The sequence below is a fragment of the Mirounga leonina genome, unplaced genomic scaffold (assembly GCF_011800145.1).
Source record: "Mirounga leonina isolate KUSES-001 unplaced genomic scaffold, KU_Mleo_1.0 Mir_171, whole genome shotgun sequence".
NCBI classification, from domain to species: Eukaryota; Metazoa; Chordata; class Mammalia; order Carnivora; family Phocidae; genus Mirounga; species Mirounga leonina.
This window is the reverse complement of record NW_023270436.1, coordinates 10,816,932-11,077,916: the sequence shown is the minus strand read 5'-3', so window position 1 is coordinate 11,077,916 and position 260,985 is coordinate 10,816,932. Positions and strand designations below refer to the sequence as shown.

Sequence of the window (260,985 nt, the reverse complement as noted above, 5' to 3'; positions counted from 1 at the left end):
TCCCTCCCACCCCACCCCCCACTCCAGCAACCCTCAGTTTGTTTCCTACAATTAAGAATTCCTCATATCAGTGAGATCATATGATACATGTCTTTCTGTTTGACTTATTTTGCTCAACATAATACCCTCCAGTTCCATCCACATTGTTGCAAATGGCAAGATCTCATTCCTTTTGATGGCTGCATAATATTCCATTGTGTATATATACCACATCTTTTTCCATTCATCTGTCGATGGACATCTTGGCTCTTTCCACAGTTTGGCTATTGTCGACATTGCTGCTATAAACATCGGGGTGCACGTACCCTTTCGGATCCCTACTTTTGTATCTTTGGGGTAAATACCCAGTAGTGCAATTGCTGGATCATATGGTAGCTCTATTTTCAACTTTTTGAGGAACCTCCATACTGTTTTCCAGAGTGGCTGCACCAGCTTGCATTCCCACCAACAGTGTAGGAGGGTTCCCCTTTCTCCATATCCCCGCCAACATCTGTCTTTTCCTGACTTGTTAATTTTAGCCATTCTCTCAGGATGATTCTTTTAGAACTTTAGGGATGGTAACTTCCACTACCGAATTGACTCTTCTAGATAGACCTCTTAGAGCTAAGGCTCTTGGTGGGAAAAATTCTGGCAACATTCCTGACCTCACTAAAAGGGAGGTTTTTCTTGGGATAGTCTTCTAGCCTTCAGATTCCACGAAAAGATGCCCAGGGTTTCCCAAATGGGGTAATGTCTGAACAAGACTTGCTGTGAGTAGGGTTGGCACCTGAAAGGTGACAAGCATTTGAGAGGAGGGGGACACAATGATTGGGCCTCATAGAAGTTGACCGGGTTGCTTCACTTCATGTGGCTGACCCCGTCGGAATCCTCCTTTACTACAGAAGAATCCACTTGAGAATGAACGGTCTCCTGCCCCTCCACACCTGCCACACCAACCCACATGGGACAGGGAGTAAGGGAGACAACAGGCAACTTGGGGAGGCATAGGAAATCACAGCCAAGAGCGGTGCCGTTATCCCAGCTCTCTGGACCCCTGGGGGTGGAGGGATGGCAACAAATCAGATGCTCCCCTCCCCTCCCTTCCCCATGCACACGTCCAGGGTCCCAGCACTTCCTGCCACAGATAGGAAGCAGAGGGGCTCAGCAGAGGTCAGCCAGGCTTCTCCATCTTCCATCTGCCCTCGCCTCCCTCATCAGCTGAAACCCCAGACAGGCAGCCAGCAGGTACTGCCTGGTGCATCAGCCCCCCGACGGCAACCTCCCAGACTGGCCTGCCCCGCTGGAGTGCAGGGAGAGCGCACGTGTGTTCTCGCTGACCGCCATCCGCAGGAAGTACATTCATTTCCAACCTGCTGGCAACGCCCTGACAGTGAGGAGCTGCAGCTGTGGGTGTGGAAAGCCTGCCAGGGAGGAGTGATTTCCCAGCCCCAAGCTGCTGTGGAAGGAGAGATTGAACACTTACTTGTAATTTCCCCCCTGAGGTCTGTCGGGGACTAATCTAAATAGGCACCCGGGCTAAAGGGCCAGGACGCTGGAGGCTGGGACTTACAGTGGCCCCGGTCCATCCCAGCCCACTTCCCCCACCGGCTCGATTGTGGCCCTATTGTATAAGCCTTGCTTATACAGAGTCCTCGCCTATGGAGTTTGGACTTCAAAGTCCAACTGAAATCTGGGTTTGCCTCTTGCTACAGGGCCTCAGACAAGGTCTTCGCGGCTTTAAACTTCAGTCTCCTACAAACGAAGATCATTGCAGAGATAAAATGAGAATGCATCTGCAGGGCACGAGCAGGCCAGCGATGGTGCCTGATGGCTTGCATGGTTTTCGCTTTTTGTTGGGACTTGCGATGCCCCTTCCACCTTCTGGGAGCCCCTAGAGATGGAGGGACAAGTGGTAGGGTCCATGAGAGCAGGTTGCTAACATGCCTGGCTCACAACAGCAGGCTGTGCACCTGCTTTTGGGTCGGGGGAGAGGTTGGGTGTCAGCAACTAGTCAGGTAGGAGTTGATCTAGGTTCTGCCAGAACAGAGGGGGTCCCACAGTGACATGGGGGAAATGCTGACTTGCTGATAACATGAACGATGCAGCATGGTGACAGATGCATCCTTGCATTCCTGAGGTTTTATGACCTTTGTAACCTCTCCTCAGAGGTTCAAAGCATGGAGACTTTGGAAGTCTCAGGAGCTTGACTCCTAACTTGGCCCCCCTGTAAAGCAGACCTCTGCCCTGAGTTGCTCCCCTAAGTGAGCTGTTCTAGCCAAGAAACCTCTAGGATTCCAACACCCTCATTCCTAAAACTTAGAAGACTTTTTGTCAAGGGAGTCAGAAACCATACACTCTGGACTCTGGTCCCTGCTTAGGACTCGGATGCATAGAGGGGAGAAGGTACCCACTGGAAATGAGGACTTTGTCAGTAACTGGGTGGGTGGGCCCAGGGCCAAGCTGGATGCCACCTGTGACGTGGCTCAAAGCATGGCTTGGTAGTCCAGAGTCGCTGTTGAAAGCCTGGCTCTACCATGAGCCGGGTGGCCTCAGCCAAGGAGACCGTTCCCTGAGCCTCGGGTTCATCTTGCCAGAGCACCTGCCGCATGGAGCCTTTATGAGTCTGGAGAACGTCATATGTGTGAGTGCTTGACACGACAGCTGTCTCTGAGCACTTAGAAGCTGGGTGGACTCTTGGCAGTCTTTAAAAAGCTACTAAAAACTCAGGAGTTAGTCTGCCCTTACTTGAGAGTGAGATCCATCAAGCCATACTAAAATTCGAAAACTTGGCAAAACTGCTAGCCTTTCAAATCCTATCCATGTGCTCAGAACTGTGGCTGAGATTCTGTCTTTAAGGTCTTGACCTTTCTCCATCAGCGTGGGTGGAAGGTGGCTGACAAGGGGCACAGCGGACCCCTGCTGACCAGACACTCTTGTTTTTGTCAATGCGTTTGAGGGAGGTGCTATGTTACTTTGTACTCGGTTTGTCCAGGAATTGCTAAATCTAAAAAGGCTGTGACTTAACTAGTTACTAAAATCTAGAGGTCCATGTAGGGCTGGTATGATGTTCCAAGATGGGGGGACCCGGTTCTTCCAGTCTTGTTACTCTCCTGTGCAAGTCATACCTTCCCAAAGTCCCCTCATGTTGCCAGGTGGCTGCTGGAGTTCTAGTCATTGTCTAGATTCCAGCCAGTAGGAAGGTGAAAGGGATCAGTAAAGAGGTGCCTCCTTTAAGAATTTATCCTGGAACCTGAACTCACAAATTCCGCCTATATCCTATTTGCTGGAATTCTAGTGACCTCGCCAAATCCAAGTGCAAGAAAAACTGGTCCTATTCTGGACAAATTCACCCAACTAATAATGGGCAGTTCCTTTTAGGAAAGGGCAAGAACTTCTCTTCAGGGTTGACCATAGAAGGCTTTGGTCAATGGCTTTGCGGTTCTCAAACCAGTGCTGTCCTCTGCTATGTCTTCGTGGGAAGATGATTATCTCAGCTACTTTCATACCTGTAAAATGGGCACGCTATCAACTGCATGGTCTCCTAAGGGTTGATTTAGATGCTGGGAGTGTTTCTCTAGTTCTACACCCAGCTCCTGTTCGGATCTTTGCTTCCAGAGTCGTGCATGCTGGCTTGCACACTCTACCGCATATACCTTAGTGAAAACCCCACTTCTCCAGAAAGAAGAGTCTTCATGGAGAACTGGGAGTTGAATGTCGACATCTGGGCCTGATTTAGGAAGTCTTTGAGATGGATGCCTTGCAAAGAACAATGCCTTTGTCAGAGGCTGCCAGCATTGCAGGGACACTTAGCTGTTAAGTACAAACAGCTGTCCCACATCTGCAGGATCCATTTTCAACTGTATACAGTAGACAGTGCTGATAATGAACTAGGGTCCAGCAAGGCTGTGTTCATTTGGTGTACAGACCCAAGGGCCCTGCCGGGGGTGCAAGGTGCATATGCTGATCCCGGATAACGTTGGAAGCCCTGGGAGGGAAAGGCTGCTCTGCCTTCAGAGTCCGTTTCTGGGCTGAGGGAGGAGGACGTGGGCTGCTTTCTCTACACTTTCCTTGGTTTGTGAAATGGGGCAGAACTGTACTATGGCTGCAGAGGAGTTTGAAAGCCCCCCCCCAAAGAACTTTGATACAGCCAAGATCAGTATCGTGAAATGCTCGAGTAGAGAGAATCTATAAAACCACCTGATCCATTTCCCTGTCTGGGCAGGAAGATGTACTTTAGAAGTTTGACAAATACCCATCCATTTTGTGGAAGAAGATCCCATTTTATGTAGCTATCTGTTCTTGTCCTACCTATGACCCCAATAATAGAAAGTGCTTAAGTTTCTGAGGAAGGTCTCGGGTGACTGGAAAGACACTGGGTTTCCTCTAGGTTGCATTTAGGAGGGTTACCCCCACCGGGGGGGGGCTGCCCTGCCCACCACAGCACTCTGTGCAGGAAACATCAACCCTACTTTAGCTTTTAAAGAAGCTACGTAGAAACTATTTGCTCCCCTTGCAAATGAGGAGGTATCTTTGTTTATCAAGAACTTGAATGGTTGTCTTCAAATAGGGTAAAATGGAACTTCTTTGTTTTAAGCATGCCTAAATATGCCTTAGCGTAAAAAGAATCCTCAGATATTAAGATGGTTTTCTAACTGTTCTGCAATATGCACTTCTCTTTGCATCCTATCTACATCAGCATCTTAAAATTACTGTAACATCCGTGATACAGACAGTAGGATCTAGTGCTGCAATTATAGACAGAGACCAGACGGCCTGAGTGAGGATCCTGCCTGATCGCTGATCTGCTATAGGACTTCGAGGCACAGATGTGTTAAGCAACTCGTTCTGGTTTCTTCGGTGTAAATGAGACCATAATACCGTTCAATCCTCAAAACACTGAAGTGGGAAAGAGCTTACTATACTGGTCATGGGTCTGAACACTTTATTGGAGTTAAAAAAAATTGTAGAACACAGGGGTCCTCTGCCTGGCCCCATAAGACATTGCCATGAGGAATGGTTGAAACCTGCCTGTGCCCATGAAATGAACCCACCGTGGGAGTGGGAGTATATAGGGTCTGGCTTGTCTGTAGCTACTCCTTTCCGTCTTGCAAAGGAGAGCAGTTTGCCATAGGCCGCTCCAGGAGGGACAATTTGCCACCTCTCACCTCAGAATTACTAAACATCACTTACAGAAGTTTGTGTCAAACATAGAACTTTAACTTTAGAACAGCAGAAAAATCAGTTTGCTTAAATGGCAGAGGTCGGGGAAGGAGAAGAGAAGAATCTGTAGGTTTGCTGGAAAAATCCGGAGTTAAGAATCCAGAGGCAGAAACCTGAGCCTTTCTGATCCCCGAGCAATGTATGTGCACACCTATGCAGTGCATGGGGGACTTAGGTATGGTTTCACCAGACTTGTCTCTTCCCCTCCCTCCCCCCAACCAATCCCTCCCCAAGCTTTATGCTCTCCCTGGGCCATTCAGAAGGCAAGAGAACATGGACAGAACTCCCAGCAACAGTTCTGAACTTCACTCTGGTGGGGCATGCCAAGTGCTGATGGTGGATGACCTGAAACCATCCCTGTGGCAGAGGGGGTGGGGGGCCCTGATTGGTCTAAACACTGGGCTGGGGCTGACTTGCTATGGAGTGGCATGCACTCCTTCTGTCTAGAGACGGGCCCCCCCATTGCCTATCACAGGTTAGGACCTGATTCAACCTGGGGGTGCCTTCAGCAATGACCTCCTTCCCCACCCAGGCTGCTCAGTTAGTCTGGTCTTTCCCTTTGGATTCATCCATAGCACGTCTAGATGTAGGGGCAGACCATTGCTTGTAAGGAAGAACGGTCTTCCCCTTGTGGCTATTCAAGCTTGTCTGATCTGCAACTTCAGTGCACACAGCCATCACGGTGGGAGGGGACTATTGTGTACCCCACACCAAGAGAAGCCAGAGGCTCCCTGGGTCACGAACCCAGCAGGGGCAGGAACAGAAACCTCCCTGCTCCAATAGACTGCTCTTCTTGAGGCTCTTCTGACCTGGCTCTGGGCTGGAAAAATCATGCCAACAATCCTAGCTTCTTGGAATACAAGATCCCCTTCTCCAGGAACCAAGAGGAGGCAAGTTGAAAGCCCTGACATCTTGGCCAGCATGGTCTTTCTCTGGACCTCACTTTCCTAGATTCTTCTGTGGCTTAACTTCCTTGGGTAGAAAGTAACCATTTGAAGAGACTCCTGCAGCCTTCACTTTGGGGGCCATATGTAATCCCATTGGAATGTTCTATGAATTTGTGCTTCACTGCTACCCCCACCCCGCCCACCCCAGATCAATATCTGGCACAATCTGGAGGCAGGATGGGATAAGAGGCCCTGGTGCTTTCTTTGATACTAGAAAAATTTTATCGTGTACGTGTTTTCATTTGACTATAGCTGCCCAGCTGGTAGGGCTGGTTCATTTGGTTCATGGTGAACCTCCTCTCTAGAATCTTCTCCTGGAAAATGAGTTTGTTTTGTGGTTTTTTGCCTCCCTTCTGTGGGCCCTACTGGGACCATGTCCTTGAAACTCCAGCTTACTCTCCGCTCACCTCCATTTAACATTTGCTCTCGAGTGAAGGTCTTCTCTAAATGGCCAGATGAGGTGCTTAAACTTCACCAAACCTGCTGCAGTTGGATTGACAGGCCTATCCCCTGCATGGAGTGGTGCCCCAAATGACGTATTTCAGGAGAAACCACTTTGGGGAAGCTCCTTGACTTGCTTTTTGTGCCCCCTCATCTTCTGGTGCCTCTGCATTCACCAAGATGGAGCCTCAGGGCTCAGGATCAATTAGTTCCTGGGCCATGATGAGGGACCTGAACAAAGCTAGTCATAATTGCTCAGTGCAGGAGGACAAGTAACATCTCCTGAATCTGGCCTTAATGAGCCTGAATCCTGAGTCCAGAGTGCTCACCCCCAGCCTGACTCCCCGTGGAGGTGATTACCCCATCTCTGCCACTTTAAGAATGGAAGCAAGGATGCTCGGCTCCCCTAATGAGAGTTGACAGTGGCTCCAGCCTCTGGCTTCAGGAATGAGGGGGAGGGAGGGGGCTTGGAAGCAGACCATCTCCTGAGTGTCTCCTCGCTGACCCAGGAGAGCAAAAGTCTGTTTCCCTGCTGCTAGAGGGGCATGGATGGGATCCCTATCTCCAAAGAAGAAAGGGAGCGTGGTGTTGGTTTTGCATCAGCTGAGAAAGAAGGGATTAAACTCAAATGCCAAAGCAATCAGACACAGAGGAGGGGCAGAGATCAGGGGAGTATTCTCTCTGAGGCTAATTTGAGTGGACAGGTCATCTCAGATTCTGAACCTGCTTCCTGTTCTCGGGGGACCGAATACCCCAGGAACAAGCTGAGAGTCCCAGAACCCCTTCTTGGAGCCTCTCCTCACCCTTTCGTGTCTAACCTCCTTCCCCACCGGGGGGGATCTGGGGCTCCCAACATTAGGAGTCCCCCAGGTGAGCAGCACCTGGCCTTCTTGTCATTTCTTCTGCTTACTCTTCATTCTCCCCACACCCATGTCTGCAGGGGAGGGGAGCTCAAGCTAATTTTCTCCTTGCTTTCGGACTCTTAGATACTAGGCAAGTTATGAAATCTGTTGTGAACTCTTGACTCCCCTCCAGCTGCCAAGCTGGTGGGGCTGATGCATTTGGCTCACTGGGGACCTCTATGGAATCTAATCTTGGAAAAAGTGTGTTGGTTTCTTTGTACTCATGTGTACCTCTAGACTTCTAGGTCTTAAGCTTGATTTCCAGATCCATCTGTGGACTCTTTTCTAGATGCATAAATCACAAGCTCTTCTGTATCTTAATAGAAACCTATGTCTTGCTCCCCTGCAGTTCCATGTGCCTATTGGTGGTCACCAGGAGGCATGAGCATAGGTCCTGTCATCATTTGGGGACCCACTTGGTCCATGTTTGTGGCTCCCATCTCCTAGAATCTTGGTGTCTGTTCTCTCCTCTGTTGGAGGGCCTGGGGGGTGGGGGACCAGTGCTCTCCTGCTGCTTTCCCATCATGAAGGTGCCACCTGGCAGCTGAAGCTCCTACCAGCTTGGGGGGATACTTGACTTTGAGGTAGAGCTTACCTCCCATTTAGAGGATGAAATCTACTTAAGGAAAATGTACCCTGGGGAACAGTAGACCCTGTGCACAGTGTGTGTTCCCTCACTTCAAAGACCAAGTCTCATTTTAAGGCCAAAAATTCCTTTGTCTACTGGGGTCCAAGGATCCAAAGATTGGAATGTGCCAAAGAGTCTCCATTCATGTGTCCCCTGGGCTGATGGATTCTCCATTCTTTCCTGCTCTGTGCCGAGTCACCAAAAGCGATTGTGCTTCCTTGCTTTAGTAACTTCTAGGCTACTCTGGTTACCAATGAAATGTTTGGCCACTGCCACCTTCAACCCAGCAGGTGAGAAATAGGGGGAAGTACCTTCTCCTTTGGAGGCCTACAGATGGTCAGATGGTCATCTACAGGCAGGGTGCTAGCTGGGGGCAGGTAGCCTAGCCTTTCTAAAAGTCTCCCCAAAAGTAAGTGCAGGCTCAGAGCCACTCTGGCCCTCCTAGTTTGAGGACCCCAGTAGATTAAAAACCAGCCACCCCATGCTGATAATTTCCCCTTTGAAAAGTTCTTCTAACTTTGCACAAACAGTTTCTTTACGCTGATCTTGGTTGAAGCCAGCAGTGATTTCTTTCCTCTCTGAATCCTATTCTCCCTCCACACCACCTCCCAAACTATGCTGGAAAAGAAGTCCATTCTGTACACCTGGGACTTGGAGGTCTTAACTGATGATCATGATTGTAGACTATAGAAAGCATTCCGTGGAGGAACCCCTGGGTTTGGGAACAGGTTGGTGACAGAAGTTTCGCTAAGGATTCTTCTCCTTGCTGTTTTGTGGAGCAGTTACAAAGCACTAAAAAAAAATTATTGCTGGTTCCAGGAGGTTTGACTGTTGAAAAGAGCAGTTTGGGGGCACATGGCTCCAGTTGGGGTGGGAAGCCTTCCTGCTTTTCTGCTCTTCAATCTTCCAGGGAAAACTGAGCACGTGGAGACCGGGCCCATGTCTTCCTCCCCAAGCTGTCCTTGAAGCTAAGCTACACCTGACCCAAGCTTAAGATTTTTCTCTGGGATGGGTTTTTGCCTTTTGGTCCCATGGGAACTCTTGGGACAATTGCCTTCCAAGACGGAAGGGAGCGGCACTCAGGAATTTGCTATCATGAATGCTAAGCACAAAACGACCCAGACTCGGGCTGGTTGAGTTTCCCCCATGTGGCCTCTAGTTGGATGAGCTTAATTTATTTTGGGGGAAGATCCAATCGTGAAAAAAACAGGATTCAGAAAACGGGATTCCTTATTCCAGAAAGTCAGGCCTGGTAGCCTGTGCCCACTGGTCAGGAATGGATGGTACTTCCAGCGTTGCTTTGGTTTGGGTAAAGGTGTTGACCAGGTGGTATTTAGAATCTTACAACGGGATCCTTTGTGCTATAATATGGGACATCTCTGCTATGTTTCCTTGTCTAATGTGATCTCCAAATAAAGCGTTTGATAACCCATCTTGAAGATTGGGACTCTAAATCCTTTCTGCATCTCCTGAGCCAGGCCCATTTGATAGAGTAGAATATTATGTCCACAATGCCATGGATCGAGCCAGTCTAGGTTGCCCAGCATTGGGCTACCATCACCCAGGTCTCTCTTGGCAATGAAGTTTATAGGGGAGGGCTTCTGAATTGAGGACCTAATTTGGGTGAGAATCTGAACCATGCTGAGAAAGAGTGTGGTGAATTAATGAAAGGTGTGGATGTACAACTAGAAGGCGTGGTTATTCTCAGATCCAGAGCCTAGATGTAGAGCTGAACTGCTCTCTTTCTGAGGTTTAGAAGAGGTTGGATATGATCTGCTTAAAAGCATGGTTGAGCCGGTTTGCTATGGTGTGTGCACGCTGGACAGCCCGACCTGATCCTTCAGTGACACCAAGGTTGCTCTGCAAAATGGTGCCTAGTAGATGGTTCTCCAGAAGAATGCCTTGGAGGGACTCCTTGTAGCAGTGTCATCTAAAACCTAGCCCTGTCAGCCCCACCTGACTTGCATAGTCCTCTGGAGATGTGCCCGAAGACTAATCACAGCTACTGCCCCCTCAACCTTCAGGGTCTACTTCAGCTCCTATGCTCAGATCCTTGCTGGCTAAGTGAGCTCCTGAGGTGTTAGCACCTCTGGAAAGGCCCCACAGCCCTGCATTTGCAGCTCAGGAAAGCAAAATCGGCTTACTCCCCCAGCATCTGATGCTGCACAGGGATAAAGCAGGGACACCTGTTCATCCACGTCCTCTGCTCCTGGTCTCCATGACCTCAGTGACCTAAGCTGGGATCTGAAGAAGCTTGAGAAACCAGCCACTTGGACTTCTGGGTAGAATAGGGTGAGAGCTGGAAGGTTTTAATACTTGATCAGTGTACCTCCCAGGGGACCAACAGTCAGAATTCAGGGGACTTGTGTCCACTACCCCCAAAAAGGAACTAAATCTGCTACCCTCCTCTTGTCCTTCATTTCTAGAACTTCCAGTAGAGAATGGGGAAAACAAGTTTCTGCGCTCGTAACCTAGAGTATGCTGCAAATCTTAATGCACGCAGTAAACACAAGCCGCTTTGTCCGCTGCCCAGGTCCTGTCCCTGGTGTACTTTGCACTTTATCTGTCTTTAGTGAGTCAGTATAGTTAATATTGATGACTTTGAATATCCATTTCCCCATGATGAAAGAGCAAAATGCCTTTCTCTTCTTAAATGATGATTTTTAACAGACTCTAGATACCCAACCAGGTGAAATGATGCCCAAAGTCTGTGCTTCTCCCCTTCATGGCCAGAGGTGAGGGAGCTACTCTCCCAATGTGCATTGCCCAGAGACGTCGCTATTTACTGAAACAAAATGAAGAAAATGGTGTGAACAGAAGTCCAGAAAGATCACGGAGGGTGGTTTTGTTTAACCTTATCCTGGTACGTAACACCATGCAAGCATTTAACCGATGCTCACTGAGTAAAGTCCCAGCACTTTGAGCTGGGAGAGGCTGCATAGCAGGACCCCGTTGGTGATTCCTGTACCACCCTAATTTCCGTGGTTGCTTTGGCGGCAGACTTCTAGCTGCTTGAGGTTTACAGCTCTACCTAGTGCTGTTCCTCATTGATCTGTTCCCCATGGTGTCTACTTCATAAGGGAGGGCAGGCAGTTGGTCTCTACTGCACGTGTACCTGTCACCTTGGGCAACTTGGCACGTGGACGCGTTCCACTTTGAAAGTCAATGCATCCAGCAGCACAAGGGCACCTCACGTAGTCCGGGGGTCGTTGTGGCAACTCTCGGGCCATCAGACATTAAATCCAGGACCGCAGGAAGGACTGAAGTAGGGGTACGTAGATACTTTATCAGTGGTGCTCTTGTCCCTTGGGAATGATATGGATAAAATCTCCAACACTCGGGATTCAGGTGAACTGTGTCTCAGCCCGGATGTGTGCATACATGATGCTCAGAGGTGAGGGTGGTGCCTGTAGGTGGTTCTTCATGTCTCCCCAACATAGAGCTGGGCTGAGAAGACCAGGAGCCAGAGGTGGGGCTGCAGCAGAGGGCAGATGGAAGGACCAGGAGGTGTGGGCATCATTTTACCCTCGGGGCTTTGGGGTCAACATGCCTTACGGTGCCCGGCACCTCATCAACCACACTTAAGTCCCTGGGAGCCATGTGGGAGGCGGTTGCCATTACTCCTTGATGCCGAGGTGGAGGGGGGTGGTGTGGTGGCTCAAATGCTCTAGGATGAGGAGGTGGCAGCCATGTCCACAATGCTGATGTCACCGGCGTGTCAGCAGGCTTGGGGGGAACTGCCTTTGAGAGAGCAGGACACGGGTGTCTGGGTTTCCAGAAGTAGCCTTGCTTTGTGAAGTGAGAAAAGAATTCGTGTAAATCCATGAGGCCGCATTGCACTTGGGGGCTGCCTGGACCACCTCCCCACCACAGCTGTGCAGAGATCAGATCTGCTCTGGATGAAACCAGTGCACCTCTCCTGGATGCATTGCAGCTCTGGTTCTCCCAGCTGTCTGGCCACTGTGGCCCGGAGGCACTTTCTGGGAGAAGTCTCTTACAGGAGAGGCACCAAGACCCTTGGCTCTGGTGACGTGGACTGCGGCCCTTGCTTAGCCTCTTACACGCTGCCTTGTTTGTTCCATGGATGCCTGATGCTCTTTCCTGCTCCCTGGTCCTGGGGTCCAGAGTGGTGTTGGGACTGACGCCTATGATAGAGGGCAGGCAGCAAAGTCAAAGTGTGAAGCTCTCTCGATGGAGCCCTTGGCCAACTGAGCAGAGCTCTTGCAATGAAAGACCGCGTAACCTCAGAAGGTAGCCCTTCGGAGACCACAGTGCCCCCACGGGAGGGGACTGCTGGGCACTGTCTCCTGGCAAGTGGGGTTAGCAAAACGAAGGGTCTGAGGGGGACAAATCCCTTCTACTCCCCGTCTCCTCTAGCCAGTGAAGTCTATAAAACTAGAGATTGCAGCAAGTTACAATATAGCAGACTCTTACTCAAGTAAACCTCAAACACCATCCTTGTAAGATTTAGTATCTCTAAAGGATAAACGGATGCTGTTACTCCACTGGAGGTATTTTGGACTCCTGCAGTTCAGTTTCCTGCTAGAAAGGGTGCATGGCAGATGTGGGCCCTGCCAACATGAGGGTCACCGCTCCTAGGGTTGACGTCAAGTAGCTTCTTTTTCTCTAAGTTGTAAGAAGTCACGTTCTCTTGAGTGCCTCTGTCTGGTCTTGGACCAGGAAAGGAGTTGCAATCCAGCCTCCTGTTCCATATGACCTAGTGACTTGACTGGATTTCTCGGCAGTTCCAGGCTCTGCATCAGCTTTATTTGGTTCCATTCACCTAAAAGTGGGTGAGGCTGTTGACCAAGGCAAATAAAAGGAGACTGGGTATAAACTGTAAAGCTCTACACCCGGATGACCCATGCCCAGCTGCATTAATGGTTAGTCTTTCTAGCCTCGGGTCTGGACATGAAAATGTCGGTTTCCCGGTTTCTAAGCCCCTGGGGTCTGAGTGGGAACACATGTGCTGGTTGAACCATGCTGTGAATGTCAAACTGCCCTTGTGACCACAGCCACGGGGACCATTTCCTGGCCTTTCCAATGGTCTGTTAGTTGATGAAACACCCCATGGGGAAAGGTGTGGTCTACAAAGCCTTGTACTCTGCCTAGCCTCTTTACTGACTGCAGCAGGGGGTAGAGGTGGTGACTAAGGGTGGGGGAGAATAGAAGGCAAGGAGGTGGGGGTCCTCGGGTGGAGCACATCCTGAAGATCATCTGGTTTGCATTTTAAATAGTAGTCACGCTGGTTGTGGTGATTCTGTATAGAGGACCAGGTCTGCAAAAGGGACCTACCCTGTGCCATTTTACTCTAGTTTTTGCCATAAATTGTTAGAAGGTAAGGGAGGGACAGGATCCCTCAGACTGAAAAGGCATTTTGAGGTTGGAAAATTAAGCAGGTGGTACCATACAACTCAGAGCTTTATGGAGGGTCAAAATAGAGCTGCACAGTTCTCCTCCACAAAGTCTAGACCTTAGTCCTCAGACCTTAGAGGGGACAAACACAGAAGGAAATTGTAGTGAGAGCAAAGGTTTCACATGCACCTGACCTCTTGCTTTGATCTTGTGACAACACCTGTGTATCAGGAAGGGGAAAGGCTATCTCTAATAGATTCAGGGGAGGCCAAAACAAGACCACCCTTCTCCTGCCTCCCCCCATCCCTGCCTTGATAGGCATTTCCAAAATATGTATATCAACCTCCATGGGACCCAGAACATGTAGCCCGAGAGAGGTCATCGAACATGAACAAGATGGAGAGCCAAAGATGGGAGTCAGGATTGTGGGCACTCCTACACATAATGAACTCCATTCCTGGCCACCAGCTAGCACCTGTTATGTGTTTTATGGAGGCCCAGATAAAATGCTTAGTAACAGAGCAGTTACTCTCCCTGCCACCTTCTGTAAGCCAAGGATTTGATCAGCTGGATTTCCCAGAGTCAAGCCACTAACTGGCCCTTCTTGGCATTGCTCATTCCAAGCTCTAGCATTACCTGTATTAAAAGAAGCTGATGACCAAGCTGAAGAGCTGCAATCAGGGTCTATCCCCCAAGGGTGCATACTGACGGGCTGACTCAGGTTCCAGCTACCCTATCTGCTGTTACTTTTTGCTCTCCAACCAGGGTTCAATCTGAAACAGACGTCGACGCCTTTCCCCAACCTGGAACCAAAGTGTCCTTCTCCGATCAGGCACTTGTGTGGGTAGGACCAAGTTTCAAATGGGCAAAAAACATTTTGCAGGGATATCAAATCTCAGTGTAGGGTATGTGGAAATTCTCTCCAAAGTATTAGGACTGTTCTTGGTGACAAGGCCAGGTAGGGCAGCAACCAAACGTAAGTCAGAATGTCCCTTGACTTAAGCTCAGGGCTATGTGGTCATGTAACTATTCTAGTGAGTCTGCATGTTCTGATCTTAAAGCTTCATTGGTCTGCATGAGCTCCTACCAACCCCAGAGCCAGGACACAGACCTCTCCTTGAATCTGTCTCTAGGTTGATAGAGAAGACTCTAGACTTCTCCATAATAAAATGCCTGTTAGGCAGGCGTGCTGGCTTTCCTGGGAGATGACGCTTTTCCCCCCTTGATCATGAGGCAGATCTCCTCAGGAGGACTTGGGATTGAGCTGAGAGCATCTCTAGGGCTTTGTTCCTGGGTGGGTGGTACAGCTATGTGTTCAATGGGCTTCAACTGCCCGGTCACTGTCCTTGGTGCTCATCTTTGGAAACCTCAGCTGCTTTTGAGTGCAAGCCCCATGGGCACATCCACCAAGATTCTGAGTCCAGACAAGCAATGGAACAGGAGGTCCCTGGGACCATTAGGAGATGGTGTAGAAGATGACACTTAACATGAGGACTGGGGAAAGGGGAAGGTGCCGAGCATCCCAAAGCTCCCAGACTTGAAGTTTCCTAACCCTACTTGATGGAGAACTCTGGCTCCCTCTTATGTGTCTGCTAGGTCAGATCGCCAAGGCTGCCAGCAGCATTGTGGCTTTGGGTCTGGAGTCGGAGCTCTGGAAGGACAAACTCGGTTTTTGCACAGGAATTTGATTCACTGAAGGCAGGCTTGGGTCACCGAGGTCCCCGCCGCTCCTCTCAGCTACTCCAGAATAGACTGGCATCCAAAGATGGGAGTTGTCTCCTTTACATTCTAGCTTTTGTCTTGGCAAAAGCTTCTGCCTACTGTTCTCTGCTTTCCTGGCTTCTCCCTCTTTCTTCAGCTCTTCTGGCACAGTGAAAAAGCCTGGAAGACCTCATTCCAAGGAGGAATGAGGAGCTTTTTCAGGAGGATTCAAAGCCCCACACCACAGTAGTAGGAATTGTGGTCTGGGGAGCCTTGGTCCAAATCTGTGTGCAAACTAATGAAATCCTGTCTTTACCTCTATTGCTTCCTTCCCCCCCCCCCCCCCCCATTTAACTCCTGATCATCTGATTAAACATGAAGCCATCTTCTGGAAATCAAGGTTGGAAAGGACCCACACTTAGTGTCTGAGCCCGGGAGTTGCAAAGGGCAGAGCGGACATCTGCTTGGAACGCTAACATTGAAAACAACCTGAGCCCTGACAGCCCAGGGGGAGGGAACATGGGTGCGGGCTAACCTGCCCAGTTCCTCCCCGCCCCCCCCAACAGCCCATGTCCTTCTCCTTCCCTGAAAAATCCGAAAGCAGTCCTCCGATGGGAATGGCTTTGGCAGCTGGGACCTGGAGATGGAAGTCTGCCTTAAAGGGAGTGCAGGGCTTCCATCTGTGTTTCCTTCGATGTCCTCATGGGTGCCATTGTTCCTTGGTGAGTCTTTCCTCACCTTGACTCTGGAATCTACCTAGAGTTTGCACACTAGCAGGTGAGCCTCCTGGCTGTGTTGGGCAGGGCCCTTGCTGGTGTCCGTTCTGAGGTGTAGATTCTCTCGTTGGACAGGAGACCCTGTCATTGCTGTTGGGTCACTCATGTCAGAGCCAGGTCTGACCATGAAGGCTCTAGTGCCTGTCCTTGGTTTGCCTCAGCTTTCCTGATAGAAGCCTGAAGGTGTAAGAACCTCCTACTGACAAAATAGAAACTTCCGTGTTATCAAAAAGTGAAACAAAACAATGTAAAATAAAATGCATCCAGGGTTCTGTCAAAGGGAATATTTCCATACAGAAAAGGAAACTTAGTTACCAATCTAATTCTTTTAACTAACCAATGAAAAGAATAGGTTCAGGGACTATGAAAAGACAATATTTTGGAGGGGCTTATGCAAAGTAGCGTGGGATACCCCCTGCTCTGGCATCTTGGCAGGCCAGCAAAAGGGTCCTGTTCTTTGCTGCTTAAAAATCTGTTACAGAAAACTGCAGAACTAGACAGAACGGTAGCCCTAACTCTCCTATCCATATCCAAAAATCTCACAGTGAGTCATTATGATCTATCCACTCCCCATCCTGTATTTTGAAGCAAACATTATTTTCCAAAAATAATGAGGGCCATGCCAAGTTCTGCTTCCAGCATAACAAGCTCTGGGGTAGACCCATTCCCTGGCAAAATGGATGAAAATCTTAACCATCTAAAGTCTCCTGAAATGGCCCTAAGGTCCTACAGGAAATGAATGTCTAACAAGAAAATCTAAAACTTAGAGCTGCAGAGTTTGTGGTATTTGAACCAGGCAAGACATGCATGCTCCTTTCCCTCCTAGCTCAGGGAGAGGGAAGACTACCCCCAACATGGTGCAGCAGGGGGGCACAGGGCTGCCACTCCCCTCAGCTCCCAGTTGGAGGGCTTCCTTCCAGAGAGGTGCAGAATGTCCGCATTTCTCCTGCTCCAGCAACCTGTTGCTGAGATTAAGTTCCATATGAACCTAGCTTCCACCCACCCAATTCCTACTGAGCCAGAGATTCTGTCTTGGGCTGGGTGCTGCTAAAAATACTGGGACTCTTAGGGCAGGGGTTTCATGTGGTGGTGAGTCAAGCAGAGGAGACCTAGGGTGGCCACCACCTCTTCACCGAGCACTCTGCTCCTAATGTGGGGAGGTCACTGAAGCTCACCATTGTCCCCACCCCTAGCCTCAGAGCCCCTGAGATTTTTTTCCCTGGAGAGAAAGCCCTAGAAGAGAACCCCACATCTCTCCCCAGGGAACTGACTTCATGTGCAACAGAACCTGGAGAAGTTCAAGCCCAAGGGCAATGGTCAAACATGGTAAAGGTTCTAGTGAAGGGCAGTTGGAAGATGGATCGTGTCACCGGAGATACAGGCTAAACCACAGGCTGGCCAGTGTGCCAGAAAGAGAGGGAAAGACGGCCTCCGCTGGGAGAGGCCCTTTGAGGGTAAGAGGACTCTGAAATACTGCATGTGGGTAACCAGGAGAAAAGGGATGGCTCTCCCTTGAATGTGGATAGGTTTGGGTACCTGGTGACGATCAAGTTTCTGATAGGCCCAGCCAGTTGTGTCTACATAACAGGAGACTTCTATGTAACAGATGCCTTGGTTGAGTGATTTCTCCAGAACTCAGAGTGGGATAGAGGAAATGAGGCCACTGCTGTGCTGAACTCACCGCAAAGGCTCTCCCTGAATATGACTGTTTCTGGCACATCTATTGATGTGAGCGTATTCTTGCTGGGCTTTACCAAAAGATCTGGACCGTCACCACTAAATCGGTTTCTATCCGTTGGCTCCCAAATAACAGATGACATAAGCTATGAAAATGCCTCTATCTGCCTTCTCATTGAGGAAGGGGCAGATTGGCCATAGATCTGGGGATTAGAGAGACTTGACACTGAAGAACATTTTTGTCTGCTGATGGTCTCCCCTCCAGGTAGCTCTGAGACCAAGGACTCCTTACCCTCTTAGCGTGAATATCTTACAAGCTAAGTTACCCTGATGTTGCCAACTGTGGGCTCCTGGAGGCCAGGTAGAGGATAATCCTATGGAAGAGGGAAGCAGCAAAATTCTGGAATGTTCCTTTCTCCTGGTGATTGGAACATTCCTGTATCTCGTCATTCAAGAGTCACTGATTCCGTCCTGTTCTCTACGAAATCTGTGATCAGTTATTTAATGCCTTTGTGCTTAACAGGACAAACTGGACTGATCTGATAGGATGGGTATCTTGCAACGAAATGAAAAGCACTCAGTAGTGTTCTTTAGTACTTATTTCTCCAAAAGTAATTAAAGTAGAAGCCTGGAAGGGGAGGTGTGGTGATAGCATAAAGGCAGCTTTCTTAAAGTACTTCTACCTCAAACGTTTTTTGTGTTTTTGTTTTTTTCTTGGTACCTTTCTCCAAAAGTCCATTGGTCCTGCCTTTTCTTCTGGGTTCAGAAGTGAGGTGTGTGGCCAGTGTCAAGTTTTTAGCAATTGGTAGGGAGGGTACAATTTTCTACTTCATGATCAACAGGTTTGAGAGAGGGCCTGGTGGAGCTCCTGTATCAAAACTGCCCTCCTCTCTAAAGACTACACACTGCCCATGGGTTCCCCTTTCTCCATATGTTCCAAGTGTGAGATCCACGCAGAGGTGTGTGGTCAGGGGATAGCATTTCTTCCAAGTAGACTGTTTATCTTGGTTACCTCTGAGCCTTTCTGCCACCTACCTGGAAGGTGGAACCTCAGAAGATCTAGGCCATCCTTTCCCACCATGCTTTGGTCAATTTTTAATGATGGACTGATACAGAATGTAGAGAAAAAAGGAAACTCTCTTCCTTCTCAACACAACCATACTGCTTCACTTCTGACACCAGATGTGTGGGGTTTCCACTCATCAAGCAATTCTGTGACACCAGTTGTGTATTCTATAAGTCAACTCCATTCTGACACCATCTTCCTGGAGATAAGTATCAGATCCCACAGGAATGTGTTTGATTAATTTGCCAGAGCAGCTTGCAGAACTCTGGAAGGTGTTTTATTAGATGACTAGCTTATTCTGAAAGGCTAGAACACAGGAAGATCCAGATGGAAGAATTGCATAGGACAAGATATGGGAAAGGGGCCCAGAGCATCAGGAGAGACCTCTCCAGGAGCATCTCCCTCCCAGGACCTCCACATGTTCAAAATGGAAGTCCTTGAACCCATCCTTCTGGGATCTTATGGAAGCTTTATGTATGTGGGATCCTTAGTAGCCAATTCCATAATATCCAGCAGTTTCTCTCCTCCCTGGAGGTGGAGGGGTGTGGGTCGGGCTGGAAGTGCCAACCTTGTAGTCACAGGTTGGTTCCCTTGGCAACCAGCCCCCATTACACCCCTTCGGGGTGTGTCAAGTCACCTTTGAACAAACTCAGGTGTGGTTAAAAGGGGCTTGTTGTTCATAACAAGGCCCCATTTCACTTTTATAGCTCTGGAACTACATCAAGAACAACATAACAGAAGATGCCCCTATGGCTCTGAACTAGGAAGTAACTAGGGTTTCAGGAGCTAGGAGCTGGACTTAGACCAAAACCAAGTATTAACTAAATCACAGTATCATGGGGGATAATATGCAAGACAACTAATCTGGACTCTTTATCTTAAGCACTTTGATTCTGTTTAGTGGGGATTTTTTAAAATTAAAGACCTTAATAGTGGGTGAATCTGCTGGTCCAGGACCTGTCCCATTTCAATAAACCACGTATTTTTCAGGGCTGGTGGTGATAGCAACACCAGATCTGGTGAGATGGTAAATGCTCATTAATATGCTCAATTTAGAAACTATTGAGAATGTAGGGAAATAACAGAGAAACGTACTATCACTTCCCAGGGAAGCTTAGGTGCTCTTGGCCAATAAGGAGGAATCTGGCTGTCTTCTTATGCCAGTGTTTGGCACGATAAATTCAGTTTCTGGCTGAAAGACAGCATCTATTAAATGTGTTCATGAGGATCATACCAACATGAAAGCATCTAGTCAAATGATGAATTATTCTCCTTGCCATCCCCTGGGATGAGGTGGGGATTTGACCAGCCTGGATCTCCCAGAGTTTTGTGGTCCTAATTAGGGTTTTGTCTTCAGTTCCAGACTCAAGTGTTGGCCCAACAGGAGAGGTGGTGACAACAGCAGAGAATGGCAATGTGTGTCCATCCCAAAAGTCTGGACACTGATTGATTCTCCCATTCCTGCTAAAGTAAATGATGATCATTGTCCTGGTAGGTGGGTCTAGGTCAGACAGGGTCCTTGCCTTTCTCTCCCCAGCTCAAGCCATGATGTTATTTTGGGGTCATGTACTTGTACATGTAGATCCAGTCTCCAATGGGCAAAAAGTAATTCAGAGTCGCCAACTCTATTCTCAGTAAGGAATGTGGGATTTCCCCCATGAAACCATGTGATGATTCTCCAAGATGAGGACTTTCTGGGGTGTGACCTTCCCGCTTCTCAGCCACCCAGCTTAAACCTGGTACCCTTTGACTGGCTTAAGCTCAAGTACTAGAGATGTAACTTAAACCACTGGTATTCTTGCCTCATTACCCATCTTTTGGTCTTAAAACCACATTGATCTAGGTGAGCTATCAACACCAGGGCTAAATGCAGCCCTCTTCTCTGAATCTATCACTAGTGTTAAGGGAAATGATAGAGAAATGTCTATTAGTTAGGTCAGACAGTTCTTTCTGGGTCTGCTACTTTTTCTGGTAGTTAGGCTACCTTTTTGTGGAAACTAGGGATCCTGCTGTTCAGGGGGAACCTGAGAAAGCCGAATATAGCTCCAGAACTCTGATCCTTGAGTGGCTGGTACAGGGTTGCTCTACCTCAGCTGCATAGTGCACCCTCCTTCGTTGTCTTCCATGCTCAGCCTTGGAGAAGTTGGTTGCTGTTGAGGTTCGTCATGAGCTTCTTCTGACCATTTGGGAGAGAATTGATTAGGAAGTCCGTAGAACCACTGGGAATTCTGTGTAGAAGGTTAGTGTTCACCCAGGTGAGGGGGAAGCCCAGGTTTGGTCACAATCCCCACCCATGGAGTTTCCTGACTCAACAGAATTCTGACCGCCTCTTCTGAGACTGGTCACAGGCAGCCTTGTAGCTTTTTCTGTGCTTGGAGTTGAAGCTCTAAGGGACAGGTACGCAAGGTTGTGACAACTCTGGACAAGGAAAACCTTGTCATTGCCATTGTGTGATTTGTATCAGATGGGTCTGACTCTGAAGGCTCAAGAAGTGTCCTAGGTTTGCCTAAACTTCCCTGCTTATAAATGCAGATCCGCTACCATGTGCAAGAGCTTTATCAGCCAAAAGGAAGACAAAATAATGGAAGCATTCATATCTTTCCAAGGTGAATTTTCAGGTAGGATGGAATTTTTCAAATTCTGCTTAGTTCAAAAATAAAAAAAAAAAAAAACTGCTTCGTTCAAGGAAAGAATGTCTTGGGAGTCGCAATGAAATAGTCTCCAGAAACCTTCTTTCTTTCCTAGAATCTTTGAACCTATGTGAGATATGCAATGCTCTGGCCTTTTAGGTGGCCTGGAAAGGTGGGGGGTTATTTTTTGTTTTTAAACTTGTTATAGAAAACTTCTGATGTACCAAAACCAGACAGAATGATTGCTCTCCCGCTTATGTGCCCACCTCTACTGATTTTTGCTCATTGAGAATCTTGTTTCATATACGCCCTAACCTACTTCCCATCCTTGGAGTTCTTTTGATGTCACCTTCAGACCCCAATTAACTTAATCCAATGTTGCAGTATGTATCTCTCAAAAGATGAAGGCCTTTTAAACCATCACCATACCTTTTTCATACAAAAAAATCCAACCACAATTCCATTATTAAATAGCCCATCAGTTTTTAAACTTCTTAATTCTAAGGATCATACATGTTTTACCAGACTCTTTTAATCAGGATCCAAGAAAAGGTTAACCCGGTGTAGTTGGTTGCTGTGTCTTAAGCATTTTTAAAGGCTGTAGGTTTTTTCTCCTCACCATCCTTTAAGAACAGCTGTAGGTTCATAGCAAAATTAAAGGGAAGGTACATAGTCCCCATATACCACCTGCCCCACACATTCATAGCCCCCCATTATCAGCATCCCTCACCAGGAGTGGTATATTTGATCCAATTGAAGCTACATGGACACATTATCACCCAAAGCCCATACTTCCTATTGCGGGTCACTCTTGATGTACATTTCATGGGTTTGGGCAAATGCATGACATGTACTCCTAGTAATACAGAGTAGCCTTATTGCCCTAAAAGTCCTGTGCTCCACCTGTTCATCCCTCCCCCCAACTCCTGGCAACCACTGATCAATCATCTTCCTGTCTCGCTAGGTTTGTCTTTTCCAGAGTGTCCTATTTGGAATCCTAGCATTTAGCCTTTTCAAGTGGACCTCATTTATTTAGTAATGTGTAAGTTCTCTCCAGGTCTTCTGGCTTAACTCCTTTCTCTAGCACTGAATAATTACCATATACTCTTGAAAAAAGATGGTTGATTGTCCTATGGACAGTCTCACTTTTTTTTTTCTTTTTCCTACATGTTCATATTGTCATTTAATGTATTCCTCTGTTTAAAATATTCTCTGGTCTATACTTTCAGAATAAGCAGGTATTTCTTCCACCATTTTTCCTTCTGAGTGTTACTTCTCTATCCCAGGCCATGGAGCAAGAGCCCCTATTGGAGGGGCAGAGAGTATCTTAGGCCAGAACCCAGAGATGGTAAAGTTGTCAATTCTCCCATATCTGCAGCACCAAGGACTTAGGGATAGGATAAGAGCCCATCAAACATGGGGGGCTAACTCTGCAGTGGCAACTGTGAATCTTGTCACAGCCTCACTGAGTGTCCCTCTGGCTATCTGTATCTGGTTCCTTCTTTTCTCCCCTCCGTGTTGTAGTCTTACCACTAAATCTGGTTTCTGAACACAAAGCACAATATACTGTCCTTAGTCTGAGGATGAGGGATTGCGTGTGGGTAACCTCTTCTAGAGAAACTGATCTCTCTTGATGCTGGATTTGGTCTAGTTACCTGATAATCCAGTTTGAGTTAAACCCAGCTGTTTCCAGGGAGGTCTTGATCATGTAACATGTACTGTCTAGATCCAAATATTTGAGTTAGATTCAGAAGGGTCACAAAGTTGACTGTGGCCACTGCTGTAAGGTTTTGTAATCTCTTCTTGAAGGCAACGTCTTCAAGGTCTGTGCGTTGAAGGTTTCATTTCAACTTCAGAAGCTTGGAAGTGGGGGGAAGTTTTTGCTGTTCTAAGCCTTTCCAGGGGAAATGCCCAACTGTCCACCATTAAGGATCTCCCTGTATGTGACTGTTTCTGGCCCACCTCTGTTGATATGGAGGAATTGCTTTGGAGGAGATGAGTGTAGAGTCTCCACTTCATGGTTCCATATATTTCTTCTATCCATACTAGAATCTTCTCCGAGGTCTACGGTGTAACCTTTTGGAGACACGGTAACCAATAACTTTTGGGCAAACTTGATGTAAGACCCATTCTGAAGTTATTACATTTGTCCTGTGCTGTGGCCTTTAAATTTTTGCCTTTTATGTTTTTCTGCGTCTAAATGTTTTATACTAAATAACAAATTTAAATACCCACCAGCCATTCAAAATTATAATCCTAGAAACTATTCTTGAATCATAGAAGACCATACCTAATAAGGAAATTCCTGGTCACATAGACAGCAGTCTGTTGATCATGTGGAGGCTTGAACCAGCCCTCATCAGGATGTTATAGGAGGTTCTTTTGGAAGCTACTGAGGACCAGGGACTTGTCTGCTATTGGAAATCTCAGACTAATGAGAGTTAATGATAGCTCAGTTGTCCAGATGAGAACTCCTATGGGTTTATTCAAAGACTATACACTAGACACTTCTGCCCTTAACAGTCTCTTATAGATGAGACTTGGCAAGTAGTTGGGGCCTCAGGCTGGTGTCAGAAGAGGGTTTGCCAAATAGCTGGGCTCTAAAATAGACTTCCATGAGGTAGTAGATGGATTCTGCTTTCATGGCATTCTTTCCTCTGGATGACTTTCTGGCACTTGAGGAAATGCATGGTGGCTGGTAACAGGCAGAATCAATCTGACCCTATATGCATTCCCTAGCTGAGGTAGGAATTTGACAAGGCTGCATAGCTCTGAATTGGTCCAAACGAATCTGGGCTCTAAGCTGGTACTGCTGCTTCCCAAGAGTGGAAAATCACTTTTGGTAATGATGATGTGGACTGAGTTATCTGGTCTCCATAATATTAAAGCTGTCTTGAAAAACTAGACATCCTGTTTGTGCTGTCCCTGGAGCTAGACCATGATCTAAAATCCAGTTGTGTTCACTTCAAATCCTTCAGTAAAATCAATTGAATGGAAGAATTCTTCCATTCAGTTGATATATTAGATACTTTAGGTTCATTTTTCGATGACTTCGTGTTTTGTAAGCTAGAAGATGCCCGTCAAGGAAAAATTCCATTTTCCATATCAGGAATTTAGGCTAGGGCTCAGAACCTGTACAAATGCCACCTGACACATGTGAGGAAACCAGACTTTGTATCGGAGTTTGGTGTTCAAGGTTCCTTGTACCCACTGGGATGATTCCCTTAGTTAATAGAAACCTTTAAGATAGCAAGCAAAGCTTTTATATTGAAAATCTGTACTCTCTGGTGGCTATAGTTCTGCTCTACTTGTCTTGGAAGCCACAGAAACCAAAACAGAATGAAATTTTTAAAATTGGTGATTCTTGTCCCATCTGACAAAAATCCCAGAGCCACAACATTGAAGCTGTTGAGGCTTGGGAAGACTCTTCTGATAACTTCTCAGCCATCGAAGAATACCCTTGTGGTGCAGCTCTAAACAACAGTAGACCCAACATTGAGTTATTGATAAAAACTTTTCATAGGACTGGTAGAGCCCCAACTTGATAGACCAGCAAGGCAAGACTAAATAGATGAGACCCTTAATAGTTCAGCTAGACTGAGTCCATGTGTTGGAAGGGAGTGGAGCAAGAGTGGTGTCTGAATCCAGAGAAGGTGAACATGTGCTAGAATGACTCCTTCATATGAGGTTAAAAATTCTCTGAAGTTGAAATTATCCCCAAAACATTTTAAAGAATAAAATTTTAAAATGTCATCTAGATGGCAAAAGGGGCGATAGCTCCAAATAGTGTTTTCACTCTTGTTTCTTTGTTTCACATCAAAGGAGTGCCCCTCTCCTCAAAACCCAAAGCCCAGCTGGGCTTATGTCTATGTCCAGAGCAGGCAAGCAAGCACCAGCTTATGAAAGAGGGACCCAGAGTTCTTAATTCCTGTCTTCCACAAGAGCATTGGAGAACAGGGCCTTGGTTGGATCTTTGACACCCCCTGTCAAGTCTCCCTATGCAGAGCAGTCCCAGCCTTTGCAGGGACCTGAGACAACCTGTTAGGAGAAAGCAAACCCAAACTCCAGGTACTTCAAGAGGTGGTAAGCCCAGGGACACCTGTTCTCAGGAGGGGCCCCACCTGAGTCCTCTCGATGCCATTGGTCTACTTGCCATTCAAGGCAAGTCCATGATGGAGAGGCTGAGATCTGTGAGGGGCAGGACCCTCCCATGATATTTATTAGCTTCAACACCTGTGAAATGGGCAAGGAAGCAGAATTGGGTTGAGGGAGGAATGTGAAACCATAGTGCAGGCCTGATGAAGCCTTGGCTAACTTGGCATGGAATTCCAGAGCAGAGCTCGGGCAGGTGTCCTATGCCAGATCAAGATGGCGGGGCCTCTGTACTCACCTCAGTCATTGGATGCAGGTCAACACCAGTCCCTCCTTGCTATAGTAGGTGTGCAAGCCAATCCCCTTCCATCTTATGAGGCTATTGGACTTCAGACTCTGATGAATAGATCCTAACAACCTCTGCATCCTCCGTGTTCTGAACTAGCCTCGACTTGGAAGGGATTGAAGGAATTTCTTTAGAGAAAGCTTCCTGTGTATTCCTCAAGCTGCTACAAAAGTGGTGGGGACGAGGAGTTTCTGCTTTCAGAGAGAACTTCCACATTGGTCATCTCCATACCTTTGGACCTCTTGCTGGCCTTGGAAGGCAGGATCTCTTTTGGAAGAAGGGAACTGGGTTAGTGATGAACAGCCCCCATACTTTCCCATGTGGGGTTATGGCAACTCCAGTGTTGTGGTTTCTTCCAATTGCTTATGTACTAGGAATGTGGTATCCATACCCATATTTTATAATTACCTGTAGTGTGAGGAAATATCTGGGAAACCTTTGGCCACCTTTTCTCTTCCTTCCCTGCCTTGATTTTTATTTCTCCCAAAGTAAAATCTGGGGGGCAGGAGGTTTATTTGGAATCGGATTCCAGGGAGCAGGAGAAAGGGTGAAGAGCAGGACCAGGAAGGAGAAAAGCCGACAATTGTGACCAACTCAATGGTCACATTTTTACTGGTAACTGGAGCGCATCCTGAACGGGTGCTCCACGTTGCCATATAGAATTGACCTCAGATGGACCCTCTGAGGACAGGAGACTGGGGCATTCATCTATCCACTCTTCCCATTGGCTGAAAGCTTTCTGAAGAGGTTAACGACTTGACTTTCCAGGCTACCCTGCGTACCAAGTAACTTCTCACAGCTTTGCAAGAAAGAATCTGAGGGGTCTTGATTTAGCACCTTGATTCCAGGTCAGCTGTTATCGATAGTTCCCATATCCACCAACAGGGAAGCCCAGGCGTGACCTCATGGGTCCCCTGAACCTACAGTGTGCCCCTTGGACTGTTCATGTTCCTATGTTCTGCATTGTGACCAGCCGTCACTTGGAGGTGCAGGGGCAGCGTGCACTTAATTATTGAAAAAGGTATAAATCAGAAAGCTAGTAAAACCAACCAGCTATTGTCTATGCTGCTGAAGCGGAGACCATGATAGATCTTCATTTTCTCACCCGTGCCCCACCGCCCCCTCCCAGCCTGTACTTGCGTAGTAGAGTAACCTAGACCCTCCTCTTTGTGAGGAATCTGAGCTCTTGGTGGCCTTGCCTTTGTCAGACTGGGTTGCTGCTGTTGCTGATGTCCCAGTGACTCCCCAATGAGTTCCAGATCTCCTCGTCCATGTTCCTATTGTATAACAAGAACTCTCTCTCCTCGTGACAGCCAGGTCCAGCTGTCCCTGCAGGTAGAAATACTGTTTCTTCCCGCTAATTTACGGGCAGGAGGGGCCTCGTCATTGCCACCTGGTTACCATGACTCTGTCGTCAAGTACCCTTACTATGTATGACGGCGGAAGTATCCCCTATCCCTGCCCTGGAACCAAGACCTCTAATCTAGCAAAATCTCAGCATCTAGGGGTAGGAGAGAATATGATGGGCCACCCCCCGCCTTTTCCCCCCCATCACACACACTCCTTGGTTCCTAGATCATGTTTTGGTGCCCATAGCAACCAGGAATAGAGCTGTAGACTCATAGCTAGAAACTTCATCCAATAGCATGGGTGGCTTTTATTGAGTTGTATTAAGAACCTAATATAGTCGTGTTGCAGAAAATCTGTTCAAGGAAGAAGTCCCAGTTTTCCTGTGTTGTATGGTTTTTTATAAGTCCCTTAAAACATTCTGCATGAGAACCTGTGGTATAACCAACCAGATTTTATAATGTTGTAAGGCAATGTCTGGGGAGAGATCTGCACCTGTTTGTTCTTACTCCAGGCTCAAGAAGTACCTAAAATGGCCTGGTCTGCTGCCTCCACTAATCCGAGTCATGGTTAATGTCAAATGGGGAAACCTAGGCAGGAGGTAGTGATCACCTTGTTCTGGTCACGGTCTATGATGTATTTGTAATTGCATCAAAAACGGGGCTACAAAGACCAATCGCACTTAAGTGTGTAGGATGATCCTAGAATCAGACGTGGGGAAAACACTTTGAAATGACACCTCCTTTCCAATTAGGTCATGTTATTCCCCCTAAAGTAATGTGTTAGAACTATTTGGGAAGAGCCACATGGTGTTAAGGCTAGTTATTCTGGGATAGGTGTTAAAGACAAGTTTGGAGACTCTAGGGTCAAATTCGCATTGATTCGAAATTCATATTCACGGTCTTTATTCTGGAGCCTTGGGCATCTGATTACCTCACTGTGGATCTGTGAACCTCCTGCTTTTGTGGGTCTAGAGCCTCAGACCTTTGGTCCTAATCGGGTTGAACTGGCTGTGGTCTACCCAATTGCCTGTTTCATTTCCGTATTCCATGGCCTCCATGGAACTTTCTGAAACCCTAATTGAAGTGGGCATAAGGAGTTATATGATCACGGTGTCTTGGACGACAAGCCTCTCAGAGGTTCCCTGTTAATCAATATACGGACAACTTCTCCGAAGGCTAAGTTGTGACTATCACATCAAGGGTCCCCAAGCACCTTTTTGCCAAACCTAAATACATCTGAGTTCATGAGATGATTGCCTTGTGTTTGAAAATACACAAGCAGAAATGATGCAAGAATAGGCAGGAATAGTTAAGCCCCTGTGAGTTTAGGAAACAAGCTGTGAGTTTAAGTGCCCGCCCCACCCCCCCGGCCTAAAAAGCCAAAATACAAATAGCTGATTTTTGAAAGTAAATCCCTATCTAGAGGAAAACTTTGGATTTAGGCTGTTTTAAAGTCTGGCTTTCTAGTCTTTGCCCCTTTACTTCAAGGGAGTGCTTGTCTCCAGTCTCCTGGCCTAGCTGGGCTTATTCCTGTGCCAAGAGCAGACAGACAGTCAAGGTGTAACCAGAGCCTGGCCTTCACCAGTGGAAGGAAGGGACCCAATCTTGCCTTTTTGCTCATGCTCCCCTCTGAAGGGCCTTGGCTGTCAGTGGCGTTCCCAGAAGGAAGAGGAGTCAGGGACAGGGGTGATATCCCTGGTGCCTGCTGTATCCCAGACAGTCCCATGACTGCAAATGCATCTCCGGGTCTGCAGTTAATTGTGGATGGTATACATATGGGCCTAGAGGCCCCCAGGTGCCCTGCAGCCTCCAGCATGTTGGCCTGGCCATCTAGGTTGACCAAAAGGCCCTGACACTGAGTGACCTGCTGCCCCAGAGCCTGGTCACAAAGCCGTATGGGCAGTGTTGGTCCCCAGCAGGCCTGTGAGTTTGTGCAAGTGCTCGCCTACGTATCCTGTACTCTAAAGGCCTTACTCTGCTCACATGGTGTCCATTCAGTATGGAGGCTACCCAGACAGCCCACAGTCCCCACCCTGTTGGGGGCCTGTTGGGCATCTTATCTGGGTTGGTCATCTTAATATTTTATAACTCTGCGAGGTTGAAGATGTGTACTTTGGAAAACCCAAGGTCTGACCTTAACCTGCTACATTTCCTTTTCTGTGGTAGCTTTGTGGATCCGATTCCCCTGAAAAAAATGGTTTGATTTTCCTCGCGGTTAGAGTCCCAACAGGGCATGGCATTTTCATGGGTTGTTTCTCAAATATAATCAGGGTCCCTTGACTTGTGCAGACTTTTTTTTTTTTTTTTTTTTTTTTGGACAAATACCCAACCTCAACTCATGTAGTCACTCAGCCAAATATGGTTTTGTTAATGCAGGGCCAGAATCTAGATCTTTGGAATAGCTCTGTGAAGTCCTCTCTAATCCTAGACTGTGACCTGTTGGCTCACTACAGATGTTCTTTGATTTCCCATCTCTCCCCACACATGGTTCTGAGACCCTTCACATTACAGCAGAACTTTAATCCTCAACTTTAAATTGTGGTTTGCCATTAGCCTTTGACTTACTAACCCCCGCTGCGAGTCTGAAACCAGTAGGAAGCTGTGGGAATCAAGCCCTTTGGAGAAAGGATATTAGCATGTGTTGTAATCTTGGCTTTGCAATATTGATGGTATCTTCTAGTCAGGAACTGAACTTATTTTGGTAAGGCTGCTAGAAACGTAGTCTTGCTAGTTACATGGCTTCTCTCTTAAAGAAGCTAAGTCATTCAAGGAGATGGAAGGCGTGTTATTTTGTGACTGTCTCTAGCTCCTCCTGAACTAACTGAATAGAATGTGGGGTTCAGTATGGTGGTTTTCATGACAAGCCACTGGGATTTCTCAAGGTGGTATCACGGTAAAAGCATTTAGTCTTTAGCCCCAGGCTTAGGGTTTGCTAGAATGCTTTATAGCCTTACCTAAAGAGATCTGTGATGTACTTCCTGACATACTTCCTGATATACTCTGAGGAAGGAATAGGTAAGCTGGGATTGGAAAAAATCTCATGGTGTCTGTGGCCCAAGTCTGGAACAGAAGAGGCCTTTGCCTCCAGCAATAAGTGTGTGGGATACCGAGACTGGACATGTGTGAACAAGGCCAGGCTGTGGATGGCTAAGACTTTGAGGAACACAAGCTCTGTTCCCTGGCACAGAATGGTATCTTCCCAAGGAAATCCTTCATTGGAGTGAAAAGGGTTCCATTCTCAATGGGGCCCTGTGAGATACAGTATTGTCACTTCCTAATGCCTGAATGTAGCTGTGGGTCCCTCTGCCCAAGGTCTCTTAATGAACCTTGTTTCAAGGTAGGCCTCCTTAATACTGCCTGTATCTAGTGGAGAGGGGTATCCTGCTCTCAACCAGAAATTCAGGTTGTCACCGTTTGGGGGCACTACTAACAATATTTAGTTGAGTGAATTCTTAACAGAAATGATCATTTTAGTGACAAGCTCGCAGATTCAAAAGCAGATCTATGTTCTCTGTAGGGGAGCCCTGGGGCTCCTATCTTGGATTCAGTCACTGTATATTCTCCAATCTAGAGCCTTCCCCAGATTGCCTCCTATCTGAGCCCGGCTGCTATCCCTACAGACTTTGGTTTGCCATTTGCTTTTGTTCCACTTGTTTCCATGGTTCCCGTTGTCTACTTTTTCCTGAAATTCTAGACTGGCTCAAGTCTGAAAGAGTAGCAACCTATAGCTGATATCGAGATTGTTTCTTGTTGATCCCTCCGCTGATCGTTTCCATATTGCTATTTCCTTGGAGCAAAAGGTATGGCTCTTATTAGCTCATGATCAGCCAGCAAAGACCTGGGTAGAAGCCTAAAGAAGCTATTTCAACATATGCACCGTGAAACAGGTGGTAACCTTGAGACAAAGCCACTGGTAACTGCTGACCAGTGGTACAATTTGAGGTCACATGGTAGCGACTCCGTTGTCTGGGCGTTCTATGCCACTGACTTTAGATCTGAAAGAGTTTAAAGGAAGGAAAACGTCTAGTAACCAATGTCTAATAGAGAAGGTAAAATGACAGCCCTCCTCTTACTAACAGCCTTACTTAAGTCATTTTTTTTTTCCCTCTTTCAACCGTTCTGAGCCACAGCTGATTGGGCTTGCTCAGGTGGTAGGATCTTCCAGGCCAAGGGATTTTGTAGTCTGAGGTTTTGAGGGGTGTCATCAGGACCTTATTTGAGGTCTGGGTTCTTCCCCCTCCCCCAAGAACCTGGGGAGGAAACTTGGCAATATGGAAGCTGGATTTGGGGGTCACAGGGGTTGGATCTGTGGGATTTGGAAGTCTGAGTTTGCTTTTTTAACTAAAAGCACCAAAGACTGCTTATGATGCTGCAGACCTAAAATGTCTCTAGGACCTGAATACCTCCTAGGAGTTCTTAATTTCATCCTTTATAGTCTGGGTGTCTAAGATAAAGCTGACCAATCTCACCGCCATTCCTCATTTAAGCAATTATGTAACACAGAAGTGATAGTAGAGAGTTAACACTGGTAAGATGTTGGTCAAAGAGTACAAAGTTTGTTATTCCAGAGAAATAAATCCAGAAGACCTAGTGAAAGGCATGGTAACTGTTAACAGACTAGAAATACTAATGACCAGGGGCTACCTCCACGAAGGCTTAAATATATGTATATTATATATACATATATATACATATATATATACATATATATATATACATATATATATATACATATATATATATACGTATATATATATATATATATATATATTCCTATAGGAGACAAGTTTGGATTTCTCCTGGCCAGAATGGAGTAACAGGGACCAGGTTTTACCTTCTCACCTGGAACCACTAACTGTATAAAACAAGAATTTTCAGACACTTGATAACAAGATCCCAAGAATGTGACCCCCTAAAGGTGGGGTTCACCTTATTTTCCCTCTAACTTCCCAGCTTACTCTGGAGTGGCAATATTCCTGTCAAAGCAGATTTTAGAGCAAGGAATATCACCGGGTATAAAAGTCCTTCCTTCCATATGGATTATTTTTTCAAGAGGATATAATAGTCCTAAATGTTCATGTACCTAAGTTTAAATCTACTGTAATCAAAAGTCTAGTATAGGCATCAAGAGAACTAGATCAATAGAACAGTTCAGAAATAGACTCACATTAGACATAAATCGAATTTTTTTAAAGTTACAAAGGCAATTCAATGGAGAAGGATAGTTTTTGCAACAGATGTTGCTGGGACAATGGAAGGCCCATATGCAAGAGAAAAACCTGATTTATACCTCACGGCATATACAGAAATAATTTCAGCCTGGATCGTAGACCTCAGCATAAAACCATTACAACTTCTAGAAGAAAACATCAAGCAACAAATTGTATTTTATCAAAACTTCTGCTCTTTGAAAGACAATCGGAAAATGAAAAGCTACAATACTAGGGGAAAACACTTGTCAGTCCTATCTGGTAAAGGACTGGTATCAAGACTGTATAAAGAACTCTCCAAGCAAAATAACAACACACCATTTAAACTAACAATCACTAATTAGTGATTTGCTCAAGATTCCCGAAGGTCATTCCTGTCTCATTTGTGCTGGTCTTCAGTCCTAGACTTAAGGACCACTTGATGGGATTGGTTTCCAGCCTCATAGAAAGGGAATTAAAAGGTATAGACACTTCTCAGTCCCTGCTTAGCCACTTACAATCTTGTGGCGATGCTCTGTCTAGCTCAAGCCTGGAATAGAAGTGCCCTTGCCCACGAGGCCCCATCTGAGGATGGTAAAATTCTTTGGAGTGACCCTTGCTCTGGAAAGGACCATGCTAGGTGCTATTGAGTACCCTGTAGTTGCAGCCAGATGGTAGTCTCCTAAATTAAGACTTTTGAATTAATGGAGCAATGGGATGGCCCATTTGCAGCATGATTTTAAGTTGTGTGGGAGGTGTGGAGCAAGGAGAGGTTCAGGCTCTAGAGTTCCTGGAGTCTTTGGCCTTAAATCCAGTGCAACTCATATATAAATTGGGGTGAGCTTGATGGTCTACAGTCACAGGACTCTACAAATCCTTGGGTCTCACCATTGCAATAGCCAAGGCCATCATTCAGTAGGACACGGTGCACAGAAAAATCCCAAGCAAAGATGTGTCTGGGGCTTTTTCCTAAAGGTTTTACCTCTTAGAAAATGTGACACAATAGGTAATTTTTACCTTAACCAATTCATAAGACTTCCATACCTTGTTCCTCCCCCTGATGTTGTCCCAAGGAGGAAAAGCTTTGAGCTGCCTTAGGGGGGAAACCCTAAGGATATCACTGTACATAAACCTCATGCCTATGACTGACAGTAATTCTATGCTCAGAAATTCTGAGTTAGTGATTTTTGAATTCTTACTCCCAAATTTGGATGGCTGAGATAGATCTACTTCCCTCTCATGTTTCCAGACTGGTCCATCAGTACAGAAGTTTCGCAATAAGTTGGAACTCTGCGGTCAGAGCAGCTGATGACTAGCTGATGACTAGTTGTTCCAGGTGGGAAGGTAAACCCGCTCCCTGCTGCTGAGAGAATCCATCCACTGTGAAAGTTCTGGGGATAATAACCTTGCTCCATTTGAGATTCGAGACTTGACAAATGGTAGAAATCTCACAGGACCCCATAGTTCATTTCCAGGATCAGAATTATGGTTGGCATTTAATTTAAACTACAAAGCTGTCAAGGAGGTGCCTCCCAGATCCCTTCTCTAGGTCATGGTCAGCTTCACCATGAAGTCCTGCCAGGGTTAATGAACAAAACGGCTCCTCCAAGCTGTGCTACGTGACTTGAAGTGACATAAAATATCTTGAGCAGAACTCTCTAGTTCTAGCAAAGCATTGTGTGGGCAGCAGAGCCTGCATGGATCAGGTCAGGGTGGGTGGAGCCAGTAAATGAGCATGAAACTAGCTTGGAATCATCAGCCACTTGGTAATTCAAGTTAATTCCATGGTATTATGGTTAGTCAAGAAGCATTTTGCTCATCTTGGGGGAAGGCTGAACAAGATGTGCCCTCGCAAGTGAGTGACAATGACAAGAGCAGAAACATTACTTCAACCTGCAATCACTTGGCAGTTTAAGCATCTTTTAAGGACTGGGTGTTGAGAATCTGGCCTCCTAATGAGTCAAGTTGAATGTGTTCCTCATTTGCAATTTCTTGGATGTTTCTGAGGAGATTGGATTTAGTCGACAGTGAAAATGGTCTGCACCATCTGGAATTCTTCAATATCAGGAAGTCTTGTAGGGATGGTAGAATTTTCTAGAAGGGGGGGGTAGATAGACCTCACTTAAAGAATGATAGGCTTTGATCTGTCTGTTAATGGGAGGAGACAGAAGGAACAGAAGAAAGATAATCTTAGAAAGATACAAGGACTTCAGATTCTGGCCAGCTCTGCATGAATAGAGTGGAGCAAGCTCTGCTGGAATATTCCCCGAGGCCACAGAACCAAGTTCCCAGGAGTGGAGCCTTGCTAGGGCTACCCTTGACTTCAGAAGTGAGATCAGGCACTTATGCAGAACCTCGGGGATCTCCTCCTGTCATGCAGAGTCCAGAAATGGTCTTAAGTGGGCCCAGGAATAGACTGTGCTAGAAGTAAACTGCTTTGGCTCTCTGCCCAGAGCCCTTCCACGAGTGGATCACTGCAAAGGCAGACTGACCCTACTGATCCCAAAGGGGCCTGGACAGGAACTTCTCACCGGAGGCTCAACTCTTCCTTGACACCACCTTCTCCCAAAGAGGTTAAGTTTCTTGAAGGGACACCTGTACTACTTTAATGGGTGGAATTGCCTTTCTGTCCTTGGCTCTCAGATTTCTGAACCCTGCTCCTGTGTCCCAAAGCTTTCATCCTGGCTAATCTGAAAGGACCCTTTGAGTCCCAGTTTCTTTAGGGTGTGATGTCCTGTCCTTGGTCAGGAAGGCTGACCTTGAGCTGCCCTAGTTGTTGTAGGAGACTGGCTCATATTTTCTCCTCTTCCCAGCCTGCACATGATGGGCATTGGATCCTGCCAATCAAATGGCCTCTCTCCCCCTTAGGGTCCTGACTGGAGAAGTAATCTACATTGGACGACCAGTCTCGGACATGGGCGGGGTTGAGGGAACCAATAACAAATGTTGGCCTCCCTCTGGCAGTCTCAGGGCTTCCTTGCACTCTCCCTCCTCTCAGAAGCCAGAGGGTGGGGGAAGTAACCAGTGCTCCTGGGGCCTGATGGGGAGCTGACATCCTAAACGGCTGGCGTAGTGGAAAGGGACTAAATACCCCAACCATTCTCCTCCTACAACCAAGGAGAGGTGCCAACAGCTGATGGAAAGACATCCGCTGCTTCTCTTGCCCTTCTCTCCTCCAGGTAAATACAAACGGGTGATCCTCTCAGAGCCTAGAACAGGGTGTGAGGATCCATGGAGGTAAATCAAATAATCACACCCTGTCCTACCCTGCTGTCAGCCTGTTCCTTGGCCTACGTTCAGCTATGTCAAGGATTGACAGCTTCTGTAGCCAGAGCTGTGTGCGCTTCCCTACCTTTGGAGCTCTCTGCTCCTGGGTGGCCACTGCCTCTTTGGGGTCTTTTTCAGTTTTCTCCTGCTGGACCTGGTCCTAAGGAGGAGGTCTCCACGCAGAGGTCACCACCGCTGTCTTTTCTGATCCTGCCACCACGTGGTCTGTGGTTTACTCCTCTCTGCCTCTGTTTCTCAGCAGCACGAGCAGGGATGATCACCATCCCTCCACACCTGCCGTCCCTGCCAGCAGTGCTGATTTTTAAAATGTCAGTGTGTAGTAAGTTTTGGTTCTTTTCATTGGAACGTAGTTCTCTGGTTGTGGCTCTCCATGCGATGAAAGCTGCAGATAAGGAGGGGTGCAAGTGATCTGTGGCGCAGAGGCTGGCGAGGGTGCAGGGTTCTGAACTCTCAGCCCTGCAGGGGTCTCTTCATGAGCTATAGCAGGAATTCTCTGCATCTTGGAAATAAGTTCAGTCCCTGTAGTATGCGCTAGCATGGCTGAGGCAGATGTTCACACTGGGTCCGCGTCCCCTGCTGGGTCTCTGCCATGTTCAGACCTGCTGGCTCCTGGAGCAGTTCTACTGCTAACAGCCAGCACCGCATCTTCTCAGAGGCTGGACCTCAGGTGGCTTGGGGTGCACACAGGGAGGACTAGAAGTGCCTTAACACAGGACTCATGGCCGCAGGGGTATAAATAGTCCCTCCCTGCCATGAGGCCAACTTGTGATGGTTTGCGCCATCTCCAGAGCTGGCCTGTAGAACCAAGTTAGTTATACCATGTGGGCTTGGCTTGAAACTAAGACCTTGCACGCAGCCTTGCCTTCCCATCCCCACCTCCCCCCTTCCTTGCTCCCCAGCTGGTGGATCCTGAGACCACTTCCTAAGAGCTTTCACCTAAACTTCAGGGTGGACCCTATGACAGGAGGCAACCCACGTTGCTCATGCGGTCGTCTTGCTTGGTGTCCAGCCCTGTGGAAATTAAGTTGGGGGTAGATGTAACTATTGGACTCCGCTTCCTGAGCTTTAAAACGGGCCGAGCACTTTTAAGACCAAGGCAGAGATGAGATTGGAACCTGGATTGATCTAGATCCACAGTTCAAGAGCACAGTCCGGCATTGAACGGCACACTGTGATAGGGCTGAGATGGAACTGGAAGGGAGGACAGAGGGCCGATAGTCTGTTGTGGATGGCCCCATTCTAGCACCAGCTCTGACTCCTTATGCTGAAAACCTCCCCTATCAGCTAGTTAAAAACCTGCAAAATCACCCTTAAGGAAGCAGGTGAGACTTTTCTGCATCTAGGAAGGAAAGCCTGGGTTAAACAGAATGCCAGTCTTAACCTAATGGTGACTTCTATGACTGTGGCTGTACCCAAGTACATTCACGCTATGAAACTTCATTGAGCTCTCTCCCTATGTGTGCACTTCTCTATATGTATGTGAAAACTTATAGTAAAGAAACGATACTTAGCTGTATATACACATCCTGACTTGGTGGGAGTATGGCCCACAGTCCCATCATGACATTATTGCTGAAATAGGATCCAGGACTCCTAATCATGGAGAAGGGAGTAAGAACTTGCCTACCTCTTCCTCATGCCGCTGACCCATGCTTTGCAATTGCTTTTCCTTCCCAGGTCAGCAGACTTAGGCATCCCCTCACTTCTCCCCTAAGTGTTTTTCTGCCCCATATAGATAGCCTCTGTTCTTCAAGGAAGAGATCAAGAAGTTGGGGACCTTGCCGAGTAGATGGGAAAGATCCCCCACCACCACCTCAGGTGAGGAGGGGAGGCTGCCATTTCTCTTGAACCATTTTCTTCCCAGGTAGCCAGATGCCTGGCTCTTTTCTCAGCCATTGCATTGGTTGGTGAGGCCATAAATCAGGCTCAAATGGGGTCAGGCCCTGTCAGATTGCTGATGGCATTAGGCTAACAAATGGAGAGTGGGGTGTTTATATTAGTTTTGGCTCTTGAGTTGAAAGAAGAATGCTGGCATTTAGCATCGTGATAAACTCAGCACCAACACATCCCGGGTCAGCAATTACGTTTCTAAGACTCCTTGGGAGCAGCTGGGGTGGAACCTCCCTGGGCAAGTGTGGCCACCCGAGCAGAACAGCCTTGGTGTGGGCAGTTCGTGAGGCATGCCCCTGATAGAGCATGGCTGGGCTGACCAGGAGCTGGCGCGAAAACTGGGCACAATGCTGTTGCTGGTGTTTGCTGGAAATAGACCCACTGCGATCACTTCTCTACTCCACACCCCCCACCCCTGCCCTGCTGGTCCCCTCGGAGTGGATCAGTTTGGGTTAGCAACTGTTTATTGGAAGACCCAGGAGTTAGGCATGAAAGCAGTTCATAGGGAAGTGTGGGTGATGCCAGTATGGGATAGAGAGTCTCCTATCATGATGCAGATCCGGTAAGATCTCAACAAACCCAATGGGAGCTCCAGAGTAAAGACCGCCCGTTAGAGAAGTGCCACACGGGGCAGAAATGGCCAGGCCCCGGGACCCCTGCTCTGCCAGGGAAGACGGGGACAAACAGCATGGGTACTGTGATGCATCCCAAGGTGCTACATCTTCGTGCTTTCCTACGCCCGAACAACACCTCCTTTCTTGAAGGGGATCCAAGCAGCGTACCTCTAGGGCTGCCGCATGGGGCTTTTCCTGCCCATCCTCCCCTTTCGAGACCTCCAGTCCTTTGGAGAATCTAGCTGATACATCTGGATGATGCCCCCATTTTAACCCCACCCTTGCAGAATACGCCTCGGTAGCTCTTCTAGAACTCTCTGCCTGCCATTATGGAGTACAGATAATTTGAGAGGTACCTCAATCCCCTACTCAAACAGCTGTGTCCCCCTTTGTAGCTCTTCTAGAAGCCAAAAGTCAAAGGGCCTGGAGCTAGGTATTCAGTAAAGTCTTAAGCTCTCCAAGAGTTCTGCTTTGTTGAAGACCCAAAAAACCCAAGACGGGGAATGGGAAGGAGCCACGCAGGGTGCCTGAGGATTGCCTGTCACATCCCGAGGGCTTCCAGGCTGGTGCTCAGCCCAAAGCCAAGCCAGGCAGAGGAAGGGCCAGGCGAAGAGGAAGACTCTTAAATGGTTGGTGTGGGCAACTGAACTTGGGACAGCAGTGGAGAGGCAGACTGCATTTTCCAAAAATGATCATCATAATACGTCTCCATTTTTGCCCAACCCAGTCAAGAGGTGGGGTCTACATACTCACCCCTGGAACTTGGACTGGGCTTTGTGTTTGCTTGGACTGACAAAATTTGGCCAAAACAATGCTGTGTCTTCCAAGACCCAGATCATAAGGGGCAATGGCTTCCACCTGGCCTTCTATCTTTTGGGACACTTGTTCTTGGAAACCACACCATGTTCTGAGGAAGTCCAAGCATTCCCGAGGAGGGGCCCAATTGGAAAGGAACCAAGAACCAGCACCAGCCTGCCAGCCATGTGTGTAGGGGGAAAGAATCCACATCCATGAATGCTCATGTTCCAACTCACACCCTGTGGCACTGTCTGCCCCCCTTCCCCATGCCGTCTTGGTCCATGGACAAAAGGACTGTTCATTTAACATACTTAGTCTGGACAAAGGAGCATCCCAACTCTGAAATCACAACTATGAGGTCTGGGGAAAGAATGCTTCCTTTTACAGGTGGATAGAGGTTCAGAGAGGTTCAGAGAGGTGAAGTCACACGGCTAATAGGGGAAAGCAGACTCAAGCCCACATCTGCCCAACCCTAAGCCCTGTACTTTTCCATGCTGCTGAAGATTATCAGCTGTCTTCGTGAGCATCCCCAAAACCAAGGCCTGGCGATTGCATATTCACACAGAAAGCACTCAGAAGATGTCTGGAGCCAGGATTCCGAAGACCTAGAGGAGCTCTTTCAGAGCTCCTTCCATGCACACCCCATGCCGCTGGGAGGAGGTGTCACTTTCTATATAGTGGCTCAGCCTCCGTTACAGAGCATTGCTGATGTGTTGTAAATCAGAGGCACTTACCCCTCATGATGCCAGGAGATGGTCAGGAATTGCTTAGTTTCTAAGTTCATTTTCTCGGCTGTAAAATGGGGATAAGGAGCTTGCCCAAGTCTGTGTATCCTGGAAGGACTGGTGATTCAAATTGTGACCCCTAATCAGTTGGTCTCCCCCTTCCCCAACCAGAGCTGTCCCCCAATGCCAAGTGGAAGGGATGTGCCGATAGGAAATTTCTTTCCACCCTTGGCCTCAAGTGTTCTCAGCTCTACAGCCTGCTAGCAAAGCCTAGGGAACTTCGGGCCAGCTCAGACCCCAGAGCAGAGGGAGAGCCCCATGTGGGGCTTGATCCCAGGACCTCGAGATCATGATCTCCCCTGTTCCTGCAAGCACAGGGAACTCACTGTCTTTGAGATGAAGTTAGCCCATCCCAATGCTGTGAATATGAACAAGCCACACCCCTCTCCCCGCTCTAGGATTTTTGTGGTCCTGTCTGTAAAGCGTTACGTGCTGGCTTATTGGGGCAGCTTCTTTGTCGGTGACGGATGATGGTGAGTGGGCTCTGCATTGAAAAGCACAGAAAAGGGCTCTATCCACGGTCCAGGAAACTTGATAAGAATGGGCAAGGAGATGGCCCAGAGAGAACTAGGTGATAAGGGGCTGGTGATGTCCACCCCAGGCCCACACTTACCTTTGAGAGATGCAGATGTTACTCTTAGGGACATGGAAGTGAGAGGCCAGGTCAACGCTCTGTCCTAGGATCAGGAATGAGATGGGGCTAGGCAAGCCAGGAAATCAGGAGCTGTGATTATTGCCTGAAGGCAGAGCTTTGGTGCCAGTCCCTGGCCGTGCCTCTTTTCTGCTAGGAACCCTTAGGTGAGCCACTTATCTCCATTTTACAGATCAGGAAAAAGGGCTCCGAGATGAGCTTACTCAGAGCGCTCCATGGGAAACCGATCACGTCAAGCCCGTGTTAGTGTCCAGCACACTGGACACTCAGAAAATGGTCTTATCGAGACCATTGCTGCCCACATGGACTGGGAGAGGTGCCACTGGGGGTGGGGGGGGTCACAGGTCGTATTTCCTGGGAAACCGACTGAGGTGAAGTTTATTGAGTGGGTGCCTTTGGGATCATCCCTTATGGAAGGGGAGAAAAATTTAGGTGCAGCGTGAACCCAGTGCAACAGTGTTGGCTGACCCTATGGGAATCGCCGAAGCTGGAATGAGCCCTCAGGTGCATGCCGGGGATGGTCTGGCCAGGCCTTCATACCCCTGCCTGGGGTTATCCCTGACTGTGGGCTACACAGGGCAGAGCAGGACCTTCAGACAGGCAGCTTCCTACAGCTGAGGGACCCAAGCGGTGCGTCCCGAGGAAATACACGGAACTGGGGGGAGGCAGGGAGGCCTTCCCGGAAGAGGTGGCATCTGGGCTGAGTTCTAAAGGTCCTATGAGAAAGACTTGCCAGGTGAAAGATACTAGGGGGAAAGGAATGTGTAGACAAAGGAAATGTAACAGGTGAAGGATGGGGAAAGGAGGAGACCGAAACAGGCACTGGTCCCATTGCTGTCCTTGGACAAACCAAGTGTCTCTGCTACTCTGGGAATACTCTTCCCCTAGACACCTGCATGGCTCATCTCCTCTCTGCATTCCAGACCCAGAAAGCCTTCCTGAGGGAGGGGCCTTTGAGCCAATGACTCTTCTCTCTAAAATGGCAGCCCCTGCTGCACTCCATCCCATACCCTGCTTTGCTTGCCATCTCTCCCTGCCCTTCCCCTGAGAACAGAAAACTCCCCGAGGGCAGCAACTGTGAGCACCTACTTTGGATCCTCCGTAGCCCTCAGAGCCGCGCACACGCTTGGCTGAGTTCAAGGGCTCTGGCCCGAGTGCGTGAAGAGATTGGGGAGAAACAAGAGCCAGGGAAAACGTATGCGGACCTCCTGTGCAAGGGTCCTGGGGTGGAGGAGCTTGTTTAGAAGACACGATACCTCCTGGTGCCTTGTTGGGTGCACTGACCAATGGCGTGGACGTCCTGGAGTGGGCAGAGTGGCCCTCTTCCCAGAGCCCTGGAGAGATAGGAATCTACACCTCAGCAGATGAGGCCCATCCGCCTGTCTCCAGGCCACATGGCACCTTAAGCCATCCCAGGTGTGGATCGGGCCAGACTCCCCAGAGAAGGCCTTTTTAGAGGTCTCTCTCACCACAGCCTGCCTTGAAGTCTCACACCTTCCTGGGCAGGATGTTCCTTTATTGCAAACCACCCCCCAGCTGATTGTTCTCAGGACCCAGCCCTTTGATGGTTTTATTGTCCCTAAATTCACACCAGGCCCCAATAACTTCAGAGCAGGTAGAGAATGCAGAGCGGGGAGGGTGCTGGAGCGAATGGCCCAGGATCAAGGCAGGAGATTACAATCTATAAATCTGCAGGGACCAGGCTTGCCTCTGAAGGCTTCCACGTGTGGGGCAGGGGTAGGCCCTGCAATCTCTGGCCCAGAATGCCAGGGCTAAGTGAATCAAGGTGGCCCCCCCGTCCCAGGGCTCCTGAGTGCACCTGCTTTGGCTGGTTGGTGCATGCAGTTGCCTGCTGCTCTGCCCAGCAGTGACCAATTCTAGGACCTAGTGTCCTTGGAGGCTGAACTTAGGAGGCTTCAGAGTGGACTCTACACATACCAGCTCCTTCTAGGTCAGCTTGGCTGACTTTATTGGTCCAGGGACCCCAAAGTGAAACCGTGATCTGGGTACAAGTTTGTTAATCTTCCTGCTTATTGTCACATTTCCCTGCTCCATCCTTTCTGGGATGACCTCTAAACTAAGGGGGTGGTTAATGAGAGGACCACCCCGAGCAACTAGGACTTACCCTACCTGGAACCTCTTGAACTAGGGCTTTGAATAAATCCCAGGATTGTTCTGAGGAGGGAGGAAGCTGGGGTATTTAACCACCAAGGCCTGTCTTTCATCGACCGCCAGGATCGCTCTGGGTGTTAACTTCTCAGCACTTCTGAATTGTTGCGTGTGATTATAGCATGCTCCCGTGGCTGGAGAAAGTGATCAGGCAGAGATGAAGGTGCTTTTGAGGTTGGGGCGGGGACGGACGTCAGCATGAAGGCCATGTGACAGGATCTGTCCCCTGAACTTGCAAGTGAACTTCAGGGTGGGCTAGAAGGCAACATGTAAGCCACATGTACTGCATTTGGAAACTGTATTAGGGGGGCTTGTGTAGGGTTCCAGTTCTACCCATGCCAACTTGTGCTTGGACCAGCTTAGCAGTCTTGGTTAACCCAGCCAGCAAGTATTGAAGCAATGTCCTGGCATTCTTAGGTACTGAGCATGTAGCTCTGAAGGATCTAGATCTCTAGACTTTGAAAAATAGCCATAACTTCCCTAACCCACTAGTGTATAGTCCTTCATCACACTGATTATCCTACTTGGCCTGCATAGATACTCAAGATACTCTCCTGATCTGAAGAACAGGAAGCCCGCTAAGTCTGCAACAGGAGCCAAGAGCATCCCAAGTCGGGAACAATAGGGAGGGGGGCAAGATGCCACAGAATTTGCTGTCAAGAAGCTGCAGGAAGGTCAAATGTGGCTGTGCCCTGGGAAGGGACCAGAGGGGCTGGACTAGGACTGACTTTATAGGTCAGAGAAGGGAATTTAGCTTTTATTTTTAGGCCAATAGAAAATAGAAATGTTAAGACAGGAGACTTTGAAATATTACTCTATCACCATGGATGAAGCTCACTGGTCTCCTTTCTTCCATTCCCTCTAGAACAATCAGCATAGAAAGGAAGTAGGCAGATTCAGGATATATTGAGAGTTTGTGCGCGGTGGGATATGAAAAGAGAAATTTTGTAGGGTAGAATTCTCCAATCCCCCTGTGTTCATTTGGTCTCTCAAAGTAGATGCAGAGATGCAGATAAAAGGGAAAGTCATTTATTTAAGGCAAGTCCTAGTGATAGGCTGGAGATAGCTTCACTTCCCGGCTGTGTCCAGAGGTGCCACATGAGTAGGTTGAAATTGGTTGAGTTGGAAGTATTTATACCACACAAATTGGCCATAAATCAGAGCCGGGGGTTACCATTTACCAGCCCACCACTGACAACACCTGGGAAAGATAAGCAGGGAAGAAGCGAAATTTGGCAGGTTTAGCCTCTGCCTGAGAAGTGGATCTGACAAAGTATCAGCTAATCCAATGGGGGGTGCTCAAGAACAAAGATTGACCAGCTTCGTGAAGAGTCCTGCACTGGGGAGAAATGGCTAGACCCTGGGTCCCTGCCCTGCTCAGTTACTGCGGGGAGGCTGATCCTAAATCTGTTGGCTACCCACCTTCCCGCAGCTGAATTAAGAGCTCTTGAGAGGAGGTCTGAGAAGGGCACAGGCATCCCGGTTCCCTGTGCACATGTGGGAGGGGGTGTCCGTTTTCTCCAAGTGAGACCCCCCACAGACCTAGTAGGTCCTGCTCTATGCAGATGAGTAGCAAACCCCATTTCCGTATCTCCACGTCTACCTAGACCAGCCGTGTTTCACTTCTGGCCCATTGCAGCTCTTTAATTTTGCTTTGTGGCCTCCAATGGAGTTGAGCCAGTGGGGGGCAGAAGATGAGGATGGTAGAATCAGTAGATAACCCAGTCTTCCTCCTTGAACAGAGTCTTTGTACCTGCAATTCCCTCTAGGGAGAGGTTTGTCCCAGATATTAACGTGGCTTACTGCCTCCAGTCTCTCCCGTGCTACCTCCCATAGCTTCCCCATGCTATGAGACCTTTTCTAGCGTATTTTAAAGTTGGACATCTTGCCCTTCCCCCAACCTCCACCCATGTTCCTGCTCTATTTTTCTTCACGTTGATCACCAACTGACATTGTAGTCCACGCTGGGAAGTCGAGCTTGGACTATGCGCTCCGTGAGGACTGGGGTTGCATTATGTGCGTTGATGGCTATATCCCAGCACCTAGAACAATACCTGGTGCAGAACTGTTGCACTGTGCTGTTCAAAAGGGACCCTGTGTGAAAGGCACCCTGGATTTGTGCTGTGTACATCTGTATGGCCCAATATGGTGGCTCAATCAGTAAGGTCCTGGGCTGGGATGGGGGATGCAAGGGAATTTAAGGGCTTTGCAATGAGTTCCGTGCATTGAAGTGTTAGAGCAAACAGGGTAAGGCGAGGCCACCCGGAGATGAGCAACAGCTAGAAGCCACTACTGGGGAAGAGGAGGCGGGGATAGGAAGAAGTGGAATCACCTCTTCCTTTGCTAAGCTATCGGGTTGAATCTGGAAAGGCTTTGGACTTCCCCCAGCAGTAGCTGGTGACCAGGGAGGTACAGAGCTGGCAACAGGACCTAGATAGAACTGAGGAGACAAAAATCTGAGGACAAGGGGGAGTAGAAACAGCCTGGTTCTCCCTTCTCTCTGCTCCTGTTGGATGAACCCAAACCAGAACTGCAGGCAAGGAGTCTTGGAAATGGTCTGCAGTAGTCTTTGTACGCAGAGCTGAACAGAAGGAAGGGCAAGAACGGGATAGAAGGGCAAGTAGGTAATGACCAGCAAGGTGGTCTTGGCCTTGCACACAGCAGGTATTCAAGTATTTGAAGACTGGCATCTTCCATTTCTCATTCAAGGAGAAACAGAATGGAGCAGACCTGAAGGGATGTAGGAAAGGCCAATGTGGGCACAGGAAGATGGACCATTGCCCCAGTTGCTGACCATCTTCTGACTTCTACTAGGCCCAGACATTCAATTCTCTACCATAGGTTTCATGCTTGAGTGGATCTGTTTCTAGTGGCTAAAAGAATCATGATTAGAACAGTCTGATTCCAGAAAGGTAGTACTTGGGAGGAGGGGATACTCTCTTGCTCAGTAACCTGTGGCTCCCCGTTGCCTTCAGAATCAAGTCCGTCCTTTTGCTGATGGGCCTCAAATAAAGGCTAGAGAGGTTCAACTAGATGCTTACGTTCTTCTTTCACTTCTGCTCTGTGTGGCTCCAGCCAGGATGATCTGCTTAGACCTTGTATCAGTTAGCTATCGCTGTGTCTAACTTAGTCCAAGATTTTGTGGCCTAAAAAGCCAAGTGTGTTATTGCTATTGAGTCTAGGACTCAGCTGGGTGGGTATTTTGATCTCAGCGGGGCTCACTCATCCCTGGTCAGCTGGGGTTGGGTGGGCAGCCCTGGGCCTTCTCATGCAGTATTTGGGGGATCAACTGGCTATAGACTGATCTAGAATGGCCTTGGCTGGGACAGCTGGGCCACATGGCATGTCATCCTCCAGTAGGCTAGCTTGGGTTCATTTAAATGATAGTATGTTTTCTCTGCTCTTCCCTTTTAGCTAGAGTCCAAAGTAGTAGATGCCATGGTGTGCCACCCAGATATCCTTTCTGGACTGACCTCATTCCCCCAGGTGCTGTGGGTTTTGGCTGCTGATGGTTCACAGATCAGTGGTTCTCTGGGAACTGCCCTCTGCCCCTGAGAAGGAAGCATAACGCTGGATGAAGCAGCTCCCTTAGCAACCTGCATTCACTGGCAAGTCTGTGAAGGGTATAAAGCTCCTCTCTCCTCACTCCACTTGAACCTGGGGTGGCCTTTGAGTTGTTGCAAGGCTCTCCATGGGGTCCCCTGAGTCTGCGTTGCAGCTGCATTACGGCTCAATTTCTCCCAGAAGAAGCCCAGCCTCCTTCCCCGTTGCCAGGTGCTGTTCCTGCGGATTCTCCCCAGTAAACCCACCTGTAACAAATCCCAGGAAATCCCACGGACAACACGGGACTTTCCTACGATCAGTTGAAGAGTTTGACACACGTCCTCGCACTTACCCATATGCCACTGGTTACACACCACCAGCTCTCGGGGGGGAAAGTGTAAGTTTGGTTTGCTAACTTCCATGGTGTAAATGTTCCCACCATGACCAATTGCAAAGGAGTGTTCTGAAGTCCTTGAATGTGGAATTGGGAAGAGATGTGCAAAACGGGCTCACAGGTCACGAGGAGCCAGCTCCAGGAGCCCACGGGCCCCATGCCAGTGTTCCCACATATGTGTGCATGAGTAGGCAAAAACAGAAGCATCCTGAAGCCATGCCTGCCCTCACCACATACAGTGGATCTGGATTTGCTGCTATTCTACTCTTTTTAAAGCTGCCAATGGGTTTACGACTTACCCCTAATGCATACATTTCAAACGGAATCCTGCTTGGTAGAGAAAGCAGCAGCTGAAGGAGGGTGACCTCTTAATTCAGGAGGTGGGGATAAAAGGGGTACATAGAAGGCTTAAGCATCGGGGCGCCTGGGTGGCTCAGTCAGTTAAGCGGCTGCCTTCGGCTCAGGTCATGATCCCAGGGTCCTGGGATTGAGCCCCACGTCCGGCTCCCTGCTCAGTGGAGAGCCTGCTTCTCCCTCTCTCTCTGCCTGCCTCTCTGCTTACTTATGCTTTCTCTCTGTCAAATAAATAAATAAAATCTTTAAAAAAGAAGGCTTAAGCATCTCAGGGTCCTGAGTTCAGGCCCCACATTGGGCTCCAGCCTACTTAAAATTACATAAACATTGAAAGGCTTGCAAAATTTCTCTTTTTGTATTCAGTTCCCCCAAAAGGCTCTAAGTCTTTAAAATTTTAAATTTTTGACTGGAGTATAGTTGACACACCATTTCAACATAGTGATCTGACAAATTTATTACATTGTGCTCACAAGTGTCCCCACCATCTGTCACCATAGAACGCTGTTACAGTACCATTGACTATATTCCCTATGCTGTGCCTTTTCTTCCTGTGACTTATTCATTCCAGAGCAGGAAGCCTGTACCTCCCACTGCCCTTCACCCATTTCTTCCATCCTCCCACACCCTCCCCTCTGGCAACCATCAGTTCTCTATTTATGGGTCTGATTCTACTTTTTGTTCATTGGGTTTTTTTTTTTTTTTAGATTCTACAAGAGTGAATTGTCTTACTCTTAATTCACTCAGCATAATACCCTCTAGGTCCATCCATGTTGATGAAAGTGGCACGATCTCATCCTTTTCGTGGCTGTGTACTATCCCATGATCTATATACCACATCTTATTGGTTTATCAGTGGATATTTAGGTTGCTTGTAAATAATGCTGCAATAAACCTAGGGGTGCATATCTTTTTGAATTTGTATTTTTGTTTTCTTCCAGTAGATAGCCAGTATAGAATTATTGGATCATATGGTATTTGTATTTTTTTGAGGACTTCCGCCCATACTGTTCTCCCCAGTGGCTGCACCAGTCTTCATTCCCATCAGCAGTGCCCGAGGGTTTCCCTTTCTCCACATCCTCTCGCCTTTCTCATGTCCTGAGAAGTGTTTGCAAGTTTTTTGGGGGGGGGGAGGGGAACTAGGCGGTTCAATAGGAACACGTTTTCTAGTAGGGTTTATACCAAGAAAAGCCAAGTCCTTCCCTAATCCAGTGCTCCTACCACCCTCCCCCTCCCCGCCCCATCCAAATAAAGCTGGTGGGTTCTTCTGACACCATGGACTATATAGTCAAGCCAGGCGTTCATTGGATAAACAAACTGTATTCAGCTGTTAATATCCTGGCATTAGATCATGTCACCTCCCTCAAGATGGCCAACAGGAAGTCCCTGAGAGCCTTGGACCAATGGACTACAGCAAGGTTTGAATCCGTGGCAGGCACGCCATTTGGCTTGTGCCAACAGGAAACTCGGATATTCAGCCCCAGAGCTGGGGCTTCTTGTGACCAAAGGCCCCCAGAACTGGAGTGCAGTCTCACACAGCAGTGACCTGATGGAGTAAAACCAGAACCTCCGTCCTGAACACACAGGGTCCCGACAGGTAGCAAGACCCCCCAAAGAATGGTGGTGGACATCTGGGCATTATGGTCCCGGAGTAGATTTGGAAACCAGCGCTGCCCCCACGGCTTGTGGTCTGACTGGAGCAGCACCTCCGGGGCAAGAGTTGCCCTTAGCTGGGCAGGAATAGAACAGGTTCCCAGCCCAACGCGTCCCTGCTGCAAATGCGGTGCTCACGTTGGCTGTTCGCACTGGCTGGAAATGGCGGTCTCCTAGTGAGGTTTCTCTACTCCCGGGCATCTGAGCCTCCCCTATCTCTTTGAAGATTACAGGGCTTTAGCATGCCTTTAAAGTGAATTTTCCCCCCTGCATTTTATTATAATTAATGGCCAAAAAACTCTTCTCTTTTTTTTTCTCCCCTTTATCTCTTAAATATGTTTCTTTCCTCTTAAAAAACGCAATATTTCTTTTAACCCAGGATATGGATGAGCCTGTCCCTAGCAGGGCAGGCCCAGCTTCATCTGTCAACTTGATTATGCAAAGCCTCTGTTCTCAGCTGGCATCTGAGGTGGATTTTAAAGCCATGACTCATCTGTGCTTCCAGACTTAGGACCTGGAGAGCAAACCCTCCACAATGAGCTCTCTGCACAGGCTGGCTCTCTGGCTCTTTGAGAGAGAAGGTCCTCCAAGGCCACTGGTGGCTAAATGATTCCCAAAACTTGGTAAATGTGCATTGACAACACCACCCAGGACAGTTCCGCCAACCTGAGCTTGGTCATTCAAGTCTTCTCTCTGCGATGCAAGACACACATCTGCAATCGCTCAGATAACGAGTTGAGAAATCATCAGATAAATGTGCAAAGATGTAGGTAATAGGCATGAGATTGTTTCCAGTTTTTTTTTTTTCTAAATGCTTTATGGTACATGCACACAACAGAACAATAAATGTCCTCTAAGTACAAAATCGCAAAAAAAAGTCACGACCGTTATAACATGTCCGTGAATGTATGTGTGCGTGCAGAGAATAGATCTAGGTTTCTCCACTTCATTAGTGATACTTGGCGCTGGATAATTCATTGTGGGAGGCTGTCCTGTGTGTTCTAGGATGTTTAGCAGCATCCTTGACCCCTACCCACCCATGCCAGCAGCACCCTCCAGGTGTGACAACTAAAAATGTCCTCAGGTATTGCCAAATGTCCCCCAAAGCAAAGTCACCCCAGTTAAGAACTGGTGTTCTGCAAAGGGTACATGCCAATCTGCAAGGAGTGAATTCTTCTGGGGAGCAAAATTGGGGTGGAGTAATCAAGAGGGTATTTTACTAATTGTTTTTAAAATGTGCGTTGCTTTGGCAGGGGGAGGGGACAAATACTTGAATGTGAAATAAACTTTAGGCACCTTGGTTTAATAAGCAAATAGAATTTATCAACTAAAGGTCAAGTTTTCAAAATCCAGAAAACTCATGAACGTAGTGTTCAGGGCGTAAGTGTTCGGGACACAAAGCAAAGGGCTCTGTGCCTAGGTTCCCAGCACGTACACCATGTTCTGGAAGGAAGGCCACATATACACTTGTATACTAGGTGTCCTCAGGAAGCTAAGTGTGCATGTCTCTAGTTAGTTGCTATGCACTTGGCAAACGCTTGCTTTTGCAAAGTATTTGATCGTCCTTCTTTGTTCAATAAATGGGATGCGGTTTTCCATCGGTGTGGTAAGGAAAGTGATGGGCTTTGCCTCCAGAGTAACACCCTCAGGTATGATGTGCAAAGTGGGCCTCTGCCAAAAGTAAGATTACTGTGGCATCTGAGTGAAGTCCCTAAGACCTTAAGGACACCTCTCCAGACTACTCCTTGGAATGATTCCTCTAAATTTCAGGAAATCCATTCAAGATCAGGGCTCAAACTTGCTTTGACCCAGTCATTTAGGAGAGTGTAAAAATCCAGGGGCCAGAGCCCCATTCCGGGGGCCTGATTTCAGTGGGTCAGTGGCAGGGCCCAGGCCTCTGGATGCTCTGGAAGCTTCCGGGGGGATTCTAATGTAAGCTTACCCCGTTTCTTGCGGGCCATCTTCTGCCAGAGGTCCTCTGTGATAAATGACAGGTGGAACTGAAACCACAGTAAAATGGTCGTCTGCTCTGACAAACCACCGTGAGGAGCCTGGGCTGGAAGCTTAACAGGTGGGCCCCACGGCTCCAGGCTATCTCGCAGATCCATCTAGGCTTTAGAGCCTCTGTGGCTTGGATGTGGAGGGGCCCTCCCACACGTGCTCTGCAGCCAGCAACAGCAAACGTGCTCCGGAGGGTTTGCAGACCCCAGATCTGAGCCACATGGATGGATTGCCAGCTGAATTTGATCAGGATGACTGAGATCTGGGGGTCCAAAGCCTTCAGGCCTGGGATTTCTCAATCATTAAGCAAGCACTCAGTTTCTCTGTGCCCAAAACTGTGCTGTTTGGAGGAGGGAGGGCTGAGCCCCGGGCACGCAGGAGGTCTCTGCTCAAAGCTGGGGGTCCCCAAGCCCCGCCCCCCAAATGCCACCCATTCCTTAAGGCCTGATTCTAATATTCCTACCAAGAAGCCTTGCTTCGTTCCTGCAGCCCTTGCTTGCTTTTTTTTTTATTCTTATGTTAATCCCCATACATTACATCATTAGTTTTAGATGAAGTGTTCCATGATTCATTGTTTGTGCATAACACCCAGTGCTCCATGCAGAATGTGCCCTCCTCAATACCCACCACCAGGCTAACCCATCCTCCCACCCACCTCCTCTCTAGAACCCTCAGTTTGTTTTTCAGAGTCCATCGTCTCTCATGGTTCGTCTACCCCTCCGATTTCCCCCGCTTCATTCTTCCCCTCCCGCTACCTTCTTCTTCTTTTTTTTTCTTAACATATATTGCATTATTTGTTTCAGAGGTACAGATCTGAGATTCAACAGTCTTGCACAATTCACAGCGCTTACCAGAGCACATACCCTCCCCAGTGTCTATCACCCAGTCACCCCATCCCTCCCACCCCACCCCCCACTCCAGCAACCCTCAGTTTGTTTCCTGCGATTAAGAATTCCTCATATCAGCGAGATCATATGATACATGTCTTTCTCTGTTTGACTTATTTTGCTCAACATAATACCCTCCAGTTCCATCCACGTCGTTGCAAATGGCAAGATCTCATTCCTTTTGATGGCTGCATAATATTCCATTGTATATATATACCACATCATCTTTATCCATTCATCTGTCGATGGACATCTTGGCTCTTTCCACAGTTTGGCTATTGTGGACATTGCTGCTATAAACATCGGGGTGCACGTACCCTTTCGGATCCCTACTTTTGTATCTTTGGGGTAAATACCCAGTAGTGCAATTGCTGGCTCATATGGTAGCTCTATTTTCAACTTTTTGAGGAACCTCCATACTGTTTTCCAGAGTCAGCCCTTGCTTTCAAGCACATACTCAAACATGTTCACAGATGAGACTAAAAGCTCAAGCGCAACCTGCCCAAGTGAACGGACTCTGGGTCAAGGTCTGCTCACAGTCTGACCTTGGACAGGCCTGGGCTGGAGAGCAGAGCTCCACTCCAAGAAGGAGGGGCCAGAGGCTCAGGGGACTAACACCTACAGAGGAGAGTCTGGCTTTCTGCAGCCGGCAGGGATGAGGGCGGGAGGAGAAACTGGTAAAGTCTCAATGAAGTCTGGAACTTAGTTAACAGTAATATAGCAAAGCTAATTTCTTAGTTTTAATAAGTGCATGACCTAAGATGTTACTGTTCGGGGAGGCTGGATGAAGGGCACCCCGGGCACTTTCTATGCTCTCTGCATGCCAGCCCACGGAGGCACAGACTGCTGATGTGTGTTTGGACTGCAGGCTTGATGTTGGGTTCATGTCCTGGCTTTGCAACTCCCCAGCTGGAATTCTTCGTGAAACAGAATGGTGACACCCCCAAGCCTTCACCTCCACTTCCCCATCTGTAAAATGGTGAAAATGGAACCTACCTCCTGGAGTTGGGCTGAATTAAATAGTGTGAAAGTGGGTGTACCCTGCTGGGACGCAGCTGCCTTTTTTTTTTTTTTTTTTTTAGAACCAGCTACTGGTAATTTTCTACTGTACAATTTCTAGTCTGGTCATCATGTGATTATGATCTGTGAATGGCTGGAGGGGGTCTCTGGGTCGCAGCTCTCAACAGGGGCCTGAAACACCTCTGACCTCTGGGAGACCCTGGCCTCGGGCTCTCCTTTTGGCCTCCAGCCTCGCTGAGCATGGCCATCGGCCTGAGACACAGGCCTGCTGGGGTGGCAAGAGCTTTTCAGCGGGAGCATTTCTCCTAGTAGCCTAAGTCACTCTACCCTCAAGTCAATGCAGTGCACTTTCAGAAGGAGCAAGGATGTTCTTTGCAGCCTTCATGGTACCAGGGGGAAATTGGGAACAACCTAAGTGTCCATCAAGGGGGAGGGGGATGGCTTATATAATGACAACATACACAATGGACCTCTCCGGTACATATTAATCTGCCTCACTTCCAATGGCTGCTGCAATGTGGAATGATCTCCAGAACAAATTAGGTAAAAATGCTATGTGATACACAATAGTCTACAGTCTTCCTGTAAAAATGTTCACTAGAACATGATCTAATAATGGCAGCGTACCAGATCTCGGCTGCCCAGAGCTACAACCCCTGGTAACACATACTATTGAGCGCTGGAATGTGGTGTGTGTGACTGATGACTGTTAACTTTAATTTTCTTTAAAAAAATTACGAGAGATAGCAAGAGAGAACATGAGCAGGAGGAAGGAGGAGAAGCAGGCTCCCCGCTGAGTGGGGAGCCCAACAGGAGGCTCGATCCCAGGACCCTGGGATCATGACCTGAGCTGAAGGCAGACGCTTAACTGCCTGAGCCACCCAGGCACCCCTTAATTTTCCTTAATTGAAATTGCCTCATTGAGTAGGTATCATATTGGATGGCATGGATTTGGAAGGTTACAGACCAGATCCCAGGGCGGGTAGGATGTGTATGTGTGAGTGACTTGGCTTATTTAGGAAATCTAGTCCTGTGTTACATCAAGTCATACTCTTCTAAATGCAGCTTGGTACCTTGGATTGTGTCCTGGGACAGAAAGACAATAGTGGAAACACGCCAGGCTTTGTTTGAATTTCATCAGTGTGTTACCAGTAATACCAGTGTTCATTTTAGTTCTGACAAATGTCCCATGGAAACCTAAAGCATCATGGGGGGCTGGGTGTGAAAATTATATGGGGAGGATTCTCTGTATTATCTCAACATTTCTATAAACCTGAAACTATTCCAAACTAAAGTGTATTTTTAAAATTAATGAAAAAACCTAGCACCAAGCTTATGAGCATTAATTTGGAAAGTTAGACCCTTGTAGCTTCTCTGATTAAGGATAAGAACCCACACTTGAATCCTCGTTGGTTCTGGGCTCAATATGTTCGGGAACCTTGGCTGAGAGGAGGGGGCTGTTCAGCTACTCAGCACGGTGAGAAGCCCTGCCTCTGTTTGGTGGCTGGTCTTCTGCCCCCTCTCTCCCCCCACACCCCGTGCCCTCAGGTACGTCTGGGGACCTGGTAACCCCCCAGAGGTGAGGCTGAAAACCGATGACACATCGGTCTGGATGGCCACATCTCCTTAAAAAGGTGGTACCAAAGCAAAGGGCTTTGAGATCCTTTTCAGCTCATTCTGAATGTACCTCGAATTATGAAAAGCCACGGACCAAGGAACCCCGGGTTTCACCATCTGTGTTCTCCAGAGCGCCGCCTATTGACAGACAGTAAAGACGGTTCCCTATTTCATCTTGATGATGAAGAACTTGGACCTTCCCTCCCCTGTGAGCTTCAGGACCCATTCTAGGGTCCAGCAAGCCTTGATTCCGCATCCCAATTCTACCACAGCCTGTCCATGAGGATTTGAGGAAAACCTGCCTCATTAGCTGCTTTGAGCCTCTGTCTTCTCACCTACACAATAGGATTTCAAGCACCCATGTCCTATCCCAATGCTGTGAGAATCCTCAAAGCACCAGTTCTTAAGGCCTTATACTTGATGATAGCGGTCATTCTAAGTGGAAAAGCATCTTGAACCACCTATTCTTCTAGGTTTCCTGGTGGAGCTGAGGAAAAGGCGGGGGACAAAAGGTTGTAACTCTTGATGACTTTATTTTGAGGCTCAAGCCAGAAATCATGTAGTGTTAGTCAACCCAAACCTGGGAAAAGTCTGGAATCTGTTTCAGGTCCTAGAGTTGTCGCTGGTAAAGGGTTCATGAGTATCCTGACTAGCCCGCCCAGTCTGAAAGGCCAGAGACCGGTATTTTCCTGAGGGAAATGAGGAAATCCTGTGATAGATAGGTCTGTCTCACTGGGAGCATCACGGGGATTTAATGAGGTCCTCCTGCCTTGCCAGGCCCATCACACAAAGTGGAGGCAGCATCAGTGCATCGTGACTCTCTGGGCTGGCAGGACGGCCGGCTCCCACACCAGCCCCGGGGTCACGTGACCACGTCCCCCTTCCCCAGTATTGTTCCTGATGGGAGTAAATGATGGCTGTTTAATCAAAACCAGGCTGCGCCGCCCTGGCCCAGCCAGCACCTCGCCAGCACCAGCCTTCACCCCCACCTCTGCCTTCGAGCTCTTGTGGTGTAGGCCCCGGGGGTCTTTGTCTACACCGTCTAAAAGCGGCTCCTTTAGAGGGTGTGTTCCTGAGTTTCCCTCTCCCAAGAGGATCACCTGTCCGCTCCCATTTCACAAGTGGGCTCCTCGGCAGCTCCGGGCTGGCTTCCCCGGGCAGGATCATTCCAAGGTCGGATTCAACACACTGTGTGAGGGGGAGAGGTTTGAGAAGCATTTGTTTCCACGCTTTCTGGAATAACCTTATCGGCAGAGGAGAATGAAGACGCAAGGTTCTGTTGAAAAACATTACAGGGCGCCTGGGTGGCTCAGTTGGTTAAGCCACTGCCTTCGGCTCAGGTCATGATCCCGGAGTCCCGGGATCGAGTCCCGCATCGGGCTCCCTGCTCGGCGGGGAGTCTGCTTCTGCCTCTGACCCTCCCCCCTCTCATGCTCTCTCTATCTCGTTCTCTCTCTCAAATAAATAAATAAAATCTTTAAAAAAAAAAATTACAATCGACTGAATGCTAAACCCGGCTGGCCTAAAGCCAGCTGGTCCTGTTGTCCTGGGATTGGTGGCAAAGCTTGTAAGGACAACCAAGAGGGCGTGAAGCAGGATCCAAATCAGTCACTCAAACCAGAAATTCCAGCGACCCCTCACCCGCCCCAGAAGGGCCTGCACAGTCCCTGGGGTTGGCTGTATCACTTCCTGGGTTCCTTCCAAAAGACAAGAAGCCACCAAGCGACCTTCTCCCCTCCCCACCCCCATGCCATGAGCAGCCTGGGCCCACCTGCACATTCCCTGGAGAGCCCTGCTTTCTCCTGGCTGCCCTTGGTGCCTGAGGTCCAATAGCCAAGGTCTGGCTGGTACGTGGCCTCTCCAGCAGGACGCTGGTCCCTTTCTCTGCCGGAGAAGGAGGTGCGCAGGCTGGCTTACCTCCTCTCTGACTCGAGAGATCCCACCTCCCCGCCTCCAATGCCCAGCCCTAGCACCTTTACGTTCTCCTCGATCTCTACCAGAAGAGTCCTCTGTCTGTCTGTCTGCTCTGAAGTGCCCTGCACCAGGGGTTAGAGAGCACGGCAGGCCCGTATGGCAATTAGGCACGGTTTTTGCAGACCTGAACAGGAGAATTTGCGTTCGACCTTTGTGTACGCCACACATGTTATTCTGTGTCCTCTTATTCACCTCGGAGCCTCAGTTTCTCCATCTGTACAGTGGGGGCAATAGTGCCCACCTCCTAGGCCTGCTCTGAGACTGCAATCAGCAAGTATTTTATCAAGCACTGAGCACCGTGCATGGCATGTCCTGTTGTATAAATGTTATTTAACAAATCCGCTGATTCTTCACAAAAACCTCTGCGAGGAAGGAGCTCTCCTCTTCCCCCTTACTGGTGAGGAAACCAAGCTGGGGTCTCTGTGCCTCACAGATCACACAGCTAGCAGGTGGCAGCTCTGAGTCCCCTCCAGCTGACTGCCATCCTTCCTGGACCACACACCCCGTTGAATATTGTAGTTAACCGACCTGGCGGCTTGAGGCGAGATGGTTTCCTCTTTGAACGTGATCACCAGCCTTAACATTATCCTTTCAGACCACTGACGTTTTAGCCCATAACTTCTTAGCCGATTGATTGTCCTCTTAAAACATTATGAAATCCTGTCCTCAAGCTGTCTCCCGGTGAACTAAAGAATGGGGTGTGGAGAAAACGAATACTTTAGGCGGAGGAACCCTGTTAACCCCGCGTAGCCTTTTGCCACCTGGCCGGCTTTGAATACCATCGAGACTGGGCTTTGTGTGAAGAACTCGACTCAGCTCTGCGTATGGTCTCTCTGGGGCTGTTCTGAGGATCGCGTTCACTTGCCTGTGCATGTGACGGGGTAAGAGCTAGAATTTGAAGCTGGGGGTCCTGGTTTCTGGGTGCATGCTCCTGACCAGCCTTCCTGGGGCCAGCCGAGCATCCTCCTGGCCCTTCATCACCAGCTCTTCTGTGAAAGCCAAGTGCACTGTGGGACCCAGGCAAGAGGGGCGCCCTCGGCAGCAGCCTTGTTATTCCTGCCCCACCTTCTGGAATGAGGGTGGGTTGGCCTGTGAGGACGTTGAGTAATAACTGGAGAAAGGACCACTCTGGCTCCCAAATAAACAGGCTGGTGAGTGATGAGGGGACCCCTTCCTCCCGAGCCCCACCCGGGCCAGCTGCCGCCACCCTGCACACGTTTCTTACGCGAAGGCGGGTAAACACCACCGGGACCCACTTCAAAAGGCTCCTTGGGCAGCCGCTGCTGATGGAAGCGACGTGCCTTTGGGGGGCTGGGGTGGCCTCCGGTAACAGACGGCCCCAAGATGTCCAAATACATCAGTGTGGAGGCCTCAAAGGCCCAGAGACCGAGAGCAGGAAAAATAAATAATTCCGTTATCTCTGATGAATTTTTGCCTTTGATCTCATTTTCTCCCTCCTTCCATTGCTTTCTCCCCACCCCCTTACCCGATTTTTCTCTCCCCACTTTTTTTTTTTTTTTTAAACCTTTCCTCCTCGTACTTTGATTTATGCCCCAAACCGCTCGGTGAGGCTGACGTCCCCTGATGGATTGGTGGAGTTGTTCTGCTCAGAGCCCTAGCAGGCGGCTGAGAAGGGGGCAGGGGAGTGGCTGGATGGCTCCCTCAGAGCAGGGAAATGGCCTGCCTCCGGTGAGGGGGGCTGCGTGTAGACACGTGCAGGCAGACCCGGGTCCTGGGACAAGTGGGACAGGGGCTGCCCCAGCGTTCTGTGTTTGAGCCAACCTAGCAGTAGGGACAAGGATGCTTTTCTGCCTTTCCTTCCTCACACAGAGGTCATTCACTCAAAAGCCATTAAGTGTTTACTGCATGCAAGGCTCTGGGAAGCAAGAGGTGAGTACGGGCATAAGGTGGCGGTGGCTCTGTCTCAATCAGGGTGGTGGTGCCACGATCTCAGGCTCTTGGTTCAGATTCTTGCTCTGTACTTCCCTAGCTGTGTGACAGTTTAAGAAAACTACCTCTCTGCCCTAGTTCTCTCGCCTATAAAATAGGTAAGAGTCCACAGCATGCTACTGAAAGTGTTTAACAGGGATAGGTGATAGGTGTGCTTGGCACCCCTATCAGTGGGGGGTAAGGCAGAAAATAAGGAGCCCAAGGAAGAGCTAACAGGCACATATGCTAGTTGGATGCCTCAGAGGTGGTAGAGGGTAAAAGTGCATGTGCAAAGGCCCTGTGGCTGAAGCGCTTGAGGAGTTAAAAGCCAGTACCATTAGAGCCTAGAAATTCAAGAAGTAGGAAGAACCATGAGATTAGAGGTGCTGGTAGCACCGTCTTACAGGACAAGATGAGTTTCTTGATCCAATAGCTGTTGGGGAGTGGAGTGATGAGATGTGTGTTTAAGAGCCCCATGTGGCTGGTGTCCGGGAATGGGGACTCCCGTGAAGGCTGGGAAGGCAGATGGTTTACTGGAGTTGCCCAGATGGAAGTCTGTTTCCTCACCCTCCTCTCCCATGAGAATGGCTGCTTCTCTCACTCTCCTTGACCAATAGCAGTGAGGGATTGTTGATGGAGCCCAGGCGGACTTGACAATGTAGCAGAAGGAAAGGTCAAGGCAGCCTCCTGAGTTTGGGAGCAAACTGGGCATTGAGGGATGCCGCAGATTGCAGCAAGAGAAGGCTGACGGTGTGTTTTGATTTACCAAACTTTGCTGTGCATTGGGACTTTTAAAAAGCACTAATACTTGGCTCTTACTCTTAGACATTGGTTTGATTTGTATGAGATGTGACCTGGCTATTGAGTTTTTGTTTTTAAGAGCTCCCAGGCGATTCTAATGTGGAGCAAAATGGGAATTACTGTAGTAAGAATTCACATGTTGTGTCTGGACCAGGCATTGTGCTGAATAGATTGTATACCCTAACTTTTTTTTTTTTTTTAAAGATTTTATTTATTTGACAGAGACCTAGTGAGAGAGAGGGAACACAAGCAGGGGGAGTAGGAGAGGGAGAAGCAGGCCTCCCCGCAGAGCAGGGACCCCAATGTGGGGCTCGATCCCAGGGTCCTGGGACCAGGACCTGAGCCGAAGGCAGACGCTTAACGACTGAGCCACCCAGGCGCCCCTTGTATACCCTAACTTTAATCTCCATGATCTCTCTAAAGGTTTAGTTTGTCACCTGTACGGGGGGGATGGGAGTAACTCTTCTGTAAGGTTAAATAATTTGCCCAAAATGACACGCTAATATGTAGGTTATATCTGAACTTGAGCCATCTGACTCCAGATGGTGGGGCTTATACATAACCATTATGTCCCACTGCCTCTCCACTTTGAGCAAGGAAGGGGGAGTGGTGGTAAAAAGCTCACGGAGTGTTTGGAGACCACCATCTTGGAAATTCCTCCAGGGCTCCTCATGAGGTTCCAAGGAGGCAGGACTAAGGGGGTGGGGGGCATGGAAATGAGGTACCCAAAGGGGATCTTCACCATTAGATCTGGTACAAAGTCTGTTTCTCATTCAGTCTCCTGCAGCCGTCCTGGGTGCATGGCAAGAAACACTTGGTTGGTGGCATCCAAGGAGAGATGCTGGATTCAAGCACTACTTGTCGGGAACACCATCAAAGGAGGTCATGCCCCTGGTGTGGATTCTACCTAAGTGACCTCTAAATCTTTAACACTTTAATTCCTTGGTTCGGTATTAGGGAGGTCACAGACCAGACTTTGTGCTACCACAGAATTCCCTCTCTGTCTTGGTCCCCATACTTTTGCTGGGCTGGCCTTTGAATTTTGGCCGTGTTGTGGCCTGCCTGCTTTTAGAATCTACAAGAACTATGTGGTGTAATTTTTCTAATTGGAGAGCAGGTTGGCATCACTCACTAAATCAAGGTGAAGGTCGCTGCCCTGTGCCCAGAAATTCCCCCCTCTAGCATCAGGAGATACATCCAAGGATGTTCATAGTGGCATTATCATGGTCCCAAACTGGAAACCAACAAATGTCCAAAGCAGAACGGATCATTACGACCTATTCCTAGAATATTATAAAATTCCCAAAGTGGTCTGGGCCCTCCCACCAGCAGTTCACGCGAGCTCCCGCTGACCCTCACCTCTGCCAACGCTTGTCTACCTGCAAGTGGCAGTTTCCACCTTCCAGGATGTCCTACACTTCCAGAGCCTCTCTCTCTTGTACCCCTGTACCTTCCTTCTTCCTTGGGCTTCATTTTACCCTCAAACTGATTTTCCAAGGGAAGAGGCAGTAGGATCCTCCCATTTCACGGATAAGCAAACTGAGGTTCACCCACATCACACTGATAGGAACAGGCAGATCCAGATCTCATCTGCACCTTGCACTCAGTTCCAGTCATTACCTGCAAGGATCCCAGTTCCCCTGAGTGTAGGAGTGTCCCCCGTGTCCCCTAGAGTGTATAACACAGTGGCCTCTTCCCCAGGGAGGAGTAACTTTTCTTGTGGGTATTTGACTGCATTCTAGAAGTTCACAGTGGGGTGGCTTTGTGGCTTTGGTAATTCCAGACCATTACAAGGAGGGTCCCATGCTTAGGTATATAGAGGGACCACACAGGAGCTGTGAAGAGCTCACACTTCAGAATCACATTATTTCCTCCATCTGAAAGCAGAAATAGCATCTTGCCGCTGGAGTCCTAGCGGACATTAGATAAGATCATGGTCCGTGGTAAGCAGGCAAATGTCAGATCCTTTTATCAGGACCTTCGGAACATGTAGTTTATACCACCACCACTTAAAAAAAAAAAAAAAAAGACATGCTGGAGAAAGTAACCTAGCCCCAGTGGTTAAGGTGTAAATGTTGAGGAATGTTTATTCTTTATAACTCAGAGCTTACCCGCCCAGATTTTTGAGGGGAGGGAGGGAGTTGGGGGTGGTGCATGCATGCATTTGGGGGAGTTACAGTTGCTGGAAGGGGCAGCGAAAAGGCCACCTTGATTAGAGTGGGGCCTCACCTTGCTGCAGTCACCCTGATGTCCCCACTTCCCGCTAGCCTGTCAGCAAGGAATAAAATTCTAAATGGATAATATTCCAAAGGCTAAAACAAACCCAATTAAAGAGCTGGATAAAAGTAGAAGAGGTTAAAATAACAGAATTAGTGTAGAACGACTCCCTTGGCTAGGTTAAGACCCTAGCTGTGCCTTCTGGAAGTGCCAGTGCCCCCCCTCACGAGAGCTTCCCACGCTGCAAAGCGACGTGGGAAACCCTCCCTGGGTGCACGGGAGACCATGTCCCCTTCCTCAGGGTTGCATCCCCAGGGCATAGCGTGTCCTCACTGTGCATTTTTCCTTTCTCCTACTTACAGTTTTATTTAGTGAGTCTCCTAAAACCAAAAATCTTCAGGAACAGATAAAAGAGCGCTTAGAAACTGACATGAGGCATTAGCTAAGGGGGTCAGCGATGAGCTCGTGATAGAAGGAGAAAATGAGTGAGACCATCATAAAGTCCAGTCAGAAACGAAACACTCCATCAGCTGAAGTGATACGTGGTATCGGCCTGGGTCTCCCCTTCCTTTGTGTTCTTAAGCTCCCATGTGATTGACCCTTGGGGCTCAGAGCCCCTAGACATCTTCAGGCGAAGGTAACTTGACTCCAGAAGGAAAATATTTTCGCTCATCTGCTGTCCCAAGGTTAGAGTTGTCAGCAAGAGGCTGCAAAGAGAGCCTTTCTCCTAACTCCCAGCTGAGCAGGACCATCCACCAGGGTCTCCTCAGGTCCCCAGAGTGAGCCTGGTACCAGCCTCTTGGGCAAATCTCCCTCCATCAAAAGTAAACAAATACAGGGGTCTGCCCCTAAGCAGTTTCCTTGTTGCAGCTTGCCTCCTCGAAAATCTCTTCCCTCCTGGCTGAGATGGTGTACCTGCTCTAGGCATGCCCAATTTAAGGATGGTCTTCTGCTAGAACTGGTGAATGCCCCTGCGGCTCCCAGGGAAACATGTGGGGTGTCTGGACCTGTCAGGGCCGGCTGAGGGGCAAAGGGAGGAAGTCACGTTGGCATGCGGCTCCAGGTCTGCAGCATTCGAGCTTCCAGAATCCTTCCTCTGTGGGCACCGGGTAACCCCACTGGAGAAAGACCTCACCGCTGGGGTCCCACTGACCCTGGTCTGTGTGGGAAGGGGCTGCATAGTAGTCTGTGGGGTCGGAGAGCCCATTTAAAGCTGTCTCCACCAGTTCCCAACAGTTTCTTGCACATACTCTATATCCCTGGGCCTCCTTTTTTCTCTTCTGCAAAATGGCAATAATAGAACCAAACTAGAGTTTCCTGTGGTTGTCGGGGTTACATAAATTCATAGGTGGAAGTGAGCTCTGATCCCCGTGTGCCCAGACCCCGGTTTTGGAATTACAGTATTCTATCACTCCTCCTGTGCTGGATGTCTTCTGCTGTGAGTTGAAAATTAAAGGGGAAATACTCAGAATCCTATAAAATGGGGAGAATGTGGGTCTCCCCTGAGACCATTGTGCGGAGCAGGGGAGGTGTGCATAGACCTCGCTGTCCACAGAGTTGCATTTAAACCCTGGCCCTCCACTTGCCGTACGGCTTTGGGCCAGGACTTCCCAGGCTGTGCCTCAGTTTCCTTGGCTGTAAGATAGAGATCCTAGGACCCCAAGGCGCTGCTGTTGAGGGATCGATGACACGAAGCTTGGCATGTGAGAAGGACCCAAGAAGCATGAGCCACAGTGATGTGCATTCTCCCTCATCGAGCTGGAACGTGTGGTGGTAAAGAACAAGGTTTTCATGAAAACGAGTTGGGCATTACCACCTTTGTGCATTCGGCGTTTCCCCCTTTCCTCTAGGGCTTTACATCCCCTCCCATTCTATCCTCTCTCTCTTCGCTCTCCACGGGGAAGAAAGGACTCTGGCTTCGAAGGTCCCAGCCCATCTGTTTCAAAATTCAGGGAAAGATGCCAAACAGCCTCCCCAGCTGGGGCCTAGCTGCCTCTGATAAGAAGGATGAAGAGAGGTGAATTCTGAAAATTAAACAAATCCCAGTGTCTTTGAAAGGTCACCCGGCTCTGAGGTTGGCTGTCCTGTCGGTGACAGACTACAGGGCCAGCCAGCCGGAAGAAGGGAGCCTTGGGAACAGGAAACCTGTGTCTGGGCTGGTTGCAGGTAAGCGGCCCAGGAGACGGCGGGTGTCGTCTCTGAAGCTGGTCATTCACAGGTACCTCGGAGAACATACTAGGTGCAAGCACCAAGCATCGAGGCATCGTTAACCGTTAAGACTTCACTTTCTAGTGGAAGGTTAGCACTCTTGTCTGCTGCTATGTCCAGAGGTGGACTTCTGATCCCTCAATAGCAACAGGAGGGGGCTGCTGGGGGTGCCCCTGACCTTGCCAGGGTCTGCATGAGACACTGCATCCATTGCTCCCTGGGGTTGGACAAGGCTATTGGGGCCTGTGCTGCCTGTTCTAGAAGCTTTGTCTCTGGGGATGGGAGAATAGAGGATCCAGTCTATGGGCCCTGTGGTGCCCAGCAGGTGAGAAGCAGGACAGGGGCCACACGGGGAGGGAGACAGGTGGGAGCCCAACTCTAGGATACAATGTATTGAAAATGTCCCACGAATCCATGATTATGGGACTGGACGCACAAAGAAACGTACCTGTCTTCTTCAACACATTACTGCCTCCCCATCTCTCAGGCCTTTCCCTTAAATGCAGGGGTTGAGGGTCTCCCTTCCTCCACCACCACCACCTACCCGAGCATCTGGAAGGAAGAGAGTCTGCTGCTGTTGTGGACTAGATACTTAGAGAAACCTTAACATCCAGGCAGCTCTTCCCACCCCAGCCATGGCTTTGGGAGCTGTTGGTGTCTCATGGGAAGGATGCATAAACCTGCCCTGTGCACCAGCCTCCAGTCCACTGGGTCAGAGAGCCACAGGGGATCCATCCTCCCGAAGGCCCTCTGGAAAGAACCGGAAATAGAAATGGCCAAAGTCAACCCCCTTTCTCCATAAGCACAGACCATATGTATGTTACATGTTCTGTGTGTTACGTGTGCGGTTTTCTCCATGCATGCACATCAGACAACATATGTGAATGCGTTCCAACCGTAACACATACATTCACTCATGGGTGCATATGAATACATACACACGAACAGATGAATGGATGATATGGATTGTTTTAATCAAAAGGGATGCCATGAATCTTTGCATTGCCCAGTGGTTCCTGGCTCAGTGTGATGGCATTCTACAAAATAGCATAGGCTGTGAAGTCCTGCCCTGGTTCCAAACACCAGCCCCCCACTAATTAGCCAGGACACCCTGATTTCACCTTTCGGTCTCTAGTTCCTCATGTGTGTAATGGGGATAACACTTTCTTTACTTCCTACTCAAGGATTACATAATCCTGTAAATGTTAATATGTATCATCTCAAAGTATCCCTTCCCATTAGAGCACGAAAGTGTCCCCGTGCCTCAACTGTGAGCCGCATGCTCCCTGCTGCTCACCCTCAGCAGTGAGTTAATACTCATCGTAGTGAGTATTAACAGCAAAGACAAAAATAATCTGAGGGTGGGGCACCTGGGTGGCTCAGTCGTTAAGCATCTGCCTTCGGCTCAGGTCCTGATCCCAGGGTCCTGGGATCGAGCCCTGCATCAGGCTCCCTGCTCCGTGGGAAGCCTACTTCTCCCTCTCCCACTCCCCCTGCTTGTGTTCCCTCTCTCGCGCTCTGTCAAATAAATAAAATCTTAAAAAAAAAAAAGATTCTCCCCCTCCCTCTCAAATAAATTAAATAAATAGCACGTACTTAGAACTGGAACATCATAGTCTTTCAAGCACTATAGTTTAATGCACATTAAAAAATTAGTTTTAATTAAGGGGCATACAGTGGGGCTCAGTTGGTTCAGCGCCTGACTCTTGATTTTGGCTCAGGTCATGATCTGAGAGACATGGGATTGAGCCGGGAGTGGGGCTCCACACTCAGCAGAGTCTGCTTCTCTCTCTCTCTCCCTCTCTCTTTGCCCCTCCCCCACTCACTCTTTCTCTAAAATAAGTAAATAAATGAAAAAATTTTTAATTAATAGGGGCGCCTGGGTGGCTCAGTCGTTAAGCGTCTGCCTTCGGCTCAGGTCATGATCCCAGGGTTCTGGGATCGAGCCCCGCATCGGGCTCCCTGCTCCGCAGGAAGCCTGCTTCTCCTTCTCCCACTCCCCCTGCTTGTGTTCCCTCTCTTGCGCGCTCTGTCAAATAAGTAAAATCTTTAAAAAAAATAATAATCTGAGGGTATTACTGTCCAAAATTGTGTCAGGAAAGATGGTCTCAAAAATCCCTCACACAATTCCTCCCCTCGCTGTGTGCACGTGCATTCCTCACGGTGAGAGATGGAGCTCTTTTCCCCTCCTCTGGAGTGTGGACCGACCCTGGGACCCTCTTTAACCAATAGAGCGTGGAGGTGCTGTTCTGGGACTTCTGCGCCCTTCAGAGGACTGGACTGCTGCCTTCCCTTCTGGAAGCCCAGCCGTCATGTTGTGAAGACTGGGTGATGAGAGGCCATGTGGGCGTTCCACCTGAACCTCTAGGAAAATGCAAGTGCATGAGTGACTCCCGCTGCCATCACGGGGGGTGGGGGGACCAGAAGGACCACCCAGCTGAGCCCTGCCCAAATGCCAGCTCCACAGTATGAGACATCAGTGCTGGTTGAAGGCACAGAGTTCAGGAATGTTTGTTCTCCAGAGGTCACTGGTTCCCCATCGCCAGGCTGTAAGCTCAAATGCTAGGATCTTGTTTTGCTCCCACTGTATCCCTGGGTCTAGCATCGTACCTGGCACTTGGTAGTTGGCTTCAACCATCTATTAAGATAATTGAACACTCGAGTAGGCACGGTGTCTTGTTTGCCACTGTATCTCCAGTGCCTAGGCAAAAAAAAACAAAAAACAAAAAACCCTGCCCTCTTATTGCCTAGCAATGACTTGTGTACCTTCTTTATCTGGAGTTACCTGGTCTTGCTTAATAAGGGCAGATAGAAGATAGTGGCACAAAGCAGGACCACAAGGCAGGGTGATTTAGGGATGTTCCCACAAAAGCGGGATGCTCACATGCCCCCTTTCCAAAGGGCGTACCTCTCAAATTCAGGACCCAATTCTCTCCGTTGGTGGACCGCACCCCCAATCACCCCTTACTCTGGAACAGAAGGGGGCCTCTCAGCTTCCAGTCAGTGCTGCACAGATATGCTGTCCATCTGTCCATCCAGCACTGGTTTCCTGGAGGGGGGTTTCCGTGTTACTGGCTCATCAGCTCTGGGTCCTAATAGGAAGATCTGAAGAGACGTGGTTTCCTCTCCCTGCACCCAGCCCATCTCCCACCCCATGAGTGCTTTGGAGAAAGAGGCTGCTTCTGGCTGTAAGACGTGGGTGAGGAAGGAGATGCCAGGCTTCCCCCAGCAGTTGCCTCCCCTTTATCTGTCCCCAGCCTCGGATCCCTGTACCAGCCCCCTCCGGCTGCACCTGACAAGCTTGTACGCTAGCACCTCTCAAAAGCACTGTCCACTTTGGGAACGGTGTTGGAGCCCAAGAGCAGCCACTTCCTTTGACAAATGTCAGTGCTGACAGCTAGATGCTGTTTTACAAACCCTGGCCTCCTGCGGCTCCCCAGGTGGTGCTGGGTAGAGTAGGGAAGAAGCAAGTCATTCACCAAGGACAGCAACACTTGCTGGGAAGATGTACACACAGAGGAGGGGGCAGTTAGCTCCAAGACCTGGCAGTCCTCATCCTGCCTGAGTCCTGCCTGGGTCCCGAGGCAAGGTAGCACACTTCGCTGAACCTCATAGCCCTCACCTGAAAAAGGCAATTATCTTGCTGTGCAATTAACTTCTTGCTTAACAGATTACCATAAACCTAGCTTCAAATGGCCAACGTTTATTCTGTTTCTGTGGGTCAGCCGTCAGGATATGGCTAAACTGAGTCCGCTGGAACAAGGTTTCTCAAAAGGCTTCAGTCAAGGTGGTGGCCAGGACTGTGGTCCCATCCTAAGGCTCCTCAGGTGCATGATCCATTTCTTGCAGGTTGGAGGACTTGCAGGCAGGAAGCTGCCCTTGGTTCTTTGTCACGTGGGTCTCCCGCCGCATGGCCACTCGCTTCATCGAAGCCAGCAAGGAGGTGCATAGAGGGAGTTTACAATCTCCTGTAACATATCCCAGATGCAGCTTCCTATCCCCCATGCCTTGTGCTACTGGTCAGGAGCAGGTCACAGGTCCCATCACACTCGGTGAGGGGAGGGGGGAGCAGTTTTACAAGGGCATGAACACCAGGAGGGGGCTCACTGGGGACCGTCTTAGGTAAGCCTGGCAGACAGGCTCTAACTTAGGTGGGATGAAGGAGCTGATGTGCATAAAGCATGTAGTGTGGGGCCCGGATTGTCTGGTTAGTGCTCCTGGCATTCAGCATCCCAGCAGGATGCAGACAGCACATTCAGATGAGATCCCTTCATTAAACTCCACCACCAGCCCCCTTTTGCGTTTTCATGCTCCCTCCCACACCTTTTGGTGGGAGTGGGGGAGAAGTCCCATGGGGCTAGCAGCACAGACCCCATCAACACCCCTATGCCTGAAGAGGCAAGGAGAGTGCTATGGACTACGTTGTGCCCCCCACCCCAAAATTCCTATACTGAAACCTAGTTCCCAAGGTGTTAGGAGGTGGGGCCTTTGGGAAGTGATTAGGTCATGAGGCTGCAGTCCTCATGGATGGGATTGGCGCTCTTACAGAAGATTCCAGAGTGCCCCCTTGTTTCTTCTGCCGTGTGAGGACACAGACAACGGCCTTGTGTGAATTAGGAAGCAGGCTCGCAGCTGACACCAGATCTGCTGGCCCCTTGATCTTGGACTTCCCAGCCTCCAGAGCTGCCAGAGCTAAATGTGTGGTGTTTACAGCCCCTAGTCTGTGGTGCTTGCTAGAGCAGCTCCAGCAGATTATAGAGGGAGGGAGTGGTTCCCAGAACCCAGAGCAGGGAGCGGCCTGAGAGGGCCGCCTGAGCGGCTGTAGCCTTTGGTGGAGGAGATGCTGCTGGCCAGCAGGTGGCCCGGCGGTGGGGGGACTGGGGCGGGGGGGAAGTGCTCTGACCTCTCTCCTAATGTTCTGCTGTTCCTCCCAATAGCTGAGCTCCCCTGGAAGTCAGAGAGCGGGAAGGCTGGTTCATTGCCCCCGCCCCCAGTCAGCCTCCAAAGAGCTGGAGGGTCATGGCTTTGGGGGCTGACAGAGCATATCCTACAGTTCCTCATACCAGGCAGCTTCCAAGGCAACTGGTTGCTGAAGTAGAATATATGCTTCCTGCTTCCAAAGACTGGAGCACCCACTTGCTTCTTGGCCCGAGAGACCCAGAGGCCACTGCAGCATAGTTCATGGTCTAGTGCAACTAGAGCTAGCCAACTACAGTTCAGGGCCCAAACCTGGCCCACCACTTGTTTCTGCAAATAAAGTTTTATTGGAACACAGCCATGCTCCTCCATTAGCATCTGGTCTATGATTGCTTCCGCACTGCAGGGGCAGAGTCCAGCAGTTTCGTGTATTTCATGTACACTTAAAAAAACTTTTTAAGCCCGAGAATGAAGTAAGAATGTGTTTCATGTACACTTATGCAGTTTCGATAGAGGCTGCATGGCCCTCAGATCCTCAAATATTTACTAACTGACGCTGCACAGGAAAAAAAAAAATTGTCCTGGTCTGATGGAGAAAATCTGTTACGATTAGTAAAATAAGCTTTTCAGAGGATGGGTAGGAAGAAATTAAACATCCCTTTTTTTTTAAAGTATGTGATTGGTGATTAATAAATGTCCGATGTCTTGATTAGAGCACAGCATGAAAGACACCAGGTGACACTGTCTTTTGAGAGAGAATCTCTGAAGTGCACTTGCATTCTGTTTTATTTATTTTTAAAGATTTATTTTAGGGAAAGGGAGAGAATGAATCCCAAGCAGACTCCCCACTCAGCCCCGAGCCTGACGGGGGGCTCGATCTCACGGCCCTGAGCTCCTGACCTAAGTTGAAACCAAGAATCGGATGCCCAACCGAGTCACCCAGGTGCCCCACTTGCATTTGTTTTAGAAGATAAACATGCAAGGTACATTTAATCCTACCCTCTACTTGGTGCAACAGCAAGAACGGGAGGCCCACCAAAATCCAAGAATGCCTTCTGAATTCCAAAGCTTTATTTAGTGAATTCTCCTTCTTGCCTTAGCAAACTCATTCTTATCCATAGTTCAGATGAGGAAGATGATCATGCATTATTTATTCACTCAGCAAGGGCCCGAGCATCTATTCCAGGACGGGTACCAAGGTTAGGTGCTGGGGTTATTTGGAAGCTACAATCATTCATTCCTCTCAGAGTTTGGACCTTGATCTCAGAGGTGACCCACTTCACAGCAGGTGGGCCAGGACTATCTTCCCGGTCTCCCGACTCAGCTGAGTGCCAGTTACTTACTAGGTGTGAGACCCAGGGCAAGTCACTTCACTATCAACCCTCGCTTTCCTTGTCTTCTGCAAGGGGAACCCCATTTCCCACTCCCTTCGCTTCAGAAGGCAGTCAGGAAACTCATAGGAGGTCCCCAGGGTGGTCAACTTCAGAGGCAGAAAGGAGAAGTGTGGTTGCCAGGGGCTGAGGGGGGAGGGGGAAATGGGGAGCTGTGGTTGAATGGGTACAAAGCTTCCATTTTGCAAGATGGAAAAAGTCCTGGAGATGAATTCTGTAATGACTGTGCAACAATGTGAATGTATTTCATGTACACTTAAAAAAAATTTTTAAGACTGAGAATGAATTGGAAAGCTTTTGTGAATGATGCTGCACAAAGAGGGGGCTGCTCCTCGCTCGTGGCTGCCGGGCTTTGCTGCCACCCACAGCGGACTCTTGAACCCTGAGCCCTTTGCTCCTCACAGCTGTCAGGCAGCCTCCCCACCCCGGCCCATCCATCATTCGGTCCCGGCTCTCCTCCGTCTCCCCAGGGCCATCCCAGGGACCACACTCATCTGTCAGCTACGCCGATACCATCCGCATATACTCTCCTCTCATACCTCTGTGACCCTCACTCCTGCCCTTCCTAATTGTCCTCCAACTGAGCGAGATGCTGGAGAGCGAATTCCATCAGGTGCCACAGCAACAGACATGGGACCACCCTGCTTGGAGCGGATCCCCCCATCCTGCTTCTGGAGACTCTGGGATTCTAAGGCAGCACTTTGCAAATGATGGATGTGTATGCCAGTCCCCTGGGGGGTCTTGTTCAAATGCAGAGTCTGAATCAGGAGGTCCAGGTGGGGCCTGGCATTCTGCATCTCTCACCAGCTCCCGGCTGATGCCGCTGGCCGAGGGGCCACCATTTGAGAAGCCACATCTGAGGCGCCACCCAGTTGCCTCCTGATGCCTGGCCCCAGGTGGTTGTCCAAGGGCTCTTGAGAAGGAACTCGGTTGGTATTGAGGATCTTGCTTGAGAACTTTTGGGGGAAACCCCAATCAACACAACTTAAATGAAATTGGAGTGTGGGGCAGTGATCTTCAGTCCATCAAATCTGTTATCCATCTTGGAGAAAGATGAGTATTTTAGTGGAATTTGAGAAATTCTCTTTTTACAAAGGTAATTGACAAAGGAACGGAACAAGCCTTCATTATAGAAAAAAATCCAAATGATATAAGCAAATACCTCCCCATCCAGGAGGTGGGGCTTAATCTCCTCCTCCTCCCTCTCCCCGACTCTGCACAAATAAGAGAACGTGGGAAGGAGCAGAAAAACCTGGCAAACATCAGCTAGACCACATGATCAAGGTTAACGCCACCCACGAGGGCAGGTGACTGACATGATGTGAAAGGTACCTCACCTCTGTGGTGGTCTTCCCAGTAACCCATAACCCCAGTGGCATCATGAGAAAAACATCAGACTAACTCTAGGGACATTCAACAGAATGCCCGATCAGTATCCCTGAAATTGGTCAAGGTCATGACATAACAAGGAAAGAGTGAGGAACAGCCATCGATGGGAGGAAGACAGGATGAGAAAATGCAGTGTGGAGTCTTGGACAAGACGTTGGCACAAAAATAAGATACAATTGTGTACAAAGTGGTGAAATTGGAATAAAGTCAGAATAAAGTTCAGCCTCATGGTTCCAAACCATCGTTCCTTAGCCTTGATGAATGTTCCCCGGTAGTGGAAGATGTTAACATCGGTATGTGTGTGGGGGGGGGGGGTGTGGATCTCCCTGGGTTATCTTTGCAACTGTTTTTATCCATCTAAAATTATGCCAACATTGGAGAAGTGATTTTTTTTTTCCCAGAAGGGAATTAGCCTTGGATATGGATGGCAGCAAGTATAGCTTGGAAGCTGTGTTGGGCCAAGGAGGCGCAATGGGCTTAGGCACACGGTGGAAAGGAATCATTTTATAGCTGACATTGATTTTAACTTTGCCTTCTCCTGCCAGGTTTTTCTCCAAAATCCTTCTGTGCCAATCATTGGCACACAGTGGGGAGCAGAGAAAAGGTTTGCAGTGGGCGTGGCTGCCCCAAGTACAAGCAATTGCAAGGTGTATTGTCTGTAAAGAATGGAAAAGCAACAATGAAGTTGACTAGCAGGTGCTCTGCTCTTCATTATAGCTGTGCGCTGACCATTCTAAGCAGTCATGCTTGTTTTTATTAGCTTGTTAGGGAAATCTTTATTCAATGTGTTCTTAGACATTTGTTTAAATTTTTTAGTTGAATTATAATTGACCTACAACATTTTACTAGTTTCAGGTGTATAGCATCGTGATTCGGCATTTTCATACATTCTGGAATGATCCTCTTGATAGGTCTAGTTACCCTCTGTCACCATACAAAGTTATTACGATATTGTTGACTGTATTCCCTGCTCTGTACATTACGTCCCCGTGACTTATTTATTTTATAATTGGAAGTTTGTTCCTTTTAATCTCCCTCACCTATTTCGCCTAGCCCCCTCCCCTCTGGCAACCACCAGTTTGTTCTCTGTATCTATGAGTCTTTTGTTTTTTTATATTCCACACATAAGTGAAATCCTACAGGAATTATTTTTCTCGGTCTGACTTACTCCACTATAGCATAGTATCCTCTGGGTCCAACCATGTCGTCGCAAATGGCAAGAACTCATTCTTCTTACAGCTGAGTAATATTCCATTGTGTATCTACACCACATCTTCTTTATCCACCCATCTCTCCATGGACACTTAGCTTGCTTCCGTAATTTGGCTATTGTGAGTAATGGCACAATAAGCCTAGGGGTACGTGTATCTTTTCAAGCCAGGGTTTTCATTTTCTTTGAATAAACACCCACAGAAGTAGAATTGCTGGTTCTATTTTTAATTTTTTGAGGAACCTCCACACTGTTTACCATGGTGGCTACACCAGTTTGCATTCTCACCAACGATGCAGGTGGTTTCCTTTTTTTTTTTTCTACATCTTTGCCAGCACTTACTTCTTGTCTTTTTGGTGATCGCCATTCTGACAGGTGTGAAGTGATCTCTCACTGTGGTTTTGATTTGTGTTTCCCCGATGATGAGTGACGTTGAGCATCTCTTCATGTGTCTGTGGCCATCTGTGTGTCTTCTCTGGAAAAATATCCATTCAGGTCCTCTGCCCATTTTTTTAGTCGGGTGTGTGTGTGTGTGTGTGTGTGTGTGTGTGTGGAGCTGTAGGAGCTATAAACAGTCCTACTTGGATCCAAAAATTCACCTTGTAGACACTGAAAATTGAAGCTGACATCAATTTCTGTCCCTGTGTTAAACAATACCAAGGCCAAGTGAAAACAAACAAACAAAAAAACCTAGCTGCTGATTTCAGGACATACTTGCCCTTAGACAATGAGGCCGGGCACCTGACGTCATGACCGTTTGCTCGCCAAGGGTTGCCCCAAATCCTCACCCCACTGTGTGTCCCTGCCCAGAGCCATTACGTCATAGACTTTGCCTGATCCCAGCCATTCCCTGCCCTGCAAGACCCACCTTAAAACCATCCATCCCAACCTTTAAAGCCCTATAAGGACTCTGCCCCGCTTCCCATTCTGAGACACCACCGATATGGTCAGGGAGGGGCGCTCTCTTACCGCAGTGAGTCTAGCAACTCAATTTTCTTGACTGACAGCTTTCTCTGGGGGTCTTTTTGGGAAGTCAACAGAGGTATCCTATGGAAAGAATACTACACATGCACAGAGTTGAACAAGCACAGTGCTGTTTATGTGCAGAATGACTAGCAATGGGGAAAGTTAGTACCTAAGTTCCCAGTATGGAAGGAGCGAGTAAATAACTACTCAGGGATCTGTCACAGGACGAAATGCTAACCGAGCCACACATATTGAAGCTGAAAACGTTTTTGCTCCATTCAGAGATGCGCTACATAAAAATCACTGTCAACATGCTATGTAAAAAATACGTAGAATATGATCTTCCTTTCAAAAAACCCTACCTCCCAGACTACAGAGATGTGCATTTATATTTGAAATATAAAAATGCATTGAAAGAAAGGCTGGAGAGTTAACTCCAGCTCATTGCTTGGGGACCTCTGGGGAGGGTCAAGGGAGACTTTTATTATATTAATTTATATGGCTTTCTCTTTAATTATACAATAATAATGAAAATATTCTTGTTGGTTATTTTTTTTTTTTTTGGCAGATTATTTTTCTCTCCTGGTCTGACATCTGGTGTGTCCCTAGCTTGTCCTCCTCTCCCAGGTGACCCCAGGTGTGAGTTATGACCTGGCTGGACACCTACCTTGAGCATGACCATGAACATGGCCTTCCACTGAACCTTCGTGAGGGTCCTGATGAGAGAAGTAGCTGTCCCTACTTGAAAGGGGGAAAAACTGAAACTTTGAGCTTGAATTTTGTGAAGGTCACACTATCATTTTTTTTCTGCCAAAACAAGCACCATAGAGACAAGTGTGAACCCCCAGCTCAGACCATGGCTGAGCTCCAGCCTGAGAAATCCCCAAGGTCATTCCCAGGTTAGCCCTGTCACCTCCCCCACCCAACCACCCCCACAAAGAGTCCTGTCTGGCCAATTATGGCTCCAGTGTCTTGCAGCCTTGTTAGAAATGCAATTTAATGTCCCCTGAGGCCCAGCTGAGGGTCTAGCTCAGCCTCTGACATTATAGTAGCTCAGGGCCGGGTAAGGAGGCTGCCGAATTCTGGTGCACTATGGGACAGAGTTCCCAACCAGGGCCCTAGGACAGCACACCCTGTTCCCGGACCACTTTCTGAGAACAGCAGTACCTGAAAAGGGAGCCTAGGGGCATCTGGGTGGTGAGCCAGCCGAGATGACCTGAAACTCAGTAGATTCTTGAATGGCCAGGTCTGGGGAAGGACGGCTGAGTCTAGTACCTGGCCCCCAAGGGTGCACCACAGCTGCCCCGTGCTTCGGCTGAGCAGTCTACAAAGCAAAGGAACCTGGCCCCAAGCCCCAAAGCCCTTGTGGGCTTAATTCAGGAACTGCTCCTGGCACAGGCTTGGAGCTTCAGCCCAGAGCCAAAGGCCCTTCCGATGGGCTGGGCTAGATCATCACTTCCCCCCCACACTCAGATCACATAGTTCATCAGCCTCAGAATCAAAGATGCGTCCCGAGCTCTGGAATTGTCAGCTCAGGTGTCTTCAGTTTATCATGTGATGAGGGAGGCTTCGTGGATTGGAAGACCAGCACCTTCCAGAGTGTGTGCCCCCAAAATGAGTGTCTTTAACCCATCAGCATCTTCAGTAGTCAAGAGCATAGAATCTAGAGCCAGGCGGCCAGGGTTCAAACCCCAGACCCACCACCTGCCGGGTGTGCGACCTCGAGCAAGTTCCTGAGGCTCTCAGTGCCTCCGCCCCAACTTTGGAATGGGGATGATGACAGTAGCTGGATCATAAACAGTTGTTAGGAAATGAGCAAGTATCTCTAAAGTCCTCGGAACACTTACCAGGGGCCAGACCCATATCGTCACCTCGGTAACCCTTGCTGCCACTCTGTGTTTGTACTTCTTGATGCTCTTTTTATTGTTAAGAATATCGGTACGATAGGGAAGGAAATTCAAAGTAAAAGTTCTCCCTAACTACTACTGATCCCATTTCCCCACAATAACCAATGTTAAGAGTCCTTTATATTCTTCCAGGAAAAAAAAATCAAGTTACTAATAGACCCTCCTATAACTGTGATCATTTACTATTTCCCACGTTTTGGAAATGCAAGTGCTCGAGGGGCTTTAAGTGGGATAAGCAACAGCATTTATTTGGCATTTACTCGTTACTCAGGCCCCGGGCTTTAAGCAATGAAATGCATTAAGTCACACAACTTTATGACCCAGCTGCTCTGATTGTTCCATTTCACAGATGAGGAAAACTGAGGGTTACAGAGACTGAGCGAATTGTACAAGATTACCCAGTGAGTAGTGAGTAAGGGCTGTTTTCTCGGGCTGCTTTCAGAGATGGAGGATGACAAGAGCCAGAAGCATACAGACTCTGAGCTTCCTGATTTACGCTGCCAAATTCCCCCCCCTTACAAGCTGACTCTAGCTTCTCCTCAGCAGCGTGTGGGGGAGTTTGAGGTGCCTCTGGCCCTTCTGTCGGATAGTTGTGAAACGGACCAATCACCCTCAACAGAGCGCTTTGAGGCGTTGCCATCATTGCGAGGTCTCACGTCTGCAGACCTTGAGACCAGACTCGTGTGCAAGGGATTTATTAATGGATTGTCCCCAGGAGAAGCCTGGAAGGGAGGGGGGAGGCAGGAGAGGCAAAGAGAGGCGGACACATTCAGGGCCATAATTCACCGTGCTGAGCGCCCCGCAGGACCGGGATGAGACTTTGCCTGAAATCACCTTCTTGTGCCGATGGGGACACAGGCAGGATAAAGGGCCTCAAGGGGACCTGGGTGGAGGGCCAGTGGGGTCAGCTCCACATGGTGATTCTCCTTCCTCCCATCCTGGGCACCCCATCCTTCCATTTGATCATAAGTTGACCAGAGCCCACCCCTCTTCCCAGGCTGCTTCCCTTCTTCTGGCCGCCGCTGTCCTGGTCTCCGGGACAAGCACCTCCCCTCCAGATCCCCAGTCTCCTCCTTTATGAAATGGGTGCTAGTTAAACTAGAAAACAGGATTTTTATTTACTTCTCCCTTTAAGCACGGCAGAAGAACATTTCCTCCCAACTGCCTATTACAGAGAGGCCTTAATTATATACATAGAAGGGGAGAGCTGACCGTTTTCACATACAGACTCATTGATCCTTGATATTCTCCCTCCTTCCCTCACACACACAGATAACACTCAGGCCACGTGGGCTGTTGGAGGTTGGGTGAATTGCCAGCTAGCTAATAAAATCTAAAATTCCAAAATTACGTGGCCTCTGACCCTCTTGTGGAACTTTATCCTAGCTAAACAGAAGGAGCAGTAAGTACTCAACATGGGAAGGGTTTTTTATCGTAGCACACTTCATAACATCAAAGGGAAAAAAGCCCCAAACTGGCGTGACCTGCGCGTCTATCAGGGAAATGGCTAAGGGATGATGTGTCCACGGTGTGGAGTATTACACAACTCTTAAAAAGGATGAGGTCAGTCCGTGAATTTCACCTTGAAACATGTCCAGGACACAGCTGTGAAAAATGCGTATCGCAGCATAACAATCTGGCGCGACCCAATTTTTGCAGAAAGGGAGCGATCCTATGTGTACGTATGTGTATTATCCGGAGTATGGCGAGAGTGGGGAAGTCTCATGTCCAATGGTTGCTGTTGGTTAGCTGTCAGTACTTGCAGGGTACCCCCTTCTGCACGTCACCGTTTTCCTTAAAGACCTATCATCACCACGACTCAAAACTACAAAATTAGGTATTATAACTGAAGCCAGGAATTGCTGCCGGTTAAGGAAGCCGAGTGGGGAGGGGCAGCTCTGGCCTCTTGTTTGCCCCTCCGCCCTCAGGCTGTTCTCCCGGGCTAGATGGTGCATGGCAGAGCATCGCCCCCTCCCTGCTACCCCTGGGGCCCTCCCCAGCAGCCCTCCTGGGATGTCTCACGTTGACAGGGTCCATGTTGCCCCACCAGCTCTCGGCAGGCCTGCTGCCCCGGCCCTGACCCCAGCTCCCCCGAGAGGTTGAAAGGCCACAGTGAGATAACCCAGCTCTGCGCCCCCACCCTACAGAAGGTCAGTTAAAAAGCATGGATGTGGAGGAAACCCCTTGGCTGCCTATCCGGGCTCTCTTCAGAGCCTCCCCAGGTGCTGAGCGCTTCCTATGTGCCAGGCGTGGAGCCGGGCTCATGAATGCTTCCATTAAGAGCATGGGCTCTGAAACAAGGTACCTGGTATCTCTGGGACTTAGTTTGCTCATCTGTGAAATGAGAGTGATAACAGTACCTTCCTCGATGTTTTAATCCGCCCAACAATTTATGTGTACGTGTGTGAGACTCCCCCTGCGTGTATGTGTTCATGCATTACCTGTCTATCTTCCTATATACACACATTTATATATATTCTCTTTTCTATAAATATTCCCTTGTCCATTTTTATGTACATAGATTAATTGTGTATATATATATATTGGATGGATAGATAAATGCATGCAAAGATACGTAGATTAGAGCAGGGCCAGTATTTATGAAGAACGCGCTCTTCCGGGAAGCTGTCCTCGCGGTGGATACACGCTCTGACCTTGGACTCGGTCCGCCCCTGGCTTCAAACCCCAGCTCCATAGATAATGATGGTCTCCCAAGATGATTGCCAGGGGGAGGCTGGGAAAGTGTCCTCTATCACTACCCCTTCTGGGAGTCAGCAGTGTCAGAGGGCGTGTGTCCCTGCAAAATTCGGGGCCACTTGAATGGATTTCTCCAAGGAGAGAAGAGGCGCACGCAGGGCTGCGGAGGGGGTTTCTGTAACCACAGGGTCTGGACTCAGTCTTCCGAGGGGACGGACAGGGAACCGGCTTGTGTCGTTGCATGACCCTCGGGGCACGTTTGTGCTGCGTTCCGCATAGTCTGTGTGAGCAGCTGCTGGGGGTGGGGGAGCCGGGGGGCCTCCCCTGCCCCCCCCCTTGGCCCCATCAGGAGGTCCTGCAGAAAGTGTGCTGGCAACGGGGTGGGGATGGGGCCTCGGGGAAGCTCACGGTCCCTTCTGACCTCCTGGAAAGGCTTAGCCTAATTTATCTCCTTTTTTTCCCCTGTAAAATGGGGACATTAGCTGGCCAGGACCATAGAGTAATAAAGACAACAGAATTATTCATTAATGGTTAGAAAGTTAAAATTCAATCCACCAAAACTCTTGGCTAGGTAGTTATGCATGTATTTGATCCCGCCCATGACCCTCATGAGCTGGGGACCCTTTTAATCCGCATCTTTCAGGAAGGAGGAGGGCAGCAGAGCTGAGCACGTTCTGAAGAGTGGCCACTTACTGGGTGCCTGTGGGCATCAGGCACCATGTTATGATAATTTGATAAGGGGGTCAAAGGATGGTCGTCCCCTGTGCTCGGATGGGAACACTGAGGTGCAGCGAGGTCGAGTCACCTGCCCAGCGCTTCCAGGAGAGCAAGTGGTAGAGCTGGGTTGCAAACCAGAGTTTCTCAGGCTCCAAACCCCTTTCTCCACTAGCGGAGGGCCGCTTGCGCTTGAAGGGTGTGGGGGACCCCTTGTGGCTAACTTTCGCCACGCTTGAAAAACAGTTCCACCAAAGGGGGACCGGTTGCCTGGAAAGGGGAGGGGAGGTTGGCGGGAGGGATTGCATTCCCTCTGTGGGGTGGAAAAGGGAGGCTCCCATGAAAGCAACTGAATTATTCCATCTCGGCATCAGTAAGAAGGAGAGAGATTTAAAACAACACAGATATGCAACATTGTACACTCTTCCCTTCATACATTAAATGAGTGTCCCATGGTCACACCTGGATGGTAATATTAATTATAGGCGATTCTTTGTTTTTTTAAATTTTATTATGTTTTGTTCTTATTTGCATTTTCCAAATTTGATAAGCCTAAGTGTTTTATTTTTTTTCTTCTGGAGGAAAATACTGTCCTATGAAAAAGATAAAAAATTCTTTGTACCATGCTATTTTATTATAAAGATTTTTTTGTATGTATTTGAGAGAGCAAGAGACTGACACAGGACTCCATCCCAGGACCCTGGGATCATGACCTCAGCCAAAGGCAGACACTTAACTGACTGAGCCACCCAGGAGCCCTCTTTTTACCATACTATTATGGAAGAAAGCGTTGCTTTGGGGCCTCAGTCTACCCACCTATAAAATGAGATGACCAGATGCATTTTTGATGACTCAATCATGTCCCATCGCTTGACATACCGCCCGTTTTGGAATATCCTAGAAGTTGAGGTACACCCAAAAAGGCCTTCCCTTGGGGGTGGAGGGTCGCACTGTCTAGGGGTCCTTTCAACCCCCCTCCCTCCTGAGGAAGGAGGGATGTCTGCTTCTGCCCCGCCTTTGTCAGAAGGACCAGTCACTGGCCACGTGTGCTTCTGGTTCCCCAGAGTCCATCCGTGAGCTGTAGCTACAAATCCCTGAAAGTGGGGGGGCCACAGCCCCCACAGAACACGGGATAGACAAGGGTGTCCATGCAGAATGTGGTCAGGATGAAATCTGGGGAAGGGTGAGAAGTTTGAAAGCACCTCGTATGCATTTTAGAATGTCCCCCACATGGGGTGGTGTCACACCCACTGCCTGACACTCAGCTGACCGAGGTCATGGTTGTCACCAGCCCCATCCTCAAGGCTAGCCATCAGCCCATTGCTCTAGTCAGTGAACCCCATGGCTCTGGCATCTTCCTACCTCCTGGAGGATCAGCCTTTCTAGATCCATAGATGGGGTTTGGGCTACTCTAGCCTGCCGCCCCCTTCTGCAGGAGCGTTTTAAATCAATTCGGCGATTCACGTGAGGACACACAGGAGCTGCGGTAAAGGTTGTGCGCGGGTGTTAGAAGCCGGGTCCTAACCCTGGCTCTGCCATTTGCTGTTTGTGTGACCCCAGGCACTGCCTTTCCCCCCTCGTACCTGGGAAGACGCTGAGGCTCAGGAGGGGCAGTAATTCATCCAAGGTCACACAGCTGCTAAGTGGCAGAGGAAGGCTTTGAACCCAGCTTGGTCTGGAGCAGCCCAGGTCTTTAAATGTGCACTCCTGGGTTTCCTCCCTTTCTGCTCTGCGTCTTAACACGGGACTGCATCTTACATGCAAAAAGCAGGCATCCCAGGTTACATTAGGTCACCTGAGCTGCAGGGCCCTGGCATGATTTGAGAGGTTCAGGGCAGTCCAGTCCCTCCCCAGTCTCTCTGCCAACCGGTAGCTAGTCCTGAATTTGAGATGTTGTGTAAGCCCTGGGTATGCAAAGGGTGGTGTGGTGACCACGGGGCCACCCAGCCTCCTGAACCCAAATATAATTACATATATATCAGTGGGTGTATATATCCATACATATAATATATGTATATATAATATATATCATATTACACATATATATATCATATTACATATATATGGCATATATATCTCCTCTCTCCCTCCCATCCCTCCATCTCGCCCCTCCTTTCCCCATCCCCCTTCCCCTCTGTCATCCAACCATCTCTCTCTCCCCATCGCCCCCCCCCCCACACACACATCTGTGCAGTGGGGGGGCTAACCCTCCCTCCCTCCCAGGTGTGTCTGAGGATTGAAGGAGCATGTGACGAGCTTAGAAGGTCCATCGTCATGAGCACCTACTGGCCCTCGTCACCATCACTACTGCCCCCAAACACTCAACAGTGATGCTGGCCACCTCGGCCAGAGCTGGGCCTCAGACCCCCATCATCTTCTGCCCCCAAGCATGCCGATCTGCCCTGGACTCCATGATTCTTCATGACATGGTTTTTGGCAGGAGGGGCATCAGCACAGAGATGGGCCGCAGGCCGGGAGGATTTGGGAGGGAGGGGAGGGAGAGCTTCCCAGAAGCCTCTGAAGCCCCCCCCAGCCCAGCCCTCTGTGCTCTCCACCTGCTGGAGAGCTGGCCCCCCAGGGCTTTCTGGGCCGCTGAAGATTTCTACTGCCCTGACTCCAGGCCCAGTGTCCTGAGCAGCCCAGATCTTTAAATGCACATTCGTGGCCATGTGAGCCCATAGGGGGAGGACTTGGCGGAGAGGGTTCTTCTGAAATAGGAAGAGGAAAGAGGAAAAGGGGAGGCTTCTAACAGAGACCATGCCCAGCCCCTGCTCTGTTCACCCAAGGCTCACAGAGGAAGGAGAGCCCAGATCGCTCTCTGCAGAGCCAGCCAGAGGCTTGGGCCTTAAACTCCACACTTCTGAGAAACCCTACCAGCCTCCTGGCTGAACCCCAAGGCCCGGATCTGCCCCAGGATACGCTGATGGGCCCACCAGCTAGAACCCAGCGTATCTCCCCCAGCAGCTGGCTCCCCAAGGAGGGAGGGGGGAGTGAGGGTGGTGGTCCCAGCATCCTCCTGAAAGTTCACAAGGGCTCAAATCTCTCACTCCTCAGGGGGCCTGGGCTGGCTTGGTTTACCTCTGTGTGCCAACCAGAGGGGAGGGCCTTGTGGGAGGGAGGAAGGGAGAGAGAGCGGTGCTTCCTCTCTGGTTTTGGCTTCAAGGAGAGTATGTGGCCTGAGTTAGTGCTTATTGAAAAATGGGAGTCTCAGGGTACCTGGGTGGCTCCGTCGTTAAGCATCTGCCTTTGGCTCAGGTCAGGATCCCAGGGTCCTGGGATCGAGCCCCGCATCAGGCTCCCTGCTCCACGGGAAGCCTGCTTCTCCCTCTCCCACTCCCCCTGCTTGTGTTCCCTCTCTTGTGTTCTCTCTCTCTGTCAAATAAATATTAAAATCTTTTTAAAAAAAGAGAAGAAAAATGGGACCTACTGAATCTCACCCTTCCCCATCGCTTCCAAAACACTACCCAGGGTTCCTCAGTGGCCTCCAGGTGTCCTCTCTATTCCGGGGCCTGGGAAGAGCTGGATCCTGCCTCTCTACTAGGACAGAAGTTCTTAAGCTACACCTGTAGACCCCGAGGGCCTTCCCTGACCCCCCTGAAACTGCATGCAAAGGTTTGTGTACATCTGCCCACTAGATGCTTCTCTGCCAAGAGGCACCTGACTTATATTCCCCACCTAAAGGGACTCGTGACTCCCTCTGCTGCCAACAAATGTTTGGAACTGCTGGACCTTCTCAAGCTTGGAACTATGGGCACTTGGAGCTGGACAGGTCTCTGTGATGGGGCTGTCCTGTGCAGTGGACAGTGCTGAGCACTGTCCCCGAGGGCCGCCACCCTCCAGATGCCAGTGGGCTGTATTGCTCTGTTTCCGAGGGATGCTGTCACTAATTACCACAGACTCAGCTTCAACATCACACTTTATTATCTCCCAGGTCCATAGGTCAGAAGCCTGGCCCGGCTCTCCCTGGGCGAAAATGAGTATGTCAGCAGGGCTATGCTCCTTTCTGGAAGCTTGAGGACAGAGTCCATTGCCTTTCTTCTTCCTGCTGTTAGAGGTCGCTCACGTTCCTTGGTTCATGGCCTCTTCCTCCACCTCCAGAGCCAGCAACATGGCGTCTCTCAGAATGTTGGCCCGAACTCCCATCTCTGACGCTCTTCTGCATGCCTCTCTCTTCCCCATTTAAGGAACCTTTCGACTCCATTTCTCCACCCAGATAATCCAGGATAATTCCCCCATTTTAATGTAAACCGATTAGCAACCTTAATTCCATCTGCAACCCCCATCCCCCTTTGCCACGTCACATAACATAGTTGCAAGTTTACAGGGATTAGGACACAGACGTTTTTGAGGGGACCACTATTCTGCCTACCACACTAGTGGGTACCCCCCAAATTGTGACAGCCCAACATGGCTCCAGACACTGGCAAATGTCTCGGGGGTTAGGGGGAAATCACCTAGGTTGAGAACCACTGATCTAGAGGCTTCTTGAGCATCTTAAAGATCTGCTTCTGACAGTCATGCTCTCTAGTGAGTCCACTAGAATGGCACAGAGTCTGGGGGGAGAAGCATGTGTCCAGCAAATACTGAGTATCGACCCCCAGAACCTTCACGACACCCCTGTGAGGCCAATGACACCACATGGGCAAGCGACGTGACCCGTGAAACTTCCAGTTCCCCATCTGTGCCGGAACTACGTCTGGGGTTGTGGAGATTAAAGCAGAAAATCTATGGAAAAGGCTCCCCACACATGACTGGGGAAGACTGATGCTCGAGTATTAGATGCTGAGGAAGACTGTCTCAAATAGACAGATACTAGGAACTGTGCTATCTCCGGGTCCCCCACATTTGAGCCCAAGACAAAGGTGACTTTGGGAAGTGATCCCAGGGAGCTGGAGCAGTGAGCGGCATGGGGAGGGACCGATGGGGGAAAAGAGGACCAAGGAAAGCCAACTCAAAGGTGCGTTATTGATCTGGGAGCGGCTAGGGACACAGGCTCAGTCCTACGCGGGCACCCGATGAGCAACCACATAGGATGCACCTCACATGTTTCTACCCGAGACATGGAAGGGCACGGAGAGCATTCATCCACCAGCTCTGGACCTGGTAAGTCAAGGGTTGCCTGGAGAATGTTAACTCCTGAACTCTTCCCACCATGTGTAGATGTCCAGATGGCCAAAGGCTGTCTTGCTGTGAGCAGAGAAGCTCAGAGCAGAAACCCACGGATGTGAAATACGGGGAAGGTGAGGTTCTGAGTGGCTGGTTTCCATGGCAACAGGATGCTGGGGCAGAAAGTGAGCCAGAAAGGGAAACAGGGCTAAGAAGTCGCAGTTCTTCTTGCACAGGTTAGGGGGTTAGCCTAGACCATATGGAAGCCTGGGTCCCGATTACATCTTCACCTCTGGTGAGCCTTGTAACTTGGAATAAGACACATCACCTCTTTCTGCCCCAGCATCCTCCTCTGTGAGATGGGGATGCCAATGGCACCAATTTCATGGGGTTGTCTCAAGGATGAGACGAAATCACGTAGGTAAAGTGCCTTAGAGGGAAGAGTTTAACAAAAAGAAGTTCCTAACATACACATCGAACCCCACTGTTTGGAAAGTATCTCTGCTCCCCTTGCCCAAAGTGTCCTCACCCGAAAAAATGGAACTAATAATAAAACCTAGCTCACAAGGCATAGGAGGACTAAGTGAGGGAAGCATGTGCCCATGCAAACGGGTACCCAGCACATACCAAGTGCCAAGTCTCAGCACAATTAGAAGTAACACTGTTGAAAAATGAAGGGTTTGCTTTGGAGAGCTGAGGGACTAGGGCCCGATTTTGTGTGTGAGCCCAGAATGAGCCCAAATCAGGGAAGGGCTCTGCCCCGGACCCTGAGGTGATGGGGACATGTGTCAGGGAGGCAAGCACAGAACCTCACATCCCCAGGGATTGCAGCATTTAAGCAGAGCTGGGAACCCAAGCATTACCTACAGCAGGGATCTGGCTGTGTATACCAGAGGAGATGTGGGGGCACACAAGGAGGCTTCTATCCCTGGAGGGCCAAAGTCCCGGTCACTGCTCTGTCCCACCCTTGCTGTGTGACCTTGGATGAGTCCCCTTCCCTCTCTTGTCCAGAGTGCCCATCCAAATAGTGAGACAATACAGACTGCGGAACAGCCGAAGGATCTCCCAGCCAGACACTCCAGGATCAGTTTTCCTCTCTCTTACCCCCGTCCATCTCTCCTTCCTCCCTGGATGCTCATCTGATCCTGGGGGGTCTTGTACACCAGGAGCCTTGGGACTGGCAGGATCATTTTTCCAGTGATTGTCACCTGGCTGTCTAGTTGTTCACTGCCGTCTGTCCAGTGGGATTTGGTGCTCTTTGGACCTGTCATCTCTGTCTCCTCTCACTTGATTTCCCTCCTTACCTCACCCCCAGCCCTTGCCTGGTGCTGATCTCTGCATAATGAGAGCCACCTGGGGAACTTGCAGGGATGTTGGCAACCTCATGACCACTTTTCAAACAGGCAGCATTTAAGCAGAGCTCCGCCTGGCCTGGCGGAAGTCACCTGCCTTCCCCTTTCTCCCGAAGCTTGCCGCAGGTAGATGTATTAATTATGCCTTTTTATTTTCTGTGTTTTCTGATGTTTTGGCATCGGGCTCTCACTGATCCCGGAGAGACTGCCCCTGGGGCCTCCACGGATTCCTAGACAAAGTAAAAGACTTGTAAGGCAACCAATCCAGAGCTCATCCTCACCCACCCCCTCCATGGGCTCTCACACTCTGGGCCACTGTCCCCCTAGTGTCCTTATCACCCCAGGGCCAGGTAGCAGAGAGCTAGGGACAGCCACGATGCTCCAGAGCCCCCTCAAACTATCCAAACGAGCCCATCTTAAGCCTGCTTAGCCTGCCTTGCCTTGCCTTTCCTGGAGAATCCACCATGAAGACTCTCACCCCTCAGTGCCCCTGTGTCCTGACCCACCCTGGTGCATCCCCGTGTGGGCCCCTGTGCCACACCAGTCTTCCTGCTTCCAGGAATCCGTCCATATAGACATCCTCCTTTGTGATAGTCCCCTCTGTGTATGTGTGTCTTAGCACCCGATTAAAACAGACCCCAGCTACATGCTGAAATAGGGTGTGTCAGCTCCCACTGGTGATTCAGGACAAGAATGTGTGGATGCAGCATTCAGTGATGCTGGAAAAGTCAACTCCACACTCCCTCGTTCATTGTTTATCCTGCAGGTAATCCCAAAGCCTGGATGAGAATAAAGTCTCGCCTGGGTGCTGGTGTGTTATTTTTCTTTGAACCACAAAAAGTATTATTTGGGCAACCCATGAACCTAAAAAAAGTGTTTCTCCCATGTTGGCTGTACATTGGAATCACCTGGGGAGCTTTGAAAACTCCTGATTCCCCAGGCCCCACCCCCAGGGAATGCGATGTGATTGGTCAGGATTTTTCAGAGCTGTCCCAGTGAGTCTAATGTGCATCCGGATTTGAGGGTGGTGGGTTGATAACAGTCTGCATCCCTGTGTATGATGCTCCTGGAAGCAAATGGTGCTCGAACCTGCTTATTTACCTAAATCCCTGATCCCATCAGGGATTTAGTAACTATTCCTAGAGGGATGGTCTCACTATGGCATGTGCTGGATGTCACAGTCCAGAAGCTTCTTCAAAATCACTTAATGAAATACGGTAAATATCTCTGGGGGTGGGGGCGGTATGTTCATTCTCTCCAATGCAATCAAACTAAAATCTCAACCATCCCAATACTGGGCAAACGTTTCCTGTGGTTTGCAGTACAATCTCCAGGGTCAGTATCTGTTATGGGCCGAATCGTGTCTCCCCTTGCCCCACACACACCTCAGAATGTGACTGTATTTAGAGCTAGAATCTTCACAGAGGTGGTAATGTTAAAATGAGGCCATTCGGATGGGCCCTAATCCTGACTGGTGTCCTCCTGGAAGAGGAGATTTGGAACAGGCTCCCACAGAGGGAAGATCACGTGAGGACACAAGCAGAAGGAGGCCGTCCACAGGCCCAGGAGAGGGGCCTCCACGCTCCAAAACAATGAGAAAATAAGTGTGTAAGCCCCCTGGGCTGTAGACTTTGTTACAGCAGTCCCAGCAAATGTATACAATATCATTCACCTCTTCAAAATCCGCTGCATTTCAGACAACTTGGCTTTTGTTTAATTCTTTTTTTTCCTTTTTTTTTTTTTTTTTGAAAGAGTGAGTGAGTGAGTGAGCAGGAGGAGGAGGACCAGAGGGAGAAAGACAATCTTAAGCAGGCTCTATGCCTAGCATGGAGCCCAACGCGGGGGTCGATCTCACGACCCTGAGATCATGACCTGAGCTGAAATCAAGAGTCGGACGTTTAACTGATGGAGCCACCCAGGCGCCCCACAACTTGGCCTTTTTTAACACAGGGCTGCCCGATCACCAAGTCAAGGCTTGTGACACTGGGAAAGGAGAATAAAAGGCAGCCTCGGGCGTGGTTCCATCTCTGACAGGCTGCATCTTCCCTGGCTCGATACCCCCACCCTCTGCCCAGCACTCTTGGGCATCCCCTCCCAAACAAACTGCTTTCACTCGATTCCGAGCCTCAGGGTCAGCTTCTGGGGGGAGTCTAGCCCAAGACACCTCCCCACCTAGGGGTCTGAGTCTTTGATCTGTCCCGAGCTGGAGCTGAGGTGGTTTTCATGTGTGTGATGTGCTTGGCTGGGCTCGCCTCAGCCATTAGGAGAGGACAGTTGTCTAGGTCACATCCTGAGCTGCCCCATGCCCAGTGTGGTAAGTTTCCTTCGCAGCAGAAGGCCACCTCCCTGGTTCCTGTCCCCTGTCAAATAGACAATGTGCCTATAGTTCTTGGCATCCCGGGACTCGTGCCCAGGTAGGAGGTCGGCACAGGCTCGCTGCCTCCTTGACACCCATCCTCAACTTGCTACATTTTGTGTGACCAATTCCTATGCAAATTCCATTCAAAAGAGAGTGACCATTAGCCTGTCAAGTCTTACAGAGGAGAGGGGGTAAGCTGGGATATCCCCAACATCTAGACACATGGAGATTATGAAGGTGACCCATTTCAAAAAAAAAAAAAAATCTTCCCTAAAAGTTGAGAATAGAAAACCAAGTTGCTGTCAACTTTCTCAAAGTACTAGGCAGAAAGTGGGAGGGAAAAAAATCTCTCTTCATCAGCTTGCCCATGCATGGGCAGGCCCCAACCAAGATACATTGCCTTTGGCCGTAAGATTGTTTTATGGGCTGTTTTTAGAAAAGAAGTAAAAGAAGGTTTTTGAAAATCGTCATCAGATGCTTCCAAGAAAACTCAGACCTCTGACCAGAGTGGGAGGCGGTGTGGCCTTGCCTGGGCATGAGCTGCCCGGGAGCCGGGGTTGGGAGGGGGGTGGGGGCAGTCTGGCCAGCTCTGGTTGGGGCCGGCGGATCCCAGGGCAGAGGAGGTCTTGCTCACGGAGATGCCAGGGGACCACCCCGCGCAGAACTGCCCTGCAGGGCTCACAAGGGGCTCATTCTCTCTGAGACAGCTGGGCACTGGGCTTGGGAGGAAAGGTGGAGACTGTGTATCTTGGCAAAGCAGAGAGAAGGGTCTGGGAGATGGTCCTTTCAGAAGAAGGTCATCTGCACGTCCCATCCTGGTAGAAGGAGCTGATTCAGGGCAAGCTTTGAGGAGTGGGAAACTTGAAACACCTTCAGGATCTAAGTTGTTCCACCCCTCTTTCTGGAGAGGGAAATATTACGGGGCAAAAAGATGGCCAATGCGGGAAAGCTGGATGCCAGGGTCCCTCTGACTTGCTTACAGCAGTCAGAAGGCAAATCCGGATGACAGGCCTTCCCCTCACAGCCCACGTGACAGGGACACAGAAGAGGTAAGCCCTGGGGAAACATCTCCCCCTCCTCCAAGCTAGGACTTGGATCAACCACAGCCAAGCTACCATCTTCTGATACATTAGGAGCGGGACTCAGTTTAGGTCATGCCTGGAAAATGCTTCCTGCTGGTCAGTTTATCACTGCATAAATAGTAGAAATGGACTCTGTAAAGGCACGTCACCTGCAGTCTATAGGGAAAGCTTATTTTATTAGGATCCTTACATCTTTGGTGGCTCGAGCCACCTTCCAACGCAGGGTGACCAACAGTCCCAAGCTGATACTGTCCTGGTTTTAGCACTGAAAGTCCCACATCCTAGGAAACCCCTCAGTTCTGGGAAAAGCGATTCGGTGGTTAGTCATTCCAACCACACACACGCACATACATACATACACACACCTGCCCATCCCTGATCTTTTCAAGGATATTGGTGATTCAACTGCAAAACTTGGTCCCACACTCCTTTGATCAACTTGGCACTGTGCTGAGCCCTGTGTGCCATAAATGTGCCATATATGTCCACGTGGCCCCACTCATACCCCCCTTATGCCTGATGCGCCCACCCCTGAGCTGCTCTAAGTCCAGCAGCTGGCTTACCACAACCATCCCAGAGAACTGGCCTTGACCGAGTCAAACCACTTCACCCAGAGATGGAGACCCCAGGGGGCTACACCACCCCTCACCCAGAGCAGCCAATAACTGATATGGGGGGCAACTCTGCTGCAGGTTATGCTCCTGAGCCCCCCCTCCCAGGGCCGGGCCAAAGCCAGACTTCACCTGAGACCCCCACCCTGGCTCAGCCCCCTCCCCTGCCCAATCCTGCTTCCCTCACCCCCCTCCATCTCCCACCCCCCAACCCCAGTGCCTCCTGCAATAAATCAAGCGTTCCTGACTCTGCTGCTAAAAATCTCGACCTGGGGGGAGGCACATGTTTTGGGTACACCCTCTCGGGTGTCATCTTGCAGCTATGCTCTTTCTGTTGCCAGCACCAGAGTCCCTCACCCGGATGACACGGACGACTCGCCGCCCGCTCCCTGGCCTCTCTGCCTCCACCCTGCCCCCTGCAGGCCACTCTCCTCTGAACAGTCAGAGTGAGCCTTGGAAGGTGAGAGAAAAAGTCTGCTCAAGGTACTTACTCCTCCACCAGTGCTTCTGGGAACCGAACACCCTTTCATGAAACACACAAAAACACCCAAGAAATTAGGGATAGAAGGGAACTTCCTCAACTGGATTACAAGAAGCCCATGGCAAGCATCAGACTTAAGGACAGAGACCGAAAAGGGTCCCCCAGAAGATGAGGAGCAAGACCAAGGTGACTACTCTTGCCACATCTGTTCACGTCGTCCTGGAAGCTGAAGCCAGGGACTTGGGAAGGGGAAGGAGAAGAAGGAAGGAAGGAGGGCGGGCGGGAAGGAAGGAAAGGAAGAGGTGAACTGCCTCTCCTGGGAGATAAAATGACCTCCTGGGGCACATGGAAGGTGAGGTCCTGATCTGTAGCAATGCCAGTTTCTGTAGCAACTCAAAACATCCGGATGATGCCCTGGACATAGAGCTGGAAAGAAATGCACAGCAGCAGCCCTAGGAATTAGGAATGAGTATACAGAGAGACTCCCCACTGATTAAGATTCTTCCCTGAAAGCCCTTCTCTTAACTTCCAACCACACTGTGTCTAGAGCAGAGGAGACATTTAATATATATTGAAAGGGCAAGGGGCACCTGGGTGGCTCAGTCATTAAGTGTCTGCCTTCGGCTCGGGTCATGGTCCCAGGGTCCTGGGATCGAGCCCCACATCGGGCTCCTGACTCAGCGGGGAGCCTGCTCCTCCCTCTCCCCCTGCTCATGCTCTCTCTCTCTCTCTCTCTCTCTCTCTGTGTCCAGGTGAATGAATAAAATCTTTTTAAAAACGGGGGGGGGCGGCAAAACAAAGAAACAAAAACACTTCTGTGACTTTCTGGTCCTAAGTTAAAATTGAAAATCTTCTCTGTGACCCGCAAGGCCCTGCGTGATCTGGCTTCTGCCCATCTTCCCAGCTTCATCTGGTACCATTTCCCCTCTTGCTCACTGCACTTGGCCACATCACCCTTCTTTCTAGTTCCTCCACTGTCCCAAGTTCTTCCCACCTCAGGGCCTTTGCACATGCTGCTTCCTCTCCCAGCATGCTGCTTTTGCTCGGTTCTTACTCACTGCTCAGGCCTTGGTTCAAAGCAGTGGTTCTCAACTTGGGGGGGGCATTTGCCAGTGTCTGGAGACATGTTGGGTGGTCAAGGATTCTACTCAATATCTTCCAATGCCCAGGACAGCCCCCACAACAAAGAATCATCCAGCCCCAAATGTCAGCAATGCCAAGATGGAGAAACTCTGGCTTAATGTCAAAGCATCTGCACTGATCACCTTATTAATGGACCCTTTTCCTGTTATTCTCTCTCATAATATCCCCTGCTAGTCTCTTTTCTCGGATGACTTGACACAATTTGGACCAGACCCACAGCAGACATCCCAGGATATTTGGAGAGGTATTCGGGATGCTCAGAACAGACTGAACAGCCCCGCTTCTGTCAGATTCGCAGAAGCAGGAACTGACACAGGGTCTTAGGCACGTGATTTATTAAGGAAGTGCTTGGGAGAAGTCAGTAGGTGATGTGAGGGAAGCAGAAGGGGGACAGAGAAGAAGCCAAGCCAGGATGAGGTTTCAGCAAAGCCTCGGCTTAGCCTGATCCTATGGGGAGCTTGGGAGTGTAAGTTATACCTCTGAGCTTGTCCCAATCACTCGAGACACGGGAGCTGAGCCCTCACACTCCCGTAGCAGCCAGTTAGCTGGCTAAGGGTCACCGCAGCGTGGTGCCCCGGGATGTAGCTTGTCTGCTGGCACCTCCGCCCTGTGGGGCAGGCTCCGAAGACAGGTGCAGCCACGAGGAGCAAAAACCCCCGGAAGCCAGAGGATGCTCACAGATACACAAAAGAGATAGAGGCTGGGTGGGGTGCTGATAGTTCAAATCTGCCAGAAACCTGGGTGATGGGGTTCAAATGAATAGCCCGGGTCCCTTTTTTGGGTCTGCATGCCCCGGATCCTGTTTACAGGTCCCTGTTTCCCAGGGGCCGGCAGAAAGGGCCAAGTGTTGGTGAGCACCTCTTGCGAGCCGGCAGCCGTGCGCATCATTCATCCCCGATCCTCCGGGTTTTGCTACTTGTGCTTCCCCCATCATGAAAGGTTACAGGCTTCTCTCCCTTCCCACAATTTATGTTTCTACAAAGGTTTCTCATAAAAAGAACATCTGTATATCCACCCGCTTGAGTTAATCAGCTCAGAGGTGCTTCTTCCCTCCCACGTGAGATGGCTCTGGGTCTTTGGGCAGTTAACCATCTCCAGAATGTCTCTTAGGCCATGGATGGTTTCGGGGTTATTTGAGAACTTCTGAAAGTTGCTTCCAAAAAATTTTTTTTTTTTTTTGCTTCCAAAAATTCTATGTGGATATGCGCTCTCTGGAGAGAGAGGACCTGCTGTTTCAGTTGATTATTCACCTCGATCTCTGCCTTCATCTTCATGTGGTAGTCACCCCGTCTGCATGTCTGTGTCCACATTTCCCCATTTTATAAGGACACCAGGCATACTGGATTGGGGGCCCACCCAACTCCAATATGACCTTGTCTTAACTAATCACATCTGCAATGACCTCGTTTCCAAATAAGGTCACATTCTGAGGTACCAAGGCTAGGACTTTGCCATAAGAATATTTGGGAAACACAATTTCAGGATGTCTTACAGTAAGGCAGGACCCATCTCGTGGTTTGGGGGATGGTGTCAGAGCAAAAGGTGGAAGGACAATGATCACCAGGGTGTAGGGGGTAGGGAGGGAGAAAGGACTGATGGGAGGGTGACCAGTTAGCTGTGGAGAGAATGAGCCACCCCCCAGCCCATAGACTCAGAGAAGCCTTCCCAGTAGCGTCCAGTGTCTCAGACTCTTTTGTGCACCCTACTCAAGCCCACCTTTCACCCCCACCACTGATGTGGAGATCCAGTTCCCCAACCCACAACCTAGAAGTGAATGGGAGTTAACAGTCATGGGGTCACCTTGATCAAAGGAGGATGCGGGCCAATTAAGAATGCATCTCTCCTTTATGCCCTGAGCAGAGGTTCCTGAGAGGCATTTTGGGAGGCTTTCTAGGTCCTGCAGGATATACACCAGCCACCTGCAGCCGTGGTCAAGTCAGTAACACGGGCCCACGTTGGCTTTTCCTCCTTCCCTGTCCCTCATTCCCACCCTCTGGGATCACTTCCCTGGTCTACTGCCTGCACATGAATCCTTGCCTCAAGCTCTGCTTTTAGACCCAGCTAAGATATATTGTAGGCTAAGACTTCAGGGAAAGGGGAGTGACCTTCTCCCTGGTGCCATCAGCACATCCCCTGTGTGGCCTGATGAAGCTCCTGGGAAAGAGAATTAGGAGATAAGAGGAGAGAGGTATAGGGGTTGTGGTATCTGGTCCCTGAGGGCAAGCCAGAGGCCACTGCTTATCAGGAGCTCACGGGCATCAGCAGAAGCCCCCTGGGCCCCTGAACAGCTCTATTTCCCTAAAAATCCTGTGGCCTTACACACTGTTGTTTGAAAGCTTGATTCCCTAAATGCTCTCCCCCTCGATCCACTCCCAAGAGCATCATCCCTATAACAACAAGAGTACACAGTCCTGTGGGCAGAACCTGAAGCTTTGAAACTTGACCTACCAGTGTGTGGCCCTTGGGCCAGCAACTTAGACTCTTCGTGCCTCAGTTTTCTCGTCTGGAAAATGGGGACCATCATAGTGCTGGCCTCATCGTATTGTTGCAAAGTTTACATGAGGTCATACCTGCAAGGTGCTTTCCTGCCTTGCCTGGTTCCTAGTGAGCATACGATAAATAAAAACAAAGCTAAGCGGTTTCTGTGGAGTGGCTAGTAACTAGTAGGGAAGACGAGGGAATTTCTGAGGGGCCGGAAATGTTCTGCTTCTCTACCTGGCTGCTGGTTCCACAGATGTGTTGGGTTTGTGACAATTCAGGGTGCGGAAGCGTTCATTCTCCTGTCCGGACGTTATACTTTGCTAAGAAATTTAAAACCGAATAAAGGTTAAATGACCTGCTGGTGGTGTGTTTGAATCCCATCAGTAGGAGAAAGTGGGAGAAGGCCTGGCTTGAAAAACCCAGTGATCTTTTGCATTGGGCCTACTGAGCAGGAGCCCAACCCTCCCAATTTGGGCAACCTCCCAGGTGCGTAAAAACCCGGCTGATTCCCGGCTGCGTGACTTCCCACCTTCAGACCTCAGTTTCTCCGCAGGTCAAATGGAATGAAAGGATTCTTGCCTGATTTCGAAGCCTGGTTATGGTTCTCCATTTTACTGATGGGGATGGGCCCAAAATTGTTCATCACAAATTGGCAAGCACTAAAGCTTCTGGAAAGAGACAGACTCTGTCACTCTCTCCCCGACCTGGCTCTGGGAATAAGAATAGCCTTGACCACACAGCAACACCTCTCGCCGGCCACCAGGCAGTGTTCTAAGTGCTTTAGAGTTCTTATCATCCCCATTTTGCAGAGAAGGAAACTGAGGCACAGAGAGTGAAGGTCACAGAGGTAGAGCTGATGCTCCTCGCCGCGGCCCTCAGCACGGGGCCCCTGCGGTTGGGAGGTAGGTGTTGCTCCCCGCTCCCCACCCACCCCGTACCCCATCCCCCAGCCCTTCCCTTCCCCCACCCATGCATTTAGCCGGGCTGGGTCCTTGCCAAGCCTGGGCTGTCACAGCGTTCCCACCTTTGATCACCAGTCAGCGTTCTTGAAGTGCCGAGCCTCCCAGATGTTGGCCTGATCAAAGGCAGCTGTTGCCCGGACCCTCCCCAGAGCACACGATTGTAGACGCACGTAGGAAAGGCGAGAGGGTGGGAGGGACAGACACGTGACGGATGGAGCAGCTCCGCGGGGGGGGGGGGGGGGGGGGGGGGGGGGGGGCGCGGGGCAGGCTGGGCGTGGGGTCCCCCAGCCTGGCCCCCCCTGGCCAGCGTCCTCACCTCTGTCACCGCGGGGTCTGGGGAGGACCCGGGGCCAGAGAAGCTGATGCCTGGACCCAGAGGCGATGGGCTTACTTTTGAAAGTCCTGGGGCTCGCTGCAGGGGCCCTGGCCTCAACAGGGGATCAGAGGCCCAACCTCGCAGATTCATGCAGAGGTTGCCGGTAGCTTTGATAATGACAGTAATTCCCTTCTGTTACATGACTCGCCCCATTGACTCCATCTTTCCGCGCAGGTCGTCAAGAGCTGAATTTTATGTTTACAATTCATTAAATAAAAGACAGAGCATGAAACGGCATGTACAGGATAATCCTCTGAGTTTTGATTTTTTTTTTTTTTTAATGTAGTTATAGGAACAGAGGAAAAATCTGGAAGAACACACACCAGAAAATTGACAGGGGCTGCCGTGAGTGGGCTGGGAGAAAACATCTCGTTTCACTTTTTTACTTTCATTCATCAATTCGACAAAATCTGTGGGCTTCTTCTCCAATGATAGTACCTAAGATTTATTAAATGTTTGCCGGATTCCAGAAACTGGCTTATCTCTATTTTGCATCGTTAGTATATGCTATTTTTGTGATAGGAATATTAAGATTTGAGCAAAATAGAAAATGATGCATATATTTGGATATTAATTTTCTGAAAGATGTGATGTAACCATATACACGATAGATGGGGGAAATTAACAAGATATAAGGCTGGAAAAAAATGAACAGATATACACAAGGAGCCCCCAGAAGCGGCCCCTTGACTGGCAAGTGGCAAACCCCATCTCCCTGTCTTGTCCCAATTCCCATTTCCCCAGGAGCAAAATAGAAATGAACAGTGAGCCAGAAGGGCTTGTGTTCCCACCCTCAGAAACCCCAAGGCCACAAACTCTAACGGGAGAGGGATAATGGCAGATTCTCCCCCTTCCCCGGCTTTTTTTTTTTTTTTTTTTTTTTTGGAGAGTGTAATCTGTGCCAAGCACTTTGCAGACATTTTCTCTGACCCTCAACAAATGCCATAGCAAATGGTATCATCCTGGCTTTACCAAGACACAGAAGACCCAGAGACAGAGGTGTGAGCTGATGGTTACATTTTCAGGAATTCAGTGAATCTGCTAAACATGCCATTATTAAAAATTAAATTGTGTAAACATACAATTAAAGTATATTTAAAAACAAAGGAGATGCTCAAAACACACCCCTTCTGAATAGTCTCATGATGTTTTACTATTATCTGTGCTCTTGGGGAGCTTCTGGCTGGTGGAAATATGGCATAATGGGATGCTCCTGCATGATGTCTTCACAAATCCACATTCAGGGACGTCAAATCTACAGAAATCAGCCCCGGGGGGGTGGGGAGCATGCATGCCATGGAAAGTGGCAAATGCCACATATTGGCATTTTTTTTTCTAGGGATCCAGGTTTAACATTTATCAGCACACACCATCCTTAGTGGTCAAGTCAGGACTTGAAATATATGAGAAGAGAACCTATTCTCATAATGCTCCCACTGAGGTTTCCATGCTGTTACTTAAGCCTGGCCCCAGAGCCACCAGGTTCGAGTCTCCCGGCTACATGAGGAGATAAGATGCAAGTTTCATGTAAGCACCGAGGCGGCATTCTATTGAGAATGAAAAGCACATGAACGGAATTCTATTCTATTGATGGCACAGGCTTTGAACAACGGTCCGAGCCCTGCCTCCGGCCCTGCCAGTGGGGGGAGGGATGGTGGTGGCTTCATCGGGCGCATAGCTGAGAGCCACTCAATGCTGATGAGAATCATGGCTCTCTTTACTGAGCACTTACTATATGCCACGGTGTAGGATCTGGTGTATTCTCCCACAACAGGTGTTTGGGCATTCAGAGCTGCTTAGGAAAACACATCCACGTTATTTTTCTATTTCCTCCAGGCAAGGCCCAAACATTCCCCGAAGCATTTGCCTTGAGAGCAGAAGGGCCCAATTGTTCTTGCTCACTAGATGCAGTATCTGCCCTCAGTCCCTAAATGTGCTGGTTTTTTTTTAAGACCCAAGAGCAGCGACAGCAAGAGGTCACTGGTGGTAGTTTAGAACCACATCCCCAGCTGCGCGAGCGGACGACTTCCCACGGTCCTGGGAACTGTGCACGGTCAAAGGATTTGCAGTTAGACCTGCCACATTACTCCTCTGCCCCAGATCTCGCTGTGGCAACCCAAAGCTCTCTAGTGGATGTCCAACTGAATCTCAAGGTCAAGGTCTGACATGGTTGGATTCATGTCCGTGTCTCTAGCTGAAACTCTCGTGGTTCCTTCTGTTGTCCTTTGTGGCCCCAGCAGACCAAACACCTCAGGTCCTCAAGTGTCAAGCCCACCATGCCTCTGCCCTGCACACCCATGTTGTGCTTCTTCCCTGGGGTTGTCGGGTCACTTCCCCAGCTCCCTCCTTCTCCTCCATCCAGCCTTGACTCTGGGGTCCCCTATTCACTTCCTCTTGGTTTATCTCCACTGACCAACCCGCCCCCATGGCCTTCGGGTTCTCATAGAGCATCGTCTCTGCTCAGCCCTGCCTCACCCCTCATCACGCCAGATCACACGAATCCCCTTCTCGGTCTTCCCCTTAAGAATGTGCGCAACTGGAAGGTAGGAACTGCGTGCCACCATCTTGATCGGCCAATATTTGCCGAGTGCCAAATGGAGTCCAGCTTCACCGATTATGAGCTCTGCGCTCTTAGCCTTATCTGTAAAATGGGTCAATAAGGATACAGGTGTTGTGGTTTGGCTTAAAAGAGACAATGCATGTAAAGTACTTAGCATGATTAACATGATCATTCAATAAATGTAGTTGTGTATTTGTGTGTGTGTGTGTGTGTGTGTGTGTTGGTTTTACGGGCTTGTCAGCTGAAAGGGGCATTCTCTCAAGGACGGATGGGAAAAACATGGGCAGTGTGGAGGTGCCAGCAGGTAGCCCACCCCTCTGCCTCAATGATCCCGGAGCTGGAGTCTCCCCACCCCTCGGTCCTGGCCCACTAAGCTCATGAGGCCAAAGAGAGGCTGATCAATCACCAGGACTTTAAAGGCAGTCGGCTTCCATACCCCGTGTCCTCCGATGTTTCTCTTAGCTACATGCTAACACCCGTTTGTTTAGAACTCACAGCAAATACATCTCGGAGAGGACTTTGATCCCTGGCAGCTGTGTACGTGTGAGTGAGGCAGAGTCCCAGGGGCAGAGAGAGCCTGGAAAGAGGACGGGCTGGGCTTGCCTCTCTCATGCCCTCTGAGCTTGGCACCCTAGCCAAGCCCCAGCCACCCAGCACACTGCCCGTGGAGTCAGAAACAAGGGCAAAAGTTCAAACTCCAAAGTCAGAACATCCTGGGTTCAAAAGAAACTGCGCTTTCCGACTGTGTGACCTTGGGCAAGTCACTCGACCTCCCTGGCTATCACTTTCCTCATCTGTTCAATGGGTGTAGTAATAGCTCTTGAAGCCAAGAGTTTGTGTCGAATAAATAAGGTCATGCTGTGAAAAGCACTGGGGGTAAGTAGGAACTTAAATGTTTGAGCAAATATTGTGGTTGTGTTTGAGAAAAAGGCAGCACAACAGTGTAATTAAAAGCCCAGGATGGGCTACCAGATGGGGCCGCTACTGTCTAGCTGTGTGTTTTGAGCAAGTCACTTCCCCCTTTAGCGCCTCAGGCTCCTCGTCTATAAAATGGACGTCAGATAGTACCTGCCTTGTAGCGAGGTTACTATGGAAACTAAGGCCGTACCTTCAGGTGCTTAGAACTGTTCTCAGTACATTGCACATACTCCATAAACATCACCTTCATCACCACCATGATCTGTGGACCAGCATCATGTGATGCTGCGTAGCTGCCCACATTGCCCCCATCTCTGAGCAGACTCCTATCCGGAAAGGGTGACAGTAACAATGAAGAAGAGCTCAGAGTTGGGGAGGGCCTGAGTTCTGACAGATGGTGGGTGGGTGGAAGCTGTTGGTGGGGGGGACTTCTGGGAAGACCTTTAAAGGCACCTGATTCGGGCGCCTGGGTGGCTCAGTTGGTTAAGCGACTGCCTTCGGCTCAGGTCATGATCCTGGAGTCCCGGGATTGAGTCCCGCATCGGGCTCCCTGCTCGGCGAGGAGTTTGCTTCTCCCTCTCCTGCTCCCTCCTCTTGTGCTCTCTCTCTCACTCTCTCTCTCAAATAAATAAATAAAATCTTTAAAATAAATAAATAAATAAAGGCACCTGATTCTTTGGCAAGAACTTTTGCTCTTCCCTCTTTCCCCCTCCTCCCTGTCTAGAATGGAGACACATTAGCCAAAGCTGCATAACAACTTCTTTCTAACTGTTCCTCCATTCTCAACAGACGTGGCCTCCACCTCATGGTCCATAATGGCTTCCCAGTACCTGCCTTTGGGTTGTCTCCGGTCCAACCAGATGGGAGGGGATAAGGGGAGTCAGGGACCACAAACAGGCTGCCTACAATCCAAAAGTGACCCAGGGACTTGACTGATTGATTGGTTGATTGATTGATTTGGTTCACAGGATTTTTTTTCTTACTTTATTAGTCCCAACATCGAAAGGCGAGGACAGGTCATGTGAAAATTTTAAATTACTGGCTTTTCTTGAAAAATCAGATCTTTCAGTATTCGGGCTGCACGTCCACATGCCCACACCTGCAGGAGCCGGGCAGGAGATGCCCCCACTGCATGACCCATTTATGCCCGTGAAACCAACCACCTCAGCCCTCGCACAGATCAGCGTGCAAATAAGTGTGTGTGGGGGGGGGTGGACCACTTTTATATGCTGGAAATATGTAGAATTACAGCTTTTAATATCACACACACACAAACACACGCTTTAGAAAATTAATAAGCATTTATGCTTAAATATGTGATATTTGCAAAGACTATACAATTCTATGACTCCAAAAAGGTTCGAAAAAGAAAAAAAAATGTCTCTCCCCATTGCAGTTCCCTTCCCGGAGAAAGAACTGTGACTTCAACTCCTAGACACAGATTCCAGGACAATGATTGGAATGAAAGTCCTCTGTCTGGTAGTTGATCCCCAGAAGCCCTGGTCGGGGGGGGGGGGGGGGGGGGGGGAGGGGCAGGAAGACAAAAGCAAGAAAGTGAACAAACAGGCAGATGGGAATGAGCTGATCGCTGCTGGAAATGACTTTGTCACTTGGCATGGTAGGTACAGTGCCTGGGGCCCGCGGCAACACTAGGGGCTCACGGAAAGGTTTTAGTGTTAATTTTTTTATTTTTTTTATTTTATTATTATTTTTTTAAGATTTTATTTATTTATTTGACAGAGAGAGACACAGCGAGAGAGGGAACACAAGCAGGGGGAGTGGGAGAGGGAGAAGCAGGCTTCCCGCGGAGCAGGCAGCCCGATGCGGGACTCGATCCCAGGACCCCGGGATCCTGACCTGAGCCGAAGGCAGACGCTTAACAACTGAGCCACCCAGGCGCCCAGTGTGTTAATTTTTTTAGATCAGGAGAAAAAAAAAATGATCAGAGTAATGAGTATAAAGTAGTGAAGCCAGCCTGCATTATATTTATCTTTATGCCAACATAGTCATAAAATAGGTACATTATAATTATATGACTATCCTGTGACACATAATATAACATAACTATATGCTATATACTATGTATACATATATGTTATACACTGTTATACATACAATATGTATATATATAAATATAACTACACATACATATATGCAGTTGTATCTATAATTACAGTAAGGACTTGGCAATTTATACTTATGTATAACAGAGTTATACGTATATACATAAAATATATGCATCCTTTATGCACAGGACATATGTACATATATATACCCACGTGCATATATATATATATATATTTTTTTTTTTTTTTAATGGGGAAAAACTCCTCAAAGACAAGTGTGTCCCAGTCCTGCAGGAGTCATGGGTCCTACTACTGATGTCTCTCCCCAATGCAGTTAAAACAATCTAGCTGGAACAGTCTGGGAGACTGTAGAACACACCTGAGTTGTCCCTTTTCACCCAGGGATGAAGAATATGGGCTATTTATCCATCTAGTTCATTGTGATCCCAAGAGCCTGCCTGGTGCAAGGGTATTGGTAGGAAGCCCTTGCGGGGGAGATGCAGGGCCTCAGGAGTGGGCAGGACGTGAGTGCCCAGGGAATGGCGTTGGGCACTGACAGCCTCTCTTATAAACATCACGGCTGCTAGTTCCTTAGATGTTTTTCCAGAAGTAGTCTATGCATATACGGGCATGTGTGTGTGTATTTGATACATCTTTACACAAGTGGTAACCAGAATAATGTACACATGCATGAAGCCATCACCAAGATACTTGTTAGAGTAAAAATAGAAACGTGCAGAATGGGTTTTAAACCAAAATGGAATCCTACTCTGCATAATATTTTGAAGACTGCTCTTTCTCTCCAGCTAATAGATGTTGAAGATCTTCTCATGGCATTATTTTTATGAGTTCAGTGAATTCAATTGTGTCGACAAACCATAGTTTTAAAAAAATCTTTTTAAAAGTTTTAAACAATTCTTGACTGTTGGACATTTCTATAGCTTTGACTTTTCACTATTATAAACAACACATACTCAGAACATTCATACATGTGTTAAAATTATTGCCTTAAAATAAGCTCCAAGAAATGCAACTGCTGTAAAAAACAAACAAACAAACAAAACAAAAAACCACACACAAAAAAGTCTCCTGATGTGGTTTCCAAGTAATCTTTCCAGAAAATTGTACAATTTTGCCCAACCTTTTCCAGAATGTTACAAAATGTCCATTTCCCAACACCTTCGCTAACACTGATTATTATATTCTTTTTTAATTTTTGCCAAGTGGGAAACTATAAGCAGTAAAGATATCTTCGGGAAAGTGTTGTTTTTTTTTTAAACTGTTTTTTAAATATTTGATTTATTTATTTGACAGAGAGGGACACAGCGAGAGAGGGAACACAAGCAGGGGGAGGGGGAGAGGGAGAAGCAGGCTTCCCGCCGAGCAGGGAGCCCGATGCGGGGCTCGATCCCAGGACCCTGGGACCACGACCTGAGCCGAAGGCAGACGCTTAATGACTGAGCCACCCAGGCGCCCCAGGAAATTGTTCCTAAAGCACCACAGTGTGAGGTACGGATGTTGTCTTTGTAGAAGACAGGAAAATCCACCAAAATATGAGGCTGTCCTGGAAAATGGGAGATCCTGGCCAATTACATGCCCACAGTGGGCACAGAGAGGGTGTGCTGGTTACGATCTATTGTCGCCCCACCCCTGCCCACCTGAGGCTGACCTGCGCAGACCCCATCACACAGGATTCCTGCATCGATCCTTCCCCTGCCAGTGCGGGCAGCCCGTGGGAGGCACCGTCAGGCAATGGGAGGCAGGAGACTATGCAGTTAGATCCCCCCCCCACGCCCAGCGTGACAGTGGCCTGTGTCTCCTGTGCCCTCAGTGCCCCTCTAAGTAGCCCCCCTAACTTCTACCCCCTTAGACTTTCCTTTGGCTGCTGTAACAAATGGCCACAAATTTGATGATGGAGGCCAGAAGTCAGAAATCAGGATCGCTGGGTGGAAATTGGGGTGTCCGTAGGGCCACGTTGCCTCCAGAGGCTCTGGGGGCAGATCCGTGCCTTCTGTCTTCCAGGCTGGGGTGGCTGCCCGGCAGCCCTTGGCTTGTGGCTGCTCACTCCAGTCTTCACAGCAGATGTCTTAAAAATCTCTGCTCCATTTCACATCACCTTCTCCTCCCTTGGTGTCAGATCTACCTCCCTCTTATAAGGGCATAGGATCCACCTGGAAAATCCTGGGTAATCTCATCTCAAAATCTTTAATCGCACCTACAAAGACACTTACCTTTTTTGCCACATAAAGTAACTTCAGGTTGCAGGGATGATGGTGTGCCTGTCTAGTGGGGAGGGGGGCACTTCCCAGCCTGCCAGGGGCTCCCACTGTCATGGGTCCTGGTGTCCTTGGCACCTCCTTACCCTGCCCAGGACTCTGGAGATAGCCCCTCCCTCGAAGTGTCTCCGAGACCACAGTGACCTTTTTTCCCTGCTTGCTAACATGATCAGCACAGTGTCCTGGCCTTCCTTCCCAGACAGAACTCTCTCTCTCTTGCTGTCTGCGTTTAGACACCTCTGGCTGTCTTTAATCTCCTCTGGGTTCAAAGCCATTTATTTATCGAGAAACATTTAAGGACAAACTACAGCCAGGCACTAAATTTAGCAGGGTTCCAGGGCAAGGAGGTAGGGTCTGTCTTCCTAATGGAGCAAAATCAGGAATAAGTCCTATCCATTGTGACCAGGCCAGGTGAGGCCCGTATCTCTGGTGGTCCTGCAGGCATGTGGACAGTGTCCTCGTCCTGGAAACTTCCAGCTCCAGATTTCCCCCTTGTCCTGCTCTGCACGGGTTTATACGTGATCCTCTTGCGCCCTCTGCTGGTCAGTCCTCAGAATTGCAGGAGCCCCCGCCCAACTTAGCACAAAGACCCCCTCCCTGAGTGGGGATGCCTTTCCCCGCAGTAAGGAAAAGGGCAAAGGGCGTGGAGGGTTGGGAGACACCACCAGCATTTAGCAAGAGCTCTAGGAGACAAAAACTGAACACCAGCAAAGAGGAAGCATGAAGCTTGACTCTGGGAGCAGCTTCTACACCATATTTGCCGTAATGGATAGAAGGTAGGCTCTGATTTCTTGCCTCCTACATCCTGACTGAGTGAGCTTGACTGAGTCACTTGCCCTCTCTATGCTTTAGTTCCCTCATCTGTAAAATGGGGTTAGTAAAAATACATCACTGGGTTATTGTGAGGTTTCAATGAGGCAGCTCATCGATAAAGCTCTTGCACACTGAAATGTGATTTTGTTAATCACCATACACACTGAAATGTGATTTTGTTGCATTACAGGCAACATGGTTCTCTTGTCTCCAACCCTCACCACCTCCCTGGAAGTGGCCATTCCCCACCCCAGTTTACAATTGAAAGATGCTTTTTCTGGAGCTCCACGTCATCGTCTCTGGATGGATTACTTCTTGCTGTTATTTTCCAGAAGTCTCAAAACCAGAAGAGAAGAGGACAGCTGGGTAGACGGGGGCACTGTTTACTCCCAAGAAAGAGGCAGGAGGGGCAGGTGGGCACAGCATTTGGTTGGGTGGGGGCCTCCCTGCTCATCTACAAGTACAGAAATCAGATGGACTCTGCAGAAGGGAGTATAAATGAGCAATGCTTCCAGAGGGCAAGTGACATCCTGTGTCAAAACCTTGAAAATGTCCCTGCACGCACTCGATTAAAATATTTATCAGGGGCAAGAGTTGGCGAACTGTGGCCCCCAGGCCAAACATTGCCCACAGCCTGCTTCTGCAGCGCCTGCAGGCTCAGAATGCTTTTCATATTTTCCAAGGGTTGACACCTAAGCAGAGGGAACAGAATGACACCTGCCTTAGAATCATGTGTCTTGCTGAGAAAAAAAAAAAAAGTGATGTTTTATTGGAATACAGGCACACGCGTTCATTTTCATCTTGTGCATGGCTGCTCACAGTGGTGGAGCTGAGTGGTTGTGACAGACTTGAAAGCCTCGCAAAACCCAACATATTTACCATTTGGCTTTTTACAGAAAAAGTGTGCCAACTGTGGATTTGGGAGATCCTTACCAAGAAAACCAAAATAACCGAAAAAACCAATAGGCACACATTCTCATGATTTTTGAAGGCAGAGGGTGACTGCCCTGGGATGCTATGGGCAGGGGGTGGGGGGGACCACAGCAATTCAAGTTCACTTAGTTGCCATGGACACCTGTTTTCGGCTGTTAATACCGCTCTCCTGCATGCGCCTGGTGTTGAGACGTCCTTGTGCAAGCCCCACCTGGGGTTCTCAGGAAGCCAACTCACAGATAGAGTTTAGCACACAGCACGTTCATTAGGGAGTGCTCTTGGGGTGGGGGAACCTGGGATAAGACAGGGAAGGAGCAGAAGGGTGAGTCCGGCTGAACTGCCAAAAGAGGCCTCAGCCAACTTTGCAGAGAATTTTGAAGATGGGCTGAAACTTCAGGGTTGCCCCTAATTAGAGCAAAGTAGACTGAGCCTTTATAACCCCCCACATCGAGCAGTCAGTGGATTGAGGCCACGCAGTCAGGTTGAGGCAAGACCTGGGGCAAGGCCGCTCTCTGCAACTGGGAAGAGGCTCTGGAAACAGTCCTTCATGCCAGGGGGTTTCCCACCATCCACCATCTTGAGCAAAGGCAGACCCAGCCCCTGCCCAGTGAGGCTTACCTTGTAGGGGGTGAAACTGCTAAACCTGGAGGCAAGCCAACACTTATGTAATTATAAGCAGCTGGGAAAGGTGGAGGGTCTGCTCAGAGTCAAAATTAGTGGGCACCTAACATAGATGGAGGCGTTCTCTTGGGCTGAGATGTGTAAGCTGGGGCCCAAGGGATGAGCTGACTGGTCAGATGAAGAGTTGAAGGGAGAGCTCAGGATGTGCAAAGGCCCTGGGGTGATGGGTTAGTGTCCCTGGGCTGCTGCAATAAATTACCACAATCGGTGGTGGCGGGGGGTGGGGGGGTGGGGGGGTGGGGGTGGCGCTGCTTAGAACAACAGAAATTTGTCCTCTCACAGTTCTGGAGACTAGAAATCCTAAATGAAGGTGTTGGCAGGGCCATGCTCCCTCTGAAGGCTGTAGGGGAGGATCCTTCCTCAAGTCTTCCAACTTCTGGTGGTTGCTGGTAATTCTCAGCTGGTGGCCACATCCCCCCCCCCCCCGCCCCACCGCCGCCCCAACCTCTGCCTCCCGGCATCAAAGAGTTCTCCCTGTGTGTGTCTGTCTTCACGTGGCCTTCTTGTAAGGACACCAGTCACTGGGGTTAGGGCCCACCCTAAATCCAGGATGGCCTCATCTCCAGATCCTTGACCTAAGTACATCTGTAAGGACTTAATTTCCAAATAAGATCGCACTCACAGGTCCCAAGGACTTGTGTATATTTTTGGGAGAGACACAATTCAACCCACAACAGGTGAGAACAAGGCCTGCACACCTGAGAAGCAGAAAGTGGCCAGCGTGGCTGCAGCCAAGTGGGTGGGAGCAGTGGTCAGTGGTTGGACCTCGTGGGACCTTGAGGCCGGTCAGGAAACGAACTCCCTGTTCACACCAGCCTTTTGATCCTCTGTATATGAGACAGAGGCATCTGGCCTCAGCACAGCTGAAAAATAAGAAAGGACAAGGATTCTGGTCTTACCCCCACATCATCCTGTCTCGGGCCCCCAGGCCAGGTTACACGGGCACTGGAATTTGGAGGCACCAGACCCCAGGATAAGACCCCAAAGGGCTTGTCTTCTTAGAATGGGTTCCGTTTGTCCCCAGCCACAGTCTGGTTTTTTGTTTGTTTGTTTGTTTGTTTTTAAGATTTTTATTTATTTATTCATGAGAGAGAGAGAGAGAGAGAGAGAGAAGCAGAGGGAGAAGCAGGCTCCCAAGGAGCAGGGAGCCCGATGTGGGACTCGATCCCAGAACCCTGGGATTATGACCTGAGCTGAAGGCAGACGCTTAACCATCTGAGCCACCCAGGCGCCCAGCCACAGTCTGTTTGATGAATGATTTGTGATTTCCATTGTCTTTCCAGGTGAATCTTTATGGTTCACTGCCAAGAGCAGGAAGGGCCCCCACATCTCCAATGCTGGACCCCCAGCAGGGCCAAGAGGCGGGGGCAGGGGCAAGGCTTGTTGCCACCTGTCACAGGTGAGCTACCTGATGTCCACGCAGGTGTGGTCTCCTGTCTCAAGTTACGCTGGCCACCCGTGTCCCTCGGGGTTCCTCTGCAGGCGCCTGGGAGTAGGAGGGATACTCTCCTGGGGGGGTTCCTGGGGTGATGGACAGTGAACTGGAAGTGTTGGGCAGAAACACACGGGGTAATAGTCTCCAGCACCTTCCTCGCTGCCCCTACTGCCTGACCCCCAGGAAAGGCCACAGGTAAGGGAGAAGCAAGAGAGCCCAGCTCGAACCTGGCCTTGGTCTCTACTAAGTGATCTTGAGCAAGTGTTTCCTTTTTGGGGGGCCTCAGTTTCCCTGAGTGTCAGTGGTTAGGAAGGCGGTTGCCCGGGACTTGTGTACCGCTATATAAACTAAAATTGACTGCCTCTAAGCCTTTCTAAATACTGGCAAATTTTCTAAAAACCCATGGATGATTTCTTAATCTACTTAAGGAGAACCTTTACAGAGGAGAAACCTGGCAGACAGCCTCTCCCCTGCTGATAAGTGTTCCCATCACCTGCCTGAATCCAGCTGTGGGGAAATGGCATTCTAACCTACCCTGAGGGACAGTCGGTAAGGTGACTGGCCTGCAGTATTCAAAACCGTCAGGGGCACAAAAGATGAAGAGAGGCTGATGAAACCTTGCCTATTAAAAGAGTCTGAAGTGACAAGACAAGGGATTGCAACACATAATCTTGGGCTGAATTATGGACCAGGAAAACAATGGTGATTGTGATACTTGTTGAAATTTGAATACGCATCATTAGATAAAAAAGTATTGTATTAATATTGGGGCGCCTGGGGGGTGCTCAGTGGTTGAGCCTCCGACTCTTGATTTCAGCTCAGGTCATGATCCCAGGGTCCTGGGATGGAGTCCCATGTCCGGCTCCTTGCTCAGCGGGGAGCCTGCTTCTCCCTCTCCCTCTTCCTGCTTGTGCTCTCTCTGTCAAATAAATAAATAAAATCTTTAAAAAAAGTATTGTATCAATATTAAACATTCTGAATTTAATGATTGCACTGTGGTTATGTATCAAATGTATGTGAAGTGTTTCAGGGTTGAAGAGCCATGATGATTACAAATGGTTTTATAATAAGAATACAGAGAGAGAGGTGAATGTCAAATGAGGTGAATGTTAATACCCAGTGAGCCTGCTGAGGCTACGTGGGTGTTGATTGCTCTTCTTTCTTTCTTTTTTTTTTTTTTTTAAAGATTTTTATTTATTTATTTGAGAGAGAGACTGAGAGAGAGCATGAGATGGGGGAGGGTCAGAGGGAGAAGCAGACTCGCTGCCGAGCAGGGAGCCCGATGCGGGACTCGATCCCGGGACTCCAGGATCATGACCTGAGCCGAAGGCAGTCGCTTAACCAACTGAGCCACCCAGGCGCCCGATTGCTCTTATTTCAATAAAACGTATTTTAAATTATAGTGGAAAGATACATTCAGGTGCTCTGGACTGCTGCTCAATGTTCACATTATATACACTTTATATACACATCCCATATTTTCACCACACCCTGGGTACTACCATTCCCCGACTTTATAGGAAAGGAAACAAGCTCAGGGATCAGCAGTTTGCTGGGGACCACTTAACCAGTATGTGGCCAGCCAGGATTGGAGCCCGGGGCCACCCTCTGGCTGAGGCGTGGGGTTTCGCCACCTTCCCTGTAGCTCCTGCCATGCTCAGCCCCCAGGGCCAGGCCATGCTGTTCCTTGCTTGCAGACTTTGCACTTGCTATTCCAGGCTGTTCTCTCTGCAGGAAAGTCCTCTCTCCTTCCCGCCTTCTCTCACACCCTTCAGGTTACTTCCAGGAGCTCTTCTTAGATTCCCCAGCCTCAATCAGATCCCCTGGGCACTGTACCCCACTTCTCAGAGTGCTCACTGCACTTATAATTAGTTGTCCAATGTCAGCTTCCCCCTGAGCACGGGGACAGGGCCTGTTTTATTAACTGCTGTAGCCCCAATGATGAGCACAAGAGTCACTCAAGTATTTGCTGGACTGCATTAAATTAAAAGGTGTCAGGATCCCTAGAAAAGCTGCCACTGGAGGAAACAGGAATGATCAGAACAGAAAAAGGACATCAGGGGAAAAACTGAGGAAATCCAAAGAAAGCACGGACTTTAGTTAATAACAATGTATCAATATAGGTTCAAATGGACCCCAGCCATGCTAACCGCGGGGGAAACTGGGCGTGGGGTATACGGGGACTCTCTAATATGTCACAACTTTTCTATAAACCTGAGATGATTTTAAATAGTGTATTAAATATTTTTAAAAGATATTTTGAAAATTAAAAGGATTTGGGAGGTCAGTATTTGTAGACGTGAAATAATCGCTCAGGTCTATTCTAAGGGGCAAAAAGCATGGTGCAGAAAAGGAAAGGCTCTTTATGCATGCTCGCTTCCACTTGCAAGTCAGCAAAGTATGTTCTGGGCCAAATTTGGTTTGTTTGTTTGTCATATTTTTGTGGGGCCAAATTTGGCCAGCCACCCGTTTCTGTGTGACCTCAGAGCTAAGAACGGTTTTCACATTTTCAAATGGCTGAAAAAAATATGAAAAGATGAATACCATTTTGGGACTCATGAACATGATATGAAATTCAAATTGCTGTGTCCGCCAATAAAGTTTTATTGGAACACGGCCACACACATTCATGTATGTCTTATCTGTGGCTGCTTTCCTGGGGCAACAACCATAAGCTTGGCCATCCCTGGAGAGCGAGATGAGAAATCCCTAACAGTGGTTTCCTGTAGGATGGAGAACAGATTGGATGGGGAGGCGGGAGGGGCGGTTGCTGGATGTGTGTTTGATTTATGCTTAAAAATCTAATTATTCACCAAAAGAAATTTTGGGAAGGAAGGTGGGCTTCTCAGGGTTCATGGGATGGGGGTTGAGACATTTTAAGTAGAAAGGATGATGCCCGAAGGCATTTTAGGTATCCGTTATTTTCCTGTGTAGAAGCGTTCTTCAAAGCTTGGTCTGATCATGGTGGGTCAGAGTGCCTTTTCCTCCTGGAAAGGGAACTCCCCCAGGATCTACACTCAACTTCGCACGGTCCCCAGTGTACTCACGAGGGCAGCCCTGGGTGGAGCCGGCTCCGACCTGCTTGATTGTTTGTTAATCCTTGGGTGTAATCAGGCCAGTCTGGTGGTGTCCAGGTGCCCCCAGATTATATTTGCTGGGAGAGAAAAGTAGGCAGGAGACAAACTGCCCAGGCAGGGGAGCAGGAAGACTAATAATAATGTTACAACGTGGCTGTTTATTAAATGCATGGGGATACATAGCCCAGGAGCCGTCCCTCCGTCCCTGACATGTGGCAACCATATTTTCCTGGCCCAGCGCTGGGACGTGCAGACTGGCAGAGAGCATTCCATTTCTTTTAATACCTTTGAAAGACCTTCTGATTTGTGAATTTCTTTAGGGAAGGCTACGTTTAGTTGCACATTTTAATAAAGGCAGTTCATGAAAATAATAAAAGTACATGAAACCAGGACCGGCCGGGCAACCTGCACTTGCCCCCTCATAAAAGGCTAATATCCCGGAGCTGCCTTATAAAGCCTGCTCCATCCCGTCCTGACCAGGGTCTCTGTGTGCAGAAAACAACCCCCTAATTGTCATTTAATTAAACAGCACTTTCATGAATATCAATAAATATCTGTTGAATAAACGAATGACATCGAAACACAGTGACCCCTTCAATCATCTACTCTAGGTGTGAGGGTACATTTTACATGTGTATGTGTGCTTTCCTCCAATGGACTTTCTGCAAGAGGTGGAGAGGGTGCAATTCGATCTTCCAGGTAACCTACTATAAAGCAAGTAAATCCTCATGGGGGGGGTCGAATAGTGTCCCCCAAAGAGATATACCCCATGCCCTAACCACTGGAACCTAAGAATGTGACCTTAGTTGGAAAGGTTCTTGCAGATAGAAAGTTAAGGATCTTGAGATGATTTGAGATGGACTCTAAATCCAGCAAGAGAAAGGAGAGGGAAGTCGATTGGATTCACACCTAGGGAAGAAGGCATATTAACAGGAGGCAGAGACTGGAGGGATGCAGTCACGAGTCAAGGGAAACCTGGGGCCATCAGGAGCTGGATGAGGCAAGGAAGGACTAGAGACTACCAGGAGAGTGCAACCCTGATGACATTGATTTGGGGCTTCTTGCCTCCAGTACTGTGAAAGAATGCATTTCTGTTGTTTAAAGTCACTGAATTTCTGGTAATTTGTCACAGCAGCTGTAGGAAACCTAGAACTGCATAATATTACTTAATAGGTAACCGTTCTGTGCCTTTGAGCAAGTTGCCTTGCTCTGGTTCCAGTCGACTCGCGGGCAAAACAGAGACGTCTCCCCATCTCTGAAAGGGAAGCAAGCATCCCTAGTCCTTCCTCCCCTCTTAGGGCTGTTTTAGAACTCAATAATAAAATAAAATAGAGGGGCGCCTGGGTGGCTCAGACGTTAAGCGGCTGCCTTCGGCTCAGGTCATGATCCCGGGGTCCTGGGATCGAGCCCCACATCGGGCTCCCTGCTGGGCGGGAAGCCTGCTTCTCCCTCTCCCACTCCCCCTGCTTGTGTTCCCTCTCTCGCTGTGTCCCTCTCTGTCAAATAAATAAAATCTTTAAAAAAATAAAATAAAATAGAGAAGGAGGCTAAAACGGCTTCCAAGCGTTTGCAGGATTCAAACACCCCGCCCGGCACATGCAAACCCTCCCCAACAGTAGGAACCAGCGCCCCCTGCCGCCTGCGCCGCTGCATTGGTTTCTCCGGGCAGGGCCAAGCAGCCTGCGCTTGCGCAGAAGGCAAGCGCTCAGGCCCACCCCTTGAGGGGTGTGATTTCCTTGGGTCGCTTTGGTTCGGCCACGCCTGCTTCCGGAGGGGGCGGGCTGACGTCTGGAGCACGTGATCTTGTTCCGGCTCGCCAAAGATGGCGGCCCCCAGAGCGGGAGCGTGGAAGTTGGTGAAAGACGCTGCCCACCCGCGCTGGAATTGAAACTGTGGGGACTGTGCGCCATGTCGCGACTGATCGTGAAAAACCTCCCGAATGGGGTGAGTGCAGGGCCTGGACTTGGGAATCTGAAATTGGGACCAGCCAGGAGCTGGGGGCTAGGAAGGAGATGGCTGGAGAGAATTGAGGGGCTTTGGCCCTGGGGCAGGACTCAGGGCGCATTCGAAACCCTAAAGGGTCAGGATCCTCGGCAGATCCCCATTTGACAGTTGGGAGAGGGAGCTGGTGATCGATCAAGGGTTCACAGCCGGCCCGAGGGTACCTGACTTCATCCCGACAAGCCTCTTCCAACACCCCACACGTGTGCTGAATGCTCTTTCCCACAGCCCCTCTCATACGAGCACGTTTGTTGTTGTTGTTGACTCGTCACTGGATCAGACCCTGCACTTACATTCCTCTACCGCTCGGGAGCCTTTTGGAGAGGCAAATGGGGAGTATTAGGTTGAGGACCTGCGTTTCGATCCCCACTCCCGCCTTTAGGGCCCGTGGCCATAATTTAAGAAAACCGAGTGCGTGTGAAGGGCTCTAAATCATTTATCCAGTAAGTGGGGAGGGTGACCCAGTCATACTTGTCTCTGTTTCCCAAGAGACCAGCACAGAACCTGGCACGTGGTAGGCATTCAGTAAAAACATGTGGAACGAATGAATGAAGAAGTAGCTGGATGTGTGTGGTGTCAGATGACTGGAGGCAGTGTGCCGGCGCGGTTCATCCTCACCGGTTTTACTAGAGCTTTGGTTTGGGTGGAGAGCTCCCACACCATTGGTGTGGCCAGTAAGCTCATTCCCAAAATACAAAACGTGCCCTTTGGATGGGATGAGAGATCTTCTGTACTCTTGACTCTTAACTCCTCAGGAGCTTCTCTTTAGAAGGAGTGATAACACAAAGCTCTTTCTGCTTTATAGTGGTTTTTTAACTTTTCTCTCCCTTCAGTGGGTTGTGGGAGAGCTATGACAGGATTTTAAGAATTCAGGCACTACCAAAAAAAAAAAAAAAAAGAATTCAAACGGTACGGTGGTGTATGAAATGAGAAGCAAAGTCGTTTGCTCCATCCTACCCTCTGTCTCTCTCCAGGAGTAATCATCTTCAGTGGTTTGTTTTTAGGACTCCTCATAGGTATTACTCCATGTCTAAATGGTGTGCTTTCTCCTCCATTTCTTGGTCTATTTACCCCAGTGACTGTGCTGACCCTCCCCCATGAAAGATGAGGAACCCCGATCATCTGTTCTTCCCTTCCTATCTGTTATATTATTATTTTTAATTCTTCCATTATTTACCCCAAAGAGTAAACTTTCAAAATACATATTGATCCATCCACCTGCTTTAGGCAGTGTCTTTTGAGGCCTCACTTTGATGGATGAGGATTTTAGCGTGGCTACCCTGTCTTCCCCTCCCACTTCCATCTCATTGGGCTTCTTTCCTCATTGGACTGACTCTCTTACCATTGCTTGTCTTCTCTGGTGAATGAAAGAATTGATGAAAAAAACAATAGTAGTAGCAGCTAACATTTTGAGAGCTTACTATGTATCAGGCACTGTACCCGTTGCTTTTGGTAAAGTAACTCATTTAATCTGCAGCAGAACCCTACAAGGTAGGTTCCATTATTGTGTCCATTTTAAAGGTGAAGAAACTGAACTGCAGCAAGGGGGAAGTGACTTGCCTGAGGTCACGCACAACTGGTAATTCATAGAGCAGGGACTGAATTGAACAGTCTGCTTCTAGAATTTGCATTCCTGACCCCTACAGCCTACTGTCTCTCTTTGCATGCTAGCATGCACTTTTCTTAACTCTTTTCCAACATGTATTTAGTAGTGAGTACTCATTATGTTGCTGACCTTGTAGACAGTGGGGGATAAGACTGAGCTCCCACCTTTACAGCATTTACAGTCTAGCAGAGGACTTGGACACCAGATCACTGTGATGTAAGGGGCAGGGATTGAAGCATGACCCAGTGCTGTGTGAGCACAGAGGGCTCGGTTACCTGACCCACCTGAGGAGTCCAGGAGAGGCTTCCTGGGGGAGTTGATTGAACTGAGAATGAGGAGGCGTTAGCCCGGGCCTGCTGGAAAGATTTCACCCAAAGGAGACAACTAGTAAAACCTCAGAGGTGAGAAGCAGGGAAGGCTGCAAGGACTTTGACAAGAGATGGTGCTGAAGGGGTGGGTCAAGCCAGATCATGGAGAATCTTGCATTTTACCCTAGCTGCTTATTCTTGAGCCTCTGGCATTAGAAAGTCACCAAGAGGTTCTTAACAGAGGAATGATGGGGTCAGACTTGAATGTGGTTGCTCCCATGTAATGGGGAAGATGAAGTCACTGCCTTTTATGTATCTGAGCTGAGTTACAGATCTTGATTCTGTAGATCATTTATCCTGGATGAGCTTCATTTTCTTCTCCATAAAATGTGGATAATAATTCCTAACTCATAGGGTGATACGAGATTTTAATGATCAGAGTTATTAAAAACCTGCCGCAGAAAGCATGTTTTTCCTTCCTATGGGGCTGCCAGGGTCTCTAGTGTCTTGAATTTCAGACCTTGTTTTGGCTATTTGTGGCATTCTTGGTGTCCCAACTACTACCCACATACACATCTCCCAGTAACAGCTTCGAATACTCACTGAGGTGTGCACGTAGTCTGGCTGGAATGAGGATGGGGGGATGCCAGGAGCCAGTTTCCACACTGTAAGAAATTACCTCAAACTTAGGGGCTTAAACAATACACATTATTATCTTACAGTTTTGGAGGGCAGAAATCCTAAAATCAAGGTGTTGGCAGGGCTGCCTGCCTTTTGGAGACTCTAGGAGAGAATCTGTTTCCTTGCCTTTTGTAAGTTTCTCGAGGCTGCCTGTGCTTCTTGGCTTTTGGCCACGTCCTGAAGGATCAGAGCCAGCAGCATGGCATCTTGCAGTCTCTTTTCTGTCTCCACCATCACATTGCCTTTTTCTGGCCCTGACCCTTCTATTTCGCTTATATAGTGGGACTGGACATTGGATCTGCCCAGACGATCCAGGATAACTTCCCCATCTCAAGATCCTTCATGTAATCACATCTGTGAAATGCCTTTGGCCACGTGCAGTCACAGGCTCACAGGTCCCAGGGATTCAAATGTGGTCGTCTTTTGGGGTACTTCAGTATTCTCTCTACCACAGTGAGCAAACACGTGTAACTTACCACATTCATTCGTTCATGTGTTTATTCTGACATTATCAGGTATTCACTGTGGAGGAGCCACGGTGCTGGCCTCCTTACATAGTAGGTCTCCTTATCCTTCGAACAGCCCATAGAGTAGGACGATTTCATTGCAGCCATCCTGAGTCTTGATTTCCCCGTCCACGAAGCAAGCTAGTCCGTGTCTGAGCCGGAGCTGGGGCCAGGTCCCACTGCAGAGCACACTCTGCCCTAGCCTTGTCTGAGTTTGCGCTTGGGGAATCCCGGGGCCTGGGGTTTCCAGCCCGTTTCTGTCCCCTTGGCTCTGAGGGCTCCCCTGCTCCTCCCTCACTGCGCCCCTTCTGTCGTAGATGAAGGAGGAGCGTTTCAGGCAGCTCTTTGCCTCCTTTGGCACCCTGACGGACTGCAGCCTGAAGTTCACCAAAGATGGCAAGTTCCGTAAGTTTGGCTTCATTGGCTTCAAGTCGGAGGAAGAGGCCCGGGTGGCCCTGAACCATTTCAACAAGAGTTTTATCGACACATCCCGGATCACGGTGAGTTGGTTTCTGCCCGCCTGTGGAAACAGACACACCTTGATCCAGTCCGGAGCCAGTCTGTATCCGAATCCCCTGGAGAGCTTGTTCAGTTTCTGACTCAGTGTGGGGCTGGGGTGGGACCCAAGGATACGCAGGTCGGAAAGCTCACAGGTGAAGTCAGTACTGGGCCCTCAACACACTTGGACAAGCACTCGTTCAGACACCAGGGGAGCACCCACGACGTGCTGGGGATTTAGAGAAACGTGGTGCCCCTGGCCCTGTCCTCCTGGGGCCGGCAGGTGACTAGGCTGCTGTCACCCGGTGTTGTCAGGACTGTGATGGGGAAGCTCCAGGGACTGCTGGAGAACAGAGGAGGCCCACGTCCTGGCCCCGGAGGTGTCGGGAGAGCTTCCCGAAGGACGAGGTCCTGTTTGTGTCACTCGTGTACATTTAATGACTCAGTCAAACATCCTTAACGCTTGGTTGAGAAGAGAAAACCAGATGTTAGACAAGTATTTATCACATGACTCCATTCATACAGAACCATATTTCTTAGTCTCTGTGTATGTGAAACATAGAGCTATTTTACCAAAACATTAGTTTCTCTCTCTGGGTGATAGGAATTGGGGTAAAAACATTTTTTTTTTTTTCACTTTCCTTGTAAGTTGTTGATTTGAGTTTTATACACTGAGCGCATACCATTGCTACAGAAACAGCAGAATTATTTTCAAAGTCCGTAGAAAGGGGTGTGGCAGGGGGACAGCCCCCCCTCCCCCCAGGGGTAGAGACGGCTCAGGCGCCCCCAAGTGTGGCAGGAAGTGCAGCCCATCTCAGGAGTGTGTTGGTGGGAGACGTGTCAGCTCAGGCCTGACACTGAGCACATCTGGGCTTCCGAGTGGCCACCCGCCTCTCTCATCACCCCGGAGCCGTTCTGGGGCCAGCGAGCTCGCTCCGCAATAGTAACAGTGATTTCGGGAGCCGTTAGCTTCATCTTGCCTCATGCCAGACCCCATGTCGGCCAGCCTGGGGGCTGGGTGGCTAAGAACTAGGGCTGTAGAGCCAGACCCCCCGAGTTCCTGTCCCCACTCTGTTACCTTCTCCCTGGATTGGGACAAGCAGCTTCACTTTGCCAATCTGGGAAGTGGGAAGGGTGGTGGTCCCCCCCAACCCCACTGTTTTGGAGGCTCAGGGTCGTCCTGCTCGCAGAGCACTCAGACTGCCTGGTGGGTGGAATTGGTTGCTAAGTGTAGCAACTGGAATGACTTCAGGGAGGAGAAAGCAGAGGCCTGACCCCTGGACAGTAGGAATTTGAACTGTGCAGGCCCGCCTATACACAGATTTTTTCCGTGAACACAGTACAGTATCCTAAATGTATTGTTTCTTACGATTTTCTTAATACGTTCTTTTTCCCTAGTTCATTTTATTGTAAGAATACAGTGCATCATACATATGACGTACAAAATACGTGTTAATCAACTGCTCTCGGTAGGGCTTCTGGTCAGCAGGAGGCTATTAATAGTTAGGTTTGGGGGGCAGTGGAGAGTTACACACAGACTTTCCATTACACAAGGGTCAGTGCCCCTAACTCTGTGTTGTTCAAGGGTCAATTGTAATTTGCTTTAACTGGCTCAGCTCGTAAGTGGCAGCTGCCTTTTTAGAAAGCCTGGCTCCCAGGTGCTGAGGGGTAGCACCCGGGCTGGGCTGGCGGCAAGTGCCCCCATCACCCTCTCTCTCCCATGCAGGTGGAGTTCTGCAAGTCGTTTGGGGACCCAACAAAGCCCCGAGCCTGGAGCAGACACGCTCAGCAAATAAACCAGGCTAAGAATCCTTCAAAAGACAAAGACTCCGTCCCCACAGAACCCAAGAAAGTGCGTAGAAGGTCACTCCCACCTGCACCCCACGTGTCAGCAAGGCGGTCACCCCGGGGAGGGGGGGGTGGGCAGGGCAGATGGTTCCAGAAGGCGGACCCTCCCTAGGCAACGTGTCTGTCTCCTCTCACCATCTGTGCCTTCTGTTCGCAGGATGACAAGACGAAAAAGGTATCAAGTGAACTGGAGAAGGTGAGTGTGTCCTGTGGGCCAAGAGGGAGGGTACCCAGGACGGCGCTGGAAGGGCTGTGGCAGGCTCTGAGGGCTTGCAGCGCCGGCAGGCAGAGCTGGGCCTCTTGTCCCCCTGCCGCGCCTCTGTGGCTTCTTAGTCTCCTTGGCTGATGATGAGTGCAACCAGCTGATCCCAGGGGTCCTCTAGAGACCAGGAGACATGAGCTCAGGGATACTCTCACGGGGGGGTGGGTTTGTCAGGATGGTGTGCCCTGGCTGAGCCTTCTCTCCCCGCCTCCCTGGGGCCACCAGCTGAAGGAGGACACCGAGTTCCAGGAGTTCCTGTCCGTGCACCAGAAGCGGACGCAGACAGCCACATGGGCCAATGACGCCCTGGACGCCGAACCCTCGAAAGGGAAGAGCAGGGCCGCCAGTGACTACCTGAACTTCGACTCCGACTCCGGGCAGGAGAGCGACGAGGAGGGTGCTGGTGAGGACCCAGAAGGTGAGGGCATCCATGCGCACCCTCCCTGCCAGAGTGCACAGCCCTTTGTGTGTCCCGGCCTGGGCGGCCGTCACCTGGGGCCCCTCGGTGCCAGGCACGGGAGGCGACGTGAGAGACACTGTCCTCTCTGGGGGTGATTATTCCACCCAAGATCTGCCCTGACCCATCCTGGTTACAGTCAGTCAAATGTTTATTGAGCACCTGCTGAATGCCAGGCACTTCTTTGGGCATTGAGGATATAGCAGCAAAAGATAGAAGAATCCCGCTCGCGTGGAGCTGTCATTCTAGTCGGGGGAAAGAAACAATGCAAAATTAAGTCCCCAGTTAAGGACGATATCTAAAGAGGAGCGCCACAGTGAGAAAGCAGGGAAGGGGAGTAGGAGAGCTCCCGGGGAAGGCCTCCAGGGAGGGGGCCCTCGAGTAGAGGCCTGCAGGCGGGGAGGGAGGGGGCCTCTGTCCTCAGAAGGGGCTCACAGCATAGCGTGGGGGCAGATGGGAACGGGAGTGTTTGCAGTCCAGAGAGGTCACTGTGCTGGTTGTGGGTCAGGCATCGATTTTGCTCAAAGGCGAGAGAATAGATTGAATGTGAATTTTATGCCTGGTAAAGTTTCTGGGCAAAACTGGGGTCTGGAGGACTCCTCGGGAGTGGGTGGGATACAGCAGAGAAGGGGATAGGAAGGGGGCGTCGCAGGCAGAGGGAAGAGCGTGGCGGGGGCACGGGGGAAAGGGAAGCATAGGTGTTTGAGGGGGCCTACGTGGTTCGGGGTGGCTGCAGAGGAGGAGGTAGAGCTGGGGGAGAAGCCAGTCAGCTCATGCCAGCCTGACGAGGAGCGTGGGTGTCCTACAAGCATCTGGAAACCACCGGAAGGTCATAGGCAAGGAGTGACCATCCTGTCTGTACTCTCAACATGATCACACAGGCCGCAGTTGAAAGAGCAGATTGACAAGGGCAAGGCCGGTGCGGGGAGCCACGCAGGGAGCCACGTAGCTCTCTGGACTTGTGGTGTGTGAAATGCCACAACTCCCCACAGGTACACCCTGTTGAACGTTACATATCAGACGACCCACCGGGGCTGCTCGGTGGCTCTGCCCTGCTGTGCCCTCTGCCATTCCAGGCCTCTGCTTTGCCCACGACCATCCCTGACTCTTAGCCTCCCGTTTTTGCAGAGGAGGAGGGCCTCGAACCCAGGGCAGCCGTGCAGAGGGAGCTGTCGGACATGGATTACCTGAAATCCAAGATGGTGAAGTCCGAGGCGCCATTGTCCTCGGAAGAGGAGGAGAGTGAAGATGAAGCTGTGAGCTGTGGGGACGGGAGTGGGGCCGAGGAGGAGGCCCCCGGCCCTGCGCCCGCCCATCAGGACAGAGGGAGGCCGGGGGCCGGCCCGGAGCAGGGCGCCCCGTCCGGGAACGAGACACCGGGGGCGGCCAAAGCTGAGGTGTGTGCATGGGGGTGCGTGCTGGTGCTTGGGGGGCATGGGGGGAGCAGCTGCCCTTATCCTCACCCACGGTCCCTGCGGCCGCTTTGCTAGCAAGAGTGTGTCAGAAGGGAAAGACAGAGCTCTGCAGCCCAGCGACCTGCCTTCAGCTCTCAGCCCTGCCATGTGCGTGCTGTGTGACCTTGGGCAAGCACCTCTCCCCTCTGAGTCTGCCTTGCAGAGCCACGGGGGGGTGACCGAGCTGCACGAGGGGCAGGAGCGTGTGCTGCTTTGTGTTAGTAACAGGGTAGGCAGGTGTGAGCCACGATGGACGGTAGTAGAGGGAATTAACTGAGTGCTTCCTCGTGCTGGGTAGAATGGCTGCTTTGTTATTTGTCATTAAATCTTAGGACAGCCTTCCAGGGAGTGGGGGTGTGCAGGGATTCTTGTCCCATTTTACAGGGGAGGAACCTGAGGCCCCGTGAAGGGAAGTGACTTGCCCAAGGTCACGGCTGGGAAGTGCTGAGGTCAGGACTCGACCCGGACCCGCTGGGCTCTGAAGTCTCCATTAGAGATGTGTGTGCTCCCTTCGGGGACAGGCACGCTGTCTCCCGCCCGGGCATCCTCTGCTTGGAGACAGGGCAGGTCGTGTTTGGGTCCCTATTCCCTCACCTCCCTCTTTCCCACCCGGCCCTCTTCAAGGCTCCAAACATCATCGCCCTCTTTGCTCTTTCCTCGTCCTCCTCACTCCTTGACTTACGGCCCCTTCTCATGCCCATACCCTGTCCTTTTCTCCTAAAAGTGTATATTCCAGAGAGGTAGTCGAGTATGGCGAAGTCAGAGAGCTCTGGGTTCAAATCCCAGCTCTGACACAGAGGAGCCATGGGGCCTGGGGTGAGGTGCTGCCCCCCATCTAAGATGACGCTCAGCATGGCAGTGGCCTCTGTGGCCGGTTTCCGAAACCCCTGTGCCTAAGCATACGCTGGCGCTCACGGTTTCCGAGTTCAGGAAGATACCTCGATGCCTCGTGCGCTGTGGCACCCCCTGTGGGCTCTGGGGCAGCACCGCATAATCAGGCACATGTCTGTTCATGTCTGTTTCTGCAGTGAAACCAGGAACGACCACTCAGCCTACAAGGGGTAAAGGCAGACGGTATATTGCCTCACATCAGCTCAGAGCAGATTTTGATGGCCAGTGACTTCAAGTCAGAGCAACTTTTGTTGCCAAAGGAATTCTAGAAAATTTAGATCTTTCTTTCCAGGGCTATTTAGATTCAGAATTACAAAGAAGATCCTGAACCCATAATCCTCTAAGGTTGTTTTGAAGATTCAGTAGGATAGCAGCATTTACAAAGTGCTTTGGACGAGTGTCTGGCCCAGAATTAAGCCCTAAATCCACGGTAGCGAATGTCAGGATATCTCAAGGCTGCATCCAGGGCTCCCTGCCCCTCCTTGTAGCCTGAAGCCCCTGTTAGCACACCCTTACCTCCGCCTCCAGCCAGACTGCACACCATGGCAGGCATGATGCTGCTCAGCATTCCCCGGCTTCCCCTGGCCGCAGGTGCCTCACTGAGATGTCTGGCCCTGCCTCCTCCTGCAGCTGTACCAAGGAACTCACTGGGGCCATTTCTGTTTCTTCACCATCATGCAGGCAGACAAACCGGCAAACCAGAAGGAACCCACCACCCCCTACACTGTGAAGCTGCGGGGAGCCCCATTCAGTGTCACGGAGGTATGACCAACAATGCAACAAGGGCAAGGAGAGAGACCCCGGGAGAAGAGGAGGCAGGGATGAGGATGCCGGGAGGCTCTGCTGCATGGGGACTTTAGGATCGTTGAGGACTTGATCTGGAAGGAATTGGGATCAGAAAGGCAAAGTAAGATCTCAGGCAACGTCAGGGTCAGGAAACAGAGATGACTCTACAGAGACCAAGAAAGACTGGTTTCACTCCCTGGTCCTGTACGTTAGGAGTGGCAAACACTCTCTGTTAAAAATTTTTAGGGGTGCCTGTGTGGCTCAGTTGGTTAGGCGTCCCAACTCTTGGTATCAGCTCTGGTCGTGATCTGAGTCGTGAGATCAAGCCCTGTGTTGGGCTCCACGCTCAGCATGGAATCCGCTTGAGATTCTCTCTCTCCTTCCCTGCCCTTCCCAGCCCCTTACCCACCATGCTCTTTCTCTTTCTCTCTCAAAAAAAAGAAAAATTTTTTTAAAGGATGAGCTGGTAAATACGTAGGGCTTTGTGATCAATATGGACTCTGTTGTGACTACTCAACCCTGGTTGTAGCACTGTGGCAGCCCTAGACAGTAGGTACACAGACAGGCACGGTTGTGTGCCAATAAAACTTTATTGACAAAAACAGGCCACGGGCCACATTTGGCCCACATACTGTAGTTTGCTGACTCTGGGTTTACACAGCAGAGAAATTTTTAATTTACTTCCTTGTGAAGGTAATGGAAGTTCAGCATAGGAAATTTTTTTAAAGTAGCTAAGTAAAGAGAAGTGATGTTACCTGTAACTAAGATGACCATATTAAATGTCCTCCAGCTGAGTTGAGAGTGGGAAGAGTGCTAACCAGATAGGGTGCCAGGACATAGGTCTCCTTCCTACAGGTGTAATTACTGACTGTCCCAGACAGGGTGGGGCAACCTTAAAAACACACACACACACACACACCCCCTATATCCCACTCAGTGACAACCACTAATGAATTCTGAGCATATCTTCTTAGATACTTTTATATATACAGGTCAATGTATGTAAACATTGACCTCTGCCTTCCAGTTTTATAAGGCATTCCTACAGTAAGAACTGTTTTGAAACTTTTTTTCTCCATTACCACAATATGTGAAAAATATCTTTGAATATTGAATCTTCTGCTACAACATCATTGTTCATGTTGTATGTTTTTCTTACTCTGGACACATTGTGATACACTCACCCAGTCCCCTAAGGTGGAGCCTGGGGGTTGTTTCCAATCTTTTGCTGTTAATAATAATGCAGTCAGCATTCCTTGAGACCAGAGGTAAGCAGATTTTTTTTTTTTCTGTAAAGGTCAGATAGCACAGATTTTAGGCTTTGGGGGCCATATGGTGTCTGGAGCACATTTCTTCTCTTTTTTAAAATAACCCTTTAAAAATGTAGAAACCATTCTTAGCTCGCAGATCAAACAAAAGCAGGCCGTGGGCAATATGACCTGTGGGCCACGGTTTGCCAACCCTTACTCCAGATAAATATTTCATGCAAGCACACGCATGGACATTTTCAAGGCTTTGATACAGAATGTCAGTTGCCCTCTGGAAGCATTGCTGATTTATACTCCCTTCAGCGGAGTATGAACGTGCCCACTTCTGTGGACGCTGGGTGTTCATCTGTATCAAGATGACAGGCAAAAATGACATCTCATTTTAATTTATATTTTAAATTATTGGTGGGGTCGATCACTCTTTCACATTTGTAAATCAATGTACATCTCCTTTACAAAGTGCCCAGCCCCATCTTTGCCCTTTTTTTTCTCTTGAAGTGTTCATCTTTCTTGATAGTCTGTATATTTACTAATTTTTAAAAATTAAGCTTATCAAAGTTCATCTATGCAATCCGCATGTGGGTCACACTAGATTATCTGAGTTAGCTGGTAGAGTCCTTGTGGAAAAAAAAAATTCATCTATCCACACTCTTCCGTACATTGCATTTTTTACTTGATGGTACATCCTGGGGATCTTCCATATCAGGACATTCTTTTTCATGATGCATTATATTCTACTGTTTCAATGTGCCACACTTTAGTTTCAATACCAAACATGCAGAAAATCATGCTTTAATTAAAAAATAAATAAATAAGGAAACACTAGATGGCTTTTTGCAAAATTAATTCATAAAAAATGGTCACTTTTTTCTTCTCCATGAACAAAAACAAAATGTAATAGAAGAAAAGGTTTGTATATAAAACAGAAAGAAAACCTATCTCTAGATAGTCTGGTGAATATTGTGTGTGTGTGTGTGTGTGTGTGTGGAGACTTTATAGATACTCTCATAAAAGTTTTATAGAGAAAACATTAAACTCCAGTGAGGGATTTAAAAGAATACTTACATAGGGGCATCTGGGTGGCTCAGTTGGTTGAGCGACTGCCTTCGGCTCAGGTCATGATCCTGGAGTCCCGGGATCGAGTCCCGCATCGGGCTCCCTGCTCAGCGGGGAGTCTCCTTCTCCCTCTGACCCTTCCCCCTCTCATGCTCTCTCTATCTCATTCTCTCTCTCAAATAAATAAATAAAATTAAAAAAAAAAAAAAGAATACTTACATAAATGGAAAGCCATACATTTTTAGCCTGTAAAGATGCTAATTTTTCCTTAATCATGAATAAATGAATAAGCTCAGTTATAGCTTAGGGGGCAGTGTCAGAGAACATTGGGGAATATCCTGCAAGAATAGACCCTTTCCCTACAAGATACTGAAACATGTTTGAAGCAATAGCAACTAAGACAGTCTGGTTCAGGCAAAGCTGTGGACAGGTTGATGGAATAGAATAGAATCCAGAAATAACTCCAGTTTGTATCATATTTAACTGAGGGTCTTGGGGGGTATCTCATCAATGAAGAGAAGAGAGATTTTTCCATAAGTAATAATGGAACAACCAGTTAACCTTTTTGAAGAGAGAAAAAAAGATGGATCCTTGCCTTACTCCTTATAGCAAGGTAAGTTTCAGATGTATCAAAAGCTTTAAAAAAAACTATAAAAATTACAGGAGAAAGCATTGGTGAATTTACTTATAATATTAGCATGAAACAGGCCTCTCTGAGCTGTTTGCAGAACTCAGTGGCTGTAAGGAAAAAGATGGATTAATTGATGACACAGCAGTTAAAACTTCTATAAGACAACAAATGTCATAAAGTCAAAAGACAGCAGACGTTTGTAAGCAAACAACAGGCAGAATCTGGTTTCTTTAATTTACAAAGATCATTCGATATTGGGACCTGTGACCTGATAGGAAAATCGACAAAGGGTAGGAGGTCTTCTAAGGAAAAGAATGCATATGGCCAGTAAGGATGCTTGAGTTCACTCATAGTTAAATACAGCTCAAAACTGGAAGATTACGTTTTGCAAAAATTTTTAAAGTTCAATAATGCTCTCAGCCACGGTTGGTAGAAGTGTGCAGGGAAGCCTTTTAGAGGACAATTTGGAAGTGTCAGTCAAAATTAAGAATATCCATACATTTGACCGAGTAATTATAATGCTAGGAATTTGCTCTGTAGGCGAGTGAACCAAATATACCAAGATTTCAGTGCAAGAATGTTCACTGCTCTTGTATTACTGTTTTATTTATAACAATGTATCAATTTATGTCGTGTCATTTATAAAGGCAAAAAGCACTAAACAACCTTTACAACTTATCGTTAGAGAAGTGGTTAAGTTGGTGGGTCTCAGCTGGGGATGGTTTGCCCCCTCTAGGGGACACTTGGTAATATCTGGAGATGTTTTTGATGGTTGCAGCTGGGGAGAGGTGCCCCTGGCGTCCAGGGGGTAGAGGGTAGAGATGCTGTCAGACATCCTACAATGCACAGGACAGCCGCTCACAACAGAGTTATCAGGCCCGGAATTCCCATAGTACCTAGACTGAAAAACTCGAGGTTAACTCCGGTTAAGTCAAGTATAGTGCATTGGAACAGGACAGTATAAGGCACCATGAGAAAGAATGTCCTGATACGGAATCCCCAGGCTGTACCATCAAGTAAAAAACGCAACGTAGGGAAGAGTGTGGATAGGCGAATTTCTTTTTTCCAGAAGAAGACACACTCTATGTCGTACACTTCTCAGTAGGCACATAAAAATGAGGAAAAAGTGATTTTGGGAGAATTTGATATTTTTGACTTTTTTTTTTTTTTTTTTAGTGGAGGTAGGAACAGGAAAAATCCACAGCTTTATTGGACTTCTTCCATTCATTGTGTAGTGCTTTCATTTCTACAGTTGCCTGGACATTCTAAGCTTCCCTAAAGGCCTCACACCCGGACGCAGATGAGAAGGCATCCCCTACTTTCATTTTTAATAAAAAGCCAACAAGAGTGAGCTGGGCATTGGAATTAGGGGCCTTTTTTGTTTTCTTCTTTGTGCTTTTCAGCATTCCCTAACATCATATATATCTGCATGCTTGTGCATTTTTAAAAAATAATGTGCTTAAGTCACCCTTATGTCCAAAAGAGAGAAGGAGTTCAGAAAATCAGGGACCATCTACAACAGCACTTTAAATTGCTGTGTCTCACCTTTGTGAAGTGACATGGACAAATATTCATGCATTCATGAGAAATGACAAAAACCAGAGTTAAGCCCAAATATATATAAAAAGGTCCTTAGGAAAAAGAGATCAGAAACAATGCTGGAAGATGCCATTTGGGATGTTACTATTTTATATATAGCTCTATATTTTTCACTCCTCTGATTTTTTGTTCGAAGCTTATCTAAGGTAGTTGTATTTCATGATGGAGAGAAGCTCTGTGTTTAGTGGTGAGGGAGAAACTGAAAGGTGAAACGTTGTGGGGACCTTTCTGAATTCGGAAATTTGGCCCACGTTTCTTTATTGGGTTGCACTTCTATTATCGGGTTGATAAAGGAGGGAAAACTTTTCTTCTTGCAGAAGAACGTTATGGAATTCCTGGCGCCCCTGAGACCAGTGGCCATTCGGATAGTGAGAAATGCTCACGGGAACAAAACAGGTAAGGCCTGGGCTGTGCGGGGTGGGTTTGGGGAGACAGAGGGCAGAGATGGAAGGTTGGGGCAGCTGCCTCGGGGGGATGTTTTCAGGGTAGCTGTTGTGTTCGCTCTTAGTGTCCCCCGTTCAGTGGAAGGGTTGAGGCGCTCGGGACAAGGGTCTGCGTCGGGTGGTGGCCTAGTATGTAGCCTGCCCCTGCCAGCCCCACCCCCCACCCCACCCTCAGCCTACGCTTGTGCTTGCGGGCTCACCTGTTCCGTTTAAACACATGTCCCTGGTCCCAGGGCTTTGCTCGGCCAAGTCCACGAGCAGCTCTGCTGACGGGCAGCACTCTGAGTTGCCGAGGATGTGTGGTGTTGCCCCGGCGCTGCCCTCTCCCCCGCCTTCCCCGCTCTGGGTGGCCAGCCCCCTCCCCAGGCTTCAGAGGGGTGGGGGACATGCTGGTAGGAAGGGTCCGAGCGTGGAGAGCTGGAAGCCTGCCTCTGCCTACTTGCTGGCCAGGCTCGGAGGCTGCAGGACTCAGAGCAGCAGAATCGGTGCCCCTCGGAGAGCCACCCTGAGGGCCTCCGGCTGGGGCAGGCCAGGCAGCACTGGGCAGGCGGGGTGTCCTTGGCAAGAAGACTCCCTCAGGGGCAGAGGGGTTGGGAACTGTGGGGGGCTGGCATCTGGGGAAGAAAGGGCTCCTGCTTTAGGGGTGGTCTTGTCGCCTTTGATTGTCGGCATTTCCTCCCCAGCTCTCTGAGCGTGAAGCCCTGCTTACCAGGCAGCTCTGTTCGGCCAGCCAGCTTTGTCTCCTTGCACACTTACCGAGTGCAGTAAAGGAGGGGGTGACGAGCGCCTTTCTGGGCTCAGATCCCAGCTCAGCCGCTTACAGGCCCTGTGACCCTGGATGAGAGACTTAGCCTCTCTCTCCTCACCTGCGCAGTGGGGCGGTCCTAGCTCGTGATGTTGTGAGGATTCAGTGAGTTAACACACACGGCGTTTAAACTATGCTGAATGTCAACTGCACACTCCCTGAGAGCTGCTATTAATAGTGGTGGTGGAGGGGGCACCCCTGCTTTCAGGGCACTTTGGAGACCACAGGGCGAGCAGGGGTTGGCCAGAGGGAGCAGGAAGGAGCATATCGGAGCTGTCAGGGCTGAGAGAAAAGTGTACTGGGGGCCCGGGAGCTGGAGGCAACTGGCGTATGAGCATAATGCTTTTGAGGAGAGATAGAATGTCCCCTCAGAAGAGCTGGTGAGGAGGCAGGACCTGGCCCCTAGGCCGGGGAGCTCACTAATGACCATGGACTCCAGCCTGGGTGCAGGAGCGCAGCAGGGGCTAAAGCATGGGGAGGCCACAATTGAATATAGAACAGTCCCTGGCTGGTGACAGAAGGGTCCTGGGGCCAGGCCCACGAGGTACAGGTGGGCTGGGTGGGGCGTTTGCAGTCATCCAAGGAAGGATCGGCAGTGGGCTGGACTGGGGTGTGGCAGAGGGGGAAGGAAGGGGATGGAGGACGTTTATGGGGATAGATGAGGTGCCTGCCTTTGGGAACAGAGAGGAAGGAGGAATCCTAGGAGGGAATAAAGAGCCTTGTGATAGAGCCCCGGACCTGTGGGCTTCGGACCAGGTTACAGCACTGCTACCTCTTAGTCGTGATGCTCTGCTGTTCATGGGGTTGAGGCCCTGTGAGGTGGAGGATGTGACGCCTCCCGTGCTCCAGGAAACAGTCCCGCATGCTTGTTTGTGTGCACGGGGCAAGCGACAGAGTCCTTGTGGAGGTAGCCACTCGGGTGCTAAGCTGGTCACAACACTTCCGCCTCGGCACGTCTCCTCCAGAGGAGGCTACAGAGTGGGCCCTGGTTCAGATGGGGTGAGGCCGGAAGGGAGCTGAAAGCCTCCTGTGTTCCTGCCTCCTGTGGTCTGGCACCTTCGTCTGGAAACCAGCCCGCAGGGTCTCAGCACTGCCCGCAAGGAGAGGTTTGGCCAGGGGTTCGGTGAGAGTCCGCCTGTATTTTGGAGACTTGACAAACATAGGGGTTTTCCCCCACTTTCTGCTCAGATTCCCCCAAACAGCCAGCACAGTGTGGGTGTTCCTCTGTGATTCCCACCCGCATCTGCAGAGTCTCCCTTTGTCACTGTCCCTTCTCAGGGTACATCTTTGTGGACTTCAGCAGCGAAGAGGAAGTCAAGCAAGCTCTGAAATGCAACAGGGAATACATGGGTAAGGAACCAGCCTCTGCCTGGTTGCAGAGCTTTGTTCGCTCATTCGTTTACTCCATACGTTTTGATGGAGGGTCTGCTGTGTGCCCGACACTGGTCTAGTCACTGTGGATACAGCAGTGAGCAGAATACACCAAAACCTCTGCCCTCCTGGAGGTAAGAGTAAGCGGACGTCGAGCAGGGAGAGACAGTCATCAGATGGGCCGGGATTGGAGCAGGTGCATTTTAAACAGGATTGCCTTCACTTGGGCCTCACTGAGAAGGTGACATTGGAGCAAAACCTGGGGAGGGGAGGGGTGGGGGGCAAACTCCGGCTTTGTGGGATGGGGCAGGGGCTGTTCATCAACAGTACGGGGCAGTCCTCCAGGGTTTTCTGTCCTGTGACACCTTTGCCCAGGCAGAGCCAGGGAGTATGCCCTGGTAGAGGATGCAGCATGGTGGCCTGGGGTGGCCAGGGGTTGAAGCCGGATGTGTAGGATGAGGGAGATTCAGGGAGAGGGCCCTTCCCTGGCCCAGACCGCCACCCCGGTAACAGCCGGTGCCAACACTCTCGCCTTGGCTGTGGCGTCTGGGAGGCCACAGGGAGAGTCCGGATCACCACGCAGGAGTCGCCGGCTAGTTCCGGGCCTGCCCCGGAGCCCTGACTCCTCTCGTCCTGCAGGCGGGCGCTACATTGAGGTATTCAGGGAAAAAAACATCCCTGCGGCCAAGGGGCCCCTGAAGAGCAGTGCCAAGTCCTGGCAAGGCCGGACCCTCGGGGAGAACGAGGAGGAGGAGGATGTGGCCGACTCCGGGAGGCTCTTCATACGAAACCTGCCCTACACCAGCACCGAGGAGGACCTGGAGCAGCTCTTCTCCAAGTTCGGTACGGGCGCCACCTCCCACTGCCCCGTAGCACGTGGTGCGCGAGCAGACGGCCTGGGTTTGAGCACGGCCCGCCTCCTGTCAGCTCCTGACCACGGGCAAATGGCTTCCCACTCTTGTCTCCCTTCTGTCATCTGTAGACGGGGCTGATGACCCCTGAGCTGCTGCGAGCGCTCACACGTCATGGACGTAGGGGTTTAGCAGGGCTCCCAGCCAAAGGTCGTGTGACAGGTGTCGCGTGCTGTCTGAACCCATTGTCTCCTTGCTCTCACTGTCTAAACTCAGAGCTGTCGAGATTTGGAAACATTCTGCTGAGCCAGCCCTTGCTGTCCGAACTCTTGCTGCTCAGAGTGTGAAGTCCAGTCACTGGGGGCAGGAACGCGACAGGGCTTCTCAGTCTGAGCTCCACTGTCTGAGGCCTTGCTCTCCAAACCGAGTGTCCCAAGTGGATGTGGTAGGGTCACGTTTGTCATGGTCACTGCTTCTGCTGCTATTTCTCAGGCGAAAATAGGAAGGCCTGAGGTTCAACTTGGCCCGCAGGGCTGTGTGTTTGTAAGGGCATGGCTGTTGAAGGGAAGGAAGTTAGGGTTTGAGATGGAGGGCAAGGTCTGGATGCTTTGGGATCCCTCACTGCTGTTTGGAGGCCAGCTGCGGGTCGTGCGGGCAGGGAGGCCCTGGGTAGGACTCTGCCAGCAGGCACCTTCATGTGACCTCCCAGCCCGCGGCCACTGGTTTGCACAACAGGGCCGGGCTGCCCAGGCTGGGGGATGAGCCGTGGCCTCCAGGTTTCCGTGGGGGAAGACAAAGACCGAGGGGGGCGTGGACACCCCCTGGTGTTGAGAGCGGAAGCCGCTTCAGAAGGGCTGTACTTGGACCCAGCACACCCCTCTGGGGCACTAACTTTGGAGCAGGCGCGGTTCAGTACGCTACACGAGTATTGATGCATTTATGGGCCTGCTGACAGCCGCCCTATGAGCTTGGCATTCTTAGGATGCCACTTGACAGATGAGAGACTGAGACACGTGGAGGCTAGTGGTTTGCCCCCGGCCACACATGTGGTAGGTGTTGGAGGCAGGATCCAGGCCAGGCACTTGTACTTCTAGGGTAGACACGTAAAGGATTGTGAAAGGCCACTCTTGACCTCTGAGGTGGTCTCATGGCAACCGCGGCTGTGACCCACCCAGAAGAGCTGGGTGCCCAGCACTCAGGCCCAGCCCCAGCCCCCAGGATGCTGACACCTGTCCTGTCCTCAGGTCCTCTGTCTGAGCTTCATTACCCCATCGACAGCCTGACCAAGAAACCCAAGGGCTTTGCCTTTGTCACCTTCATGTTCCCTGAGCACGCCGTGAGGGCCTACGCGGAAGTGGACGGGCAGGTGTTCCAGGTGACTGCTCCAGGCTGGCGGGTGGCGGCTGGGCTCAGGTGATGGGGAAAGGATCTGTGGGCCCACACGCACGAGCACCTACATTTCTAAGAAAACGCAGACGGTGTGGGAAGCCTCTGCCTCGCAGGAGCCTGTAGAGGGGAGCTCCCTGGGGGCAGGGCCCTTCAGCACCTAGGACAGCACCTGGCACACCATGGAGGCTCGAAAACTATCTGTCAAGTGAACACATATGCTTTGTGTCCCCAGAAATACTGTTTGGGAGAGAAATAAGGAAGGAGAGTTTGGACTGGTCGTGTTAAATGGGCCCATAGGATGTAAGAAGCTCTTCTTTTTTTCTAGTGTTACCGAGCAGTGTGCTTTGCCCACCTGCTCAAGCCCAGGCCACCTCAAGCTCCCTCTGTCCTTTTTCTCCCCACTCATTTGTTCATTCATGATTTGTTGATCTCCTGGGACCCCCCAGCCAGACCGGCTCCCACCCGCGTGGAGCCCTCGCTTCAGTGCGCAGGGACAGAACAGGGCCCAGGCTTGAGGGGGTGGGGGCTGCTGCAGGGGTTTTATAAAATGCTCAGTTTCTGTCGTGAGGCTGTATCAAAAGTCCCCCACCAGCGTCGGGACCCTGATTCATGTGGCCAGGTCCCCATTCTGGTGTGAGGGTGGCCATGTCTCCTGACTAGGGTTATCAGCACTGGGTCCATCCTGCCAGTGGAGGGGCTGATGTCCTGGGGCAGGATGTGGACCCACCTATCCCCTTCCTCTCTTTACCCTCTTTTCGTCATCCCCCTCCAGGGCAGAATGCTCCACGTGTTACCATCCACCATCAAGAAGGAAGCCAGCGAGGATGCGGACACCCCAGGATCATCGTCTTATAAGAAGAAGAAAGAGTCTAAAGACAAAGCCAACAGCTCCAGGTCCCTACCCGCTACCAGCCTCTAGGCCCTGCTCCTCCAGCCGCCTACATGCTCTGGCTCCTTGGGATGGGTTCAGCCTCTCGTCCATGACCTTCCTGAGCCCCGCTTTTGTCATCTGCTTAATGGGGGGGATCACAGTGGTGCCTTACTTTTTCAGTGTTGTAAGAATTAAATGAACTCATATAAGCAAAGTGCTTAGTCCCTGGCACAAAGTAAGTGCACGTCAAATGTCGGGGATCGTATCCTCATTGCTCACGTCTCCAGGCCCTGGGTGCTTGGCCCGCGCCCGGTAAGTTGGCAGGAGGAGGCAGCTTTGGGGTCTTAGAAGGGCAGGCGATGAGCTTACTTCTTAGAGGTTTTGCATCTGAGAAAATATTCCGCTCATTCAGTCTTGGTCTGACTTCTTTGTTCTGCCTCTGCCTCTCAGCTCTCACAACTGGAACACGCTGTTCATGGGCCCAAATGCCGTGGCGGACGCCATTGCACAGAAGTACAGCGCCACCAAGAGTCAAGTGTTTGACCACGTGAGTGGGCGTCCCGTCTGACATGCCCGGCTCTGGGCCGATCACAAGGGGAGAAGGAGCAGGGTCGTCTACAAGCCCTGGCCTCAGGCTGAAGTTGTGGGCATCCTTGGGGCCTTCTCTGGAAGTATCCTCTCCATGCTCCAGGCCTGCTTCTCCCGGGCTTGTGTGGAGCCAAGCCAGAGAGACTCAGCTATGCGGTGCTCCTCACCACAGCCCGATGAGCTAGGTGTTCCTGCTGTCCCACTTTCCAGCTGAAGAAACTGAGGCCTAGGGACACAAAGTAACCTTCCCAGGGTGACACACCTGGAAAAGGCAGAGATGGGATGACAGGTCTGTCTGACTCTGGTGCCCATGCTCTGAACCCCATCACACACCTCTCCAAGGGCTGTCACATGCGTTCCCTCAGCTGGGCTGGCCCCAGTCTTTGAGATGAGGAAAGGGGAGTCATCGGCCTCTGCCCCTCTTCCCGTCAAAGTCAAACCTGATTCCTGCTGACTTTTCCCATCCATCTCTCCAGCCCCCTCAGATCACACACCTTCCTTAAAGTGCACGTGTCTCTACTTACACCGTGGCTAAGTCCATCTTCGGCAAAACGTTGGAATATGTTTTCCAGCTAGTCAGAAAGGATATCCATGGTTTTGCCCCATAAACCGTACACCCGTTGTCATTTCCTCCTGCCCAACACTCAAAGTCAGCACTGCCCATTAGAACTAGAATGTGTGCCCCGTGTGTAGCAGCAGACCCCATAGTGGCCACGTTTCTTAAAAAGCAAAAAGAAACAGGCAAGATTCGTTTCCAAAATCTGTTTTATTTAATTCAGTATAGCCAAAGCACGGCCAAGATATCATTTTAACATAATACACAATATGAAAGATGACAAGATAACTTTGCCTTTTGTTTTCTCGCTAAGTATTCAAAATCCAGTGCATGTTCTATACTCCTAGCACTTTTTGATGTGCATGCACCACGTTTCAAGTGTTCAGTGGCCAGATGTGGCTCATGGCCACCATGTCGGGCAGCTCAGCTCCAGGCCTTAGCTGGCTAGGAAGCATGCAGCCAGTTCAGATCCCACAGCACCCGACACAGAAAGTCTTGCTCTTCTAGAACCTTCCAGAGAAGGAAGACATATGTAAACAGGTGCAGCATACGCATAATAGCTAGGAAGGTGAAGCTGAGTAGGGGAGAGAGTGTGAGAGTGAGGGTCACCAGTCAGCAGAGTGACATCTAAGCAGAAATTGGATGGAAGGAGGCATCAAGGGGTAAGCACCATGCAGGCGGAGGTCAGCGAGTGCAGAGGCCCGAGGTGGGGATGAGGTTGGCCTGCTTGGCTGGAATGGAGGGTGGGGAGTGAAGCTGGAGAGGTAGGCATGGGGGTTCTGGATTTACTGTGTGAGACATGGAAGCCCGAGTCATGAAATTACTATGGGTCCGTGAGGGGCACCGGCGGCCCTGTCTAGCTGTCTCCTCAGGCTATTGGGAGATGGAACAACTGACCTGTCACCAGCCTGCCAGCTGACAGGGCCTTTTCCCTCCGCCCCCCCCACAGGAGACCAAGGGCAGCGTGGCCGTGCGCGTGGCCCTGGGGGAGACCCAGCTTGTCCAGGAAGTGCGGCGCTTCCTCCTCGACAACGGGGTCAGTCTGGACTCCTTCAGCCAGGTGGGTACCGGCTCAGCGAGCCACCAATGGCTGGAGAGCCGAGGGTGGGGTTTCAGATCCGGGACGTGCTGGCGGGTTTGAGGATCCGACCTTTCAAGGATGATTATTATTAATCTCTAAGTTGTCTCTAAAGAAGAAAATATCACCTGGGCTCAGACAAGGGGCCCATCTGACTTGGATGGTGTCTCTTGGGGGCTGTGTGCTGGGGCTTCCCCACACAGATGAGAGGGGCCCCACCCAGTACCTTACTAGGAGCACCTGTTGTCTAACTGGGAGTACAGACCTTCCTTGGACCAGGTAGGATAGAGGTCAGGACTCCTACATGCTTATTCTCCACCAGGTAGGAGTTAAGACCTCCCCTCCCTTTCACAGGCTAGGAAACTGAGGACCAGAGAGGGGTTGGGGTGGTGACTTAGAGGTCAAACACTGAGCCTGTGGCAAGAGCCTGGACTAAATCTCGACTTCTGACTCCCAAATAGCCCTCCCGGCTGTCCAGGCCAACCTCCAGGGCGAGTGGAATGGAAAGGGCTGGTGGATGCATGAAGTACAGATGCTGACAGCTAACACTTACTGGGACTCACCAAAGTGTTCCCCTAGATTTGTGTTTTATTATTCATTTCTCTCATGTGACAACCCGGGAAAGCAGCCCTGCTGTGTTCGCATAGTGATTCATAGAGCCTAAGTCACATGCTCCGGGTCACACAGCTGGTCGTGGATCGGAATGCAGCCCCAGAGCCCACGCCCCTAACTGTTGTCCTCTACGGCCTCAGTGGCACCTGAAGCCCACTGGGGGCCAGCCCTTCCCACCTGCACATGCCTTCCACCTCACGCACCTCACTCAGTCCTCACAGCAACAGTGAGGCCTAGAGGATGGGTGTTACTGCCCGTTTTGCTGGCGAGAAAACTGAGGCCAGAGGGAAAGCAACTGACCCAAGGTTTCAGGTTAGATTCGTAGCCAAGCTGAGACTCCTGCTCAGATACCCCATGTGCCTGGAGCTTGGCCATTATATCTTGGCTCTTTGGTGCCCCCGCTACATGGTTTTTCAATAAACTAATCACTGACATTTACAGAGTGCATATACTGTGTGTGCTTGGCTCGTGTTAACGCACGTAATTAAATCGTTCCCTGAGGTGCTCCTGTGAAATAGGCGCTGTGTCCTGGCGTTACATGAGGGGCTGAGGCCGAGTTAAGTACGTCTCTCAGGGCCGTGTATCTGCTGTCTTGTTGGACACTCCGGAAGGCCCAGCGAGGGCTGTGGGCGGACACTGGCAGGATCTGCCATGGCTCAGAAGTGGAGGGGCTGACGTGTGACCTGGGCTCTAGGACTGGGGCCCTCACCCCTACCCACTCGGAGGAGCTGCCTCTCTCCCTGGAGTGCCACGCCCGAGGGGTGGGGTCTCGGGGGCCCGCTCCCCAAGCGCCTGGTACTTGAGGTCCCGAAGGGCTGCCTGGTGCAGAGATAGCCACAGATCGGAGCTGGGGTCGGGCCGGGGATCCTCCCTCCCATTGCCCCACGTGTGCTGATTCCCTCCCTGCAGGCGGCGGCCGAGCGTAGCAAGACCGTGATCCTGGTTAAGAACCTCCCGGCGGGCACCGTGGCAACCGAGCTGCAAGAGACCTTCGGCCGCTTCGGCAGCCTGGGCCGCGTGCTGTTGCCCGAGGGCGGCGTCACCGCCATCGTGGAGTTCGTGGAGGCCCTGGAGGCCCGGAAGGCCTTCAGACATCTGGCCTACTCCAAGGTAGGGCTGCCGGGGCCTGCTCGGGAGAGGGCCGAGGGGGCCGACGGACCGGCAGGCAGCCTTAGCACAGACCTGGCCGGTGCGGCGCTGGCTGCAAACCAGCCTTCTCCGATGTGATCTACGACCCGACCCCTGAGAGCACCTCCTCGGGACGGGAGCGTGTGAGAGGGTCGCTCTAGAGATCCCCCAGAGAGCACGCCGTGGCTCCGCGCCGCCCTCTGGCTTCCCTTGGCTCTCCACTCCTGTGTGAATTAGAGCCGCCATTCTGGGCACGTGTGGTATCTTACGTTTCCAGTAAGTTGAAAGTCACTTCTGTAAGAGGGCAGTCTCTTGCTTCTCAGTAAAGAGAGAAAGAAGTCATGTGTATATATACACATCTAGAGTAGTACGGTAGTTTCTTGTGATGGCCACAAAGCAGGAGCTTAAAACAGCAGAGCTGTATTGTCTCACAGCTCTGGAGTCCCGAAGGCTGAAATCCAGCTGTCACAGGGCCCTGCCCGCTCTCAAGGCTCTCAGAGACCCTTCCTGCCTCTGCCAGCTTCTGGTGGCACCACGTGTCCCTTGACTCGTGGCCACGTCTGTCCGGTCTCTGCCTCTGTCTTCATGTGGCCTTCTTCCTCCGTCCCCAGATCTAACTCTGCCTTTCTCGTGTGCAGACACTTGTCATTGGATTTAGGGCCCACCCAGATAACCCAGATGCTCTCATCTCAGGATCCTTCACTTAATGATAGTTGCAAAGATCTTTTTTCCAAATAAGTCCCATCCACAGGTTTCTGGGGTTTTGGGATGTGGACATATCTTTATGGGGGGGAGCACTGTTCACCCACAATGAGTAGCTTCTCTTTATCAGGCACTTTAGCCCTCCACAGACTATTTGTCAGTGTCAGGTTTATCCTTGTTGTAAAAAGAAAGAATCTGCGTGCACATGCATTGCCTGTGGTGTAGCGGGGTGGGGGGCGGGAGAGAATGTGGGTTTCTGACAGCCCTGCCCCACTTCCTCCCAGAGAGCTGCATTTCATCAGTGATCCTGCTTCCCCATCCTACTCCCCTTCATTCCCTGATCACAGAAAACCCAAGGAGACACCAGTGTGTCCAGTGACAACAGATGCTCGGGCCTGTTCCCTGAGCCCCAAGCTGCAGCAAGGGGAGGTGGGGGGCTGTGATGTTCTCAGGGATCAGGCAGCACAGAAGGTTCCAGGCTGTGCTTCTCCTTTTGGCTCCGTTCCCCCAGGTGAGTTGCCCATACTCTCTGAGCCTCAGGCTCTTCATCTGCAGAAGGAACTGAGCCCCTACCCTGCCCCGTCTCTGCAGTTTCACCACGCCCCCCTGTACCTGGAGTGGGCTCCAGTGGGCATCTTCTCCAGCTCAGCCCCGCAGACGAAGGAACCCCAAGATCCCCCAGCAGGACCTGCAGAAGAGGACAGGGCGGAACCAGAAACCTGTAAGAGCTGAGATCAGGGTGTCCCAGGGCAGGGGGCAAGTGGAGGAGGGAGGGTGGGAGGGCTGGGCGCAATGCTGAAGTCTGTAAGATACTTGGGTTCAAATTCTTTATTCGTCCTGGAGACCAGCGCATCTCAGGTTCTCGGATTTCATAGGCATGTAAGATGTCCTTAAGGTCAGAGCATAGAAATTATAGGGGCAACATAAAGTAGCCAGCTTTTCAGTTTGCCAGTTAAAGGTTGAAAAAGACCCCTGGAATCTACTAGGGATTTAGGGATTTAGAACCAAGCAGGTGAGAACCTTCTTGTTTTATACACCTGCCAGCATGCCTGGCCAGTGAGGGCCTCCAGTGAGAAGTCTCACCTCCGTCCTTGGAGTGGCATAGCACAAGGGCAGGGTAAGAATGCTGGGCAAGGTCGGGGGTGGCCCACCCCCACTAATGCTTCACACTTGGGGGCGCAAGGGGTGCCACTGGCGCGGGGGGAGCACCATCCCCCCCTTGCCAGGATGGTCGTGCAAATAGCAAGGCATTTTGCACCCCCAGCCTCTCTGCCCACTGAATGTCCAGAGTGCTCAGTGCTCATGACAACCTGAAACACTGCCCGTGTTCCCTCGGTGTTCCCCAGATGTCCCCTAGGGGGCGAGAAGCGCTCAGGGTGGGGGCCACGACACATCCCGGAATGGAAGACTTTCAGAAAAGTTTTGAAAAGGGCTGGCGGTCCTGTTATCCAGATGTTAGGACCTTGCTCATCAGCAGTGTCCCCTGCTTTCCTACTCACCTCCCCCCATAGGGTTACCCAGTGTATTAAAATAAGAATTGAGAAAATAAGTCTCCCATCTACCATCTCCGTCATTCCCAGAAAGCGTGACTCAGAGCAAAAACGGGGCGAGCAGAATTCTCAGATTAAAGAACAGGTCTTTAATTGAATAGACCTCACTGTCCATAAACCTCGCGGGGCTGTCTGCATTTGTCACGTTGTCGTGAGTCCGTAAAACCTTCAGGACCAGCCCAGTCAGCACCAGGCACTCGGGAGCCCCTGGTCTGGTATCTTTGTTCCAATCAGGAAGGACAGTTCTTTGGTCTCTGCATCTCGAGGCTCCAGGAGCCTCCCTCGTCCTCAGACTTACTGATTACTGGTATGAACCTTCACTAGCCCGTGTTGTTGAGTTAGTTTTGTCCACAGATTGGATTAGGGTTCCCTTCAAAACCCGCTTTTGCCACCATAAGAAGACTTCTCTTGACGCAGTTCTGTGACTTTCTTAACGAGCCATCACCCCAAAATCATCAGCCACCTTAGCATTCACTTCACTTGCTCATCCTGAACCTGAATAATATTTTTTGACCAAAGCAAGTCTTCCTTTTAGGCAGACAGACTTGCCAGGAGCGAGGGCTCATTTCCTACCTGCTTAGGACCACTAATCCTGGTGCCATGTGGCCACACTCTGCACATGTCCTGGTGTGGCCCCTTGCCCTGGCCTTCTAGAACAAGTGTTCTAGAGTTTGTATTCTATGTATTCATTTGTTTTTCTTGCTCAATATCCGTCTGTGGCCGACGGGAGAACCATGAGGGCAAGGAGCGGCTGCCTTGCTCACTGCTGGGTGCCCTTTCCCCCACAAGGCCCCAGGCATAGCTCCATGAATATGTGTGGACGGAGTAAACAGATGCAGGAAGAAGGGTTTCTGCCCCTCTCTCTGTGCCTGGAAGGCTGGGTCATCCTGGCCTTTGTGCCCCAAGCCTCAGGCACACAGTAGGAGCTTGGTGATGGAGGGTTCGTCCTCCAACCATTGTCCCGCGTCGAAGCAGAGTGGAGATGGTGCCAGCACCGATTCCAGGGACAGTCACAGCTCCTGCTGGGTGTACCAATTGATGCCTACCCCACGAGCTACCCTTCGCTTTGTTCTAACCCTTTCCCACTTCCTGGAATCGTGGACAGGCTCATTTCCTTGGTGTCTGACTTCCCTGTTAGAAAGTCCATTCCACGAGGCAGGTACCTTGTCCGCTTGCTCCCTGCTGAACCTCAGCACCTGGAAGGAGGGCAGGCTGGGCGCTGAGTGAACCCCAGGGCGCTTACGCCGTGCCCGGCCCTGCACTGAACACTTCCGGTTCCTCCGTGTATAGCTCAGAGCTCCTGGGGAAATTACTGTCCTCCTTGTCCTCTCCTAGCTCTGCGGCCGGGCGAGCCACCATCCTTCTCTGAGGCTCGGTTTCGGCGTCCGTAAAATGGGCATGATGACCATGCTGACCTCTCGGGGCGTAGGTGAGAGTATGGTGAGACACCGCAGGGAAGGCATCAATACTCTGCCCCTCTGGTGCAAGCCGGAGCGGATGGCTCATCATTCAGCCATGAGCACCAGCTTCTGCTGAGCTGGGGTGACCCCAGTGGGTGCCACACAGACCCTCTTCCCTAGAAGAGGCCTGGTGGAGGGCAGCTGAGAGTCCCACTAGGAGCAGGGGCAGGCCGTGTGGACAGAAACGTTCTGGAGCTCACGGAGAGGCTTGGCAGAGACCATGTACCCGAGTCTGCCCTGCCCCACTGAGCCCTGCTTCCCGGGGCCTGGACTGCCCTGTTGAGAGCCTCCCAGACAGACTTCCCCTGACAGGTCCTGCCTCTCGGGGCTGACGAGACTCACACAAAGGAGGCCGCGGAGCCGGGCCGAGGGGCCCGGCTACAGGCCTGATTTCAGATGGGGCGCTGTGCGTGTCTGGACTGATTTCAAGCCCTGCTGAGGTCCGCATCACCAGGTGCATTCCTACAGAGCTCCCCTCCTGGGCCTCTTTTTGCCCTTTCTGTACCTTTTCTTACACGAATCGCATACACAGCCCCCTCCCCAGCCTCCTGTGCCATTCCTTTTCACGTGCTCCTCCCCCACACCGGGGCTCCACCTCGTTCCTGAAGCTTCCTCGATGCCCATCGCACTCAGCCAGCCCCCAAGCCCTAGATTTTCTCAGGCCCCGAAAGAGGGGAGCGGGGAGGGGAGTGGACGGAGCTTTTATTTTTCCAGCCCCCCCTCCTTCCTTTCTGGAAAGCTCCCCGTTCCCTGTACCAGTCTCGAGGGAGGGGGACAGTGTGTTTTATCTCCCCACAACCAAGACCCTCACCTCCAGATAAAGGGCTCAGAGTCGGGGGAGGTCCTGAAAAGCTGCTTGCAACTGATAACAGTCTCTGCTGTCAGCCTTCAGCGCCCAGAGCTGGGAAGGGGGGGGAAGCTGCGGTAAATTCTGCGGCCTGATTATAATAAAGCCCCATGTGGCGATGCGTGACTGGGTTTTATTGTGCTAACTACAGATGGAAGCACATTCTCCCCTGCCTGCCCCAGCCCCCTCCAGCCCACCTGACTTTGAAATCCTTACCCCCACTCGCACTCCCACCCTCTGGCCCAGCCCCGCTTGCCTTCCTTACTTCTTCCCTCTTTCTCTGGTTCCTGGTGATTTTGTTGGCAAACATCTGTTTGAGTTTCACAGTATCTCATTTTCCTTTCTCGTCTTTGTCTCCCCACTCGGGCCAGGAGCAGAAGTGCGTTTAAAAATGACCTTTGCCTTCGCTGCCGTGGCACTTGGCCTCCACGTCACACCTCTCTGGACAGGGACGCGGGTGTGTGGGCCGCAGCAGGGCCTGGCCTGGCCACTCAGGGAGCAGAAGCCCTTCCCAGGGGTGTGGCTGGTAGGGACACAGCCCCCCAGACTCTGAGGTGTGGGCCACACCACTACTGAGTGGCATCACCGGGACTCTGACCCAGATCACCCCTTCCTAAGGCCTGTGTGCTTTTCACAGCTCTGTGCTGGTCCTGGCTGGTCTGTGGGCCCCTTCTCAATTTTTCCAGGCCCCCCATTTTCAGCAGATCTCAAGACCAGCCCCCTTGTCTTGTTCGTTCTCCCAGCATCCCAGGGGCAGTTACAGGTACAGGCAGGTGGTTGCTGGGGACACAGAGGTTTAGAGAAACCACAGACGTCTCTGTGCTGTTGGAGGATGGCCAGGCCACATTTAATCATGTCTTTTATTTCAAGCTGGGTATCCCTTCCGGATGTTGGGGGTCAGGGCTGTTGGCCGACTGATTAGCAGTTGGAGGAGCCGGTGAGCCAGGCCAGACACACACCTGGGGCGGACATAGGTCCTGGCCGCCCTCACAGTCCCCTTGTTCTTCCCAGGCAGGGGCCAAGGGCACCTCACTCGCCGTGGAAAGGATCAGTCTTCTGTTCCTGGGGTGCCAGCCCTAACTGTAAGCTCAGCTCAGCTCTTGCTAGACCCAAACATCCCATCTCCAGGGCAGGTGCCTCCGATCTTTCACACAGCTCTTTGAAGCTGGGCAAGGAAGCAGGATGGAGCTGGGCTCCCCTGAGCTGCTGTCCCGGGAGGCTTGGAACCCCTGGGACACCGGGAGCTGGCTGAGTGCTGGGCCCTTGGGAGGGCTGGCGGTCTCTGCTGGCGGCCTGTGCCCAGGCTGCGTGTGGGCAGTAGTACACAAAGGCCGATGAGCTGGCTGGTGTATTGGTTGACCACTGCCTAGTACAGAAGCCACAGGCCGTTGAGGTAGTTGCCGAGATTTAAAAACCACGGGTTTTTCTGTCAAAAGATGGATTTTCAGCTTCTCTTGGAAGACCTGTACGTGGGACCACCCTGAGTTGACCTCCCATGGCAGCAGTTGGCTGGTATCAAGCAGGGGCTGCCCCCTTAAGCTAACCACGAGCCTTCTTGGTCACCATCATCCCCACCTCTGTCTTCTCTTTCAAAACAATTTCTTTGGTCTTCCGTGAACCTCTCTCCCGACCTGAAGATCGCTCAGATTTAGGGTTCAGAGGCGGCAGCAACCTCCAGCATTGGTCACGGGCGGCCCACTTTTTGTGATGTGGCTCCCGTGGTCATTAATGAGAAAGTCCACCTGGGGCATCGAGCCCAGTGCCTGGCGCGTGGGGCAGGGGTGGGGGGCTGTCTAATCAGCCATCCTTCCTCCCCCCCACCCTTCATCTCCGGGATGGCAAATACAGGGAGAGCCAGTGGGGTGGAAGTGTCATTCCCAGCTGAAGGTCGTGGTTTTCAGCTCGATTGAAGCTCTCATTCAGACCCCGAAGTCTTAGCTACTTTGCATAGCTCTGCCTCCCCGTCATTAGCAATACTTTGTCCACCCTGCTTTGCTTTGAGCATTGAGTACAATAGCCACACCATGGAGTCCCTGGTTGGGTAAATTGTCTTAGTGTCTTGGGTGGGGGAGGAGTCTTTGTGTTGATTTCTTCTTTTTTGTCCTGGAGTGAGGGTCTGGGTTCTGGGTTCACCTCCGGGGGAGCAGGAGGGGCCAAGGCTGTCTGTTCAACTGATGTGAGGCAGACAACATTATCACGGCCACCCGTGGCCATCGGGGCTTGAAAGGGTTGTTTTATGACAAATCGGTTGAAGCTTAATTAGGCCTCGCAAGCGTTCAGCTTGCCTCACGAGGGGCAGGGGAGGCAGACATGAGGTGGTGTGGGTACTTGGCGTGAGAGTGGGGGGCGCGGATTTGAACCCCAAGAAGCTTGAAGTGTTTGAGTGCAGGTGTGGGGGAGGAGAGGGCTGTATCTGTCACCCGGGAGCCGGGGCCCCCTGCTCCAAACCACATGGGTGTGAGGGTGTTGTCTCGTGACCGCTTTGAAGAACCTCCAAGATGGGCTTCGATTTCCACAGGGTGCGGGAGGAACCTCAGAAGCTTGTGTGCGGAGGTGGGATGTGACCCCGGGCCCTGACCATGTGACATGGGGAAATCGGGGAGGTTGAACTGTGCACATTTCCTCATAGCAGGACTTCTAAGAGGTCACGGTGCTGGTCTCCTTCTTCTGAGCCTTCTGTCACCCCGAGGTGACGTCCGCACGCATCACCACGGCTGACCCTGACCCTCAGCCTGCGGATGCACGGCCTCCTATTTGCTCTTCCCCATTCCTGAAATGCTCTTCCTTCCGAGTAGGTGGGACAAGAGGGCTGGGGTCGCAGAAACAACAGCCCTCTGTAACCCTGTTCTCCAGAAGCACCCAGGAGCATGTTCTGCGCCCCCTTCCAGCTTCACTCCCTGCATGTGTCTCTCCAGAACTGCGTGTATGGAATGAGATTGGCCTTATGCTGTTTATCGGTTCAGATCTTAATTTTTCTTGTAATTTTTATATCATAAGCATAATTCTTTGTCCTCACACATCCTTTTGGAAATATTTTTAATGAACACCTATCATCCCGACCTCTGGTGACACTGTAACATTCCTAGTGTCCCACTTATGAGTATTTAGCGGTTCGTTTGTTTGTTTTCAGTTTTTGTCATGTGCAGCTCTGAGTTTATGTTGTTAGCACAGATCAGGCACTCTGACGTGTGGGGCTCTCCAAAGTTACATACACTGGGGATTCTAATCGAACGTAACATCCCTGAGGTTCATGAGGTATTTAGAGGGTTCTAAGTTTTGCTGCCATTCTGTAATTTTTCAAAAGTTTTGAGTCGCGTTTTAATTTGAAAGTTCGCTCTGTATCGCTCTTGTGGAAAAGTAACCCGTCACTTAAGTTTGTGGTTCAGTAAAACAGTTCACACAGTAATTTATATCAAGGTTCACGTTGGTGTGGGTTAGTCCAAGGCTCAGACTTCTGGTCTGGGTTTCATATTCCTTTAAAAGCGAGGCCGGAGGCAGGACAGCCTCGCCCCTCTTCCCGGTCTCCCCCCGCCCCAGGTTCCTCCAAAGAGCGGCTAGAACCCCGTGCCAGCTGGGAATCCATGCCCCTTCCCGACGCTGCCCGCACAGAGGCGGAACCCCTCTGGTCTAGCAGGTTCTGTGCTATAGGCCCTGGGGCTCAGACTTTTCGTGGATCTGCCATCTAATGGATTTGTGTTTGGGGGGGACGCAGTGCCAGACAACGAGACCCCAGGAGGTGAAAAGCCAGCAGAGGGAGGAGCTGCGGACTGTCCAGAGAAGGTGGAAGAGGAGGAGGAGGAGGAGGAGGAGGAGGAGAGCCTCCCCGGATGTACTCTGTTTATTAAAAACCTCAACTTCAGCACGACGGAGGAGACCCTGAAGGGAGTGAGTGATGTTTGAGAACAACGGGGAAGGGTATCGTGGGGCGGGGAAGCCCGTCTGCTGATGCGCTGCCTGGTTTATTTGGCCTGTAAATCTGGTTCACGCTGATATGGGGCTTCACAGCCAGCCACCAGCCCCTCCATGTCCCTGCTGGGCTGTCCCGTAGGCATCTCCCCCAGGGACTTGAGTCACGGGCAGACCCGCCTTGGGGCTGGGAGGGGCACCCACAGACATGGAAGGGGACGTGTCAGGGCGGCTAGGGAGGCGTGTGCAGTGTGAAAGCTGTCGTCTGTGTGTGTTAGTGTTGCCCATTCAGAAAACAAAGCCACCCCCCACCTCTGCGCCCCGCCAATTGTTTCTGTGGTGTTAACTACCCAAAAGCAAATGTTAGCACCACCTCCTGGCCTGATGGGAGCAGGCAGAAGACCCAGGAATGAGTGCGGGGCAGCCCTGCCTGAAATCCCTGGACGGGATGTGGGTTTTGCATTCTTGGGGGGTGGGGCGGAGGGTACAAAGATGGGCATCTCCAAGTAGGTGTTTGGGAAATGTCAAGTGGGTCCTACATTGAGTAGGGTTGGGGGGGCCTTGTGAAGGAATTGGCTAGAGATAGGGAAATGGAGCCTCCGGTTCCAAAGGATTATTAGGGTCTGCAAGCTCCCCCGCTGGGCTGAGACCTGCTATGGGGAGACTCCTCATTTCTATGAACTGGGTTTGACACATTTTTTTTTATGCATAAATCAGTGATTATTAGCAGGCTGACAGCCATGGATTGGTTCTGAAAAAAAAAAACAAGACGGCTATAAGGATTGAACTCACGGACTTCTAAAAACTCTTTTGAGGGGCGCCTGGGTGGCTCAGTCGTTAAGCGTCTGCCTTCGGCTCAGGTCATGATCCCAGGGTCCTGGGATCGAGCCCCGCATCGGGCTCCCTGCTCATGGGAAGCCCTGCTTCTCCCTCTCCCACTCCCTCTGCTTGTGTTTCTTCTTTTGCTGTGTCTCTCTCTGTCAAATAAATAAATAAAATCTTAAAAAAATAAAAATAAATAAAAATAAAAACTCTTTTGAGTTCCAAAATCCCACAAATGGACTCAAGAGGGGGGACGGGGTCCACTGAGTCCCAGAGGCAGGATGGTGGTGGGTGGGTGGAAGGGAGGCCAGCCTGCATCCGGAGGGAGAGATTGAGGCGTCTCCTCTTTGGGGAGGCAAGAGGTCAGAGCGTGCACCATGAGGCCATCTGGCTAAGTCTGTGATGTGACTGTCCTCTTGCCGGTTGGGAGAGTGGCCACGGCAGAGGGGCACATCGGCCAAAGCAGTAGCATCTTCAGGGCAGAGATTTACTGTATGGAGCAACTGGAAACCCGCCCTGGGACTTCTCGTTGGCTGCTTCCTGAATCCATTTTGGTTCGGTTTGGATTTGCATTTGTAAAGAGGCAGGCCCCCAGTAGTGCCGGATTGCTTCGAAGAGCTGAAGGCAGCGTGTAGTTTGTGTTCGTTCCCGCTGTGCCGGCTCTTCCAGGTCTGGTAAGGGAACGTCATCAGGAATCGTTGCTTCCTGGAAGATGCACCCAAGCTTCAGACTCGGGAGCTGGGAGTCGCCGCTAGGGTGATGTCCAGGTTCCACACACATAGCTGTGAGGCCTGAGCTTCAGGGGGTCAGGTCACTGTCCCAGGGCCACGAGCCCATCAGGGGCTCTGCAGGGAACGGCGTCCAGCCCTCGTGTTGCCCCAGGTTAGGGGTCAGACTGCCTGGACGTGGATCCCGGCCTCACTCTCGGCTAACAGTGCAAGCCTGGGTGAGTCCTTTATCCTGTCTGCGCCTCAGTCTCCCCGTCTGTACAGTGGGGATGTTAGGAGAATCTTCCTGTGGAGTGGTTTTTTTGTTTGTTTATTTTAAAATTTTATTTATTTATTTATTTGAGAGAGTGAGTGAGAGAGAGCGAAGCAGAGGGAGAGGAGGAAGCAGACTTCCCCCTAAGCAGGGAGCCCGACATGGGGCTCAATCCAGGGACTCCGGGATCATGATCTTAGCCAAAGGCAGATGCTTAACTGACTGAGCACCCCCAGGCACCCCTGGTGGAGCGGTTTTAAAGATCTGAGTAGGACGAATGAGACTTGAATTAAGAGAGTCCATAAGTGTCTACACCTTATGCACGATCTGGGTGTTAGCGCTGCTGTTAGTCCTGCCCTCTTGGGGCCCGTGGCCCCGTATGAAGCCTCTGTATTTTGAGCTGTGCCTGCACTAGGTGCAGGATTAGCCTGAAAATAGTGCTGATACACGTTGACATTCCTTTCCAGGTGTTTTCCAAAGTGGGGACGGTGAAGAGCTGCTCTATTTCCAAGAAGAAGAACAAAGCAGGTATTCCCTACAAAAGCACAGTCAGAAAGGACGATTCCAGAAGAACCTGTGGCTCTGGGCGGGGGGGGCAGTGAGGGTAACTCTCACTTGCTCATTTGGAAGGTTCTCACATTCTCACGTGGCCCACCTAAAACAGTCCCTCTTTGTCTGTCCCCGGAGACTCCCAGTGTTCCGTGGATGCGGCCGTGCACATCAGGGTCTTCTGAATTTAGACTCTGCCTTGGGCCTTGGACTGTCCCCTGGTCTCAGAGCGTTTGATGGTCCACCGGTGTTAACACTGTACCGTAGCAGAAGCCTCTCCCTCCTCCCAGCACCTCTGGGCTCTGGAAATGCCCTAAAGAAGAGCAGGGAGAGACTGATCTTGGGCTTTCCCATTTCCCTTCCAAGAGAAACAACCCAGACGTAGAACCTCTGGAACATTCCACTGAGCCATTCTCCGGGAGCTACAGAGCTGGTTTGGGACATAAGACAGGCAGCTAAGTACCACGTGAGCAATGTGAAGGCTCTGTCGCAGGGGCTTCAGGAAAGGAGGTGACCCCTGACATCCAGGCAGCGAGTTGGGCTGGTAGAGGGGCCGCCAGCTCTGCCTGGGGCTGCCCCTGTGGGTTGTAGGGTCACTGCGTCCCTCTCCGCCATCAGATGCTGCGGAGCCTACCTTTCGGCCCTCGGGAGCACCCCTCAGCGTACTTTAGAAAGAGTTACCTGATCTTTCAGCGCTTTCCAGTATCCGCCGAAGAAACCAGTGTTCACGGCTGTCACAGGGTGGTGCCGCCTGGCAGCCAACAGATCTGTCTGAGGCTCCCTTCTGTGGCCCACAGAGCCACGTGTGGACAGTTTCGTGGACTTTCTTACGGCGTCGGTGCCTCATTTGATAGCATGGAGTTGTGAATGGAAACGCAAGCAAGCGGTCCACGCCGTAGGGGCTTGGGTCTTACGAACAGTACAGTAGAGGCGAAGATGGGACCAGTGAGCAAGTTGAAGGTGGTGAATCTCGATCCTCATTTGGACCCATCAGACTTGAGCAAGCCCTCTGAGTTCAACTGTGAAAAAAACGAAAGAATAAAATTAATATATCTGTATAACATTGCAGGGGATGGGGGGAAGGAGGCACGCGTCACATTCTGTGCCATAGGGCAAGGTGTAGTTAGACAAATGCCCTGTAAAATACCGGCTGCCCCCCCCCCCAATTATATGTATGTATGTAAAGCGCATAGATCTCAAGTCGGGAAGCAAGTGTTTCCGATAAACTTTTGCGATCTCCCTTGTTCTCTGAACCCTTGCTACTCACTGCCTTAGAAGTAGGGGACCAGAGAGGTTTGCATAATGCAGCCGCCCTCCCCGTCTGAACTTGGTATCTGAAACCCAGGAGCAGCTGTAATCGGATGGTCAGAAATACCTGTAAAGGGGAGGGGGTGGGGGGATGGGTTAGCCTGGTGATGGATATTAAGGAGGGCACGTACTGCATGGAGCACTGGGTGTTATACGAAAACAATGAATCATGGATCACTACATCAAAAGCTAATGATACATGGTGACTAACATAACATAATAAGATAAAAAAAAAAAGATCTGTAAAGGGGAAGTCTTTGGTGCCTTTTGCTTTTCACGCACATATTCATCTTCTGCGTTGTGTGTGGAAGCAGGGGGATGGCCTAGGTAGATGTTGAGCCGCTTGTCATAGTGATGGTCATCCCTGTTCGTTCCTTCTCCCTCCCAAAGGCGGAATTCTATTATGAAGTTAATTATCATGTCAATCATCTATTAATTAATAGTCAACTGGGCCTCAGGTGACGGCTATACAACTTTGTTGGCTGGTTCTTCAAGATGACTGGTAATACATGGCGAGCCAGGAGCGGAAACCTTTTTGGGAACGAAGGAGGGGTATGAGGAAGAGAGAAAAGAGTGGACATCCAGGGGCCCTCTGGAGCCGTTGCACTTGGGCTCATGCTTTCTTCGCTTTCTTGCCCACCCACGTCACCCCTGTGATTTCTGCCTCTCTCCTTCAGGAGCGATGCTCTCCATGGGATTTGGATTTGTGGAATACAGGAAGCCAGAGCAAGCCAAGAAGGCTCTCAAGCAGCTCCAGGTAAGGTGGGGATTTCAGCCGAGGTGCTCGGAGGCACTTGCTAGGTAGTGGGGGTGGGGAGGGGGGCTCCCACCTGTCAGCGCTCCTGAAATTGAGCGGGAATGCAGACAAGTCCACATTTTTCTGGGCCCCTCACTTCCTCCAGTTCTCTAGGGAGGAGAGAACTGTGGCCCAAGAAAAATGAAGACCCCCTCCTCAGCACTCTGTCGTCACTGTAGTGTGTTCACTAATCCACAGCTCTGTGCCAGGTCTGGGGAAGATGGCAGAGCGGACCTCTGAATAAATACACAGAACCAGGTCATGAGCACTTGGATGGAAATGAAGCAGACACTTTGATGGGCAGGGAGGGCTACTTTACGATGTATGGTCAGGGGAGGCCTCTCTTGAGGTGACAGTTGAGCTAATACCTAATGATAAGAAGGAGTCAACTACATAAAGATCTGGGGGGAAAGCAGTCTAGGAGGGGGGGAACAGCATGTGCAAAGGGCCTGAGGCAGGGACTCTAAGGTAGGAGTGAGCTTAGTGTGTTTGAGAGATACAAAGAGGCCAGTGTGGCAGAGGAGGTGTGGGGTGGGTGGTGCCTGGACCGGGATCTTGCAGGCCTTTTAACGACCTTGGAGTCCAGTTGTAAGGCAGTGAGATTTGATCAGAGGGCTTTGAGCACACCAGCGAAGGGACTCTTTTATGCTTCCAGACAGCCTCTCCAGCTGCTGTGCAGAGAGTGGATCATAGGGAAGCAGGTGGCATCATCCAGGCAGGAAAAGGTGTTGGCCTGGGCGGGGATGGAGGCAGTGGGGACAAGGGAGCTGAACTCCAAGGTGTTTGGCAGAGACTTCGCATCCTTTTCAGAGAAAAGAACAGTGCCTTCCTGCTGGGTCTGACGTGCAGAGTCAGCCCAGGGCCCTCGGGAGCAGGAGGGGAGCTGAACTGGGGCCCCAGGGAGCAGGACAGTCTGGGATTTGTGCCTCCCCAAAATGAGACAGGCCTCTGCTCGGAACAGTGTCCTCAACACTCTTCCCTGATGCCCCCCATCCCCAAGGCCTTTGGTGGCAGGGGCAAGGAGCAGTGCCCCCCTCCCCCCCACGCACCTTTTTCTTTCTGCAGACCTCCTTGCTCCCACTGTCTCTTGCCTTTCCCTCGTTCTGCAGCCAGAGCGCTCATGATCATGCCTCTAGATCAGGCTTCTAGACCCAAGTCCGTAGAAGGGCTTCAAGGGGTCCAGGGACCCTTTTAAGCCATTTTCAGAATGTCACGTGCCCGTGTGCACTGTACAAAGGAGGACGTGGCCTGCCTGGCGTGAGGCTAGGCAGTGGGAAGGTAAAATAGAGTTGAATCCGGCCCAGTTTACAAGCCAGGGCGTGGCCGGCGGCACACCTTTCCCCAGCTCTTGTTCTTCCTCTGAGAGCTGCACCTGGGCCGGGCCCAGCTGGGCGGTTCTCAGTGTGGAAAGGACACGCATGCATACAGGGCCCCCTCCCAGTCCCAGCAGAGCTTCCCGTGCAGGGGAAAGGCCCCAGGGCTGTCGGAAATGCAGCAGGGCACGTAGCCAATAGGATTGTTTCTGTAGAATTTTGATGACCTTGGCTCGAGGCCACTTCCCGAAGGGCTGAGTTGGTTTTGGGTAGGATGATGGGGAGGTGAGCCCTCGGGGCCTCTGCTCTCTTTGAAAGGCTCTCTTGCTCTCCACCAGGGCTCACAGACTCAGATGCCCATAAGGGCCAGGGACTTGGTGGGGGGGGAGGGGGCATCCAAAGGGACAGCCGCTTCTTGGCTTCAGCCAGTTACTGCCTCGTGGTGGGGCGGGTCGCAACCATACCAGATCTCTGGGCTTTGATTTGTTTGTTGTTTTTTTATTTTATTTTTTTTTAAGATTTTATTTATTTGCGAGAGAGAGAATGAGAGACAGAGAACATGAGAGGGAGGAGGGTCAGAGGGAGAAGCAGACTCCCTGCTGAGCAGGGAGTCTGATGCGGGACTCGATCCCGGGACTCCGGGATCATGACCTGAGCCGAAGGCAGTTGCTTAACCAACTGAGCCACCCAGGCGCCCCTGTTTGTTGTTTTTTTAAAGAGACACCGGAAGTCCAGCTTTGTTACCAGATGCCATGTGGGCCCGTCACTGGGCTTGAGCTCTGCACATTCAGTGCTCCGTTCTCTGCCACATAATGCAAGATTCTGTAAAACACCCCGCACTGGTCCAGTGTTACCTCCCCGTGTGCACACATACGTGCACATTGCCACAAAGAATTGTTTACACGAAACTACGCGTGGTGTATTTTATGGGAGATTTAAGGGATTTTAGAGGATAATTTTGTTAATACGCCAGTTTTGCCTTAAGGGACCCACGTGAGAACCTAGCTTTCCTTGCAACTCCTCTGTGGTTTAGAAATTATTTTTTTAAGCATACAATCTAACCTGAACTCCCGCTCTGCAAGCCAGACCGAAGGGGCTTCCTTTGCCTGCAGATGCTCATAAACGATGGAAAATTTTGTGTCCCTCCAGTGGCATAAAGGTCAAGGCCCACGCATGGCTCGAGAGGACATTGGAAGGCTGGGTCTCTGTGACCACCAGCTGCTGCCTGGGCTCAGCATGAGCCATTTCCAGGAGAAGCTGTTCTCTGTCCTTGATTCCAGCTGGCCCCTCTGCCTGGAAACATCCTCCCTCTGAAATTTCCTTTCCCCTCTGCGGAAGCCCTCTCTGGTGAAGGGCAGGGGTACGGGTGAGTATTTCGGGGAGGACAGAGTGACAAGCTGTGTTGTCTTCTCTCTTAGGGTCACGTCGTGGACAGCCACAAGCTGGAAGTGAGGATCTCCGAACGAGCCACCAAGTGAGTCTTCGGTGCCCCGTCTTTGCTTTGACCTGGGGCAGTCCCTTCTGCTCTGGTGCTGGTTCCCCAGCCCCTTGACATGACCCCCCGCCCGAACCCCTCACCATCTGGGACTCTTCCTAATGAAGCCCGTGTCCCATTTGCCAACTCTGAGGCCTGTTTCTGTGAGGAACTGGGACCGCTCCAGTCCTTTGAGTAAATGCTTAACGCACATTTATTATCATCGAAGGAGCAAGAATGGGAAAAACAAGCACGTCCTGCTCATCTTGGTGGTATAAATAACCCAACAAAGAGTTGCAAGTTGCTGGGGCTTTGGACGAATGAGAGAAGCAATAAAAACTTAGACGTCCACCTTTATAGGGCTTTCTTTCTCAGAGCTGGACGACAGAGCCCAGAGACAGCCTCCAGTCAATTCGAAAGAGATTCAGTAGGTGTTAAAGATGGAGACAGACCAGTCTACCCAGTGACCAGTTTCCTGAAGTGGTGGGGTTTTCTCTAAGAGTTTGGTTTTGTTCCTATCCTTCTACCCGCTCGTACGGCTAAATGAGCTGATGCCGCTGTGCAGCTTCTAACAGTGCCCGGCACACAACGTGCCCAGCGTAAGGCGTTGCTGTCTCGTCGTGATCATCTACCTACCTCAGGTGATGAAGTGACTGCCTCTAACAGTCCTAGGGCTGGTTTAAGATAGTTGTTTGGTAGTTGTCAGCAGGTTGGTCATTTGTTGTGGTCGTTGAGCAGATGATCCGCCAGTGGCCGGCCTGTGGCCGCTGCTTTTCCTTCCTTCTCTCTGTTTTCAGACTACTCGTGGATGCAGCCCCAGGCTACCTCTGGTATTGTTCGCCCATCCCGGTCTGTGCCGTGTGCGCATCATTGGGATGAAGGCGGCCTGGTACGGGACGGGTTCCTGAGCTGTGATGGAACAGTGGGTTTCCAGACATTGGGCCCCACAGCTTTGGGTTCTAGTCCCAGAGCCGTGTGACCTTGGGTGGCTGACTTGGCCTGAGAAGTAAAATGTGCCCACCGGAGGTTGTGCATGAAACGCCTGGCACATGCGGTGCCCATGAGCGCTCAGCCGGCGATCTTCCTTTTCCATACCCTATCTACAGGGAGTCAAGCTAAAGTCACCTTGCGAGCTTTCAGTGCCCAGCCAGTGTTGATTGAGTCGTTCTTTTATTCAACAAAAAATCAGAGCCCACTGTGTTCCAGATCCTCTGCCCAGTTGCCAGCAATGGAGTTTCCATGTGGTGCTCACATTCTGGGGCAGCGTATTTGGTAGAACCTTCTACAGTGGTGGGATTCTTCTCTGATGTTCTACATCTGTGCTGTCCAATATGGCAGCCACTTGCTGCATGTGGCATTTGAACACTTGAAATGGGGGGAGTGCAGCTTGTTATCTATTGGCTGCGTAACAGAGTATCCCAAACCCAGCTTAACACAGTAAACATTTATTATCCCATGGTCTCTGTGGGTCCAGAACTTGGGAGCAGCTTAGCAGGGTACGTCTGTCTCCGCGTCTCTTGAGGTTACCATGATGATGCTGGCTAGGGTTGCAGTCTCATCTGAAGGCTCCCCAGGGACTAAAGGATCCACTTCCAAGATGGCGCCCTCACAGGGCTGTTGGCAGAAGGCCTCAGATCCTCACCACATTGGCCTCTCCCTGGATTGCATGAGGGTCTTTACAGCCCATTTCTCACAGAGCCAGTGATCCAAGGGGCAGCAGGAAGGAAGCGACAGTTTCTTTTACGACCTAGTCTCAGGAGTCACTGTTCTGTCTGTCTTCCATTGGTCAGAGAGCACGGGAGGGGACTCCATGAGGGCCTGAATACCATGAGGCAGGGATCATGGGGGACCATCTTGGAGGCTGGCTCTCCCGGCAACTGAGGAGTCAAATTTTGAATTTTGCTTTCATTTAAATTTAACTGGCCATGTGTGGCTTTTGGCCACTGTATTGGACAGCACAGCCCTAGAGGACAGACCGTAAAGGGAAACATGAGCAAATATATACTGTGCGGTTAGGTGGTGGCGAGTGCCAGGAAGGAGAACAAAGCCGGGAGTGGGGGTGAGTTGCTGTTTTAGGGGCGATACTTAGGGAGGGCCTTTGAGGAGGTGATGTGGAGCAGGTCTGAAGGAAGCGAGTTGTAACAATCGTCTTCACGACAACTGCCACGATTTATGGAACGTTTAGCTCATGGCGGGCACCATACAGAGTGTTCGACAGGTCCTCAAACCGTATGACAAGGCCGGCAATATTATTAAGGCCATTCTGCAGTTGAGGAAACGGAGGCCCAGAGAGGCCAAGTTACTTGCCCAAGATCACTCAGATCCTGTGTGGCCGACTTGGCTTCCACACCCCGATCATCAGCTCCCTGCTCACAGTCCTGCCCTGCTTTGATGCAGGTGCGCAGGTGAGGTGGGGCCACGTTGGAGAGGGCCCTGAGCCCCGGATCAGTTTCCTAACCCCATCCCGTTTCCATGGCTAGAAGCTGCTCCAGGGCCTCGGGACGTTGGTCCTCGGGTGAACAGTGGAAAGTCTCAGATAAGCCCTTTGGACCATCTGGGGTCTTGCTGCATCCAGAAAGGGACCGTGGAGACTGGATATGGGGAGGAACTGGCCTCACCCTCGTTAGGGTTCCTCTCTCCAGTCCTGCTGGCCCCTGGGTCTCTCAGATGATGGGCAGGAGGGACCCAAAGGTGGGCAGGTGGGCTGACTGGGTGTCCATAGCTGTTTTGAGAAGACGGTTAGGCTCCGTGTCACCCACAGGAGACTACCTCCCTCCCATTTCATCTCTGCCTCATCCACAGCAACTCCTTGAATCCCTCACCTGCACAGAAGACCAGAGTGTTGGCTCTTGGAGGGAGGGCAGGGGAGTCCGTGGAGGGCAGCAGCTGCCTACACCCTGAATAACATGAACCCTTTCCCCCGACCGTCCAGGCCAGCTCTGACATCCGCTCGGAAGAAACAAGTTCCCAGAAAGCAGACAACGTCAAAGATTCTGGTGCGCAACATCCCGTTCCAGGCTGACAGCCGGGAGATCCGTGAGCTCTTCAGGTGAGAGGCGCTGGTTCGGTCCAAGGGGCAGTGTGTGGGTGGGGAGCCTGCCGGAGCCTTGGAGAAGGTAGCCTTGGGGTCCTTTGATGGCTCCGCCAGAGGCCCAGTGGTCTTTCAGAGGTCATCTTTCAGCTGCCTTTATCTCCCTTGCACTCGCGCACTGCTTTCCAGAGCAGTGTGCAGAAAAATCTCGAAGCAGCCGGGCCTCCTCCTCCTCCAGAGGTGAGACAAAAAGAAAGGGAAGCTGATCTCCATCCCCACCCACAGCAGGATGGGGCGGGAGCCCACGTGGCTGAAGCTTAGCTCTACCCACCATCTGCCTGAAATTCTTCCACCCGAGGCACTCCTCTGGTCTAAGCCAATGGTTCTCCTCCTCCTTGGTATTTTCGAGTCACTTGGTGACTTTTATAAACGTACCTTTGCTCAGGCCTCACCCCCAGGTAGCTGGATTTTGTTGGTCAGGGGCGGGGCCCAGACACTGATATTTTGATCAGAGCTCCTCAGGGGGTTCGGGCTCTACTGACCAGCTGGAGTTGGGCGCCGCTGTCTACATTGCTACTTACGGAGAAGCCATTTCGAAATAAGGATGAATCACCTGCATAGATCATGCCGTCCAGCCGCAGATGCTAGCATGGGGTCAAAAATTTCGGGTTCTGGGACCTGGAAGAGCAGGCTGGGGGGCGGGGGGCGCAGCTGGAAGGCCCGGTGAGCCCATGCAGAAAGGCAGGTAATCAGACCAGTTTTCCCCCATTTTGAAAGAGAAACCAGCAATCGGATTTTTGGGGGGGCATAAGTTGGCAACTAATTTACTTTTCTGAAAATAAACATGGTACAGGACAGAGTCTCTGCCTGTGGCCACATACAGCCCAAGAGCCACCACTTTGCAACCCCTGTGCTGATACATTACACTGTTGAGCTTTTGAGGTGAATGAGGTCCTGCCTAGAACCAAGCCCTGGATCAAACGTCTCTGGAGGACGTCACAGGAAGATGTTTAAAGCCCAGGCCCTCCCCAGGCGAATGCTGGGTGGTGCAGAGAGAGACCATCTAGCCCTCAGAATGTAACGGCAGATGGAATTAGCCCCAACCGAACAGATAATTTGGGGGGGGGCCCCCAAAACGTACAGCACCCTGGCCTGCGGGATCGAGAGAGCTAGGTCCCCGTTAGAATGATCACTTAGCATCTTACTCATTAGGTCAACTTACCGATGTCAACTGTGGATGCAAAATGCAAATCCTGTATTTTGGGGACCAGAAAGAAGTATCTTTGTATGCAGTCTGCCTCTCTGCACTCATTTGGTTTAAAGGATAGGGAGCCATTTATGGGATTTGCTTCAAAAGTCGCCATCCCTCTCGTCTCTGTGCCCCATCGTCCACTAGTGTGCAGTTCATTAACAGGCATGGTTAGCGGGAGCTGATGCAGACGCCTACCCTGCTGGCTTCTAGTAGCTGAGCCTTAGCTGTGATCCCGGGTCCCCCGCGTCGCAGCAGCAGCCTGGTGAGCTGGGGTCACAACCTGGGGGGGACGTTTTCCATTTCCCCACACCCAGGGAGACGAGAGGAGTACGTGAGTGAGGCCGTTGCAAGAGTCCCTATCCTCAGCCCCACGCGCCTGCTTGTTTTCACATGCTTGTGCTTTTTAAAGAGAGTCCAATTTAAGAACTGCCAGATCAAAACGGGATTGCTGCAAACAGCACGTGTTGATCAGGAAATAGTATCCCGCCGAAATGACAGTTCCGCTTGTTTCCACAGTGTATTTAGGATGACATTTATCCAGGGAAACAAAAGACCCAGACAGAAAGGGAAAACGCTTCGTTTGATCTCTTGTTTTATATTTATTTTGAGAAGACAGGGAATTAGTGTCCACCGAACGTAATTATGCGCGGCGTCTCTTCTCCCTGCCATTGTTGTGATGATGGTTTCCGCCAGCCCTTGGAAATGATCGGAAAGCCAGTCTTGGAGGGCTCACCTTGCTTTGTTGTGCACTCGGGCTGGGGGTGGAGGCAGTTCTGAGTGGCGGGCAGCAGGGGTCGCTGTGAGCCTTCTCGGGGCTAAGCTGGTCCGCGAAACCACAGACCCGATTTCCAGACAAAGCCAGTGGCCGGCAAAGGTCAGAGCCAGGGGAGGATTTCAGGATTGAGGGGAACCAGTCTGGTCCATTTCTCGCAGGCAGGTTTTGCGCGTTTGTCCTTCCAGGTGTAATCAGAATCCCAGCTCCTTCCGATGGAGCGCTCACTGTGTGTTGGGCCCCAGCTGTGGGTCTGCCGGTCCCATGTCTTCTCCTTTAAGCTGCGCAGCCGTGCTGCGGTGGAGGGATGCAGTTCCCCGTTTTGCACCCGGAAGGATGTTGGAGACCCGGGCACGTGAAGCATCCTGCCCGGGACCCACAGCTGAGCCAGGGCTGGGAATTCAGTGGTCTGCCCCAGAGCCGTGGCTCGGAACCACTCCTCTCTGCAGCCTGCTCTCCTTCTCCCGGGTCTGGAAGGACACTGCCCCCGAGATCATGTCAGCGGAAACACTATCCCGTGAACGTATGGTTCGTACCGGCCATTGTGCTAGGTGTCGGGCATACAGCCGTTTCAGGAGAGATGGGCTCCTCCCTCGAGGGCTTCAGTGTCTGTGAGGGACCAGGGAGCAAAGCGACAGTGACAGTCGGACAGTGACACTCGTGGTGTGCAGGAGTGAGTGTAGGGCCGTGGGAAAGCATGGTCAGGTCCTCAAGAGCACCCGCCGGGAGGTGGCAGCTCACCCGCCCTCCCCAGCCTCCGGGGGCCCTGCCCGTGGACTGGGGCAGCAGCTTCCCAGCCAAGACAGCATTTGCCTGCGCCTTCCCTGGAGGCCAGCAGCCTTAAGGTCGGGCCCAGCCACACCACACCGCAGCCCCTTGAACCCAGCCGCGACGGGGCCCAAGGGGGCGCTGCGGATTCACGTCCCTGCAGGGTCGTCGTCGTCGGGGACAGTTTGAGGCCCGCCCTTTAGAAAAGTCAGAGTAGACACGGCAGTGGATTGGGAGGCGGCACTTCTCTGCCACCTCCCTTCTGGGCCTCAGTTTCCCCTGGCACAAAATAACAGTAGGAATACTACTGCTAGCGTATCCTGCAACGTACGACGAGGATGCGGTGAAAACGTTATTGTTTATCATCATCAAGTCAAGTTTTCCAGCCCATCCTGTGCCGGGCACTGCTTTGCGTTAGTACAGGTCTGTTTCCCACAACAGCCCTGCGGCGGAGGGTTGCCTCCCTTTCCCAGGGAGAAAATCCGCTCCCCAGCCCAGATTCCCACCCCTGGGCAGCTGCCGGCTCGCCCGGAGTGCAGCTCCCACGCCATGTGACTGCCCCTGGGGATTTTGCATGCGGGGCATTTAATACAGGGCCTGGTGTGGGGTAAGTAGTTGATAAACACTAGCTATGATTATCGAACGGCACGAAAGAGGTGGCACCAGGCTTGGAACCAGGGCAGGGCTGACTCGACAGAGCCTATCTGACAGCATTGCAGAGCCTCGGCGGTCCTCTGGGGCATTTTCTCAGTGTTTCTCCTCCTTTGCTATGTCCCTCCTGCCCTGTGATCGTCTCCCCCTCCAGCTAGTTCCAGGCTGGAGAGAGTTAGTACTGGGGGACACAGGCCTCTCCACCCCAAAAAGGAAACACGGAAGACAAACGGGGATTCTCTGGAGTGTGCGAGTGTGTGCATGCATGCAGGGAGCAGACGCCTCACCCCACAGCCAGAGCAGGGCTGGAAATGGCCCCCCGGCTCACCCTGCTGTGTGCACAGCCTTAAGCCAGCATCCGTTCCAGAAGAAGGGGGGACCAGCTTCCCCTCCTATCTGGGTTTGCTCTGGGGAAAGTAGGCGTGTGTGTGGACCTCTGCGTCTGGGGGATGCTTTGCCCACCTCCATTGGAAAGCCTGGATTTGAAGGTCCCTGGGACAGAAGGTGGTGTAGAGAACAGCCCCACAGATGGGGCCTAAATCTGTACCCCACCTGAAGCTTGTGCATTCACACCCCCGCCCCCCCCTGCCCCCCCACCCCCCCACCCCGCATCCTTACGTACAAGCGCGAGTGCAGAGCCAAGGCATTTGATGGACAGGTCTTGTTCCCACCCAAGTTTCAGGGGCTGGGCCCGAGATGGCACAGACGCCTTGGGATCGGGATGGCTAATGCTCTCGGCACTCAGGCGGTGTCGGGCAGCAGGCTCACCACATCCCACGTGCGAGAGCTGCTTGCCCACCTCCTAGAGGAGGAACCTGGGGCCCCGAGAGGTACAGGGTCCGTTCCTAGAAGGACCCTCGGCTTTACCTGTTTCTCTTGTACCCCATGGGCGCCTTGGTTTGGGCTGCTCAGTTCCTGAAAGGCAGTGATCCTCCGGGAAGGAGGTTCTGCCAACAGGGCTGGCTTTGTGAGCGTGTGACCGTGTGGCCCCCTGAGGCCCCATGCTTGCTTCAGTACTCTGTTGTCACCGTCCTGAAATTCTTACTGTTTGGACGAGAGGCCCTAAGTTTTCCTTTCACACTGGGCCCTGCAAATGATGTAGCCAGTCCTGCCTGCAAGCCCCTGGAATGGTGCCTGGCACACAGGAAGACGCTTCGTGCCCGCTGGAATTAGCGATTTTAAAATAGGCCTTCAGCTCACCCCCAGCCAACGTGGCTTGGCCTGTCCTAGTCTCTCAAAACTCCCAGCCCACCTCACAGCCACCCTTGGAGAGCTGTCCCTGTGGTGGTTTAGTGTCCCTCCCCCCCCCCCCCCCCCACCCCCAGACTATAATCTCGGACACTTAGGTCGCTGCTCCGTCCACAGGCCCCTGGTATGCAGAGGGTGCTCGATAAATGGTTGCTAAGCACATAGATACACTGTGCACCCTTGCTTATGGAATCCTAATAAAAACAGGAGGTGTTATAAGAATAAAAAAAAAAAAATAACAGGAGGTGTGAGGCACAGAGAGGCTAGGGAGTTTGCCCGGGGCCACACAGCTCTGCAGGGGCACCACCCGTTCTCTCTCACTCTGGAGACCCCCCACCTCCGTGGGACTGTCCGCAAGGGTCCGGGGCGTTAGGTGGAAGGTGCTTCAGGTGGGCTAGGGCAGCGGCTGCAGGCTGCAGATGGGGAGAGCTTTTCAGCTTTTTCATCTGGTCCTCCCATCCTCTCTCTTTTTTTTTTTTTTTTTTTTTGGTTATTCTATTCCTCAGAGGTGTGAACCACCTGCCAGGGGTGTGAATGGGTGAGCTCCCGACAGGTGTCTAGAGGCCTTAATTACACGACTTGCATCTCCTGTCCCCAGTGCCCCTGTTGTGCCTGCTTTGTGGACAACGTCCGTTGTCCTGGCCTCTCTCCTCCTCATTTCCTCTCACGGTGACTGTGACTGTGGAGGGAGGGCCGAGGATAGCCTGCCCGCCAAGTTCCCCTCACACACCCCCCGCCTTTTTCGCCTCGCCCAGGTGTGGGGTCACTGCCTGGTTAACTCCTGGTTGTCAGCAGTACTTTTCCAAAAGCTAGGAGCCCTGGTATATCTGCTCTCTGCGGAGGCCCAGGGCTGATGGGGCCACTTCCTGCTCGCCGGCTCCACAGGGAAGAAGCTCTGCAAAAAGCCACCTTGGGCAGCCCCGAAAGACCATTCAAGAAAGGGTGTGGGAGTGGGGGAGAGAAACCCCTCAGCCACGTTCTACAAGGGATGGGGTAAGGAGGCTGTCCCTCCCCGCATAGGTCATCCCCCTACATGCGCCCCTACAGGGAGCCCCTAGATGGAGGCCGCCACACTCATTCGGTGCTGTGCCAGCCAGCTGCTCTCCCACCACAGCAGAGTCGAGTAGCTGCGTCTGAGACCAGCTGACCTGTAAGCCCATAAAATATGGACGGTCTGGCCCTTTATGGGGTACATTTGCTGATCCCTGGACTGAGTTAAACATCGGGCTCGAATGGAGCCAGGGCACGTCCTAGGGGTTTTTGGCATTGTCTTCTAGATGCATTACCCAGATATGGTGATGCTTTCTTTCCCTTTTTATAAAACATACAGACCTTACAGGCAAAGCTGTCGCCCCGTTGACCCCCATTGAGCTGTGAGATGTGAGGCCCCACTCAGAGTTGCTGTGTTCACCTTGGCAGGCCCCTTCCCCCACTCCCACCTGTTTTCTCATTGGGGACGTCCCTGCTCCTCCTGCTTTGCTAAGGTCTTTGTTGTTTAAGAGCCTTTTTTAGAGCAGTTTTAGGGTGATGGCACAATTGGGAGGAAGGTACGTAGTGTCCGTACACCCCCTGCCTCCCCAAACACAGCCTCCCCATTATCCACATCCCCACCAGAGTGGGACATTGGTTACATTCAGTGCACCCACACTGATTGGTCACTGTCACCCAGAATCTGTAGTGTGCGTGAGGGTGCATTCTTGCTGGTGTCTATTCACGTTTGGACAAAAAGGTAATGACATGTACCCATTGTGATAGTATCCTGTAAAGTGTTTTTGCTGCCCTAAAAGTCCTCTGAGCTCTGCCCATGCATCCCTCCCTTCCCCTTTGCTGAGGTTTTAAAGGATGGTATGAATGCATTCATTCATTCTCAGCTGAGCTGGAGGCAGCAGTCAGTGAATTTAGGGCCCACCCAAATGCAGTATGAGCTCACCTTACCTCGATCACATCTGCAAAGACCTGATTTCCAGTAAGATCCCATGCATAAGCTTTGGCGGACATGAATTTGGGGGACACGTCTCACCCAGGACTGGGTGTCTTAGAGGGGGCGGTCAGGGGAGGCTTCTCTGAGGGAGAGATTATAGTGGGGACCTGAGAGTATGAAGGAGTGAGCTGCCTACAGATAAGGGGGGTCCTGCAGCAGGTGCCACGCCCTGAGGTGGGAATGACCTTGGCCCCTCAGGGGAATGGGTGGGGGGAGCAGGAGCTGAAGGACAGCACTGAGATGAGACGAGTGGACAGGGGCACAGTCTTGTGGGCCACGAGGAGGGCTTTGGATGGTTTTCAAACTTGTTATTCAGGTGTGACTAGCACTCAGCTCGAGAAACAGAATATTCCCAGCCTGCCCTATGTCCGGTGCCCTGTTCCCATCACTGCCCCCCCACCTGCTCCCTGCCCACCACTTCCCTGACTTCTAAACATGTGTATTTGCACGGCCAGGTTCTTTATGTTCTTTATGTCAGTGGCATCATACTGTATACACTTTTTGGCTTCTGGTCTCTCTGCTCAGCACTTTTTGTTGTGAGATTCTTCTGGGTTGTTTTGTTGTCATTGTGATTTGTTCATCCTCGGTGCTATGTAGTATTCCATCGTGTGAGTATGTTGAAATACATTTATCCATTTTACCGATGAGCATTTGGGTACTTTTCAGGGTTTTGGCTATTTCGAATATATAATGCTCCTGTGAATATTCTTGTGTGTGTCTTTTGGGGACCACGTGCATGTGTCTCTGTAGGTGTCCCTGTAGGACTGGGATTGCTAGGTCATGGGATGTGCATATTTCAACTTTAGTAAATATCTCTATCAGGTTTCCAAAGAAGCTGTGTCAATTTGTACCTCCCTCTGGGCCCGAGCATTCTGGTTGCCCCTGGTCCTCGTCAACACTTGGTATGATCTGTCTTTTTTAGCCATTCTGGTATGTATATAACAGCATCATCATATTGTGGTTTTAATTTTTGTGCTTCCCTGGTAGCTTAAGGAAATCAAATGTTTTTTCGTATGCTTATGAGCATGTGTTTAGACTCTTGTGGAATGCCTGTTCAAGTCTTCTGCCCATTCTTTTAAAAATTGGGTTGTCTTATTTTTTCTTCATTATTTTTCCAATTACTTTCTATATAAGTTTACATGTTCTGGATTCAAGTCCTGTGGTGGATATATGGTTGCAGCCCCTCCCTCTCCCATCCTGTGAGTATCTTAATGGCATCCTCCCAATGGTATCCTTTGATTAACAGAGAGCTCTTAATCTTAATGTTTGTCACTTTTTTCCCTTCATATTTCCCTAAATAGTTCCCTTCATGTGTTTTGTGTCCTATTTAAGCAATCCCTGCCTCCTCCAAGCTCATGAAGATAGTCTATTTTCCTGTAAAAGCTTTGACCTCTCACATTTAGGTGGGCAGTCCCTCTGGAATCGATTTTTGTATATGGCGTGAGGTAGAGATCGAGATACTTCCCCACCCCACCCCCATGGATAGTCAGTTAGCCCGACATCATTTATTGCGAAGGCCATTCTTTCCCCTCTACTCCACAGTATTGATTTTGTCATAAATCAGGTGACTGTGTATGTGAGGGTCTGCTTCTGGACTCTGTAATCTGTTCCTTGGGTCTATTTGTCTATCCCTGTGCCAATACACACCGTCTTAATTGCTGTGGCTTTGTAAGAGCTTGATATCTGGTGTCTTTGTTCTTCCCAAAGACCGCCTTGACCGTTCCTGGCCCTTTGCTCTCCAGGCCTTTGTGTTTTATTACACAGCCACGAGAGGTGCTGAGCGGAGGGAGTGGTGGGTGACTTAACATTTGTAAAAGATCTTGAGAGAAGAGGGTCAGAGCGGGTGTGAGGAGACCCGCAAGGAGGTTTTAGCAGCCACCTGGGCCCAAGGCGATTGTGGTTTGGACCAGGTGTGGGTGGTGGAAGTGGGTGCTGGGTCGGTCTGGGGGTGCAGTTGCAGACTCCTGCTGATTGATGGCTTTACTGAGTCTCCTGCTATGGAGACAGCAATGGAGGATAGCTCCTACGTTTAGGGCCCTCGGCAACTAGCTGGATGATGCGCCACGTTCGGGGGTGGGGCAGCAAGGGAGGTGTTGGCCCCGCTCCACATGCCCCCCGTTTCCTCGCCCGGGATGCGTCACACATAACCGCCAGCCACCATGGTGGTGCCACAGTTGAGCTTCTCAGCCGATCTGCGCATGCCCACACGCGTGTTTGGGGGTACACCAATGAGCCTTCCTTCTGGGAACAGCTCCGGCTCATCTGCAGATGTTGGCCACAGCATCAGCATTGCCGTACCCACATTCCTTCTCGGCACATTCTCTGCTGCATGAGGGAGGCACTGTTGACGATACCCCCAGACATTTGCACGGCTCCTTGCCGGAGGGCCCTGCCAGGGCCTGAAGTGCTCCGCTGCTAATGATTTCACTCGTTCCTCCCGCGACCAGCCTCGGGAGCCGAAGCTGAGCACACAAGGCAGATGGCCGCCCGGCCATAAAACCCCAAGCAAGTTGCAAAGTCGATTCACACTCCCCATCACTCCCTTCCTGTGCAGCCTCTCCCACTGCACATTCCAGGGATAGAGATGTGCCTTTTGAACCCTTTCCTGGACCCATCCGCACGTGTATTAAGTTCTTTCCATATGCCTGTCCTCGGCAGTCATCACTATGCGATTTTCTATGTCCGTGATGCTTATGAAGGCCAGTCTGCAAACTTGACACGTGCCTCCCATGATCTGAGCACCGTGCCAACTTCAAAGAGCCGGCCCTGCCCTCAGGATCGCTACCTCCAGAAAGATGATGACAGTTACAAGGCCATAACTAAAATTTGCCAAGGAATCAGTTCTTCCTCAAAGGGAATGTCCCAAAGACAGAAGGGAGCAGTCCTTGCCGAGCATCTTTTTATTTGGAAAAAAGATCTGGCATTACGAATGAACCCCAGGGTTCACATTAGCCAGCTGTGGGATGCAGCTCAACACAATCACCTGGTACAAATCCCAGGTATTTCCCTCCCCCCCCCCCCATGGCATGGCCACATCTTGACTCCAGCTCTTAATATGGGCCTGCTTGGTTTGGGGGAGGGGGGCATGGACTAGGCTCTATCAGGTTAGAGAACCCAAAGCTGGCTAGCCTTCACAGGCGATCTCAAGAGGAGACTGCTGATCCTCGCAGCAGATGTTACCGAGAGTCGGACCTCTGCTCAGAGCGAAAACAAGTGAAAATACGCACCCTTTGGAATGGCTAGAATAAAAAAAAAAACAGGAGGAACACAGAATGCTGACGAGGATGCAGAGAAACTGGTCCCATTCACACGTTGCCGGTGGGAATGTGAAATCGTACAGCTACTCAGGAAGAGAGAATAGGCACTTTCTTCCAAACTAAACAACGCACTTACTGTGCGACCCAGCAGTTCGACTTTTGTGCATTGATGCCAGAGAAATGGAAAGTGAAGTTCATGTAAAAATCTGTACACGTGCCCATCAGCCGATGAGTGGATAAACCAGATGAGGTCTGTGGAATGGTATCCTGCCATCGGTAGGAATGAATACTGACACGTCCCATACCACGGATGGACCTTGAAAACATTATGCTAGAGAAAAGAAGCCAGTCCCCAAAGAGAACATATTACATGATTCCATTTACATAAAATGTCCAGAATGGACAAATAGAGAAAGTGGATTAATGGTTACTTGCAGATCGGGAACAGGGTTGGGGAGGCGAGCACTGAAGGACTTGGGGTTTCTTTCTAAGCTGATGAAAATTTTCTACAGTCATGGTGATGATTCTCAACTCTGTGAATATGCTAGAAACTGTTGAATCATACACTCTAAATAGTTGGATTGCACGGTGTGTGAATTGTATCTCACTAAAGCTACAAAGAAGGAAGGAAAAGAGGGACGGAGGAAGGAACCTCTATACAGATGCACATAGCAGCTTTATTCATTTTAGCCGAAACCCAGAAACCACCCAAATGTCCTTCAACGGGCGAGTGGTTAAATGAGCCATGGTTCCTCCATGCCATGGAATACTATGAAGCAATAAAAAGGGACAAACTGTTGGTACACCTAGCAACCCATTTGTGAAATCTCTGGAGCATTATGCCGAGTGGGAAAAGCAAATCTCCAAAAGGTAGACACTGCGTGATTCCATTCCTATAACATTCTTAAAATGATAAGATTAGAGAGATGGGGAGCATTAATTGGGGGTCAGGCAGGCAGAGAGAAAGAGGGTGGTGGTGTGTGTGAAAAGAAAGCACAGGGGATCCCTGCAGTGTACGTTCTGTATCTTGACTGGTCACGAATCTACAAGTGGTAAAATTGCATAGAACTAAATACATACACTCAAATGCGTGCATGTAAAACTGGTGAGATCTGGGTAAGGTCAGTGATTGCATTAATGTCAATTTTCTGGTTGTGATGTCATACTATTACAAGATGTTACCACTGGGGGAGACTGGGTGAAGGCTATAGAGGATCTCCCTGATTACTCCTTACAACTGTCTGTGAGTCTATAATTATCTTAGAATAAAAAGTTTTTTAAAAAAACAAATATCCAAATCCATAAAGGATTACAAAAGGCCACACCCTACAGTAGTGAGTTGCCCGTCATCAGGGGCAAGCAAGTGAAGACTAAGGCAACTATCTGTTAAGGGTGCTATAAAAGGGATTTCTGTTGGAGTAAGAGGCCAGGCTCCCTCCCTTCAAGACAGTTGCACCCGAAATATTGTCAGCTTTAGTGTCCCTGGGGGGTCAGAGAATGGAGAATCCTCTGGCCTTTGGGTCAGCTGCAGGTGGTCTGAGCCTTTGGTCAGAAGGATATCAGCATTCAGCAGACACACAGTTAATAGGTGAGGAGGGGGTGGGAATGAGGAAGAGAAATTATCCCAACTTGTATATACTATATAAACAGTATATATACTTTATCACTTAAATGTAGGCTAACGGAACCCAGGGAAATGAAGAGACTGGCTCATACGTGTATTTGATCTCCTGGAATCTACTTTTATTTAGTAGGTTCGTGCATGAACCTGGTGCTGTAGGGAACATAGAAAAATATTAAGCGTCAGTTGTTTGCAGTGCAAGAAAACGGCAGTCCTGTGTCACTACCCCCTTCTCAGAGAGCTCAGAAACCAGCTCATAACTTCCTCAGGCTCCTGTCGATCTCTGTCCCTCCAGACACTGGGCCTGGCGGGCTGGGCACAAAGCCACGTTTCTCAGAGCATGCCCTTCGCCATTTAAGATCCCCAGGAGCACAGCCCCGAGGCATTTGATGGGGATGTGCGCTGGGTGAGACTCTCTACATTCGAGAGGCCCGCTTTGCAGAAAATCTGTTGCAGACCCTTTGCTTCCTCTTTTTTAATTATCCTGCTCTCTGCCCACCAGTATGTCCACCAGGGGATGGTCAGAGGCTGTCAAAGTTACTGCTGCTCAAACCAGGACAAAGCAGCACTTGCTCGGATGAGATACTTTGGTTACCCGACTTCTTTCTCGTGTTGTCCTTGTGCCGTGGCCATCAGAAGTCAGCTGTCTGCTTGGAAAGGAGCCAGTGTGATTTTCCAAGTGATCAGAACACCGGCCAGGGAGTCAGGAGACCTGAATTCTGGCCCAGCTCTGCCTTGAGCCCTTGAGGTCACCTTGGGCAGTGGCGTGACTTCTCAGAGTCTCCGTTTGTTGAATGAATCAGTGAAGGGGTCGGGCAAGGCCAGCCCGGGCCGACAGCTTCCTCCTTGCAAGCCGACACGAACCGGTTGGTCATGGCTGCCTAGAGTCCTGTGTTGGAGGATGGCGAAGCTGTCTGGGCTCCGCAGGAAATGGCATTGCAATTGATTAGTGATGTCTGCCGCGGACGCGGGAGCAGCCTCTTTGATAGGTAAGCAGCTGCAGGGATTCACCTAAGAATGTGGCATTAATCGCATATCGCTGGAGCTTTTATGTTTCCGTCTGCCACACTGGCTGCTAGAGGCGGGCCCAGATCGGGGCCCATGTGGAAGCCCGCGTCGTTTTCCTCTTTCAAAAAAGAGTAATAAATTCTGAGAGTCAAGAAGGGTTTTTTTCTCTTCTTGTTGTTTTCTTCCTTTGCAATTCCACAGATGTGGTCCTGAGTCGCAGCTGACATTTTCTTTCCCTCCGCACCTCGCCTGATTCCAGAGGAGGTGACAAAGGCCCAGACGGTGGGACGAGGCACCCTGGGGAGAGCGCGCAGGTCCCGGGGGTGGGGGAGAGGGGGGCATTGTGCGCCCTGATTCCTTCCCTGCAGCCTGCTCTAGCCTTGCTTTCACACCTCCTCTCTCCCCGTTCCATTCAGGGCCTTTTCAGTTACAAGGTCTCCGTGCTTTGTCTGGGCTTGCCGGGAGAGCGGCAGTCAGTGGGCTCTTTGTTGCAGCTGATAATTGTGCTCTGTGTCTCCAGCATCCTGGGTGCTGAAAGGCAGTAGGAGCCCCAGGATATCTTGGGAGGCTTCTGAGCAGGAGCAGCTTCTGCCTGCTCACGTGACTCGGAGCCTTCCATGGAAAAGGGAGGTCTCGACACACTGCTTTTTAGTTAAGAAATAACTCGCCGGTTTAGCAAATATTTACTGAGCATCTCTAATGAGCCAGGGACTGTGCCGGGTGCTGGGTTACAGAAACAAACGTGAACTCCAGGAGGGAAAGGGACTGTCTTCGTTTAGGGGGAAGTCGATGCTTGACGCACCACTAAAAACGAGGTCTTCCACGCCACTGGTATGGTGGCGTCCTAGGACTCCGGGTCTATCTCTAGAGAAGGGTGAGGTTAACAGCGGTGTGTGGTTTGCTGTGAGGACAAGGTCAAGGGTCTTGGGAAGGCACCTGGCCTTTCTCTGGCCCAGACACAGTGGTTCTGTGTGGTGCCGAGGGCTCCCAGAGCACCCGAGTCCGCCGGCTGAGAGCCATGGCCTTGCCACCTAGTGTGGAGCTCTTGCCTTCCTGGTCCCCCCCAAGGCCACTCTGAAGTGAGGGGGCTGGTCTCTGAAAGGGTTTTCTACCTAAAGGAACGGTCCATAAAATCACAGGCCGCGGCAGTATTTTCTTAACACTGTCTCATTTCTTGAGCAATGTTCAAAGAGCCCTTTTGAAGAAAAATAAAATTCCTGGGGCCCTTCCCCCCACAGGGGTGATGGGCATGTTTTTATCATTATGTTACTTAACCACGTACAAACGTACCACGGAGAATAAACTGACAACTTACGCTTATGGTTCTCTTAGGACTATAAAACCAAAACATGTTTTCAAATTAAATACAAACAAAATTTAAAATCAATAAAATTCAAATTAACAACATTATTTTAGTGTGATGGATGATGTTGTTTTGTGGGAGCTAAAGTCAGAATGGGGGTTTTGATATTAGAAAGATGTAGCCCGGGGTCCAGATCTATAATCTGCTTTGGTGCCTTGAGGTCAGCAAATACTAATGCAAAGAATGCCTGTGTATATAAGTAAATGCATGCAGAACAGGAATACTGACTCGAAGGTTCTACTTGCCAGTTCAGCAGAATCAGACCTCTGGCATATGTAAACTCAACCAGTCATCGAACACCCCTCTTAGCGCAGTGTTGCTTAGCGGTTCTGCAAAGCCGTCCTGATCACTTAAAAATAAAAGTTAGCATCGTAGTGTTATTGAAATTATCAATGAGTGGATAACCAATTACTTTCAAAATTGAGAACAGGAGAGCGTTTCATTGTTCACTCTGGCTAATCAATCTCTTGTTGCAAATTGGAACATGGGCAGACAGGTTCCACACGATACAGAGTCCACCATCATCCTGAGACAGGTCCTGGCTCCTCCATCCCAGGTCTTTGGAAATCACTGTGCCCACACCGCTGGGTGCCACGTCTCTTTAAGCACCGTTCTAATATGCATATATGTATATTAACAGATTGTCTGAATACAAACCAAACTTTTTTTTTTTTTTAAAGATTTTTATTTATTTGACAGAGAGAGACACAGCGAGAGAGGGAACACAAGCAGGGGGAGTGGAGAGGGAGAAGCAGGCCTCCCGCCGAGCAGGGAGCCCAATGCGGGGCTCGATCTCAGGACCCTGAGATCATGACCTGAGCCAAAGGCAGACGCTTAACGACTGAGCCACCCAGGCGCCCCTAAACCAAACATTTTTAAATTAGCCTGCAAAGTCGCTAAGCCTCCCCACAGCCCTGCCTGTATCGTCACATACGTATACACGCACATATGCCCAAATCTATCAGAGAGGCAGCAGACCTTATTTTGAGCAACTCTGTTCTATTAAGTAGGCTCTGACAAGAGCACAAATTTTCGGTCCACAATCCTTGTTGGGTCCACTTAGACCTCTAGATCTTTTTCTCTGCCGAGCCTGCTTGTGGTTGAAATACCTACCACCAGTTTTCATGCAGTTTACACTGTTGAAGTTGACCTTTTTGCTGCTTGGTTACCAAGGTTAAATGAAGCTTTTGGAGTTCTTTAGCATGTCCTGCCAGTCTGAATTTGCTGGGGAAACAATGCGGGCGGAGGCCCTTTAAGGTGATCATAGAAGTCAAGTCAAGAAGAGGCTGCTCAGTGAAGGGGCTGTTACAGCTGGAGGCTTTGTGCTAAGTCTAACACCAGCTGTTAGCTTAATGATTTAGAGCATCAGCATTGTAGTCTGTGGGAGTGACTCTCTCTAGAATTGTGTAGTGTTCAACCTGTGCCACTGAACACGGCAGCCCTGGTTGTCTGTCAGATCCAGATCAGTGTTCAAGTTTTGGCTCCTCCATTACTGGCTATCAGACTTGGATGAGTCACTCAAGTACCCTGAATCTCACTATCTGCATCTGTAAGATGGGGACCATAGTATATACGTGTCAGGGTCATTGGAAAGATTGAGATAATGAAAATAATGCAGTGAGCCCAGTACCTGGTTCCCGAACTGTGCACCGAGGCACCTTGAGGGTGCCCCCCATGAACTCACAGGTGCACTGTGGGCTATTTCAGATTTTTGGGACGAATATAGGGACAGCTATCAGAGATGGTACCAGCTAATACTGCTGTCGCCGTAAGGTTAGACTGTGGAGTTGTCACAACCAGACTGCTAGGTATGCCTTTTGACCTAGAAATGCCATGCTAAGAGAACTGAGAGGCCAAGAGCACTCTGCAGGAACCAAGAGAGTTTGGGGACCTGTGGCCTAGCATTCGGTGCAAACCAGCACTGCGTATGCAGCGGAGGTTATTTTGTTAAAACCAGAACGGCTGTGCGGGCCTCAGGGCCTCAAGATTCCATTTTGTTTCGGCTCTTCCTGCATTTCACTGTGGGGCCCGGGATTGGTATCCAGGGTTAGTAGGCTGTTCCTCTTGCCTCCCCCCACCTTCTTCACCTCTGCTTGCTCGTAAAATGCAATTCAGAACATTGATTTCCCAGCTCCGATTTTGGAAAAACCCCAGGCTGCCCGCAGTCATCTCAAAGGGGTGTCGCGAAGCGTCCAAAACATAAAAGTCTTAGAAGAAAATTAATTCACTTGCATGTCCATGCCTCGCAGTGTTCCTGGCAAGGTCCAGTGGCCGCGGTCTAGACCCAGGAGTCGGGAGTGGGGGGCGGGGGGAGGAGGACGGAGAGGGCGGAAGTGGCTCCTCCCAGGCAGGGGGCAGACCCTGGCTGCGCAGCCTGATTTCTGCAGAGGATGCCCCTGGCCTTGACTGCCCTAAGTCTTTGAAGTATACACGGCCTCCAGCTGAGAAATGCCCCTGAGCTCTCAGTAGCATCCTGTGTGCTCGGGCTGCCGCATCTGGAGAAGCAGGCTCGCCCCGCAAACCTTTGCACCAGGGCGAACCACAGAGCACATATGCCCACCCAGGGCCCAGGGGTTTTCTGTGGCGGTAGGTTGGGTTCGTTTTAATTTCCCTCCTCCTTCCAGCCCCCTCTGGCCAGCAGGTGAATTAGGGTGCTCTTTAGCCTGCAGGTATTAAGTTAGACGTTGTAAGAATGCCAACATGGAGCCATCTTTGACTGGCAGAAAGAACGCTTTTACTTCGTTCAGCCTCATAGTAATTATTCACCCATTATTGGACCCTACCACACAACACGCGCATGCTCCCTCGTGCTCTCTCTCTCTCTCTCTATATATATATGTATATGTATGTATATACACATGTGGCTTATTTCATTTATGTATGGTTTAAGCATACATATGGTTTTTCTGTATTAAAAAGTTATTAAAGTTTACTTACACAGTTGACACAGGAATGTGTTGTCCTTGTTGAGAGACCCTTTCATCGACGGCCACCCCTGGTCAGGGCCACCCTCCTCCCCAAAGACATTCCTGTTACCCATTTGAGAATTCTCCTTCCAGAGCCTTCCTCTGCATTTCACACATCAGTGAACCTGTGGTCAACATAGGCAATTGAGTCATGTGCATTTAGACAAAAATGGTGCCATGTTTTACGTATCACTAGGCTTTTTTTCCCCTTGTCTGAAAGGTATCTTGGTGATCTTTCCGGTTTAGTACATATAGCTCTACTGGGCTCTTCTTAATGCCCCACGTTATCTCTTCCCTCCAAGGGAATGTTGCAGCCCATTTTACAGATGAGGAAAATGGAGTGCAGAGCAGGGAAAAAGTCACACAGCGGGCAAATGGCAAGGCTGCTTCTGACCCGCAGCCCAGGCTGGATTTTCTCTCGCCAGCCGGCCTTCCCCCATTCCCAAAGCCCCAGCAGCCTGCCGTGTCCTTCTTTTCAAACTCATGTGTCGCTCCTTCTAACCCAACCAGAGCTGAGGGATGGGGCTTTCTGGCAGACCCACCATTCGGGTTAATGGAGAGTTACCATCGATACCATGGATGGCCAATTTCCAAGGAATTAGAATAGAATAAAATATACTTAACATTGGAACTCGGTGGAGTGTAATTGAATCTTTGACGATCCAGAAGGCGATTCAGGGCCTGCAGGGCCTCGGGTCATCATTACGATTATCAGTCATCACTGTGTGCGCTGGGCAGGAGCCTCAGTTAATGGGGCTTCCTGGCTGTGGGCCTAAATGGCTCTCATTGTGCACGGTGTCCCCTGTGACGGGCCTTGTCCTCTGGCCAGAAGAGCAGGCTTGGGGAAGGGAACAGCTCTCGCCCGGGAGCAGAAAGCCTGGGACCATCTGTGGGTGGGTGGCTGTCCCTCGTGAGCCTCTGTGACGCACTTTCAGCCAGAGCCTGGGCTCCGTGGTCAGACAGCACCAGCTTTGAGTGCCAGCCCGGATCTTCCTTCGTCAGAGGGAGCAGGTGCACAGTATCTTCCCTTCTCAGGAAGAGGGTGCCCTGATTGCCAAAGGGACTTCCGGGTCTCAGCACCTTATCTAGGAATCTGTAAAGTTGCCTTGTATTTGTTTTTCTCGATTTGCAAGTAGATTCCTCATCTACTTCCAGAAGGATCGAGACCTCAATTCAATCAGTGCAGAAATTTCAGAAAGATGTCAGTTGGAAGAAAATTATATTATGACTCCCAGACTGAGGAGTACTTCAGTAAAGGGGCACTAAACTTAAGTCGGAGCTCCCTAGCAACCAGAGCAGGAAGGGGAAAAAGCAGGAGTGCCTGCTAATTCTCAGTCTACCACCCAGCCCCCTAAAGAGATAGGGTTCCCACAGTCTGGCAGGCTGAATTTAAGCCTCTGGTTCTCAAGCTTCAGATAGCATACTCTGGCTGCATTCTACAGCCTAAAACCACAAGATTAACAGGGAGCATCCTCCTGCAGCATGCAGGAGAAGAAAAAAAAAAAAAACATATCTTTTTAAGTTTTTGCACAGATATGGCCTGGTCGTGCATTAGAATGCAAAGTTTACATGAAATGTTAGAAGAAGCACAGGATGACCACGAGGTACACTCACTGAGTCTTTAGAAGTGGGTGTTTATTCTCATCTGCCGTGTGGGGTAAGGTGCGCTGCTGGGAAGTTTCGAGAAATTTTGACTTGAGTACAAAGTGGAGAGAAGGATGCGGCCGTGGGGTTGGGCGGGGGGGAAGATGATGCCGGCTTGGGCGAAGGGGAAGGTGCCAGCCGGCAGTGCCAGGCCCCGCTCCATGCACAAGCCCATGCTACAAGGGTGTAGCGTGTTCCTCGAGAACTTTCTGCAACAACGGAACTATGCCCAGGGTGGTAGCCACTGAGCTCTCGAAATGCAGTCTGCCCGACAGAGGGACCAAATTTCGGTTTTATGTAATTTAACCTTAAATAGCCAAATAAGCATCTTTCCTTTTCATTTTAAATAGTCGCACGTGGCAGCGGCCGCCATGTTGGGCAGCCCAGTAGGAAAATGGTCCTGTCCTTCCATCCAGTCACTCCGTTTCTAGATTTTCATCCTCAAGAAATAATTGGAAATTTCAACAAACTTTCCACATGTAGGGGATTGTCCACGAAGGGTCGCTTATGACAGCAAAAAATTGGAAACACTGTTAAAAACCAACAGAGAGGGACACGAAGGGGAAGGTGCCAAGTTCAGTAAATTATGGGTGGACTACCAGAAAGACACCAACAGTGCTTAGAAAGAACGTCACTGAGGGCGGAGTTGCTTTTGATCCAGCAATTCAGGGAAGGAAGAGTCGAAATAGTCTAGCATATGACTTCAGAGTAAACACGTAGAAAAACAAAAGACTAGAAGGAAATGCACCAGAGTAACAGTCCATTGTTGGTGAGCTCACTGGTACTTATTATTTCCTCCTTTGCATTACTGTGCATCTGGCCTGTTGTCTACACTGAGAACGGAGATTGCTGTGGATTCAGAAGGAAAAGTATTTCTCCAAAGTAAGACAGCTACCCATTGCTCTACCAGAGGTGCCAGGGAAGGAGGGCGTGGAGGGGGCTTCATGAAATATTCGGGGTCTGACTCAAGGCCCAGCTCACCTCCCGAGCGGCTCAGCATTCTCTTCCCTCATCTCCTGTTCAGGATGGACCCCGAAGCCAGCCCCTCTGAAAATCTGATTGCACTAAACAAAGCCAGGACGGTATGGCTCTCGTGGTGGTTTCGCCCAGCACTTGCTGGGACCTCGAAACTCTTTCGTAGACAGAAGTCCTTTGAATCTTTCTGCTCTTAGCAAGTCGAAGTTTTATTCTTTTAAAATTCTTCCTATTCAAAAGAAGAACCTCGTTGTGCAGAGACTCTGGGAAATGGAGCAGAGGCAGGTGCACGATGCCCCATGTCCCCACGACGCGCCACCGTGCCCGTGATGGGCGCCTCCCCACATCCTCTTCTCAGCTGTCTATGCAGACAGGCCGGTATGAATATCACCATTTCACAGATGAAGAGACAGCGGGTCAGAGAGGTTAAGTGCCTCGCCTGAGGTCTCGTAGCTGGTTAAGTGGCAGAACCGAGACCTGAGCCTGAGTTCCAGTCTGTGTTCTCTCCCTGGCTCCGTAGGTGAGGTTGGACGTAACCCCCAGATAGGCTTCTCACCTATTCATGGGATGCTGAGAGCCTCTTGTCCTTCCGAGTGTAACACTTAAAAGCCTTCTATAATGGCTCAGCTCACAGAGTAAGTTACACCGGGCTGATCCTTTCTTTATGGGAGTTTACAATTTAAAGTAGGCATGGGCGCCACAGACGGGGTTATTCAGGATGTGCATTGTCACACACAAACGGAATAAGCTAAGTGTTTACCCGACACATGGACGGACGAATAAAGGCTTTCTGCAGGGAAATGAGTGCGAAGAAAGAGAGAGGCATGTGGAAGAGGTTTTAATCCTGGCAGCATGATTGCACTTCCCTGGGACAATTCTACTCTGCCTACCTTGAATTTAAATAAAGTCCCTTTAACGGCTTGTTCGCAAAAGAGCTTTTTTTCCACCCCTGCCTGAGCCATCACCTCAGCTTCTCTTAATGTAGCCAAGCTCAACCCAGAACAGTTTAGAAAAGAAAAATCGGTGAGTTTTTAAGGGCCTCTAAACCTCCTGGAGTACAGTATGTGCCCTGGAATTTTCGGAGGCATACCGCATCCTCAAGTAAATGGATGTCACAACCCCTCTCTCCCCTCCCGCCTGGACAGCCCCAGCCCTGCTTGGTGTTCTCAGACCATGCCTTGACAAGCCGGAAGAGAGCCCAGGCAAGCGCCGAGACCCTGGCGACGGGGAAGGAAGTTTCAGATCTGCCTGCCTCTGAGCCCCTCTGAGCCCCTCCAATCCTGGGAAACACAGAGAAGTGCTGACCACACACTCCATACTCCCTGGGGTTTATTTGTGCTTTTCTAAACAAGTTGTGCTAATGTTGACTTCCCCATGGGAGAAACAGCCCAAGTTTTAGGGAAAGTGTTGGCTTGATGAATAAAAACAGAAAAACAGCGCAGGGGCCGGGCCAGGGATGGGTGCCATGTATCCTGGGCAGGAGTCCATGGTTCTCTCTCTCCAGCTGGGGCTCACGGGGCAGCCTCCCCGGAGTGGTGGACAGACTCACCCCCCTGGGTGTTTCTGCTCCGTGACTCCCATCAGCATGTCCAGCTGCATTTCGCACTGTGCAGCATCCCTTCGCGGTAGGAGGGAGCAGGGGAGGGGGGTGGATTTCGGAAGTCCTGCGGGACCGCCCGTATGGGGAACGGAACGGGAGCAGTCGTCCACATCCAGCAGGTTTGGTGGATTGTTTTAACCCGTCCCCGCACCGCGGCCGGAGCTTAGCTGCAGCATCCCCGAGTGCTGCCCGCCACGCCGGCGTGGGGGAGAGAGTGGCGTGCGGCGCATCCCCACTCACGAAGAGCCACTCATTTGTATCTCATTTTCAAGTTATTATCGAGCTGCCGGTTGTGAGGCTGTTAGGACAGCAACTGTCGGCCAGGTGCAAGCACCTGCCATCACCTCCCATTGGCTGAAGACACCTATGGCAGCGCCTGAATCCTCTTCAGGCCCTCCCACCCCTGCCAGAGTGGGAGCCACGGGAGGCAAAGCAAACGCAGGAGCTGAGGACGGGGAGAACACCCCGGCCACTCCAGGCCCCCGGCTCAGCCCGGCTCAGCCCCCGGCGGGCCCCGGGATCATTAGCATCGTTCTGACTCCTCCTGGAGAACGCCACCGTAAAAGACTCAGATTGTGTCTCATGCTTTATTTAATTTATTTTATTTTGGGCAGCGAAAGGGGGCGGGGGGATGAGAGAGGATCCATCCAAACAACCATTTAGGCTTGTCAGAGTTCATTTATTCAATTAGTGAGGTTAGCACTCCCGGGCTCCCAGCTGCCAGGCAGCAGAGCCAGGGTGGATGCAGCCTGGGAGCAGGAGCTGGGGAGGGCGGTGCCCATCGGAGAACGGGGTGCTCTGATCAATTACGGGTCTTCCCCCCCCCCCCGCCCCCGCCCTGCTTGACTGAAGTGCAGAGGGATGCCTGTGATTTCCCTCCTTCCTTGAAGAGCCTTCTCTCTCCATAATATAAATTGCTCCACGTGTGTGTCTTTGCAAGCACTGTGCATCCAGGCAGGGGAATAAATATGCTTTGTATTCACTGCGTTTTACCTAAGCAGTTTAAAATTCATTCTTTTCTTTTCTTCTCTCTCTCTCTCTCTCTCTTTTTTTAAGTATATATATATATATATATATATAAAAGCAACACCAGAAAGCAGATGTTTTGTGATCAGGAAGCAAGCACACTTCTGCCTTAAATTGAGGACCTGTGGGGGTCGTCTCAAATGCATAGAGACTGCAAGAGAAAGTAATCTTTGTGTACCAGACAAGTGAGACTGTGTGTCATCCTTACTTCCTATGCAAAGAATTCCCAAGTCAACACAGACTTCACGATGGGGTCTCTCACTTCGGGGTTGCCGAATCCTGCAATCAGACGTGGGGCTAAAATGACTTCAGTGTTCCAGATGCGTACCCACCACGTTCCTACTGGTTTTCCTTGCCCTTTGGTGCCAGGGAGCCAAAATGAGCCACATTCTTGGGCTATATCTATTTACCTACAGCATTGGTGTTCAATCCAGGGCACTTCTGCCTGTCGGGGGACATATGGCAATGTCTGGAGTTAGTTTTTGGTTGTCACAACATGGAGGGTGCTGCTGGCGTCTGGTGGGTAGGGGCAGGGCTGCTGGTCAGCATCCTAGACGGCACAGAACAGCCCTCACCATGGGGAATCACACCCCCCCTGCACCCCTCAGGTGTCAGCAGTGCTGAGGCTGGAGAACCCTAGACTGTGGGGAGAGGGACCTGTTTGCAGAGCAAACAGCAGAGGAGCTGAGAGGGCCCCAGTGTTTCTAAATGGGGTGCTCTGGCATGGGGGGGCACTGTCCTGTGCCTGTGGGGTATTTCACATGTGTGGCCACCACCCAGGAAATGCTAGTCATGCTCCCCATCATTGTGACAACCAGAAACAGCTCCTACACATTCCCAAAGGCCCTCTGGGTGCCCATGCCCCTGAAGAACCACTGCCTTTAATGTTTGCCTTTAGTAATGACCGTGTGCTCAGTGCCAAGCTAAGGTCTCAAGCATCCCTTCTGTTCCTCATCCCAGGAGATGTGTGTGTACCGCCAGGTCGGACGTAGGGAAGGGAGATGACGCTGAGAGAGGTGCCGTCCCTTGCCGGCAGCCAAGAAGCAGGGGGAGGCGGGATGGAAGCCCAGACCTGTCAGAGGCCAAAGTCTTAACCCCTCTGTTCATCCCTGAGCCTCTCAGAGCCTCAGTTCGCTCATCTGCTAAATGGGGGGGAAAACAATACCCATCCTTGCACCTCAGCTCATGTTTTTCTTGAGACTTTTCAGAGAGAAGGCACATAAAGTGGCTTTGAAAAAATACAGAGCACAACTGTGAGGAAATTGCAGTAATTATTGTAGCTGCCAGGAGGCTAAAACCACGTGAACAGTGAACAGCATTCCTCATGAACCAGCACCATCCGCTGAGTCAGTGGCTGCTGGATTCTGCACTTAGAAGATCAGGTTTAAAGCCAGACTAGGTTTGGGCCGAAATGTACGTAGTAGTCGCAAAGCAATGTCAAATACCCTTTGAGTGATGTGACTAGTTGGCTTCTTGTTAGGCGTTACGTCATCAAGCAGATGGGTTATATAACAGCACTCCAAAGGGAATGTCTTGAAAGCTTTGGGTCTTACAAAAAGCATCCCGGGTGTCGTGGCAAATGCCCCTGACTCAGAATCTCACTAAAGCAACCCCAGCTTGGTGGCGGATGACAGGGTGTTGGGCAGCAAGTCAAGGGAACCAGCCCCCAGGTCATATCCAGTTCACCTTGGGGGGCTTTCAGAAAGTCAGAAAGACTGGACCAAACCCCAGCCAATTAAATCAGAACCTCTGGGTGCATTTGTTTAAACCCCCTCCCACCCCACACTGGTCCAGATCTGCAGCCAGGGGTGAGAATGGCTTGCCTAGATTAGAGGTTGGCAACCTTTTTCCGTAAAGGGCCAGAATAGGAAACATTTTCAGCTTTGTGGTCAGAGGGTCTCTGTCTCTGTGACTCCAACCACCCTGCCCTTGGCGTTGGAAAGCAGCTAGAGACAATAAGTAAACAAGGGGGCAGGGCTGGTCCAATAAATCTTTATTGTGGACACTGAAGTTGGAATGTCACATCAATTTCTTATGCCATGAAATATTATCCTTTTGATTTTTTTCTCGCCAACCATTTAAAAAATGGAAAAAAAACCCACAAAACATTCTGAGTGCATAGGCTGTCCAAAAACTGGTGACGGGTCTAGAGGAACACTGAACTCTCTTCCAATGCAGATTTTCTAGAAGTCTCTAAGGAAACAGGCTTTCCTCTCCAAATCATACCGATTCACCCGGCCAGACACCTCTGTCCTTGGACATGGTGGTGGGCCTCCCTGCCCATATTATTAGCGTCATCTCCAGCCACAATGGCCTCCCAGCCCACTCAGTGCCTTTGACTTTGCTCTTCCCTGTGCTTGGAACCCTCTGTTCCAGATAAACACACGCCCTGCCCCTTCACAGTGGTCACGATCCACCCAGATGTCACCTCCCCCAAGATGTCTTCCTTGACCACCCTACGTATGCTGCGAAAGTTGAATGGTAAAATTCTGCTGACCTGTCGTCAGACCGAGCTGTTTCCACGGGACCCCCAAAAAAGTCCAGTCCTCATCCCCATTTTACAGATAAGGACATGGACTCAGCATCGACACATCACTTGCCCAAGGTCAGGCAGCTCCCAGATGGTCACACAAACCCTTAGAAACGTTGGCCCTTTCATCCTAGAGTTTCCTTGGGCAAAACCAAGCAGGAGGCTTGGTAGCTTGGTTTTCCTTCTTTGGGCCCCAGGCCTTGTCCCTCTCTGCCTTGGGCTGGCTGTGTGGGCTGGTCAGTCACTCTAGCCTGTTAGCTTGCAATGTGCCATTGGAACTTCCTGCAGCAGAGCAGACGGACTGCGTGGGAGGGACCGTTTCTTTCCCAATGTGGGATAAGCTCCTTCTTTTCTGTTGCTTCTCCTGATGGCTGAGCTGGTTAATCTCAGCAGAGACCTTGACCCCCGTCTGGCTCACCATCAAAGGGGGCTCCGTCTGCACTGGACAGTAACCCCTGGCCTGCTGTCCTGCCGGGACCAGCCTCCCGCAGCTTAGGCCCAGACTGTCCAGACCTACAGTCTGTCACCACCTTGCCATTGGCACGGTCACTTTGGCAGCCACAGGCCCCTTCTTGAAAACTCTGGGAAGAATGTTCTTAGGGAAGATGGTCTACCTTTTGCCTTTCCTGTTCCTCAAAAGCATATGTCTCTGTCTCTCCTTTTACCCTTTTCAAAAAGATGTTTAGGCTCTCTGTTTCTTTCAGGGCACCGCAAGGACCCCACATTACACCTGACTCCCTGTCCCGGGAGGAAGAGGGCGGTTTGGTATCACCGCACATCCACCCAGGGAGCATAGGCCGAGGCTCAGAGCTGAGTCGTGAACCCATGTCTCCGGAGTCTTTGTGGCGGCTCCAGAACCTCCCCAGTGGGGGAGCTGGGGCTTTCTGCAGGGACTGGCCCAGCCACACGTGCACAGTAGCGAAGCAGGTGCCTTTGCTTAGACTGTGGGTGGCGTGGGGACCGACGGAAGTCCTAGGAGTAAATTGTCCCCAAGCCCCCGCCCCCCCACCCCCAGGAGCCAGCCCTGGTCTTGCTGCAGTCCCCCCGGCCTTACAGCCATCCCAGCACCCACGTCTCCCGCTGCCTCGAGCTGTCATTTGAAACTCACCAGGCTCCAGTGCCTTCTCTCTTCCTTCTGGTGCCAAGCAGGTTTTGTCTGGCGACGCTTTTTAGCATGACCTTAGAGCTCCTTTAAAATAAAACGTGCCCGTTCCTTATATCTGAGGGAGAGTGTTGCCAGGACGCGGAATTGGGGTGAATCAGGATGAGGCTTTGCTGATCGTGGACCCCTTCCCAGAGCCCCCGTGGCCGTGCCCAGGCCGCTCAGGCTGGTTCACACGCGGGTCAGTGACTCGCTTAATGTGGCAGAGCCCCAAGAGCCAGGTCTCTGCTGTCCCTAAAGGACTGGTTAAAACAGAGAGAACCATGCCCTGCTAGAGGCAGCTGTGAATCTGTCCGCTCCAGAAGGAACGCGGTCTTTCCGTCTTTTCACCTCGAGCGGGAGACCCCAGTACCCAGCTGCCTCCTGTACCACTGCCATTCACTGTCTCATCCACGCAGCTTCTGCAGACAGGTCCGTGCCCTGCTGCCCGGAGAACAGAAGCCCCCAGGACTCTGCCCGACCAGCAGGGCCCCGGGCTGGGGTGGGGACTCAGGGGTGAAAATTCCAGTCCGAGAGGGCTGGGCTTCGGCAGTCCGGGGTGCTGGTCAGGTGCACAGTCAGCAACGTGCAGGTGGGCTCGCCCCCTGGGGGCGGAGTGTGGGTGCACACCAACGGTGCGGCTGGCTTCCTAAGGAGCTGCTCCCTGCCTCTGGGTATGTCAAGAGTTGGTGGCGCCAGGCAGTAACCAGTGGCTTGTAGGACGAAGGGTTCCCTCCAGTCTGTGGGAGCCACCTCCTCTCCGGGTCAGGGAGACAGGAGGTCACAGGGCCAGGGCAGTGGCTCCATTTCTCCTCCACACCCTGTCCTGTTCCCAGCTTCCCCTCTTCCTCCATGCTGGGAGCCCCTGCAGGAGGGAGGAAGCCAGTCAGAGGCTTTGACGAGCGGCTGCTTTAAGGAAAGACACTCCGGGCTCTGGATATAAAAGGAAGTAAGCGGTGGCCAGAGGAAGACACAGTCTGGAATAGATGTCCCTATGGTTTTTCTAATGCGCTTGTCGGTTTCCCCCTCCGACGAAGGCAGATAGGTAAGGCATTCCCACCTGGGTCCTGGTAGAAAATGTTCTCCCTCTTCCATCTCTCCAACTGGGGGCCTTCTCTGGCTACGGAAACTTAGATTATTTTTTGGAGGTAGGGACATCAAGCCGCACGCCACTGTCCTCCTTCCCTTCCCATGACAGATCGTTAAATTATTCCAGGGGAGCCGGAGCTCTGAGGCTAAATTACTGCAACGGCCGTATCATGGCAACTGAACCTGTCTCCCGTTCTAGCACTTTCTTCCGCAGCTGCAGCCACCGAGAAACTTGGTCGAGAAAAGTCATTATCAGGCCTGGGCAGAGAATCCAAGACACTAAGTGTCCCGGAACCCGCCTGTCTCTGCGGACCCACAGGGCAGCGCCCCCCGCCCCCCGTTGGGGCAAGCTTTGCACGCGTAATGAAGCCAATTAGGGACATGGGGGCGCTTAGTATGTGACGTAGGAGCTTTTGTTGACAGGCAGAGAAGGCCCCTCTCTTTCTGTGGCCCTGATTTTTACCCTGGGCCCTGGCAGAGCCGATGTGCATGTGGGGAGGTGGCCCATGAACAGGTGATGTCAGAGAGTGATGCTCGTGGTGCCGACTTGTCATGGCGCGATGGGCTCTGCGGTACCTGGCCGTTCGGGGCAGATGGTCAGGGAAGGCTTCCTAAAAGGGACGACTCTGATCTGAGACTGAGCTGTTGAGCAGACTGTGCGGGGACTGAGGCAGGCGGAGCTCCAGGCGCCCCAGCTGCCCAGGCCCTGAAGCTCATCGAAAGAGGACCCTCGTCAGGACGAGGCTCGCAGAGTAAGGGCCTTCGTATCTGCCATGGTGCCAAATGGAAGCAGAATTCATGCCACTGCTTTAAATACTTGGGTGAATGGGTGCCTGATAGCTGCGGGCAGGGCTGTGGAGCCCACAGGGGACCAGTGGAGGATGGGAGAGGCGGCACCCCGGACGCCCAGAGACCAACGGCAGAAATCTGTCGCCACCGGGGGGTCAGATGTAGCAAATAAAAATACGAAATGCCAGTTTAATGTGAATTTCAGATTTTAAAAATGCTGTAACTACAGTGGGGTGAGGAGATTTGGTTTGGGTTTTGTTGTTTTATAGTGTAAGTATGTTACATGTGATATTTGGGACATAGTCATCCGAAACAGTTACTTGTTCTTGGTCTGAAAATCTTATTTTAACTGAGTGTCCTGTGTTTCATCTGGCAGCCCCCAGCCCTGGGGGCCAGAGTGACAAGGCGGGGAGCCAGAGAGCAGTCGAGAACGGAGGAGGGGCTGCCTAGGGGAACCGGTGTCGCGGCGTGCAGAGCTGCTGTTGGAGAGGGGGCCCCAAAGGAGAAGGACGCTGGGAAGAAGTACCCCAACCCCTCTCTGCTCACAGGGGAGTCGGGGTGATGCCTTGTGGGGTGTGGGGTTTTTCCCCACAAGGGGAACCTTGTTTCAAGTGAAATCGTCCCCCAGAATCCCAGCTTGCAAACCACACTTCCCTGTTTCCAGCTGGGGAGGGTGAGACAGACAGAGCATCCCTGTGGCCACAAGGACAGCCCACTGGGGGAGAGGGGCATTGGTCTGTGGGCTCTTCCGGTCCCACCTCTGCAGCTTGGCTTTTTGAAGGTAGGCAGGGCGGGCGCCTTCCCCTTTCCTCATCTGTAAGATGGGTTTCTGGTCTTGGCCCAGAAGCCCCGCCGCCACTGGCTGGGAGGGCAGGAGAAAACACAGTTAGCTTTACCTACCTCACATGATTTCCCCCATTCATTCTGTCATTCACTCCTTCATTGGTTCATTTTGCTTCTTAGTGAGTGCTCACTAGAGGCCCAGCTCCATGTGAAATGCCTCAGACATACTATCTCATTGAATCCTTACCACCACTCAACAGAGCAATTATCCCCATTTTACAGACGAGCAAGCAGAGGCAGAGAGTAGAGGAGCCAGCTTGACCCCCAGCCTGTGCAATTCAGCCCTCCACCCCGTCTGTGCTTCTGGATTCCTGACAGCTCCCAGCTTGAAGGGGGGCCACTCAAACAGGGGGCACAAACTCATCCTTGCTGTTGGAAGCACAGCTCCCTGCCAGGGGGTCGGAAACATCACATCTGATGCAGACAGAATTTCTGTTTTACTGGGGGCCTGAGTGCAACCAGATAAACCGAGTCTGGTTTAAATTACCTCCCACTCTGCCCCACAAGAGCCGAAAACCTTTGATTGTTTTTCTCCGCCTACACTTCCCCAGCCCAGCCCATGCCCACCCCAAGACCCAGGTCACTGCCTACCTGCTGCCTCAGAAAAAGCTGTAGCCACACTTCCTCATCATCCAATGGACTGAGGAGGGGAGGCGAGGACGGGGAGGCACAGCCCAGATTCGCACAGACAGCCCCTCCCCTGAGTGCTGCGAGGGAGCAGGAATAAAGCACGTGGGGGGCTTTGTATGTCGCCAGAGACACGTTAACTTACCTCTCCCTCCTCATGAACTTCGCAAATGATGCTCCTTAACTGGGTCCTGAGATGATCAGTGGTTGCTGCAGAGGGGGCCTCCTTCCCTCTGGCTTCTGGTTCTCCTCTCCCTGCACATGTGCCTACGGCTCTTTGGTCGTCCCACACCCCAACTCTTGTCTGGCCCTAAAAGGGTATCGTGTCAGGGGAGAGCCTCCCCACCCCACACACTCGGATGCTTGGCGGCATGACCCGTGTTCACATACGTGAACCTGCCCTCCAGAGCCCATGGCTCTGTCCCCAACTCCAGGCTGGGCATGGCCCCGGTTAGACCCCTGTGACTCTCAGCTTCTGGTGACCACCCGACTCCCAACCTCCCCTTCCCCTTCTGTGATTGAATGGACTTCTGCATTGGTTTGCTTGGCCCGAACAAATGAGCCCGCTCACAAATCCGTTTCTTCCTCTCCCTGCATTTCAAAACTCGCCAGCCACCCTGATCCTGGGGTGTTTTATTGTTGTTTCCTTTCCCAGACTTTTAAAAATAATATTTGTCCCAGCCAGGGTGAGTGCCTCTCCTCCCCCTCCGTGCTGGCAGGCTCAGGGGCATGAATCACTGTCCTCACTCCCTGTCTCCTGCCGTGCCCCCAGGATGGCCTCCAGCACCTTGCATCGATTGGCCGGCGCTGTGGATTTGCCTCTTGGGCCTTCTTGCAGAGCTGCCTTGCCGTAATCCCCTGCGGCTGTCGGCCTGGCTTTCTCGGAAGATCAGGTGCTGAGGTGACTCAGTTATCGGAGGCACACCCCAGTCCGAACCGCAGTGGACCAGAGAAGTGGTCACCTCCCAGCGTGGACTTGTCCATCTGGGGCCTCATGGGGAGACACGGTGACCACATTCTCTGCCTCTTCCCAGAGCAGGTGGATGCTTGGAACTCTCAGGGAGGTGGTAGAGGGCGTCCATAGCAGGTTTTCTAATGTGCTGGTCGTCTGGAGTGTTCCTCCTAATGGCAGGTGTCAGAAGCCTCTAGAATGCCGAGCTCTTTAGAAGCTGCCCTCTGTATCTGTCATCATCTTTTCGGCCTCTTTTGTGCTTCCTCCATCATTTGCCTGACATGGCTTCCCGGTGGCTGGCGGGCTTCAGCTAGACCTGGAGGACTTAGCTCCAGGGCAGAAGTGGGCTACTCTGCCCAGAAGGGCAAAGTGTGGCAAAGCCGGAAGTCAGGGAGCTCCACAGACGAGGGCACCGGCTCTCAGACAGCTGTCCCCTCACTGTGTCACATGCGCCCTGGGAGCTCTGGCCCCTGAACATAGAGCATCCGGCATGGTGTCAGAACATGATACGCATCAGCCAGCGCTGGTCCGCTCCCCACTCTGGCCGTTGGGCCTGGCGTCGAAGATCTGGGTGACCAGAGACAGGAAAGTGAGGAATAGATGACCTTTACAGGTCTGTCTACTTGCTTCTCTGCTGAGCAGGTCTCTAGGCAGGGGGGCCGGACACTCACCGCCAGCAATGAGGGCTCCCCAGTAGATGCCTTTGACCATCAGTCCTCTCTGAAAATGTCGATCACTCAGTGGACGTCTTTCTAAAATACACAGTGCCTTTCCCTACCTGGACGCGGGACGCTGCGCCCAGCTGCCACGCGGGTGCGATCAGAGCCGTCCCGGCGTGCCCACTGTTTGCTCCTGCAGCTAACATTCCCAGGCTGCTGTGTTGTGCCACTTCGTTTAAATATCATATTTTGGTTTGGGGGGGCCTAATTCGGGGGTTGGCAAAATAAGGTTCAAGTGGTGCCAGCTCCCCCCTTTTTTTGTAAATAAAGTTTTATTGGCACACAGCCGCATCCATTCATTTACATATTGCCTGTGGCTGCTCTCACGCTAGAGTTGAGTCGTTGCAAAGCCAAAAATATTTGCTGTGTGACCCTCTGCAGAGGAAGCGTGCCCGCCCCTGGCCTAACCCATGGCTGTCAGTTATCACTTGTTGAGGCCTGTTAGGCACCTGCCACTATTAACCCCTTTGCCCTCCCCAGCTGCTCTGGGATGCGAAATTAGATAAACAAGTTTGTAAAGTAAAAGATAGATTTCGGTGGGCAGGGGCCAGGGTCAAGGGCTTTCCCATAGGTGACAGGCGGTAGCGTAAGGTGTGGGTGTTGTGGCGTCGTCGTCGGATGGCGGGCTCTTACCTTCCTCCCGGGTTCTCTGGGTTCTAGATGAGCGAGAGCATCTCCTGTGCAGGCAGCAGGAGCTTCGTGGCATCGACAGCACACAGCGTGCTTCGCTCTGAGCCCCTGGCTCCCCGAGTCTCTGTCTTGGGCCCCTAAGTAGTGGCTTCGGTTCCCATCCCGTGTATGCTCCCAAGACGGAACTGAATGGGTTCACTGAACCCCTGCAGGGGCTCCTGCCACCGTCCCACCGCGTTCTGGAGATGCTGTCGGGACATCACGTAGGCGTGTGTGGATGCTGCTCCCCCAGTGGGGTCAGAAGAGATGCCCGGGGGTCAAGAACGGGGCGTATGCGTTGGTGTACCCCAACAGCTGCAGCTGCTAGGTTGTCAGGCTTCAGTCTCCCCAGATGCCTTACTCTTGATGAGTAAGTGGGGGGGGGTGTCAGTGCCTGAGGGCTGCTGTTGGGCACTCTTGACGGGGGGACCGTCCCTGGCAGTTTTCTAACCCCCCAGTGACTATGTGTCCGACCCGCCAAGCTCGGCCGAAGTTCTCCGCGTATTTGTGGGGTCCTCTCTTCTCTTCCCTTCGTGTTCTTCTCCTCGTGCACCTGCCATGCACATTGCCCAGTTAGGAGCACCTAGAGCCTGCTCTTAGCTGGAGGGGTTAGAACAGTCCAAGACGCGTGTGGGGGTAAGCCGCCTCCAGGCTGATGAGAACCAACCAGACATAATGGGAATTCGGGATATGAGGCCGTCCTTAAGGTTCTGAGCACTGCGGTAGATCCCGAAGAGATACAATTGCCAGGGCCCTTTCTGAGTGTGGTGGAGACGTGGCAGGGGCGGGGGTGGGCACTGAGTGCGGGCAGCAGGTGTTCAGAAGTTGAGTGGCCACCCTTAATTCAGCCTTCTCGGGAGGCCTGGCCATGACCTGGCAGCAGGTGGCATGAGGGGGTGTGGGCCAGTGGTAAGGGGAGCCCCCTGCTCAGCACCCCCCAGGCCCTCCCTGATCCAGGGAGTCCTGCTGCCCGCCCTGTTTTGCACGGGAGGTCACCCCGGCTTCTCCTTGCCTCACTCAGACCCCAGGGACAGACAGTTTAATCCAGTGTCAGAGGCTTCTGAGTTTGGTGATGGCTTGGGACCCGGGGGTTCATCCCTCAGTGGTCCTCGCCGGGGCAGCAGCAGATTTGGGCAGAGCGAAAGGTGTGGAGGGGTCCGTGGGTTTCAACCCAGCAGGTGGCTTCCCGAGTTTCTCCACCCACTTTGATATTTCCTGGGGTTACCGTGGAGATAGCGGACTTGGCAGAGGTGATAACAGTGAGCGAGAGATGAGGCAGATCCATTTTTTAACCAGATTTAAGCCAACAAGAAAGAGGCTGGGTTTTCTTTTTTTCCTTTTTAATATTTTTTCCTCCTCCTCACCAACATTGCCTGTTCTGAGGATAATGACACCAAAGGGTGTTAAATTGGTTCTGAATGTCCACCTCTGGCTGGCCACATTCTTGTAACGATTTCATTAGCCTGAATTATCCACTTTATTTTCTTGTAATGGGATTAGCTGTACTTGAGGCAGCTGAAGACCAGAGGGGGAGAAAGTGGGGGAGAGCGTCTGCTGTGGATTTCATTAACTCACCCCGGCAGAGGCGTGGAACTGACCAGAATGTGCGCCCCAGGCCAGGGGTGGTGTCTTGATCCTCTCCTTCTGAAAGGAGGAAGGAACACAAGCTGTTTGAATGGGCTAGCTCGGCCCGAGGGAAAACAGGGGTGCCTGGGTCTGGCTGAAGGATGCCTCCCCGGGGACAGTTTCTTCCAATTATCTTATAAAACTGGTAGGTCATGTGGGTAAGATGGAGAACTGCTGCTTTTTTTCAGGGCACCAAGAGTCACAAGATCACATCTGGCGCTCTCAGCTCGTGGCTGAAAGCCCCTGGGGTCCACCAGGAGGGGCCTGCCTGGCCCAGCCTTCTCCTTCTCCGCTTCGACCTGAAACCCCATAAGGGCTTGGAAGCTGTCCCTTCCTTGGCACCAGCGCAGATCCTTTTAATGGTTGAGAGCATCCTTGTCTAGAGCTTCCATTTCTTCATTCCCGTCATATGCCAGGAACCCTGGATCCAGCAGCCTTGTAGGGTGGGGTGATCATTTTTCAGGTGACAGAGCTGAGCCTTAGAAAGGTGACGTCATGTGTAGAGCTGGGATCTGAACCCACGTCTGACTCCACACTTCCATTCTTTCAGTGATGCTGGGACTTGGCCCCTCACATTCAAAACTAGACCCCTGCAGCAGCTCCCCACTTTCAGAGCCCCTTGCGAGTTAGAGGCTTCACCTCACTGTGTGCGCTTCGGACTTCCCTGATGACCACCTGCCTTTCCATCTCCCAAATTGTATTCCGCAACTGTGTCCTGAGAGATGCTAATAGGTTTTCTTGTTTGGGGGTAGGAGGGGTTCGGTGGCCAGATGAGTTTGAGAAATACCATGTCTTCTCTGTCACTCTTCCAGATCCACCTTCCATGCACCTAAGACCTTAAAAGCACTGACAAGGTCTGCAGCAGAGAAGCTTGCTGAACTCTGTTTAACCAGCTAGCTCTCAAATTTATTTAATTCCAGAAGCCTTTTTATACAAAAATACCTATTAACATCTTTCAGGACAAACTTGAAAACTACTGTTTTTAAAGGGTTACCTTTGACCTTAAAACTACTTTTATGGCATTTTCTGCCTAAGGACTATATTCAGGTTCAGCAGACAGTATTCAACCTTCAGTCGCTTCTTGAATCCTTCAGCCATGCACAGATGGACCCCCACTAGTTAAGGGCACAGGCTTTACAATTTCCTTAGGCCTAGGGTTGGGTCCTGGCTCTACCATTTAATACAGCCTTGTGAGTTTTCTGTTAAGTCCCTTAAGCAGCCTGAGCCTTAACCCCTGCCTCACAGGATTGCTGAGGATGGCATGAAGTTGTACGTGGGATATACTTACATTCAATGCCCGGCCCATTGTGTGCCTTCAAAGGATGTGACTCCAAAACAGACCTGTGACAGTCAGTTGGGGGAGCAGGAGAAAAACCTTAGAATTTCTGTTTCTGTTTCTGTTGGTTTTTTTTTTTTTTTTTTTAAGATTTTATTTATTTATTTGAGAGAGAGAGACAGCACATGAGAGTGGGGAGGGTCAGAGGGAGAAGCAGACTCCCTGCCGAGCAGGGAGCCCGATGTGGGACTCGATCCCGGGACTCCAGGATCGTGACCTGAGCCGAAGGCAGACGCTTAACGCCTGAGCCACTCAGGCGCCCACGATGACGGTTTTATTCCCCACTTTACGGACAAGGATCTGGGTCTTATTTATTTATTTTTTTTAAAGATTTTATTTATTTATTTGAGAGAGAGGGAGAGAGAGAGAGAGAGAACATGAGCAGGGGGAGTGGGAGAGGGAGAAGCAGACCCCCCCGCTGAGCAGGGAGCCCGATGCGGGACTCGATCCCGGGACTCCGGGATCATGACCTGAGCCGAAGGCAGTCACTTAACCGACTGAGCCACCCAGGCGGCCCTGATCTCTTAAGAGATCCAGATTTTATTTTATTTTATTTTTATTTTTATTTTTTTAAAAGATTTTATTTATTTATTTGAGAGAGAGAATGAGAGAGAGAGAGCACATGAGAGCGGGGAGGGTCAGAGGACGAAGCAGACCCCCCGCCGAGCAGGGAGCCCGATGCGGGACTCGATCCCGGGACTCCAGGATCGTGACCTGAGCCGAAGGCAGTCGCTTAACCGACTGAGCCACCCAGGCGCCCCTAGACAAGATAATTCTTTTTTTTTTTTTTTAAAGATTTTATTTATTTATTTGAGAGAGAGGATGAGAGGAGAGAGAGAACACATGAGAGGGGATAGGGTCAGAGGACGAAGCAGACCCCCCGCCGAGCAGGGAGCCCGATGCGGGACTCGATCCCGGGACTCCAGGATCGTGACCTGAGCCGAAGGCAGTCGCTTAACGACTGAGCCACCCAGGCGCCCACGATGACGGTTTTATTCCCCACTTTACGGACAAGGATCTGGGTCTTATTTATTTATTTTTTTTAAAGATTTTATTTATTTATTTGAGAGAGAGAGAGAGAAAGAACATGAGCAGGGGGAGTGGGAGAGGGAGAAGCAGACTCCCCGCCGAGCAGGGAGCCCGATGCGGGACTCGATCCCGGGACTCCAGGATCATGACCTGAGCCGAAGGCAGTCGCTTAACCGACTGAGCCACCCAGGCGGCCCTGATCTCTTAAGAGATCCAGATTTTATTTTATTTTATTTTTATTTTTATTTTTTTAAAAGATTTTATTTATTTATTTGAGAGAGAGAATGAGAGAGAGAGAGCACATGAGAGCGGGGAGGGTCAGAAGGAGAAGCAGACTCCCCGCCGAGCAGGGAGCCCGATGTGGGGCTTGATCCCGGGACTCCAGGATCATGACCTGAGCCGAAGGCAGTCGCTTAACCAACTGAGCCACCCAGGCGCCCCTGTTTCTGTTTCTGTTTTATCTTATCCTTTCAGATGGCCTAATTTTTAAATATTTTATGGCGTACGTATAGAGTGAAACAGTAGTAAATAAGTACATTTACAAATTAAAAGTGTACGTATATTCAGGATGAATGCTCATAACTATTTTATTGAGAATGTGCATCAAGCCCAGGATTAAAAAAATTGAAAACCACAGGCTTATCAATCATTGAGAAAAAGGCTGTGCCCTGTGGAGGGCAGAGCACGCCTGGCCCGCTGTTCTTTCCCAGCACAGAGCCCAATGTCTACACTCAGGACACATTCAGGAAATAGTTGCCCAGTGAATGAAGGACTTGTAGTATCTGAAGGACGAGGCACGTTTGGATTCCTTCCTTGCCTCAAATCCGGGTCCGGGTCCTGGAGGATGATGAGCAGTGATTCCTTCGGTGGATGTGTAGCCATAAGTGGTCCACCCCTGGAGTAGATGCCATAGAGCAAAATGCACTGGCGAGACCCTCTGTGTCTCACGGAGCTTAGAATTCCACAGAGGCCACATTGTGTGAACCCCAGCCCGCTGGGGCCCGCTGGGCTGCAGGCGGCCAGGAGAGACCCAGTCCTGGCTAACAAGGAGGTGAGGAAATTTCATCACTTTGGAAGTAGGGCAGCCCTTCTGATCTCTTGGAACCAAACCAGAATGGGAACTCGGATGTGGAGGTGATGGACAGGCGGCCCACAGGCTGTGTCTGTTGTATTTGGCGACACAGGGTCCAGAATGTTTTGACTGTGTTACCAATATTTGGAAATTGCATTTCTCAAAAGCATCTGGAGTGCGGGACGGTTTAGAAGAAAGAGAAGATCTGCCAGTCCTTGGCCCAGGCGTCCCACTGGCGATCCAGAATGGAGCTGAGTCGTCCATGCCCCCTTTTGGTGGAGCCGGGGTCCTGAACCTAGAGCAGATTCCCACTCCTCTCGCGTGTTCCCACATGTGCTCACTCACTCACTTGCTCTCCCCCATCAGTCCAGCCTGGAAACGACTCTGCCAGGGTCACCCAGCTGGTGAGGGCAGAGTCAGGCCAGAAGATCCCATCCCTTGGGGCCATGTGCCCTCCTTGCAGAAGCCTCTGGAGAGAGAGTGTGGGCCCTGCCTGGAACGCGGGCCCCCGACTCTGATTCAGAGATACCATTTAACTGCTCATCCCCAGGAGTCCTCATCTAGAAAACGAGAGGGTCACGCTTGCCTGGAAAGGACCCCAAGAAAGGCTATTGAGAAAAGCTAAACGCTGTCCTCTGTGCTTCCTTTCTCACTTTCTTGGAAACCAGGCGATTTTTCAGCCTCCAAGAGGCCAAAGTGAAAGGAAGGATTGCTCTGATGGAGACAAGGTAACCTTTCTACATCCGGCTCTCACCGCGATGAGTGGTGAGTAATTGGAAAAGTTCAGTCTAAAAGCCACCCTTTAAAAAGAGAGCGAGAGAGAACAAAAGAGGAAGAAATCGCATGCCCAAATTGGTCTCGGTTAAACGTCTCCGAGAGCCACTGCCCGAATAGACTCCAGTCCGCAGTCTGCACGCACTCCCTCTGGGGGAGCATGCACTGGCTGCAGCAGGCCAACCAGAGCCAGGCTCCCCGCCCGCGTCCGCACCTCAGCCGAGGCTGTCTGGAGGGAACCACGTCTTCTCTTACCCAGCGGGGCTCGATTCTGAACTTCATTGTCTGGGTCCTAGACCCCTGGTAAATCCTGGGCCCCATGTTTGTTTGCTGCAACGTATGCACTGCAGTCGAAGGGATGGATGTGGGTGCCTCAGAGGGAGCAGCTTCCCCGGGGGCCACACACTCCTGTAACCACCTGTGGTACATGAAGACGCATCCTCAGGACAGAAGAACCGGGTGTTCTGCCCCCCAAACGTGACCGTGCGGCCCCAGTAGCATATGGGTGGTCAGGATAGGGACCTGGCACTCGGGCAGGACTCTGAAGGCCGAACGCGTGACTGAATTGAGAGTACATGCTAGGTATAGGCCTGCACTCTGCAGACGCAACAGGGGCTAAGGACCCGGCCGTTGTGGAGTGTTCTTTCTGTTTCTAGAACAGGGAGGGGAGAGACAAGTAAACAAGCCATTTCCGACAGTGCTCAGATGTGACAGAGTGGCTGGTGCGGTAGGGAACCACATTAAATACAGTGGCCTCTTCGGAAAGGTGGCGTCTGAGCCGAGATCAAATGACAGGAAGGAGTTGATTGTGGGCACATCTAGGTAAGGAGAGGTCCAGGTCATGAGAAGAGTAGGGTCAAAGGCCCTGAGGCAGGCATAAGTTTGGTGGTTTCGGGAGCAGGAGAAAAGCCAATGTTGTTGGATTAGCCTCCTTCTCCCTGTGTGAGGTTGAAGGCTTGGACAAGGCTGCCTTGATCGAAGGCTTTGGTTTGACTGCATTGCAGAAGTGGGGTGTTGGGGCCTGCGCCCAGGCCTCTCTGTACTGCAGAAATCACCTATTATAGATGGTGGGATGGGTTTGTCTCGTTGGCCCGTCTGTCTCTCCTTGCCTCAGTTGGGGCCCTTCTCCACATGAGGACTGTTAGGGAGGCCTCAAGACGGGACACCAGGCAAAGCAGCTGCCCACCTGCCACGTTCATTCCCCAGTGGGAATGACTGGTGGGTCCGTGAGTTCACGGGTAGACCCTTCTTTAGGACGGTGGGCACAGAGGGGAGAGATCAGGAGCCCTGAGCTGTGGCCCCTGATCGGCTGAGTTAAGAGGTTTGATTGCAGAGTCCTCTTGTGTCTGCAGGGCAGAGGGGGCCCCCATGCCTGCCCGCCAGGCGAGTGTCGCCATCTGACCCACCGTTGCCTCCCTCCCAGCACCTAGTACACAGGGAACCTTGGGTTGGTTGGTGCTGCGCAAGACAGGGCTTGTAAATGCTGAGTGATCAGAGGCACAAGGGGACAAGCTGCCCACTTGGAGCCCCACTCAGCTCACTGCCACCTGTGGGACCTCGGACAGGACACCCCACCCCCGTGGTAGTAAGGACTTGCTGAGTAACCTTGGAGAAATCACATGACTTCCCTGAGACTCATTCTCCGCACTGACAAAACGGGAATGGCAGTGCCTAGCTCCTAAGACTGTTGTGAGATCATGTACAGCAGATGCTCCACATGCTGGGGGGCCCGTAGCCTGGAAGTCCCGGGGGGACGGATGGATATGCTGTGTCGGAAAATTGGTGCTGGTGGTGGGGGTGTATTTGAAAGGCTTTTTTTTGGCAAGAGATTTAGCCCTTTCTTCTTACCTCCAGAAGGAAGAGAAAGAAGCCTGGGGTTTATTCTTATCACAGACCACCCCTTCATCTTGTTGAGACCACACTGTTGTCTGACTCTGGGTCCCTTGGGTGACAGCTGAGATTTTTTCCCCCCTCAGCAGTGCATTGAGCGCAGGTGGAAGAGAAGGCGTGCCAACAAACTTCCCCACGTGACTCGGCACTTCTGCTGGGCCGCTGGCTTCTCCAGCAGACCCAAATAGGAGAGTGATAAGGACTTACGTCCTGGGAGCAGAGGGGCTGAGGCTCTTCAAGGTGTGCCTGACCCCCACTTGGTGTCAGCGTACAGGTCCGAGGGGCAGGCCAGCCTCCCAGTCAGCTCATTAAGCCCCAGAAGCCAGGCATCAGAGGAGATGCACAACTGTCAAGTTCTGCATCTCTGGAGGGTTCTCTGTGCCTCGCCCTCACCTCTCCTCTCACTCCTTTCTCCTGATCCCATCGCTTCAAACAAGGAAGGGAGAGAGAGGAGAATTCATCCCTTTTCAGGAGCAGAGCCCAAACCCCAGCAGCCGCCAGCCAGGGCTGGAGTCCAGTTGGGGGGCACGCAGCGTGTGCGGAGGGAGGAGATCCCCACATGTACACCCGGTGTGTGCGCGCGCACACCACACACACACACATTGTGTCTGCGTTCAGGCCTGTGTGCAGACATGATTTGCATGCCCAGACCTGTTTATGAGGGCTGGGTATAATTGGTTCGCCTCTCTCAACACCTCACACCGCCCCCACCTCTCCCTCCCCTCTCTCCCTCCCACCCCTACACACCTCAGAAGGAATTAGAAACGTGACCACAAACTCCAGGCGTGGAAAAGCCACCGGTCTGCCGGCAGTCACGTGCTCTGGGTGCGGCCGAGGGGGTGGGGCTGTGGCGTGGGGCAGTAATTGGTGAACCCAAGGTGAATGAAGTAATTGGAAAAGTGAGGTGTGAGTTTGTTATGAAGTGTGAGCGTGGTGGGGGAGGGAAGGAGGGCCATGTTTAAAAGCCCGGTATGTCCTCTTTATTCACAGCTTCTGATACAGTAATTGCTATTTTGTGGTTTCTATTATCTACACAGTGGGGAGCGCACGCGGCTCCTTCCCCGAGCAGCAGGGTCTGGGCTGGGAGGGGGTGGGGGGAGCGCCTGGGCGCCCCGTGATTTCCTTCCCTCTCTGGTCCCTGGCGGCCCTGCCGGGCCTCCCCCAGAGACAAGGGTACATGCAGAACTTCCTTCAAAAGCCACTCTTAAAAATGGCTCCATGGACCTTCCTGTCCGATAAGAACCTTAATAATGGCTGGTATTTATATATCGCTTATCTCTAAGGAGCTAAAGGTACTTCATCGATTCCCCCCCCAGCCTTTTTTTTTTTTTGCTTTTTAATTCTCTTTCGATATCGCTCTGAGATCATTAGTACCAGCCTTATATTATCCCGCACAGTCACACAAGCCGGGGCCGGCTGCCTTCCCAGCATTGTTCTTGGGCCGGAGAAGTGGTGGCCGGGGGACATGGCTGGGTCCCCTGGCCACTCTGGCCTCCGGTTTTCTCACCTGGGAGAATAGAGGCAGTCACACTCCTGTCCCCACAGTTGTTATACTCGGAAACAGTGTATTTAAAAAAGGCCTAGCACCTCACAGGCAACCAGTCTTTGGTGGCTGGGGTCACGGCAATAATCACGGTGTCTGAAGCCTCACTGTTCATTTCAGGGCTTCCCAGATATCGGGAAGTTCCTTCTAAGATCTAACCCTAATCTTGCAGCTGCTCCTTAAGTCCCAGCTCTCTCTCGTGCTGTTCTCAGAAGAAAGGGGGAAACATGCTCATCAGGACCATTTCCCTGGTCCCCTTGAAGACTAACAGGATTTCTGAAGCCACTAGAGTCTTCGGACCCGGTGTTCTGTGCCTTATAGATGGGGGCTGCGACCTCCCTAAGGCCCCCCAGCTGCCTGGGACTGGAGCCCCTGACCCATGCACGCATTCCCTCGTGGGTCCAGGACACCCCTCTGCCGTGGCCCCCCTGCCGAGCTCGGAGATGCCACTTCTCCGGGCCACATCAGCACACCGCCTTCAGCCTCTCCTCATCAGCTTTTTTCTCCACCTTTTAATTATTTTCCTTGCCTTTCTCCGGACCCTTAGCTGCTTGCCATGCATAGGGCATCTGCAGCTTGCAGTGCGCTGCAGAGGGAAGAATTAACCTCAGCCATTTCTCTCCCCCTCTCTCTGTCATGCACACACTCACATAGGCTAACTCACCAGAAATTAGACAAGGCTATGAAGAAATCTGGGCAGAGGCCAGTGGGACCATCAAGGGACAGGACTGGAATCCGTGCCAGCAGAGGGGGGGGCAGTTTATACATGGCAGGAGCACAGGGAACTGGGACTCAGTCGCCCTCTCTTGCCCTGCGGTCTTGGGTAAGTCACTGGATCCCTCAGAGTCCGAGCAGGCCATTCCCAGCCGCCCTGCTCTGGCTTCACGCCCGATGGGGCCCCGCCTCCGAAAGAGACCCCCAGTCCCGAAAGTGGCCAGTCCCCATGCTGGTAATTGAAGGACCAATTAAACATTGCCGTGGAAAGAGAGCTCCCGCTTAGCATCAGACCCGCCCAGACTCACATCCAGAACCGCTGCCTCCCTGAGCTGAGTCTCCCCATCCATGAAATGGGGGTGGCAAGGCTACTAACGAACATTTGTGCTGTTGGTACATACCCCACGGCCTGTGTCGCGTCCTCCTCACACAGCCCTCTGGGTGTTAGTGGTAAGGTGCCAGGGGTCACGTCTACAGCCCGGGGCTACCGTGTGCTTGTTCCCAAAATGCCACCAGATGTCCCCTCTGGGCCAGGCACTGGGCTCCTTGCTGCAGATCCCCTGACGAGCAAGATAGATGTGGTTTCTGCTGTTGCAGAGCTGAGCTCCAGCCTCAGGGGAAGGCAGAGAGCGCCCAGGTGTCCACATCACAGTGCCCTGGTTGAGAAGCCCTGACTGCCGGGGGGCCGTTCAGGCCAGCCCGGGGGGGATGAGCAAAGGCTGCTTGGAGTTGAAGCAGTGGTGAAGCCAAGGCCTGCAAGAGCCTGGAGCCTGGGGCAGGGTCGTCCGCACCCTTGTCCGTACAGCACCCAGCATGGCCTGGGCACGTGGGAGGTGCTGGCTAAGGCCTGCTTTTACCAGTCTGAGTCTGACCTCTGTCGCTCTCGGGTCCTCATGGCCATCAGATGCGCCATCCCTGCGGTCCCCACATTTCTCTGAAGAACTTGGAGCCAAAGGACCGTTTATCTGAATGAGCCTACGAGAAAACTCATCTGGCCACTGCTCTCCCTGGCTGAGGCTCTGGGACTCCCACGCAGGAAGAGAGGCAATGCCTGTCATGGGATGCTTCGGCCTTTAGGTGGCAGAATAAAGCAGGGTTTGCAGGCCCCACTCCTCAGGCCCTCCCACCTCACCTTCCTGCTTGTCCCCACCTGCCCAGCCTCTGGGCCCCAACCACACCCCCTCGAGCCCCCTCCGGATGAGCCAGAGCTTCAGCCAGGCCTGGAAGACTGACAGGGCTCGAGGCCTACCCCCTCCACCCCCTCCCCTCCCCGGGAGGCCGGCCTTGTCGCCAGCCTTGGGGGGAGCTGCTAGGGGAGCTCAGAGGAGACGTGCGGATTCATTTTGAGGATTCATAATGCCGCATTTACACACCATCCTGCCTTCAGAAATTGGGCTGGCAGATGCCTGGTCATGCTGGCAGGGCTGCGGGTTAACGCCTCGGATTTAGCTTATATCATTTCACGAGAGCTTATGGCCTTTACTGTGTTTTTACCCAATCGGTCTTTGGCCCTGAAGCATCCTAGGCCGTTGAGTGTATGTGCCGTGTGCCCAGCCAACCACAAGTGTGTGTAGATTTTCAAATAAAATAACACCTCTTCAGATGCCGTACACGTTAAATATTTATCGGTGGCAATTTGTGCATATATATTTGATAAATGGCCATCGGGATAGAGTTGAGGTTGGGGAATGAGACAGGAGAGCCAGAGAGGCCTGATCCTTTTGTCCAGGAATTTCTCGAACGTTTATCTGGGAGGAGAGGGTTGGGGGAGCAGGGGATGGTCCAAGCTGTGTTTACCTGTTTGATCCCTGTCACGGGGAGCCAAGCCATTTTCTTCTCCAGAGCTTTGCCTGACTTTGGCTTAGCAGGTATCAAAACTAAAGCCCGGAGGTAGGGGACGTGGGGTTTAGAGGGAGTAGTTGTGTGTCATTCTGGCACTGAGCGCTGAAGAAACAGCCCGGGGCCCGGGGCTGGGGGCAGAGGCTCATCCTGCTCGCTCCATGCAGACTCGCTGTGTGCTCAGCTCAGCCGTGCAGGCGGATTCAGGTCAGGAGACCCTGCTGACTCCAAGTCCGGAGCCCTGGCCTGTGCACATGTGCAGCCCTGTGCCCTGGCCACTTGTGTGCAGGGCTGCGTGTCCCCTGCCAGATAGCCCCACAGGCAAGGGGAGGCTGAGTGTGCCAGCCTGTCAGAGAGGAACCAAAAACTCTCCATCAGCATCTCCAACCCCGGTCATCCCTCCCCACCCACCGTGATGGCCGGGATCTGAAAGGAGAGAAGGCCAGTCATGCCCCAGAGCATGTGATAGCCGGTGGGGAGGCGACACTATTGTATGGTGTGTGCGTGCTTGTGTGTGTGTGTGTGTCTACACAAACACGTGCCCCCGCAAGTACTTCTCTTTTCTAACCAGAAAGGATTCATGTGTGAGAGTTGGTCCTGCCCTCCCACACACGTACCCCAGCCCCTTTTCAGGCCTCTCTTCTTAAACTGCCGTGTTTTGCCTTTTGTTTCTAGCACCTTCGGGGAGCTGAAGACTGTCCGCTTGCCGAAGAAGATGACCGGGACGGGCACACACAGAGGGTTCGGCTTCGTGGACTTCCTCACGAAGCAGGACGCAAAGGTAAGACCGAGCTCTCCCCCGCCTACCCTATCTGTCCTCTGGGCCCTTAGTAGGAGAAGCAGCTAAACCTCTTAATGGATGAGGGCATGTCGCTGCCCTGTGGGGTTCTCCTGCTTTTTCCCTGACCCTGCTAATTTGTGCAACTCCCTCGGAAGAAAAGGCCCTGGGTTTTGTGTTTAGAGGAGGGGAAGTTCCATGTCCCCTGCCCTCCTCCCCCCACCCCGACGTGACATCTGCAGGAACCTGGGATACAAGGTAGGGAGGCCAATGGGTTTCCCAGGCCTCCCCAGCTCAGACAGAGCTCCCCGGTCGTGAGCACCCTGAGGCGGGCAGCAAGGGAGATGCTGTGCAGCATGGCAGGGGCTGGAGGCCAGCACTTCGGGAAGGAGACATGGCCACCGGGACACACACGTCTTTCCCCTCATCTTCCCACTCGTGGCCGGGGCCTCTCAGTTGTGCTGGTTATAGGTGAGGTCAGCCCAGGCAGGTGTATAAGCACAGCTACAGAATTTTCCAGGATCCTTGGAGACAGAGCACCTTTCATTTTGGAAGCAAGGAAGCCTCTCAGAATTTGGGCTCGGTGCAGCATAAGGGGGAAGGGGGGCAGTCCAGTGGGTGCAGGGCCCAGCCCGGCAGCAGATGTGGGAGCAGAGGCGGTGTGGTCGGGGGTTCGGCTGTGTCTGGGGGCTCCATCATGAGCCTGTGCGTTTCCCCTCTGCTGGCCTCATCTTTCCTCAAGGGTACGGTGAAGCGACGGGCGGGATCCCCTCCATGTCGCACGAGGCGGCCTTCGGCAGAGCAGGGGGTGTTTGTTAGAATCACACCCGTTGGCCTTTAGCGAGCTGCCGTTGCCAGAGGCCCAGTGGGTGGAGCCGAAGGTGACATCTCAGGGACACAGCTGCAGCCTTTGTGGGCCCTGGGAACACGCGCAGGCACAGAGGGCACTCCTGGGACCTCGGGGAGCCTTGCCAGCCACCTTTGTCTCGGCGTCTTGAACTCAAGTGCCTATTTTGTTGACACGTGGCCGCGTTTGTCCGGACATCTGCTCCCCTTTCTTCTCGGCTGGCAGTCTTTCCCTTTGCCTCCTGTGCGTGGCAGCAGGGGACGGCACCCCCTGCGCGCAACAGGCCCTGCCTGGCCCCGGTTCCCGTCCGCGGGGCAGGCACCTCTGGGGGACCCGCGTTGGCTCGGAGGGAAGCCGCCCTCCCGCCGGCCGCTTGGCCTCCCGAGCCCTGCCCTGCACCTCAGGTTCCTCAGCTGTAAGACAGCAAGGGGTACAGAGCCGTTGTTTGATATCGGGGTCCTGCGCCAGATTGTGAGCAGGGGAGAACAGGAGCGGGGAGCCACTCCCCGCCCCCAAGAGCTGCCTCTTCCGAAGGGGCTCCTTAGACTGCCTGAGTTGGAATCCTGGCCCTGCCACTACCTGCTGTGTGACCTTGGGCAAGCGCCTTACTTTCTGTGTGCCTCGGTTTCCCCCTTTATGAGACGGAGATAGGGTTTTCCTCATCGGGCTGTCGTGGGGTTGGGATGGGGTGGTGTTCTTAGGATGGCGCTGGCCCTGGGGCTCCGTCTGTTCGCTGTGATGAGGAGGAAGGTGGTGACGCTGGTCCAAGGGCGCTGATCTAAGAAGGAGGAGGGATGGGACCGAGCAGAGCCAAGAGGCGCCCAAGCCCCGCAGCTGGAAGGCATCCGTCTTCCACACGGCGGCCTCTCTCTGGGGCAGACGTTGCTGTCAGAACGGACGTGGCTCTTGGTGCCGGAGGGTCAGACCAGGTCATGGGCTCCCAGCCTCCAGCTCCAGGTGCCACATCGTGGGGACGCGGTCGGGGCGGTTGTATTCTGGGATCCCTGGGACGGAAGGGGCCCCTCGGGTAGGCAGGGCAGAGCAAGTGCCCGGCTGGGCGGCTCATGGCACCAGAGCCAGGCTGCAGAGGATGTTTCCGAAGGCCCGCCAGCACAGCCCTCTGGTGATTAATGCAGGCCACTCCTCTCACTTCACCGCTTCCCCGCCTTCCATTCTGGGCTCCGGGAGGAGAAAGGGCAGCCGAGGACAGGGAGGACTCAACGCACAGCCCCTCCGGGATTGGCCCCTCCTGCCCCTCAGCTCTGACAGGCGGCCGGCCGGGCTCTGGGGCCACTTCTGGCCCTGGCATCCCCGCACCCCTGCAGCAGCTCTCCCCTGTGCCGCCACCCTATGAGCCGGCCCTCGCCAAAGTGTGAACCCACCGGGAGCGCGTCTTCCCTGCACATAGCCCTTTGCTCTTTTTGCCTCCCGGGGAAGCTGCTTCTCCCTGTCCTTCTCGGTGTCTGTCTGAAGAACTTTATTGTCTTCCGAGTGGCACGTGCAGCGCCCGCCGCTGACCCAGAGCCATGCACGCTGCATGCTGGTGAACAGAATTCTGACTCCTGTACGTGCCGAACCAGCACGAGGGTGGCTGGGAGTCTGAAGAGGGAGCGCAAGGCCGTGGGGAGACACGAGTAGAACACCCCAAGATCGCGGCTTACTTCCACAGGAGGAATTTGTGGGAATGCTAGAGGAATGTGCCTGATCCCCATTCCCATGGCGGGCTTCCCCTGTATGGCTCTCCCCCTTCGGAAGCCCTTGAGGAGGGAGACCTCCTTTAGAAGCCTTTTTGGGGCTTGACTGATTCCCTGACCCACGCGAATCCCTCACCGGGGGCTTCACTCCTGTTGCCTGGCAGGACGCCCTCATGGAGATGGAGGTCGTCACTCTCGGCATCGGCAACCCTTGAACCTGGCGTTGGTGCCTCCCCCCCATTCCCGGGGACCTGGGCAGTGCTCAGATGTGAGGGAGAGGAGAGAGGGGAGAGGCGGGAGGGGGTCATGAACAGCGCACTACACAGCGATGAGTCTGGAAAGCAATGGAGAACTAACGGTTTCTGGGTGGGGCCGGGGCCTGAACCCGGGTATGTCGGCTCCCAGCACAGTGCTCCTTCCCCAGCATCAACCAGCCCATTCATCGGCTGGCAGAGGAGAGAATTAGGCCCCGGTCAGTCCCTAGAGGCAGCCCCTCGGCACTGCCGTCTGCTGGGGCCCCGACACGTGCCCATGCACTGCCCCTGCGCCATGCACTGAGTCCTCCGACCCTTCTCCGCAACACCGTGTCCCACCTCGCACGTGATCAGGGACTTTGTTAACTGTCAGGCTCCTCTGGGTCAAGCACACACCCCCAAACTGGAAAGAGATTCCTGGCACGAGGCTCCACAGAGGCTGTCGTGGCAGAGCTCGGAGTAACCAGGCAACTGATGACAATAGCCAGAGGCTCCCGCGACCGATCGCACCGGCTTTGTATGTGACATGTACATCGCGTGCACATTGTCTCACCCCAACCTGCAGCAGCCCCGGGAATTGGGCAGGAGATTTGCATCTCTCCCTCCCCGTGGCTCCCCACGGCCGCCAGGCTCCATCCGTCTGTGCAGTCACTGCGGAGCCCCGTGGACCGATCCCCGTGGACCGATCCCCATGCACCAACAGGAAGCCCAGCCCTGGCTCCGGGGCCGAGGCGCAACGCTGGAGGAGACCCGTCTCCCCTCATCACGGGCTCACGGGCTCAGTGAGCCGGCACATTCCCCCATCCTAGGATGCTTGTTGGCCCTTGATGTCCAGGCCAGGAAGTGCCAGTCCCTCTGAAAGTGCCAGAGTTCCCTAAAACTCCAGGGGTGATGAGCTGATGTTTCTCGAAGAACCTCCCCCCTCGAGGTGGAGGGGGGCAGGACAGAGGCTGACAAGGGAAGCCTGGAAGTCAAGGACTCGAACCGTCCCAGATGCAGTGGTCTTCCCTGGGTGGCCTGGGTCTGCGCTCACGTGCACAGCTCTCTCCCTGTCTCAGGCGCCACATAGCTCTCTGGACCCTGATGTTTCTAGAAGGGCAGCGTCTGGGCATTGATGAAAACTGTCAACTTCTCAAAGCCTGTCTTTGTCAGGGAGGGTGCTAAGCATTTGCATTCGTCACTCTTCTTCCTCCCAGGACTCCAGGAGGTAAGTGGTGGGTGACATTGGACACCTGAGGACACTGAGGCTCCAAGGAGGTGAAGTCACTGGCCCTGGGGTCATGCAGCCAGGACTGAGCAGAGCCGGCCCTCGTGCCGACCAGATGCCGAAGCCATGCGACCAGGGCCCTCCCTCATGGTCACTTGCTCACCTACACCGAGCGTCAGCCCCTCCTCTCTCCAGCACCCAGCAGAGAGAGGGGCTTGCCAATTAGAGACGTTTCGGTGGGGGTGGGGGGGCAGAGCATCTCTTGGGAGCCCACCCAGGCTGAAATGAGCCCCCCCCCGCACCCAGAGAAGGAGTGAGCACCCCAGGATCAGCCCCACCAGCACACGTGTCAGCTTTCAGCCCCCCGGGCCCAACAGCAGCCTGGCCTCGGAGGAGCCCCCAGTACTACTGGGGTTCTTTCCTCAGCCGCCACCTCCTCTCTTTGCCCAGAGCAGGCTGGTCCCGGAGGAGGAAGGGAAGGGCGGCCCAGAAGGGAAAGGATGCGAGGAACAGACTCGCGGCCCGGAAACCAGAATATTAATTTTTTTCCCATGCATGCGCCTTTAATTTGTCCCTTCCCGAGCCCGCCGTGCCTTTGTACTTTTGCAGTTGCAGCTGGTTTTATTTGCCGCCACTGCTGTTGTTTTAAAAGGTCTATTTTCACATGGAATGTTATCCAATTAGCAGAGCAATGTGTTGGCTTAAATAAACACTTGGGGGGAGCCGGCAGCGGGGAGACGTGATGGCGGCTGGTGTTGGCAGGCAGAGCTGCTCTCGCCGTGGTCAACAACGGTGGCTTTAATTGTGGGGTCGCACCAGTTAATGTGTCCCTGCCCGTTTCTTGCTTCGGCACCCTGCTGGGGGAGGGGGCGGGGGGTGGGGAGTGGACACATGCCCCCCCCCGTGCCCCAGGGCTGGGGTGCTGCTGAGTGTTTTGTAGGGGACCCCCATCGGGCCCGGCCGCACTCATGCTGTCACCTTGCAGACTCAGCCGATGAGGAGGGAGTTTCTGGGTGGGGCCGGGGCCCGAACCCAGGTATGTCGGCTCCTAGCACAGTGCTCCTTCCCCAGCATCAACCAGCCCATTCATCGGCTGGCAGAGGAGAGAATTAGGCCCCGGTCGGTAACCAGCCCCGTGGTGCCCAGGGCCAACCGTGAGGGAGCCAGACGGGGCCTCTCAAGGCCAGGACGGCCGCCTCGGCACCGGGTGCCCGGTGTGGCCCGCGCAGGCCTGCGCCTTCTTGCCTGCCCTATAAGCGATGGTCGCCATCAGGTTATCAGTGATGTGTGCTCAACACATGTTTGCTTAATTGAGTGTAAGGAGGGAGTAGAGCGCAGTCTCCGTGGGGCCTGTGGGAGCGTGGCGGGGTCCGAAGGGAACATCACCCCGTGGAAATGAGGAGGCCATGGATGCAGACAAGGGGCGTCATATCCCCGCACCCCAGGTTACTCATCCATCTGCACGTCGGGAATAATACCGCCCCCCGAGGCAACTGTGAAGATGAAAGGCCAGGCCCAGGCCATGGGACAGGGCACCACAGAAAGGGCAGCAGCGGAGTGGGCCGGGCCCCCGGGGTCGGGGCTGCTGCCTGGCTCTCAGATATTGTCTCCAGACACGTTAACTGCAAGCCCACTTGGGGATGGGGGTTTGGTCCCCACTTTCCTGTTCAGGCAGGTGTGTGAGGTGCGGACCCTCATGCCCGTGGCTCATTCGCAGGGTTTTTACCTCATTCCCATCGTTAGAGCTCAGGGGTAAAAGCATGTTGGAATCCTGAGCCTTGCATTTCAAGGCAGGGATTCAGGCTCAGCCAACACATTTACGGGCTGAGAAGCCAAGGTCAGGACAAGCCCCTCTCCTCAGCCTAGCAGGGGTGCATCCTTCATTTCCAGGGGATAAGCAGTGCCGTGAGGTACCCCTCTGCTCACCCCGTCCCTCCCTCCAGGCCTCTGCCCCCAGGGGAAGGTCAGCTTCCAGAGTTTTCATTCAGATTTATCAAGCAGTCAGTCTACGTTACCCAGGAGAGCTGACCAGCCCAGCGGAGTTGGATGACTTTCTCCCCTCCAGGAGCACTACTCATAACTGGAAAAGCTGTACTACCAAGGGCAGCAGCGGGGACCAGGACTCAGGCCCTTACTGTGTGCCAGGCACTAGGGTAAATGAATCGCTGCCATCTTATTTATTCTTCCTGCAGCTGCAGGAGGTCAGAGTGCCCCCACTTCGCAGCGGAGAAAGTGGTGCCACCTCAGGTCACCAAGCCGGAAGGCAGCTGGGCCACACTGTGGGCCCCACTTGGAGCCCAAGGCCGTTAGCAGGCAGCACTGCCTCTGCCTGGCCGCTTCTGACCGTTGGTGACCTGACATTGGTTCTCTTCTCCCGGGGGCTCCTTTATCTCTCCAGAGGTCAGAGGTGGTGCTCACCTTTGTGTCCCCCACCATAGCGTTGGCTCACAGTGGGTGCTCCAGGGATGTCGAGTGGAATTGGACAGAGCTGCGCAGATGAACGCAGGAAGGGGAAGAGGCACATCTATTTGTTTGAGAGACGGAGTCGCCGAAGCCTGGAACCAAGGCCCCCCGGCTGTCTCTCTGAGAAACTTGTCCTCAGCTCCCCGGTATCCTCACTTGCAGTGGACCGAGGTGCCGAGTGGGGTCCCCCGGTCCCCCAGTCCCATGCCAGGAGCTCCACTCATCCCGGGGACCAGCTCCCACCTGCTGGCAGGACGTGCCAAGAGCTTGCTTTGGGGATTATGGGCACCAAGAAGCAGGGACGAGAAGGTTCTGCCCCTCAGAGCTCAGGATGCTGCCCAGAGAGACGCCGAGCATGCCGGCCTGGCAGACCCTCCTCCCAGCAACACAACCCCCACGTTCTTCAGCCACCTCTGCAGAGAGAAGGAGCCAAGCCCCCAGCGGTCCCTGCCAGGGCCCGGAGCTCCCGCTCCCGTCACTCAGTCCCGGGCTCCTGGGCACAGGGGGTCGCTCTTGGCCGTCTTAGGTCACACTTGCTCCAGGCATCGGGGGCGCAGATGGCAGATGGCTGGGCTTAGGTTGCCGTTGTCCATGCTCAGGTGGATTTGACGTCTGCGGAGAGAGGCAGCCCTCCCACTCTGCAAGACACAGAGCAGAAGGGGCCGAGAAGGGCCTGGACTTGCAAAGACAGGAGTCCTGTCCTCGGGCCCGGGCCAGGAGCCACGGGCGCATGGGCCGGGAGTCCGGCCAAGGGCACCGAGTGGACTTTTGTTGCCGGGAGGAGGAGGTCTGTCTCCAGGGAGCGCTGCAGAAAGGTCAGGCAAGTGCTGTGCTGGCAGCCTTCCAGCGCCTTCCCTGTTCCGGAAAGATGGCTGCCAGCCCCGGTCACCGTCTAGCCCTGGTAGATCTCCTTGCGGGGTGGGGGAGGGGGGTGTTGCAGAAGAGGCAGCTGGGGGCTAGGGCTCTCGGAGCCCACAGTTGGTGGCTCAGGTCAGAGGGGATCCAAGGGGTGTGATTCTGGGACAGCCAAGCCAGGGAAGCAGACGACAGCAGTAGCTAGCCTGCACTCCAGCCAGACCTGCCCCCGCTGGCCTCAGGACGCCTCAATTCTCTGAGCGGGGCCAGGCCCCGAGACCTGCTGTCCGAAGGGAGAAGTCCATCTGCCCCGGGTCAGCAAGATGGACTTGGGGCAGCCATCTGGGTCAGCAAACAGCCTCCTCCCTGATGATCCGAGAGGGATTTATGGAGGAGTAAGTAGGGCTCGGGGACTTGCCAGGGATGCTGACGCCCCCAGGGGCCAGTGACAGTGGGAGCTGTCTGAGAGGGGCCCGGTAGGTGCTCCGGTCCTGGAGGGAGGGAGGGAGCAGGGAAAGAAATGCCCCCACCCCCTTTCCTCCCTCCCTCCAGGACTACTGGCACCTCCCGATTGCTCACCTGAAACAGAAACCAGAGTGTGAGAGCCCAGTTATATGGCCCATGGGAGTCAGCTGCAAAAGCCAGGAGAATGTTCCAGAAAGCAGGAATAGCCCGCACTGGCCATCGGATGATGAGAGGAAGTGGCTGCAGAGAGCAGGGGCTCTCCCTTTCCGTGGCAGTCTCCTCCCGGGCAAAATAATGCACCCTTAGAGTTCCACTCTGGATCTTCGGGCTTCTGCAGTGACCCGAGCAGGTGGTGTGTACCCGAGTCCTGGTGGCATGGGCTGTTCCTGTCCCCTGAGGTCCCAAAGTCATACCCGTTGGGAGCAGATCTTCCCCTCTCCGTTGCCAGACACAAGACCGTGTATGCACCAGGTCATGTCCTAATCGGAAGGCAGAGCATCCCATGCATATGGGCAGCTGAAGACACGAGCTCCTTGCTCCTCTGTCTTTCTTGGTCTGTATCGTAGGGGTGTGGAGGGACCACAGCAGGATGTTTAAGCCAGCCCTCCGTCTCTGGCCAGGACCAATTTGAGCGTCCCTTCCAGGCTGCAGACCCTCGGTGAAAGAGCTCCACGGTTGGCTCCGTGAATACGGTAGCCTCCCACCCCGCTATCCACAGTTTGTTACCCACGGTCAGCCATGGTCGAGAAGCAGGTGGCCCTCCTCCGGAGAAGGTCGGTGTAGCCTCACACGACATCAGACGCCCATGTCATGCACCTCGCTCGCTCCATCTCGTCACCCAGGCACGTTACCCTCTCACACTGTCACACGAAGAAGGGGGAGTTCAGTACAGTAGCATATTTTGAGAGAGACCACATTCACGTAGCTTTTATCACAGTTTATTGTTATAATTGTTCTAGTTTATTAGTGGTTATTTTTGTTGAATCTCTTACTGTGGTTAATTTATAAACGAAACTTTACTATAGGTACATCTGTATAGGGAAAATATAGTATGTGTGGGTTCCATACCGCCTGTGGGTTTGGGCATCCACTGGGGTCTTTGAATGTATCCCCCACAGATAAGGGGAGCGACCATGCTCCCTGGGCACAGTCTGTCCTGAGCACTCCTAGGGGCAGCAAGGAGAGAGGCCTTCCCTCCCAGGTTCAAGGCTGAGCCGAGGAGGCCAGCCCACAGGCAGGTGTTCATGGGGCCGGTGCTGGGCTGGAGGCCACGCGGGCAGGGCACAGGCAGGGCAGCCGGCTTTCATCTCTGTGAGGAGAACAGGGTATGCCCTGGGCCACCAGCAGTTTGGCTGTGACGAGGGAGCCCTTCCGCGGCCAGAGCGGGTTACAGAGGCCCAGGGATGGAAGGTACAGAGTCTGAAAGAAGCGAGAAGGAAGTTGACGTGCATAGGGACCTTGGCCGGCGCCTGTTTTCCTTTCATTGAAATGGGAGAATAATGTCTGTTCTCATGAGTAGGTTGGGATCATAAGCTTAGAGTTCCAACCCAGGAGATCCATAAGCCAGGGGAAGAGGAAGGCCCTTTCATTCCAAGGGAAGAAAACAGGCAGCAGAAGCAGGATTTGGAGAGAAGCACCAGGCCAGGAATGTCTAACTCCCCGCCTTTTCTGAGACACCCTCATTGCACCGACTCCTGGGCACCCCCAGATGAACGAGGCCCTGAGAGCTGATTTGGCAGAGGTGTGCTCTGCCCGCAGCTGAGGTTCAGAACTCCTGGGAGGAAGGTGGCGTGGGTCTCAGTAGGCACAGAGGCCGGGGAGGAAGCTGCTGGTGGGCCCTAGGCCAGAGAGGCCAGGGCTGCACGTTCCCCTGTGCTGTGCCTGCAACCTTCCGTGTCTTCTGCACTAGCCTGAAAGCCCCTTGAGGCCTGGGCTGTGTCCTCCTCCTCACCCACCCCCTGCCTTCTAGGATCCCCGAAATACAACAAGCTCCCCTTAGGCTCTTTTAATGAAATACGACTACTCTGGATCGCCCAAGGCCGCTTTTAGCCTCGAGTCGCCGTCCCTGCGGCGTGCAACAGTCTGAGGCCCCTGGGTTGCAACTAGCCAGGCCGCGGGCACTCAGGAAAGCGGCCTGGTCTCCTGTGAGCCGGAGGGGACTGGGACGAGGGAAGCTTAGTCCTGCCGTTTTGGGAGAACCACGTGCTATGCTCCAACGCCAAATGCACGAGAGCTTTTGTGTCCCACCGAACATTGCTCCTGCTCTTTGGTGGCGTAAGGGGGGCAGAGGGCATCCATAATAATAATAACAACAACGGTGCTCTAAATGTTAGACTTCACAGTTCACGGGCTCCTCCTATCCATTTGCTGCGCCGCCACTCAAAGAAACAGGTCCCAGAGACGTTAAGCAGCCTGCCCAAGCTCACACGGCTCGTAAGTGGTGCAGTGGGGATTTGAACCAAAGTAGCCCAGGCCCAGAGCCCCCAGTCTTAATGGCTGTGCCGCCTCACCTCTGGAGTTTGCAAAGCCCTTCCAAAGAGGGGATGAGAATTTGGAAGGCTTTCCATCAGAGGCAAGAGAGGAGAAGGGAGTGTCTAGCAACTGCTACAGTGAGCCGAGCCCTCTGCAGCCTTGGTGGGGCACAGCAATGGAGAACGGGTCTCCAGGGGTGGGAAGGAAACACCAGTCTGAAGGCTGCACGCAGAGGGAGGCCGGGGTGGGGGTGCTTCACCCGAGCCCACCTCCCAGGCCCCCCCCTCCCTCGCTTCTCTCTGCGGCTGAGCTCCCACCAGATGCAGCCTGGTGGCCGCGCCCGCCCACCTGCATCCCCGGGACCGCAGCTCCTCGGGGACCCGGGCGCCACAAAGAATACCCACCACGCCAGACTCCCGACTGACTTCTCTCCCCATCTTAAAACCCCAGCTCCCGCAGTCAGGCTGTTTCTCTGCCATGCCAGCTGAGAACGCGTGTGTTTTAAAGCTCTGAATGGGCCATTTCGGCTCAGAGTCCAGATGCATTTTTATACCCGCATGGAAAAAATGCAGAGGCTCCGCTGGCAGTCAGAAAGAGTTTTTTAAATTAAAGTCAAAAAGAAAAGGGGAAAAAAAAAAGTTTCCTGCACCTGGCCTTTCTCAGAAAAGCACAGCTGAGAACAAAGCGTTTCTGTGCTTTGACTACGTCTCATTTTATTTTATTTTTTTTATTATTTTTTAAGATTTTATTTATTTGTGAGAGAGAGAATGAGAGACAGAGAGCATGAGAGGGAGGGAGGAGAGTCAGAGAGAGAAGCAGACTCCCCGCCAAGCAGGGAGCCCAACGCGGGACTCGATCCCGGGACTCCAGGATCGTGACCTGAGCCGAAGGCAGTCGCTTAACCAACTGAGCCACCCATGCGCCCCACATGTCTCATTTTAAAAAGATGCGTGTCCCACCCAACCTCCCACCAGTGCTTTTCAGGTTCGGTTGTTGGTGGAATATCCGCTGCGGGCGAACCCCTGGGCTTGTTGCGTGTTCATCCCATAATTAGCCCATTTTACAGATGAGGAGACCGAGGCTCCCAGTGGGGTACTGGCCTTACCGAGGGTCACCTCGACCGCCGTAACAAAGTACCACAGGCTGGGTGGCTGAAACCAACAGAAATTGACTATGTCACAGTTCTCAAGGCTAGGAGTCCAAGATCAAAGGGGCAGGAGTTGTTGGGTTCCTTTCAAGGGAAGTCTTTTCCCCACCTCTTCCCCAGCTTCTGGTGACAGCGGCATTCCTCAGCCCGTCTCCACGGGGCACCCACCCTGCATCTGTCTTCACATGGCCACAGTCGTAGTGGATTAGGGGGCCCGCCTTCTCTAGGATGCCCTCACCTTCGCTGGACTACATTTGCAAGGACCTATTTCCAAATCGGGTCAGAACCCGAGGTACCAGGGGCTTGGATTCCAGCATCCGTTCTTGGGGGGAACACGGTCCAGCCCGTAACAGTCATGCTGAAGGTGAGGGCCAGAGGTGGATCGGTTCCGGTGTGGAGCTCTCCTGGGCACGCACTGCCTCCTTGCAGCGTGGAGGAAGCAAGAGGGATGAGCCCCACAGCCCCTCTTCTCATACCACAGGGTGCTGACTGCAGCCCAGAAGCACAGACGAAGATGCCACCCTTAGCCACTGTTGCTTCCCGTGCTGACGGGCACCCGGGGCTGGCCTTGTCCACACCCACCACTGACCCGAGGCCTCTCTGCTAAGAGAAGGAAATTGCAGATGTGATAAGTTGGTAGTAACAGCACAACCAGGACGAGAGCTAGCATCTATTGAGCACTTACTATGTGCCCCCACGCTGTTGTAGGCGCCTTCCATGTTAACTCTTTCTCATCTCCCACGGAACCCTTAGACTGGAGTGCCATTAACATTCCCATTCCATAGACCAGGAAACTGAGGCCAGAGAGATTCATTAACTTGCCCAAGGTCTCGAAGCGAGGAGGTACAGGACCTGCCCTGCCCAGACGCGGTGGCTCCGGAGTCTAGGTGCATGGCCTCTCTGAACCATGGGAGAGCAGCAAGACGAGCCCCTGGGCAGTACCACTTAGCTTGGGCTCTAGCAACGTTTACAAGGGAGCTCGCCAGGACCGCATGGTTCCATTCGTTGGAATTGTCCAGAACAGGCAAATCCAAAGAGACAGAAAGCAGACTAGTGTTGGCCGGGGGCCAGGGGGAGGGTGTGGAGTGTCCACTCCTGAGTGTGGGGTTTCTTCCGGGAGGATGATGATGAAGTGTTCTGAACTTCACGTGGTGATGGCCGCACAACTCTGAATATCCTGAAAACCAGTGAACTGCGTACTTCAGATGGGTGACTTGCACGGTGTGTGGGTTACATCTCAGTAAAGCAGCCCCAAACACCAGAGAGGGGAGTAGGCAGAACTCGAACGCCAGGAGAAGTGAAGAGCAGGAGGACGGAGCTGCTGAGCCAGGGGAAGGAGCCAGCGCCTGGGAGGGTGAGGGCCTTCCAGAGGCTGAAGGCAGCCTGGCCTGTGGCAGTGGAGAGAGATGGGGGACAGACTCCTCGAGGCTAGCGAAGGACAGAGCCACCAGGCAAAAGCAAGGGGCCTGTGGCCCCTGGTGGCCCAGTGGGAGGCGAACCAGCTCATGGGGTGGCCCTCCCCAGACAGGACACAGCATGGGAAAGGAGCCGGCCGCGGGCCCGGGCACCAGTTATAGGCAGTTATATTGATGGCATGGTCACTTGCAGCTGTCTCCCTGGGAGTGTAACCCGCTAATTGAATAAAGTGCCCAACAGCTCCCACACCCTCACCAGAGAGCAGGTGTCACAAGGGCTAGAACCTGGCCTTTGAGCTGGAGGCGCCAGCAGGCGGGAGGGGGACAGGATGCAGCGTCTGCAGTCGGTCTCCGCTAACTCGCAGTTTCATTTCCTGTCCTTGCTCCCCCAGAAAGCCTTCCACGCGCTGTGTCACAGCACCCACCTGTACGGCCGGAGACTGGTCCTGGAGTGGGCTGACTCGGAGGTGAGCCTGCAGGCCCTGCGGCGGAAGACGGCCGAGCACTTCCACGGTAAGTGCGCCGGGGCTCCCGAGAGGACTGCCCTTGGGCTGCATCGGGCGAGATGCCCTGTCTCCTTCCCTGCGCGTGCTGCGTGTCCTCCCTGTGCCTCCCAGATCTGCTCCCACCCCTCTTTCCCTGCTTCACACCAAGAGGCTGATCTGTGTGGACGGCCCCCGTAGCCTCCATGCCCTTTAGCTTCCGGCTGGGTCGGGTCATTGGGAGGCCTGGCAGGAAATTGGGGAGAGGCGGAGACTGGGGTCAGGAGGTTTATCCCTTCCCCATCCCACCCTCCTGGCCCCCGCCTTCCATCCTGCCAGCTGGCTGGCTGACACCCAAGGCCACAGCTCACATCCGGTTGCCCTCTCTACCTGGCACTTTCTCTCTAGGGCCCCGTGGCCAGCCTAGGGGGTCACTCATACTGAAACCCCTGCCCTCTGCCACCTCTTTGGTGGACCCTCCTCGGTTACTCCGTTTGAGGACCGTCCACTCGCTGCTGGGGGCCTGATGGTCCCAGGACCTGACTCCACCTCTTACACACTTTGGTGGCATCACGTGGCCTCGGTGATTATTCAATCCATCCCCAGAAAATACTCAGCACCTGCTCTCCTCTGGCACAGCGGTGAGGCTGTGACCTAGCTGGGCGGCGGGTTCGAATGGAAGAGGCCGGATACATTACTTGAGTGGGTGGTCTAGAAAGGCCTCCCTGCAGAGGTGACATTTGTGCCCACGAAAGGGCTGTCTGAGCAGTGGGGACCTTGAGCTTGGCACCTGGAGAAGCAGGGAGGCCGGCGTGGCTGAAACAGAGAAAGTGGAGAGAGTGGGGGCTGGCTCACAAGGGGCCTCGTCCTATCCAGCAAGTTGCTGGGGAATCAGCAGGAGGGAATGAGGGAAAGTCCTGAGAACACCAGGCCACAGTGGGCATGTGGAAGGCATGGCAGGTGCACCCCCACACTCGGGATATCAAGGGACCTTTGAACTTGAATCCCATCTCCACACCTCTCCCACGCATCGCAGAAGTGCGTTCACGGCCAGGCAGTAAAGGGCAGCTGCTAGCCTCCCACCCACTTAGGATCCAATTGGCTTTAGTGACGGCTGCCCAGGAAGTGGCCTCACCCGGCCGGGAATGCGTCTCTTCCTCCCACCTGCCTGGGAAAGCCGGGCTTGGTGACGGGGCTCCGTAGTTTCAGCCACGGCATCGGCCACGGCTGCTCTGAGGTCTCAGGTGGCAGGCTGCCTTCCTCCACCCAGGAGTCCCAGGGACAACTGGAGGGTTCACGGCTCTCGGGGGCTTTCCTGGGTGGGCCAGTCACCCCAGGCGCCTGCCATTGCTCCCCACACCCATCCCCACTGGGCAGCGGGGAGCCAACAGTGTCACCTGGGGCAGCCTGGGGGTGTTGGCTACAAAGCCCGTGTGGGGATGGAGCCTGGAGCCAGGACGTGATCATTTACTGTCCCAGTCAGCGACACTCTGTTTCCCCAGTCGGGCAGCGGCTCAGGGGAACCCGCAGAGGAGGCGGCCCGTATGGGGTGGCAGTTCCCCAGTTGGGCCTCGCCGGTCTTGCTCCGGGCTAGCAAGCAGGGCTTCCCAGCAGTGTCTCAGGGATGTAAGACTGCATCCCCCTCAGGTGTGCTATGAACACCACAGAGACAGGGACAAAAGCCTCTGGCTGTAGTTCAGCCTGCCAGACCCTTCAGAATATGCCCTTGCCCTACCCACTCCAGGGGCCTCTTCCAGCCCAGTCCCACCAAGCCTCCCCGAACGCCCTGCGGTGCTCTGTGTCTTCCCATATGTTCTTCCCTCTGCTCAGAATGCTTGGCCCTCAAGTTTTTACTAAGCAGGCAGTGCCTGTGCAGCCATTAAGGCCCAGCTCAAATGACACCTCCCCCAGGAAGCCCTCCCTTTCTCTGCCCGCCTCCTTACGTATCAGTAACAGCTCCATCCTCTGCTCTCCCAGCTCCATTCCTATACTTCCGTGCCGTGTCATAATTTATTTCGTTATGGTTTATCCTCACGGGACTAATGCCTTTCCCCACATGGAGACTGTGTCCTCGGGTTCCTCTCTGGGCGCCCCCCGTGCCTGGCACAGCGTCCGGCATAGGCCAGGCCCTGCCCTCCATCTGAGGCTGGGGAAGATCCCAGCAAAGGCGCACAAACAACCAGAGAAATCAGGACTGAGTACACAGTCCCAAGCTTACAACTCAATAAGTCCCCAAATCCTGACGTGCCGAAAGGGAACGAACCTATCCGTATCGACAGCCATTGACAGGCCCAAATGCACCCGTCGGCAAATGTTTGTGTAAGGGACTCGCCTGCTCCTCTGCACCTCCCACCCCCGGGGCTGGCGGCCTGCAGGCTCAGCAGTTCTGCCCTGCGTCGGAGAGAAGCCCCCTTCAATAAATTGAGTTCCAAAGACAGCATTATTGCCTCACCCCAGCGGAAAGACTCGGTCGGGAGCATTTCTGCGGGATCGGCTGTCTCCGAGTATCCGCTGAAGGCCGCGGCCCAGACAGGCCAGGTACAGCCACGGCAGGAATAGAGGCAGGAGCTTCCTTCCACACGTCTGCCCCTGCATTCCCAGCAGCCCTGCGAGATGGGCATGATGAGCCCCGGTGTTTTGTTTTGTTTTTTTTAATTTTAAGATTTTACTGATGTATTTGAAAGAGAGCAGGAGCAGGGGAAGGGGCAGAGGGAGAAGCAGACTCCTCACTGAGCAGGGAGCACCAGGGATCAGGACCCTGGGATCATGACCTGAGCCACCCAGGCGCCCTTGATTGGCCCCATTTTACGGATGGGAAAACTGAGGCCAAGCAAGCATTGGAGTGACACGTGACAGCTACTGTTTATTAAGGACTCACTCTGCGCCAGGGCCCGTCCCCAGTACATGACCTGCCCCATCTCACTTAGCCTCGCGACATCAGTAGCAGCTGTAGGCGCTGCTGTCTCCGTTTTATAGACAAAGAAACTGAGGCACGCCCACGGTCACGCAGCTGGAAAGGGGCAGATGTGAACTCCAGGCCAGCTCTAGAGCCTCCCACCCCACCCCGCCGCCCTGTTCTGCATGGTACTAGCAAATGCCATTTTCCGGAAATTTGGGGCCTTTATTTGATCTGGGGTGTATGAGTATTTCCTGCATGGCTTCCCTCATCCTGACTCATCCAGGGTCCCTTCCAGACTCTCCTGGGTCCCTTCCAGAAATGGAGGGGATGAATAACAGATCATGATGGAAAATGTCAGGCGGCCCTCTGGAATTGACTCAGCATGTCCTCATAGAAGGCCCTGTGGGGTGCGCGTTACCGTGTCCCCGCTTATAGGCGGGAAAGCTCAAGTGCAAGGTGAGAGGAGAGCCCCGAGGTCAGTTTTGAGGGTCAGCCCAGCTCTGTGTTTGGACCCCCTTTGAGTCCCCCTGGAGGAATATTGCCCTCTCAGGTTCTGGAAGGGGTCATGAGCTCTGAGCTAACCGAGTGTGCAGAAGTAAGTGCTACCAGACAGACCCTCCCCGCATCAAGGGAAGATGGGCAGGGTCCCACCAGGGAACAGAATTTACCCCAGGGGTTGGCAGGAAGAGCCTGTAATGCCAAGGTGAGGGCAGGGGCCAGAGGTGAGCAGTAGCAAGTAGCAGTCCTCCCATCCCCAGGGCCTATAGGGACAGACGGGGAGGAAATGATGCCCCTGGGGTCCATCGAGAGCAGGGCCTGCAGACACCTACTCAGTCCCCTAGTATAGAGGGCCACAGCCAGTGCCGGAGAACTCCCCAAAGCAGGGGGGGAGCTGGGGGAAAATGCCTGCAGCTCCCTCCCCTCCCACCTCTGCTCCCCTCTGGGTCTCCCCTTGGCCCATTGCATCTGTAAGCCGGAGGGCCAGGTCCCCTAGGGACACCTGCCAGGGGACAGCAGGGCAGAGGATGGATCGGGGGGCACCGGAGAATATCCAGCCCATGTGGTGCCCACGAACAGCAGGGGTGTGGCTGGGGTGGGGGCCGGCCGGCTTTGCTGAGGGGAGGCCTCCCATCTGGAAGGGTCTCTCAGACGCGCGCCCGCCCGCGTGTCGAACCGCCACACTGGCCTCACCTGTCTGGGTCCGGAAGAGGCGACAGCCTGAAAGTAAAGTCATTCCCGGTCGTGTTTCCCAGCACTGTTTCTCAAAGAAACACGTGATAATCCTCGGAAAACAAAAGAAAGCTCTCTCCAGAACACAGCAAGATAAGACACAGGGATTTGTACCCTAGAATCTGTGAAACTTGGTCTTTGTGGATCCTAGTCTAGGGCTGGCCTCAGAGGAGCTGTGAACACCCAGAAATGTCATGGGGGGGGGAGGTGTGCGTGTGTACATGCACATGCACGTGTGTGTGCGCGTGTGTATGTCTCTGGCAAGAGAATCTGTTGTCATCAGATTTCCCATAAGCTCCTGGTCCCCAAGAGGTTGGCTGTAGGAGAAAGAGCGTTGACCTTGTAATCAAGGACACCCGGTTTCTGTTGCTCCCTGGCTGAGTGTCCAGGGAGACGTCAGTGCGCCCTCTGGGCTTCCGTTTCCCGTTTCACCAACCAGGGAGGCTAACCAAGGCACTCACCGCCTTATAGAATTGTCCTGAAGATGATCTGTGAGTAACAAAATCATCAGGAGCTGCCTTTTTGGTTTTTTTCGCCCACAGGGCACTCCCCCCCGCCCCCCCCCCACCGCAGGGCACTCCCGAGGTAGAGATGTGTGTCTTCCCATTTTACAGATGAAGGAAGGAGGCTATGAAGTCACTTGCCTGGGGTCACGCAGGCCGTGAATGGTGGAAGCCAGGTTTGAGCTTTTACAGTCCGGCTTAAGCACCCTGTACTCAGGGCAATGGCTCCATCCGTCCTTCCCACATTAGCTGGACCCTGGGGGGTGGGGGACGGGTAGACAAGTCGGCCCAGAACAGGTGCTCTGGAGCCCGCAGTCCCTCCTACCCACCCACCCCATTGTCTGAGCTCTTTGGGGGGAATGGTCGGCGCCTCCGCAGCCCTGAATGTTCAGAATAGGGCTGCTGGCCTCCTGCTCTCCTGGCTGGACCCTTTTCCCCGCTCTGCCCCTTCCCCGTGGCGAAAAATACCCAGCTCATTTGTGTCGAAATCCGCATTGTTCAGCGTTTCCAGGGCCCTGGCAGACTCCAAGGGCAGGTGGGACCCATGCCCAGTTTCCTCCCTCCACGCCAGGCTCTGCCAGGAAGGCACTCAGATCTCAGGTGGAGGCCCCAGCCCTGTTTGCCCAGCCCAAGCCCCGAGGCCACGACAAAGGGCTCCCCGGGCTCCCCGTGGAATGTGGGCCGGGGAATGACAGGCAGGCGTCTCCACCAATCAGCAGGCCCAGGCATGAAGCTAGCTGACGAACCCAGAGCTCCACACCCCTGCAGCCAGCACCTCTCTCCAACCATGGGTCCCTGATGAGCCTAGGTGAAGGTGGACGGCTCCGTGTACGTCAGGCTCGATAAGACTAATTATCATCAGTACTGCTGTAACGACTCTCATCTGTTAAGCCTTACTCCGTGCCAGGTGTTATCGGCGAGGTTGCAGGTACCAATCCTGCAGAGTCCTAGGACGTAAACACCGTCATGAGCTTCTGCTTCACAGATGAGTAAACTGAGGCACAGAGAGGACAGATACCCTGCCCAAAGGAGCACCCAATTACTAGCGGCTGAGTCAGGAGTCAGACCTGGGCTTTTGGCCATCCTGCTGGACTGAGTCTTTGTATCAGAGGGTGCGCACCGATGCCCCTTCCGCTTACCCCTGGGGGTGTGTCCCCATACCTTCTCTTTGTCCTCGGGCGTGGCACTCGGCCTCAGCTCTGTCATCTGTACGGCGGGATGAGGGTGCCCACCTCCTCTGGGGAACCATGGGGCTCAAGGAGACGATGCTTCTAATGCTCCTGGCACGAGTGAGCGTGCGGCACATGTCCCTGCCCCAGTTGTTCCTTCTCGGGGCTGCCCGGTCAAGCCAGGCTGAGGGAGGATGTGCTCAGGACAAGGAAGAGAGACAAAAGAGGAGCCCTGGTTTTTATAAGGCTGGGCGATAACCGAGTGTGTGTGTGTGTGTGTGTGTCCGCGTGTGTGAGGGAATGGAGGTGCCCAGCGCGTGGGCAGCACCCAGGACGGTGCATTTGCATCTGACTCTGGATGCCAGCTCGTCTCCCGTGTCTTGAGCCTGTAGCCCCGTGCCTGGCACACAGTAGACGCTTAGTACACAGCAGTGAGGAGGAGGAGGGGGAGGAGGATTCCTCGCTGGGGAGACGGCGTTCGTAATGCCCTGCCTTCCGACGCAGGTGTGGGATCTAGATGTGCTCCGTGCCCAGCCTGGTGCTCGCCGCTCACCGAGGCTCCTGTAGTGGCAGCCAAAGAAGCTTGTTTGAAACCCCCCTGGCATCCCCACCCTCTGGAAGCCTTCATCCTATCCCTTGTCCCCATAAGATGGCAGGGTATTACGTTTTCCTACGATACGCCCGTCACATTGAATAGCAAAGAGCAGGTCTCTGAATGACATTGGCGAAGTTGCCCTGGGTCTTGACACCAGACAGAGGCGCTTTGAGAGGGAATAGCAAGAGGGCCGTCCTGCACAGAGTCGTCCTCCCCTCGCCCCTGTCCCACCCCCGCCTCCCCTCCCGGCCCAGAACCAGCTTTCCCCTCTGCACCTCGCGGCCCCCGCTAGGTGAAGTGCTATTCTTCAGCGTTTCGCGTGTGGGAGGGTGAAAAGAGAGAGCAAGGAGGGAAGAAAGAGGAAAGTCGGCCACTGGCTGTGTCCTTTTCTTCCCGAGCGTGTTACGAACCAGCAGGGTCGAGGCATCGAGAAGCTTTCAGGGCCTCGGCAGGCCGCGGTACCCGCGAGTGGCACCGAGAGAATATAATGGTAGAGAAGCAATCCACCCGCAGAACCCTCTGTTTCAGAGCCCGCACAGCCAGGGAGGCCCGGGCAAACAGGCTTTTATTGGGCCGGGAGCGCGGCTCTGCTTCCCGCCGTTGTCTTATTCCAGCTGGGAGGACTGATGGGCTGTGGTTAGCGGTTGCACCTTTCACCCCCGGAGCCGGGAGCGCAGACATGACCGGCATGGCAAGCAGATGGCAGTGGCGCCTCCCCCACCCGCCCGAGCCGGCCCCGGGCCGGGCCGGGAGATCTGCGCTCTCCAGGCGTGGACGGGTGCCCGTCCCGGTGGGTCACCAGCCTCCAGCACACGCTGCCCACCCCCCAGTCGGGGACCAGCTGGCGAAGGGGCCTGACTTGCCGGTGCCCTCGTCCTGGCAGCCCGACCCCGGCCCCCCTCGCCCGCAGCTCTCAGCCAGAGCGTCAGAGATTGGCCCTCTCCCTGGTACTCCTTGTCTGCTCAGTTCCCCCATCATGCCCCTCGCCCCGTCCTCCTGCCACTTTGTGTTCCCATGTGTGATTGTCTGATGTCTCTTCTCCCCACGAGGCTCTGCCCTCCAGGGCACAGGGCCCATCTCCGCATCCCCTGCGTGGCCCCGCATCTAGGACAGAGTGGGCGCTCCTTAACTGTCTGGGCCGGACACATGATCATCGGAAGGGCCCATTCTGACCGAGCATCTCATCTCTAGCAGCCACGGTGCGGGAGTCGGCTCAGTCCCTCCTCACTGTCAGCTCACTGGAGGGAAGCCGGGGTGCAGGGACGCTGGACCGTCAGCTGTGCAGCCAGCCCTGGAGCCCTGCTCGGCCTGAAGCCAGCTGTTCCCCCACCTTGAGCCTGGACACACCACCAGTCTGAAAGAGGCAGCCACGTGACTTCTTATTAAAGACCAAGTCAGGTGCAGGAGAAGAGGAGGGGAGAGGGCTGAGTGGAGGACCCGCTCTGCGCGGGGTGCACGGCCGAAGGGTTTGGGGACGGCATCCCATTTTAGCCTCCCAGCTCACTGGAAAGAAGTGCTGTTCCCGTCTTTCTGAGCTGCACACTGAGACCCAGAGAGGTCTCAGTTGCCAGAGGGCACACAGCTTTGCACACTGCAGAACAGCTAACCCTATCTCACCGCGCCCTATTCCGCAGTAGCCCCCAAATCCCAAATCGCTCCCCCTTTATTGGACCTGGCCTCCCAATCCAGGTAGAGCAGGTAGAGCAAACCAGAGCCCACAGCCAGATCCAGCCTGCAGCCTGTTTTCGTAAATAAAAGTTTTTTTTGGCATATGGCCGTGCCCGTTTGTTCCCGTGGTCGGTCGGGCCGCGTGCTCTTACTGCGAGGGAAGAGCAGAGGGGCTGCCGCAGAGATCCTGTGGGCTGCAGAGCCGAAACTATTTACTGCCTCCCCACTTACAGAAAAAGTATGCAGCCCCTGGGGCTCGAGAAATGGCTGCCCTTATTTTATCTAAAAGCCATGGGGATGGCTAATTCCCCCTACCATGACCTCTCCTTTCTCAGAGAGTATACAGTTCTAGAAGCACCACGGCCACACCCTCACGCCCCCCCACCCCCCAACTGAAGTCTCTGCTTAAGAACTCCAGCTTTCCCTGGGAAGGAGACCCCATTGTTCTGCCCCTCGTTTACTCCGTTCATTCATTCATTGATTCATGTGCTCAACTTTGCATTGACCACCTCATGATCAAGCCTTACTCAGCCCTGAGGACCAAGCAGTGAACCAAAGAGAAGACCCCTGCCCTCGTGGAGCTGATATTTCAGGGGGAGAGACAGATGGCCAAAAAGAAAAAGTAAATAACAAAGTTAGGATGATAGCAAGCCCTATGGAGGAAATTAGAAAGGATAGCAAGATGCTCCTCAGGGGTGGGGAGGAGTGGAGAGATTTCCCCCTCCTCTTGGTGCAGCCCTGGCCTGGAAAAAGTCTTTCCAAGGAGTCAGTATTTTTTTGATGGGAGGAAAAAAGCCAGCCAGCCCAAGATCGGGGCGGCGGTGGGGGGCAGGGGGGGGAGAGACAACATTCCAGGCACAGGGACCCGCAGGTGCAAAGGCCCTGGGGCAGGAGCATAGTCATAACAGGCCACCGTGGCTAGAGAACAGTTCCAGGGTGGAGAATGCTAGGAAACAAAGCTGGAGAGAGGCCAGCAGGGCTCCTTGTGGGGCCTGGCAGGGAGCCTGGCTTTTATTCAACATAAATCAGGAAGTCCCTCAAAGATTTAAGAAGGGAGGATTTACACTGTCAGACCTCTTCCTCCCTGTTCTATGGTGCATGCATTGTAGAGGGGCAAGAGTGGAGGTAGGAGTCCCATCGTGGTCCTCCCAGCGAGCAGGGGCAGTGGCCTGGTTGGGGACAAAGACCGGGGGATGGAGAGAAGCAGGTGGTGGATTGGGCCTATGTGGTGAAGGTAGAGCCAGCCTAATTTGCTCCTGGGAGGCATGAGGGAAATTAAGGCCAGTGTGGAGATTTCTGTTCAGAGCCACTCAAAGGATGGTGGTGCCTCGTGGTGATGAAGCCCAGGAAGCTGGGAAAAGCAGGTGGGGGTTGGGAGGCACGTGGGGTTTGAGACACCTTATTAGGACTCCCCGTGAGATGTCAAGCAGATAGATCTATGAGTTCGGAGCTCAGGGGCGAAGTCTGGGCTGAGATATAAATTTGGAAGTCATCAGCATACAGATGATATTTAAAGCCTGCAACAGTTCACCAACCCCCCCCTTCCCTAACTTAATCATTCCTAGGACGGCACATTTTCAAAAGATCGGGGACCAGGAGAGCCTGTTATCCCCACGCCAGCCCTTGCAAATATGCCTTCTTGATCTTGGCCATGAAAACATAATCATTGGGCTTTAAAAATCACAGTCGGGAAAGTTCAAGCAAGTATGTGACGTCACAGAATTTATTATTCAGAATATCCCTATGCTGTGGATCTTTCCAGCTCCCTAGAGACAGAAGTTTCCTGGAAGCTCCCCTTGCCGCATTTTTATTCCTCCATTTGGGTGCCTCTTGTTCCCTCCTCAAGGCTTCACGGAGGCAGGCAGCCCTTGCTCCAGAGGCATCGAGCACCCCAGCAGGAAGCAGCTGAGGGGGACTGTCCCACCTGCCACCGCGGGGACGGGGACTGCAGGGCCTGAGGGGCGTCTTACCCCTGCCCTCTCGGAAGGGCACTGCCTTCCCTGGCCAGAGTGCTGGGTTTCGTCCTTTCTGGGGGGGCACCAGGAGAGAGGTTGAAATTGGCCGGGAGACCAGCTCTTTCCTCGAGCGCCCCCAGCCATCCCAGCTGGAGGAGGCAGAGTCTAGCGAAGACGCGTGGAGAAGCGGGAATGGTCTTGGTCAGGCAGCTCCTGGGCAGCAGCTGCTGGCAAGGGTGCAAATGGCTGGCAGTGGGGAGGGATCCACGTTCAGACAGCCGAATGCTTCCCCCTGCCGAGGTGCCGGGGAGGCTGGAGGGGCCCAGAGCCGGCGGGAGCAGGTGTCTCCAGGCCACCTCCTCTCCTCCTCTTCCCTCCTTCCTGCCCCACGCCCCGAGCCTCTCGGAGTGGTGTTTTGGAAATATTTCCAGGCACTTCAGCAATATCCTGCACTCTCTTCCCTTTCCCCCGGGAGCGGCTGTCCGTGCGGGGAAGGTACTTGCTCCCAATCCAGCTAAATTGTTATTGACTTGTGTTCTCTGCGTTCCGCAAACATTTCACTCAGCCGTCACCAGCGAGGCCAGGAATCCCTGCTAGGGCTAACGGGGAAACCAGCTGTGCCGGGCCATTTCTCCTGCTCTTCCTCATCGATCACAGAATTAAACTGACAGAAGGAGAATTTCAGAGCGACTTGGGAGGGGAAGGGGCCGGGCCCGGATTGGACGGGGTTTCGGGGACCTGGGGACCAGAGTGCTGGAAAGAGGGGTGGGAGGAGGGTGGGCTTCCCTCCAGGGTTGTGGCTGGTGGCAGGGGGCAGGCGATTTTGCTTCTGAGTTGTTGGTTGGCCCAGGCCAGAGAAACCCACGAAAAGCAAGACAGACGGGGAGGTTTTTATTCCCGCTTCGTGGCCACGAGTGAGACTAGCGGGGTTCTGTAGACAGAGAAGAGAGAGACCATAAATCAGAGGCTGCGCAGGTGAGCTATCAACTGAGCTCAGCCGCAGATCTTTATTTTGCCTATAAATTTTTTTTTTTTAAATGAATGGCCACTATTTTGCTATCAGAAGATTTGACCTGAAAAATCAAGATTCTGGCTTCTGGAGAAATCGGTTCTGACCACCCTGGTGCTACGGGCCCATAGGGCATCTGGGCCAAGTTGCCACAGTCCGCAGCCCACCCTATCGTCTCCCCTCCCGTGCCTGCCTGGCCGCTTGAGGCCCACACACGTCCATATCCAGTGCAGACTTCCTTCCAGCTTGGCCCCCGAGGACACATCCTCCCTTCCAGTCTCTACTCCCAGCCCAGGGCTGTACCAAGAGGAGGGGGACAGGAGGCTCGTGCCCATCAAGCCACTACTAGAAACGGAAAGATCCCTCCAGGCCCGAGGCAGGGGAATGGGAGATGCCGTCCAGCTGTTCTGCCTCCTTTTCCTTTCTTTGTTCCACTGCAGTGAGTCACCTTCACCTGGCCACTCCTCGTCCTCCCCAGCCTGTACCCACCTCTCCAGCATCTGTAACTAATGCAAACACATGCAGGACGGAGCCTGAAAGCCCCGGGGCTTAGTCCGGCCCCACAGCTTAGTCCGGCCCCACAGCCCTGCGACGGGCTAAATCCACGATAATCCAGGCCCTGTGGATGGGGAGCTTCTGGGCCAGCTGCATGGAACACACAGAGCGAGGGCCACCTTCAAGGCCGCATGCCGCCTCCTGCTTCCCAGCGAGGCGGAGCCCTTAGCACTGTGGTGACTCCTAAGGGCAGTGATCCTCAGTCTCGGGAGCCAGCGCCCACCCCCAGGCCATTCACATCAGAACCTCTGGGGGGCAGTCCCGGCCTCAGTAGTTTCTCGATTATTCTGTCGGGCAGCTGGGCATGAAGACCGCCGCTGTAGGTGGGTGGGGGCTCTGTTCATGCCTTTTCTGTTGAGAGCTCTTTCCTGGGGGGGGGGGGGGCATGCTAGTACCTCCACGGCAGAGCGGGCCACTGAGCCACGGGACCCTGGGCATCACCGGTGGGACTGGGTAAGTGTGGTCAGGTGACTTCCTTAGAGCCACTGCTCACCCGCAGCCTGTGGGGTTCCTCCCAGTGCACACCCAGCCTGCCGCTCAGAGCCAGCAGGTGCCTGGGACACGGAGGCCCAAGGAATACAGCGGTCCCCCTCTGCTTCTCAGCTCACCCTCAGCTGCCTGGGCCCTGCCCACCCTGGGGCCCCGACACGGCCACCGTGGCTGACCGTTCAGAATATCCTTCGGAGTTTTTTTTTAAAGATTTTATTTATTTATTCGACAGAGTGGGAACACAAGCAGGGGGAGTGGGAGAGGGAGAAGCAGGCTTCCCGCTGAGCAGGGAGCCCAACGTGGGGCTCGATCCCAGGACCCTGGGATCATGACCTGAGCCGAAGGCAGACGCTTAACGACTGAGCCACCCAGGCGCCCCGTCCTTCGGAGTTTTTTCCACGGCTGTGGCCCCAACCCCGGGCCTGGCAGGTAGCAGGTGCTCACGTTCAGGTGCGTTCATGGGCCCATGGTGGCCGGTCAGCCAGTTTCCAGAGAAACTAGAAATAGAGACTCTTGTGTAGCATCTCCCCTTTGTTTGCATATTAGTAACTAGCTTTTTAAATCTTAAATCATGTCGGCAAATTCAAACGCTCTATCTCGGGCCTGTCACGTGCGAGGCTTCCTTCGGTCACCTGTAGCCATGGTGTCCTGGTGTGGGCTCCCCAGGGGCAGACCCTAAGACGTGGAGTTGGCTACCAAGCAGATCACCTAGGAGGTGAGCCCAGGAAGCGCATGAGGAATGGGGAGGAAACGAGGGGACCAGTCCGCCAGGGGTCGCAGGGAGCAGGCCCCACCGTAGGCAGCTGGTGCTCAGCCCACCGGGGCCCTCCAAGCTCTGTGTGGCACACACCTCAGAGCTGTCCCCCGGGAGTCGAGGGGGCTGGGACGTGTGTCCACCAACTCCCCATTAACACACCTCCCTGGGGGAGGGTTTCGCGGGGGCTCACGTCCCCAACACTTCCAGCCGGCCCCGGGCCAGGGCCACGCAAACCCCTGTGGCCAGAGACAGCCACTGACGTGTCCAGAGCCACGCGCTAGTGATGCAGGCGGCCACCAGGATGGGGCACCCACAGTAGCTCCAGCACCGGCCCAGGGCTGCTATTTCTGCCCCCAGTGTGAAGAAGGGGGTGACCTGCCCGCAGGTCAGAATCCAGCAGCAGCATCCGTCACCGAGCGCTCACTGCGCACCTGGTGCTGCTAGAAAGACTGGAGTACGTTTACCCTCCCGGAGCCCCAGGTGCCGTCCGAGCAGGCTACCGTTCAGTAAGTGCAGGGGCGCAGCACAGAGACGCGAGGCTCCTTGCCCCAGGCGGCCCAGCCCCGAGCGGCGGGCCCCGATCCTGGCAGCCTGGCGCCAGCGTCCCCTGGCTGCCCACTCTGCCCCTCTCGGGGCCCTTTCAGGATTCCCTCGTACCCCGCTCTGCTCGCCCTCCTGGCAGCCCCCCACCCACCGCTCGCGCCTTTCCGTCCGCCTGCCTGTGCCTTCCACACGGGGCGACAGTGCCAGGCGGGGCCGGGAGAGAGACGCGGGCTGGCATTCTGTCAAGGAATTAATTGAAAAATAAAATCATTAGATGGGAACTCCAGAAATGCAAAATGGTGGTTGGAGGAGGGGGGGGTGGGGAGGGGGGCAGGACTGGGGGGTTGTTGGGGGACGGCTGGGTTTTTTGTCAGGTTAATTTCTCGGGTATTGATGTTTGGTGACATTCACTTGTTGTTTATCTTCGGGTGCAGCTGTAATGCTGAAAGAAAATGCACAGCTTGTTTCGTTTATTTATTTTACACCTTTCTCCGGTTCTGCATTATGTTTGTTTGGTGAAAACCCACTGAGGCTTTTGATGTCGGAGAAGTGGGATTTCAGCAGCTGCTTCCCGCAAGCAGGGTGCTCCGCGCACAGGCAGGGCCGGCGGGCGGTGCTGGGTGTCGTGCGGTGGGCACTCGGGCCCGACGCGTCCCCTGGGGGCGGGGGTTGGGGGCCGGACCCGAGCCAGATGCCCCAGGCCCACGAGAGCAGTCACGGCTCCCGAGTGCCGAGCCCTTAGCTTGCCGGGCTCCGTGCACAGACTCGCTGATGCTCACGGCTGCCCTGGGAGACGGGTCCTGGTCTCATCTCCCAGGTACAGACGAGGAGACCGACACCCAGGGAGCTGAAGTGACTTGTCCAAGGTCACTGAGCCATTAGGCGGCAGAGCTGGGACCTCAGATTGTCTGACCTGCAAGACCATGGAGTTAGCCAGTCGCTGACCTGCTTCCTACGCCGCTCGCCCCGCAGGGGTCAGTGGATCCCCCTGTTTTCCAACCTGGGGTGGGGAATGGGTACCGTACCTTCTTCCGCCTTTACAAACCAAACGTTTTCATTCATTTACCCAATAGCTATTCGTTGACCACCTACTATGTACTGGCCGTCCTATGACAGTCCCCGCCCTGTTGGCACCCACTGCCTCCCCACCCCCCCGCCCGAGGGCGCGCAGCTGGGGAAGTGCCAAAGCCAAGTGTGTGTGATCCTAAGGCCAGACGTGGTGACCGCGCACCTATCTCAGTGTCAGGCTCCTGTGCGGCCTTGGCCGTGCCCTCCGCCCCGAGTCCGGGCCCCTGAGAGACGGCGCACGGCACAACCCAGACGGCATGTGCGGCCTGCAAACAGGACAACTGAGGCCGAACCCCGGGGCGGCCTTGTGGTAGCTGGGGGCCTTGGGGGGCTGCGCTTCGCCCTGCACCTCCATCTCCCCAGCTGTGAAGTGGGGGTGATGACACCCCTTCCTGCAGGGGGTTCCTGAGACTCAGCCGAGGCGCTGCCTGTGTGTCCCTCTGCCGGCTGCATCCTCCTCCCTCTGGGCCTCAGTTTCCCCAGCCAGATGACCCCTCGGGTGCCTCCCAACCCTGCCCCTGTTTGTTGTATTGCAATAGCCCACCACCTGTCCGTTACCCCAGGGCCTCCTGTAGGATTGGCCCCGCTGCCTGTCCCGGGAGGGGGAGCTGAGGCTCGGAGGGGCGGAGGTCCCACCGCCACCGGGGAGGGGAAGCATAGGATTGGAGCCCAGCTCTGGGTGGCATGGGTTCTCTCGTTCTGCCACGCTGTGTCGCTGGATGTTTGGCTCTTAAGTGATTGTCAAGTGGCCGCAGAGGAGGAGTGTCTGGGACCCAGTGACTCAGAGGAAAGGCGGGCGGGCAGCCGAGGACAGGGCCGGCATCCCAGGCACAGGCAGGGACGAACTGGTTCACAAGTCTTTAGGACAGCGAGGCCTGCTCCAAGGCAGACTGAGCATGGCTGGCGGCCGCGGGGCCGAGTTGAGAGGTGCCCGCTGGTTCAGAGGGTGGGAGATGCCGTGAAGCCATGAGCGCAGCCGCCTGCCGGTAGTGAGACGAGCAGTGAGACGAGCACAGCGGCGTGAGAGGGCCCGAGCTGGGCGTCAGCTGGGTCGTGGCCATGTTTACATTGTCACCTCCTCCCAGGAAGCCGCCCTGACAGCCCACATGGAGCTAATGCTGCCCTGGGTTGTGGTTCTGGCTCCTTCTCCATCTCCCCTCACTGGCCCGTCCCGCTCACTGCCAGGCCCGGCCCAGAGCAGGCACTGCCCAGTCTCTGCTGTGAGCGGACGAAAACGTGAACGGAGGTGGTTAAAGTCTGCTTTTGGTCCGGCACCTGCTTCTGTGTGTCCTTCAGCAACCTGAGCTCTTCAGTCTCATCTGTCCCTGCCATCCGTCCATTCGGCCAACAAGTACTCTCTGAGCATCTGCTGTGCCGCGCGCTGTTCTAGGCCTCGGGGGTGCGGGCCTTGACCGTGCAGACAGACGCCCCTTCCTCCTGGAGCCGGCATCCCAGTGGGGGAGGCCGACAGTAAGCCGCGCAGTAAAACACAGGGGTGGATGCTGCAGAGGAGCACGGACAGGGAAGGAGGGCAGGGGCGCTGGGGGGCCTTGTGGTTTTAAACAAGGAGATCAGGGAGACCTCCCTGAAAAGGTGAGGCCCCCGCGTGGCTCCCGGGGAAGGAGCACTCCAGGCAGAGGGAACAGCAGATGCGAGGCCCGGAGGTGGGAGAGGTGGGGGCCAGCAACCAGGAAAGGACCCTGGGTGGTAGTTGCTGCGTGCACACGTGTCTGTGTGCATGCATGTCTGTGTGCATGCGTGTCCGTGTGCATGCGTGTCCGTGTGCGTGCATGCCTGCAGGGGTGAGTGTAACCGGAAGCTCAGAGGTGACGGACCCCCCCGCGTGGCCTGGTGGCCGTCCTGACGGCTTCGGCTTCTCCCCAGGTGAGACAGCACCACGGAGGCAGAGAAAAGGAGCCACAGGTGCTGATCCCCTGGGTGCCCCTTGAGAGTGGACTCTGGGACGGAGGGCGGAGTAGGCTTCCGCCGTCCTGCAGGCCAGAAATACCCCAGACTTGGGGTGGAGGTCCGAGGCGGAGGTGGGCGGGGGCAGAACTGGCTGAGAGCTTGAGCCCCAGGAGGTGTAGGCAGAAACCGGCCCCCCTGCCAGTGCCTCAGAGCAGTCAGGCAGCGGGGAAGACGAGAGACGCTCTGAAGGTCAAGGCCACGGCTCCACCGCCTGGCCCAGGAGCTCGCACCCCCGTTGTTAGTAACTAGGAGGGGGCATCCGTGGGCCCTATTTTGCTGCTCTTCTATTTCCCGGCTCCCATTACCTGCCCACAAATTCAATTTCCAGAGGCCATTGTGCACCTCCAAAGCCTGGCAATTGTAAGGAAACCAAGAGCGTTGAGGAGGCAGCGGGGAGAGGAGGCGTGTGTCTGAGCCAGGGGCTACCACCCCTACCCCCCAGCCCGTCCTGTCCCCTCTTCCTTTCCATGACTAACAATGATGGATACAGGCCTGCAGGCTCCGGGGGCGGGGGGAGCGGGCAGCCTCCCACAGCTTCCCCAGCCTCTCTGCGTCCCCGCCTTCCCGCTCCATTCACTTCTCCCCTCATCGGGCACACATTAGTGAGCACCCATTAGGTGTCAGGCCGTGTGCGGAGGCAGGGGACATGGCAGTGAATGGGACAGCTCCGTTCCCAAACGAAGAAGTGCCACGATAGGGGGGGGGGGGGGGGGGCATCTGAGGAGGGGGCGCAGGAGCTGGGGCTCAAACACAGGGGATCGGCCCTGTAGGTGCAGAGGTCTCACAGTTGGAGGGGCCAGCTCAAGTCATGCCACTAGAGGACTCAGGGTTCCCTCGCCCTGCCTTGCAAAGCCATAGGAGCTTGAGACCCCAAGCGATAGCACCTGTTCTAGAAGGTTTGCTCAGGCTGCTGTGTGGAGACTGGACCCAGCTGTGTGGGGGTGGCAGGAACAGGGATTCGGGTGAAAGTGCCTGGATCAGGCAGGTAGCCATGCAGAAGATGAGACAGAGTCAGTGCCCCGGTCACCTTGGGAGGAACATGGTGAAGAAACAGATTCAGAGAGGCCAAGTCACTAGCCCAGGACCTTCTCCAAGAGGCCCAGGATTCTGCATGTCTGGGCCAGGGGCCGGGCTGGGCTCTGGAGAGACCCACGTGAGGCACATGCCCTCGGGAGCCCCCGGCCTAGTGGGGAGTTGAGACAAAGGATCACAGGGCTGTTTGTCCCCCTGGAAGACTTCATGGAGGAGGTGTTTGAGGACAGGATTGGGACGGCCAGGCCTGAGCCCAGCCTCCCCCTGCCACATCCCTCCCGGGAAGGCCAAGGGGACCAGTTCACCTTCTCCTGCCCCCCTCTGTCTCCCTGGCACTCCCTAGCCAGCACCGGAGACTCCCATGAGACGGGAGACTGTGGCTTTGGCGTTGCTTCAGTTTAAATCCTGCCTCCAGCACTTCTAGCTAAGTAACCTTAGACTTAACGCTGTTTGCGGCTCAGCTCCCTCCCCTGTAAGAGGCAATCATCATACATACCTGCAGGATTGGTGAGAGGAATAGGGCTGTAGCACATAGTAGGTCCTCAGGAGTGTTTGGGGCCCAGAGGGACTATGTGTGCTGAGCCCAATGTGCGTTCTGGTTATGCTGTGCATCTGCACCCCCTTCCCCTCTCCTCACAGAGAACTCCTCTGCATCCTTCAAAGTCCAAGTCAAATAGCCCCTCCTCTCCAGAGCCACCTCGTATTGTTCTTCCCTCCGTGCCTCCCCTGGAATCTCGGAGCATGATTTCACCCAACATTTATTGAGCACCCGCTGTATCAGCCGCCTACTATACCATTAAGAGTCTGCAACCTCTAGGAAAGCCGCAGAAGCTTCTACTTGTTTCCCCAGTGATTGCCCTCCCTTGACCCATCCTCTCTGAAGGTGTTACGCTCCCTGCAAGGCAGGCAGAGATCATCAACCTCTGAGCTGCCGGGAGAGGCCTTCCTCACTCCCTTCCTAAACGGAGCCGTTTCCTCTGCGGGTGGAAGCCGGGGAGGGGGTGGCAGGCCGAGCCGGAGAGGCAGCCCCTGGTGAAGCTGGAGACTGACTGTCCGTGTTTCTCTCTCCTCTCTCGTGTTTTCTCTTCCGCGGTGGCTTCTGGTCCCTCGTGCCTCCTCCTCTGGCTCGCTCTCCTCCCTCCCGGCGCCTTGTTTCCTCTCTCGCCTCCCCGCCCTCCATTTTGCTCATCCCGGTCCCTCTCCCTTCCTGCCATTTCTCTCTTCCCGCCTCCACCCCTCTCGGCTGTTCTCTCCTCCTCTCTTGCCATCTGGGCTCCCACAGAGGCCCCGAAGAAAAAGCGGCCTGTGGTGTTGGACGAGATCCTGCAGCATCTGGAAGACATTGAAAACGACAGTGAGGAGCAAGCCCTTCAGCTGCGAGCTGGCACCGAGAGGGTACGTGGCTCCAGGGCCCTGGGGACTGGGGACAGCCGCTCCGGCTTCTGCGCTCCCGCCATGTGGGCTGGGAAGGGGGGGCGGGGAGCGCCGTTTTGGGGGTGCAGGTGGGAGTGCAGGCGCCCCCACCCTGCCCCAGCCCGAGTTCAGAGGGGACAGTGTCCCAGGTGACACGTTCCAGCAGTCCCCACGCATCCGCTCTGTGCCCGGCACCCAAGGGCCAGGGGACAGGCAAGACTCAGCCACGTTAGGAAGTCTCTCGTGGCCACACCAGGACCTGGAAGCCGCAAGAACAAACTGCGTCCCCCCCAGCCTGGCCGTCCGCTGCTCCCAGACAGGAGACAGGGCCCCACCTTGCTGGTCGGCAGGTCGGGGCACAGAGGGACTCGGGGGCTCGCTCCTGCACAGCTGGGCTGTCGGGGCAGGAAGCCCCCTCTCCACCCCACACAAGCTGGGGGCCCCGGCCCAGTTACCTAATCTCCCTGGGCCCAGTGTCTGCGTCGCAAACTGTTCCCATCGCGTACGGTTTTAGTGAGAAAAACACGCGGCGTTAATCCATGAAATACCCCAGCTGCGGCGGAAGATCGGCTCAGAAGCTTCTGTTCTTGCCCTCCCCTACAGGGCTGCTAGCTGGAGTTCCCACCTACGGCCATCTGTGGGAGTGCTCACAGCTGGGGACCTGGCCTCTGTCCTTCCCCAGGGGGCTTTGAGCCCTGGTTTGACCACCAGGGGCTGACCCCAGGGCTGGGGAAGCCGCTGAGCCGCTCACGAAGCCCAGATGCCAGCCGGTTGAGCCTAAGATGCGTCTCTGATGGCGGGTATCCCCTACTCACGGGTGGAGGACTCTGTGAAATGCATCCCAGCCCCATCGAAAGGCTTATCCCACGCTTGGGGCGCCCGAGTGCACACACCTACTCCAGCCTGCAAATACAGCCTCCCCCAGGGGGAGGGCCAGGAGGCAGGCTGGTGGGGAGGAAGGAGCCGCGCAATCCTCTGACCTGGGTCTGCATCCCAGCCTCACCGTTCCCAGCTTGCAGCCTCAGACCAGTGAGGTCCGCTCTGACCCTCAGCTCCTCTTCCTGTCCAGTGGGGGTGGTATTGTGCCTTCCTGATGAGTGTCTACCTCAGTCAATCCAAGTACAGCCCAGAGGAAATGCCCATCAGCACTTCTGTTTACTTCTTAATTTGGCACCTCTGGCTGGGGCTCCAGGTGAGAGTCCGGGAACCTTCTGACTTTGCATAGAACTTGGTCTGTGCGTTTTGGAGGAAGGAGGTTCCAGTCTTCCTCCAGTTTGCAGAGTGGCCTGGAACCCAAGCAAAGTTCCACGGCGCCGGTAGCTGTGTGAGGCTCAGCACACTCCCCACTTCCCACGGGGCAGGCGCTTCCTGGTCAGTCCTGCCTCCTCCCTGGGAAGGAGCAGAGGCAAAAGGCCAAACCCAGAGTGGCTCGCTCCCCGGCTTCTGCAGGCTGTGCCCACAGACATCAGGTGTGAGCACCGCGTGTAGGTGGGGGCTATACGGCGGGGTCAGTGTCAAACCTCACCCCGGCCAGCCCCTCAGGTGACCAGGTCCCCCAGTTGCCGTGGGTCTTGGGGGTGACTGGGGCCCCCCACCCCATTCTTCCCTACCGCTCGTCCTGTTCAGGGGCCCGTGGGTCTTTCTGGTTGAACACGCAGTCCGTATCCACATTGCCACACCCGCCAGAGCCAGGCCGATGGTGGGGGTATAGTCACCCCACTGGAGGTCATCAAACTCGTGAGCCTGGCACACAAGGGGGCCTCATTGGCACCCACTTACCTGACTCGGACGACAGTACTAGAACGTTCCCAGGGCAGGATCCGCCAACTCCTGCAGCCTGGTATTGGGTGCCAAGCACAAGCTCTCCAGCCTGGGAGACCGGGTCCCCTTCCCTCCTTCCTGCCCCACCTGGCCTCTCTGCCCCCCACCCTGGGGGCTCACTGTCTGGAGATCTTAGGGTGCCCCATCACCCCCTCTTCATTCCACCAAGGACGTCCATGGGGTATGCCACCCTCATCTCTCTTCCCCTAACCAAGGAGCACTGCATTCTCCACAAGCAGCCAGAGGGATCCAGCTGGATCTGTGCACCAGATTATGGAAGTCATAGCTTAAAACCCTTCAGGGTCCCCCACACACTTGGAATTAAGTCACGCTCCTCACCCAGTAAGAAGGCCCTACCACTCGTCCCTCCCTGACTTTGTGCTGGCCTTTCCAGTGCACTCCCACCCCAGGGCCTTTGCACTTGCTCTTCCCTCTGCCTGGGACCCCCTTCCCCCACATCTTTCCTGACTCTTTTTTTTTTAATCTCCCCTTTGAGATCTTAGTTTAAATTCTTGTTCCTCACCCAGAGACAGTCCCTTACCACTTTATCAGAAGTAGCTACATTCTGCTCCTCTCCCATGCCCAGACCTGCGCCCACACCCCTGTCTCAGACGTCCCTACCCCTGTTCCTTTCAGTCACAGCACTTAGTGCAGGGAGTGGCCCAAGCCCTGTCCCTTCCCCTTTGAAAATGACTGCCACCTTGAATGACCAGGAGGTACTCACACAATCGTAATTCTATATAGGAACCGCCACTGTTGTGATGATTCTGGAAGGAGGTAAAGCACGGCTAGGTAATGGTCAGGTGAAGCTAGGTAAAGTACACCGGCGCAGAGGAGGGATTCCGCCTCTCCTCCCCGGAGGAAGGGGAGCTGCCTGGAAGCTGCAGAAGGGAGCTTGCGGGGAGGAGTTAGAAGTGACAATAGGGGGCACCTGGGGGGCTCAGTCCTTAAGCATCTGCGTTCGTTCGGCTCAGGTCATGATCTCAGAGTCCTGGAATCGAGCCCCACATCGGGCTCCCTGCTCAGCGGGGAATCTGCCTCTCCCTCTGACCCTCCCCCCGCCACTGTGCTCACTTGTGCGCACATGCTCTCTCTCTCTCTCTCTCTCTCTCTCTCTAGCAAAAAATAAAGTCTTTAAAAAAAGAAGTGACACTAGAACTTAAGTCGATCTAGGAAAGAACTGTGAGGAATAAACTATGGGGTTAGGTGAGCATCCTCATGCACGTGTAGACTCAGCCATTTCTCACAGGGATCTGTGGGCCCTGGGTGGTCAGGGGGAGCTAGGAAGAGGTGCTGGCGGCTGGACAGGGCCGGGGGGGACGGCAGGGCCAGAGGGGGCACCTGAGCTGACAAGGCTGTGGGGCTGGCCGTTTGCAGAGGCCGGAGCTGGAACCCCGCCCCCCCGTGTGCCCTACGGCCATACACACACACACACACACACGCACACGAACGCCGGCTCTGATTCTCGGGGCACTATCGGGCATCTGGGGGCTGGTGGAGGAGAGAAGCCAGGGCATTCCTCCCCCTCCCTGGGCCCGTGCTGGGTCCCCACCAAGGGTCCAGCCCTGGACTCTGGTAACACTGCTGCCTCCCCGAGAGCCTCCAGTTGGGGGACGTCGTCACCCCCTGGCCTCCGGCTCTGCCTGAAATCCCCTCTCTGGAACTGCCTGACAGGCACAGTGAGGGGAGGGGGAGCTGCGGGGGCCTGCCTGCAGGGAGGCAGGGAGGAGGCCCGGACAGAAGCAAGGTGGGAGGCCAGGAGTTTGGTTGGTCTGTGCACACGGGGCTCTAGAAGGCTGAGCAGACGGAGACCCCGGGGAACTGCAGAAGCTTGGCGGTCTATGGGGGCAGCCATGGGCGTGGGTCCCGAGGAACCCTGAAGGGTAGGAAGGACATGGGGCCGGCCTCAGGGAAGGAGGAGAGGCCACCGAGGCCCCTGGGCCTGGCTGAGGGAGAGTCCTGTACAGACAGCCCAGGGTGAGGAGGGTCCTGGCTCCTGCCTGCAGGTGGAGGACGGGGGATTAGTCAGGGGGTCTCACAGAGCTCAGTGAGAGTGGGGTGTACTGCAGCTGGAGGGGTGGGCAGAACCCACGGGCCCTGGTTCCAGGAAGACCTGGGGGGGGTGGGAATCTCGGCCGCACCACCCACCACTGCTTGTGCAACCTGCACCCAGGGTCTCAGCGTCTCCTGCCTCAATTTCCATATTTTTAAAATGGGTACGAGAAGAATTTTGGCCTGGTAGGATTTTTTTGAAAATTAAATGAAAGATCATGGGTGGGAAGCATTTAGCAGACTATGGCAAGCCTAGGCGATACTAAATCGTGGCTGTCATGATCGTTGCCATCATTTAACGAAGAGGAAAGCGTGGGGCATTACACCCGCGGATGCCCCAGGAAGTCAGAGCCCGGCGTGCTCACAGCAGGCCTGCTGGGCCCACCTCAGAGAAATGGGGCAGGATGGGGACTCCCCGCATCCAGGAAGGTGGCCTGGAGAGGGTGCCCTCTGCCCACAAGCCCCAAAGCAGGCTGAGCGGGGACATCGTTCAGCTGGTCATTCCATGCACAAAGCCAGACCGAAGATGAGCTGATGGTTGCCAGGGAGCGTTTGGGAAACAAGTGAGACCTTCCCCAGGCCCTGGTATGGCTGGGTCTCTTCCCAACACTGCAGTCCGGGGGGGTCACCCACAGGCAGGGGTGCCCCTGTCATGGTAGAATCGTCTGTTCTGAGAGCCGAGCTCCAGCCCCTGGGTCAGCACTTGTAGACCAGGCCCCAGACTTCGTTGTGTGAGGAAGGGCTCTTGCCGGCGCCCAGGCGGCCAGGGGCCCTGGCCACAGGCAGCAGCCACCATCAGCACATGGAGCAGGAAGGGGCATCCGCAAGGCCAGCCACTCATCCTCAGCCCGTGTATTCATTCATCAAACACTAGCAGGGCGCCGGGGGATTCGAGGCCAGAAACCAGATCCACATGTGGGTCCATGTCCTGGGCTTGAAGACCCACATGGCCGGCCAAGACAATTTCTAGTGGCCCTCGCCCGCCTGTTTTCCATCCTTCTCTTTTGCTGCCTCCTCGGCTTGCTTTTTTCGTCTTTTGTGGCCGGGCCGGCTCGCAGCCCCTGTCTGTGCTCTGCAGCATCTAGGAAAGGATTAGTGCAAGCCGAGCATGCAAGCTTTGGTGAACAGAGCCGAGTTTGGTTTCAACATCTAATTCAATTTGTTCTGCCGAGATTGAAATATGAAATGGTTGCCAGTCAAACGTTCAAAGGATGGGGAAGGGAGAGTGAACGCCTGCTGAAATTTAAATTTTAATGAAAATGACTTTAACCCTTTGGTGCATGCACCTTGCAGAAATAGAGCACATTCTCCCCTCCTGCGGAAGGTCCCCCCTCCCCGCTTCTCTTTTGCAGAGCTTCCCTAAGACTATGTAGCGCTTTTTTTTTTTTTCCGGAAATATTGTTAATAAAAGATTAATGGAATACTTGCTTCATAAGACACTCCCAGGAGTGTCACAGCCAGGTCCTAGACGTGTGGAAGGTGGAGCCCATGGGACGGACGGAGTTCCAGCTCTGAGGTTTGCAAAGCCAGGGTTGACCCCATGGTTTGGGGCTTGTGCAATGGGAAGAAAGAAGTGAGCCTGTGCTGGAGCTGGCCTGGGGGACGCCAGGAGTTGGGGTGTAAATGTGCATTGTGTTGGAGATGACCATAAGCCGTCAGGTGGAGATGAAGAGCTTCAAGTTCACCAGAGAGGGCTGGGCCAAAGGCATAATGGGAAATCATCTGCTTTTCTGTAAGAAATCTAAGAAGCAGGGCGCCTGGGTGGCTCAGTCGATGAAGCATCTGCCTTCGTCTCAGGTCATGATCCTGGGGTCCTGGGATCGAGCCCCACATCGGGCTCCCTGCTCAGCGGGGAGTCTGCTTCTCCCTCTCCCTCTGCCCATTCCCCCTGCTTGTGCTTGAGCTCCCTCTCTGTCTCTGTCAAATAAATAAATAGAATCTTCAAAAAAAAAAAAAAGAAATCTAAGAAGCAATGTGGGGGACTCAGAGCGCCACGTAGGCAGAGCCAGTAAATCGTAGCTCAAAGCTCAGAACTTTCAAGTTCATTTTTAAGCCACCCCTAGACAGTTCCAAACTCTCTTGGCCACAGGACCCCCTTTTCCAAACAAAAGCTTTATGCAGAACCCCAACATAGAGAACAACAGAACTGCTCTGTTCAAAATCAGGGTGTGAGGCCTGGCCCCCCCACATATTCATCCTCCACCTCAACACCCCAAGGTTTGAAGACCCAAGGTAACATGTAAACTGCTCACAAAGCATGGTGTGCAGGCTTCAGGGGTCACGAGAAGATTTTAGCCCAGGGGCAAACTTGTAATGTATGAGTTTATTTTCACATGCATGTTGCAAATACGAATGCACAGCTAAGCTCATCAAACCTACGATGTCACCAAACTCCTACGGAGGAGGTAAAAAAAAAAAAACAGTGTATGAGTGTAAAGGAAATTATTAGACCGTGAATATAGTAAAATGGAAGGGGTGAAGAAGAGCCATGAATGTTCTAAACCAGGGGTTGGCAAACTGCAGCCCGGGGGCCAGATCCAGCCACTGCCTGTCTGTGTAAAGTTTTATTGGCACACGGCCACGCCCACTGGTTTACATACGGTGCCTGCTGGTTTCCTGCTACGGCAGCAGACTTGAATAATTGCAAGAGAGACTGTACCGCCTGCCAAGCCTCTAATACTTACCATCTGACCCTTCACATCAAGTTTGCAGAGTCCCAATCTAAAGCAAGCCTCTGTGATTTTACAGCTCAGAAAGCTCGCCCCAGACGGGGCCAGTGGTTTCTACAAGGTCACACCATACAGAACTCCCCATTCGGAGCATAGCCCGAGCCAGGCTCTCTGGGCTCAAATCCCGACTCTGCCCCTTACCCGCAGCATGACCTTGAGCCAGCTCCTTGACCTCTCTGTGCCTCGGTGGCCTCATCTATGAACTGAGAGCATCAGCAGTCCCAACTCACCAGAGTTCTAAGGATTAAATGAGGGCGAGACCGGTGCCCGCCACTTGGTGAACACCGTACAAGCCATCGCTGCTGGTAGAGCAACATAAAGATGTGTCCCCCAGGTCTGCGCCATCACCCGCCACCCAGGAGACCCAGTGCTCCAGCACAAGACCCGAGCCCAGGGCCTTCTGGCTGAGCGGCCCAATAAAAGGGGCCCTGCAATCTAATTAGAGCATCGCCAGAAGCCAGGGCTGAGTCCCCTCCAGCTTCCTTAATAAACCCCACTTCCCCTTAATTGCAGCTTTCATGAAGACGATCCACTGGGGCCTCAGCACCCCATCCTTGGGAACTGTCAGGAGCCATCCCCTCTCCTGGTCCCCAGAAAGATTCCAGGCGATCATACCGCTGCCGCCTCATAGGTCCACGTGTCACCCTGCAGTTGACAAAGCACTTGAAGTCGCAAGCTCAGTGGCATGTCGGCTGAGCCCCAAGGCAGAGGCTGTCACTCTCGTTGCACAAGTGGGAAACCGAGGCTTGGGGAAGTGAAGCAGTGCGTAGTCCGGAAGGTGCCAGACAAAGGCGGGTGTGTGCCATATGCCACTGCAGGGTGGACTGGACCATCTCCTCCTTCCCCTGGGCCCCGTGGGAGAAGGACGGAAGCTGCTGAGTGCCGACAGACAGCCCTGCTTCCGTCCGTGGTTCGCACAGGACCTGGGGCTGTGGCTTGGGTCCAGAGCCCTCAACCCTCTCCAGTTTCGGGAGGCAAGAGAGGGAGGGTGGGGCCAGCCAGCAGCCTCTGGCACCGATGTCTGGGCTCTTCCTGGGGCATTGTCCACCTGATTTCCACCCTCTGAGCTGACTTGAGTTCTTAACCCCACAGGAGCACCCTTCAAAGGTCCAGAATGTGCCTCCCTGGATTCTTAACCCAAGAAAAGTTTAAAGCCTACTATCTTAGACCTGGTGAAAAACCCTGGAGACACGTGGGTCTGGCTTCCACGTGAAGACATGTTCAGTGCTGCCCCAATGGCCACAGTAAGCCACGTGGCAGAGCCTGCGGTCGTGGAGGGAGGGGACTGCCAAGAGGCAGAGGTGCAGTGGGGGGGGCGGGGATCAGGGCTTGGATGCAGTCCCTCCCCCACACACCTCTTAAACGTGCCTTGCAGCCAACCCCTCCTTGGGCACCACCTGCTGTCTAGACTAGGGGGATGGCCTCCCTCTCCCTTGTGCCCCCACCCCAGCCCATCCCTCGGGCCACCTCCTGCTCGCCTGTCCCCGCCAGCCACCTCAGACTCGGGTGCTCTTCCTCGGGTCCTCCCCCGGCTTGTCACTGCTCCGGCACTGCCCACGACTGCAAGCCCTTTGAGGGCAGGGCCCGGGTCTTGTGCCCTACCCACCAGGGGAGGCAGCCACCGAGTATTCGCAGGAATCCAGGTCGTCCCTGGTCTGGCCTCTTGAGAAACAGGACAGAGAGTCTTCATTGCCAAAACCAGGGAAATCCTAGCCAGGCAAGAGAGACTTCCCCAGTTGCCTTCTCGCTTCAAGAGCGTTCATGCTGTCAAGGGACCTAGAGGGCACTCGCCAAGCCCCGGGGTGTGAGTGGACCATCGAGTTAATTCCCTCCTATGGGGAGTTTCTGTGCACTTTGTCTTCCCTGCACTGTCTGGTCTGTCCTGCTGGATCATAACAGCTAGGTGGGCCCTGGAACTGCCTGGGGGCGACCCACAGATGCCCTCCCCGCCCTCGGCGGGCCTGTGTCCCCTGGCTCGGCCTGCTCAGCTTGGCCTGGAAACAGCTCTCAGCCTTCCTTCAAAAGATGCCCCAGGGTCCTTGGGAGCCTGATCTGGTCTATTCTGGCCCTCAAGACTCTGTCCAAACCCCATTTTCTCTGGGAACTGTTTGGGAGTTAGCCTCATTTCTCTGCATTCTGCTGGCTCCTCTGTCCTCCCCGGGCCTCCCACCCTGACTCTGTAGCCCCAGATCAGGATGACAGCACCGCCCCGCCTCTCCACCCAGCTGGTGCAGCCGCAGTTCTGGGGGCTGCTGAAAAGCAGGTCCCCCTTGGTCTTGCTCGGAGGAGCCCAGGCTTGGACTTTCTCATGTGCAAAAAGCCGTCCCAGCTCCGGGCTCTCTCCTCTGCTCAGCCAGGTGGTGATGTCCATGGAGCACTGGCCGCGTCCATCCAGGCAGCCGCCACTCTGCAAAGCGGTTTGCAGAATGATGGAGGAGGAGTGCTGTCAGCATTTTTACTTTCTCCAAGTTGCCCGTCAAGTATTTACTTTTACCGTGTCTTGCCTGGGAGCCTTGGCTTCAGGAACGAAAGCCGCCAGACCCTCCAGATGAGAGTACTTCGCAGAAACCCAAGCCCTTGGGGGTGAGAGGTCAAGGGCCCAGAAGCGCAGGCTTGAGAATCACCCAGCCTGGATTCTGCTTCCCGGGTCTCGAATCTCTGCATCTGCTTCCTCTGAAAATAGGAGAAAAGGCCGTCCCTCCTGGGGGCTTTCCGAGGCCCCCAGGAGGTGGGTGCTGAGCCACAGCCCAGGGCCTGGTCCGTGGGGAGCACTTCTGCTCATCCCACTGAGTCTTACAGAATGCTGCCCTGCACCGGGCCCTCAGCGCCAGAAATGAGATCGTGGACTGTGGTCCTCTGTAGCGTGCGTGCGGGGACAGTGTGGTGGCCGTGAGAACAGTGTCGGGGGTCTTGTGCAGATGGGGGTGCTGGGAAGGCGGCTCTGAGAAGTGACGTCCCAGCTGCAGGGGGAGAAGGAGGGGGCCAAGCAGAGGGGAAGCGGAGAGGGGGTACAGGCCCGTGCAAAGCTGCAGCGCCGGGGCCTGGGAGCCGAGTCTGGTTGCCGGTCCCTTTCCATCCGAGCCCCTGGCACCTGCGTCTGTCATCGCCCATCCAGACTGGAAGGTCCCACTGGCACCTTCCGGTCCCGGCCACCGCTGGGGGTGGACCAGTGTCAGCCAGAGGCGGCTCCCAGCCCCCCCCCCCCGCTGTCCCCAGCTGGGGGCCACCGCGGCGTGTCAGGGCTGCTTCGGTCCCCACATCCCCCAAGGCAGAGAGTCATGTGACAGCTGTCTGAGGTTTCAGATGGATCCACTCATGAATATCAATCAGGCCTGGTAATTCACAGTAAGTGGGATCCAGATTGACTAATAAGGAAGGCTTTCACCCCAAACTGGGTCCAGGAAAGGAGAGTGGCAGTGGCGTGCGGCAGCAGGCAAGTGCGGGCACGATGTGACTGGAACTGCAAAGCCCAACACAGACAGCGTGGGGAGCAGGGCTCATGGGCGAGAGCCGGCACCCTCCCGGGAAGTGGGGAGCAGGCTCCGGGGAAGGCTGCAGTGGAAGGAGGGGGAGAGGTGGGGAGAGGCGAGGCCGCCTTTCGGGGATGCTGGTGCCCACCCGCATCTGGCCGGCATCGAGGGTCCGGGGGGGGATCCCCGGCAGGTGCCTGTCCTTCCCTCTGGGACCGGGCGGCATCCCTCTCCCGGCACTCCTGACCACATCCACGGAGAGCCGCGCCCAGGGGGGCCAGGGTAGAGCCCAGGCCTGTTCTGAGCACTCGCCGTGGGTGCCGTGGGTGCTGAGCTCCTCCGTCCACCCCACAGCCTGAGGTCAGGTGATCAGGATTAAGGACAGGCCCCTGGGAACAGGCCAGACTCGGGGGGAGATCCAGCTCTGCTCTTACAAGCCCTGCGGCCTCGGGACCGAGTCCCCTGGGCTGTCTGTGCTTCAGTCTCCTCGAGGTGGGACAAGAACACCCACCTTGGAAGATTCACTGGGCTGCGGCCCCCCCTGCAGGGGGCATCCGTGGGCTGAAAGGGACGCATGAAGCCCCTGGCGCACCGAGGGCATGGAGTGAAGGTCACCTTCCTCCCTCGGCGCCCCCCCATCCTGCTTTTATCCACCGTCCTGATACGTGACCATCGTCATCACTGCCCTAACCACCGATGACTCAGTTAACCCACCACCCCAGGAGATGGGCGCCGTTTCCCCCATCCCGACCTGCAGTGAGGAAGCGGCAACTCCGAGAGGTTGGGTGCCTTGCCCAAGACCTCACAGCTCTGGGGTGGAGTCGGGGCTGGTGTGTGGTCTGCACTCCGGGCTGTACCACTCGGCCCACTTGGCCGCCAGAGGCCGTCCCTTTCCCTCACGCACCAGGGGGAGCTGGTGGGGGTCTGCCCCCCGCATCCTTGCCTTTCCCGGGGCACCGCCGTCGTGCCACGGCCCCTCGTGGCCAGGACGAGCGGCGTCCGCCTTCCCAGCCCATCCGCACAGTGGGTGCGGGAGCAACACCAGGCCCCCGACTCCCAGCAGGGGCGGCCGTTCTGTCTCCAGAGGCAAAGGCAGTTCCCTCGGGGACCGTGGTCGACCTGGAGTGGGCCCCCCCTTTAGAAGCCCTGGCAGGCTTGCAGACACTTCTTGGCCAGGTTCTCGGGGCTGGGCTCGGAGTCCTAATGGCTTGGCCATCTTTCTTTGAGAGTTCAGTTCTAGGCCCTGGGGATTCCATGATATGATGAAGTCGAAGGATCAATTACTGAATCCTCACTTCAGGCCAGGGGCCCATGCGCACTATTTCCCTCCCCACTTTGGCAGTTCAGGAAACAGAGGCTCAGGACTGTGCTGGGGATCCCCCCCCAGAGTCGCCCAGCTCAGAAGAAAGAGGCCGTCATGGTGTTCTGCCCAGACTCCCTGACTCTGATCCCCGAGGCCCATGCGAGAGCCCCATGCTTTTGTTCCTTCCGAGGAACAGTGACTAGCACCTTCCCGGGGCCCTGGGGTCCCTGGGGAGGAGCGCAGACCCAGCCCGTGCCCTGCAGAGCCCATGGGCCGGACGGGGAGCAGACAGAAGACGGACATGGTGTCTGTCCTGGGAGCAGAGGAGGCTCCTGGCTCTGAGGGGACGCGGGGACGTGTCTGCATGGTCGTGCGCGTGGAAGGATGCGGAGGCCGCGGGCATATGCGGCTCCTGGTCGCTGGGAGCTTGGCGTAGCCTTCAGAAGGCCGTGTGCCCGGCACAAGCCGCTGCCTCTGCTCACCCTCAGTGGCCAGGACCCATCCCCAGTGTCCTCCAGGCACCGTCCCCACCACACCGGCTCTTTTTCTGATGACAAACGGGTAGTTTAAAAGCCATGGCCTCTGTGACCCAGGGAGGTGAGGAGGTCACCTGCCTCCATCGCAAACAAGCCTGCCTCCGTCCACACCGTATATGTAACATCCTGTCAGGCAGAGAGAGGGGCTGGAACTCGGAGCCAGGTGAGGGGCCCTGGACGTGGAGGGGGGCGCCTTCCCGCGGGCTCGGAGTTGCCACTGACCAGGTCTGGTCACTGGGTTCTGAGACGGCGCTCGCCAGGGGCCTCCGTGAGGCGCCTAGCGCGTAGTAAGTGCTCAGCAAATAACAGCCACGGTGGTGGTGGGTACTGTTACTCGCAGAGCTAGTCGTGGTCTCATCGATTCTCCAGCAGATGCGGGGTCAGTGCCACACGCCCCCGTCTGAACTGCAGAGCCAGGCGACGTTCTCGAGGGGCCGTGGGGAATAGATGGGCCGCCGTGCCTCCAAGATGTAGGGGGGCCCTGCGTGGGTGCAGTGGGGGCCGCGGGTGCTGGCCCCCCAGTCCCAGGGCATCGGCCTCCCTGTGCGCCCGGGGCGCGGTGAGTGTCGGCCAGCACAGCCCGCCGCTGCCCGTGAAACACGGCGAGTTTCTCATTTTCCCCTTGAGCGGTTTCACCTGCAGCGAAGGCTCGCTGGCTGGAGACCCAGGCCCGGGGAGGGAGGCGGGTGAGGGGGCTGAGTACACCCAACACCGCGCCCTTCCCCCACCACCAACAAATAACCAGAAAGCTCGAGGGAGAGGGTGATTTATAAATACTAGCGCCGGCCCCTCCGCAGACCCAGTGTGTGTCTTCACCAAATACGTAACGATGCCCAGCATTTAGATTCGCTTTGGACATTTGCACACCGGGCAGCAAACTGTCCGAAGACACCTTGTTCCAGCAGCTCCTTACCTTTGAACGCAGAGATGTGCCTTCAGTTCATCCCCCTAAAGGGAGGGCCCGCCTCCGAAGGCTTTTGCTCTTTGGGATACTCTTGCATGGCCCGTCGGAGCATGATCATCTTTCATTTATAGGGGCCGTGTGAGTTAGAAAGGCTTCCGTGGAGGACCTCCCTGGGGCCAGATTCTCGAGACTAAAGCCCGTCCATAACCGTGAGAGTGGGGTTCATGTGCCCGTTTTCCAGATGCAGAAGCTGAGGCCCAGAGAGGTGTGGTGGCTTGCCCGCCGTGACAGTCTGGAAACAGCAGAGTGAGGCTTCAGGGCCCAGAGTCTGTCTGACTGCAAAGACAGTGCTCTCCACAGAAAATACCCTGAAGGATGGGGGCATCGAGAGAGAGAGAGAGAGAGAGAGAGAGAGAGAGAAAGAGAGCGGTTCCCTCCGTGCCCATCCTCTTGGGAACATGTCCAGTCTGGGCTCCAGGCAGTCACTAGGCCGCCGGGCCGCTCACTTACACTCAGCCCGGGGCAGGGGGAATGAGACCGTCGGGCAAGTGTAGGCCCGGCCCCACAGGCAGGTCCAGGGGCCGCGCACAGCACTTCCGTGGGCTTCCTCTTCCGCGACGACTCCGGGGCAGATGTGACCAGAGGCCCGCCAGGCTGGGCTGCACTGAGTCCTGCCTCACGGGGCCTCAAAGCGTCCAAGGCTGCAGGAGCTAAGCCCCCCGCCCCATACCCCTGTCCACTTTTGTCCCTCCGTCTCCAGCCTCGTGATGATTCCCGTAACAGAATCATCCTCTGTTGCACATCCTCTGCCCCTTGTTTTCTCCTCAGACGTGACCTCACCCGGCAGGACCCTCCCACTGCGTACACAGTAGTGTCCCCGACACACTTCATCCCCCTGACTCTTGTTTCATTTTCTTCTGAGCATTTACCACACTCTGACGTACTTGCTATCAGTGTGTTTATCGCCTGTTCCTCCTGCCGCCCCCAGCTAGAAAGTTCCACGAGGGCAGACGTGTTATTGGTCACTGCTGAGGCCTCAGAGCCCGGCACAGCTCTGGGGGCAAGGGGCAGGTCGACCCAGAGCCAGTAACAATGTCGGCTCAGTAGAGAGCACCCTCCTTCGGTCAGAATGACCCTTCGAGGCGAGCCTTCTCATCCCCCCTTCACAGAGGAGAACGCTGAGGGCCCCCCTGCCCCAGCACAGAAAGCCCCCATTGTGCCCTCGTGGCTCTGGCCCCAGGACACTTTCTCCTCCTTGAAGGAGGGACATCCAGCTAACTCCTGGCAAGCCCGCTGCTTTGGAGAAGGGAAAAGGGGAGTAAAATCAAACAGGACCCTGGACGCTTGGGGCGGCAGGCGCTGTGTGTGCCCGGGGGGCGGCGGGCCGGGGGTCCGGGAGTCTGGGGCTTTGCTGGCAGCCGGCCGGCTGAGGGCTCGTCTCGCCTTAGTTAGAATGCAGCCGGTAGATCCTGGCTGCTCTCTGATGGCTACAAGTGATTGACACTTACAAATTACCCAGCCGAAAGTGTCGAGTCTTTGACCCCTGAGTAACATCTTTGGCAAGCCTGAGATTTGCCAGCATTTTGTCATCTAATTACTACAAATCCCTTGAAAATTCACTGGCTGGTGAATTTTTAATGCGGGGCAATTTCAATGTGATGCATTGCCCAGATGGGTTCTTGCATTTCCCTCGCTCGCCCTCTCTTTCCTCTCCTCTCCCTCTCTCTCCGTCTCCATCCCTCTTCGCTTTAACTTTAATAATAACCTCGCAAACTTTTGGATGAGCTGAGGCAGGAGTCCCACCCCGCGCGTCTGGGCGGAGCCGCTGGAGGGTGTCCCTCTGACCGGTTGCATGGTCTGTTCTTTGGAAATGTGCACCCAGGCCAGGCTCCAGGCGGCAAGTGGGTCTGCCTTCTTCCCTCCCCCCGCCCCAGACCTCCCCGCCCAGCAGCCCAGGCAGCACCACAGCCTCCTTCACGAGGCACCTTGCGAGGCAAGGGGTGGCTTTCCCTGGGCAGGAGGGCTGGTGGCCGTTTGCAAGGTTGGTTACTTTCAGGCTCAGTCTTGGGCAAAGCAAGTGTTTCATATTATTATTATTATTATTATTATTATTTTAATCTCATTCTTTAGATCCTTGGCTGATGGCGCTCACCAGGGCCGGGGAGAGACGGCTGCCTTTTTCGGAGCAGAGGAGAGACTGCACCTTCCACTCTGCATCCCTGGACAACCTCCAGCCTCCTCGGACCCCAGGAGGAAGCCGGCCTCTCTCTGTCGAGCATCTCAGCGACCTGCCCATGCCGTGGAATGAATCTGGAACGTCAGCCCCAGGCAACCAGCGCTTAGGACCTGACCCACCCCGGGAACAAAACTATCTTCAAACCACGAGTGACAAGTGGCCCATGGGCGAGAAATCTGGCTCCTGTGCCTGCACGTCTTTCTTGTTATTCCTTTTCTTTCTTCACCTTTTATATGTATATTGGGTTCTTATTTCCAAACGCAAAAACAAGATGCCGTTTAAACTGCGTCCCCAGAACAGCCCCCTGTGTGGGCATTTTCCCCATTGACAACTCGGAGGGCGAGATCTGTGGCCGCAGCCGTGTTCTGGCTGTTGACCTTGCAGAGATAAGCCCCGTCCCGCCACCTCCGCCCGCCCTCTCCAGCCCTCCTGCCTTCCCCCTATTCAGGCAAACGAGGTTTTGCTTTTCAGCCCCATTTCTGGTTACATATGTACATGGCTGATAAAATATTCCACTTCACCCCTTCTCCCCGTGGGACCTGCCGTCTTACGGGAAAAGGGTTTGTATGACAGCGACCGCGACAGCCCCCGTGTGTCGCCTGGAAACGGCAGTGGGGGCCGGGAGGCTCTCTCCGGCTCGTCTTTATTCAGATTCCCTCTCCTGGTTCTGAGAATGGCATCGCTGGAGAGAAGAGGCCTGAGCGTCCGCTGTGGGCTCTGGCCGAGGCCCAGGCGACTGCCCTCCTGTCCTGGACAGAGGAGATGCTACCCAGGTCCCCAGTGGGGGCTGCCCAGGCGGCCCCCATCCTGCATCCTCCACCCAGACGGCCCAGCTGCAGATGCTCAGTGCGGGAGCTCACCCGCCCTGGGCGCCTCCGAAAGCTGGGCCAGCGCTGCGCTGGGGTGGGAAGAGGTCTCAGGGAAGCCACCTTGGCTAGATGGAGAGACCCCAGCAGTGGGGGACTGGGCACCGTGCAGGGGGAGGGGATGGCCTGGCCGCTTGAAGCCGTTCGTGCCTGTTTTCTCTCTCCAGCCACTCGGGTTGTCCGATGCCTCCCTCCAGGAGTCACTGATGTTCTCAGATCCAGAATATTCCAGAGGCCCAAGGTAGGGGAGGAGGAAGGTGTCCTCAAGCTTCTTTCCAGCCTCCTTTTACAAAATGCGGCAGCTCACACTGCTCTGAGTTCACGGCAGCCGGGTCAGTGCACCAGCCTCGGGAAGGCCCCCTCTGCGGGGGGGCCCCCCTCTTCCAGAGGGCCTCAACTCAGGGGAGCGGATGGACTTGCACAGAGCTCCGCAATGGGCGGGGCACGAGGGGCCAGGCCACGCCCCTCTGCTGAAGAGAGCTTCCAGTCTGGTGTGGGGTTAATAAGACCAGATTGACTTGAATAAACTTCACGTGCGAGGCACGGAGTCTTCTGGAAGATGGGAAGAAAGTGAGGTTTGGCATGAAAGCAACAAGCATTTAGGGGTGCCTGGGTGGCTCAGGCGGTTAAGCCTCTGCCTTCGGCTCAGGTCATGATCCCGGGGGTCCTCAGATCGAGTCCTGCGTGGGGCTCCCTGCTCAGCGGGGAGTCTGCTTCCTCTCTCTCTACCCCTCCCCCTGCTTGTGCTTGCTCTCGCTCTCTCTCCTTCTGTCTCTCTCTCTGTCAAATAAATAAAATACTTAGAGAAAGCAACAAGGGTTTAGTAAGCACCCACTGGGTGCTGGGCACTGGGGTGGTAAAGATGAGAGACAGGGCCCTGGCCTGGGAAGGTTAACGTTTGGCAGAAATGGCCTTTGCACAGAGATGACTCTTAGAAGGCAGCTTCGAGTTGGGAGGTCGCCGGGGTGAAGAAGGGGCACGAGTGTCCACACGTGCACTGAGACCCCTCAACCCAAGGCTGGGTGGGCTCCACACAAAGGTGCGTACGTGCATTGCATGTGAAACACAGCCCGGTCCCTCCATGCCGTGGCCCGATGAACACGAGCTTGCGACACGGGGCCCGCATGGAAAGAAATGCATTTGGGCCTAAAAATAAGCCAGCCACTGCAAATGATTAATTCTGTCATCTGTCTACTGATGCTGCCGTCCTCAGCCTCGTGGTCCAGGAATGAAGCAAAAAGGCCAGTGGGACACGTGAAAGCATCTTTATTACGCCTCCAGATTCCCCTGCTCTCTTCTCCTCGTTCAGTTTCACTTTGGAATGTGTGGGTGTGTGAGCATGCGTGTGCACACACACGTTTTATTCCTAACCACAGTGCTATTAGGAGCAGTTCAAGTCCTGGGCTAATTTGAGCCGTAGCCCCCACTTGCCAATACCCGCCAACAGTTCTGAGACTATCGATGTTTTTTTCCTTTCCCTTATTCATTCAACAAATACTCATTGAGAGCCTGGTACTCTTGCCTTGCACGGGAACGTACCTGCTGAAGTCTTGTGGGAAAACAGACGATAAACCAGGAATGAAGAAATGTACAATTGCAAGTAGGGGTGACGGCTAGGGAAAGGGCAGGCTCAGCCGAGGGGTAATCTGGGAAGCCCGCCCTAGAAAGCAACTTTCCAGCCAAGATTCGAATCCAGAAAGGGAGCCACCCCATGCTCGCGGACATTGGAGGTGGGCTGCAGCATCTCGGGCAGAGACAAGCAAGTCCCAAGGTCCAGAGGCAGGCAGACCGTGTGGTGGAGGACTGAAAGCTGGCCCGGTTCCTGCAGCGCGGCGGATGATGGAAGGATGAAGTTGACAGATTCGCAGCTACACAGAGGCTCACCATTCATTCAGACAGGAAAGACATCACGGATGCAACAGTGAAGCACAGGAGATGGGGTGAAAATGGGATGTGGCAGACACTGTGGATAACACCTGGTTCCCACTCCCTCTGCCTGCGTTGCTTTCCACCTGCTTACCCCCCGCCATGGCAGCTGGAAGTGTCTGAGACACCGTTCTAGCCAATCAGACCCAAGCAGAAATCTGTTAGAAGCTTTCCAGCCCAAGTTTTTGTTTTCCTGATAAAAGGGTAGTGAAACTGCAGGCCCTCACTCTTCCCCACTTCTTATTGCTTTTAACTCAGATGTGATGCCCGGAGCTGCAGCAGCCATTTTGCAACCTTGAGGGAAAGGCCAAGAGATTCACAAAGACAGGCAAGCCATTTAAATTCCACACCAGGTACCTCCCTCCAGATTTTTCAGTACGTGGGAGGAATGGCCCCCATTCGTTTAAGACATAGTTAGTTGGTTTTTCTGTTTTTTGTTTTCAAAGGCATGCCTGGGCTGGTACATAGGGTAAGGAATTGGGGCTGGAGAGAAGTGAGTGGGTGTGCCTGAGTTCAAAAGCAACAGCCTTGAGATTCTGAAACGGAGCACCAGATGTGGAAGAACCGTCCTTGACGGTAAAATGAACCTACCGTTTACTTGAATATGGAATGTTCGTGATTTGTATGAAATGCTGACCTACTTCAAGTCCCCTCTTTACTGGGAAGGGCTAAAAGGAAGTGAATCGAGATAGACACAGGTCCTCATTTTACAGATGACCCTTATTTCACCCAAAAGCAAGCTGGGGGCAGGGGCAGGCCTCCCCATGTACAAAAGACTGCTTTCTGGGGTTTTGTTCATGTGTTCTTTGAACGTAGGTGGGGAAAGAGCCAGAGGTGATGGAAAACAAGAGGGAGAGAAGGGAGAAAATGCTGCTACAGAACCCCTGACAAGGCCCTTGTGCTCCCCGCCAGGTCTCCAGAGTTTGAGGCACATTATGACAATAAATGTTCTGTGCAATAGGAGAGAGAAACTATGAGAACGTGCAAATTCTTTACGTATTAGAAGGAAAAAAAAGAAATGTGTTCAATCTTTTTTGTTCTCTCAAGAGGTCCACATAAATTCTTAAGCAGAAGTATGCATTGAAATAGAAATCATACAGCGGCCACTAACTCCAGATCGCCTAGCATCGAGAACATCAGTGATGTTCTACCGGAGGGGAAGAACATGTGAGCCCTGGTTCCGAGCATCCGGCAGCAGGCCAGTCCCAGTCCTGCCCCCTTAATCGAATCCCTTGACCTGCGGTCAAGGGCCAGTTGGGCCAAGAGAAACCATCACGCCCAAGGGGAAGGTGCCAATGCTGTAGATCCTGAATCCACAGCCCTCTGCCTAAGCTTGTGGCGTGTTGACATCCCATCAGCGAACATTTGGTCAGGAATCATCCAAGACCAAAGGTGGATGCTGAAATATAAAAATGAATGTTAGGGGAGCTGCCCCAGAACTAAGAATCAAGAACATCCAACTGCCACGTTCTGTGCTAGGGAATGTGCTTTCGCTGCCTTTCCACCGGGACGTGGCCGTTCTAGGCCTGGAAAACACCACGTGTGGCATAAATACTAAAGACCACACTGCTTTCAGTGGTAAGCAGCATCTGGAACCCTTCAAGGGTACGGCATCCCAGAGGAAGCCTCCCAAGGCCTTGGTGTTACTGAAAATACAAGGACTTGCAGGAAGAAGCTAAGAGACGTTGCAGAAACCCCCCCAGCTTGCACTTGGCTCTGTGTTCTGTGCTGGTCTGCAGCGCGCTGGACCCCAGTCGCAGGGATGCGGCCCCGTGGTCGGACTTCTCTTTCCCAGCTCAAGGCAAGCCTTGCTGTTGACTTGTTTACTATTAAAAAAAAATTGGCTGTGGGGTATAAGGGAAAAGGAGAAAGACAGAAAGTGTAATTCAAATAAGACCCAGACACCAAAAGATCTGTATGAGAATGTTCGCGGCAGCTTTGTTCGCAAGAGCTAGGTCCTGGGAGCACCCCAAATGTCTTCTCAGCAGTAGAACGGGTAAATAAACCGTGGCGTGGCCACACGAGTGACTACCGCTCCGCAGAGAAAAAGGAACGACTGATATACAAAACAGCATGGACGAATCTCACAGAGAGTGTTCATCGAGTGAAAGAAGCCAGACACAGAATCGCTGCGGGACTCCACCGGGCTGAAGGTCAAGAAGAGGCAAAGCGGTTGGATGGTGCTAAAGGTCAGAGCAGTGGTCGACCTTGGGGGGAGCCTGCTGCCGGGCTGCTGGTGTCCCATGTCTTGATGGGCGGGGTTGGGGTGGGGGGAGGTTACGCAAGTGTTTACAGAGGTAGAAATTCGGGGAAATGTGCCTTTCATCTAAGCTCGACCTCAAATAAGACTATAGATATCCACGTGCATATGTAATCCAGTTGTAAAGCCTGTTCTGTGATTGATCCTGCACCTGGCTGTACATGAGGGTCAGCGGGGGAGTTTTTGAAAAACATAGGCCTTGACCCCACCCCCAGAGATTCTGTAATGACTCGTCTGGGACATTGGTGGAGGTTTCAAAGCTCCAGCTGGTTTTTTGGGTTTTGTTTTTTAAGTAAAGACACTGCAGCTGTCACCAGGTAATTTGGATGGGTAACAACAACCCTGGGCCCTGGGACTTCTGTCTCAAGGGTGGCCCTAGCCTTCCTCCCTCTAGGTGTTCACGGTCTATTAGAGGAGACAAGATACCAGAAATAATTAAAAGCTGGGATTGCCTCTGCTCCGAGAAATCTCAAGAAAGAAGTTGGCATAGACCTTGTGTCAAGAGAAGAAAAGGCTTTGTGGATAAGACAGACCTCAAGTTGGACAGGTCAACCTTAAGCAGATGGAGAGGGCATGGATAAGCATTCCAGGGTGGAAGGGCACAAACGGGGGCACAGAGACAGACGAGCCTCAGTAGCATGAAGCGCACTGCCCATCTCTTCAGGGTCCTCTCCTGGATGCTTCACCGCCTCCTCCTCACCTCACATAACCTCTGTACATCCCTGCAGAGTAACTGCCCCATCTGCAAGTCTAACTCCCTATTAAACCACAAGCTCCCCAAATACCATGATTGACATACTCACTTTTGAACCACCCAACTTCTGACCTTATTTCTTGCACAGAGAGGGAGAGAGGAATATAGTTTCTAACAGAGAGCTGGGAAGTCAGGCTGAAAATGGTGTCAAACAGATCTTACCTGAAGTCACTCAGCTTGTAAGGGGTAGAAATTAATCCGCTGGATATCATCCGTTTGCAACCTGCCCTCCGAATCTAGTTTCCACCGTTCTCTGCCCTGCTCTGTGCCCAGATGGACGGCATTAGTGGACTCCCTTTCAGGGTCAAGTTGTGTTAGGCCGGGGGAAGGGCCCTGGTAGAAGATGAGAGGCAGGAGCGGGGAGGGGTTGGGTTATTCATTTGTTAGACCCTCTGCTGGTGGGCCCCCCTGGACTGACTGGTCCCCGCCACCCAGCCACCACCAACAGCCCCAGTGTCTGACCAGCAGCTCTCTCCATCAGCTACAGATTCTTTGTTCTTTATTTTGTCACCATCCCCCCACAGGGAGTTGTTAGACATTCTTTCCCTAATCACTCTCCCCCCTACTTAAATTGCAATACCACCGACATGCTGGGTATCTGTTTAGGCATGCATATTGATGCTGTATGCTTCCTACATAAAAAGGTAAGCTTGTTTCATGCCCCAAGCACCCATTTTTGCCCCTTTGGGGGTGATATGGACCCCACTGGGAAGGCATGAGCTCTCGGGGCACCCTGCCTCCTCCAGGCAGACTTGCAGTGATTCCCCACTGTTGCCAGTCCCAAGGCACTTCACCCCCACCCCACCTTAGTGATGCCTCTTAACCTTGCCCCCACCTCTATTAAACCCTCCAGCCTACCACCACCCTGACTGATGGAGATTCAGTGTCTGAGCCCACAGCACACCCCAGGAATGTTCTGGAACGTTCTGGAAGCAAGGTATGAGAGTAGAGAGTCACCCCCCAGATCCTGCTCACCCCAGACCTCCACCCCTCCCTCTTGGAGGTGATATGACTTGTCCCTCTCACGGCTCACTTCCCTAGAACCCCAGGACTTGCAGGTCTTGCTTCCCAAGAGCATTCAGCATTTCCTCAGGTGCACAGAAAGTGCTCCCCTTTCTCAGAAGACTGGGGACAGAGCCACTTAGCCTCTTTACAAGGCTGGTGGGCGCCCTGATTGTCAGCCTCCGACCTGCAAAAACAGTGGTGTCTCAACAATACATCTCTCTGAATATGTTCCCTTAAGACACAGATTTCATATATTACATGATCCATGCTCATTGGCCAAGGGACTTTCCTATCACCAGCTTCCTTCAAGGGCCTGCTTGGGGTTTTCTCCTAACCTGTGGCTCCTGGGGACGCTTCTCGGCAAGCGTCTTTTCCTAATGGGTGAGCCCATGTCTGCCCTTTGGACCCTGAGTCTTGCAGTACCACAGGCTCACTCTGACAGGCATGGGAGCTGTTTTCTGCCCCAGAGTCCTTAACTGCCTCTTTCTTGACTCCACCTGCTTCTCCCTTTCTTCTCTCTTTCAGTCAGCCCAAATTTTCTGCCCAGCATCACTAATAATTTGGTGCCCCTTCACACTGAGAGCCACTAAAGGTCTTGCTCAGCATTGTTTGAAGGAGCCCCAGAGAGCTTCCTGACAAGATGGCAAGAATGAGCGCCCCCTGGTGGAAGAGCTCAGCCTCTCCTGCATGAACCACAGCAATTCTGCTCCGGCCCTAAACTTGCATATCTTCTTTAGCAAAGCAGTTCCTAGTCCTAGGAAGGCAGTTTAGCAAACATCTTTCTTACATGAAAAAAATCTCCTTGGGGGGGGGGGGTCTCACTCCCTATTCCAAGAGCCTTATCAGTGTCCAGACCTATATAAGTCTCCCCCAACAAGAGTTCCAGAAAACACCACTGTCTCCATATCATTACATGTCTATTGCCGATTTTATGACCCTTAAGGATGGCTGTCCCTGGCTAATGTCCAGCTGGCCTGATCCTTATACCTCTTTTTCCTGCCCCGTCCTGCTTTGCCTGCCACACCTCCTAGGATGCTCCTTAGCCGAAGCCCCCACTATCCCCGGGGTTAGAGTCAGATACCTCTTGGCCCCTTCTCTCTCAACCAGAGAAGTTTGTAGTGCAGCAGTTCTCAAACTTTTGAGTCTCACAACCCCTTTCCATTCTTAAAATAGTGAGGACCTCAAAGAGATGTCATTTATGTGGGTGTTAACCACTGACACTTACTGTTTAGAAATTAAAAGTGAGACATTTAAAAATACTTAATTCACTTAACAATACTAATAAACTCAATCACATATTAACATATGTCATGGAAAGCTCATAATATTTTCCAAAAACTGTAATAAATGTAGTGAGAGAGGTGGCCTCGTTTGACCTTTTTGCAAATCTGTAATGCCTGGTTTTACATCCTCCAACCTGCTTCTCACTCAATCTGATGCAATCTGTTGTTTTGGTTGAGGGGCAGGAAGAAAATCACAGCCCACAAAGTACAAGGTGGAAAAGGAAGGCCCTGCAGACCCCCTGAAATGGTCTCTGGGACTCCGAGTGTCCTCAGAACACTGCCTGCCTGAGAGAGGGGTTCAAATCCCGGCATCCCCATAGTAGAAAAGCCTGTCTTCACAAGAAGCAGAGAGTTTGTGTTAAGCCTTAACTCCTATGGGTTAGTGACCACTTTGAGTATCTGATAAAAGGGAAAGTTATTTGCCAGAAAGGAACACTGATTTTAGTGACTGCGGAGCACACATGTGCATCATTTCAGGGTCCACACCAAACCCACAAGGCTCATCTCTGACCTCAGAGTCACAGCCATAGGTTGAAGAGAAGGTACCAGAACAGTTGCTTTGCTGAAAAGCCCCATGATTGCTTCCAGGCCCGGAACAAGAACACAGCCCCCTCCCATCCAGTCAGTGCAAAGTCACATCCAGGGCTAATAATAATGAGAATGGTGGCTATTATCTTGGGGAGTTTTTATGCCAGGCCAGACTCTGTATCTGCTTTACACACATTACCCCCCTTTCTCCTCGAAAGAGCCCTCGACACTGTTACTGTCCCCATTTTATAGATGATGAAACTGGGACTCAGAGAGGCAAAGTCACTCCCCCAGGGTCACACAGCAGAGCCAAAATTAAACCAGCTCACTCTGGCAACTGCACTCTTAGATCCCAGTGCCAGTGGCTTCACAACTGGGGGTGCGTGAGTGTGCGTGTGAGTGTGTGTGTGCATGTGTCTGCGTGTTTATAATCATGGGGTTTGAAAGGAGAAGTCTGGAAAAACGGACACCAAAGCGTTAGCAGTTTTTACCTTCAAGGTTGAGAAAACAGACCTGTACTTGCTAAACTTTTACTTGTTTGAAATTTTAAATCAGAAAAAATAGAGATTTTTTTTGAAAAGTCAATAAATAGTACTTTCCTTGCTGACATGTGGAGCAGGCCCCAAGTATGTGGCCGTGTGTGCGCATGTGGGGGGGGGGGAGAGAAACTTCCAGAAAGCCACACGCTGGGCGGACAGTTGCCCGGGTCCTGGGCACCGTGAGGATGGATGGTCAGATGACGTGGGGCACTCACAGGTGACCCACACCCAAACTGTTTCCCCCTGAAGTCCTCAAGGTGTGCACCCCCACGGGGGTGGGCATTGGGGTGCGCCCTGAAAAACCACAGGTGCCCCAGGCCACTGGACACCTCTGTGGCCACAGGCCCTGCCTTCTGGGATGCCCGCCGTCATCCTGCGAGGGTGAACCGACCCCTCGAAGTCCCTGGGGCTCACAGGAGGGGACATTCTCATTTTCACCCGGGAGACAGCCTGTCTGTCGGAGAGCTAGAAGCCTCCTTCTATTTTTTTTCCCTGAATGATAATTTCCCCCTTTTTTTTTTTGTAGCTAAAAATCACCCAGGCTTGTCCAGACGAGAGGGCAGAAAATTATGCCGTGAAAGAGAAGGGAAGATAATTTCTCCGGGTCAGAGACGTTCTCACTTGTCATCGCTCTGCAGCAGCTAAAGTAGAGAGGGAATGAAAATGAAGGCTGGCCCAGATCCATCACTGTCCTCCTCGGCTCTCCCTGGGGGGGGCCGACCTGGGGAGGGCGGGAGGGAGGGACGGGGGCTTTGGGCTCTGATCAAGGGGCCAGGCAGAGGGGGAAGGCTGCAGAGCCGCTGTCCCAGCTGGACGGGCCCACTCCCCGCCTCAGGCCTCAGTTTCCCCATTGAGCAAACAGGGATAATCACTCCCTCCTCGCTCACCACCTGCACCCCTCCCCCACACAGCAGATAACAGATGGGAGCATTCTGGAGACTCTGGACCATGAAAGCCCGAGGCATGGGAGGTGACAACGCTGAGGTCGGCCAAAGGCAGAGAAAACCTGCAGGCGGTGGGGGTGGGGGTGGGGGATGGGTTCAAGTCCCAGCTCTATCCTGACCACAGCTTGGGCACATGGCAGCCCTGTCTGGAGCTCAGTTTCCCCACCTGTAAACTGGGGATGATAACATGACCTATCTCATCGTTGTGCGGACAAAGCGAGAATTATATATGATGTGTCTGGCGTATTGCAATTATAATAATAATAGAAACAGAAAAGTACATGGAAACGACCCAACAGTCCCCCGTATCAACAATGGGGGACACCTCAGAGTCTCCGTTTCTCATGTGGAGAAGAAATATCTTATACGCTTTCAAGGGGGCAGATTGTAGAAAAACACAGAACCCGGTCAGACAGACTGGTTTGAGCCGTAGTTCTACCACACCGTGCTTGGCCCTGGGCAAGTCACTTTACTTCCACGGGCCTCAGTTTCCCCATCTGCCAAAGCGGGTTGTGATCCCTCACGGGGTTGCCAGGAGGCTCAGAAACACCGAGTGGGACATGCCTGGTCTCAGGATGATCACGGGTTCTCCAGAAGCGCCAGTTCTCTATCAAATCCCCACTCCTCTCCCCTGCTTGGACACAGCCACTCCCCAGAAGGCAGGGTCTCGCTTTCTGTCCCCGGAGTCCCAGCAGAGAAAGGAGGCCTGTGGGAAGGGCCAGCGGCCTCCGGACGGCTGAGAATGAGTCTCTGGGCTTGCCGGTGTGGAGCACTGTTTCTCTGTAGAAGGGCATCGACGCGCTCGGCTTGTCCAGTGCACAGGCCGGCCAACTCTCCCTGGAAAGGGCTCGATGGTGCATCTTGTCCTCTCTGGAGGCCAGATGATCTCTGCTGCACCCCCTCATCTCTGCCACTCCTGCAGAGATGAGTGGACACAAATGGTGTAACTGGACCCCAGGAACACGATGGACAAAGCCCAGCTGCAGGCCAGCTTTGACTCACGGACCACCGTTGGTCTATACAGTGGTTTTGGTCCCTTGTCCGGGTCTAGCACTAGTTTCTCTTATGAGCCAGGGAGGTCCTGAGGTCTGAGATGAAAGTGAGATGAAGGGTCCACTTCGTTTCTTGGAGCATGTCAGGCTCCCTCCTGTCTCAGGGTCTTGGTCTGGTGTTCCTTCCACCTGAAATGCCCTTCCTTGCCCTCTTCACCTAAAAAGAAGCTACTCATCCTTCAGATCCCAGCTCAGACCCGCCTTCCTCAGGGAAGGCTTTCTTGACAGCCTGCTTCTCCCACCCCGATCTCCCTCGGAGCCTGCAGAGTTTGGGATTTGGAAGCATCACCTCCTGCACTCGACGGTAAGTCCCACAGGTGCAAGGAGGGGCTGTGTCTGTTCATTGCTCCCTTCATTCATCCTACAGACGTTGACCGAGGACCTACCAGGTGCAGCCTGAATGGTTAGGAGCAGGAAAAAAGCAAGACTCTTACAAGGACATACGTGCCAGAAGGCAAACCTGGCTGGGGTAAAGGAAGTGAAGGGAGGAGCGAGGGAGGGGTCACATGGGACTAGGGGAGGCGTGGGGCGGGGGAGGGGGGTTGGATTTAATACAGAGGCAAGGGAAATCTGTATCAGTCAGCTATGCCTACAATAATGCTTCGAGACAAACCACCCCAACACTCAGAGATGAAGTTTTGTTCTGGGCGATGGTGCGTCACAGCTTGGGCTCCATCCGAGGTCTCTCGTGCATCAGTGGTCAGCTGTGGATCAGCTAGTGGCTGCAGTCGAAGTGGGCCTCTCTCACGTGTTGGCGGGTCAGCCAGCTGACGGATGGTCCAGAATGGCCTCCATGGGGAGGAGCCGGCTCTCCTCCACGCGGTCACTCATCCCCCAGCAGGCTCGCCCAGGCCCGTTCTCAAGGTGGAGGCAGAGCTCCAAGGGAGAGCAGAAGCTGCAAAGTGTCTTGAGGTCTAGGCTCAGAGCTTGGCACAGCATGACTTCTGCAACCTTCTATCGGCCAAACCAAGTCTGGAAGCCGGTTCCATCCACCATTATCCCTCCCTGCCGGGCACGGGGGAGGACCTCAGCCCATACTTGTGGGACTGACGTATAGGTGGAGGGATGATGGATGGATGTTCTCCGCCTTTGTCTGAGCCAGAATTAACAACAGGCAGAGGGATGGGCGGTGAAATCCCTGACTGATTAGGAGCCCCCACTCCCCCTTCCTGGAGCCGCAATGAGGAGAGAAGACGGTGTTCTTCCTCCCAAAGTTTAATTAAGTGATCTGCCTCCATGGGGCTAATCCTGTTATCACTGCCCAAAGCTGACCACAGGGGCAATGTAAAATGTCCACTGTCTGGAGGGCCTGGTGGGGCGCTGAAAGCCACTGGAATGTGGGGACAGGCAGGGGGTGGGGCAGAAGCAGAGCCCCCAAGGGGGCAGGACCTCTGCTTTCCAGATGGGACACAAAGGAGCTAAACTCAGTTTCAATCCCATCCCAGGAGGAGACGAGGAGGAGGAGGGAATTGGCTAAGAAGCTTCGGGCTCAGATGGCCTTTGCTTGGGCCACTACCCATCCGGGGTGCTGCATTCCAGAGGGGAGCCCTCCAGCCCCACATTCCCGCCTCTTCTGAAGAGGTGGGCACCCCCTCATCCTGGACACACGGTTCTGGACCAGACCAGCGTGGGCTGGGATCCGTTACCAACCCTTTCCTGCGTGGCTGGGGGCAGCTTCTTTCATTTCCCTGAGCTTCACTTCTTCCTCTGCACAATGGAGGTGGCGGTGTCCATCCTCCGGGACTGGTGAGAAGATGCAGCGGAACACCGAGAGTCGCGGGATCTCGGAAAATGCTGCTACGGAGCCTTCCTCATATGACTATGATCACACTTACCACAAGGAGGGATTATCTTCTGCCTCCCCTGCCCAGCCATGGGCCCCTTGGGAGTAAAGACTGTGTCTTAGACATACGGCCACCCCCCCCCCGCCCGGTCCAGGGGCACCTCCCACCTCAGGGCTCATGATTAGCGCCCCCTGGAGGTGTGCAGAGTGCAGGCAGCTCTGCTCACTGCTGAATCCCCGCCCCTCGCCTGGGGCCTAGCCGGTGTTTCCCTCCTCATTCACCCGTGACTCATTCATGCATACATTCCTTCATTCATTCCTGCACAAACATTTGTGGAGCAGAAGCAGACATTTCCCCGCCCATAAAGCAGACATTGGAGGGGGACGACAAGATGACTCCTTCTTGCTCTACATGCAATGGTTTGGGGGAGACTGAGAAAAGCCCCCCCCCTTTTCTCTGAAAGTGATGTTCTTATCTGATGCCTGACAGTCCTCCTGAAGGCAGAAGCCCTGGCAGTCCCCAGTCACGAGGACCAGGACACTTGCCGGGGTGGGGGCGTTGTTTAAGAGCAGTAGCCGCGGGGGAGAGGAGCGAGCCCCCGGGGTGCAGCGGGGGACGGAGAGGCAGAGCCTGGGGCAGAGGGATGTACAACTGGGCCCCAAACTGACCCTGGAGTCACCTTTAGAGTAATCACCAGTGTGTGAGCCATACGCTGTCCCGAATGCTTACAGATTCATCCTCCTGGCCAGCCTAAGAGGCGGGTCCTGTGATTACCCCCGGCTTACAGAGGAGGAAACCGAGGCCCAGAGAGGTGCCCCCAGAGGGTTCGTGGGGAGCCGGGCCACCAGCCCAGAGAGCCCAACTACAAAACGGCCCGTGCTTTTCAACCTGTTTGCTGAATGACCTCTTGCCTCAGTTTCTCCACCTGTCAAGTGGGCCTTTCACGACCCTCCCTACAGACCCAACCAGGGGGTTGAGAGAAGTGTGGGGCTCCTCTGGATGCTGAGAGCAGTTGAGGGGGGTGCCGGGGCCATGAGCAAAGTGGGAAGGCCCAGGCTGTGGCATCAGGCTTCCCAGCTGGGGGAGGGGGACAGCCGGTCACCCTCTGGCAACTTCTCCTGGCTCATCTGCCAAACGGGGGTGACGCGTTGCGCCGACCGCCTGGGCTGCCTGGGGCCACGGCAGAGCTGTGTGTGTGTGTGTGTGTGTGTGTGTGTGTGTGCCAGCCCGTGGCCAGCCACCAGGCCCACGTCCACGGGAGGTGCCGGCCGGGCACGTGGTGAGAGGCAAGTCTGCTTTGCCCCCGTGGTCTCCAGAAGTCGCGCAGAAATGACAACCCCAAAGAACTCCATAAAATCCAAGTGGCAGTTACGGCGGACTTCTGAGGGAACAGGAGTAATTAGCGCACTTCCCACAGAAAGTAAAACCCGAATGTCAGGCGATGCCAGGGCCATTAAGCTGTCCTCTGCTCCAGCCCCCGCCCACCACTGGCTGGGCCTGCACCTCACTGCTGACCTTCTCAAAGGCCACAGACAGCACAGCAGGAGGCTGCCCAGGCCCGAGGACGGGCCTGGGCGACGCGGGGGGGGCTTCACATTCTGCTCAGCTCCGGTACCGACGGAGCCTCATCTTTGACATCTGTGAAATGGGTTATATCTGCTCCAGCGGGAATTAGATTTGATCATGGGTCTAGAATATCAGGCACAGGGTAGCCACTCTCTGTGAAGTAGGTGCCACGAGGGCAAATAGTGCCCCCAAAGCAGCAGGTGTAGCAGATGCGACCAGCACCCTACCCAAATCACCTTTGACCAGTGCGCAACCCCACCACCCGACCCCCACCGTTGGGCTGGCTGCTCAAGGCTCTCGGCTCCTTCCAACTCCAGAGGCATGACCTCTGCCAATGGGAGCTGGCCCCTGAGTGGGGGTTTTTCCAGGGCAGCCCACAGCCAATTACTGGTTGATACAAGGGTAAGAAAGTCAGCCCTTTGCTTCGAGAGCAGGGGGCAACTCTGTGGCACCTTTCATGCTGCAGAGCTTCCTGGGGGATCGGGCTGCAGCCAGACTCTAGTGCAAACCACACCTTTGTCCAGCTTCTTCCTCTGCTGTCCCCCCGGGTTCCCTCCCCTCTCGATGGTGTCTCCTGCCTATCCTCCTGCAAGAAAACACTCCCTGTGAATCCCCTAGAAAGGGTGTCGTCTCTTGAGATCATAGGTGTTCAATCAGACATGTTGAATCAATAAATATATTGTCTGTTATTTAAAAAAAATAAAAATAAAAAAAAACAGGACCAGGACTAGGGCAGGGCAAGTGAGGAGCCTAGGACGTAAACTGTAGGTGCTCACACTTAGAGTTGTGCAGATGCCCAGTGCCGCTAAAAAACTGGAAACCAGTTACAGTGATCAAATCAAGAACGAGCTATTTAGGTCACGGGACATCCCAAAACGGGGTGGAAGGTCATGGTTGTGAAATGGATTCTTGACCCGGACGGAGTTCAAATCCTGACTCTGTTGCATCATTGACTGTGACTTTGGGTAAGTCACCACACCTCTCTGAACCTGGGTTCCCTCTGCTCTAACATGTGCATGATAATACCTCCCTCAGAGCACTGTGGGAGGATCTGATGAGGTTGTGTTCATGTACTTCGCACAGAGTACATGCTCAGGAAAGAGTAGCCATTGTGATAACCTTCGGAAGTACTTAGAGCAGTTTTTGGAGATGCCAGAGGTGGAATGTCTCGTTCCCAGATCTCCACTGCACCTGTTGATTCTGCTTGCCACGTACTGCATAGTAGAATCAATGATCAGTTTTTAATGATGTGTACTTTCCCTCTGCTTACCAATGGGCAGCCGAATCAATGTCTCAGGGATCTTTGGATCAAAATCATGATGAAATGAGGTGTGCATAACACACCCCCTTCCATGAACTGGCCCAAGCAGCTAAAAGGACGACCACAACAAATGCCATAGAATCAGTACCCCCGCCAGAGGTGTGATGACAAAGCATGGGCTTTGGGGACCCCATCTGGGCGTGTGTGGTTCCACTACCCACTCTGTGGCCTGAAGCCCATTGTGTGGCCTTTCTCAGCCTCAGTTTATGTGTCTGCGAAATGGGTGTGCCCTGTGTGAAGGAAAATCCAAGGAGATGAAGATCTTTTCTATCTTATTTTTCCTATTTTCTATTTTCTTTTTGGGGATCCAGCTCTGATTTATACCTTTCCCACATCCCTTCTTCTCTGGTAAATGCATCATATCCCACCCCTCCAGGTCCATAGAGCTTGGGTAAGGCTGATTCACCTTCAGGTCCAAAAGTGATCACCTAACTCAGGGCCAAAGTAGTCCATCCCCCTGGCCCCACTGATTGGTCCAGGATGAGCCTGTGGCCTAGATTTGGCCAATCAGGACATTTCAGGCCCCTGGTCCCACTGATTGGCCCAGGCTGAGCCTGTGGCCCAGATTTGGCCAATCAGGACATT

At 52.6% G+C, this 260,985-nt stretch overlaps 1 protein-coding gene across 3 annotated transcripts; it reads left to right on the top strand.

Annotated features, from left to right (window-relative positions):
- The first annotated feature begins 110,791 nt into the window (after positions 1 to 110,791).
- Positions 110,792 to 245,099, top strand: RBM19 (RNA binding motif protein 19). 3 transcript variants are annotated; one of them, XM_035017059.1, is made up of 25 exons: positions 110,792 to 110,936; positions 114,412 to 114,594; positions 116,319 to 116,444; positions 116,598 to 116,636; positions 116,928 to 117,120; positions 118,288 to 118,556; positions 120,186 to 120,266; positions 125,162 to 125,240; positions 127,371 to 127,442; positions 128,103 to 128,306; positions 129,559 to 129,689; positions 130,476 to 130,597; positions 131,025 to 131,121; positions 132,668 to 132,778; positions 134,318 to 134,518; positions 135,830 to 135,959; positions 142,808 to 142,980; positions 145,272 to 145,332; positions 147,339 to 147,418; positions 150,189 to 150,244; positions 153,177 to 153,293; positions 197,265 to 197,370; positions 210,579 to 210,699; positions 229,391 to 229,503; positions 244,467 to 245,099. In XM_035017059.1, the coding sequence occupies exons 1-25, from the start codon at positions 110,901 to 110,903 to the stop codon at positions 244,476 to 244,478; spliced, it is 2,913 nt and encodes a 970-aa protein (XP_034872950.1). In that variant the 5' UTR covers positions 110,792 to 110,900; the 3' UTR covers positions 244,479 to 245,099. The 3 variants fall into 3 exon arrangements, with proteins under 3 accessions (XP_034872950.1, XP_034872951.1, XP_034872953.1); XM_035017060.1 differs by lacking the exon at positions 244,467 to 245,099 and adding an exon at positions 230,125 to 232,322; XM_035017062.1 differs by lacking the exons at positions 197,265 to 197,370; positions 210,579 to 210,699; positions 229,391 to 229,503; positions 244,467 to 245,099 and adding an exon at positions 165,328 to 166,142.
- Positions 245,100 to 260,985: the final 15,886 nt, after the last annotated feature.

What these genes read in the sequence shown, in the direction of transcription:
- RBM19 (XM_035017059.1), top strand. Translation starts at nt 110,901, where the DNA reads ATGTCGCGACTGATCGTGAAAAACCTCCCGAATGGG. An exon ending in GCAGCTCTTCTCCAAGTTCG is followed by an intron (nt 128,307 to 129,558) that starts GTACGGGCGCCA and finishes TCCTGTCCTCAG; the next exon opens with GTCCTCTGTCTGAGCTTCAT. An exon ending in ATCTCCGAACGAGCCACCAA is followed by an intron (nt 150,245 to 153,176) that starts GTGAGTCTTCGG and finishes CCGACCGTCCAG; the next exon opens with GCCAGCTCTGACATCCGCTC.